Below are 247278 nucleotides of genomic sequence, written 5' to 3'. Positions count from 1 at the left end.
AAGCTAGAAGGGCCTGGAACAAAGTATTTCAAGCTCTGAAAGAATATGGTTGCCAACCAAGAATCCCATACCCAGCAAAACTAACCTTCAGATCTGAAGATGAAATAAAATCCTTCCGTGACAAACAAAAGTTAAAAGAATTTACAAATAGAAAGCCTGAGCTACAGAATGTTCTCAACAAAATATTCCATGAGGAGGAAATGAAAAACAACAATGAAGGTCAGCAAAGAGAGGAAATACCTTAGAGAAAAACCACTCAAAGGAGAAACCAAGTCAAGTTAAAAACCAAAAATAAGCCAAATGACTGGGAATACAAATCATATCTCAATAATAACCCTGAACATTAATGGCCTAAACTTATCAATCAAAAGACATAGACTGGCAGAATGGATTAAAAAGAAAGACCCAACAATATGTTGCCCACACGAGACTCATCTCATAGAAATACACATCCACAGACTAAAGGTGAAAGGATGGGAAAAAACCTACCACGCACATGGACTCAGTAAAAAAGTGGGGGTTTCCATCCTTATTTCAGATAAAGTGGACTTCAAGCCAAAGTTAGTCAGAAGGGATAAAGAAGGACATTTCATACTGCTTAAGGGAACCATAAATCAGGAAGACATAATGATAGCAATATGCCCCAAACAATGGTGCATCCCTGTACATCAAACGAATCCTTCTCAATTTCAGGAATCACATAGAACACAACACAATAATTCTGGGTGACTTTAATGCACTGCTGTCACCACTAGATAGATCTTCAAAACAAAATCCAACCAAAGAAACCATAGAACTCAATAACACAATCAATAACCTAGACTTAATAGACATATATAGAATATTCCATCCATCAACGAGCGGATTGACTTTCGTCTCAGCAGCACATGGAACCCTCTCGAAAATAGACCCTATGTTATGCCACAAAGCAGCCCTTAGGAAATGCAAAAAAATAGAGATACTACCTTGTGTTCTATCAGATCATAATGGACTGAGAGTAGAAATCAATGACAAAATAAAAAAGGGAAATTACTCCAACACTTGGACACTAAATAATATGCTATTGAATGAAACATGGATAACAGAAAACATCAGGGAGGAGATTAAAAAATTCTTAGAGGTCAATGAGAACGACAATACAACATATCAAAATCTCTGGGACACTATGAAAGCAGTACTAAGAGGAAAATTCATTGCATGGAGCGCATTCAAGAAAAGAATAAAAACAACAGACACGACTGAGATACAGAACATAATGAGAAGCTACTTTGAAAATCTGTATTCCAACAAAATAGAAACTACCGAAGCCATTGACAAATTTCTAGAGACATATGCTCCTCCCAAACTGAACAGAAGGACATACACAATTTAAACAGATCAATATCAAGCAATGAAATACAAGAAGCCATTAAAAATCTACCATCCAAGAAAAGCCCAGGACCAGACGGATTCTCAGCCGAGTTCTACAAGACCTTCAAAGAAGATCTCATTCCAATACTTCTCAAAGTATTCCAGGAAATAGAAAAGGAGGGTACCCTACCGAACTCATTCTATGAAGCTAGTATCACCCTCATACCAAAACCAGGAAAAGACACATCAAGGAAAGAAAATTTTAGACTTATATCTCTGATGAATATAGATGCAAAGATCCTTAACAAAGTATTGGCAAACCATATCCAAAAACATATTAAGAAAATTTGCACCATGATCAAGTGGGGTTCATCCCTGGAATGCAAGGATGGTTCAACATTTGTAAATCAATAAACATAATCCATCATGTCAATAGACTTAAGGATAAGAATCATATGGTTATTTCAATTGATGCAGAAAAAGCATTCGACAAAATACAACACCCTTCATGCTCAAAACACTAGAAAAAATAGGGATAGTAGGAACATACCTGAACATTGTAAAGGCTATTTATGCCTACCCCATGGCCAACATCATTCTTAATGGAGAAAAATTGAAACCATTCCCTTTAAAAACAGGAACAAGACAGGGATGTCCTCTTTCACCACTTCTATTCAACATTGTCCTCGAAACTCTAGCCAGAGCAATAAGGCAGACTAAAGAAATTAAAGAGATACAAATAGGAAATGAGGAACTTAATCTGTCACTATTTGCGGATGACATGATTCTACATTTAGAGGATCCAAAAGCCTCCTCCAGAAAACTTCTAGACCCCATCAATGGATTCAGCAAAATAGCAGGATATAAAATCAACACGCATAAATCTACAGCATTTTTATATGCAAGCCATGAAACAGCTGAAAGGGAAATGAGGAAAACAACTCCATTTGCAATAGCCTCAAAAAAAAAAAAAAAAAAAAAAAAAAAAAAAACCTGGGAATCAATCTAACCAAAGAGGTAAAAGATCTCTACAATGAAAACTACAAAACACTGAAGAAAGAAATTAAGGAAGACCTTAGAAGATGGAAAGATCTCCCATGTTCTTGGATAGGCAGATTAATATTGTCAAAATGGCCATACTAACAAAAGTAGTATACAGATTCAATGCAATTCCAATTAAAATCCCAATGACGTACCTCACAGAAATAGAGCAAGCAATCATGAAATTCATCTGGAAGAATAAGAAACCCAGAATAACTAAAGCAATCCTTAGCAGGAAGAATGAAACAGGGGGTATCGCAATACCAGACCTTCAACTATACTACAAAGCAATAGTAACAAAAACGGCATGGTATTGGCACCAAAATAGACAGGTAGATCAATGGTACAGAATAGAGGACACGGACACAAACCCAAATAAATACAATTTTCTAATACTAGACAAAGGTTCCAAAAATATGCAATGGAGAAAAGATAGCCTCTTCAACAAATGGTGCTGGGAAAACTGGAAATCCATATGCAACAGAATGAAACTAAACCCCTATCTCTCACCCTGCACAAAACTCAACTCACAATGGATCAAGGACCTTGAAATCAGACCAGAGACCCTGCATCATATAGAAGAAAAAGTAGGTCCAAATCTTCACCTTGTTGGCTTAGGATCAGACTTCCTTAACAGGACTCCCATAGCACAAGAAATAAAAGCAAGAATCAATAACTGGGATAGATTCAAACTAAAAAGCTTTCTCTCAGCAAAGGAAACTATCAGCAATGCGAAGAGAGAGCCTACAGAGTGGGAGAATATCTTTGCCACTCATACTTCAGATAGAGCACTAATTTCCAGAATATATAAAGAACTCAAAAAACTCTACACGAAGAATACAAATAACCCAATCAACAAATGGGCTAGGGATATGAACAGACACTTCACAGAAGAAGATCTACATGCAATCAACAAACATATGAAAAATGTTCACCATCTTTAGTTATAAGAGAAATGCAAATCAAAACTACCCTAAGATTCCATCTCGCCCCAATTAGAATGGCAATTATCAAGAATACAAGCAACAATAGGTGTTGGAGAGGATGTGGGGAAAAAGGTACACTCATACATTGCTGGTGGGGCTGCAAATTAGTACAGCCACTCTGGAAAGCAGTGTGGAGATTCCTTAGAAAACTTGGAATGGACCCACCATTTGATCCAGCTATCCCACTTCTCGGCCTATAACCAAAGGACTTAAAATCAGCATACTACAGAGATACAGCCACATCAATGTTCATAGCTGCTCAATTCACAATAGCCAGATTGTGGAACCAACCTAGATGTCCTTCAATTGATGAATGGATAAAGAAACTGTGGTGTATATATATACAATGAAATATTACTCAGCTATAAAGAATAATAAAATTATGGCATTTGCAGGCAAATGGATGAAATTGGAGAATATCATGTTAAGTGAGATAAGCCAATCTCAAAAATCCAAAAGGTGAATGATCTCACTGATAAGCAGATGATGACACATAATGGGGGATGGGAGGGGGTAAGAATGGAGGAAGGAGGGACTGTACAGAGGGAAAAGAGAGGTGGGAGGGGTGGGGGGGAAGGAAAAACAATAACGGAATGAATCAAACACCATTACCCTATGTAAATGTATGATTACGCAAATGGTATGCTGTTACTCCATGTACAAACAGAAACAACATGTATCCCATTCATTTACAATAAACAAATTTTAAAAAGTATTTTTATTAGTCACTTATGGACCTTTATTTTATTTATTTATTTACATGTCGTGCTGAGAATTGAACACACACATGCTGGGCAAGTGCTCTGCCACTGAGTCACATCCCCAGCCCTGGGTCAGGCTTTTTATTTTCTGATGTTAAGATTTGTTGGAACTGAGTGTGAATTGTGTCTTCTTGACAGGCTCAGCCCCCGCTGTTTCTAGACTCCAGAGTCCTTAGCTGCTTATACTGCCTTTCACGAATGCTGCCCTTTTGCTGGAGTCAGATGGTGTGAAAACTCTGGTTGTACATTTCTCTTAAGAGTCTTTTATTGGCAGTTGTTCCATGAAGTTTGCAGAGTGTGAATGTTTTCCACAAGGTAATGTGAAAACTCTTGTACGACATGGTGAAATACCAGCAAGGTGTATGAGAGAAGCCAGAGACCAGGAAAAATACCCAATGGCCATGAGAGTCAGTTTCTTGGCAAAGTTAGTTGCCTGCATGTCCAAGAGCAGAGGGGATGGCCCTACCTTTGCGGGCTGATCACCCTGCCGAGTTCTCTGCAGCTGGAAGAGTTCATGTTATCACTCACAGGATCACCGCCTATGGTGAAACCTGGTGCAGATGTGCTCAGCCTTCCCGCACTTAATCTCAGAAGCAGTAGGTGCCCCTGGGGGGACTGCAGGAAAGGAGAGGTGCAACTCTGAGCTGATGGTCCCTCTGCAGGAAGCCTCACCCTCCCCTCCCCACACAGCCCACCTCCGGCCCTTCTTTCCCTCGGGGGGGGGGGGGGGCTCTCCAATCTAACCCTCCTCTCTGATGCTGTTCCTGTGCTCAGCTTGGCTTTTGTTCCCTCAGGCCATGAAGGTATCATGGCCTGAACCTGACACAGGCTCAGGGCGCCCATTCATCAGGCTGTGCAACACCCCACCACCAGTTCCTAACCACTTGTGTGCCCATCAGACAGTCGCTCCAGTCTCCTGCCACCCTCCAGCCCTGGTAGCTACCCATCTACTTCCTGTCCCTGCAGGTTTGCCCACCTGGACAGCTCAGGTAAGTGCACTCTGTGACCGGGGTCGATGGCTTCTCCACTTTGTGTGACATGCTGCGCGCACCCACGCTGCAGCATGTGCCAGGTCTTTGCTCCTGTGACCAGGAGAGGCCATCGGCTGAGTGCCACGTTTTGAGCTCTGTCCACCCATTCCTGTGGGCTCCACCTTTGGGCAGTGATGCGTGATGCTGCTGGAAACAGTCATGTGAATGTGACTCTGCATGGACAAGCCTCATTTCTCCAGGCACACACTTGGGCCAGTTCTGGGTTGTGTGACAATTCTGCACCTACCTGTTTGAGGAGCCACCAACTGTTTCCACCGCAGCTACCCTGGTTCACAGTCACACAGCGATGTGCAGAGCCAGGGTTCTAACTTCATAGCTCAGCATTTGCGATTTCCTTTGCTGTTCTTACAGCCAGCCTAGTGGGTGTGCAGTGGTATTTCACTGTAGTTGTGATCTATGTTGCCCTAATGACTAATGATGTGAACACCTTTGGTCATTTATCAATCTTCTCTGCTATGTGTGTGTGTGCACGCACACACAGGGAACTGAACCCAGGGTCGCTCTACCACTGAGCTACATCCTTAGTCCTTTTTATGTTTTATTTTGAGACAGGGTCTAAGTAGCCCAGTTGACCTGGAACTTGCCCTCTCCGTACTTCAGGCTCCCAAGGAACTGGGATGATAGGCATGCACCATGTTTGTCCAATTTCTTATTTGGTGTGTTTGTTTGTGATGGTTGGGTTGCGAGAGGCCTTTCTGTGTTCTGGATATGGGTGCTTACCACCCATCATGCTTATTTCTGCACCTTCAGTTCTATTTCATTGTCCCCAAACCTATCCTCAGGCAGTGCTGCATTGTCTTGATTACTGAAGCTTTATCTTGTGTTTTGAAATCTGAGACAGGTGATTAGCCCATGTTTCTTCCTAAGTGATTCGTTTATGCTGTAAATTCAGATGAACTTGGGTGTGGGCTTTTTTCAACAGAGGGCCACTGGCATTTTGATGTGGGTCATATTTAATCCATAGGTCTCTTTGAATAGCGTTGCCATCTGGAGAAACTATTCCTCTACTCACAACACCTGTGACTCCCACCAGGTCCCAGTGGTACCAGCTGTGTGTCCAATGATGTCATTCCATCTTGATGCCTCCAGTGCTAGTACAGCCTCACAGGCGAGGGGTCAGTCACACACCTGCAGGCTTCCTGTGCTTTACTGGTCAGCCATAGGTCAGGGTCCTCTTGGCACCTTCCTCGGTTTCTACACTTTGCTGCAATGGCTCACAGAACTCAGTGCTAATGGTTCAGGTAAATGTCTCCAAAAGGCCCAGGTCTTAGGGTGGGTGTGGGGTGCTACCCAGGGCCTGCAAATAAAACCAGGCTTGGTTGAGCCATTAGACAGGGAAATCTGGCTCTCAGGGACTAACAATTATCAAACACTGTTCCAGATTGCCTGCAGTATGTGCTTTCCCTTCAGGTGGGTGCGCTGCTGGAGTTTGCAGGCCATGGATGTGGAAATGACGGCTAGAGCCAAATGGCTTGCTTAACTCCACCCCATCCTGGTCTCCTACTGGTCTCCCTTTGATCTGCACCGCTATGAATAAACCAAGCACTGGTGTCTCTGTTTTGTCCTTTTTGGATGGCTCAATTGGTCATGTCCCTGATTCAAAAGATGATTGTATCCTTTCTTTTTTTATTTTAAAATCTAAAAAATAGGAGTTTTATTGAATTCCTCAAATTTCTACTCCATGTTTTACTTCTTGGTGGAAGTTTTTAAACGATCATTTGTAATTTGACCCAAAAAAGATATTTTGGAAATGTGTCAGAGACACATGGGAAAGAACCCTACTTTTTGTAGAGGACTTAAATCTGAGGAAAGTCATGAGTTTTTCAGTAAATCTCCACGGGGTTTTCTGATGAGTTTACAAAAATAAGCCTATCAATGCCTGTGAAAAATAGGTTAGATAGATAGACGGTCTTTCAGTTTACCCATGCTCTCACTCACCAGCCCTCTGGAATCACGCCACAGTTCCAAGGGCCTCATGGCGCACCATCACTGCCCGCCTCCCAGGCACCTCTGTCCACCTGCGCCGGGCGTTGGACTTTGGACTGCCTTCTCACAGAAAACCGCCGCCTCTGCGTTTGCAAACACTGGTTTGTCCTTCTGGTCGCTCTATCTCCTTTTGGAATTGGCTTTTCCTGCTGCACAATGTCTTGCTCTTCCCACACGGCTTGTTAGTTTTGTGTTCCGTCTGCAGCAGCTGGTGCATGGACAGAGCGATCCGAGGAGGGATGTTGGTGAGTCCCTCACTCAGAGAAAGCCCACAGGCTTGGTGGTGTCCTTTAAAAGCTTGTCCGCTGTCCCACCACACTCTTCTCACAGAAGCTTAGAACCGACTCTAACTTGTTCAGCACCCTGGGTACCCTTTCTTTCAGTTAAATTGAAAAGGCTCATGAAACCAAATATCTCATCATCATCCACACCATCGTCACTTCTTCTGAAACATTTGTCTGCTTGATCACACTCCCAATATGGTTCTGTTCAATTGAGAGATCCGTTAGATCTGCAGTGTTCACAGGAGCCTTTAGAGAAAGCTGCTGCAGTGATTCCTCAATCCCATCATGAATATCATCTGGTTGGAATGAGCTTCAGACTCGATATCCACTTCCTCATCGATGACCATGTCACCTCTGTCCCCTTCTTGGTCACTTTCCTCGTCGTCTTCATCTTCATCTTCAACTTCGTTTCCCTCTTCTTCCTTGTGCCCGACAGGGTCTTCGGGAGCCCACGGGGCCCAGCTCCCCACCGCCCACCATTTGACCGGGGACCTCTCCTGTCCTTCTTTATGTAAATGATCCAGCTCTTACTCCACAGCCAGCCATCCCTCCCCAGGAGCCCTTTACCTCGCCCATGCAGAATGTGCAGCGAGAGGTGGGTCCCCAGTCGGGCTCTATGGGGAGGTAGGTCCTGGCAAGAGTCAGGGTCAATCAGAGATATGTCCTTGAAGAGGTTGTTGGGACTCCTACCCCTTCCTTTTTCTCTCTGCTTCCTAGCTGCCATGATACCAGCAGATTGCTCCACTGCGTGCTCCCGCCATGACACACTGGTTCCTCACAGGCGGAAAGCAAGAGGGTCAACTGATCATGGACTGGAAGCTCTGAAAATGTGAGACAAAATAGACCTCTTCTCTTTTTAAGTTGATCATCTCAGGTATTTGTTGTAGTAATGAAAAGCTGGTAACACTTTCAGGAGGGCATTTTACTGACATTTACTGGTTTATTGTAAAGGATACAACTCAAGAACAACTGAATTGAAGAGATGCATAGGGCAGGATGGTGGTGGGTGATGCAGGTGGCAGTGCAGGAAGTTCCATGCCCTCTCCAGGGATCCACCCTCCCAAGCATTTGATGTGTTCGCCAACCTAGAAAACCCAGTGTTTCTTGTTCAAGAGTTTTTATACAGCTTCATCTCCAGTCCCATGCCACCAGCTTCCTGGAGGTCCCCGGGTGGTGCTGAAAGTGACAGACCTCTAAGACAGCCTCATCTTGGGCTGCTGCGGGCCCTGAGCCTGTCCTGAGTTGCCTCATCAGCATGAACTCAGGTGTGATCCAAAGGGGCTCTTATGACTAACAAAGGAGATTTTTGGCAGTCAGGGAACTTCAAGGGCTGTGGGAAACTTGTGCCAGGAACCTGGGAGAAATATCCATCCTATTATACCATTCCATGTTAGGAAGTTTAAGTCTTCCAATCCATGAACACAGAATAGCTTTCCACTTAAATGTCTTTCAACAATGTTTATGGTTTTCGGTGTACAAAAATTGCACCTCCTTGATTAAAGTTATCCTTTTTGATGCTATCGTAAATTGTTTTCTAATTTCCTTTTTAAAGATTGTTCTTGCCAGTATGTAGGAATACACTGATTTGTTAAAAAATTGTACTAATGTTATGCATGGCAGGAGAATGCACCCGTGCACTTTGACACATCATATATAAATGGAGTGCCATTTCTCACTGTTCTGGTTGTACATGAGGTAGAATCCCACTGGTCATGCAACAACTAATTTTCATGTATCATCCTGTACCCTGCAACTTTGATGGATTTGTTGTTTGGCGGTGACGATCTTTTGTGGATCCTGGGGTTTTCTGCTTGTCGTACGTCATCTGTGAACAGAGATGGCTTTACTTCTTCCTTTCCAATTTGGAGGCTTTCAACACTTTTTCTTCCTAAGTTTCTCTGGATAGAACTTCTAGAACAGTGTTGAAAAGATGTGGGAAAGGTGGGGATCCTTATTCCCAATCTTTTTTAAAAAATGCCTTTATTTTTACTTATTTGTTTGTGGTGCTGAGGATCAAATCCAGTGCCTCACACATGTGAGGCAAGTGCTCCACCACTGAGCCACAACTCCAGCCCCTTATTCCCAGTCTTGTGGGGACGGTTTTGGTCTTCCACCATTAGGTATAATGTTCACTGTGGGCTTTTCATAAGGCTGAGAGGGTTTCCTCTATTTCTAACTTGTTGATTGTTCTTATCCTGAAAATGTGTTGGAGTTTGCCTTTTCTGCATCAGTCAAAATGATCATATATTGCTGTAAGAGATGGTGCTTAGTCTGAATATTTGTGTCCTTCATTTCTATACTGAATTCCTAACCCCCAAGGTGCTGATAGGAGGTGGGGCCTTTGGCAGGTCATTAAGGGCTCTGCCCTTATGAAGGTGAGGGTAGGACCCCTATAATGGAGGTCTGAGAAACTGGGCAGGCTTGTGTTGCCCTGTGGTCCTAGCTATTTGGGAGCCTGAGCATTTGAGACCAGTCTGGGCAACGTAGGAGTCTCTATCTTTAAAAGTTTTAAAATGGAAAAGAGCGAGAGAGAGAGAGAGAGAGAGAGAGAGAGAGAGAGAGAGAGAGAATGTGTTGAGGGACACCCCATAGTCCCTTTCACTATATGAGGACACAGTGAGAAGGTGCCATTTATGAACTCAGAATTGAATCTTCTGGACCCTTGTTCTTGGGCTTGCCAACCTCCAGAACCGTGAGAGATCTCTGTTGCTTTTAAGCCAGCCAGTCTATGGTATTTTTGTTAATAGCAGCCCAAACAGACTAAGGTGGATGGCGTTTATTTTTACAGATACATTTTGATTCATTGTACACAAATGGGGTAGATTCACACCATTCATGTAATCATGCATAAACATAGAATAATACTGTCTCATTCTACTATCTTTCCCTCTTCCACCCCCTCCCTCCCCGTTTTCCTCTACATCATCCCAAGTTCCTCCATTCTTCTCTCCCCCCCACCTCATTATATATCATCATCCACTTATCAGAGAAAACATCCGGCCATTGGTTTTTTGGGCTTGGCCTATTTCACTTAGCAAGATATTTCACAACTTTGTCCATTTACCAGCAAATGCCATAATTTTATTCTTCTTTATGGCTGACTAATATTCCATTGTGCATATATGCCACAGTTTCTTTATCCATTCATCAATTGAAGGGCATCTAGGTTGGTTCCATAGTCTGGCTATTGTGAATTGAGCAGCTATGAACATTGATGTGGCTGTATCTCTGTAGTATGCTGATTTTAAGTCCTTTGGGTATAGGCCAAGGAGTGAGATAGCTGGGTCAAATGGTGGGTCCATTCCAAGCTTTCTGAGGAATCTCCACACTGCTTTCCAGAGTGGCTGCACCAATTTGCAACCCCACCAGCAATGTATGAGTGTACCTTTTTCCCCACATCCTCACCAACACCTATTGTTGCTTGTGTTCTTGATAATCGCCATTCTAATTGGAGTTAGATGAAATCTTAGGGTGGTTTTAATTTGCATTTCTCTAATTATTAGGGATGATGAGCACTTTTTCCTATATTTATTGATCATCTGTATATCTTCTGTGAAGTGTCTGCCCAGTTCCTTAGCCCATTTATCCATTAGGGTCTTTGTATTTGGGGTGTAAAGTTTTTAAGTTCTTTATAAACTTTGGACATGAGTGCTGTCTGAAGTGTGTGTGGAAAAGATTTTTTCCTACTCTGTAGGCTCTCTTTTCACATTATTGTTTCCTGTGCTGAGAAGGAAAAAAAAAAAAAAAAAAAAGCTTTTTAGTTTGAATCTGTCCCATTTATTGATTCTTGCTTTTATTTCTTGTGCTATGGGGGTCTTGTTAAGGAAGTCTGGTCCTAAGTCAACGTGGTGGAGATTTGGGCCTACTTTTCCTTCTCTTTGGTGGAGGGTCTCGGGCCTAATTCCTAGGTCCTTGATCCATTTTGAGTTGAGTTTTGTACAGGGTGAGAGACAGGGGTTTAATTTCATTTTACTACATATGGATTTCCAGTTTTGCCAGCACCATTTATAGAAGAGATTATATTTTCTCCATTGTAAGTTTTTGGCACCTTTGTCTAGTGTGAGGTAACTACTTCTATGGGTTTGTCTCTGTGTCTTCTATCCTGTACCATTGGTCTGTTTATTTTGGTGCCAATACCACGCCGTTTTTGTTTTTAAGGTCTGGTATTGTGATACCTCCTGTAGGAAGCAGTGATTTTTAATAGAAATGGAAATGTTTGGTATGGCTTCTGCAATCCTGATAAATGATCATATGTGAACTATTACAATCTGAGAATATGATATATATAAATCAATGGCACCTTTCAAAATCAAAGTACTTTTATGGATTTTATTGACAATTCCAAATGGTACTGCCTCGATAGAGCAAACTTCTACAAACTGAACCAAATTTTTAAAATAAAAAAAAAAAAAAGAAAAAGAAGTACAATGACTTAAGAAAGACCGTCTAGCCTGGCACAGTGGTGCATGCCTGAAATTCCAGCAACTTGGGAGGCTGAGGCAGGAGGATTGCAAATTTGAGGCCAGCCTGGGCAACTTAGGAGACCCTGTTTTGAGAACTAGAAAGTCCAGTGGTCCATTTTCAGAATATAATGTTTAGCCTTAATGATTGGGACATAAAATCCAATTGTAGCCATTGTAACTACAGCCCTTCCCCTTGCAGGCCCCAAATTTAAAATTAGCCAACGCAAGGGGCAGTGCTTCGTTAGGACTAAGAAGAGGGGGCCTGCCCCACCATCAAGTGCGCTTGCCTGCCAGACTTTGCATTCTTCTGCAGAAGTAGTTTGCCCTCCTGAGCTACTTCAGAGCACCATTTGATTCCTTGTGGCACCTTCGTATTTCAAACACTGTCCGAAAACAGTAAATAAAAAGGGCTGAGGATGTTCCTCAGTAGTGGAACGCCCCTGGGTTCAATCCCCAGTACCAGAAAGAAACAACAGCAGCAAAAACTAAGTATTGTTTTGTTCAGAATATAAATGACGTGACTTTTTACTATAACAACAATTAGTAATTTTGCCGAAATGTAGACTGAAACACTAAAATTTTCTGGACTGGATACAAATCAAGATGTCTTTATTTTCCTCCGACTGTAAGGACAAGTCCTCCACGTCGCTTGAGGCTGACAGCAGCCTGCAGACCCCGGAAGTTCGGGTGGGCTGGGCCTGCGAGGCCTCAGCGACTTCGGCGTCAACCGGCACCCCGACCTCACGAGGGCACCCCGACGGTCCCACCTCGCGGTTCTGTGGCACCGCACGCCGCGCGGGCGTGAGCGCTCTACCATCAGGAAGCGCACTTTCGTAGAAAGGTGTCCGGGCAGGAGGGCAGGGTGCACGTGATTCACCGACTCCTGTGAGCGCCTGCCCAGGAGCGTGGGGGCAGGCCAGTCCCCGCACCCCCGGTTGGGGCCCCGCCGCGGCACAGCCAAGGCTGCTGGCCCAGTCGCGCGCAGACGCGTGGCCATTCGCAGAAGGCGATCGGAAACGGCCGGCACGGAAGGCGCAGGGCCGCGGCAGGCCGGGGAGTCGCGGGGCGCTCGCGGGGCGCACGCAGGGCGCGCTGTCCTTCCGCAGACGACCGGGGGCTCCCGGGCGCGGCCGCATCGGGACGCGGGGCAGGCACGCGCCGAGGTCGGGCTGGCGGCGGGGCGGCGCGGAGCCCAGGGAGGGCCGGGCCGGCAGCGCGGCTGGGGTCGGGGCCGGGCACCGCCGGGGCCCCTCCGCGCGGGCGGGCGCAGCCCCCGCCGGGCCGGCAGGACCCGGGCCCGGCGGACGCGCCCGGGACTCGCACTCCCGCGCGGCGCGCGGCCCGACCCGCTTCCGGAAGCGCCCGAAGGCGCCGGCGCAGCCGGACGGGGCTCCCCGCGCGCCGGAAGCGGCCTGCGGCGGGGGCCGGGCGCAGGTGAGACGGCGCGGGCGGCCGGCCGGGTGGGGGCCGCAGCTGTGCGGCGCGGTGGCCGTGGGGCCCTGCGGCCGGAGCAGGTTTCCAGCTCCGGGTTTGGGTCCTCCCGGGCGGCAGCGCCGTCCAGCCGGCGGCCTGCGGGGAGGAACCCGACTCCCGAGGGCCTCCGGGGACCAGGCGGGCGTGGTGGGCGCGGGGCCCTTCGCCTGACTGGCGTGCGGGCTTTGGCTTAGAGCAGCCCCACGATTTGCCCCAGGAGCCCCAGCTCCGAGGTTGTCGGCCCAGACTCTGGTCGTCGAGTAGGTACAAAGTGTCCTTTCTCGGCCCAGCTGCTGTGGTTGAATGGTAGCCTCCAGGTCTCCATGGACCCTAGGCAGGGCCACGAGGTGCTCTGATTCAGTCCAGCAGGGCCTGTCAGACCGCCTGTGGCCGCTCTCTGGGGATCTGCCCCCGTGTTCATTGCCCAGGAGAGGACCCAAGGGGAGAGGACATGGAAGGATTGGAGTGGGAGGGCCTTGGCCTCATCCCATTCGGCCCTCCAGGTACAACCAACATGGGTGAGCCCCAGAGGTCCATGCGGATCCTGGTGACAGGGGGCTCTGGACTGGTGGGCAGAGCCATCCAAAAGGTGGTGGAAGATGGGGCTGCCCTGCCTGGAGAGGAATGGGTGTTTGTCTCCTCCAAAGATGCCGATCTCACGTGAGTGGAGCCCGTCCCAGAAGCACGCCCCTCCTCCCACCCCCTCTCCAGACGGAAAAGCCTGGGGCTGAGTCTGCCCCTGACCTGGCAGGAGCCACGAGCCACTAGTCTGGCCTCTTTGCCGGCACAAGGCCTGGGTGTGCTGGCTCTGAGCAGACATCCTCCATTCCTTCCTGGAAGCCATTCCTTCAAGCTAGGCACTGAACTTGCCACTGTTCTTTTGGCTGCTCCTCCTGCGACGGTTCCACCCATCTCCTGCCCCCATTCCCCAACACTGGGTTGCTAGTTCCCTCAGGCCTCCAGGGGTCCCCTGACAACCTGGCTTCCTCCAGGGACGCAGCCCAGACCCAAGCCCTGTTCCAGAAGGTCCAGCCCACACATGTCATCCATCTTGCTGCAATGGTAGGGGGCCTGTTCCGGAATATCAAATACAATTTGGACTTCTGGGTAAGTTGGGGGAGAGACAGCAAGTACTGGAAGGCAGGAGTCCAGGTTCTGAGAACTTTCTGGAGGGCTTCCACTCTCAGGTTCCTCTTCCCACCCCATGGAGTCCCTGAGATTGGGGCTTGGCATAGTCTGATGGGGGACTCCCAGTGACCCACATTTGGTGCTGCAGGAAGAGGGGCATGGAGGTGGGTCTGGGGGCATTTGAATCAGTAAAAAAGTCAATCTGCAGTGTTGGGGATCTGAAAGAAGCCATCATTCACTATGTGTCTTGAGACTGGGTCCTGCTTCCTGAGCCAGGCCCATCATGCTCTCTGGGGTAAAGGGGTGTCTGTGCCCTGGGAGGAGGGGGGCATAATGTAAGGGCTCTACCCCTGCTGGTTGGCCCATCTGCCTGTGGGCAGCAGCCTTGGCCTGACTGGCCTGTGCCAGCACTAGGATCAGAGGTTCCCACCAGATGCTGCCCAGGACCACTGTCACCCAGGGCCCTCCTTGTCTGTCTTAGCCTCCCCAACAGGTTGCCTGGCCACCAACCTCTTCCCTGTTCTGAGACCAGTCCGAATGCTGTGGCCGTCTCATGTCAACTTAGGAAAAGAAGTTGGGAGCCATGGGGGGCCAGGGGGCCACAGGGAAGGAGAGTTGGACGTGAGCTCCTCTGAGAGTGGAGGGACTTTCCACCAGGCTGGGTCAGGCTCCCTGAGCTTCTCCTTCTACCACCTGCCCGCCTTCAGCAACCCCGGGCAGGCAGAATAGAACCAGACCCTTCTGTGGCTATGGTGGGGATAGTGGCTTCAGTAAGGTCCGTGCTGAGAGGCTTGGTCTTGTCCCAGGAGGAGTTAGGAGGAACAGGCACAGGTACTGTCTTGAGGGGCCAGAATATGTCCCCACCTCTGTCCCTGAAGGAGTGGAAAGGGACTGGGTTCCTGCCTGGGCAGCCTGACCTGCCCTGCTCCACCCCTGCAGAGGAGGAACGTGCACATCAACGACAATGTCCTGCATTCTGCCTTTGAGGTGGGCGCCTGCAAGGTGGTCTCCTGCCTGTCCACCTGTATCTTCCCTGACAAGACCACCTACCCTATTGATGAGACCATGGTGAGGGGGCCCTTGGGGGCGGAACTTGGTGTGTGGGTGGAGCCTGGAAGTGGGAACCTCAGTGCATCTTCTGCTCCCACAGATCCACAATGGGCCACCCCACAACAGCAATTTTGGGTACTCCTATGCCAAGAGGATGATTGACGTGCAGAACAGGTCCTCCTCGCTGTCTTGGCCAGGGCTTCCTGGGAAAGGGGAAAGAGGGCTCAAACTCTGGTGGTGGGATAGCTGGGTGGGCTGCCTTCTTGAGTCTGGTGTGGGTGGGGTGGGGTCTGTCCTGGGATGAGGCAGGAGACACTGGGCATCTGCAGGGCCTATTTTCAGCAGCATGGCTGCACGTTCACTGCTGTCATCCCCACCAACGTCTTTGGACCCCACGACAACTTCAACATTGAGGATGGCCACGTGCTGCCCGGCCTCATCCACAAGGTGCACCTGGCAAAGAGTGAGTGCAGCTGCCCAGCACATGTCCTCCTAGGGTTCCGGCCCTTGGAGGTCCCTGGCTCATTTAGAGAGGAGCTCATGGTGGCTGGAGTACTTAAGACAATTGCTCTTGCCCTGAATCTGCAGGCAGCGGCTCCGCCCTGACGGTGTGGGGCACAGGGAAGCCACGGAGGCAGTTCATATACTCGCTGGTGTGTATAAGGAGGGGCAGCACCCCAAGGCTGGCCTGCTGGCTGATGGGGAGGCAGTGGTGTGAGGGGCCTGGAAGGAAGGGGAGGGGAGCAGTTCCTAGTTTTGGCAGAGTCCCCGTGGGTGCCTGGGAGTCCCTGGTCCAGCTGTGAGCTCAGCAAGAGAAAGGGTTGCCTGGAGGAGGAGCCCCATACCCTCCTGGGTGTGCCCCCATGAGCAGAGATAGTGTGGCCATCTCAGCTCCCCACTGGCTGTCACTTGGGTCTGACCTGCAGGACTTGGCCCGGCTCTTCGTCTGGGTCCTGCGGGAGTACAGTGAGGTGGAACCCATCATCCTCTCAGGTGGGCACCTGCAGCCCCACACCCATCCCTACAGTGGGGTAGGACTTGTCTGTCTTGGAGGGCTGGCAAAGGGGTGGGGGCAGAAATACCCATGAGGGGCTGGACAGGAGGCTGACAGGCCCTTGCCCATTACTCCCACAGTGGGTGAGGAAGATGAGGTCTCCATCAAGGAGGCAGCTGAGGCTGTGATGGAGGCCATGGGCTTCCATGGGGAAGTCACTGTATCCTTTGTCTCCAGACATCAGGCTATTGGTGGGGCCCTCTAGAATGGAACTGCAGCCCCCGTGTGGCACAGTGGCACCTAACATCATTTTGTTCTCTGGTGGTACTTGCCCTGGCAGCTGGAGGGAGTCTACTATCTCTGCCAGGCTCCCCACTTCCCAGAAAGGCAGAGATTTAAGGCAGGGTAGAGGTGGGGTGTACCTTCTGCTGCAGCCTTGACCAAGGTGCCCAGTATGATACAACCAAGTCAGACGGGCAGTTTAAGAAGACAGCCAGCAACAGCAAGCTTCGGGGCTACCTACCTGACTTCCGGTTCACACCTTTCAAGCAGGGTAAGCCCCTCCCTGTTCTGTGTCCTCCCCTTGGCAACCTCCTATGCCTTGAGCCCTCCTTGGCTTTGGAGCCCCCACTGCTCCTCCCTTCTTCTCCCTGCTGTGGCTTCTGCTTTCCTACTGTGATGCAGGGGTGGGGTACCCTGCAGATTTGGTCACCAGACCTCAGAACCCTGTACCACCTGGGAGGCAGGGCACTATATCACGGAGGAAGTGACTTCCTTGTGTCCCTGGGGCCTCCACCCTCCCCGTGTCCTGCAGTCACTGTGGTCTTAGCCCTCACCTGCTCACCAGCCCTCGCTTGTCCACCCACAGCTGTAGAGGAGACCTGTGCCTGGTTCACTGACAACTACGAGCAGGCCCGGAAGTAGAACTGTGCAGAGGAGCAGGCACTGCTGGCAAAACCTGGTGCCCACCACCTTCAGACCTTGCCAGGAGCAAGGACGCTGCCCAGCCACCCAGGCCACACCCCTCCACCTCTGCCAGGAGGTTCCAGGCAGCTGTCCAGCAGGGACCCACTTATGCCCGTCCTCAGGGAAATAAAGGCCTGCGCCAGCACCTCACTCTGGGCCTGCTGTCCTTCCTCTGGGAGCCAATAAAGTACATCTCCACAGACCTGTTTTCAGCAGCTCTGTGCTCAGCCATCCTCACACCCAGCACTGCCTCCCTGTCCAGCCAGTCCTGGGACCCATTTTTCCCTTGGGATCCTCAGCCCCTGAGAGCTTCTGGATCTGGGAAGGCTGAAGCCATGGGCAGCGGGAGGCTGCAGAACACAGGCTGTCAATGGGCTGATGTGCAGGCAGGGACCCTCTCCAGCAGTCCAGTTGCATCCTAGTCAAACCTCACCCTTTTGGGGCTGGGGAGATGCTCAGTCTGTAGAGTGCTTGCCTTGTAAGCATAAGGCCCTGGGTTCGATCCCCAGCACCCCCCCTCCCAAAAACAAAACAAAACAAAACAAAACAAAAACCTCACTCCTTTGGGCCTGCCCACCAGGGTCTTCTCACTTGAACCTTGAGATCTCTGGGTAAGAGGCAGGCTCTGGATTTGGGCAGGCTCAGTGGGCTCTCTGGTATCATGAGGAAGGCCTGCGGGTGGTGATTGGTAGCTGACTTCCCTGGGACTCTAGAAGAGCTGGGCCAAGCCTGGCCCTTCATCTCATTAGCCCTTTGCAGGAGCTGGGTGTGTGGGGTGGGTCTGGCCTGGCTTTTTGATACGTCAGCTCCAGCCACCAGAGGGTTGGATATCATTGGCCTCCGCATTTTCAGTGGACAGACAGCAAAGTCTTAGGAGCTAAGTGATATAACCCCAACCAGTCGGGGAAAAACAAGGCCAGGTTCCCAGCTGGGTCCAGAGCCCCGACCACAGCTCCCTGCTGCAGCATCGCCTGGTGTTGCGCGCCCCGCCCACCGACTTCCCCGCAAAGGGCGGTGAGGAGCCCCGTAGCTCCTCCAGCCAATGAGCCGCGAGGGGCCGGGCTCATCGTCAGGGCCTCGCAGGCAGTGATCCCGGAGCGCGATGGAGGCTGCTGCGGGGCCGAGCCGGCTGCGCGTGGGTTTCGTGGGCGCGGGCCGCATGGCGGAGGCCATTGCACAGGGCCTCATCCGAGCAGGTGGGGTAACCGGGACTAGTTGGGGGCTCCCCTGTGGGAAGACGTCACCTCGCCGGGTGAGAAGGGCGCGCCCTGGAGGGTGCTGTGTACTGAGGGCTCCTGGGCAGCAAGCTCCGGGGGCTGCCACGGCCCCCACGCCCCCAAGATCTCGGGGGCTGGCCGAGCTGCCTGTCCACCAGCTGCGGCTGTGCCCGGCGTGGCGCGGACCCTCTCTAGACCTGGCTCCTACTCTGGCGGCCAGAGCTGCGGCCCGACCGTGGCCTTGAGCCACGTGTGAAACCGGCCGCTGGACTCGCGTCGAGGATGAGCAGCATAAGAACGTTCCGGTGCGGAGAGGGTCAGAACGGAAAGGGCTGTATGTGGTTTTGTTGTTCAGGACAGATACCACGTCGTATACTTTGTAAAGAACACAGTGAACTTCACCTGTTTCTTCTTACTGTCTTTAGTGGCTGCTGGGAAATTTACAGTTACATATGTGATTCAAACCATATTTCACTTGGACAGCGTTGACTTACCCCGGCATCTGTGGCCAACTTCCTGGACTCGTGGGCTTGGTCCAGTTGGCCTTCCTGAGCTTCTGATTCTGTTTTCTATTTGTGTGCCGGCTCCACTCCCCATGGTGGACAGCACGTGGACATTTAGACCATGTAATTTCTCCTGTGCATCCATAGGCGTTTGGCGTTGTGGGCCTCTCCTCCCTAGATGCCAGCAGTACCTTTGAGTCGTGACAGCCAGTCTCCAGACACTACCAAGTGTCTCCTGGGCGGGGGATATATCCCAGCAGAGGATTGCTAGTATGTAGAAGGGGCATTGCTGCTACCCTAATCATGTACTGCACACCGTTTAGAAACCTTTACATGTAAACTACGGGAGCTGGTGACTTTTGGCTTTCTGCCTTCGGCCATACTTCAAAGTCCAGAGAGGTCACAATCAGAAAATATGTTACCACACGTCTCAGGCAAAACTGATGGTTCTCCTGAATCTCAGGGCCGTGGTGTGCATTTCTGTCTTCCTGTCCACCTTACAGAAATCTGGCTCAATCTCCCCACCTCCATATCCCACAAAAGCAGATGATTTTTGCCGATGGGCGTTTATCTTCCTCTTGGACTTCCCCGCAACACTCCTTCTCTTCCAAGGAAGCCCAGCTTTCTGAACCTTCTGTTGGCTCCTTTTGTACCCACTCCCCACCCCCATCCCTAGGCCTGGTACTCCCTCTGAGGTCTGTTCCTAGGCCAACAATCTAAGTGCTCCAGGCAGCCATCCCTTCCCTGGAGGCTGGGGCCCCTGGCATCTGTGTCCTCACAGGACCAGGCAAACTCATGGCCCCTGTGTCCAGTAGCTGGCGGGGGGCAGTGAATGCCAAGTGGAATTGGATGGATCTGATGGCTTGACCTCTGGTCTCCAAGCCATTCCCTCTCCTCCTTTTCACCACTGGCCCTCCACCTTTGCCTTTTCTCCAGGCAAGGTGGACGCTAAGCAGGTGCTGGCCAGTGCACCAACAGACAGGAACCTCTGCCACTTCCGGGTGAGTAGGGCCCAGATGATTTGTCCCTCTGAGACAGTCATTAGGTTCAAAAGTATAGCTTATTTAGTGGTTTGAGACTGTCTGGGTGGCTGGGGAAGGGGAGGTCAAAGGCCAGGAGTAAAGTCAAGGTTGTAGAGGGAGGTGCTGTGTTAGGGGTAGGCAGGGCTGGGCATGGGCATTTATTGGGATGGAAGGTTCAGAAAGGTGCAGGCTCCTGTCTTTGAAGAACAGGGCCAGGTGGGTGAGTCTTGGCCACTGAGAGCAGGGCTGATGCAGATACTTAAAGTGAAAGAGGTCTGTGGGGACTCATGGGCTGCAGAGCAGCTTGTGGTGTGGAAGGTGCCCACTCATTCAGCCCTGGTCCTGGTCTTGGTGTCCCTGTGCAGGCTCTGGGTTGCCAGACCACTCACTCCAACCAGGAGGTTCTGCAGAGCTGCTCACTGGTCATCTTCGCCACCAAGCCTCAAGTCCTGCCAGCTGTCCTGAAAGAGGTGGCCCCTGTGGTCACTGCTGAGCACGTCTTGGTGTCTGTGGCTGCTGGGGTCTCCCTGAGCACCCTGGAGGAGGTGAGCAACACTTGGGGGTGACCTTGACCACAGCACAGGCTCTGCTGGTCAGACTGGGCCGCAGACAGCTTCCTAGTGAACCTGCGTAGCTAGGCAGTCTGCCTGGCCTAGGTGGCCGGAGTGAAGGCTCCCTCCTAACACTGCCTGGGACGTGGGGTTGGAGCCTGCAGCTGCCTGAGACATGTCTGCCAAGCAGGGCCCAGTCCCACAGGCTGCCTGATTCTGATCTCTCTCTGACCAGCTGCTGCCCCCAAACACACGAGTGCTACGGGTCTCACCCAACCTGCCCTGCATAGTCCAGGAGGGGGCCATGGTGATGGCCCGGGGCCGCCATGCTGGGAGCAACGAGGCCAAACTCCTGCAGAACCTGCTGGAGGCCTGTGGGCAGTGTGAGGAAGTGCCTGAGGCTTATGTGGACATCCATACTGGCCTCAGTGGCAGTGGCGTGGCCTTTGTGAGTATTGAGTTGCCCCCAAAACAGCAGGTAAGCCCTCAGCAAAGAGGCCCTCCGGATTTCCCATGGTAGCCTGTGCCCTCAGGAGCCAGCCTTGGGGCCTCAGTGCTGGTGCCAGGCCTCCTGGGAGCCCTCCTCCCCCTCAGAACTTCATGCGTTGGTGATCTTTGAGACTGACCTTGGCCCTGGGCATCGTGGTCACGTTCTGGGCCTTGCTTCTGAGGTTTTGAGCCTTCTCCAGGCTGGGAGCTCTGTTGGTGGTGGAGGGTCAGCATTGATGCCACCTCTCCACCATACTGCTGCCACAGGTGTGCACTTTCTCTGAGGCCCTGGCTGAAGGCGCCATCAAGATGGGCATGCCCAGTGCTCTGGCTCACCGCATTGCTGCCCAGACCCTGCTGGTGAGTGAGGGTCTTCCCAGGGGAATGTTGGAAAGGTCCCACCTGTACCATGTCCAGTGGGCAGAGAGGAAGCAGGCCTGCAATCCTAGACCAGGGTTGGGGAAACATGTAGCTACCCCACCTCCCCTGAGTGACCACCCCTAATATCTTTCTCCCCAGGGGACAGCCAAGCTGCTGCAGCAAGAGGGACAGCACCCTGCCCAGCTACGGACAGATGTGCTCACACCAGCTGGCACTACCATCTATGGGCTCCATGCCTTGGAGCAAGGTGGGCTGCGAGCAGCTACCATGAGTGCTGTGGAAGCTGCCACCTGCCGGGCCAAGGAGCTCAGCAGGAAGTGAGGCCCAGGTTCCAGATGAGGCCATGGCTCCTTCCCACCCACATGGCCTCCTTGCTAGCCCAGGCCTGCCCTACCTAGTCCTCTCCTTCCCTTCCCCTAAGGACCACAGTTCTGTCTCCATCCCACACAAGTGTCTCACCCTCCCTCCGCTTGCCCAGATGAATGCAGTCCCCACCCATGTGGACCGCCCACTCAGAGAAGCCTGACCCTGAGGAGCCCGCCATGATGGGTGATGTTTTTTCTTAAGGGCCTGCATTTTGGGACCGTTGGAGGTCAGGAGCAGAGCTGCTGGTAGCAGGAGCAGCTGCGCCTGGCCTGGAGCGCTGGCCCTTCCTCAGGTATCTTGCAACTCCATAGCACTGGCCAGCTCTCTCGTCACAGCTCCAGGACAGGCGTAGGACTACATGGAGTCTGCACAAGATGCACCCTTCCCTCCATAAAGCCAGTAGGTTTGGCCTGCTGCAGTTGAGAGGGCTTTGTGCCTGCTGGGTCCACCTGTGTTTGGGCAGCACCAGGTGGGCAGTGGACAAGCAGAGGGGCTGCTCAAGATCTGGGAGATGAGATCCCGGCCTCCAGCCAGGCAGCCTCCCTACCTCCCTCCTGTGGACCCTAAGTTCCTGACACATGGTCAGGTGGAGCCAGGCCCTCGGATGGCCTCCTGGGTCAGAGTTCTTAGAGGTCCTGTGGCTGGGCATCATTGCACTGACCTGTGCGGGATTTGACTCTTAAGCCACAGGTCAGAAAAACTAGGACCAGGAGAGGAGCGAGGCCATGAGATCGAGGACTGGGGCTCTGAGGCCACTGAGTAGGGAGGGCCTGGCCTGCTGCCTGCAGGTCTGGTCGTTCTACTGGACACCACCTGTCCTTCTGCCACTCTCTCCTGGGCCTGGCCTGCCACAGACTCCAGGGTGCTGCACCCTCCCTTGCTTCCACCCCCAGCCTCCTGATCCTGGGCAAAAAGCACCTACATGTGTGACTGGGGTGGCTCCCGCAGTGCCACCTGCTAGCTGGGTGATAGCAGGTACATTATGAAGCAGGGCTAGTGGCACCTGTGTAGCAGGAACAGGACGTTTCATCCATCTGTAATTCTCGGCCATGCTTCCTGCCTCTACACTGCCCCACTCACTCTCCCCCAGACCCTTGCCCAGGGCATCCCACTCAACCCCTTTCCTGGCCAGCAGATGGCTGCTCTCAGCCAGTGACAGCTTGGTGCTTTCACTTGTCAGAAGGGCAAGCCTGCTTTCCTCATCTGTGAAATAGGAATAAAGAACGTCTCAAAGCTCTGGGTGAACTTTTCTGATTACAGGCTGAGAAAACTGAGTTACCAGTGCCTGGAATGCTCTCTCCTGGATCTTTGAGCTTGAAGACATACCTCAGAGTAGGAGCAGGTGTAGGCAATGTGGACGGCAGAGGGTCCCATTCTGGCTGCAGGTCACTGTCTTGTGGATTGTACATAGGATCACCCACTTCCCTGTATCCTGACCCTGCTCAGGCCATGCCAAGATTGGGTTGGTTGGGGTTCCAAGGTCCTCCGTAGGCTGCACCAAGTAGGAACTCCTTGGGCAGCCCACCTAAGAACCACCTGCCAAGCAAGATAATCCTTGTAACAAGCCACCTGGGAGCCAGGTGGGCTCATCTTGGGAGGTGGAAAACACCTCTCTAGTGCCCACTCCTGAACTTTTGCAGGCCGTGATGAAGCTCCAGACCCAGGTGTGGCCCAAGACAAAGACATTCGTTATTCAAGAAGGGCAACTTGGATGGGAGACAGGGCTTTGTGATCATGCCATCCAAACCTCTTCTGCTGTATGCTGCCAGGCTAAAATGACTGCTTTTCAAGATGGAAACCAATGGCTGTGACCAGGGTGCCGTCTTCAGTCACTATTGCTCCACTTTCATGCCCCGCAATCTATGCAGTGTTCCAGATTTAAGCCCTGAACCAAGAGTTTACAAAAACAAGACTGAAAAGGGTGCTTACAAAGTTGACATGTTCCACATTTATTACACAAGTGCCATTGGGCTGTGTGGCCATGAGAACTCAGCTGTGAGCAGACTAGGGGCTAGAGGAAGGGTCCCTGGACATTGCATGAACCTCACATGCCTAAGGTCTTCTTGAGGATACACTGCTGGGGTCAAGTGTCACCCTTGGGCATAGCCAGTGAGGGCCAGATTGCCAGGCCCTGCTGGATTCACCACAGGCAATTCCAACCAAGTAGTGTAAGTGGCTCAGGTCCCTGGAAGACCATCCACCCAGCTTAGGGAGCGCCCCCTCCTCTCCCTCTCATCCACAGCCCAACTGATGTTCAGGCAGTCACTTCCCAAGTATGCAGACCCCTGGGGGAAGGCTGCCTGTGACTGCTGCAAGCTATCTCCTTCCCCTGGGAACAGTGGCTTGGTGGTGACTTCGATGACCTGCATCTGCCCCTTCTCTGCTCAAGCCCAGGAGCTCTGCTAATGACCCAGAAGCAGGGGGCACTACCTGCAAGAGCAGCCACACTAGCATTGCTGCAGCCCAAGAGGAAACTGCAGCTTCAAGCCCCTCACTGACTTGCCATATTATCTCAAGACGGGTGGCAAACTCAAATGCTCACAGGGAACAGCAGTGGGGCACAGGCCAGGTGGGCATGCAGCCCTCCTAAAGGGACCCACAGACCCTGGGGTGCCCCCACGAGAGAGCTGAACCCAGAGATGGGGTGGCTGTGAGCCAGTGGCAGAGCTGACTGGGGCTAAGATTCCTCCTCAACATCTGTGTTCCACTGCGATCCCCCAGGAGTCCTTGAGGTCCATGGCTGGGGGTGCCCACAAGGCTGGGCAATAGAGCAGAGCAGCTTCTCCACAAGCGGGGTCAACCATCTGAAACTGCCCATGGCCCCACAGTGCATCCCAACACTTTTTTTTTTTTTTTTTTTTTGTGGTGCCCAGGATCCATCCCAGGGTTCACGAATGCTCTACCACTGGGCAACATCCCCAGCCAAGACCACAGCTTCTGAGCCCTCTTGGGGTGGTTCCACGGACCAGCAAAAGCCAGAACACAAACCCACAACCCCACCAGCCTGCACCTGCCTTGTTTACAGAGGCCAGCCGGTGCCAAAGGGACAAACCTGGACCCCATTAGGCCTTGAGTGTCCTTGTGAGATGCATGGTACAGATGGCAAACAAGAGGTCTCACCCCTGGTTTCTTAGACACCAACTCTGGCCAAAGGGCTGCTACTAGAGGCCACCTAGTCTGCATGCACACAAGGGCCTGGGTGCAGTCCTGACCATGCTCCTTGTCCAAGGCCCACTTCTCCCCAGAGCCCTGGAGGCAGACCTGAGGCGCAGTGCAGCTCCCAGCCTGGGTGCTGCGTGGTACGAAGGCTGCTGGTGTAAAGGCATCAGGTCTCCCGAGGCCCAGGCCCAGCTACGCGGGTGGGGGCTCCTCAGTCAGCCCTGACCACTGAAGACTCTAGGTATGCAGGCTTAGGGAGGCTGGACATGTAGGTGGCCACATGAGTTCCAGCAGGCATAGATGGAGGCTGCTACCTAAACCTGGACAACTGAACTTTGATTCTCTTTTTCCCCGAGTCTCTGATTCGGAAAATGTACAATACACATGTGTATGTGTGTCACACGGACACAAACACGTTTTTGTTTTTTTCCCTGGATCTGGGCAGTTCCAAGGAGCTGTTTGTTCTTAGAACTGGTGGAACTCACTTTGGGGGGTGCTTCCTCCAGCCGCTCCATTGCCAGTGAACAGCCCTTCTGGTCCATGAACATCGTCTGTACACAGGCCCCTGCACTCACCGTTCTTGCGTTCAAGGCTTAGACCACTAGGACATCAGGCAAGGACATGTAGTCCTCCTCAGCCCTGGCCCCCGACCCCTCACGAGGGTTCAGGGCAGCCTCCCTGCCAAAGCAGCAAAAGGCATGGACACCTCTTTGTCACAGACCACTGGGAGATTTCTGAATCTAGAACTGGACAGAGCAACAGAATGGCATGGTGCTGGACAGTCACCTGGCCCTTTCTATCCTCTCTCAAACTGGGCTTCCGGAAGCAGCTCCTCTGCCACACTCTTGGCAGTCAAGAGGTGGAAAAGTTTGGTGGTGGCTGGGGCAAAAAGAGCCCAAGGGGGCTACACTAAGGCACTGTGGATTGTCCCCAGGTGGCGGCCACTCCCAGGCCTGCTCCGAGGTAGGTTATGTGGATCCCAGCCCCGGGGTTAGATAGTGTTCTAGGGCCAAGGGAGAAATCAATCAGCGTCCAAATCTCAACACTTGCCAAACCAATGGAATCTTCTTAAGGACTTAAAATCCAAGTGGAACAGAAATCTACAATCCCTGCTGCATCTAGAACCTCAGTACTGGGTCCATCCTCCCCTTAGTACTCCATTGTGATCAATTGGCCTGGGCCCCCTGGGTACTGGGTCTGGGCTCTGATCCAGCACCATGGGATCCTGTAGTCTCTAGAGCAAGGGCAGAAGTAACACAGAGACCATCTTACATTGCCCTTGTTCTCATGGCCCGCTCTGAAGAGCACCTTTAAAAACAGATTTAATGTGTTTAGGACAAAAAAAAAAAGAGCAAACAAGCGGTTTACTTCCCCACTGAGATGATAGGACCAAGTAGCACCAGGGCTGCAGAATGGAGCAAAGGTCTCATCCAGTGCATACACGACCTGCTGGGGGAGGGGAGGATGCAAGCCCCACAGGGGCCAGAGCAAGAGCACAATCAACTGCTCTCAGGTGCTGTGCCTGTGTGTCCCGCATGTTCAGGGGAACCCCACGTGTGTGCCTGCTCAGGGAAGAGTGTGAGCCACGGCCTCTCTCTTGGCTATCCCCCCAGAAGACTGCAGACCATGGGGCAGGACAACGCTTCTCCAAAAGAGCCCCTCCAAGCTGGGCTGGGCTTGGACCCAGTGACCCCTGAGCCCATGGGGTGGGCCACCTCAGGGGGAGGAGGGGAAGAAGTGAGATAGTGCATGTCTCTCCCTCCGAATGTAGGAAAAAGGCTGTTGGGCCAGGGTGGTCACACACTGTCATCTGCAACTGCTGGGGACGGTCCAATGCCCCCCAACCTCCGGGCCATGCTGATGAGTGAGCGCAGCTGTACCAGCCTCAATGGCCCCACCTCACTGGGGTCCTGGCTCTCTAGCCACCGCAGAGCGGTCTCCAGCCCCCAGACAGCCTCCCCTGCGGTGGGTGCCAACTCTCCACCACGCTCAGTGGCCTCTTCCTCCTCCTCCTCCTCCCCACCCCCCATGCTAGAGGGCAGGCTGGCTGGGGATAGAGGGGCAGGAGGGGCCAAGGCAGGGGGCCAGGCAGGGCTCACTTCCTCTCTGCAGACCTCAGGGAGGCCCCCATCATCGTCCAGGTGCAGCCACTCGGCCACCTCTTCTGGTGCCAGGCGCTTGTGGGCCAGAGCAGCCAAATGTGTGAGGTCGATGAGCGCCCTACTGTGCTCTGCAGCCTCCTCCGCTTGGTGCGCTGACTGCTGCCCAGGCTCGAAAGCGGCCCTCAGGCCCAGAAGCCAGCAGCGCTCAATGCTACCTGCCTGCACCAGGTCCCAGGAGAGGCCAGTCAGGTACAGCATGTCCTTAAGCATGAAGCTGCGCATGAAGTCCAGCGGGGAGCCGCTAGCACAGGACACTGCCAGCCGCAGCAGCTCCCGCTTGTACAGATGCTTGAAGGCAGCCACCACACCCTGCTCCAGCGGTGCAGGAATGTGTGCCCTGCTGCTGCCCTTGGACAGGAAGAGAACCCGTACAGCACCATCTGGTGTTTGCAGCTCCTCCGGGGGGCCTAGGGGCTCTGGCCCGCACCGCCTACGGGTCTCCTCGCTTTCTTCCAGGGCGTGCATCCTGGTGGTCCAGCTGGGGCAGGGCGGGTGGGCTACCAGCAGCACCGCCTTCTGCTGCAGGCAGCTTCGACGCAGGTAGCGCTTGACGCCCGGAACAAATTCCTCAAAGAACCAGCCTCGCAGCAGCGGGCGGCTGAGCCAAGCATTGGGGCTGTAGCGGTAAGAGGCTGGAAACTTGTCCTGGTTGTGATGGCGCAGGCTGGGGGGGTCCGGCAGCTGCCCGATGACCAGCGGCTTCAACTTGTGGCTGCCCGTCAAGTTGGCGGCCAGCAGCACTGTCACCCTGTCGGCGCGCCAACCGCAGACCCTCGCCCCAGGGTCCCCTGCGCCCGGAGGGGCGGTCTGCTCCGGAAGCAGCCTCCAGTAGAGGCCAGTGACGTTGGCGTTGTAGATCTGCTCATCACCATAGCCGCCTTCGGCGGAGGGCGGCGCGACCGGCGCCCGGTCGGGCAGGGGGGCGCCGCTTGGAGGCTGCGCGGGCTCTTCCTTGACTGGTGGGCCGGGCGCTGGTCCAATAAGCGGGGGCTCGGCCTCGCCGTAGATGCGCTGGCTGGAGATGCCATGGCGCTTCTGCCATCGCCAGAACCAGCCATGACTAGCCTTGAAGGTGCACTCGGGACCGTAGATCTGGCGCGCGAAGGCCTCGGCCTGCGCCTGGATGACGGGCCCCGACAGCGGCACGCCGTGCTGGCGCAGCGTGAGGAACCACGAGTAGACGGCGCGGTCGATCTCCTCCTCGTTGGCCAGCCTCATCTTCTTGCGCTGCGTGCCCACCTCGCCGCCCAGCTGGTCCAGGAACCAGCGCAGCTTGGGCTCGTCCTTTAGCCAGCCGCGCAGCGTGCCGCCGGGCACGCCGAAGTCTCGGCACACGCTGGCCTGACGCTCGCCGCCCTTGACGCGCTCGATGGCTTGCAGCTTGTCCTTGATGGAGTAGGCCTTGCGGAAGGCCATCTTCACTGCCACGCGGGGCCGCGGCCCGGGCGCGGCGTGCGGCGGGCGCGCGACGGAGTCCGGGGAGGCCAAGGGGGCCCGCGGTGGCTCCACGAGGCGCCCGGGCGGGGGACAGCGGTCGCGGTGCTGGGCCAAGTGAGGGGCCGAGCCGGCCGGAGGGCTCGCGGGGTACATAGCGGCGGCGGCGCAGACCGCCGGGACGCGGGCCGCTCGGGGCGGGGCGCTCGGGGGCGGGGCCGCTCGGGTTCCTCCCTTTTGTCTCGCCAGCTCGGCCGGCGCAGGAGCGCTGGCCCCGCCCCGCGCGGCTCGGCCCCGCCCCCACCGCTCTGCGCCTGCGCGATGGCCGCCTTGCTCGCGTCCCCCGGCGCGTGCGCCGGACTTGCCAGGCCCTACGGGCGGTTCCACTCGGTGGAGAGCGGAGGGGCTTCGGACTGGTTGCCGTTCTTTTCCTGGCACTTTGAGCCAATTTCTCCCGTGGAGAACGCCTGTGGGGTCGACTCCCACCTGCTTGTGCCTGGGTAGCTAAGGGGCGCATAGCTTCCAGAGCCCCGACCGCGAGGCGGCTCAAGCTCAGGGCCGCGTCCCCCGCGGCGCCGATCGTGGTACGTCCCGCTCCATTTCCTGTGCGCTGCGCGGACGGCCCGCCCTTTCCACAGCAGTCCCGCGCTGCAGTTCCCTCCTCTTGGTCGTGTTGGTGGCTAGCGTGTGAGTACCGCGACCCAGTCGTAAGGAGCGCACGCGCCGGAGAGGCCCTAGGGGCCAGCGCGAGTGGGCCAGCGTGGACCGCCACATGGCCCAAGGCAGCGGCCGGCTGGGTCGCAGAGCCCGCGCGCTTCTTGCTGAGCGCGTGGTCGGGCGCACTGCGTGGCCCGGCGGCCCATTCTGGGACCCGCCCTGAGATTGGTCTGGCCGCTAGGGTCGGCCCCAGATGTTGTTCGTGCTTGTATTTCTCGCGTTCGTCCAGCACGTGTCAAACACTTTCAGCACACCGAGCTCTCGTCATAGAGGGGAGGGCACAGGTGCAACCTTCGTGAGACTTAGATGGTTCCCAAACGCGAGAGTAAGGAGTAACGTATTGTTCTGAGTGGTTCGAAAGGAACAGTTCTGGTGTAGCTAGGTGGTCTGGGTGGAGAGGGGACGTTGAGGGGGGCTGTTATGCTATTCCTAGGAAATGAACGCTTTCAGAGGCTGTAAGCAGAAGAGACGGCAGAGACTTAGCAAAGCCCCGGGGACTTCGGGTTGGTCACTGGAATGAATGAAGGGCCCCTCTTAGCAAAAGAACCGTGTAGCTAAACTTTGGGGTGGTTCCTGCCACATTGGGAGGGATGCTTCTTGGTGTTGTCACAGGCAGATGAAAATGAGATCTCCAGCAGCTGATTTCCCCCTCCTGAAACTCTGTGCCCAGGTAGGAAGATAGGCAAAGGACAGATGTGCCAGGAGCCCCCAAGTGTCCCCTGAGAAATGCTTTTTCATTACATCCCTGGCGCATACACTCAGACCTTGCTGGGCTCCTAGGCCTTCCTGTGCAGGGGTCCTAAGCTAATCCTATGTGGCAGCAGAATCCAGTATCTACCTGGAAGAGAAAGAACCTTAAAGGAGGGCAGGTCCCCTTCTAGGCTGCATGGTGACCAGTTCAGGCTTCCGTTTCCTCATCTTGGAGTTAAGGGATGGCAGCGCCTCCCCATGGGCTGCTGGGGTGGTGTTTGTGGCAGGGAGTGGTGTGTGTGTGTGTGTGTGTGTGTTTGTAGAAAGACCACTGATGCCTTTTTGCCTGTGGTTACTTCCTTTGGGTAAAGTTTCAGGGCTTAGCACAGGTGGACAGCTGTGCTTGATGAGAACTTGATGGTCAAAGAGAGTATCTCTGGAATGTTTTCTGTCCTTGTTAACGTTTCTGGGACTGAGGACAGGAAACGCAGCATTAAGCATTTGTAGGACCCTTGTCTTGTGCCAGGATTCTAAGATGACATATGCATGTTGGAAATTGGAAGAAATGAGGCATTTGTGTGAAGTGCAGGTATTTATTGAGCATGCCACGGCTCTCTAACCCCTCACCTTACTGACTTGGCAGCATTCAGTGACCATAGTACTTGGATCCCGAATTTTCCTACAGTGTAAGGTATCACACTAGACATCACACCTAGTCCCCAACTAGGTGTCCTCAGTCCTGTGTGAGACATCTCATACCTGTCCTAAGTCGGGTGTATGGAGAAGAGTTGAGAAAGCAGGAGACATCTAACAGACCCATGGCTGTGCTGGGCTCATGGGTCAGCCCAGGGTGCTGTGGACTGGGACAGAAATAGAAATGACAGAGATGGCAATTTGAGGCAAGAAAGCTGTTGTGGGTGGCTTGGGTAGTTCCAGTGTGCAGGGAAGCAGCTGAGTAGAAACTTGGTGCCGTGGAGTTTGCATCCTGTAAGAAAAGGTCAAGGGATCATTCCCATGCACAGATCTGCTCTTTCCAATGTGACTGCACACCTGTCCTGACTAAAAAAAACCCTTCCTCTGGCGTCCTTGCCCCATTTCAAGTGCTAGCAACTGCCCTTTTGGAAATGGAACATGTCGAACATTCTCTTGGGCAGCACTGAACCAGACTCAAGTCAGGCCAGCCTAGAAAGATAGAGGGGCTTCTGGGGTATAGCTGAGCCAGCTGACCCCATCCCCTGCCGATTGTTGGAGGTGGAGTCTGGGAGCCCATCAGTGTGCCTGGGAGATGGGGTAACATGGGCACAGTGGAGGCACACCCAGAGGATGAAAGGTGTGGGGGCAGGGCCTGGGAGTCAGCTCTTCCTCTTCCATCTGCCCTGGTGCAGGGAGATCTCCAGGCCCTTGCCACTGTGGTAAGTGTAGCTGTGTCATGCCCTCATCTTCCTCAGGGCCTAACCCTTCAGGAATGTCCTTCACAGGGGCTGCTGTCCTTCACAGGGCTTGCTAATCAGGGTAGCAGGCTAGCAAATGCCACAAGGGTCCCAATCTCACATCTTCCCCTCAGCAGAATAGATGTGGCCTGGCCCCAGGACCCTGCACATACTTCAGAAGCTGTATCTTTCTTGGCCAGTGAGCTCATTCAGTAAGTTTCTTGTGAGATTTGCTTGTATGGGGTTCTGGGCTGGACACTCCTGCAGGGCTGTTGAGTACCTCTAACTAGGACCAAGGGCCCATTAGGCCTGGTGTGCTACATCAACTGTCTGCATCCTGGAACCCCCCCAGAGATTGGACCCCTTCCACCTCTCACAGGAGAGAACTTGGCAGGAGTCCAGCCTGCATCCCCAAGTGGATGGGGCCCTTATTCTGCTGTGTCTGAGACCACTTATCTGGTAGCTGGCTTCCCTGTGCTTCAGTTTCTTGGCACGTTGCCACTGCCTGGATGAGCCTCAGAAGGGCCATCTTAAGTAGGGATGCAGCTGGTGTTCAAGAACCTCATTGCTTCCTGTTTCTGGCTGACCTTCCTGGACAGCTGTGGTCTTGTACAGGTGTGTACTCCAGGGAATGGCTGATCTCAGATATTTGGATCCTGGACCCAAATATGCTGAAGGTTCCATCCCTTTATGCAGCTGTGGGAGAGAGCAAGTATGGAATGACCCTGTCCCTTGAGAGCTGTTGTTGCTTATGCTTCACCCAAAGTGGCAGCCTTGCCTGGGTCTGGCCTCTTACCCATCCCAATGGTGGCACCTGCTGAGTAGAGGCCCCAATGCCAGTATGGATGTGGTTATGGTGGTACCAGAGCCCACGGCTCAGTGGCTGGGCTTGGGCCACCTGGACCCTTGGAGGGTCTTCATCTTCTAGGCCCCTCTGGCAGTCCAGACCCAGTGCCAGTGCAGAGAAGGGGCTTGGCTCCTCAGCAACCTCAGGGGGTAACTGTGAGTGCTGGTTTGTCTTATCCCAGGTTGCCTTTGGGCTCAGGTGAGGAAAAGGTGGGAGAGGATGACTCCAGTGGTGGTCCCTGCGTGTCCCTTGGGGCCTGCCTAAGCTCCACTCCAGGAGCTACATTTCAAGGGATGATGGGGCAAGGCTGCCTCCAGCATGTGGATCAGGCAGCCTCCGGGATTCGGGTGGTTCAGGTCTGTCCCATGCTCACCTTCTGTCACCACACCACCTCCAAGCAGCTTCCGAAGGCCATCCAGCCTGCTTGGGCTGCCCCACTGCTGTCTGGCCCAGCTGGCTGTCCCACTGTCTAACCTTGATGCTTTTCCTTCATGCTGTCCTAGGAGGCCAAGCAGAAGTAAGTACACCTGCCCGGTGCTCCGTCTCTTTCCTCTTGAGCCGGGGAGCCCCCCAGCCATCCCCTTGCTACCTGTGAGGAGTTGGGCTTGCTGGGGCAGCAGTGTGGCACTGGTGCAGGCAGGTTGGCATGCAGCCCCCTGCAGGGAAGTGATAGCCACATGTGATTGTGGCCCCAGGAAGTATTCCTTGTTGGCAGATGCCTTGGAGGTGACTTCCCCTCCTTGAGCTGCAGCTCCTGCCCCTAGTCCTGGTTTTAGGTCATTAAGACCAATAAGGTTTGGCAGGGTATAAGTTCTGGGGCCAGCTTAGTGGGCATTGTTGAAGGGACAGGGATCAGCCCAGATCTATACTGCTCCATGGGCACTGAGCATCTAGTGAGTCTTGGGGGCTTGATGCTGGAGGAGTTAGAGAGCAAACAAGTCCCTGCTGTGTTGACATACTCTCTCAAGTCCAACCTGCTGCCTCTTGGCAACAGTGGATGATGTCACAGTGCCCTGCCTCCTGGGCTCCAGGCCGCACACTCACCCCTGCCTCTGCCCCAGCAGCCTGGCCTTGGTGAGTGAGGGGTGGCCCAGGGACTCCCTGCCTGAGCCTCTGTGGCTCCTGACCTGTTTCTTGTGGTGGAGGGAGCCTGGTGGGCTTAAGGATACGACAGGGAGATCTTCCTGAAGTCCACTGCATAGGTGGAATTTAGACAACTGAGCACACCTGGAACCAGTGGGCTCAGACTGTGATTTTGTTGTGGATGCTAGGAAAGGGTCCTGGTCCAGAGGCACTGCAGCCTGGCAGGTCTATCTTCCCATAGAAGCAGTGGGACAGTGTTGGCCCCCTGCTCCAAGTTAGTTCCTGTGGGTTGTTAGTTCAGGCTTGGAAGTAATCCATACAGAGCTGGCCATGGGGCAAGGCAGCTGAACACATGGTGATGCTTATTTGTGTCCCCTGAGCCACTCGCCCCCTGGCCTTTGGGGCTGACTGCCAGAGTCTTTGTGGCCTCCCCTTCCCCTGGCACTGTATCTGGGAGCAAACTGTGGATTTCTGTGCTCCTGGCAGGATGCAGGAGCAGCAGGGGCATGACCTCCCTGTGTGGCTGCTGATGAATTCCTAAGACCCAGGCCCTTGTCTTGCACAGGGCAGCAGATGCCTGAGTTACACAGCTTGAGGGATAACCCAGGCCAGTAAGGAGGCTGAGTCCCCAGGGAAGAATCGTGTCCTTCATTGGCCACAGTAGCAACTGAGGAGGTGGTGACAGCTGACTGAGTAGCCTGGGCCCTGGTTCCTTTCCTTTAGGACCAGTTGTCCACATCTTCCCTGGTGTGTCCTATTGATGTGATCCACTTGACCTCTGCTCCCAGTCACCCCCACCCCTTTGCTAAGATTCCTGCCCCTGCACTGGACAGGCTGCTGACCTGGGTGGGGCAGTGGTGAGGCTCTGGCATTGCAGGTGGCATGGTGATGGACAGCCACAGTTGTCTTTCTGTGAAGCGCAACACCAGCTATCCAGAGGGGCAGCCAGATTTAGCACATGCAGACGCACAGGAAGTATAACTGGAGTTAAGTTCAGATAAACAATGAGCAGCTAATTAGTTTGTCTCAAATATTTATGGGATATACTTGTACTCAAAAACTACTGGTGGTTCACAAAGTCAAGTCTAATTGAGCACAGCTGTTGCGACTTTATCCGCAACCCTACCTGGAGGCTCCATGAGAAGAGGTTTCTGTGGCAGGTTTGGAAGTGGTGTTCTCTAGATTCCTTTCATTGGGCTGTGAGGCCCGTGGGGTTGCAAAGGCAACTTTTGCAGTAAAAACATGTAAATATACATAGATGTATATGTATGTTTCTTCTTGATTTTCCAAAGCTCCCCATGAGTCTGACTTCCCAGCCTGGGCATGTCATCTCATGGAGCCCCTTGGGAGGCGCCCCGCCCCTCCTTGCCCCAGGTCTCCTGCCACCCCTGCCAGCAGGCTGAGGAGGGCCCGGGAGGCAGGTGCCTCTGCTGTGTTGCAACTGCCTTCTTGTGCTTGCTTTTTAATGCTGCGCCCGAAGATGAGGAGCGGGAAGGCCTCTTGTGCCCTGGAGACCGTCTGGGAGGACAAGCACAAGTATGAGGAGGCTGAGCGGCGCTTCCACGAGCAGGAGGCCACGCAGGCCGCCGCCTCTGCCCAGCAGCTCCTGACACAGGTGCCAGCCGAGAACGGGCCCGGTCAGGAGGACATCGAGGCCGCCAGCCAGGCAGGGGCCCCTGACACCAGCAGCAGGAGTGAGCCCAGGAAGAGCCGTGACAGCAAGAAGCCCCTGCAAAAGAAGAGGAAGCGCTCCCCTAAGAGCTGGCTCGGCCAGGTGGACCTGGCCCTCGTGGGCCTCTCGGCTGATCACGTATGGCTGGACAAGCCACTCTTCGACCAGGCGGAAAGCTCCTACCGCCAGAGGCTGGCAGATGTGGCCGCCCAGGCAGCCCAGCTGCCTGCCCTGGCTCCTTGGGGTCCCTGCACGCATGGGAACCAGGTGGCCTGTCACCACGTGACCTGGGGAGTCTGGGTCAACAAGTCTTCCTTTGACCAGGCTGAGCGGGCTTTTGTGGAGCAGTCTCAGACCCTGCTGCTGTCTGCAGAGGGGAGCTACAGGCAGGGGGCTCCTGATACAGGCCAGCTGGTGGCCACCCCCAGCCTGGCCCTGGTCCACCAGCCCAGCCTACCAGCCAATGGCCAGCCCCCCCTGGGCAGCCTGCAGGCACTGGTGCGGGAGGTGTGGCTGGAGAAGCCCCGGTATGATGCTGCCGAGAGGGGCTTTTATGAAGCCCTGTTTGATGGCCATCCTCCTGGGAAGGTGCGCCTGCAGGAGCGAGCTGGTCAGGCAGAGGGTGCCCGGCGGGGCCGCAGAGACCGGCGGGGCCGCAACCCCATAGGAAGCAAGAGGGCCGGGCCGCGGCGGGCCGATGGGGAGGCCCCTTCTGCCTTGCCTTACTGGTATTTCCTGCACAAGGATGCTGAGGCCCCCTGGCTCAGCAAGCCCACCTACGACAGCGCCGAGTGCCGCCACCATGCTGCCGAGGCCCTGCGCATGGCCTGGCGCCTTGAGGCCGCCTCCCTGGTTCACCGACCTGGGCCCCGCTCTGGCCCATCCATGTCCAGCCTGAGACCCAAGTAGGAGACCTGTGCTCGCGGGCACCCAGCCTGGCCTGGGCTACAGGCACAGGACTGCTGTTCCCAGCCTGGGCCCCTCGCGCTTCCCCCTGTCCCCCCTGGGTGGGTGCGCTCCTGTGACCTGAGGACCCGGCCAAGTGGAATATGAGGGCAGGTTGGGCAAGGCTAGTGTATTCTGTCCTTGGGGAGTCACAGAGTTCTGACCTATTGAGGTTGTAGGGGACGACATTAGCATTAGGACAGATGGCCTGGGGTGAGGTGTGGGAGCCATGGCCACAAGCCTGGCCACTGGTTGTGCCTGCCTCTGAGGTAAGGTGGGTATCAGATTGAGACCTGGTGACTGGTCAGGCAGCCTCTGTCTAGAGAATTTCTTAGGGAGGAAGACCTACCTTCAGCCTAGGGTCCACGTGGCCTTGCTCCAGGATAGGTGAACACAGGCCTATCTGGTTTCTGGAGGCCAGAGGCCTGGGGATGGGGGTCAATGCCTGGTCGTGGACTACATCCTCTGTAGCTACTGGGCCTGGGCAGAAGTGGGTGGGGTGGGTGGACATGGAGGGAAATTGGAAGGTCCCAAACAGTTGCCTGGACCTTGTGGGAAGCGATACCCGTTGGCCCCTGGATTCCAAGGGAGGGTTAGCACCCCACAATGGGCTGCCCCTTCCTGCTTGTATCTGCTGTCCCTGTGTTCTGGTTCCATGCCAGGTTGTCCTGGGTGAGGGGAGTGGAGGAGAGGCAGGGTCGTTTCTCTTTGAAAGGGCACTCGTTGAGGCCTGGTGATGGCATGGTGTCCCTGGCACAGAGAATTGGTGGCAGAGCTGCATGGGTCTGTAGTACTTGGCAGGACCACTGGAGAACAGAGTAGGCAAACTGAGGGGAGACAGTGAGGCCTCATGTGCACAAATGGGACTGGATATGGCCTGTGGACTGTGGTCTGCTGGACTTGCCCAGAGCAGCGGTTCTCAAACTTCAGGTCTTGGGACCCTGAAGAGCTTTTGTTAAATCTATCCATGTTTACCATCTTGGCTCTTAAAACAAAGTACTGAAAGTACATATTGACTGAAGAAGAAAAAACTTTTGCTTTGCTTTTTGCACATTAGTTCCCCAAACAGGTTATTGTCAAAATACCTTTCCTGTAACAGGACAATGCAGAGAGCACAGTGGCCTGTTTTACATGGTTGCAAATCTCCCTTGGTCTGTCTCATCTGGGTCTGAGGCCTGTATTAGTATTCTCACAGCAGCAGCTGCTTCTGCCCTCAAGCTGCTGGTACATTTGTGGTTAAAAAGGGAGTACCTTAGGGCTGGAGATATAACTCAGGGGTAGAGCACTTGCCTGGCATTCATGATACCCTGAATTTAATTCCCAGAATTGCAAAAGAAAGGAGAAAGGGAGGAACTTTGGGGACCCCCCAGAGGTTCTTGGACCAACTTTGAGAACCACTGGTCAGAGGACAAGCCTGTGGACCCCATTGAGGCCCTGGAGGAAGCCCTTGTTGGGGGCGGGAGGAGAGGCTGGTGTGTTGGTGTGGCAACTGTGCATAGGGGCCTTGTGGGCTTCTCGTTGTGAGCTGAGGATCGCTTGTGTTCTCCCTGGGACCTGGAACCTTTGTCCCCCAGGACTGGGAAGGCCCAGAGTTGGCCTCTGGGACTGTGGTGTGATGTCGCAGCCCACCTGGCACCCACTCTTCAGGCAGGATGGGTCAGGCCTGGGGCCTGTGGTGAAGTTGAGGCCAGGGACTGAGTGGGACTCCCTCCTCCAGTCATTCTGACCTAAACTCTCCTGCTCCCAGCAGAAAAATGGCTACCAACTTCCTAGTGCATGAGAAGATCTGGTTTGACAAGTTCAAATATGATGATGCAGAAAGGAAGTTCTATGAACAGATGAATGGACCTGTGGCTGGCGCCTCCCGCCAGGTGAGGGAATGCTTGGGGCCAGCGGGCGACTCTGCTGCTCAGTAGGAGTAGCTGTAGCATGCATGAGAGGGCTGGCCAGGTCGGGTGGGCAGGGGCACGTCAGACCAAGTGTCCAGCGTGCTGGGAGTGGCGTTTGTCGTCTCCTGTGCCACACGTGGGACAGTGTGCTGCTGGTGCTCCGCAGCAGCGGGGCCAGGCCTTGGTGTGGAGTCCATCTGCAGACCCTGCACTCAAGGCCCTCGGTCCTGTCCTCAAACACCCCCTGCTTGTCACTACCGCTGGAACTTTGATTCTGTGCAGTTCTTTCTTGCTTTCTGAGTAAGAGTTCTTGGGATTGTGTGTGTGTGTGTGTATGTTTTTAAACAAAAAGAGAGAGATGGTTCTTTCTGCACTGTTGTCTGCAGGAGAATGGTGCCAGCGTGATCCTCCGCGACATTGCGAGAGCCAGAGAGAACATCCAGAAGTCCCTGGCCGGAGTGAGTACCCACGGCCTACGTGTATGTGGGCTCGTGCTCGGCCAAACAGCATGTCTGGTTTTTGTTTTGTTTTGTTTTGTTTTTTTCCCTCTTGGTACTGCTAACAATTTTGACCCTGTGGATCAAAGTTCGGGTACCATGTGCTGCACTGTTCTTGCAGGACACAGCAGTGAGGCCTGCAGGACCGAAACTTCCAAAAGATGATCTTTTGCCCTCGACCTTTCCACGCCCCTCTCACCTGTTTGTTCGTGGTTGCCGTGGCCATTCCCTTGGTATCAGCCTGGGCTGCTGGGCTGAGTTGTTCAAGGCACACACTGGGAACATTCGGGAGGCCTGTGTCCTCCTGCTTGCTCCCTGCTGAAGGAGTGTGTGTGTGTGTCAGGCCTTCCTTCCCTCGTAGGCCATGCCCTCCCACAGAGAGTGGTGGTTTCACAGGGTCTGTTGCTTTTCAGATCATAGAGTTGGTACCCGTTTGGCCTCCACATCCCAGACTGAGAGTAGGAATAGAGAGCAGTGTTTTGTCCAGCTCTGACCTGACAGGCTATCTGGGGAAGGTGTGTCCTTTAGATGGAGGACAGACCTGCTGCTCTGGCTTCCCTACTCTAGGGAAGTCAAGACCTCATTCTCGAATGGGGGTGATGTCCTGGCCTCGAGGGCCGGGTACCATTTTCCTGTTGACTGTTGTAATGGCTTACTGCAAGCTTTGTACTCAGAACACAGACTTACCATCTTACAGTCCTGAGGTCCATACATCCCAGATGGATCTCAGCGCCAAAGCCCTGGTGCCAGCAGAGTTGTTTTCCTTCCGAGGCTCTGAGCACATCCCTGCCTTTTCCACATTCCAGAGCTTGCCCACATTCCTGGCTGATGGCCCCGGCTCACACTTTGACTCTCCAACTCCGCTTCTACTTTCATTCTCTGACACAGGAATCTGGTGATTGTGTTGGGCCTGTCCAGATGATCAGGATATCTTTTTTTTTTTTTTTTTTTTTTTTTTTTTGGTACTAGGGATTTAACTCAGGGGTACTTAACCACTGAGCCACATCTCCAGCCCTTTTTATATTTTATTTAGAGATAGGGTCTAGCTAAGTTGCTGAGGCTGACTTTGAACTCTCAATCCTCCTGCCTCAGCCTCCTGAGCCACTGTGATCATAGGCATGTGCCACTATGTCTGGCCCTTCCTGTCTTAAAAACGTGAACTTAGTCATGTTTACTAATTCCTTTTACCACATGAAGTAACAGATTGACAGACTCTGGGGATTGGGGGGCCATCATGCTGCCTATCCATAGTCCACCCTCCAGCTCCCAGAGTCAGGTTGTGCCACGTTCATCCCACACAGTTTCCTTAGGTGTCTTGGTACTGTTGGGCTCAGTGGTGCACACCGGTGATCCCAGCTACTGAGGAGACTGAGGCAGGAGGATCAAAAGTTTGAGGCCAGGCTGGGCAACTTAGTAAGACTCTGTCTCAAAATAAAAAATAAAAAGGACCTTTTTTAAAGTGCTACCCCCAAAAAAGTTTCATCTCCCCCACAGTATCACCTCAGAATCTCATCTGAGTCAGACTTGGGGTGTTGTGCTGCGGTCCATCTTGAGAGGTTCTATCTAGGCGAGGACAGTGAAACTAGAGCACAAGTTACCTGCTCCCCAAATACAGTTGTGGGACAGGCATAGGGTAGTAGTTCCCATTCAGAAAAAGTGGAAGGGAAAATGGGCCATTCGTCCCAAGCAGGCTCAGAATCAGGCAGGCAGTCTGCATGAGGTGAAGACTTGGGAGCACCCTGCGGCTCCCAGCGTCTGCCTGAGCCCATCCTGCCACAGAGCACTTGTAACAGCCTTCTTGCCCGTGGAATGCTGGGATCCTACAGCCTCTGACTTCATCTTGTTTCTATCTCTTTGTCCAAGTTGGCAGGGTTTCTGCTGAAATGAACTTCTTGAGAGCTTTGTGGGTCCCCTTTTTGTGTCACAGGGTCTGTGCCGTGACAGTGCTCTGTGGGTCTGCAGTGGGCGGTCTCATCCCATTCTTTGGCTCCTGTTGGCTGGCTTAGGAGGTCCATAAGTCAAGCACCTGACTCTGGGTGGCCATGTAGATCCGTTGGCCTTTGGGTCTTTCCTGGGCGCCAGCCACCGCTGGCTCTCTCTAGACCATGCTTTCCTGACAGTGAGTCACCTCACTAGTGTCTGGGAGTCTGGAGGGTCTGAGAGTGCCCCACACCATCAAGTCCTTTTTGCTTACTTCCTCTGTCTCCTTTTCCTCATCTCACTGTAAGGGTCACAAAGCTAACCTGTGCCTTCTAGGCTAGGCTCAGGAATCTCAGGGGAGGTCACGTTCCTTTGCTTAGGAGTCCTGCTTTCTGCACCCTGCCTGATACATTGAGTCACCCTATCCTCCAGTGCCCGTGTCCTCCCTGGAGGTTCCTACTTCTGACTCCCACCTGAGCCCACACTGGCAGCACCTGCCATAAGTGTCCTCCAAGGTGCTATCTCCTGCTGCTCCTCACCTCCTCCCTGGCCTTTGCCTCCACAGCCTGCCTAAGGGAGCCAGGACTTTTCTGTGGGGCTCCACAGAGGCCTTCTAGCCTTAGCACTGCCCAGTTCCACAGCTCCCTCCGCATCTCTAGGGACTTTTAGCAGCACCTCACTTGCAGGGGCCAAGGCCTCTGTGTTTCCAGTTGCTGGCACTATAACAAATTGCCACAATCTAGTGACTTAAAATGGTGTGCATTTATCATTTTATGGTTCTGGAGGTCAGAAGTCTGAAATGTCTCTTACAGGGCAGAATGGAGGTGTCCGCAGGTTCCTTCTGAAATCTCTAAGAGAGTTATTCCGTGTCTGCCTCAGCGCAGACTCTTCTCAGCTGTCCATCACTCCAGCCTCCATTCTGGCTCCTGTCTCTTGCATAAAGTCTTGTGATGACCTTAGGCCTATGCCCACCTCTAGGTCCTTAGTCCTCTCTACAGAGTCCACTTTGCCACATGAGCCAGTGTAGTACAGGTGTTGGACATTTGTATGGCATTTGTATGTGGACATCTTGGGGCCACTGTTCTGTCTGGCACAACTGGTGTATGGGCTCCTGGGAAGCAGTGCCACCACTGTCTGATGGGTCCTGCTTCATCTTGGCTTCCCCACCCCCACTCTCCCATAGTACTGAGGATGGAACCCAGGACCTTAGACTTGCTGGGCATGCACTTTACCATTGAGCTACATCTTTGGCCCTTTTTAAATTTTGAGATGAGTTTTGCTAAGTTGCCTGGGCTGTCCTTGAACTTGTGATCCTCCTGCCTGAGCCTTCCAAGCAGCTGGGATTACAGGCCTGGCTACCACACCTGGCCTTGGCACACTCTTGTCCCTGCCTTGCCTTCTACCTGTTCTAATCCCACCAGGCCCAAATCCCAATACTTCACCCCTGTCAGGCCAGGCAGAACCCCCACAGACTGCTGCACTGGAACCACGCATACTGAGCTCCAGCAGCCAGAAGGCCAGGGCAGACTCTGGCTCTAGGGCTGCAGGAAGTCTTTCTGCTGTGCCTGTTAGGCCATCCCCGGAGCCAGCCCCAGCTGTGTGGAGACAGAACTGAGACCATTCCCACATCCCATGCTAACTTGTGCCTCATCCAGAGGGACCTTTTCCTTTTCCTCAGGCCTGCTTTGTTGGGTGGGTGAGGCCCTAGGCACCCAGGCCCTGCCACTTGCAGACTATGGCTCTGGGGCAGGCACCAATCCCCAGAACACAACCCCACTCCCTGCCCTGGAAACAGCCTTGGCACTCCAGCTAGCCTCCACTCAGGTGGGTCTCCTGGGCCTCACTGCTTTTCATTCCTGCCCAAATCCTCTGTGTTGCTCAGCTCCCACAAGGCTGTGATATCAATGGCTGTGATAGAACTCAGCGGTGCTCGTGCTGTGCAACTGGGCAGAGGCCTGTTTGCTGCCTCCTGCTTCAAGGAGTAGGTTCTGCTGTGGAGCAGATGCTGAGAAAGACCCTCCTACCCTTCAGGGGAATCCCATCCCATCTGCAGGGACCACTGGGCTAGGACTCATGTGCCCAGGTGTACCCCCCACACCTCAGAGCAAATGACCCCCCAACCTGTGATGTAGGCCCCCCACCTAAGGACATCTCGGGACAGGCGTCTAGACGCTAAGGTAGGCCCTATGGGAGGAGCCTTCCCTGTAGTTATCTGGAACCTTCCTAGGCCAGCTCTGGCCTGAGATGGTGCATGCCTGTAATCCCTGCAGTTTGGGAGACTGAGGCAGAAGGAACAAAAGTTAGAGGCTAGGCTGGGCAACTTAATGAGGCCCTGTCTCAAAATTAAAATAGAAAGGACCGGGAGTATAGCTCAGTGGTAGGTGTCCTAGGATCAGTCCCCAGTTGAGGAGGGAGGGCAAGGGGTTGGACTGGTGGCTCCTGCAAGCTTGCTCCTTCCCTACTGGCCCCTCAACTGCTTTCCCCTCCCATTTCCAGCTCAAGGCGGTGCTGCCCGGCCCCCCTGAAGCCCTGAGCCAGGCTGCCCCTGGGACTGTAAGTCCTGCTGCCACCTGCCAGCTACTGAGCAGTGACAACTCTGAGCTGCTGCGCCTGTGTTTCAGCTGCCCCAGGCCCCTGCTTCTCATCCTATGCTCTCTGCTTGACTGAGAATGTTACTGTGGCTGTGCAGCCACCCTCTCTGAGATTAACAGGTCTTCACACCCTCGAGGGTGGGTCTCCGCAGGGAGAACGGTCATGCTGTTCCTGAGCCTCCTGCCCAGGATGGGGCTCTGCTTCTGAATGCCTGAGTGAGGGACCCCAGGAGCAGGCCGGGGCACTGAGCCCCACCTTCCCTTGCCTTGCAGAGCTCAGGCCCTGGAGCCTCTGGTGGGCCTGGTGGAGATCACAGCGAGCTGGCTATCCGGATCGCCAGCCTGGAAGTAGAGAACCAGAACCTGCGAAGCGGTGAGGCCCCGGGCCTAACGGTTGGGCCCCTCCGCACCCCAGACCCTGCCGTCTGACCCCTGTCCCCTTGTACCCACAGTGGTGCAGGACCTGCAACAGGCCATTTCCAGGCTGGAGGCCCGGCTGAGCACCCTGGAGAAGAGCTCACCCACCCACCGAGCCACAGCCCCACAGACCCAGGTGAGCACCCCTCCTGGTTTACACCTCTCACTGTGGTCAGCAGTGAGGCGGTAGAGCCCAGGAGGGTTCATCCACCCCACATCAGGGTGGACGACACTTGTCCTTACCTGTGCACCCATAGCCCAGGCACTCGGGGATGTCTAGGCTCAGCAGAGAGGAGAGGAGTGAGTGGGTCTCATCTTCTCACCTGTGGCAGCACGTGTCTCCCATGCGCCAAGTGGAGCCCCCAGCCAAGAAGGTCGCCACACCTGCAGAGGACGATGAGGACAATGACATTGACCTGTTTGGCAGCGGTGACGAGGAGGAGGACAAGGAGGCTGCCCGGCTGCGGGAGGAAAGACTGCGGCAGTATGCAGAGAAGAAGGCCAAGAAGCCCTTGTTGGTGGCCAAGTCCTCCATCCTCCTGGATGTCAAACCCGTGAGTTGGGGCAGGGTGGGACTCGGGGAGGGCAGAGGTCCCTCAACTGCAGGGTGTTGTGGCCTGTCCACAGTCTCAGCCTCTGGTTCCCCACACTCCTGGTCCTGGTGGAAGTCAGGGTTAGAAATCTTGGGATAAGAACAGAAACATGGGGCAGGGCAGGTGTAAATTTGGACTGTTTCCAGCGGCCCTTCAGAGAAAGCAGAACTGTGTCCTCACTGGTCAGAGGCCAAGGAGGGGTGGGGTCTCCCATGGTGTTCTGGAGGTTTCTGAGGTGGCTCACTCTGGTCTTCCCTCCATTTTCCCACAGTGGGATGATGAGACAGACATGGCCCAACTGGAGGCCTGCGTGCGCTCTATCCAGCTGGACGGGCTGGTCTGGGGTGGCTCCCAGCTGGTGCCTGTGGGCTATGGCATCCGCAAGCTGCGGATCCAGTGTGTGGTGGAGGATGACAAGGTGGGCACCGACCTGCTGGAGGAGCAGATCACCAAGTTTGAGGAACATGTGAGTAAGGGGCAAGCGGGGAGAGCAACCAAGCTGGCCTGGGCCCCTCTCCCACACTTGCTGCCCTGTCAGTGAGGAGTGGTCCCTGAGGGAGCTCCACTGCAGAACAGGCTCCTGCCAGGCAGGCCCTGGAGTGGGTGGGCCTTGGGGAAACCAGCCCCTGACACGCGCCCCCCCCCCCCTGCTTCCACAGGTGCAGAGTGTGGACATCGCAGCTTTCAACAAGATCTGAGCCAAGCACAGGTCCAGTTGTGTGAGGCCCTAGGAGATTAAAGACTGAGACTCAGCACTCTTGGCTCCCGTCCTGTCATTTGGTCGGCCGTGCTCTACCAGACCCCTGGCCCACACTTGTCCCTGCTGGTCTCTGGCCTACTTCTTTCCACCTCTGTACAAGTGACAAACCTGAAGCTGTTGAAGCCAGAACCCAGTCTCTTGGCTCATTACCTGAAGAGCCCCCTCCCTTTCCTTTCCCCTCTCTGCCTCTTGCCCCTGCTCCCAGCAGGTGTCCTGGCCCTGCTGCTCTAACAAGGGGGATCCTTGTCTTTCCCCCAGACAACCCTTGGCTCTGTGGGGCCTTTCCCCTGCCTGCTGGAGACCTGGCCCTGGCCCAGTCCCATTATGTTCTGGGATGGCCAGAGTGTGGCCAGTCATGTCTGGAGTCGTGTCCCACTGGGCTGTAGGCCAGCATGCCCAGGCACCCTGGGTTTTGGGTAACATGGTGTTGGGCATGCTTACTTAATATTGGAGCTGTCATCCTGGGGTTCTTGGCCACAGGGTAATGTGATAGCCCTTCAGAGAGTTTTGAGAGTTTCTCATGGAGCCTGGAGTACAGAAACCCACAGAAACTAATACCCCACACATGGGCAGACAGCCCCCTCTCCCTTTCCTAGGCACCCCTCACTTGTGAAGGACAGACTTGGGGCCTATCTGGGTTAGCCCTGTGCCAGCCGAGCTGCTGCTGGGCTACCCACAGCCCTGCAGTCCCAGCTTGTCCTGGCCCTCCCTGCACCTGGGGCAGAGGCCAGGGTGACACGCCCTCCTGGCGAGTCCTGCAGCCGCAGCCTGCCACGGGGAGGAGATGACCGCTAGGAGCCCCGCCCCTTAGCCGAGGCTGGCCCTGGATTGGGTTCCGAGAGGGGCGGGCGGGCAAGTCCCCGCCCCGTCCAGGATCTGCAGGCCGTGTGGCCTTCCTGCCTGTCTTGGCGGGTGGGTTGGGTGAGGTTGTCGGCCTCTCCCAGCAGCGAGGCCTGTGTCACCCCCAGTCACCGGGCGGGGCGGGGCGGCGGAGCGAGATGGCGGCGGAGCGGGACGCCGAGGGCCAGGCGGCGGCGCGGCCGCTGCTCACCGACTTCTACCAGGCCACCATGGCGCTGGGCTACTGGCGGGCGGGCCGCGCACAGGACCCCGCCGAGTTCGAGCTCTTCTTCCGCCGCTGCCCGTTCGGCGGTGCCTTCGCCCTGGCCGCGGGCTTGCGCGACTGCCTGCGCTTCCTGCGCACTTTCCGTCTGCTGGACTCAGGTAGCCACGCGCCCAGCGAGGCCTTCGCGACCCTGATGAGACTCCCGACCCCGCGGGGCCCGCTCTTGCCCCCGAGCACGAGCGCCTGTGTCGCCCGCAGACGTGCGGTTCCTGGCCTCGATGCTGCCGCCGGACACGGAGCCCGCGTTCTTGGCGCACCTTCGGGCCCTTGACTGCTCTGCGGTGACAGTGCGGGCCCTGCCCGAGGGCTCCCTCGCTTTCCCAGGCGTGAGTGTGCGTCGGAGGGGCTGAGGGGCCGCCTGAGGTGGGCGGGCCGCATGAAGCTGACTGTCCTCCCCGCAGGTTCCGCTGCTGCAGGTGTCAGGGCCGCTCCTGCTGGTGCAGCTGCTGGAGACGCCACTCCTCTGCCTGGTCAGCTATGCCAGGTGGGACGGGAGCTCTGTAGGGTCACTCCAGCGAGCCTGGCCCCTTGAGTGGAGCACTGGACTGGGGTCCTTGGAGGGCTGGCCTTCAGGAGGGACTGTGGGAAGGCTGAGGTGGACCCCTGGGACTGGAACCCCAAGCCTCAAGTAACAGCCCATTGGGTAGCTCCTGACTGTCACTTGGGTTCCCTGGCCTGTCACTTGCCACAGCTTGGTCGCCACCAATGCAGCTCGACTTCGCCTGATTGCAGGACCCAATAAGCGACTGCTGGAGCTTGGCCTTCGTCGTGCTCAGGGCCCAGACGGGGGTCTCACGGCCTCCACCTACTGCTACCTGGGCGGTGAGAGTGGAGGGAGTCAAGGGCTGGGAAGGAGGAAGCCCCACCACAGCCCACAGCCCCACACGCCTGCCTGATTTCTCTGCCCAGGGTTTGACAGCAGCAGCAACGTGCTTGCTGGGCAGCTTCGGGGTGTGCCGGTGGCTGGAACCCTGGCCCACTCCTTCATCACTTCATTTTCAGGCAGTGAGGTGCCCCCCGACCCGGTCAGTATCCCTTCTCAACCCTGTTGTACTTCAGAGGGCAAACCTCAAGACCAACACTTGTCTCTGTAGGGGTAGGCTGGGCCCAGCTGCACATATACAGATGCCACCCCCAGGAAGCTGGCACACTGGGGGCATTACCTTTGCCCTCAGGCCAGGGGTATATCAGCCACTCCCAGGCCTTGCACCACCCCCCAGGCCTATCCTTCACTGACCTGTCTCTGCAGATGTTGGCTCCAGCTTCTGGCAAGGGCCCCCGGGTGGACCTGGTTGCCAGCGTCAAGTTGTGGCTGGAGCGAGTGTGTGCCCATCTGGGGCTGGGGCTGCAGGACCCACACCGGGGGGAGCGGGCAGCTTTTGTGGCCTATGCACTTGCCTTTCCCCAGGCCTTCCAGGGCCTTTTAGACACATACAGTGTGTGGAGGTAAGCTGCAGGCTTTCCCCAGGGTGGGCGGCTGGCAGACCAGCTGCAGCCCCTGACCCTTTGTCCATGCCTACAGGAGTGGTCTTCCTAACTTCCTGGCAGTAGCTCTGGCACTGGGGGAGATGGGCTACAGAGCAGTGGGTGTGAGGCTGGACAGTGGTGACCTACTTCAGCAGGCCCAGGAGATCCGCAGGGCCTTCCAGACCACTGCTGCCCAGTGAGTCCCGCATAAGGGGGCATGCCTAGTAAAGGCCCTGTGGGAAGCCAGAAGATGGGGTGTAGGGGCATGGAGGAACAGTGTTCCCCATGGTGAGGGGCATCAGGGCAGGCTCTGGAAGGGAGGCAAGGGAGGGGGCTTCCGGGGGTCTCCTAAGGGAAGAGGCCGACTGGGGGTGGGAGGGAGGCCTGGGTGAATTGGGAAGTCTGCGGGGGCATCCCTGAGCGCCATCACACACAGGTTCCAGGCGCCCTGGCTGGAGGCTGTCCCCATCGCTGTCAGCAACAACATTGATGAGGAAGAGCTGGCCCGACTGGCCCAGGAGGTGGGGTGGAAGTGGGTAGACAAGGGTGGCGGAAGGACCCCAGAGCCCACAGGTCCCTGGCTGGGCTCAGTCCTTCCTCCCCTGCTCCACAGGGCAGTGAGGTAAACATCATTGGCATTGGCACTAGTGTGGTCACCTGTCCACAACAGCCTTCCCTTGGCTGCGTCTACAAGGTGGGGACAATGTCTGGGCCAAGGTTGGGTGGCTCCAAGGAACTGGCAGGTGGAGGACAAGGGTCCAGCCACCCCAATGTGGTCTCTCTGCAGCTGGTGTCAGTAGGAGGTCAACCTCGAATGAAGCTGACCGAGGACCCCGAGAAACAGACACTGCCAGGGAGCAAGGCTGCTTTCCGGCTCCTTGGCTCTGATGGTGAGCCCCCTCCTATCCCTGCTGGTCCTCTTCAAGCCCAAGAACCCCCACACATTTGTTATTCTTGCCCCCCACCCACACAGGGTCTCTGTTGTTGGACCTGCTTCAGTTGGCAGAAGAGTCACCGCCTCAGGCTGGGCAGGAACTGAGGGTTTGGCCTCGAGGGGCCCAGGAGCCCTGCACTGTGAGGCCAGCCCAGGTGGAGCCCCTGCTGCGACTCTGGCTACAACAGGGCAAGGTGACTGCTGCCCCTCCTTTCTGCTTCAGCTGAGCCCCTGCCCCCAGCCATCCTCAAGACCTGCTTCTGCCCATCTTGTGCAGCTGTGTGAGCCACTGCCATCCCTGGCAGAGTCCAGAGCCTTTGCCCAGCAGTCCCTTAGCCGCCTCAGCCCTGCTCACAGGCGGCTGCAGAGCCCTGCAATGTACCAGGTGGGCAGAAGGCCTGTGGGTGGGCAGCTCTGTGTGCCCTACACCCCTCTGCCATCTGCCTACCAGCCCCCTCCTCTGCTCCCTGCAGGTTGCACTGTCTGAAAAGCTTCGGGCCCTGGTGGACAGTCTGAGTGCTGGCGGCCTCCCGTGAGAATCCCAGGGGTGGAGGGTTTCTTGAAACAACACGAGCCAGCCCTGTCCCTACAACTTGTCTTGTGTCATTTATTCATTCACTGCTTCTCTCTTGGCCTGGGGGCTGGGCTGGAACAGGAACGTGGAGGGAGCCTGGAGCACCCAGGCTCAGGGGCTGGACCAGGTCCGAGTTTGGAGTCTGAGGGCCACAGAGAAAGAGGGCTTTGGTGTCTCCCTCAAAGTTGGGGGAGCTACCGTGAAAGATCTCTCCTGCTTGAGGCAGACGGGGCGGGAGTAGAGGGATTTCGGGCGATCCAAGCATGGTCAGGCTCCGACACCTGCTGAGGGCACTGCCCTGGCTCAGAAGTAGTAGGGCCATCTCAAGCCTCCCAAGCCAGCGAGAGCCCAGGCATCCCCTGCCGTTGCTGCTTCCAGCCCTGTATGATCCTTGCGTCTGTCACAGGCCAGCCAGGGTCTGACCTTGGGACCTCAGGTCCTGACTCAGCAGCTGGGAAGCGGGGAGGAGGAGAGGTGAAGCTGGGGCTCAGTGGGGGCTACTTGCCTCTGCTCAGCAGGTTGGTGACCTCAAAACTGTTTGGGAGGGGTGCTCTAGGCTTGATAGCAGGGCACAGGACCTGGGCCTCTCCCCTCCGGGCAGCTTGAGGGAATGGGGAGAATGCTCACCACCCAGGGTTCTTCCGGAGCACTGCAAGCACTGCCGCCAGCCCTCCACTCTGCCAGGCCAGCTCAGCCGGCTCCCCTGGCTCCAGGCTGGGCAGCACCCACGTGGTTGGGTAAGGGCAGAGGCCTTATCAGGCCAGTCCCGAGGAGCATGAGCCTGGAGAGAAACATGTCTCACACAGGGCAGCACAATACACACAGCACCCAAAGGACAAATGAACCCAGCCCTGTAGTCCTGGGGGCCAGCCCTGGGGATCACTGTCTCAAAACAGGCCAGGACCCAGAAGGGCCTATCCCAACAATGGTAGGCAAGAGGCTGCAACTTCTGCCTCCTCCACTCCACAGCCAGGATCCCAAGCTCAGGCGGTGACAGCATCCATCAGTGCCTATCCCCGGATGTCTGACTAGAGTGGAATGTAGGGGACCAGCCCAGCCCCGAACCTGCTGGGAACTCCTATGGGATGTCCACAGCTACCCTGTGTATCCAGGCAAGGGGGGTTGGAAGTTGAGGTTAAGGGTCCTTCTCTCCTCTTTCTGGATCCATAGTCTCCCAGGGCCCTGGTGGGCAGAGCCAGAGCACAGACACCCAGGCTTCAGGCCAGCTGCTCACCTCCAGCAGCCTGGCAGGGGAGCCCTGCCCAAGCCAGACAACTCCATTCACCAGTCACCCCTGGCACAAGCTCATTCATGCACGCATGCATGCACGCACGCGTGGGCCCGCCTGGCGCCTGCTTCTAGGTCAGGCTTGGGCAGGATTTCCTGGGAGGAGCAGTGGCAGGTGCTGCTAGTCGGGTACTACAATTGGGGGCATGTGGGGACTTGGCTGGGGGCCCCCTACGGGGGCCCTAACCCTGACAGCTCTAGCTGAAGGAATCCGGTCCAGTCAGGGGCCGCCCCTGGGACCCTCTTCCACAGGTCCTCCGTCTGAGGCCCAGGAGCCAGGAGCTGAGACGGAGCTACAGGCCCAGACACTCACTGATTCTGAAGCCGAACCTGGAGACCGGACCCCTGACGCCACAGCTGGCCGTGGGCCCCGCCCTTCGCACAGGGCCCCGGAGCCCGCCCCAGAGGGGCCCCGCCAGGTGTGTGTTGAGGGGTGTGGCACTGTGGGGACCATGGGGAGCACAGCTCCTCTTCACGATCACCTGGACACTGGACGGAGAAGAGGTGTTGGAGCTGGGGAGGTACTGTAGATAAAATAGGCTGAAGAGCAGTACAGGGGCACGGGGTTCGCAGCAAGCGTGGAGCCTGGGGAGGAGCTGGTAGAGGCTTGGAAACTTCATACACCCCACCCACGCTGCCCTACGCTCCCCAGAGTTCCTGGGAGGAGGGGGCCCTCTCTGACCTCGCGCTCTACACGGCTGCCTGCTTGGAGGAGGCTGGCTTTGCAGGGACCCAGGCGACAGCGGTCACCCTGTCGTCAGCCCTGGAGGCCCACGGGGCACGACTAGAAGACCAGGTCAGCCCCTACCCTCTCCCTGCCCCAGGTGGGGTATTGGAGCCTGTACCCCGGTGCATATGCCCCCTTCAGGCTGTTTCTGCTGGGTGGGGGTGGGGTGCTTGCGAGAGGGTCACGGTGAAGAGTTGAGGAGTTCTGGCCACTGACATCTGCCCCCTCCACCCAGGTGCATGCCCTGGTGCGTGGGCTGCTGGCACAAGTGCCCAGCTTGGCTGAGGGGAGGCCCCGGCGGGCGGCCCTGCGGGTGCTGAGTGCACTGGCCCTGGAGCACGCACAGGATGTGGTGTGGGCCCTGCTGCCGCGGTCGCTGCCCCCAGATCGGTAACCCAACCGGCCTGCTCTCCTGCGGCCCCACGCGGCTTGCTTCCTGCTTCCCACTTGGCCATCTGGTTCTGGGATGGGCACACTGTGAGAGAGCAGAGCCTGGAATTCCCTCCCGTCCACTGCTGCCCTCACATCCATACCCCCTTATCGTCCGCAAAATCCCTCTGCCCTTCTGCCTTGGGATCCTGGAGGATGGCGGTCCTGCCTTGGGGTTGCCTTCTCTCTCCCCAGCGTGGTGTCAGTGGGTGACCACCCGGGGTTTTGCTCTGGGGCAGTGAGCAAGCAGAGTGACTTCCGCACTGGAAGGCCTCTAGCTTTTGGTTTAATTTGCTCCAGAAGAAATTATCTTTGATTTTATTCTCTATGAGCTATTGTACACACACACACACACACACACACACACACACAGTGTGAAAGCATCAGGTCGGATTCACTGTCTCTGAACCAACAGGGCTCTGAAGTGGACCCCAACCCGCAGCTGGTCTCACATACTGGGCTCAGTGGGGCTTCTTCTGCTCCTCTGGGAGGGCAAGGGCTGGTCTACTTTCTCCTCCCCAGCTGGAGCCCTAGTGTCTGTCTCTAGTAGCAGCCCCTCTCCACCCAGCCCTGCACCTGATTTTTCTCTCACTTCTGATCACCCTGTACTCCCAGGGCAGCGGCAGAGCTGTGGCGCAGCTTAAGCCGGAACCAGCGCGTGAATGGACAGGTGCTGGTGCAACTGCTGTGGGCACTGAAAGGGGCAGCAGGAACGGAGGCTGAGGCGCTGGCGGTAAGAGGCTGCACCTGCACTGCCGAGGGGCCTGCTGCCCTGGGGTGAGTCAGCCTCCTGGGAGCAGACAGGGCCATGCCTGAGTCTCCCTCATGCAGAATATCACGTGCATGTCCAAGGCTTTATCCTCATACTGGCTGCGGAGTGCTTCCTCTCTGGTGCCTGAGGTGGCCCTGGGCACTGCTCAAGCCTGAGTGGACCACTTGCACCACAGGCCACACGGGCTCTCGGGGAGATGCTGGCGGTGTCGGGCTGCGTGGGAGCCACGCGGGGATTTTACCCGCACCTGCTGCTGGCGCTGGTCACGCAGTTACATGAGCTGGCTTGTGGGGTGCACTCTCCTGACAGCCCTAAGGCTTGGGCCCCATCCCACCGAGGGCCACCACACAGCCACGCCAGGTGAGGAGGGACACTGAGGTAAATGGGTGGCCAGCACCTTCTTGGCCCTTACTGTCCACTAGACCACTGCCCCTATCTGCAGCTGCACGGTGGAGGCCTTGAAGGCCCTGCTCACTGGGGATGGTGGCCGCATGGTGGTGACATGCATGGAGCAGGCGGGAGGCTGGAGGAGACTGGTAGGAGCCCACACACACCTGGAGGGTGTCCTACTGCTGGCCAGGTGAGGAGGGGCCCCAGGACTGCGCGGCAGGAGGTGTCCTGCTGGCCAGGTTTCAGATGGGTATATGGAGGTGGGGCTTCTCCAGGAGCGAGGCCCCAGTCCAGGGAGAGCTCCCATTTACCCCACCCTTAGTGCCATGGTGGCACACGCTGACCACCACCTGCGAGGCCTCTTCGCAGATTTGCTTCCCCGGCTACGCAGTGCCAACGCCCCTCAGCGCCTCACCGCTATGGCCTTTTTCACCGGGGTGAGTCCTTTTCTGGAAGGGCGGTGAGGGATGACAGTGCACTTGGACCCTAAGGAGCGCTGACCTGCGGGGACTGAGAATCCCGCGTTCCTTCCTAGCTGTTGCAAAGCCGGCCCACCGCGCAGCTACTGCGGGAGGAGGTCATCCTAGAGCGGCTTCGAACGTGGCAGGGCGACTCCGAGCCCACTGTGCGTTGGCTGGGCCTGCTAGGCCTCGGCCACCTTGCACTGAATCAAGGGAAGGTGAGGACGGGGTCAGGACAGGGCCCGGACTGGGCCTGCCAGGGGTTGGCCACTAGTCCCTGTCTCCCCAGGTGCGGCACGTGGGCACGCTGCTGCCGGCACTCTTGGGCGCCCTGGGCGAGGGCGACGCGCGGCTCGTGGGTGCAGCGCTGGGTGCACTGCGCCGGCTGCTGCTGCAACGGCGAGCTCCTGTTCGGCTGCTGAGCCGCGAGCTCCAGCCACGCCTCCCGCCCCTGCTGGATGACGTGAGCAAAGCCCCACCTCCTCGGCCGTCCCGCCCCTCCAGGCCTCTCAGGCCTGCAGTCTCAGCCCCTCCCCTCCAGGCTCTGCACCCTGTCGCACCAGGCCTGCTCCCCGTTCTGACCCCAAACGCGCCCCAGTCAGCGGCCCTCCTCAGACCCTCTCCTTCCTTGCTCCACCCTGGCCTCCCCCTCACTCTTGAACCCCTCTCCCTCTCCATTCGGCCCCCCTCCCTGTGCCCTCCCATGCAGGCCCGGGACTCAGTCCGCGCCTCGGCAGTAGGGCTCCTGGGGACTTTGGTGCGACGGGGCCGAAGTGGGCTCCGGGTGGGGCTCCGCGGTCCCCTGCGGAAGCTCATACTACAGAGTCTTGTGCCGCTGTTGCTACGCCTTCATGACCCCAGTCGGGACACTGCTGAGGTCAGCTGTCCCTCCCACTCCATCCCTATCTCATCCAACTGTCTCTCCCTACTCCTATCCTGCTGCCCCAGGGACACCCACAGTGACCTCAAGGGCTTCCAGGATCTTAGTCTCCCTTGGGCTGCTGTACTGCAGCCCCCTGCTCCAGGCTCTTCTAAAGCTCCTGGCCACACCCTCTCCCCTCCACCTTGTGCCACTCCCTGGATCCCTAACCCTGCTCCCTTCCCCTATGCCAGAGCTCGGAGTGGACCCTGGCCCGCTGTGATCAGGCTCTTCGCTGGGGCCTGCTGGAGGAGATGGTCACTGTGGCCCACTATGACAGTCCTGAAGCTCTAAGCCGTGTCTGCCAACGCCTGGTCAGTAGAGGAAGAACGGTAATGGCGAGGGGGTATGGTCAGCTATCTCCAAAGCAAGTCTCTACCCCACCCAAGCCTGACCATCATGCTCCCAGTGGGGCAGGTCCATGACCTTGCACCACACTGTCCTGCCCTGGGGCTCCTCAGGGACCCAACCCCTAGGTTCCCCTCTGCAGCCTCCTCCCTGTGCAAAACCGGCCCTCCTCCTACAATGAACCCTTCTGTTCCCAGGTTCAGCGATACCCCGACCACATGCCCGGTTTCCTGAGTCAGACCCAGGGCTACCTGCGGAGCCCGCAGGACCCACTGCGCTGGGCGGCCACTGTGCTCATAGGTAAGGTAGTCTTGGGGTAACGCAGACTATCCTACCCAGGGCTCTACGAACTGGCGTGCAGCTGGAGCTTACCGGTTTGCTTTGGTCCAGGCTTCCTGATCTATCATGTGAGTCCCAGGGGAGTCAACCAGGAGCTGCTGAAGTCCCTGTTCCAGGGTGAGTTCTCAACCTGTCAGAGCGTGAGGTCCTGAAGGGGTGGCGGATGCTAGGACCTAGTGGATGCTGGAGGGCCAGGGCTTGGACGCCGGCATCCTGAGTGACCCTCCCATCCTGTGTGCACAGACCTAGGGCAACTGCAGAGCGACCCTGAGCCAGCGGTGGCCGCGGCAGCGCACGTGTCTTCCCAGCAGGTGGCACTGCTGACCCTTGCACAGGGCCGACGGCGCGGTCCCCGCCTCCTGCGCCTCCCTCGGCGTCCCGCCCGCTCTGTTCGGCCCGCACCTCTTTACACAGACAGCCCGTTCCAGCGCAGGAGCCTCGCCGGCCGCTGGGGCTGCTCGGGAACCCACTGAAAGTGGCCTGGTGCCCAGCGTCAGACCCCGGACTAGGGTCTGAGGATCAGTGTCTGACTGGCACAGACCCACACATGATGGCAGATCTACAAAAGAGGCCCCTCCCAAGGGGTGTCCTGGGCCCTGGTACCTCTCTCTAGAGATCCACCACGTGATAGAGAAGGACAGCTGGCACCGTTTCACCCCGAGCCCCTCCCCTCTTGCACCCCTGGGTCCATCTGTCCCCTGCCAGACCTACTGTTTTCCTAGGCCCCTGGAGTGTGCCCTTTCCTAACTTGGGTCTGGCACCTGACCTGGAGAGCACCTAGCCTCTTAAGTGGGGGTCTGGATGGCACACAGGAAGCCATACCTCTACAGGCTCTCCTGTCCCCTTCCTGGCCCCATCTCCTTCCTGCCTGCCACAGCAGACCACCCTGCTAGGCCTGCCAACAGCTGGCACCCCCTTTCCTTATCCTGTCCCCTGTTCCTTACTGCTTTGCTAGTTTATGTCCTCTCTGCTCAAGAGGCATTGACCTGCCCTCCCACCCACACCTGCTGTCCACTCTGCACTGGCCATCCACCCCTGCCCCACCTGACCATGGGCTTCTCTAGAAGGTTCCCCTAAGGACCCTTCCTGAGGACAGCACAGGCTGGGATCACCCTTGTGGGCCGAGGTGTGGCGCAGGCACCCATGCCATCAAACAGGGTGAATGTGGGTGGTGTGACTGGGCAGAAGGAGAGGCCCTTCCAGAGGCCATCAGAGCTGTGACCTCGGGGCACTTGTCTGAGTGGGTTCCTCCACCTAGAATACCTGCCTTGAAACGTGCTCTTGCCCTTTGAGGCCTCTGTGAGGCTCCCTCCTCAGGGCCTCACACTGCAGGTGCCATCCCTCAGGGACAGGGCTGGGTCCTGCCCTCCTGGCCCCCTCACATCACACCACCTGCAGGACAGTGTTTACAATAAACGTACATGGTGCGCAGGGGCTGGGTCTGTCTGAGAATGCCAGTGACGGGCCAGGGGGACAGGGCAGAGGAGTGCAGCCAGACGAGGCACTCCACTGTGACCCAACCCACTGAAGCCTGGTGGAGCTGTTGGGACTGGCCTCAGGGTCTCTTGGTAGGGGAATCTTGGCGTCCTAGGGTGAGGCCAAGGGCACAAGTCTTTGTGGAGCCAGGGGCCCGGGATCAGCGCATCAATTTGGCTCCTCTACAGCAGATGCCAAAAAGGATTGAACAAATAAGAAACATATCAAGGAAATGTCAGAGAGGCCAAGAGGCTGCCAGATCCTAGTGACAAAGAGGGAGGAGGAGGGGGAGTTTGTGTGGAAGCTCTGTGGACGTCCATCCTGGCCAGCCATTCTCAGCAGAGCTGAGTATCAGAACATAACCCAAATGGATCTCCTCAGAACAGTCCCGCCCCCGCAAAAAAAAATCAAGCCTGGCTTCACCTTCCTTGCAATCCAGGAGCAGACCCCAGGATGAGCATGTGATACCCACTCTCCCTCCAAGTACAGAGAACGGACGGAGTGTCCAGGGCAAACCCTGTGGTGCTGCAGCGCCCACTCTTGGAGGGGGACTCTGGTGGGAGGAGCTGCGATGAGCAGAGAGCACCCACCACCCCACCTCTGGTACTTGGAGAGCCCATACCCCTTTGAGGCTGCTTGGGGCTAGGCTGTCTTGCCCATGCATCTGCCTGTTGTGGACATGTGTCCACCTTGCATGCCTGGGCCCTGGCCCAGTAGCTGGCAACCATGCTGTGCTCCCTGCTGCAGTGAGGTTCAAGTGAAGCCGCTGGGAGTGGGACTCTGCCCCGGGACTCTTGCAATTCCAGGGAAGCTGCAGGTGGCCACATAGCTTGGCCACTCTGTGGGGATGCATCAGCTCCAGCCCCGGGGGCCTCATCCCCTTCACCCACAGAAAGTCCGCTCATGGTTAATCTTCCAACAGGGAACAGTTGCACCCTGACACATGTACACCCTTTCCAAATAAGGCCCTGCCACAGGCTAGCCAGTCTTTGGTTTGTTTGTTTCATAAGTACTGGAGATTGAACTAAGGGGTACTTAACCACTAGCCACAGGCCCAGTTACTTAGGGCCTCATGAAGTTGCTGAGGCTGGCCTGGAACTTTCTTTTTTAAAAAAAAAAAATGTTTTTAGCTGTCAGTGGACCTTTGCTTTGTTTCCTGTGTGGTGCTGAGACTCAAACCCACTGCCTCACATGTGCTAGGCAATTGCTCTACCACTGAGCCACAACCCCAGCCCCTAGCCTTTCAATTCTGTCTCAGTCTCAAGTTGCTGGGATTACAGGCCTGTGCCACTGTGCCTGGCTGGCTAGCCAGTCTTACTCTGGTGTTCAAATACTCTCACGTGGGCCTTGTTGCTGGGGACACAAGTCCCATACCCAAAGGCCAACTGTTGGACCCTCCAAATGGGGCTTGGATAGGTGGCAGGACCTGCCTGCCACCTGGTTCAGGATCTCGGGGCCCCAGAAGCAGTGCTGCAATGCCTGCTTATTCAGTGCTTTCTAAGGCCTGGGATGTTCCCATCCAATTCACTCGGGTTTTGCTTTCAAGTTCCCCCAAACAGGTTTCCAAAGGGGGACTGTGGGCCCAAGAGTAACTGAGCTGCTTTGCCATGTGGAGGCTGACTTTTAGGTCTCTGTAACCTAGGTATGAGACATTTGAGGTGCTCTGGAGAGCACACACCAATGGGCTCTGGGTTTTCTTGGGTGTTTAATGTCCCAGCCACAGCGGAACCTATTCTTTCCTCCTTAGCAAGATGTGCAAGTGCCAGGACACAGCAGGTGCTGCAGTCTCCTCTTTTCTCACCAAGCTGAAGGAGCCTGTGCTGTGCAAGTGGACTGTGAACCCACCAAATAAAGACACTTCGCCTGGCATCTAAGCTCCCAGGCGCAACCCTAATGCCCTGGCCACATCAGTCACACACATCTCACTGTAGATATGGAGCCCGTGGGCTGCTGAGCCTGTGCAAAGAATGGACTGCCTGCGCTCTGAGACCTGTTGAATTCCTAGGGATCTGAATGCAGGGACTGGGAGGCCTCCCATCTCCAGAGATTCCTACCTATAAGCAAAGATGTTTCTGCAGGACAGGTCACCCCTTACTTCTCCAGGAACCTCCTGTGGTCCCGTGAGTTCTGGGTTTCTTGGCCTTTAGCCACAGTTGCATCCCTGCAGCCCAGCCTGTGGGCTGAGAAGGGGCCTGCTCCTGTCAGCCATGTGCCCCAAGTACCCTAAAGCAAGGGAGCAGTTCCCTGTGCCTCCGGAACAGACCCATCCTGGTGGAACTGACTCCCCCAAACTGCTCTGCTTGCCTTTCACAGGCAACCAAGCATGCAGGGAAGGCTGGGGATGTGACCACGTCCAAACACAGGATGGGCCCCCTTGCAGGAGCAAGACCATGGGGGATGCTTGCTTTTGGCCCAGACCTGTCTCCCGGTCCTGTGTGGGCACAGTCCCCACCCCGACCCATCCTTTTGAGGACTCAGAGACTCTCAAAAACGGAGCTGTTCCCATTCTTTCCTTTGTGCGTCACGTTTATTGAGTCTTCCTAATTCCTGGGCCTTGGAGTAACCTGGCCTGTAGTTAAATTGGGCTTTCAGCCTTCCAGGGGCAGGCAGAGGGTGGTGACTGGCAGGAGAACTGTGCGGCGAGCAGGTTAGCAGGGCCCCCGACTTAGTCCTGTCAGCAGCGCCAGGGAGGCATAGAGTGCACACGTGGGGCCCTGGGCCTGTGGCTCCCAGCACACGTCGGGGGTGCCCGCCCGCAGCACCAGGCCACATTCCTCCAGCAAGGTCCACCCTGGAGCCTCCTCGCCCCAGCCACTCCCAAGGAGCCCAGGGGGCAAGGACACGGCACTCCGCTCCTGCCACGGAGTGCTCTGCTGCAAGAGGTGCTCCACCTGCAGGTCAGGGTAGAGGTCATGGCTGGAGAATCAGTCCCGAGTCCCTGGCCTGCGGTGCCTGTCCATACCGCCCTTGCACATACACCCAGGGTCCATTCCAGCCTCCATGCTCCGCCCTCTCACCAGCTTTAGCGGCCCCAGCAGGGGCCCCGTCTCCAGCAAATCAGCCAGCAGCTCACGCTGGGTTTCACTCAGCACTGGGGAGAAACCTGGTCTGAGAGGGGGTTCTGGAAGGCCTAGTGGGGAACCTAGTCCTTCCCTTCTGTTCCAAACCTACCCCCAGGGTCACTGACCTGTCAGTGCCCCCAGCAAGTAGAAGACAGGGGCGGCGAGTTCTGGCACTGGCATTCCGGAGGGCAGTACCAGGCACTCGAGGACAGCACCTGCTGGACCGTCCAGAGGTTCCACCTGCCCGCCACAGCACAGGCCTTGCTCCAGCTGGGGCACACATGGGGTGGGTGAGCCTGGGCTGGTGGGGCAGACCTGTCCATCCCCATACGTCCCTACTTACTGAGGACTCTAAAGCTTGCAGGGCCAGCGGGTCCCGCAGGACCCTCCCCAGGTCCCCCAGGAGCTGCTGCCTCAGGTGCTTCTCCATGTGCTGCAGCTCCTCAGAGCCAGCCTGCACCTCTGCTTGCAGGCCCTGGAAGTCTTCAGTGACAACCCGATCTTCAAGTGGCCCATCTGTGGGGACAGAGAGCTGGCACTGCCTGGTGCTCAGAGTCCTGGAGAGCCCTGGCAAGGAAGAGCCAAGGGGCAGGAGAGCCCACAGGGGTCCCAGAGGTGTCAAAAAGGCACAAACCTGATAGGAACTTGAGGTGGCCATGGAGGGACCCTAACATGGAGCTAAGGCTGAAGGTGGGTCGCAGTGAGCTGCCTGCATCTCTGGGAGGCTTGTTGCCTGGGTACAGGTTTGAGGACAGGGGAGGGCGGGCAGGGCTGCTTAGTGCCAGGAGCGGGCCTGAGCAGAGAGGCCTTCCTCTCGGGCCCATCCCCCACACCGGCAGCCCAGAGTAGGTGTGAGGCCGCAGAGGCCCACGCCGCGGATTTCACTGCTCATGTGTGCGTGCGGGGAGTGCACCCCCAGGAGGCTGTCCCGCCAGCGTGTGCCCTGAGCACTGGAGAAGGCCTTTCTGGCAAAGGAAGTGCTTCTCCCTTTGGACAGGCAGGGCTCACCTGTGGGGGACTGTGGGAAGGTCCTCTTCTTCTCATCAGGGAAGAAGAGTATATCTGGCAACGGGTGGGAACAGGGAGAGGCAGGTCACCAGCCTCCCCTCCTGCACAGGGCCCCCTCCCAGGCGAGGCCTTGCCTCAGTCTCCCACAAACCAGAGCCTGGATTCAACCATGGGACCTGGGAGGCTGAGCAGCCAGATGCCTGTGGCAGCCCCTAACCAGTTGGTGGCCCTCCCCAGGCCGCCTCCCACCTCTCTGCCCTGGAGTCTGCGCCCCAGAGGCATCCCCAGCTCCACTCACCCCAGTCAGAGCCAGAGCCAATGATGAGCTGGGCCACTCTAAAGGCAAGGATACTGCCTGCAGGGATGGTGACCATATTCTTCCGGCTCAGATGGCCCTGGCCCTCACCCTGGGGAATGGGTAGGATATAGGCTCAGGACTGGGCCCTGGGTGTGGGGACGTGGGGCATGGCATGGGCTGGATGTTGGTGACAGGCTTGCCACTGGTGGTGGCCAGCCCAGGCTTTGGGAAGCCCTGGTTTAAGTGCAGTGCTGTGAGCTACTCCTGTAGGAGTCTTGGCAGAGCCCAGCCCAGCCCTGCTGCCACCCATGCACCCATGTCAGGCCAAGGTGGGGATAGGGCTGGCCACACACCTGAAAGCACATGCCTCCAGGCAGTGCAAACTGGCCTGAGCCCTCCTGCTTGTGGGTCCGGGTGACCTTCACCTCTTCCTGGGTCTGTAGCACCTCCGTCACTACATACACATTGTCCCTGCGACTCCTCAACTGCTGTAGGATTTTGTGTTCGGGCTGCCGCAGGCGCCTGCAGGAAGCTCACTGGGGTGTGCCCACCACAGACTGGCTTCCTGCCCCACTGCCCCGCTAGGTGGGTGTAAGAGGAGGGGTGAGGTCCAACAGAGAAGGGTGGACACGTGTGACCCTGGGGCACCTTCCATTTTCTATTCTCCTCTACTCTGAGCCTGCAGCTCAGTGTGGTCTCCAGGCCCCTGCCTGGACTCCATGGCCTTCATGATACAGTCCTCATAACTGAGGCCCAAGTGACCCTAACAACCTCCTTCCTTGGAAGCCCACCATTGGCCACGTGCTCCCTTGTCTCCTAGACACCCCTTGTTCTGTGTGGGCACACAGACATGGCCTTGGGACTCTCCTGATGTCCATGACCCAGCGACCGCCCCAGGAGCATGGCTGCACAGGGTCAGAGGGCCCTCAGCCCTTGCAGAGCTCACCTCTCCTGGTGCATGGTCTCCCAAGTGTTTGGGTCCACACGCAGTGTGCACACGTTCATGGAGGCACTGGAGCTGCCAGACACAGCAGCTCCACCTGAGATCTTCCCTTGTCCCAGGGCTGTCAACTCCACACTGCCCTGCAGCTGGCCATCCACAGCGTCATAGAAGTGGAAAGGGCCACCACGCTCCAACTCTGAAGCAAGACCAGACCTGAGCATGGGGCCTGTCCCACCAGCTACTACTGCCCTGTCCCACCCCCAGGAAGTGGAACCTTTGAAGAGGCCATCCCTTTGCAAACAGGGCCAGAGGCCCGGAGTTAGTGGAGCCTGGCAGGTGGCAGGTATGGCCAGGCCACTGCTATCCCAGTGGGGGTTCTGTCTCAGCACCAGGTGGGGTACCTGGTTCTGGGGCATCAGGCTCTAGAATGTCCTTGATTGACAGGTTGACACAGGTATAACGGGGTCTCCAGAACCAGGAGCTTGGGAGTTTCCTGCTCAGCAGTCGGTAGGGCTGGAAGCTGGTAGAGCTCCGAAGGCTGTCCACTGGGATGAGCTCCCTGCTGTGATCCAGCTCCCGGACCACGCTCCGGACCAACCCCTCAAAGGCTGATGGCATACTCCTGAGGAGGGCATTGGGCCAGTTGGAGCTTGGATGCCTCCAGCACCTGGGACCTCAGTCCCTCCAGAACCAGCTGCCCAGCTAGTCCTGAGACATCTTGGCTGGTAGAAAGTCCTTGCCCCTGATCACTTCTCAGCCCAGAGCAAAACAGTGTCCACCTTGTCACCAGCTCAGCTGTCTCTCCAAGGCCATGAGTACACCAGGCAGGACCATCACTCATGACCCTCAGCAGGATTCAGACTGTCCACACCATTGTTCTGTGCCCACTGGGGCTACCAGTGTTGGGGGCAGCCTTAGGCCACTGGTGAGGGCCACAACACCCTATCAACCCAACAAGGTGTAGGGTCCCCACATGGGCAGCACCTCCCTGGCTGAGGAGCTCTGAGGGGTGAGGAAGAAACAGAAGCCCCCACCTCCAGGGCCCTGGGCAGAGGGGTCCATGGCAAGACCAGTCGGTATCCCCAGATCCTGGCTGTGTTCTCTTGGGCCTTCTCCCTGAGCCTCATGTCTAGGGCTGAGACTTCAGGGGTCAGATTGCAAAACAGAACTGAGCCAGACATAGGCAGCCTGGCCTGCTGGGAGCCCGGGTCTCAGGACCTGTTGAAGTTGGACTGCGGGCCAGCCCAGGGCCCCAGTGCCTTGACCTCAGAGTCAAGCGCAAACCCAGCCTGCTGGTCTAGAGGTGCCCGGCTTCCGGGAAAGGCCGAATCCCCCACCCGTGCTGGGGCGGCACCCTGGAGTTGCGGTCGGGACAGGGGCGTCGCCGCTGCAGCTCACCGTGCCTGCGGGGCCGAGGGGTCCAGGCTCTCTGTGCGAAGCGAGGCGGCGCTGCGGGCGGCCGGGGTCTGGAGCTCGCTCAGCCGGGGAGGGAACCGCTGAGGGAGCGCGCCGCCCGGAGCGCCACGCCCGGAGCCAAAAGTGAAACTGCGGCCGGGCGACGCAGCGGCGTGCCCAGGGCGCCCTCCCGGAACCTCCGCGAGCCCGCCGGGCCGCAGGCTGGGCGGACCTGGGCGGCGACAAGGAGCTCCGCCGCGCCCGACTGCACCTGGAACGCGTGGAGCTTGGCGCTGTTTCTTAAAATGCGGGCCAGTGGCTTGGGAGACTGAGGCAGGAGGATGGTGAGTTCAAAGCCAGCCTCAGCGACTCGGCGAGACCCACTCTAAAAATATATATATTTTTAAAAAGGGCTGGGAATGTGGCTCAGTGGTCAAGCGTCCCTGGGTTCAATCTCCAGTACCAAAATACATAAATACACAAGTAAATAAATAAAAATTAAAAAATTAAAAATAGCAAAGGATCTGAAAGGCATTTTTCCAGAGACGTACAACATGTAGAAATTGCCAGCAAGTTCAAGATCATTAGTCGTCAGGGAAATGCAATTCAAAACCATGAGACGTCACACCTCTAGGAAGGTAGGCTGTCACACAAAGCTGAAACCCCAGCCCACCTCAGGTGGGAACTGGAAGGGCAGGCAGAGCCCCTTTGGGATAAATCTGGCAGTTCCAGTTCCTCAGACAGGCAGACTTTGAGTTGCCGTGTGACCAAGTGATCTCACTCTTTTGGCACGTACTCAAAGGAACTGAAAGCAAGAGGTCAGAGATGTGTGCACCAATGTTCATAGCGGCATTATTCACAATAGTCAAAAAGTGTCAGGGGCACATGCTCGTGCGCCCATCTACTCGGGAGGCTGAAGCAGGAGGATTCCAAGTTCAAGGCCAGACTCAGCAACTTAGCAAGCTTCAAACAAAACTTTTTAAAAAAGTGCTGGTGGTTTAGCTCAATTGTACTAGCATGTCCATCACTAGTATGGCAAAACTAACAAAAAATAAATAGTGGAGATAACCCAACTGTCCATCAACTGATGCATGAATAAGAAAGACATTTTAGCAGGACAGAGTGGTGCACACTTGCACCCAGAGACCAGGAAGGCTGAGAAAGGAGGGTTGCAAATGCAAGGCCAGTGCTAGCTTTGCCAAGTTAGCAAGAATCTGTCTCAAAGTGAAAAATAAAAAGGCCGGGGGTGGTGGGGACAGTGGCGATGTAGTTCAGTGGTAGAGTGCCCCTGGGTTTAATCCTCAATTAAAAAAAGAATATGTTAAATGAATTTATAGAATGGATTTTCCCCCCCAGTTCTCAGGCATAAAGGCAAGCACCCTACTTGCCTTGTGGAAAAGAGAGACACAAAAGACCACATAGTGTCCCACGATATCACTTATATGAAATGTCCAGAATAGGCAAATCCACTAGTGGCTTCCAGGTATGTGGGAAGCAGGAATAGGGAGTGACTGCTAAATGGTATGAGATTTCTTTCAGGAATGATGAAAATGTTTTAAAATTGATCGTAGTGCTGGACATTGTGGCACACGCTGGTGATCCCAGGGATTCAGAGGCCGAGGCAGGAGGATCGAAGTTCAAGACCAGCCTTAGCAACTTAGTGGGGCCCTAAGTAACTTAGTGAGACCCTGCTTCAAAATAAAAGAATAAAAAAATCTGGGGACATGGTTCAGTGGTAAAATGCCCCTGGGTTCAATCCCCAGTGTGTGTGTGTGTGTGTGTGTGTGTGTGTGTGTGTCTGAGTGTGTGTGCATGTGCATAAACTGTATACTTTATTTATTTTTAATTTTTTTGTACTTGTAGGTGGACAGCATGCCTTTATTTGTTTTACTTCCATGCGGTGCTGAGGCTCAAACCCAGTACCTCAAGTGTGCTAGGCAAGTATCTGCCACTGAGCCCCAGCCCCAGCCCCAAACTGTATACTTTAAATGGATGGATTGTGTAGTTCATGAAAAGTGTCTCAATAAGGCCGCTTACTCTTTAAGATGTGGAGCCCAGTAGCAATACTCAGATTGGTCACAGGCTCCTCCGTGTCCTACTGTCTTGGTCACCGTGGGCTGGTGTCAGAGACCTTGAATCTACCCCAGGCACACAGCTGTCCTCAGACCCTGCTCTCCCAGCTTTCTCTAGGTTGTGGCTGGGCCATTCTGGACTGAGCCCCAGGCCTGGTGTAGAGCCTTTGAGATTGTCCTTCTCCCAGTCCTGGTCACAGCAGGGAGAGTGACAGTCAGGTCCCTCCAGTGCTGTCTCCCTGCTCTTTTGGGAACTGTTTTGCTGGCCAGGTGGGTCTAAGGTTTCATCTCAGGACATGCTGCTGGGCAGAACAGGCCTCTTTCCAGGACCAGTAGGCAAGGAGCTCCCCACATGAAGGTCCCTGGGTGAAGCCTGCTCCCTGCTGGGCTGGGGAGGCCAGCATGTATGGGCACTGCCTTGGTGCAGCCGCCACAGTGCACCACGTCGGGAGAGTGAGGCAGGAGGATCACAAGTTCCATGCCGGCCTAAGCAGCCTAAGCAATTTAGTGAGACCTGTCTCAAAAAAAATATGTATTACACATATATACTATTATTATTTTTTAATGTAAAGGGCTGGGGGTGTAGCTTAGTGGTTAAGCACCTCTGGGTTCAATCCCTGGTAAAACAAAACAATCCGAGAGGGTCTCCAAAGAATAATGATATTTATTTGGCCAGGGAAATTTTTAAAAGCAAAAGGGAGAAACTTAGGGGAAGACCCCAGGCGGACTTGGCATCAGCATTTTGGTGCAGGTGCCTTTGCTGTGCTCTGGCCAGAGCCCCTCGCCTGAGTCGCTGTGGTCCCAGAGGACGCTAAAGATCCGCTAAAAATACACTCTGCTACAGGGACCGGTGTGCACACAGGCCAGGCGCAAAGCCTGGGGTGTCTGTGGAACAAGGACTCTCCCGTGCGACTCTTGGGAATTCCCGGAGCACGTCCAGGAACCGGAGTCACCAGCCCTCCCCTGTGGAGACTTCCTGGCTCTGAGAACCATTTCATCTCGGGGTCACCAACTTTCACAATAACCAAGTAAACTTGTTGCCCAAAGGACGTGGCTCGGGGGGTCTAAGGGGCTTGGCAGTTGTCGAGTGGGGGTGGGATGCTGGAGGGGAGGAAGACTGGCCTGTGGCAGTTCTCTTCCTGGGACTTTCTGCTCTCTTCTCTCCAGGATGTAAGGCTGGGGGCATCCACAGGTGCTGAATACAGCCTGCTGATGACCTGTCCACTGCAGAGCCCCTGCTTGCTGACCTCCAACCTGGCAAGGAAGGTGGCTGGACTGGTTGGCCCCAGGGTCACACCCTGAGTGGAGTTGGGAAATTCCCCCAAACTGGGTTCAGGCTGGGTCAGTGGAGGGGAGAGACACACTTTTGCAGGGTCACATCAGGGGAGGGAAGGGCTGGGAAGGTAACAGGCCCACAGAGGGTCTGATACTCTGTGAGCACTGCCAGGAAAAAATGTTTAATGTGGCTAGTTAGTCCCCAGGACCCCCTTCACCAAGGCAGTGCCCAGGTGGCCTTAGGAGGTAGGGCTGCAGAAGAGCGGCGTGGCCAGCTCCAAGGCACACCCAAGGTGGGTGGCACACAGCTTGGGAAGAAAGCTGCTTGGGCTGCACTGCAGAGAAAGTTTCTGCATCAGAATTGGAAGCTGGGTGTTGCAGCAGCTGGGGGAGAGCATGGGGGCGCCAGCAGAAGGGCCAGAGAGAAACCTGCAGTGGGGAAGGAGAGGGAGGAGCCCGTCACAGTCAACAGGGCTGTGCCACATGGAGGGTTGCTTGCTCAAGGTCTGTGATGGCAGTCCCTTCCTGCCCCAGACCTGCACACATGCCACCTTGCAGGAAGATGTGGCCCGAAGGACAAAGAGAAGAGGCAGAAGAGAAACCTGAGGGAGACAGGGCAGTAGTGAAGATGGTGGCCACAAAACCAGCCAGCCAGCCTGTGAAGGGACTGGAGGTGCCTGTCCTGCCCGCGAGGAGACGGGAGGCTACCCAGGGTCACGTCAGCAGGCAAGCGCTCTGGAACTGGCCCACATGCTGACTGTGTGAGCAGCCGAGTGCTGCTGCTGTGTGCACAGACCTCTCTGAGGTGGACGTGACCCTGCTGGGCCAGGCAGGCCGTGGCTGAGTGGGAGCACAGGCCTGGCATGCGGGCTTCGACCCCCAGCACTGCAGGGAGAGACTAACAGCAAGCAGAATGAGTGTTAGCATGCTGGAAAAGAATGCAAACATGCCCCCTGTTTTGGTGTTCCTAAACAAGGTTCACTTGGGGTTTTTGTTTGTTTGTTTTGGCATCAGGGATTGAGCCCAGGGGTGCTCTACCACTGAGCTACATCCCAGCCCTATTCTTTTTTATTTTGATGCAGGGTCTCAGTTGCTGAGGCTGGCCTTCAACTTAGGATCCTCCTGCCTCGACCTCCAGGGCCACTGGGATGGCAGCCATGGGCACCGCCCAGCTCACTTGGCATTTTTGTCCTTGCGTGTTTCATTCTTTCCTTTGGGGGATTTCTCAAGCAGGAAGTTGCTCCAGAGGCGTCCCCGCCCTTGGCACATACCTCCTGCAGACAGCCCTTCAGAAAGGCCGCACTGTGCTGAGGCAGATGGTTTAAGGAGGCTCTGCGCCCGCGCGGACGCGGAGGGTGTTGCTTCTGTCTTGCTGGTCTGATGGGTGTCAGTCACGGGCATGCCTGCCAGGGTAGCTTCTGAAGGCCACGGGGGCAGCACTTGTGTCCTTCCATAGCCTGCCCAAGGCCAGCGGCCACCCAAGCCAAGAGGCGGCGGTGGAGAGCTGGCTTCCACTGGGGGGCTGGCAGTTGGGGCTCAGACGGTCACTGCCCGTGGGCAGGCCGGTGCCCGCCTGCACGGGTGGGTGTCTGTGGGCAGGAGTGGTGGCTGTTCAACAGGGCGCTCCAGCAGTTGCCCTGGAGTGGCAGGCTCAGTGAGCCGGGTGCTCACAAGGCGGGGGTCTTGCTGGTGCACAGCAGGTCCTCTGCTGTGAGCTAAATCTGGCTCCTCCTCCATCCTCTTCCCTCTGCTGTGAGCTAAATCTGGCTCCTCCTCCATCCTCTTCCCATTTTTTAACCAGGAATGGAGCCCAGGGGTGCTTTACCACTGAGCCACATCCCTGCCCTGTTTTCGGGACAGGGTCTTGCTGAGTTGCTGTCTTTGTACTTGCGCTCCTCCTGCCTCAGGCTCCCGAGTCACTGGGATTACAGGTGTGCGCCACCACGCCTGAGCCTGGCCTCTTACAAGGACACGAGTCCATCAGCAAGGGCTTCAGCCTGATGACTTCAACATATGAATTTGAGGGAGGATATGAAAATACTTGTCCTAACACTGGCACCTGCTACTGGTCCTCCAGCAGGCCAGCCCTGGCTCCTTCATGAGCGGAGGTTGCAGGAGTCCCCGGCAGCGGGAGGGGGCTGGGCCAAGACATCTCCCCGCCCTCTCCCTCTGAGCTTTGCCAAGGTCTAGCGATCTTAGTGTCTGGGTGTGTGCAGGGCCCATGGTCACCAATCCTGGAGCACAAGTTACCCAGAGCTACGCAGGGGCCTGCCCCGGCCACTCCTCTGGCTGCCTTGAGAAGAATTCCAGGAAGAGAAGAGACAGAAACCTCCCTGCTGGGGGTCTGGCCGGCCCTTCACCACTGCTGCTGTGGGTCTGGGGTGGGCTTCTTCCATCACTCTTTCTGTTACTGGTTATGGCAACATAAAGTTGTCACTTCAGCTGTTTTAGCGTCCCGCTAGGACGTGTGAGAAGCTACGGCGCATTGCGGCGGGCGCACTTGGGGCTCCCCTTTCCCAGTTGCTGGGCAATCAGTGCCTATGGGGCACCTGCTGCCACCACCGCTGCCGGGTACTGCCTCTATGGTGAGGAGGAGGAGGAGGAGTATGAGCTCAGAGACCCAAGTACACAAATAAAGGACAAAGTATTTTATGAAACAGATCTTCAATCAAATATAACATTTTGATGCTTGGCATCTAGACTCCCTTGGGCCCTCACTATGCCAGCTACAACTGTAGATCATAGCCAAAGAATTTGTGAAGTTTGAGCTTGTAACTTGGATGAAGAGATGAAGAAAATTCGTCAAATTATCCGAAAATACAATTATGTTGCTGTGGACACGGAGATTCCAGGTGTGGTTGTGAGACTCATTGGAGAATTCAGGAACAATGCTGACCATCAGTACCAACTATTGTGATGTAATGTAGACTTGTTAAAGATGATTCAGCTAGGACTGACATTTATTTATTTTTATTTTTATTTTTTTAAATTTATTTTTATTGTAAACAAATGGGATACTTGTTGTTTCTGTTTGTACATGGAGTAGCAGCATACCATTTGCATATTCATATATTTACATGGAGTAATGGTGTTTGATTCATTCCATTACTTTTTTCCTTCCCCCCACCCCTTCCACCTCTCTTCTCCCTCTATACAGTCCCTCCTTCCTCCATTCTTGTCCCACTCCCACCCCCCATTAAGTGTCATCATCCGCTTATCAGTGAGATCATTCCTCTTTTGGATTTTTGAGGTTGGCTTATCTCACTTAACATGATATTCTCCAATTTCATCCATTTGCCTGCAAATGCCATAATTTTATTATTCTTTATAGCTGAGTAATATTCCGTTGTATATATATACCACAGTTTCTTTATCCATTCATCAATTGAAGGGCATCTAGGTTGGTTCCATAGTCTGGCTATTGTGAATTGAGCCGCTATGAACATTGATGTGGCTGTGTCTCTGTAGTATGCTGATTTTAAGTCCTTTGGGTATAGGCCGAGAAGTGGGATAGCTGGATCAAATGGGGGGTCCATTCCAAGTTTTCTAAGGAATCTCCACACTGCTTTCCAGAGTGGCTGCACTAATTTGCAGCCCCACCAGCAATGTATGAGTGTACCTTTTCCCCCACATCCTCCCCAACACCTATTGTTGCTTGTGTTCTTAATAATTGCCATTCTAATTGGGGTGAGATGAAATCTTAGTGTAGTTTTGATTTGCATTTCTCTTATTACTAGAGATGGTGAACATTTTTCATGTTTGTTGATTGCTTATAGATCTTCTTCTGTGAAGTGTCTGTTCATATCCCTAGCCCATTTGTTGATTGGGTTATTTGTATTCTTCGTGTAGAGTTTTTTGAGTTCTTTATATATTCTGGAAATTAGTGCTCTATCTGAAGTATGAGTGGCAAAGATATTCTCCCACTCTGTAGGCTCTCTCTTCGCATTGCTGATAGTTTCCTTTGCTGAGAGAAAGCTATTTAGTTTGAATCTATCCCAGTTATTGATTCTTGCTTTTATTTCCTGTGCTATGGGAGTCCTGTTAAGGAAGTCTGATCCTAAGCCAACAAGGTGAAGATTTGGACCTACTTTTTCTTCTATACGATGCAGGGTCTCTGGTCTGATTTCAAGGTCCTTGATCCATTGTGAGTTGAGTTTTGTGCAGGGTGAGAGATAGGGGTTTAGTTTCATTCTGTTGCATATGGATTTCCAGTTTTCCCAGCACCATTTGTTGAAGAGGCTATCTTTTCTCCATTGCATATTTTTGGAACCTTTGTCTAGTATGAGAAAATTGTATTTATTTGCGTCTGTGTCCATGTCCTCTATTCTGTACCATTGCTCTACCTGTCTATTTTGGTGCCAATACCATGCCGTTTTTGTTACTATTGCTTTGTAGTATAGTTGAAGTTCTGGTATTGTGATACCCCCTGTTTCATTCTTCCTGCTAAGGATTGCTTTAGCTATTCTGGGTTTCTTATTCTTCCAGATGAATTTCATGATTGCTTGCTCTATTTCTGTGAGGTACGTTATTGGGATTTTAATTGGAATTGCATTGAATCTGTATAGCACTTTTGGTAGTATGGCCATTTTGACAATATTAATTCTGCCTATCCAAGAACATGGGAGATCTTTCCATCTTCTAAGGTCTTCCTTAATTTCTTTCTTCAGTGTTTTGTAGTTTTCATTGTAGAGATCTTTTACCTCTTTGGTTAGAATGATACCCAAATATTTTATTTTTTTTGAGGCTATTGCAAATAGGGTTGTTTTCCTCATTTCCCTTTCAGCTGTTTCGTCGCTTGCATATAAAAATGCTTTAGATTTATGTGTGTTGATTTTATAGCCTGCTATTTTGCTGAATTCATTGATGAGGTCTAGAAGTTTTCTGGAGGAAGTTTTTGGATCCTCTAAATATAGAATCATGTCATCCGCAAATAGTGACAGCTTAAGTTCCTCTTTTCCTATTTGTATCCCTTTAATTTCTTTAGTCTGCCTTATTGCTCTGGCTAGAGTTTCGAGGACAATGTTGAATAGAAGAGGTGAAAGAGGACATCCCTGTCTTGTTCCCGTTTTTAAAGGGAATGGTTTCAGTTTTTCTCCATTAAGAATGATGTTGGCCATGGGCTTAGCATAAATAGGCTTTACAATGTTCAGGTATGTTCCTACTATCCCTATTTTTTCTAGTGTTTTGAGCATGAAGGGTGTTGTATTTTGTCAAACGCTTTTTCTGCATCAATTGAAATAACCATATGATTCTTATCCTTAAGTCTATTGATATGATGGATTACGTTTATTGATTTATGAATGTTAAACCATCCTTGCATTCCAGGGATGAACCCCACTTGATCGTGGTGCACAATTTTCTTAATATGTTTTTGGATATGGTTTGCCAATATTTTGTTAAGAATCTTTGCATCTATATTCATCAAGGATATTGGCCTAAAATTTTCTTTCCTTGATGTGTCTTTTCCTGGTTTGGATATGAGGGTGATATTGGCTTCATAGAATGAGTTCGGTAGGGTACCCTCCTTTTCTATTTCCTGGAATACTTTGAGAAGTATTGGAATGAGTTCTTCTTTGAAGGTCTTGTAGAACTCGGCTGAGAATCCGTCTGGTCCTGGGCTTTTCTTGAATGGTAGATTTTTAATGGCTTCTTCTATTTCATTGCTTGATATTGATTGTTTAAATCATGTATGTCCTCCTGGTTCAGTTTGGGAGGAGCACATGTCTCTAGAAATTTGTCAATGTCTTCAGTAGTTTCTATTTTGTTGGAATACAGATTTTCAAAGTAGCTTCTCATTATGTTCTGTATCTCAGTGGTGTCTGTCGTGATATTTCCTTTTGCATCATGTATTTTAGTAATTTGAGTCTTCTCTCTCCTTCTCTTTGTTAGTGTAGCTAAGGGTTTATCTATTTTGTTTACTTTCTCAAAGAACCAACTTTTTGTTATGTCAATTTTTTGAATAGTTTCTTTTGTTTCAATTTCATTGATTTCAGCTCTGACTTTAATTATTTCCTGTGTTCTATTACTTTTGCTGTTATTCTGTTCTTCTTTTTCTAGGGCTTTGAGCTGTAATGTTAGGTCATTTAATTGTTGACTTTTCATTCTTTTCTGGAATGCGCTCCATGCAATGAATTTTCCTCTTAGTACCGCTTTCATAGTGTCCCAGAGATTTTGATATGTTGTATCATCATTCTCATTGACCTCTAAGAATTTTTTAATGTCCTCCCTGATGTTTTTTGTTATCCATATTTCATTCAATAGCATATTATTTAGTCTCCAAGTGTTGGAGTAATTTCCCTTTTTTATTTTGTCATTGATTTCTACTCTCAGTCCATTATGATCTGATAGAATACAAGGCAGTATCTCTATTTTTTTGCATTTCCTAAGGGCTGCTTTGTGGCATAACATATGGTCTGTTTTCGAGGAGGTTCCATGTGCTGCTGAGAAGAAAGTGAATCCACTCGTTGATGGATGGAATATTCTATATATGTCTATTAAGTCTAGGTTATTGATTGTGTTATTGAGTTCTATGGTTTCTTTGGTTGGATTTTGTTTTGAAGATCTATCTAGTGGTGACAGCGGTGTGTTAAAGTCGCCCAGAATTATTGTGTTGTGGTCCATGTGATTCTTGAAATTGAGAAGGATTTGTTTGATGTATAGGGATGAACCATTGTTTGGGGCATAAATATTTACTATCCTTATGTCTTCCTGACTTATGGTTCCCTTAAGCAGTATGAAATGTCCTTCTTTATCCCTTCTGACTAACTTTGGCTTGAAGTCCACTTTATCTGATATAAGGATGGAAACCCCCGCTTTTTTACTGAGTCCATGTGCAAGGTAGGTTTTTTCCCATCCTTTCACCTTTAGTCTGTGGATGTCTTTTTCTATGAGATGAGTCTCTTGCAGGAAGCATATTGTTGGGTCTTTCTTTTTAATCCATTCTGCCAGTCTATGTCTTTTGATTGAGGAGTTTAGGCCATTAACGTTCAGTGTTATTATTGAGAAATGATTTGTATTCCAGTCATTTGGCTTATTTTTGGTTTTTAAGTTGGCTTGGTTTCTCCTTTGAGCGGTTTTTCTCTAAGATAGTTCCTACCTTTGCTGACCTCCATTGTTGTTTTTCATTTCCTCCTCATGGAATATTTTGTTGAGAACATTCTGTAGTGCAGGCTTTCTATTTGTAAATTCTTTTAACTTTTGTTTATCATGGAAGGATTTTATTTCATCTTCAGATCTGAAGGTTAGTTTTGCTGGGTATAGGATTCTTGGTTGGCAACCATGTTCTTGAAATATGTTGGTCCAGGCCCTTCTAGCTTTTAGAGAAGTTGGCTGCTATCCGTATTGGTCTCCCCCTGTATTTAATCTGATGCTTTTCTCTTGCGGCCTTCAAAATCCTATTTTTATTTTGAATGTTAGGCATTTTCATTGTAATGTGCCTTGGTGTGGATCTGTTGTGATTCTGTGCATTAGGTGTTCTGTAAGCCTCTTGTATTTGATTTTCCATTCCATTCTTCAGGTTTGGGAATTTTTCTGATATTATTTCATTGAATAGGTTCTTCATTCCTTTGGTTTGTATCTCTGTGCCTTCCTCAATCCCAATAATTCTTAAATTTGGTCTTTTCATGATGTCCCATAGTTCTTAGAGATTCTGTTCATGATTTCTTACCATCTTCTCTGTTTGGGTGACTTTATTTTTAAGATTAAATATTTTGTCCTCATTGTCTGAGGTTCTGTCTTCCAAGTGGTCTAGTCTGTTGGTGATGCTTTCCACTGAGTGTTTTATTTGGTTTATTGTCTCCTTCATTTCAAGGATTTCCGTTTGGTTTTTTTTTTTTTTGAGAATCTCTATCTCTTTGTTGAAATGATCTTTTGCTTCCTGCAGGTGCTCTTTCAGCTTATTGGTATTATCATTCATTGCCTGCATTTGATCTCATATCTCATCCTTTCCTTCACAAATCATTTTAATCATGTATAATCTGAAGTCCTTTTCTGACATTTCTTCTAACATACTGTCATTGGATGCTATTAATATAGAATCTAGATTTGTTTGGATCATTTTCTTTCCTTGTTTTTTCATGTTGTTTGTGTATCTTCCCTCTAGCAGTGCAGATCTGGGGTATTGCAGATTTCCCCCTCTAGGCTTATAGTGGCCCTATAGGTTTCCAAACCCCTTTAAGAGGAGATCAATATTAGCAGTGCCCAAACCAGACACTATGCAATCCTAGACCAAATAGCCCCTATTATAATTGCCATAATAAACAAAATGAGGTCAAATATTATCTTCGGTAAAACAAACAGGTTTGCAGTAAGGTCTGCAGTTTCTGATGGAGGACGAAGAGGATGCAGAGGGGTGTAGAATGTGGCTGTTAATGGGATAAGAAAAGAATATACAGAAGTTCTAGAAAGTAGAAAGGGTGAGAGTGTAATCAAAAGAAATCGGATGTTAGCATGTAAATAAGGGAGAAAGCGACTCTGAGGGAACAGGTAAACAGAAGGAAAAGAAAGCAAGAAACGTAAAGAAATAAAAACTTAAGTATTTTTTTTTTTAAAAAGGAGAAAAAAGAAAATCTGTATAGCAGTCATATACTAATGAAACCTCCCAGTGTTCAGTAGCCTGATGTATGAGAGGTACCTGACAATGAGCTTCAAGCCTCTAGCAGGCGTCTCAGGATGGGATTTGCCCCACCCGAAGATCGGAGCTATGGCTTCCAGGATTATCCAAGATGGCCGCTCTGGCTTCAAAATGTGTTGGCAAATGGGGAGCTGCAGCTCAGGGGTGGACGTGGTCAGCTGGAGGTCCTGGAGACAGGATGCAGTTGGTCCGGCAGTGGTCCTGGAGGTCCCGTGTGTTTGGTGTGCTTGTGGGAATCGAGGAGGCTGGGTGCAATCAGTCGGTCTGGGTTCCTGGTGATAGGGTGCCGTCAGCTGGTCTGGGGGTCCTGGCGGCAGGGAGCAGTCAGTTGATGTGAGGGCCCCAGAGGCAGGGAGTGATCGGTCGGGCTGAGGGATCCTGGAAACGGGGCTCAGTCAGTCCAGCCAGGGGTCCTGCAAGGCCTGGCTGTTGTCACAAAATGGCGGCAGCCACGTGTAATCATACCTGCAGCTACTGTAACAGTGAACTTCCAGGCGACAGCAGGCAGCTCGTTCTCCACTGGTGGTCTGCGGTCAGTCTGCTGGCAGCTGTCGGATGATGGGGAGGTGAACCTCGAGCATTGTGTGATGGATAGGGGTAAGGCAGGCGATGGACAGGCGAGAGGCAGGCAAATGGCTGACATTTGTGAATGAACAAGGAGAATACCCTCCAGGAACTTCAACCTGGCAGTTTAATTTTAAATTTAATTTGACGGAGGACATGTATGCCCAGGATTCTATAGAGCCACTGACAACATCTGGTATCCAATTTAAAAAACATGAGGAGGAAGGAACTGAGACCCAGTACTTTGCAGAACTTCTTATGACTTCAGGAGTGGTCCTCTGTGAAGGGGTTAAATGGTTATCATTTCACAGTGGTTATGACTTTGGCTATTTAATCAAAATCTTGACCGATTCTAATTTGCCTGAAGAAGAACTTGACTTCTTTGAGATCCTTCATTGTTTTATCCTGTCATTTATGATGTGAACTACCTCATGAAGAGCTGCAAAAATCTTAAAGGTGGATTGCAGGAAGTTGCTGAACAGTTAGAACTGGAACAATAGGACCACAACATCAGGCAGGATCTGATTCATTGCTTACAGGAATGGCCTTTTTCAAAATGAGAGAAGTATGAAGACATCAGTGCCTTTTTCTCACTTGGTTATTAGGTTGAGAACATTAAAGATCCGTTGGCAGAAGTTTTAGGCACTAAGAATGTACTAAGTGAAAGTGTAGTTAGAGGTACCACTTAAGTAACATTCACCACACTTAAGTGAAAGTATTCAAAAATAGGTCACCTTGAAATGCAGTTCTGAAGGAAAAGGAAGAATAAGTTCTTCATAGGATAAAAGCTTAAAAATGTTAAATTGCCTTAGAAATCATGTAGATACAACTTTATTATTTTTCAAGTGAGAAAATAGGCAGAGGCTAGTAACTTTTCTCTAATATCAACACATGACTAGGAGGAGAACTCCACAGATCTTAGATTTCAGTGCTACTTACACCAAGTTAGGGAATTTATTCCCTAGTATGGTCTTTTTTTAGACCTTGAAACTTAATGGTAGAATTTCCTTTGCTTGTACCATTCTTTATTGCTTTGAAGATTTTGTAGAGTAGGACTCATGCTTTTTATTGGATCGAGTTTTATAAAGGAGTTTTGGATTCTGAAGGGGTTAAATAAAAGTAGAAGCTGAATCAAAAGATTGGGAAGAATCTTCATAATGTGATCCGTACCTCAAATATAAAGTCATTAGATGTAGAAGAAATTCAATGAACTCAAGTCTACTCTTAGGTTATGTGATTGTTATGTTTACCTTGCAGGTAAACATAAACAGGAAATGGGTGGTGCAAAAACAAAATGGGATGGATTTTTTTCCCTATAAAACAGTTTTGCTTTTTGCAAAATATTTGCTATGGAGTATGTTCTCCTACATATTAAGGAGTTGACTGAGACTGGGACCTAAATATTTTTGTAGAAATGTATTAATAATAATAGAAAGCATTAAATCTGCTTAGTACTATTAATTCAGAAGTGATTTGAATTGCCCATTTATGAAAAGGAAATACTTTGTTTTTTACTTTTTCCAGTGCTTCATTACAGAATTAAAACTACTTTAAAAATTTTTCAGATTTGCATTTTAAAAATGTTTCAGTAGTTTAATTAATGGTGGATTTCTGGCACTAATTTGTTATCTTTATTTTTCTTGGCTTCTTCAAGCACTGTAACCGAGTGTGGATGTTCGTATTTTACTTTCCATAACTTATTTAGGGTTTATTTTTAGTCATCTCAGCCTTGCTAGTTGATACAAGGCCACTTAAAAATTTCATTATTTTTCTCCACTAAAACCTTCATTTTTTCCCTCTACCATCATTAGCAATTTTCATTCATTCTCACGGTTGAGTACTGTTAAATTAATGGAATAAAAATGTCTGCCATTTTCCATGCTTAAAAATTCTCATAAAAAGGTCTAAATGTTAATAAGAAAGACATGTATTTATGCATTTTTTTGGTATAGTCTCTGGTTTCCTTTGAGCTCTGTACTTCCTGAGGACATCAGTCTTATTTGTTAAACGTCTGTGTGTGGCTTCAAAGGAACACCATAGAAAAGAACTGTCATTATAGTTAAAACAGTCAGTACTTAACATCACTGAAATATAAATTGCAAGTGGTAAAAAAAAAAGTCTATGATTCTGTGCCATTATAATTGCTGTCACAGTGTTGTGCAAACTTCACCACTATTTCTAAAATCTTTTCATCATTCCAAACAGAAACTGTCCTTTAAGCAATTACCCTAGCCCCTGATAACCTCTGATCTACTTTCTTTCTGTGAGAATCTGCCTACTCTGAGCCGGGCATCATGGCGCACATCTGTTACCCCAGTAGCTCAGGAGGCTGAGGCAGGAGGATGGCAAGTTCAAAGCTAGCCTCAGCAATTTAGCAAGGCCCTAAGCAACGTGGTGAGATCTTGTCTCTAAATAAAATTATAAAAAGTGCTGAGGATGTGACTCAGTGGTTACACACCCCTTGATTCAATCCCTGGTACCAAAAAAAAAAAAAAAAGCTACCTTTGATCACAAATGGAATCATATGATGTTTCTCCCTTCGACAGCCATCGGTGGGGCCTTCTGAGGTACAGAGGAGCCAGAGCCAGGAAGACGGGTGAGACCAGACCCTCTGGGGCAGGACAACATTCCGCCATTTTCAAAATAATACTAGTGCTTTTCCCAGATGGTAAGGAGGGAACTCCAGGTGGGGAGGGCAAGCACGTGTGTAGAACAGTCACTAAAGTGGCCTGCAGTCACCTTTATGAGCCTAGAGGTACAGAGCACATGAAGAGCACACCCCAGGGTGGAGACTTCAGCGGGAAACGCCCAACACCGAAGAGGCACGAGGAGGAGAGCCAGGCCAGCTGACACCCACCTCTGCCTGGGGTGACATCAAGAGGCCGGTCCCACCTACCCTAGATGCCGTAAAAGCTGAACACTGGGATTGCTGTCCCCAGGTGCCGCCTCCCTGGTGCGCCAGCAGAACGAGTGCCTTCTTGGTGCCTCTGTGTGCTTTTATCTGGTTCTGCTGGTGGAGAGCGCAGTTGGGAACGCATTCTAGTGATCCAGACAGAAGCCCCTTCTGCAGGGGTCCCCATAGATGGGCCTCAAAGGCAGAGTTGACTCAGAAGTGCCGCAGCAGCTTATTGAGGTGGCCCAGCAGGCACGTGGGGGTCCTGGCTTTGGTGTGTGTGGAGGCTGCTACCCCTACCCCCCGTGCAGCCCTGGCCCATCTGCCTTTGGGCTCTGCACTGAGTCCCCCGCCTGCTGGTTCCCTGCTTATCATCTGCCCCCACATCATCTGGATCCTGGTATCTGAGTCTTGGCTCCTCTCTGGGGAGGGTGGTCAGGAGCTCCCCAACCTTCCAGGCAGATCCGAGTGATGCATGGGTGAAGGCCAATGCCACTCTGGGATGTAGCAGAGACCCAGACCTCCTGCCACACCGGGGTCCGACTGCCCTCTCCTCTCCCTTGGTTCCTCTCTGTCTCATCCTTTCCCCCCCAATGCTGGAAGTGGACATGGAGCCTCTGACTGGGTAGTTATCCTGTAGCCACCTGGATGTCCACGGCTGAGGAAGACCAGAGAGCTTGCGCCTCCTGCCTGGAAGATCTATGTCTTTTCCTGACTCAGAATTACATGGGGTTGGAGATCCTAGCCCCAAAAGGATTACCCGTTGGGGTTGGAGGCTCCGATGCACCAAGCCACCAGCTGTCACCAGGCCTGGGCTGAGCGCCTGGGGCTCATGCCACCACAGGGAACCTGTTTGGTTTCTTCCTGAGGAACCTGAGCCCACTCTCTTTGGTTTGGTTCTACTTTCCCTTCTTCAAGGGGTTGGGGGTTCTCCAGTCACCTGGGCCTCTGAAGCACTGGGGGTTAGTAAGATTTAGGAGGCAACCCAAGGAAAAATTCAAATGAAAGTCGAGTTCTTGCTCTGTCGAATAAAACAGGCCACACCTGCCTCAGTTCTGCAGCCTGTGAAATCGCAGATGCTGACGAAGCATGGTGGCGCTCCCCTGTGATCTCAGTTGCTGAGAGGTTGAGACAGGAGAATCCTAAGTTCAAGGCCAGTTTGGGCAACTCAGAGACTCTTTCTCAGTGGTCGAGTGCTTGCTCAGCATACCACAGGCCCTGGGCTCCATCCCAGCACCACACGCACAATCTCAAGATGCCCATTTCAATTTAAAATATTGAGGTTACTGGTTAAACCAGGAAGTAGAGCCAGTTAAGATTCAGTTAAAACCAAAAATGCTGTATGTCTTAAAGAGACAAAACCCTACAAAACTGGACCTTGAGAGGCATTGGACCTCTCTTTACCACGTTCTCGAGGGGCCCCTCTGCGCATCAGAAATTTAATTGAAGTGGAGCTCTCGCCTTGCGCCTCGGTTTCCACTCTCCCTGCTGCGACCGTGAATGCCTTCGAGACAGCGCTTGGGCTGTGACGGCCCGAGGCGCTCTGCCTCTGATCTCTCTCTCCTGCTGTCTTTACCAAGATAACTGTAAGGATTGTTTCAAAATGTAAATTTTAAAAGGAAACAAGGCAGAAAGGAACCAATGAGTCAGAAGTAATGAGCAACATGAAGAAAGTTATGGGTACAAGGCCATATTGTTGGTAAAGAAGGTCAAAAAGAAAAAAGAGTATTCTGTGGGGGAACAAAAGGATTTTATATAAGATTTTTTTCTAAGGTAAAATGCCAAAATGAAAAGAGAGGCAAGGTAAAACCAGAGGGTGTAAAGCTTGTGGCAGAGGATCTGAGAGTCACAGGTCTGTGGAGAAAGGAAGGTGTGCCTGTGGCCGAGGTGGCCGTGCTTAGAGTTGCTTACAGGGTCTTCTGAGGTCCGAATTTAATGCATAGTGGAAAGCCAGGGTCTTGTTTTCTATGTTGAAAGCAGCAAGGTTTTCTGCTCTTGGTGAAGTTTATAAAAACTGGTTTAAAGAACAAAGATTTTGTGTTTTATTGAGATAACTTCTTTTATTTTCTGCTGCATTTGTTAAGCTTTTGATTATTTAGGAAAATAAGTCTTAGCAAAGCCAGGGTTTAAGTGTCTATTCATTTTAAAGTCTTTTAAGCAACCACTTCATAACTCTGCTTAAATCAACAACTATCATTTTAAGTTATGATTTTTTTTTTTTTTTTTTTTTTTTTTTTTTTGCAGTACTGGGGATCAAACTCAGGGCCTTGTGCTCGCGAGGCAAGTGCTACCAGCTGAGCTATCCCCCCAGCCCAAGTTATGATATATTTGACACTCTATGTGGGTCTGTGAGTAAAGCTGTGCTTCCATCTGAGGGCCAAGTATGCTGTGTATCTGAGCTTTATTTAAATGTTATGCAAAAGTTTGTATGTAAAATCAAAGTTGCTCAGGCTTAGTATGTGCAAGGTCGCTGGGAGTGCTTTCATGCAGTGTGTGTTGCATTTGGACCTTAAACATATCAGTTAATAAAACTTTTGGCATTTCTGCCATTTTCATTCAGTACCATTAAGATGGAAAGACTTACGTTTGGGAGATCCTACTATTTAAAACCTGCTGAGCACCTGTTTGCTGTTTGTTATTGTGATATAAGATGCAATTGTACACTGCGCAGATCTATTTGTGGTCATTAGCACTGTCTCCTAATCTTATCAGAGGTCTACAGCTATCCCATGTAGACCTGTTAAAGGCAGACTCACAGTTAAAATCGTCCAACTGAGCTACGGATTCTAAATTCTGCTTCAAAAGTAAAAGCTAAATTACTATTTAAAGGACTTCTGTGTAACTGTGACACTGATTATTATTGGCTTCCCTATATGTTAATATATTTGTGTTTCCCAAATGTACAAGCCTAAGATACAAGGTTCTGAAGAACATCTTACCAAGCTGGCGTCTACAAGCCTAAGATTCGAGGTTCTGAAGAACATCTTACCAAGCTGGCGTCTTCCGGACAGAATCATTTGCAGAGACAGCTGTTTCCAGGCTTGTGCACTTCTGCTTGTGTCATGACTCACCTAGACACTAAAGAGCGCCACTCTGAGAACTGACGGTCTGGCACTAGTTGCCTTGGGAGGGAGCCTATGAACAAAAACACTCCACTTTTTAAACATTTTCTCAAAAATGTTTGTGGTACTGGGGATAGAACCCAGGGGGGCTCTACCACTGAGTCACATCACCAGCCCTCTATACTTTTTGTTTTGAGACAGGTTCTCACTAAGTTGTCCAGGCTGGCCTTGAACTTGCAACCCTCCTGCCTCGGCCTCCTGTGACGCTGGGATTACAGAGCTGTGTGACCATGCCCAGCACATTCCATTTACTATTTAGTTTTGCAGTAGTAAGGATAGAACCCAGGGGCATTTTACTACTGAGCTACAACCCTAGCCATTTTTTTTTTTTTTTAAAGCAGGATCTAAGTTGCTCAAGGTCTTGCTAAATTGCTGAGGCTGGCCTCAAACTCATGATCCTCCTGCCTCAGCTTCCTGGGTTGCTGGAATTACAGGTGTGCACCACCACACCCAGACATCCCCAGACATTTTTGCTGGGTTTATGCCACTGTGCCTGGCATCATTTCTTTTAGTTTTAAAAGACGAAGTTGGACTGGAATTTATTTGGGCCATTTAATGTTTTGCAATTGGATAGAAATGGCTTGTTGTCAACAGGTTATGTAGGGAGGATTATGTTGTGTTTTTGCACTGGAATGATAACCTGGAGGTGCTTCTGGAGAGATAGTAAGGAGAGCTTGAGGGTCCTCCTGTGACCTGTCAGTTGTAACTCATCCTAGAGTGCTGTACACAGTGAAATGTTAAATTGCCTTGTCAGTTGCTAAATGCTCATCAAATCCTGACCATTTTAAGTCCTTTGTTGTTGTTGTCTGAAGCACTGGTAAACAGATTCACGGTAAAGACTCTAATGATTACTCTTCAATACATCTTCTTGATAAGGAGACCTATTTTTTCCCCAAGTGAATTAGTTTTTTTTAGATGTCACTGAGAAAATTCATATTACTGTAAGAGAAAATTGTTTTTTGGCTTGAAACTATTACATGAACTGGATTTGTTTTGTCTGTTGGTTTTTTATTTTTACTTTTTAAAACGGTCACCTCTTGAAATTCTGCAGAAGTACCACTACTGCTATCACCTGGTCCAGTGCTGTTTGCTGACAGCTATGGCCTCCAGAGTAGAAAAGGCACGCTCGGCAAGGGCTCCCGGGTGGCTTGGCTTCGGAGGTACTCCTCTGAAACGTCTTGTCGCTCAGACCTGGCTCATGGGGTCACGACATTCATCCCGATCAATCATCATTTCCCGTTCTGCATGAGACCCGGTATGACCAACCACCGGGACAACATCCTGGCCAGCAGGGACGACGAGAGCTGAACGGCAGGATTTGTCAGCGAGGTCTTCAGGGACTCCTCACAAGGACGGGGGATCTGAGGACAGTCTGGGCACGTACTTCGGCCCCACCAACTAGTAAATCCTGATAACTACCCCAAATACTCTGCCAAAATCACAAGCTTGCCCTGAGTCAACTTGAGCCCCCTCTAACAGGCCTGCTATTGGAGAAAGCCAGACCTTGAGATTCGATCATGTAGATGAGAGCAGTTTTTTTTTTTTTTTCTTGGTGTGGTACTGGGGATTGAACCCAGGGCCTTGTGCTTGCGAGGCAGGCACTCTACCAGCTGAGCTACCTCCCCAGCCCCAAGAGCAGTGTTTTAGATCAAGGACACACAGCCATGTGATGGCAGCCCAGAGGGAGAGGAACCAACATGGAGGCCAGTCTCCCAGGTGCCGCCACACAAGGGTGGGGCACTGTAGCTCTAGCAGGGCCTCCACCTACGTAAGGACAGAGAGAGCTGTTTCCAGTGACCCCCCCACGAGACCCCTGCTGCTGTTGTTGGGCGCTTCTGGCTCTGACTTGCTGGGCTGTTCTTGGAGTTTATAAAGGTGCTTTGCTCTTAGGCTGAAGTATGTGGCTGCTTTTTGAAGATTGCCCAGGGTGGTTAGGACACAACCAAAAAGGCTCTGTTAGATGTTTCCTGGTTTCTGTCCCGAGTGCTCGGTGCTGATCCTGCTCCTTCCTTTCTTTGGGCCACACTGGTGCCTGGTTTCAGGAGCTGGTCAATTGGTGCTCCTCGTGGGGAACACTGTTGCCTCTACATTAGTACTTCTGGGAAGATAAAACATCAAAATCCCAGATAACTCGCCATCTTAAAACCACTGAGGACTGCCATGGGCAACGTTGCCTCCAGTATTCCACAGCTGGTACAAGCCATGAAGGCTGCCACCCAGCCCTCTGCTCTCGCTGCCTTAATAATACCTCTTATTTTGGGCCCATTTAACTTGTTTATTTTTTAGGTACTGGGGATTTAACCCAGGGGTGCTTTCCACTGAGACAGATCCCCAGCCCTTTTTGAGACAGGGTCTCACTAAGTCGCTTAGGGCCTCACTGGGGCTGAGGCTGGCCTTCACGTTGCAGCCCTCCTGCCTCAGCCTTGAGGTACTAAGATCATAAGTGTGCACCGCACACCTTGACTTATATGTCTCCTACAACAAACTCAAGTAATGCTAATGGTTGCCTAGGGACTCCAACACATTCCAAGTCAGGCGCCTACACCACTGTGCCCCTCCTCTTTAGATCAGTGAGAGGTTTATAACTTGCCAGTGTAGGGCCGGTGTGTATACATCAGCTTGAAGAAACTACAGCAGAGACCTGTGGCCCTCATCTCTTAAGAATAAGGGTGAAAATTACTCCAGGGAAATTTTAAGACAGTTAGAGGCCCCTATGAAGGACAGAACACCTTAAGATTAGGGGCAGCATCTCTCAGCAGGGAGTGAGACAGCCACGTTAGCTCTGAGTCCTACAGGGATAAAGGATGCACCTGAAAAGTAGGACTTAAAACAGTGGGTCAGTCAAGGCCAAGAGAGTAAGGTAACATTCCAGGAGATGGCAGGCTGGGAAGTCCGTGCAGCCTTCTGAGACTGTGTGGCCAGCAGAGCTACAGAGAAGCCAGGTCCAGACAAGACATGGTCAGTAAGACCAAACCCGCAGAGACAGGACAATACTCTGTCCTGTTCTGCAAATATTAGGGACTCTTCTAGATTTGACAAGAAGTGAATTTCAGATGGGGAGGGCCCCTGAGGGCGTGGGATCATCACTACATAACTCAAGTTACTTTACTCCATTACCATAGTGAAAAGCAAATCCCTGTGAAGACTTAACCCGTTAAGTGCCAAGTGTTCAATTCTGTGAATATCTCAACGACACGAGTGCATTACGCTGCACTGGAAATCACCACCATCACCTGCAGCTTATGTCTTTTATCATCAGTGAGAAAAAAACACCTATGAACAGGATGCTGGGGCAGCACGTGACCTCAGAAATGCACGCACTAGCCACGAGCAGAACACGTGGCACACATCACACAGCACACAAAGGTGTGCCTGTCACTGCTGAGAAGGAACGACCGCCGTGAACACAGGGTGCACTGTGTTCTTGACTGAGTGCTGCTCCCGGGACTTGGCTTGTTCTCACATCATCGCTTCTTGCAGTTTGACTAAGATGGCCTCTCACATCCAGTCTGACACCACCATGGACAGTACTAGCTCCAGAAGTATTACCCTTTCTTCCTTCTGGTGATTTAGAGAGCAAGGCAGATGGCTCTTTTGAGATCTTTGTCTTTGTTCACAGATTCGTAAATGATCCATGCAGTTTTAATACATGTTATCAATTATTCAAGTGAAGAGTCCAGTATCATTGTTTACCTCTAACAGAAGTGAAATATTTGGAAACCAACCAATCAGGTCTATCTGCACACTAACTGACATTGTTAAGTATCTACTACCTTTGGTTGGACACGCTGGCTCACAATCTGTTTTTTAAAAATATATACATACACACATACATTTATATTTAGTTGTAGATGGACGGTTCCTTTTTTTATATGTGGTTCTGAGGATCAACCCAGGGCCTCCCCCATGCTAGGAAAGTGCTTAACCACTAAGCCACAACCCCAACCCCCACCATTTTTTCCTTCTGTACTGGGTATTAAACTCGGGTGCTCAGGGGCTAGGGTCACATCCTAGCCCTGGCTCGGCCTCCTGAGGCCCTGGGGGTGTGAGTGTGCAGCATGGTGCCTGCCTTTGCCTGCTCGTCACTTTCCAGTGCTGGAGCTTGCTGAGTGGCTCCACTGTGTCCTTGTTCTTTCCAACAAGGACATGATTATTATCCAACCATTTGACAGCAAAAATTCTATCATGAGCATTCAGTTTGCAATCAGACAACCCTCTTGCTTATTTTTTTTTATTTTTTGGTACTGGGGATTAACTCAGGGGCACTTGACCACTGAGCCACATCCCCAGCCCTATTGTGTATTTTATTTACAGACAGAATCTCACTGAGTTGTTTAGCGCCTTGCTGTTGTTGAGGTTGGCTGTGAACTCAAGATCCTCCTGCCTCAGCCCCCCAAGTCTCTGGGATGACAGGCATGGCCTCCTGCTTACCTTTTCACCTGTGTTTCTGGCTTGTTCAGTCTGTTCTTCCTCACAGAGCCCACCACTTGGAATCCAAGATTTCAAAGGTGTATCAACTCATCATAGGCAGTGAATAGACTGTCGGAAAAAACTGTGATTGTGTATTCTCTACCATTTCCAGCAGCTGTAGAACCACTTTATTCCCAAGGAAGAAAAGGACAATGGATTTTGAGTAGGCAACTAGAAATATTCAATTATACATCCATTGGGCTTTTGAGTTATCTTTATTACAGCATCAGGCATAAAACATTTATTTGTATATCTGGTTTGCTATAAGACTATTTCTTACAGGCACTATAGTTAACAGGGCCCTAGCGGCAAAAGGATGGCACAGAAAAGGGGTGTCTGAAAGGAATGTAAAAAAGGAACTGTTTACAAAGGTATAGACAGGATTGTGGGGACTGACCAGACATGGTGAAACACCAGAGATTACAACTGAAGGTGGCAATCATAACCCACCTTATTATCTGCTGCTAATAAAACCAGTGAGTGCTGAGGTGGCAGACGCTGTGGCTCAGGGCGGGGACTCAGTCTCAGTCAACCTGCAGCCTGTGAGACAACAGCCATGGAGAATAAACACTCTGACCTCTCATCTCCTTTCTGGCTGTGCCTTTCATTGGGCAAGTCCAACAGGAAGCCAGAGAGGAAAGCAGACCTTATAAGTCAGCCTCTTTGAACTCAAGGTAGGAGCAAAGGGGAACTTTGATGTACAAAGAGAATAGTGAGGGAGGATGAAGTGAGGTGTTCCAAAATGGAACATTCAGGAAATACTGTAGGTCACTATGCAGACACATTGTCCCAGTGTCCTATGTATAGGACAGTTATTTTCCACCATTGACAATTTGAAACACAGTGCATTTCTTGAAATAAAATGACAACCCAGTTCTAAAAAATACTTCCACGACTTCTTATATTATGTATCAGTTCGGTAAATAGTACATAACATTTGGTCATTAGACCTCTAAAAACAATTATTTCGAAGTTACCGTAGTACCATATTAATTGCTCAGTGTCTACAGGTGTTCCACGTCTGGGACAAAGAGCAAATGGGTTAAGACGGTTAAGGAGGCATGCATTGCACGGAAGAGGCACGAGGAGGAGACACGCCCAGCTAACACCCACCTCTGCCTTGATGACATCGAGAGGCGGGTCCCGCCTACGCTGTGGATGCCATAGAAGCGGAACACCTTTGCCTTTGTTTGAGTCAGCCTGGGATGTCTTCTCCTCCTCCTCGCTTGAGCCTAAGAGTGAGGAGTCTTGTCCCTGTGTCAACGTGCTTTTATCTGATTCTTCTGCCAGAGAGTAGTAAAGCCTACACTTTTACTTAGCGTAACGTTTTCGAAGTTCATCCAAGTTACAGCACATGTCAGAACCTACTTCCTTTTCAAGGGTGAATAATATCCCATTACACGTCTGTGGCACATTTTGTTCTGCGGATAGACACTTGGGTTGCTTCCATCTGGCTGTGGTGATAGATGCTGCCACGAACGTGGCGTCCCAACACGCTGAGTCGGGTTTTCCACTCTCGGGTGTCTTCCCAGACGTGGGCTTGCCGCAGTTCTACTTTACCTTTCTGAGGAACCCCCAGGGCCATTTCCAGCGGCTGCACCTTCACGTTCCCAGCAGTGCGCAAGGGTCTGCACACGTTTCAACACCTGTTTCCACCCACAAGCCAGGCAGGCTTTCATGTCTCCATGAAAGACCTCGGGGCGTCTCGACAGTTCGCTTCTCTTCCGGCTGCAGCCTGGGCGTTAGCAGAGCCTCCGGGTCCAGGGCAACTGTTAACCGGCCCATCTCCACCCGCAGTCCCTCGCGGGGCCCCGCGCAGCCACTGCGAGCGGCCTCTTCCGGCGCTCCCTGGTGACGTTGCCCGCGGCTCGCTCTGCGCGTGCGCGGCCCCGCGTTGCCAGGGCGACGGCGCAACCCTGCGGCCCGCGGTCTTGGTGCTCCCGGAGTTCTGCGGTTCCCGCCCCGCCCGCCGGGAGCAGTCGCGCAGCGATGACGTCGCGGGGGCCTGGCCGGGCGTCGCGGACTCGGGAGATGGAGGAAAAGGAGCAGCTGCGGCGGCAGATCCGCCTCCTGCAGGGTGGGTCGGCCGCAGCGGGGCCGGGCGTGCGTCCCCTCTTTTCCCCCTCACCACTCGCGGGCCTCTCCGGAGAAGGAGCCCTCGTTCGCGCCCTCCCGACGCTCGGCCCGCGGCGTCGGTGCGGGTTCGGCCTGGGCCGGATCCGGGCGGGTCCCGGGCCGGGCGTGGGCAGCGGGCATGCGGGCCTTCCGGGCGGGGGCGGCCGGTCGCTCGGGGCCGCGCGCAGGCGCCCCGCCGGGCCCCTGTCCTTTCCTCGGTACAGACTCAGTCCCCCCGGATCCCAGACTCCCCAGCCCTCAGTTTCCCGCTTGTGAATTTAAGTTGGCCTTTCTAGGCGGTAGAAAACCCTTCCAAAGTCATCCCCACAGCGAAGCCTTCGGGAGTGAGTCCAGGTGGGCAGCCTCCCGCTGCGGCCGCTCGGCTCTCCTCGCGTTCGCCCTGCGCGGTGGCCTGGTCTGGACATGGCGTTCTGTTCGTCTGGGCGGGACTTGCCGTGGGGTGTTGGTAACTGGAGGGCTGCCTGCTGGTTCGGCAGCTGAGTGCTGGTGCCTGCGTTCCTGCTCTCCTGCGCCAGGCCAGCCACTGGGGCTTGTTTGGGAAGCCCCGTGGTGTTGGTGTCAGGCCTTCTGTTTTGGAGTAGACAGTGACATATCAGCCTAAGTGTTCTTTTTTGTGCTGTCCAGCGCCATTGTCGGGGTGTTGGCTGTTACTCTCAGTGGAGATCGTTAAGGTGCAGTTCTGCATCCTTCCCATCCGTGGGCAAAGCAGAGGTCCTCTGTGGCTGACTTGTCTCCCTGTCCAGGCGATGTAGCTTGGGACCTGGCTGGTCTCTGCATGTGGAGTGACACTTCCCTCAGAGACTGTGGGCACAACAAACCAGCAAATAGAAACTGTCCTACTACAGGGCTGCATTTTCAGGATAAACCAGGCAGATATAGGATTCAAATAGAATAGATGGAAAAAAGGCTTGTGGAAAAGATGGGTCGGGGTTTGGGCTGACCTGTCAGTGGTTCCCAGCATTGGGGGCTGCCCCTCTGAATCTGGCAGGGACTCGGGAAATAGGGTCTGAGGGCATCTTGCCAGTTGATGCCCTACCCTTGTGATTATTGCTGCTTTTATTCACAACTCTGGTTGACTGAGTCTGTGATTCTATCTTCTCAGGTCTAATTGATGACTACAAAAACCTCCATGGCAATGCTTCTGCACCAGGCACCTCAGCTGCTTCCCAGTGGCAGCCGCCCTCTTACCACAGTGGCAGGGCCTTTGCTGCCCGCTACCCTCGTCCAAGCCGGAGGGGCTTCTCATCACAACATGGACCTGCATGGCGCAAGAAATACTCCCTTGTGAACCGGCCCCCAGGATCCTCAGAACCAGCTGGTGACCATGCTGTGCAAGCACCCCTCATGGCTGGGGGCAGCCAGGACCCTGACCCTCAGCAGTATGTTCTTGAGAGACAGGTCCAGCTCAGTCCAGATCAGAACATGGTCATCAAAATTAAACCACCATCAAAGTCTGGCTCCACCAGTACTTCAGGGGCTCAGCGGAGCTCTTTGGAAGACTGCGAGGACATGCCCTGGGGTGACCAGAGACCCCAGGAAGGTGAGGGCGAGCCTCCTGGTGGGACTTTGCAGCTCTCAAGGCCAGGAAGAGGCAGGGGGAGCTGCAGTGCTGAGGACTCAATTCTGGTCTGCCAGAAGGAGCCTGGCAAGCCACGGGTGGTGAAGTCTGTGGGCAGCGTGAACGATGGCCCTGCAGAGCCTCGGCGGACTGTCAGTGAGAGTGCAGTTGTGGTCAAGGCTTGCTTCCAGTCCCCCACTTTGCCCCCATGCACTGGAATGGCCCTGGGTCGGAAGGCGGGCCTTCATTCTACAGCTAGCTGTGCTGTGCAGCCCCTTAGGGATGAAAGAATAAATGCTGGCCATCCAGATCACCCAGCTGCCTTGGGCTCAGTGGTGGCCCCAGCAAGATCAGTATCAGGGCCCAAGCAGGTCCGGGAGGCCTCACTGCTAGTGTCTTGTCGAACCAATAAGTTTCGGAAAAGCAACTACAAATGGGTGGCCTCCTCTGCAAAGAGCCCCCGGGCCACTCGGAGGGCTCTCAGTCCCAGAGCAGCTGCAGAGAATGTGAGCAGGGCTCCTTTTGGCACATCTGGAAAGACAGAGAAACCACAGCCCAGAGCCGACCCAGAGGCCAGGCCCAGAAGGCTGGCTGTGACCTCCAAGACCGGACCCTCCCCCAGCAAGTACAAGTGGAAGGCATCTAGCCCCTCTGCTTCCTCTTCTTCCTCCTTTCGTTGGCAGTCCGAGGCTGGCAGCAAGGATCAGACCTCTCAACTTTCCCCAGTTCCATCTAGGTCCCCCTCAGGAGACAGGCCAGCAGTGGGACCTGGCAGCTTGAAGCCCCTCTTTGGGGAGACACCACTCTCAGCTTACAAAGTAAAGAGCCGCACCAAGATTGTCCGCAGGCGGGGCAGTACCAGGTGTGCATCTCCACTGCCCAGTGTCCCTTCTGGGTGTGTGGAGGAGGCTGGAATCAGCAAGATCCTTTTGGCCCCTGAGTTGTGGAGTTTGGGGCAGGCCTTTAGCCTCTGCTCCTTCATCGGTCCAGGAGTGTTGGGAGGGAGGGCCCACCTCCAGGAAGGTGCAGTGAGGGTTTGGGGCTCATGGTGGGTGTGCTTAGTACCATGGACCTGACCTGGGGGCTCTGTGTGTGATTGTGTTTTCAGCAGGAGCCGGGCTGTAGGTGTTGTTGTCCTTTAGAGCCACGTAGGTGCCCGATTTACTGAGTAGAGCTTAAAGTTGCAAAGGTGAGGCTCCGGCTGACTCAGGAGCTTGCCCTGGACCCAGCCAGCTGGGGATGGGGGTGGGGACCTGGTCCTCATGGTGCCTGAGGCTAACGAGAGACCAGAAGCTTGTCAGGCATGGTTTCCTTCCCAGGTCTGCAGGATTCAAGGATGGATGGCATGGTACCAGACTGGGTTCTGGGGAGTGGTCACCACAGATGGGTCTGCTCAGAGTGCTGTGTGGAAGCCTGTGGCTGCCCCCAGTCAGGAGCTGTGGGCCACGCATCTGAGCTGACTGGTGGCCAGGGGCTGTCTGCACTGCCCCAGGGGGTGCCAGGGCCTTGGGCTCCACAAGGCCAGGGGCCCTGCCTAGACCCGGGTGTCCTGTTGATCCAGTTTGTTGCAGTTGGACTGATGCCCTGCAGCCTCTTGGGCTTTCTCAACTTTGAGCTCTGCTACCCTCAGAAAGTGCTGAGGTGGCAGGTGGCCATGCCCCAGAGGGAGCAGAGTGAACTAACATCCCAGCCACCCTCTTGGTGGTGGCCAGGTGACTAGATGGCACTACCACCTCACAAGCATACGACATATTCTGAGCTCCCCATCCTCATGCAGTCATGGAGAGACTCAAAGATGGTGTTGTAGCCCAGAGTCTTTGTTCTGGGCTCTGAGACTTCATCACATCAGCAGCTAACAAACAGTAAGTGTGGTGGCTGTATTTGCTGGGCAGAGTGCCTGCTTGTGCCATCAGACAGTGGGGATGTGCCATCCCAGCCCTTCAGGAAGTTCTTCCTGCTGTCTGACCTTGGTCTTTGGCTCAGGGTAGGCTCCCGTCCTCTGACTCTGGTCCCTGTTCTTCACAGTTCTTGGAAGTAGCTTTGCTCTAATCATGCTGGTGGCTCCCTTTTTTCTGGGGAGTATGGCGAGGAAGCCTTGGAGCACCCCTCTTGAAGGTGGGCTGGGATCTGAGGCAGATCCTCAAAGATGGCATCTTTTTCCATTGCTGCCTCTCCCAACCCTGTGTTGGAGTTTATCAGCCTGGGGAAGTGGGGAGGAGTGTGCACACTGGGAGGAGTCATGTTGAGGCCTCTGCTCTCCTGGTGAGTGTGGCGGCCTGCCCTGCTCTGCGTCCTTGATTCTGGATCTGCCTGCTTCCTCATCCTGGCTGCAGGGGGAGGGAAGGAAAGGAGGGAAGCCGAGCAGCAGTCAGGTGGACGCTGCGTCTGATTGGGTAGGGAGACAGGGCTTTGGGAGAAGCCAAGTATCTGGGCCCTGCCTGTGTCTGGGTCCATGCCTTGCCATGAGGACTGAGTGAGGGTGGGTGGGCAGGGCCACCAGTGAGCCTACTGGGAGCTGCTTGCCTTTTGTCTCTACAGCCTTCCTGGGGACAAGAAGAATGGCCCCTCTCCTGCCACCACCAAGAGCCACCTCAGCCTGCGGTGGAGACAGGTCCTCCGGGGGAAGAACAGCCCCATTCTGAAGAGGACTCCCAATAAGGGCCTGGTGCAGGTCACTAGGCACCGGCTGTGCCATCTGCCACCAAGCCGGGCCCACCTCCCCTCCAAGGAAGGTATGCCAGGAGGAGGGGCTTGGCATGGGCTGGGAATGGCTGTGAGCTGCACCCCTCCCTAGTGTTGAACCCTGAGGTGTACCCCCAGCCCTTTTTATTTGCTATGATGAGACATGGGTTGCCCAGTCTGGCCTTGAACTTGCCTCAGCCTCCTCAGTTGCTGGGGATTCAGGGGTGCACCCCATGCCTGGCTCCTCCCTGGCCTTTTAGAAACCATGTTTGCTGTCCTCTTACACATGCTTTCCGAGGCCTGTGGACCCAGAGGGCTCTGCCTCATGGGCAGGGGAGGCTTGTTGATGGGTGCAAGGGAGTATTGTGCCTGCAGCCTGGGTAGGGGACGTGCAACTAGGCAGGTGCAGGTGGTGGCCTTTCTGCCCAATCCTCAGTGTGTATTCACTGCATCCCTCTTGTGGGAGGTGGGGGGCAAGGGACGTTGTGCTGACTAGGGTGACCAGCCTCACCTCCTCCAAGGGCTCTCGTCTTTAGCCAGCCTGGGGCCATGGGGCTCCCCGCTCCCGTCCGGAGCTAGCCTGGGAGTGCTCCGTTGCACTCTCCCTGAGTCACGTGGTGCTGTGAGCCACTGGAGACCTGTGTGCGGCCCTGAGAGCTCCTTGTTGCCCGAGTAGATCCTGGCCTACGAGTTGTAGGTGTGACTCCTTTGAGGACAGGTACACTGGGGGCACCTGCAGGCTGGGGGTGGTGCTCACCTGGTGGTGCCATTGGGAGCTCAGCTTGTGTGGGTACACCTCACCCTGTGGTGTCTCCTGTCGTTCTCCTTGGAGCTCCTGGGCCAGTGTGGGTGAAGGTGTGTAGAATCAGAGAGCGGGGTGCTTGGGGACTAGCAAGCCTGGGCATGGGCAGTCTGAGTGGACATGGTACTCATGATCATGTGTTGGGCATGGCCCCCAGGAAACATCCTTGACTGACCAGGAAAGTTCTGGAGGGCGCTGGGAGGGACATTGCTGGGCAGAGCTAAGAGCCTGTGTGGAGAGCTGGCTACGGGAGTGTGGGGCCCATGGCACAGGCAGAGCACTCAAGGGGCTTGTGCAGCTGGGACTGGTCATGAGGAAGCAAGGCTGGAGGGTGCTGGCTGCCTGGCCGTTGTGTGTGGCCGGCTCTTGCCACGTGCTGGGGCCAGTGTGGATCTCCCCAGGTGACAGGGAGCAGGGAAACCAAGGAGGTACCTGCGCCTGCAGCGAGATATCCGTGTGGGAGTGTGGAGAAGAGGCCTGACTGGACAGTGGGCAGGTGCCCATGGCCAGTAAGTAGGGAGGACTGGCTGAGGAGGACTGCAGCCTCGTGGAGGGCCTGCGGTGTTGTGGGAGGGCAGGTGGGAGGAGGCCGAGTGCGGTCCTCACGTTGTCCTCTGGGGTCAGCACTCTGTGCCCACAGCTGGCCTGTTCCCTCTGACCTGGAGCAGAGCGGGGTGTGGGCTGGGGATGGAGAAAACTTGTGCTGGCAGGGGCTGGCATTGCTCTGAGCTCCACGGCAGCCAGCAGGGGGGAATGTGGGTCCCTAGGTGCCCAGCTCTCCCTGGTTGATAGTCCGTGGCCTTGAGTCAGGCCCTGTCGCGGACCGTGGGGTCTGCTGTGGTCACTGCCCCCATAGGACAAGGGGAACTGAGGGGCCTCCTAGACAAGTATGATGACTGTGAGGGAGGGCCTGTGGGAGCGGACCTCTGGAAGGCTTCCCTTCTAACCTGCCTACTACCCACCAGCCACCTGTGTTGGTCACTCTGGGGCCAGGCAGCATGCTGGCTCCTGGGGCATGTTGGAACCGTGTCCTGGTGGTGAAGTCAGGTGGCAACCTGTGTACTCACAGGCAGGCCAGGAAGATGCTTTGGGTGGTCAGTGTGTTCTGAGAATGAGGAAGCGTGAGAGTAGCTGTGGATCTTGAGAAGGCTTGTCAGCATGAGCCGGGCATTTGGGAGGTTCTCTGAGGAGGGGACCTGAGTGAGAAGAGAGCAAATAACTCAGTTCTGCAAGTGGAGGGCCGGGTAGGACTGAGTTTGCCATGCTCCAGGAACAAGACAGGCTGTGTAGCTGATGTGTTGTCCCAGGTGAGGGGACCAGACCATGTGAAGGTTCTTGTAGGTCCCAGTAAGAAACAGATGGTTGGTTCTGGTTACATTGGGAAGCCAGGCGGGGACAGAAGTGGGAGCTGGGACTTGGGTCATGTTCTTAACGGATAGCAGGTGGTGGTGTGGGCCCACAGTGCCCCGCAGGCTGGAGCAAGCAAAGAGTCATAGGGCCTGCACATATGGCCTTGTGTGCTGGGCCACACAAGTGTCTTCTCCTCCTGTGTGGGCAGGGGGCCTCTGGAAGACATACACAGGAGCTGCAAGATGCTGAGCCACACCCGGTGGTCCCAGTGACTGCCATTGAAAACTGGGACAGCAGAACCACTGGGCTGGGCTTCCTGCGGGAGAGGGGCCTGGCTAGGGCATCATTAGAGAGGGTGGGAGTGAGGACCAGCCTCTCCCTGGGGTGGGACCTGGGCAGAGCCTGGCTAACCCTGAAGCCGGCATGAGGTTTCCCCAGGGTTCCTCATGCAAGTCCTCCTGTCTCCTTCCCTCCCTGGCCAGGACTGTCTTGGGTCTCAGACTGGGATGTTGCCCAGATGTAGCGCTGTCCTGCCTCCAGAAGGGTGCAGACCCCATGGATGTGTGGTTCTTAGATGGGCAGTTCCTTCTAGTGGAGGGGGTCAGTGGTCAGGGGCTGCCCCTTCATCTGGCTGGAATCTTCATTTTCCCCATTTTCCTCCAGAAAATGCTTAACTGCAGCTCCAGCTCTCCAGGGCAATAGTGCCCTGATGTCCAGGGAGGGACCTGTGCCTGGGAGGGAGGGAGAGAGGCCTCTGGCAGTGGTAGCACTTGTGGCTTGGTTGCCAGCAGAGGGCGCCCTTGCCCCTGTTATTCTTCAGTCCACCTTTTTCTGGTAATTGATTGCCTAATTTCCTCTTTATGTGAAAGAAAGCAGATATCAAGTAATTTGCAGCAATAACCTGCTAATGCTGGGCCAGTATTGAAACTCCCCTGTTCATTTCAAGTGGCAGATAAAACACTAATACATAATTATCCTTGCAAATTGGATTGTTTTAAATAACCAAAAGGCTACGGCCAGGGGAAAGCGATCCCATCTCCCCCGAGTTACTCTTGCAGCGTAATTGCCACGTTCAATCAATTTCCCTGGCATTAGAAATTCCATCACAATCAACATTAAGCTTTATTCATTGTGATGGCTAAGAGCCGGGCCATTTCTCCTCTTTTTCTTAACTGGCAAAATTAATCAGGGAAAAGATTTTAAACATTTACCCGTGCGAAAGAGGTCAGCCCTGCCACTATATTGCTCAGCAGATAAGGGGGCTAATAAAAAGAAAATTGAATTACTAATGATCACCAGGAACAGAGTATATAAAACCTGGCAATCGCCAGTTCAGGAGAAGGGAGAATCAATTTTCTTGGGACAAGGTGCGCTCATTTTTTATTTTGGCGCATATTATCAGCAATTTAATTTGAGAGCGCATAAACAGGAGGAAACAGTTAGGGAATAATGAGCCCCGAGGTGTAAAGTGCCGCAGGATATATGCTGTACACAATTTATTTGGCACAACAGATAATCGCTTTAATTGAATTCAAAACTGCATTGTTCAGCAGTGCGGCCGCTCAGCCTGAAGACTGAGAGTGTCAGGAAGGTTCCAGCCTGACTCAGTGCGTCCCCTCCTGTCCCTGCCTCTTTTGCTTCCTGAGAGTTCTCTTGGCCCCCAGGTTCTGCAACTTAGAGTTTGGCTGGGGAACTGGGTGGCGGGGGCCTTGGAGTGTCCTGTTGACCCTGTGCCTCTTGTCTTGTGCCTCTTCCTTTCCTTTTCTCCTGGGGCTGAAGGATTAAGAGTCTGTCTGCCTCATAGGGGCCGTGGAGTGTGTGGTGGGTCTGCGTAGAGGCCTGCCTGATTGTCTCCCGTGGACACTGCAGGAGAGTCTGGAGTAGAGAGGTGAAGCTTTTAGGGATCACTGAATGGTGCCCGATTTACTGCCCTGTAGTTCTTAGCATCAGTGACCTGTGTGATGGCCAGCCTCTGGGCTTGCACTCTGGTGTGGGCATGTGGGCCTGAGGGGTCAGGGTCAGCTCTGAGGCTCATTCTCCTCAGGCACAGCCAGGCCTGGCGCTGTGACTGGCTGCCTGGGAGACAGGCTGCGTGATGCTGAGCTGCATGCAGGGTGGGCTGCCTGGGGTGCTGCGCCCCAGGCTAGGGTGCCGCTTGATGCCCAGAAGTCAGTGTTTCCTTTTCTTTGCTGTTCTGGGGATTGAAGCCAGGGCCTTGCACGTGCTAGACAAGCCTCTGCCACTGAGCTACATTCCCAACCCATTTATTTATTTTTTAATGTATAGATTTTTTATATCTGTATATTTAATATTCTTATTTATTTTATTATTTATTTATATATATATTTTTTAGTTGTATGATACCTTTATTTTATTTTTATGTGGTGCTGCAGATCAAACCCAGTGCCTCACACAAGCTAGGCAAGTGCTGTATACCTCTGAGCCACAGCCCCAGCACCCCCAACTCATTTAAATCTGTTTAAAAATAGGGTCTTGCTAGGTTGCTGAGGCTGGCCTTGAATTTGTGCTCTCCTGGCCTCAGCATTCCACGTGACTGGCTTAGTCGAGAATCCCCTCAGTTGGAAGTGTCTGGCACTGTGTGCCAAGGAAAAGTCTCTGTGGGTGGTGGGGGGACTTCCCAGAGATCTGCTGGGGTGGGAGGCCCTGCTGCTTTTTCTGGAGGATTGTGGGCATGCAGCCATAGCCCTCCTCTTCTCCCTGTGCTGTGTTGAGCCTGAGGCTGTGCCTGGGAAGTGGCAACTTTGGGAGAGGAGCAACCAGTGTGGAGGGCTTGGATCAGGCCTTGCTGGAGGATCGATGGGGCTGGGGGTTCCACAGGCATACCTGCACGGGCAGAAAGGGCCACGTTTTCATGGTAGTCTTACACGTGACAGTTTGTAACAGTGGGCTGGCCCAAGACATAGGCCACCCAGGCAGAGTCATCTGCCTCTGGCCCAGAGTTCACTGGCATATGACAGGTGATTCCCACCTTGTCCTCAGTCCACAGTGCTGGCCCTGTGGGTATGGAGGAACCACTGTTACCATTTAGGGACAGGAAGCACTGTCACCCTTAGTCCCTGGCAGGAAGGATGGGAATTGTCTTGACCCTTCTTCTGTCTGGGCATCACCCAGTGCTGGGACCCCGCCCATTTTCAGAGTTCAGGTTCTTCAAGAAAGTGCTCAGGTAGTCCTGCCCCCATGAGCGCCTTTGGCCTCCTCTCAGCCCCCTGCTGCCCTGCCCAGTGCCGGCCCTCACTCACTGTTAGCTATCCTGCCCTCCCTCGCCCTAGGGCTAGCACCTGTGGGGAGGCTGGAGACCCCTTAGGCACACTGTGTGCTCTGGGCACTGGCCCTGCCCTCCAGCCCCTGTCCACCTGAAGGCAGCCTCCCCAGTCTGTTGGTGGGGTCTGTCCGCAGACTGCAGTCTGATACTCTTCTCATGCTGTTCTGGCTGTGTGCACAGGTGCGCTTGGGCTTGAAGGGCCCGCCATCAAGGCCTTGCTTCTCCCTCCTTAGCGGTCCCTGGGGCTTCAGGAGTGGAAGCCTGGTCAGGGCGGCACGTGTCCTTGCCTGGCCCCCGTGTGGGTACTTATCCTTGGCAATGCTGGTGGCCTCTTTCCTTCTACCTCAGGCCACGGCATGGGTCCTGCCTTGGGGAGCAGAGAGCCGCGGTCTCAGACCCAGGACTGACACCTCTCCCTGCCTGTGGGTAAAGGTGTGTGCTGTTCTCCAGCCCCAGCGAAGGAGGCACATGCCATGGGGAGGGTGTAGGAGGAGGTGCGCTAGGGCCCAAGGTGCTGGCTCAGGGTGCTCACAGGCAGGGGAGGGCACAGGGCCAGGGTGCTGGGGAGAGGCTGAGCTGGGTGACTGCCTCTGCTGCTGGGTGCTGGGAGCAGCCTGCATTCAGTGCTCAGAGCATGGCCAAGATGCCAGGTGCATCAGGCTTCTGAGTGTTCAGGCTTGGTGCTGGCATTGGCCTCTCTTGGGAGCTCTGGGGCCCTTGTGTTTGTGGTGTGGGTATCAGATTTCCTATCTGTAAAGAGGCCCTGGGATTGGGAGGTTAAGGGGCAGAGCCTTCAGGTGCTTTGGCCAACTCGGCATTTCTGAGCGCTGCGCGCTGCTGGCAATGCTGCCTGGGAGGCGCTGCCCGGTGCCTTAGGGGTCTGCGATCCATCATTGCTCGCTGGTGTGCAGCTGGGCTGTTCGATTTTACTATGGCAAACACCGTTAAAGGGCGTGAGAGCAGTTAAATCTCGAGTCCTGCTTTCATAAGGGAAAAAGAAAATGCTGAATTAGGCTCTGGGAAAGGCAGCCGCAGCGATCCTTGGATCTTGCATAAATTACCAGGCGTGCCGGAGGCCTCCAGTTTTACGTTCGTCGCGGCCATGCTAATGAATCATTCCAGGAGAATTGGCGTGGGCGTGCGTGTGTGCTGCTCCTGGTGCCACAGCCTCGGAGTCAGGACCCGGGGCTGGCTCCCCTTGGTGTCTTCTGCACAGCACTGGCTGGCCCTGCTGGCAGAGGGAAGAGCCCCAGCCCAGCACGCCTTGTCCTCCTTCCAGTCCCCCTTCTTGTGCCATCCCTGTTCTGGCTGGAGGCCTGGTGGTACTGATGTGACTCTTGGTAGGAGGTGTCTCGAGGGCAGAGGGAGGCTGTACAACTGGGGTCTCTAGCTGGGAGGATGGAAGGACCTGGTAGCAGGCAGGGTCTGTTCCTGGGAGCGGGGTAAGCGGCGTGCTGGGTGAGCATGAGGAGGCTTGTGTTTGCACACAGGTGGGGGCCGCAGTTGTCTTACCCGGGAGGGTTGTTCCTGGGGCAGCCACGCCTTTGGCTCCTCTCAGCTCCAACTGTTAAAAGTGTCTTCCTGCTGTAGTGGAAACCTGCCAGACCCCTCCTGCCCCTTCCCTGCCTGGTCCAGGTGTGTCCTGCCCCTCAGTGAGCGGGGAACTGCTGTGCAGCGGTGGGACCTGGCATGCTCCTGTCTGGTGTGGGACACGGTGCAGAGAGTTGGGGTCCCCTCAGAAATGCTCTGCAAGCTCTGGGGCAGTACCCTGTGGTTGGCGAGGGGGACAGCCGGGGCCATGGGGTCCAGGAGATGCCTGCCAAGGGCTCTGAGGGACCATACTGAGGTGGGGAACCCCTCTCCCTGCCCTGTGGGCTAAACTGCCTGGGCGCTTGCACAGCAGTCTGTCAGGGCAGCGCTCTGGCTGTAGGTGGGGCAGCGCGTGGCTGCGTTGGGATGTGTCTGAGCTGTCTGCTGGTAAGGGTGTACGCAGAGCCTCAATCTGGAGCCATGTTGGGCCCAGTGATGACGTAGTCTTGAGCCTTGGAGCCAGGGTGTGTCTGGCTCAAGTTTGGCACAAGTGTCCGACTGGACGGGGTGGGCAGCTGAGTTTGGGGTCTCTAGGGATGAGCAGACCTGAAAGGAGACTGGAAGTGTTCTTTGTCCCACTCATTTTTGTCCTGGGTCTCCTCTTCCTTTTAAAGGGAAGCGCATGACTGTGTAGGGTTTGTTGTCTGATGCTGGCTCAGGCTGCTGCCCCCAACCCTGCCTCAAGCTGCCACCCACATAGCTCTGCTGTCCCCTGGGCTGCGGAAGTCAGGGGAGTGTACTGGACATCAGGTCTGCTGATCAGAGCTAGATAGCAACTGAGAACAGCCTCTGCCCTGTGCCAGGGTCCCCAGGCTGCCCCAGGAATGGAGTAGAATGGTATTCCCAAGGGAAGGGAGGGGCTCCTGCTCAGGTTTGGAGCTGCCAGCAAGGCCAGCAGGCCTGAGCATCAGGGCAGAGGCTGGGATGATTTGTTTAAAATGTGCCATTTAAGGGGCTGGGGTTGTGGTTCTGGCAGAGTGCTTGCCTAGCATATGTGAGGCTCTGGGTTTGATTCTTGGCACCGCATATAAAAAAATTAAAAAAAAAAAAAAAGCTTTGAACATGTGAAGCGCCCTGCTGTCTTCACTAGTGCTCCTCTCCTCGGAGCCTGCTCTTTCTGATACTGTGTAGCTACCCTGGTGTCCTTTCGTTCCTTCATTCACGTTTGCAACATGTTCGAGGCACATAGGTACATACATCAGAAGTGTGTGTGTGTACGCGTTTATTTTCATGTTTTCTCTATTGTTTGGATTTTTCGTATATAGCAAAGAGTTGGTTTTTCAAGTACTGTCTTTCAAGAAATTCCTTTAAAAATATTTAGTCTAAGCAGCTCAGGAGGCTGAGGCAGGAGGATTATGAGTTCAAAGCCAGCCTCAGCAACTTAGGGAGGCCCTAAGCAACTCAGTGAGACCCTGTCTCTAAATAAAATATGAAAAAGGGCTGGGGATGTGGGCTCAGTAGTTAAGTGTCCTTGGGTTCAATATCCCCAGTACCAAAAAAAAAAAAAAAAAAAAAAAAATTGAGTCTATTTACTTTTGATGTGTTAATTAGCATATTCAGGTTTAAATCTGCCATTTTACTATGTACTTCTTCTTTGTTTCACCAGTTCTGTTTCTTTTCTTTTTTTCTTCTTGTGGATATTTAAAAAATTTCATCTTCTCTTCAGTGGCTTGTTACTGTGCATTCTTTTATTCTGCTTTCAGTGGCTTCCCCTCAGGCCAGAGTGTGCATCCATACTATCATGGCTGCTTGCAAACCAACTCCTGTGCTGGATAGCGGCAGCTTGGGATGCTTCACCTCAGCCTCTCACTTTCAGGTCGCGTTGCCGGCTGCAGCTTTCATGGTGTTGACTTTCTCTGCATGCCAGAGGTCACGAGACAGAGCTGTGCAACCTGCATCCACGCAGGCTTCCTCTTATGTTCATTCTTTCTTTCTCCCTCTTCCTGTCTCTGCTTATGGTTGAAGAATACGCCTTGATAATGCAGGTCTACTTGGGACCAGTTCCTTCAGTATGTGTTTGTTGAAAAATGTCTTTAGGGGCTGGGGCTAGGGCTCAGTGGTAGAGCACTTGCCTACCATGTGCAGTGGGTTCAATCTCCAGCAACACACACACACAGCCAGGTGTGGCAATGCACACCTGTAATCCCAGTAGGAGTTCAAAGCCAACCTCAGCAACTTAGGGAGGCCCTAAGCAACTTAGTGAGACCCTGTCTCAGAAAAAAAAAAAAGAAAAACAGAAAAAGGGCTGGGTGGCTATCCCACTCCTCGGTTTATACCCAAAGGACTTAAAATCAGAATACTACAGTGATGCAGTCCTATCAATGTTCATAGCTGCTCAATTCACAATAGCTACATTGTGGAACCAACCGAGATGCCCTTCAATTTATGAATGGATAAAGAAACTGTGGCATATATGCACAATGGAATATTACTCAGCCATAAACAAGAATAAAATTATGGCATTTGCTGGTAAATGGATGGAGTTGGAGAATATCATACTAAGTGAAATAGGTCAAGTTCCAAAAACCAAAGGCCGAATGTTTTCTCTGATAAGCGGATGATGATTCATAACGGGGAGTGGGGGGTGGCCAGGGGGTGGGGCAAGAGAACAATGGAGGAACTTTGGATGGTGTAGAGGAAAATGGGGCAGGAGGGGGTGGGGGACCAAAAGATAGTAGACTGAGACAGACAGTATTACCCTGTATCATGTGTGATTACGTGAATGACGTTAATCTACGTTGTGTACAACCATAGAAATGAAGAGTTGTACAATGAGTCAAAATGCAGGCTATAAAAATAAAAATTAAAGAAAAAAGGACTGGGCAGGGCTGGGGTGTGGCTCAGTGGTAGAGCGCTTGCCTGGCATGCATGGGGCATTGGGTTCGATTCTCAGCATCACATATAAATAAATAAATAGGTACACCATGGGTAGTTGCCGGGCGTGCTCCCGAACCAGCATCTTGTTCCGGCACCGAGGACCCCACAGTGACGGCCTTGATCCGCTTGGCCTTGAGTGTGCCCCAACTCGGTGTCTACATGAGCCAATGGCATCCCGTCCGGAGTGGCTGAGGCCGGGGATGCGACTGTTCTGGACGTCCCTCAGCAAAGAGGAAGGGCAGAAAACGCATCTTGGAAAGGTGGAAAGACTATCTCCCAGTTGGACAGGATGGCTGAAACTTGATTGATTGCTTTTAAAGTCCCTTTGCAAAAGTCATAAATGGACACTGTACCTTCATTTTATTTATTTATTTTTTATGTGGCGGGGAGTGTCGAACCCAGTGCGTCACTCATGCTAGTGAAGCACTCTACCGCTGAGCCACATATGCAGCCCTGCACATAGATGAGTTTTGAAACCAAACTTGCTCCAGAAGTAAAGTTTTTGCTCTGGAACTTTTAAGAAAATTTGAGAACGAACAAAGAGCTTGGATTGATTATTGATTTAACCAGTACTCAGCACTAATATGAGTCAGAGAGATCTGGAAAGACAAGTGACAAGACATATCTTCTATGTGGGCCAGGCAGAACAATGCACCTCATCAGCTCTGACTGTCCTCCTTGCCTGAAGTACAGCTCTAATTTCTTCTACACTGGATGTATATACAAAACAGTTTCCCATCAAAGAGAATTCAACTTGCTTCTACTCCCTGAACAGTGTTGGCACTGGCTAACTGGAGAAACTGAGGTCACACCCTTCTGCGCACCACCATAAGGCGCAATCCATTGATTGTAGGAACTGTAATGGAGAAGGGAAAAGTCTGAGACCATGAGGCTGAATCATTCCAAGCGGAGCTCACAGCTGCTAGCATTGGGAGAGCAATGCTAAGTCACTGGAATCACCCCAACTTCAGACATTGAGTGAGCATCTCATTCTCATGACATCAAAAGTGTCATAAAATCTCTTCTCCAGCCTGAGGCCACAGCTGATTAGGAGATATGATGGTCAATTTTATGTGTCAGCTTGACTGCATTAAGGAATACATACATGGTAAAGAGTTATTTCTGGGTGTGACTTTCAGAGGTTTTCTGAAGGAAACTGATGTGTGGTTCTCCAGACTGAGTGGGGAAGATCTGCCATCAATATGGGTGGGCACTATGCAATCAGCTAGGACCCCAGACAGAATCACAACACAGGCATTCTTTTTCTGCCTTTGGAAATCAGGACTGGGTTTCTAGACTTTGAACTCTTAAGACTTGCACTAGTGGCTCCTGGATTCTAACATATTTGGACTGAAACAGAGAACTATGCCATGAGCTGCCCACGTTCTGAAGATTTTGGTTGTGAACAGAGCCACATGGCTAGCGTTCCAGGGTGTTCATCTAGCAAAAATATTTTGTGGAACTTCTCAGCCTCCTTATTCATATAAGCCAATTCCCCTAAGAGCTGTGGGGCCAGGTGGTCCCTACCTAGATTTCAAAGTATGTTGCAGACAGTCTGAAGGCCTGTTCCAAGATGTGTCATAGGAGCAGAGCCACCAACAAGATTCCGTTTGGGGCAGCACCTTGTCATTAGAGGAGTGGGGCAGTGCTTAAGGACTCAGAACCAGAGAGCCATCAGTCCATGATTTCATTCTCTACAAATTTGGGCATAAGACTCCAACTCATGAGTGCTCTAAGCAAATTGAACTCAGCAGAAAATATAGAAATGGGCTGTCTGAGGTCTTCGGAGAGTCTATCCCTTGTCCTGGTGTACCCAGGATGCAGGATATGGAATCAAAAGTGATTGTTCTCCAACATTAAAACTTAATGTTGTTTTTACATGTTTGGTTTTTTTAAAAATTTTTAAAAATTTTTATTGTAAACAAAAGGGATACATGTTGTTTCTCTGTACATGGCGTAAAGGCATACCATTTGTGTAATCATAAATTTACATAGGGTAAAACAAACAAACAAACAAACAAATAAATAAAATATAGATCCATTGACAACTAAAAAAAATAAAATGAAAAAAAAAAAAGGGCTGGGGGTGGCTCAGTGATTAAGTGCTTCTGAGTTCAATCCCTGGCACCAATAAAATAAAATAAAATAAAAATATTGTATTCCGCAAACACAAGTATTTTATTTTAGGTACTGGGAATTGAACCCAGGGGGGCTTAACCTCTGAGACACTTCCCTAGCCCTTTTTATATTTTATTTAGAGACAGGATCTTAGGGCCTCACTAAGTTGCTGAGGCTGGCTTTGAACTCTCAATCCTCCTGCCTCAGCCTCTTTTTTTTTTTTTGTGGTGCTGGGGATTGAACCCAGGGCCTTGAGCTTGCAAGGCGGCACTCTACCGACTGAGCTGTATCCCCAGCCCACCTGCCTCAGCCTCTTGAGCCACTGGAATTACAGGCATGCACCACTGTGCCTGGACATACACTTATTTTTAAAAAATCTCTATATTTGTCTTAGTTTCTGGATTTTTTCCTTTGAGAAGTCTCGTACTCACTTCAGTAGCACATGCACCAGAATCGGAATGCTATACCAGTGAGCGTGGCCCTTGCACACGGATGGCATGCACATTCATGACAGGCCTTGCTCAGTTGCCCAGACCAGGCTGAACTGTGATACTCTTGCCTCAGTCTCCTGGGGAGCTGAGGTTACAGGTGTGCACAACCGCACCAGCTTGGAAGAATGCTTTTGCTGGTTAAAGAATTTTAGGGACTGAGAGTATAGAATATAGGCAAGAGTATAGACTGAGAGCATAGGCAAGTAGAGTGCTTGCCTAGCCCATGTGAGGCCTTGCTTAAGTCCTAGCACTTGGGGGGAGAAAAAGGAAAGGGGGAAGAAGAGATTTAGGATGGCCACTGTTTGTGTGTGGGTGTTTTCTCACTGCCCCTGACGTGGGTTGCTGCTGTTGCGAAGCCGGCCAGCCTGCCTGAAAAGGCATGATTCTCTTCCCCTTGGGCCTTTCTGGGGTTTTCCTCCATCTTTGGTTTTCAGCACTTTTGCTCTGATGTGCTTAGGTGTGCTTTTAATTTATCCTGCCTTGGGTTTGCAGTATTCCTCATTTACTTATTTTCCATTTTGCTTTGTATAATTTGCCACTAAATCCGTCCCTTGAGTTCTCAGTTTCAGTTAACTGTTTTTAAATTCTAAAATGTCCATTTGTCTTTTTAAATAATTTCTAGGTCTCTACCAAAATGTGCAGCCTTGTTTTTTGTCTTTGAACATATGTACATGTATGCCTGTGTGTATGTATATGTACATGTGTGTGTGTATGTATATGTATATATGTGTGTGTGTGTGTGTGTGTATTTATATATATGTCTATTTGTGTGTGTGTGGGGGGGTACTGTGGTTGAACTCAGGGGTACTCTACCACCATGATATATCCCCATGCCTTTTTAAAAAAAAATTTCTTAGTTATCCATGGACCTTTATTTCATTTATTTTTATCTAGTGCTGAGAATCAGACCCAGTGCCCCACACATGCCAGGCAAGCGCTCTACCACTGAACCACAACCCCAGCCCACCCTCATGCCTTTTAAAAAAGTTAATTTTGAGTCAGGGTCTGTCTGAGTTGCTGAGGCTGGCTTCAACTTGTGATCTTTCTCCCTCAGGCTCTGGAGTAGTAGAGATTCCAAGGACCACACCCAGATTCATCTAATTATTTTTTTGAAGTTCAAGTTTGTAAAACAAAACAAACAAACAAACAAAAACCAATCAATCCTACTCTATATGTGTATGGTGCTGATTGAGCCCAGGTCTCCCGCATGCTGGGCAAGGGCTGTACCCTGAGCCATACCCCAGCTCTCTGTCTTTTTAAAGGCCACAGTCATTGGGATGTCTGCCCCACTGTCTGTTTGGTCATTGTGTATAGAGTGGTAGGCATGTGTATGGAAATTTTGGACGTAATCTGAGACTGGATAATGTCATCTTCCTCAAGATGGGCAACGGGACCTACAGAGTCAAGGACAGTGTGGGGTCATGCCCCAGGAGTGAGAATGCCCAGCAGGCTGCCTGGTAGTGTCCTGCTGAGGGGTTGTCCTGTGGGTGAGCTGGCCTGGACCCCCGTGGACTCCTGGGTCCCAAGGGCCCTTCGTGGGACCTCCCCCTTAGCAGCACGTCCCCTATCGCTCACTGGGCCTGAGGGTCCACAGCAGGGAGAGGGGCCGTTGTGGGCAGTGAGAGCTCCTGCAGCTCCCTGCTCACCCACAGGCAGGTGGGTAGTGGAGAGGAAGGCTGCTCTGTGTGTTGGTGACCTGCTCTGGAGCCAGGTGGCTCACTGACCTGCGGCCTGTCTAGGAGGCAGGGCTGTTGGTGGATGGGCAGCTTCCTCTGTAGCTCCTCCCGGGAGAGGTTCGTGAGCCATCAAGAGTGGCTGGGGTGGGGAGGGGGCTGTTGTGACTGAGGAACGTCTGGAGTGTGGGTCCAGCCCAGGGTGGCAGGCTGCTTAGTGAGGCTGAGGGCTCTCTGGTGCTGCTGGTACCAGGGGGCCCTCAGGGGACTCCAGGGAGTGAGATTCCAGGGTGCCCAGGAACCTGGTGCTGAGGCCATGAGGGACTGGGCAGTGGTCTCCAGTTTAACTGAGGTCCTTGACAAGAACTGGCCGCCTCATATGCCCTGGAGGACAGAGTGGACTCTGCTGGTTTTAGGTAGGGCCCTGTGTGGGGGTCCACCTGTGGGCAGTGAGGTTGACCCTCAGGGTGAGGCTAGGCTGGGTGGGTCGTGTCCGCTGAGCAGCTGACTCCCAACTCTCCATCCCACTGCAGGCTAGGCTGCCATCAGCCAGGTAGCCCAGGGAAGAGTAGGGCCAGGGTCGATGGGGCAGCTTCTAACCGGGAGACCTGCCAGGCCCTTTACTCTGCCCCTCACCGGAGCCACCATGCTTGCCATTAGGGTTTGCTGCTGACCATCTCTCTGTGGTATCCTCGGTTGGAACCCCCAGGGCTGTGATCCCTCAGCCTGCCACCCCCATGGCTGCAGCCCCTGGCCTATGTACTCCTGGGAGCATGTTCCCTCTTAGGATGGGCTCCAAGGATGGCCTTGCCCATTGGACTCTGAGCTGAGACCTTTCCCTTCTCTTGTTGTTGAGCCACTTTGGTGTCTCTGTGTAGGGAGGAGTGTCAGGTGTGTGGGTGCAGCTGGTAAAGGGCCGGGCTGTGTGTGCCTTCAGCTCTCAGAGCTCCTGACGTTAAGATCTCAAGAGAGGCGTCTGTGCACTGTGCCCTTCTTTCTGCTCCACATTCTCTCGTGTGCTTGGAGAGGGCAGTGGCCAACAGCACCCTCAGTGACCACAGCAGCGATTCCGTTGCTGACAAGAGCCTTTGTTCCCACAGGAGACTAGTGCCTTCACCAGCCACAGGCCAAGCAGAGCCACCTGGGTAGCAGAGTCGGTGATGCTAGGAGGGACTGAGAAAGCACCATAGCCACGTCTGGGCCCTCTAGAGCCACCTGGGCGTCACCTGCACATGGCCCAGAGCTTCTGAGGCCTCATGATCTTTGAAATTTAACCTTTGGTCTACATGAACAGAATGGATGGAATTTGTAAAGGAACTCCATAACTGGGTACAATAACTATAAATTCAGCAGCTTCTGATCATTAAGCGTTCAGTTATTTGTGGGTTTGCTTGGAAGTCTGTCTCCTAGGCCTGGCAGGAAGGAGCCCTGGCTTTGGAGATAAGCCCCAGTGCCCCAGGCTCCCTTTTGGAGCTTCTGACCTAGGGGGTCTGTTGAGGCAAGTGTTTGGGTGTGGCCCACAAGCTGCTTCCACTCCTGGCCAGTCCTTGCTGGGCAGGTCGTCTTGCTGGGGGCTTGTGGCTGGAGGCAGGCTGCCACCCCCCACCCCCCACCTTCTCCCTGGGCTTCTCCAGTTGCTCAGTCCCAGAGCCTCACGACCACCTGCAGGGGAGTGTGGCTTGCCCCACTTTGCCCTGAGGTGCTGCCCATGTGGGGTATTGGTTACGTGCCCAGATCTCACAGGGGCCAGGGAACGGGCCACCATGGACCCCTTGAGCCAGCTTTGCTCTGTAGCTTGTCTCAGGCTGCTGCCTTGCCTGTTGCTGGTGTGAAGGGAGTGGGCCCAGGGATGGGGCTGTGCATTCTGGGCCACTCGGCCAGGCAGCTCTGGCCAGTGCGGTGGAGCATGGGCTCTGCTGTGCTCCTGCGTGTGCCTGGGCTGGGCCTCTTCACAGGTGGCTCTCTCCTGTGACAGTGAAGGGGTCTTGTCCGGGCTCTGGGGAGTGCATTTGGTCTTGGCAGCTGGGATCTGCTCTCAGCTGTTGCAGCTGTGCAAGGGGAAGGGCTGTGCAGGAGTGGGGCAGAGCCACCTAGGCCTGCTTCATCTTGGCCACCGCACCTCAGAGCCCACCTGGACTGCACCTGGGGGCCTGTGTCCCTAGGACACCTGCTCCTCTCAGTACATTAACAGGGGAGCCTAGAAGGACCCTGGAAGATACGCTGCCCAGTGCCCTGCCTGACCAGATGTGGGCAGGGAGACTGTCCCAGGGTCAGGCTGCCGTGTACAAGTTGGGCTGGAATGGACCAGAGTCCTGGCTCCCTTCCGCAGCTGCACCCTCCCTCCGTGCATCTGCATAGGTCCTCCCGGCTTCTGTGGGCTCTGTGGCCAGGACCCCAGCTCCCAGCAGCTTGTCTGTTGTCACTCTGTGGGCTCCACTCCTGCGGGTCAGCCCTGGGGCTGTTGTTTCCCCTCCATGGTATGTTCTGAGCCGCCTGGGTCTGTAAAGTGACCTGGCAGCTTTCTCCTAGTTGCCCTGTCTGCATCAGCTGCAGAGCAATGAAGTGGTGGGTATCCGTGGGAGTGAGCAGTGGCCTTGGCTACTGTGTCAGGGTGGGGCTGCCTGCAGGGAATGGGGACAAAGCATAACTGTGGCCACTTCCCATCAACTAGAAGAAAGCTTTAGAAAGACTTGGGTGACTCAGTAGCTGGCAGCAGAGGCCTCAGGTGTGACTCCCAGGATGGCCTGGAGTTCCGAGTGGCCCTGTGAAGACACCAAGCTAGGCCATGGGGTGACTGCAGGTCGACTTGATGCAGCCCACGTCTGTAAGCCCTCTGGGTGGTAATCTTCGGTGGCCACCCGCCCTGCCTTGTCCTCCGCTGGCAGGTCTGTGGAAGCACTGCTTTCCTCCACAGCCGCTTCCAGATGTGGCGCCGTGGGTGCACTTCTGTGGGCAAGCTTACCTCTGAGCTGCTGGCTCTGGGCCAGCCAGGTCTCCCACACGGTCTTCTTCCCTGTAGCCTGGGGATCCAGAGCAAGCATGCACAGTTCTGTATGGTAGGAGGCACATGGGGTCAGGCGCTACTGGCCAGAGAGCTGGGTTGACTAAGTGATAGTGGCCAGCAGTCTCCTGACCACTCCTCCAGAGAGCTGAGGCCCTGGTGGAGCCACCTCAGCACATGGCAGAGGACATTCCTCTTTCCATGTCCAGCCCCAACCCTGGACTCCAAAGAAAAAGGTCCCTGTCCTGCATCCTGTCCACCAACACCTTTGTGGCACCTGAGACACCATTGCCCAGAGTGGGCAGGGGCTGGAGTCCTTGGTTCTTGGGCCAGGCAGATGAGTTAGGGGGGACTACAGCTGTCGGGGCCTGTTTGGGGACCTCTCTGCCAGCCTGACACTGCAACTGTTTGTCCTAATCCTAACCCTTATGGGGACCACCCTGGTGCTCACAGCCCCTCCTCAGACCACACCCCTTGCCTCCCCTCTCCCTTATTTCCTGCCAAGACCCTTGCAGGGAGGAAGATCCTTTGCTTCCATAGGTTTGGATTGGGCTGTACTATGCCAAGTTCCTTCCTTCGCCAGGACATCCTGTGCCTGGCTTGGTGTGGCCCCCACTGCTGCCTGCTTATGACTCCAGCAACCTCTCTGCTCCCAGGAAGCTTGAGAGAGATCCCTGGGAGCCAGGAGGCAGGCACTGCTGTTGGCGCTGCATGGAGGACTGCGGAGAAGGATGACCCTGCCCTCAAGGGTCTCAGTGGACCCTCACACCAGCAGACCTCTCTGCGGCTGGGGGAGCCCAGTCTCCCTGTGGTCTATGTTGGGCTAGGGTAAGAGAGGGTCTTGTCTTCTCAAGCCCTGGTCTGTGCCATGAGGTCATTGAGGTCAGTACTATAGCCCTGCAGGCAGTTTTTGTTAGTGCACGTGTGCGTGCTAAAGCACGATCGAGCGTATAAATGCCTTCTGGAAGCTGAGGTGAGCTGGGGCAGTCCTAAGGGTGTGGCTCCTACCTGCCGTCCCCAGCCTTCGTGGCGGGCCTGCTGGTGCTGTCCCCGGGACAGGCCGTGCAGCCCCGAGGTGAGCGAGGCCTAGCACGCCCACTGCCCGACTCCAGGGGCTCCCCTCACTCCCCTGCAGCCCTGCTCCTCTGGCTGCCAGAAAGGCCAGGCGTGGCCCGGGGTAGACCAGAGAGTGATCAGGAAAGTCTTGGCAGTCTGGGGCTCAGGAAGGACATGCAGTTTCCTGTTGGTTGCAGATGCTTTTTATAGATAATGACTCCAGGCTCTTCAGAAGCATCTTCCCTTGGCTGAGACTCAGGAAGCAGAGGAGAGATGCCAGGAGAAGGCCGGCTGAGGTGCACAGGATGCCCTGTCCTTGCGGGAGCTACAGGATGGGGCTGCACGGTGAAGCTGGGACCACAGCTACTTGGCAGCCACTCAGACCGTTGTCTGTTCTTGGCTTTGGAGTCCAACCTGGAACTGCCCATGTGAGGGTCAGGTGTAGCTCGTGACTAGGGCCAGGGGGGTGTGGCCCCAGTGCTGGTCAGAAGTGTGGCTCCCTGGGGCAAATTGAGGCTGGTTCTTAGTCTGGTTACCCCGTGGTTCAGATTCCTGGGCTGTCTCCTGCTCACTGGGTCCTCGGATCCTGCCCCCCTGTGGTACCCGCAGCGCTGGTGCTCACTGAAGGGCCTGAAGCCCTGTGGATGGCCTTCCCTGTAGCAGTTCTGCAGTGGAGGGGATGCAAGGCTGTGCTGAGGGGCCGCTTCTAAGGCCTGTCTGGATGTAGCCCTGAGCTGGGAGGTAGTGAGAGCTGGGGCAGTGGACTTGCTCAGCAAGCTCATGTTGGCCCTGGCCCCTTTCTGAAGAGGGTCTGGGAGGGAGATGAGGTGGGATGCATATCCCGCTCACACCCTGGCAGGGCCCCAGTAAAGCCCTTCCCTGTTCTTTGCACCCTGCCTGGCCTATGGTGGCCCTCTGCAGAATCCCAGTAGCTGCCCCTACACTGTCCACTCCAGCCTGTAGAGGCCAGGGAGGCCCCTCAGGTGTAGCCTTTCTGGTCTGACGGCTCAGCTGGCCCACCTTGCGACAGAGGACATGCAGCACATCTGGGACCCTGCACTGTTGGGCGATGCCACCTCCCCTCTCCTCTGCCCTGCTTTTGAGGTCAGGTAGAGCAATGGCTAAAGGCGAGTGAAGACCCACCCTCTGTAATCTATAGCGACTGTCACACAGCAAACTACTCCCATTTCATACAAGCGGGTCAGGTGTCAGCGTGCGATCGATGGCTTGCGCACAATAATTACAGGAACTAGCGGCTTGTGTTGCTCGAGTGACTTTAGGAAGAGTAGGGTCTCAATCTTCCCTCTAATAGGGCTTTGACAGTCGGAGGCAGCGGCGGCGGCTTCAGCGGCACCGCGTCTCAGGCTGACAGTGTTGTCATTAAACACCAGGTAGCGTGGAACAACAGAGAACACGGATCCCACACAGGGGGACAGGGCAACTGGCAGCAGTTATTTGTCATCACTGAGCTGCCCAAACTCGTCAGACTGCCGTGCGGACAGCTGCTTAGGGTGACTTATAGCCCTGTCTGGGCTGCTGTTGTGATTGGATAGCCTGTAGGTGCTTGTCAAAGACGGTCCCCCATTTCCGAGGTGTTGCGAGGAAGGCTGGGGGGCGGCCAGCTGTGGGCGGAGGTGCAGGGCTTTCCCCTCCTGTGGCAGCCGCTTGCCCACATCACTTGGGAAGCTCCTGAGTGACTGGAGCTTCCCAGTCCCCAACCAGGCTCCCTGGATGAGCCTGGGCTGTGACCCTTGATAGACCCACTCCTCTGCTCAGGGCCTGGGTCTTCCTGCCGTCTCTGTTATGGGGGTGAGCATGTTTGTGTGTGTGTGTGTGTGTCTGTGTGTGTGCACATTCATGTCACTGTCTTATACAGATTCTGACCAGGAGCCAAGAGGCCTGTCCCTGGGGCTGGGGAGATAGCTCAGTCGGTAGAATGCTTGCCTTGCGAGCACAAGGCCCTGGGTTCGATCCCCAGCACCCCCCTCCCCCCCCAAAAAAAGAGGCCTGCCCCTGCAGTCATCCATGTGACTAGTTTCCTTCTGTGCTGACCAGGTCATGAGGCAGGTTTTTATGCCCACAGGGGATTCTAGCAGGGTCTTTCTAGCACCTGCTGAGCCCATTGCTCTGCTTTGCTGAGTGACCAGCTGGCCCAAGGGGTCTCTGGGGGCCTCAGGGTTCAGGACCAGAGTGTTTAGAAGGGGCCGTGGCTGCCTTGTCACTTTGTCTTTGGCCACCGCTAGGTGTGAGATCCTGAGCCCTCTACTTGCAGTAGGCCTGTTCCCAGGTTTGAAGTGCTGGAAACATCAAGTGCAGGAAAAGTGGAGTGATTTATTAGACTCATAAAAATTCATACTTTGTGATTCCAGTCATCCCACATCTGAAGCTTGTTAGAACACAGTCCCTGGCAGCTCCTGCCGCGCCAGGGTGGGGGCAGGGCACTCACAGCAGCCCCCTGCCTTTGCTGCCATCCTGGCTCATTTAGAGAAATGGACAGGCCCCTGGAAGCACATGAACAACTGTTCTCAAAGGAGGGTGGGCAGGGGTCTTTGTTACACTAATACTGCTGAGTTCCCATGGCAAGAACAGGAGGCAGCCACATCACCTGGTGCCCTCTACACCTGGAACTGGCCTAGAGCTGAAGCACTGAGTATGGGTAGACCCTGGGGTGGGCGGTGACCTGTGTGCAAGCAGTAGGTGTCTCTGGGCACCAGTGGAGGTGGGCAGGCTGTTTCCAGCAAGTTGTCACGGAGGATGTGGGTGCCTCTTCGATTGTTGCCAGGCTGGGGACTGTGGGAGTTGAGCCCTATTATGTCCTCAAGAGGCCCCTGCAAAAGCTGTTTGTCCAGGTGCCCACTTGGCCTGGCCCGATCTGGACCTGTGTTCTGGGCACATGGGCAGACTGCTCCTCACCTTAAGGCCTTGCCAGCTTCCCATAGTATATGGAGGCCGATGTGCCCTCAGCTCTGCTGTGTGGCTATCATTGTTGAGTTCTGTGAGGGTGGGGGGACAGGGCTCTTCCTTCTCAGGACAGGGATGTTCTGCCTGGGCTGACCAGAACCTGGCAGAAACACTCCTCCCCACATCCTTCCTCCAGAACAGTGGAAGAGTCTGGAGGTCCAGGCCTCCTACTGGGCCCACTTTGCTTCTGCTTTTCCCAGGAGCTCTCTGGCTTCTATACAGCCCCCAAGGTGTCACCAGCAGGGAAAGGGTATCATGCATGATCATGACCCTTGCTCATCAGCACTGGTCACTATTCCCCTTGATGCAGCCTTAGGGGGCCTGCTGCTGGCTACCTGCCAAGACAGGGCCAGAGGCAGTGTGGGTGGGGCGTTCTCCCTCAGTCAGGAGAGCAGCCAGCTGGAGCTGTCTGGCTGGGTGCCAGGAGGAGGAGGCAGAGGCTGGGCTTCTTGGTTGCGCAGGGTAGAGCAGGAGCCCATGGGCAGGCCTGGGTCCAGGCCAGGGGACTGACCTTCATGTCACCTGGGTTCTTAGGGTAGAGTTGGTTACACTGCCTCCAAGACCAGAAGTACAGGGCTCCTTCGAGTCCCTTGCTTGCTGCTCTTTGATCTCTCATCTCCTCCCCTTCTTTGTGGAACAGGCTTTGCCATCTACTTCTGGGCGCTGAGGCATGCACCAGGCCCTGAACTGCCCCACCCACCAGGCACCTCTTCCCTGGTCCTGGAATGCTGAGGAACCACCTTGCCTGGGGTCCGTATGAGCCAGGCTGTTGGTGCCTCATGTGGGCACCTCATCCCCCAGACACACCCCTAGGCAGTGAGCTAAGGGGCTTCAGGGTTGGGTCTCCTGAGACTGTTAGTCCCTCTGCCTGGCCCCAGAGCACAGTGTCCTAGCCCTAGCATGGCGACACGGCTGAGCTTGACACAGAACTGAGGCAACTGCAGGAGTGGGAGATTGGGCAGGGCCTGAGTGGCCCTGTTGTACAGGAGCTGCTCGTCGGCCTGCCTGGAAACTGAGCCATGGAAGTAGGAAGTGACCCTGTGCAGCGTGTGTCCTCTGTGCACCTGCAGTTTGGGCAGGAGCAGGCCTGCTGTGTGGCAGAGCCACAGTCACTGAGGGTTGGGAGTAGAAGGCTCCAGCTGGGACTCCAGAGAAGTTCTGGCTGTGGCTCTGCTGTGGGTAGAGCAGGCTGGGTAGAAGCAGGCCTGAACCAGGAGGGACTGCAGTGGCAGCCCGGGATGGGTGGAGGGGTGGGGACAGGTGGCCTAGGTGTCCCACAGGGAGAGCAGTCTCCTGTGGGACCCACTGTGACTCGAGTACCTGAGCCTACCCTGTTTGACTGTCTTCCTGGCTACCTCCTGCAAATGGTGCGCATCTGAGGGCCCTTCGGAAGCCCTGTCTTCTGAAAGTGCCCCAGTGTGGTGGCCTTCACTTGGACTGGGGTGAGTCACTCTGTTGAGGAATTTGACTGACTCTCTAGTCCTCTCCTTGACTGGGTTTTGCTGTGGCCCCAAACCCTGGCTGTCCTCTCCATCCCAACTGGCTGCACGTGGGCTTAATGTGCTGCCCTGGGCTGACCTGGGCTGCCCTGGCTAAGATACCCCAGGCCTTGTGGGTAGGACCTCCCTGCTTGTGTTGGGCAGAGCCTGCAACCTCAGGAGCAGCACTTTGCCTGTGCCGCCGTCAGTGAGGGACAGAAAATCCTGCTGCCCCTGCCTTCACTCTGGCTGTGGTCGTGGGCACTGTGTTTCCACCAGGCCTGCAGCCTTTGCAGACAGCTCAGGTGTGTGTCACAGTTTTAAATGCTGGAGCAGAGGCCTCTCAGAAATGTATGCCACACGTTCTGTTTAAGATTTTGTGGCCGTTTTTCTAAGAGTGCAATTCAGCAGTTGTTGGGGAGGTGGCGGCCTGGTCGCCTGTGCTGGGACTGGCCTGCCCTGCTGGCCCCCCAGGCAGGGCCCTGAGTGCAGTCTTTGTGTGCCTTTGCCTGTGTGAAGTGTGTAGCCCGTCTACAGCAGCCTAGGGGAACTTGGGGCACCTGCTGACTGCAGCAAGGGAGAAGGGCCTCTACTGTCCCCCACCCTCCAGGAAGTGGGAGTTGGATGAAATGAAACTAGAGGCCTGAGAGGATGGGAGCCCTGTTGCGCTTTTTCTGGCCCCCTGAGGTTCTGTCCAGCAGCCACAGAGCTCAGGTTTCTCCTTCCTACTGCAGTTCTCTGGATCTTGCCCATCCTGGCCTGGGCCAGAGGTCCCCTCTTCCCACTGCTGTCCAGCCTTTGCCGTTCAGCACCCTCCTAGCCGGAATAAGGAGGGACAGTACAGTCCCTTAGGCTGAGCCTTGAGCTAGGCTTCTAGGAGTGGGAGATGGGGGGCCTGGGCTTGGCAGGTGCCTACTGAGTGCTGGGTGAGCACACACTAAGAGGTGTTTGTGGGGAACCAAACCCAGCTCCTAGCCACCCCGGGCTTCCCTCCTCACTTCTGCCAGGAGGAGCCAAGACACCCCTGCCTAGGGCTATCCCTGCTTCTTGAAGGCCTTGCACTTCTCCAAGTCCTGGCCTGTGCCTGGAAACCCTCGCCCCTCCTGCCCCTTCCACACCAGGCTCAGGGTTGCTCTGGAGGACGCTTCCTGGTGCCACTTGCTGGTGTACCCTGCAGTGCCCAACACTGGTAACCACACTGGTTGGCGACTAATTGTGAGAAGGCTGTTCTGGGAGGAGGCATCTGCCTGAGGGTCCTGCAGCTGTGAGTGTGGAGGTGCCCCCTGAGCTGTGGGTGGCAGGATTGATGCCTGAGATAGAGGGAGGAAGCAGCCTTGCAGGGGAGGTCGGCACAGGAGAGGTGTGGGTGGGATTCCTGTGCCTTCTGGGGAGGTGAGGTGACTGGCGACGGGCTCTGTCCAAGGCCCAGCCTGAGTCTCTGCCTTCCTCCAGGTTCTCTGTGCCCCCTCTGTCTACCACCCAGCTGTGCCAGTAGAGGGATGGGCCATGGCTGCTGCTCACTGCTCCCCACCTCAGCCTCAGGTCACCTCTCTCAGGGCATGGGCTCACAGCTGGCACCTTGTCAGAAACTTCAAATGGCGAGTGGGGAGAGGAGAGGCCTTTGGACCACTGATGCCAGGGAGGGCAGGGTGGGCCTCTGGAAGCTGCTTTGGCTCGTGACACTGACTGCTCTGGGCTCCTGGGCCAGAGGTTGGGTAGGGCTGTCCCCAGGGGCCATCCCTTGGTGGGGACATCAGAGGCCATGGGAAAGGGTGCTGTCAGCTGGGATGTGAGTGGACCAGGAAGGGAGGAAGGTATGTGGAGCAGGAGAGCAGAAATCAATATGGCTTCTAAAAGGGCTGAGCTGTGACAGCCTTTTAGGACTGTCTGTAGCCAGTGAAGGGTACGTAGACAGTTTGGAGATATTGAAGAAGTGTCAGGGTGGCTGTCGATGAAAAGCAGATTAGGCAATATACAGAGAAAGTTGAATCATACCAAATTGGAGGCAGAAAGCCTGACCGGGCAAAAAAATCTCAGCCCAGCAGTTGTCCTGGTGGCCTGGTTCCCACCCTCAGCCCAGGAACGTCCCTCAGCCTGGGCAAACTGCAGAGACCTGAGAAGTTGGCACCTGATGCCCCTGTCCGCGTCCACTCGGCCTACATGTGGGCCTGGCCTGCTCCCTAGGGCCCCTGTTGTTAGGAACTTGGTATGCTTTCCGGGGCTGCTTTGAGCAGGTCATATACTCCCCATAGGCTCTACCTTTCTGGCCCACTGGTGCAGGTGACTCATGTGGCTGACCCCAGCAAGTTCTGTGCTCAGGTGTGAGTCAGTGACCTTTTCCTTAGTTGTCTGCGTCCCCCAGCTGGTACCAGGGCCCCACAGCAAGGCGGTGTGGACAGCCCCCGCCTCCCATGTGCCTAGCACAGGGGCCTGCTGCTGCCCTGCCTGTTTCTGGGGCTCTGGTGTCAGTGGCGTCCAGGGGCTGGTGAACAGGAAGCTGGAGGCACCTCCTGAAACAAGAGTTTTCCCCGATGCATTTAGTCCCAGGCTAGTTGGTGGAGGAGGGAGGGAGCAGCCTCTTCTCTCTCGGATTCGCTCGCCGTCAGCCTCAAGTAGTTCTTTGCACAAAGTAGTAGTTCCAGTTTCATCTTATTCAGTGGTGAAAATTAGCAGCTCGTTTTCTTTAGCTGGTTATTTCCCTTTGAGGTTCCATAAAAATCTGAACTGCCTCTCAACTCTCGCCTGCACTAAAACAGATCAAGAGTGTGACCTTAGTCTGACAGACTCTGCCATCTGTGGTGGAGCCACCCAAGGAGAGAAAGCCAGGTCCGTGCCCCCGCAAACTGTGCACAGTGGGTGGTGGGGTAGAATCTGACTACCGGGCTCCCCTCCTGCCACCCAGCGCAGTCCCTCCTCTCCACGCCCAGTGGCCTCCCTCCCCATCTGCCCCCCCAGAAATGAAGTTCTCCTGCACAGCCATGCTTTGGGGGCACCCTCAGGCTGCCCCTGCTGGCCCCCAGCCCTTCCTGGAGCAGGGGGGAGAGGTGGAGGCTGCAGTCTGCAGTTGGGCAGCGCTGTGGGCAGGCGCTGGAGTCCTCTGATAGATGGGGCTCATATCCCATTCAAATATGATGCCAGCAGTTTTTCTGTAGTTTGTCTTCCATTGCGGTAGTAAAGTTTTTAATTAGGAAAGCTAATGAGATCGATTAGTCATTAGAAGTGACCTCTGGACGGCGGGCAAAGAGGGCTGCGTGTGTGGGCCTGATAACGTGGCGCAGGCCTCGTCGGCAATAAAGGCACAAGGGGCTTGATTTGAGTGAAGCGTGCCATGGGGGATATATCATGCAGAGAAAAAAAATTACAGCCCTGGGAGTCTGTAATGAAGGGAATTAAACCAACATCCTATCTAAATAACATGATTATCTACACAAAACCCCTCAGCCAGCAAGGAGGGGTGGGCAGCCTGTGTCCCTGGGGGAAGGCGAGGCCGTTCCTGACTACTGCAGGCTTGACTGTCCAGCTGCCCTGCAGCTTTGCCTCCTGCCCAAGGGGAGGCCCCAGCCTTCTTTCTGAGTCTCTGTGCACCAGGCAAAGTCTTAGGAGCCCTGGCTCCTGCCTGTCACTGGGGCCTGGCGCAGGTCACTCCCCACAGCCCACCTGTCTCTTTACCTTGTGCCTTCCATGGTCGCTAAGTGCATCTGAGCGGCCATCTGGGAAGGGCAGGGCAAAGTAGTCTGGGGCAGGCGGTAGAGGACGTAGCTCCACTGTGGCGCCAGTGAGGGCTGTGTCCTCACCTCTGTGAGCTCCTTGCCGTGTCCCACTCTGATGGGAGGCCTGCCCTCCAGGTCCGCAGGAGAGGTTAGGATCTGTGGGAAGCACACTTCCCAGCCCTGACCAGTGACAAGAGGCCACTTTTCTAAAAGGGAGTCAGCTTTATCACATTGCATTTCCTTGGCAGGATCATCAGGTACTAATAAGTTAGTGCTGGAAGTCAGTGCAGCAGAAGTTTGGCCTGATGGTAGGCCCAGGAATCAGGGCAGGCAGAGGCCTGGGCCCATGCTGCCATCCAGGGGCTGCTGCTCCTATCTGTTCCACCTGGGGAAGAGCTTCTAGAATTCAGAGTGCTGTCCTATGGACAGAGGGGCAGGGGGCTTCCCAGAGAAGGTAGTGTCTGTCAGACCAGGTGGAGAGGATGTACTTTGACCCCTGAGATCAGGATAAGGCAATTTTAGCTGAAGATATGTTATACACTGGGGACTGGGAGTAGATCCTGGTCAGATCTGGGGGACTCCCTGGCCCAAGCTAAGGAGGGGAATGCAGGCCCCAGTGGTCTAGGCTCCTGTCTCTAAGCTGGGCTGGGCTATAGACCTATCTGCATGGTTCCAAGGGGTGTATCTGGCTTTGTGACCTGTGTCCCGGCAGCAACCATAGGCAGCCCTGGGAGGCCTGGTAGTGTGTAGTCAGAGGTGGCTGCAAGCTGGTAGGTGAGTGGCCCGATGCCTCCCTGCACACCTGGGCACCCTGGGGCTGGGGAACAGGCAGGGGGAGCCCTAAGCTGTGTTCTGGTGGCACCTCTACCCCTGCAAGATGCCACACAAGAGAGAAGGGGAAAGAGAGCAAAGCAGGCAGGAGCCGGCCCAGGCTGCCCCTCTGCTTTCAGGCTGGGCTCATGGGGGATGAGGTCAACTCGGGTTATTGGTAACTTAAGGAATCTCACGTTCTTGAGCGCTTAGTTGGAACTAGCCACTATTGATTTTTGTTAGTATCTCCTTGCTTGTAAGACCTTGAAAATTCAATTCAACGAACATTTATTTATTGACACCCACCATATACCAGGCTGTCTCTGGCATACCAAACATGTTTAGCTCAGAGCTAAAGATTCACTGGCTTTGATCACTCGATGAGGACCAGGGAATTCCAAGTGTTGTGACTTATCACTGTTTCTCAAGTTCCTGTTTTCTCTTCAACTGTCCCAGAGTCACTCTCCTCATAGGCTTAGAGAGAGAGAGAGAGACAGCTGTGGAGGGCAGGGTAGGGGAGAAACACAGAGAAAGCAAGAGCCGGTGGAGAGAGACAGCAAGGGGGACAGGCAGAGAGAGAGGGGAGTGGAGGGCTCCTGTTGCTGGGCGTGGTAACCAGGCAGGTGTAAGGAGCTGGCTGGGGTGAGTGTAGCCCAGCCACATCCAGTTGTTGCTGTGGCCTCCCCTTAGTGGGCAGCCCTCTCTGGTTTGTGTCTTCAGTCCTTGGGACTAGAAGTGGCCCCCGTGCCCACCACTCTCAGGGCCACCTGGCCCCACCTTCCCCCGACCCAGACTGGGAATGTGCACCCTACACTCCTTCCCTTTGAGGGGCTGCAACTGGGACAGGCCTTGCCCTCTATCCCTGACCCACCCAGCATATGGGCTAATGGAGGCCCTGGGAGAGGCTACAACCCCAACAGAAGTTGGGGGGATGCTGAAGGCAGGGCTCTTGCCAACATCTGGATGAGGAGGGGCAGCAGCATGTCTGGCTGCATGGCTGAGGGCACAGTGGGCATGGTCTCATCTGCTCCCTGCCCTTCCTGAGGACAGCATGGCCACAGTGCCACCGTGGGAGGCTGGGCTGAGGGAGGTTTGCTGGTGCAGAGCTCTGGACTGGGTGGGAGTCTACGTGCTGTCCTACATGTAGAGCGGGACCTGAGGAGCAGGTGAGGGTCCCATGGCAGGGGAAAGCTGAGCACAGACTAGAAGGGAGCCGAAGCCACCCAGGCAGAGCAGGCTGGGGCTCCTGCTTGGGGCCACATGCCCAGGGCTGGAGGGAGCAGCGCGAGAGGTGGCTGTGTTAGCTTTAATTATCTGGGCAGTTAGAGCTGTACATTATGAAAGTCGGGCAATTAGACTCGTTCCTTGAAGCTATGGAGAAATTGCCGGCTATCAAGTGGAAGGGAACTCAGGCAAAACAGATCCCTGCTAATTGCCTGAAACATTCAGCAAGAAAAAAGCTGTTGTGGAAATCGCCCTGCAGAATGTTATGAAAACAGTGATCAAGTACATAGATCTGTCTGGGCTGGTGGTGGGGGTGCCTGGAGGGCAGGTGAGCTCTGGGCCTCCCGTGCGGGGCACAGTGCAGGAGCTCCATCTGGCCCCCCGTGTGGGCACAGTGCAGGAGCTCCTCCTGCCCAGCCCTGGACCAGCCCTGGAGTTTGGAGTCTGGTGGGCAGTGGGGGTTCCTGGTGTGGATGCTCACCTGGATACCTCGCTCTTGGCTGGGTCCTGGCTTGCTGGGCTTCTGCGTTCCCCTAGGCTGGGCAGTCAATTCAGCACTCTCATCCTGCTTTGGGTGATTGTGAGGGTGTGTGGAGCCTGTGCCCCACGCTCCTGGAGGCCACACTGATCCTTGGCTACCAGGCTTTCTGGAGCCATGGGGCCTTGTAGGACCAGGCTGTAGCCAGGGGATGCTGTGCTGGTGAGGGCAACTTCAAGGGCAGCCTTGGGCCCCAGGACCCCTGCTGACCTCCTCTGACCTGCCCATGCCCTGACTTTTCTCTGCAGTGGCCAGCGTACACACCCTGCGGACTGTACCCACCAGCAAGGTGATTAAGACCCGCTACCGCATCGTCAAGAAGACCCCGGCTTCTCCTCTCAGCGCCCCACCCTTCACCCTGTCTTCACCCTCTTGGCGGGCCAGGCGGCTCTCACTGTCCAGGTAGGAGGACCTGGTCCAGATTCCTGGGCGCTCTGGGCATTGAGGGCTACAGGTTGGGGTCTCAGGGGTGCAGGGACAGAGTGAGCCCCAGGGAGCTGCATGGTGTACAGCATGTTGGTTGGCAAACAGCCTAATTTTTCTGTTTGTTTTGCAATTTGTGCACCTGATATGTGGCCAGCTTATGTGTACTGCATGTGCATGTGCACATATACACACCCTCTTCTGTTTCTGGCAAGCCCGTTAGCTGATGGGGCCTCCTATGCAGCGCTGCGGAAAGCAGACACTGCCCAGCAGTTGAGGACCTGTGATGGTCTGCTCTTGGACTTCTCTGAGAGAGAAACTTGTGGTGGGAGGCCAGTCCCTGAGTAGCCTGCCTGGAAGCTGCCAGCATGTTGATTGCCAAGGGCTGCACTGGGGGCCTCTTCCTTGTCCTGCCTCCGCTGTCCGGAGTACGTGCTGGCCTGCAGGAACTGCTGTGTCTGAGAGCTGGGTGGGGCAGCCCCATCAGAGGAGCCTGTGCTGCCTTCCTGGGGCCTCCTCTGACTGAGGCCCAGAATTCGGGCCACCTCTCTCAGGAGGCCAGGCCCTGGAGGACCCAGGCCCTTCCTTTCTTTGCTGCAGCAGGGGCGTCCTACCTCCAGCCTGGGCAGAGCGTTGGGCAGATGGGAAGCAGGCAGTGGCAGAGCCCAGCTCTGGGTGAGCCGAGGGGCAGAGGCTTTGGGGCAGACCCACTGGGCCAGGTGGTGCACGCAGGGGCCTACCACTCTATGTGGTAGCTGCCTGGCTATTGTCCCTGCTGCTTCCCAGAGGATTCCAGGCTTGAGGCCAATCCCAGGAGATGTAGCAGGCTGTGTGAACAGAGCCCTGTCTGGGTCTGGACCTGGGCCTGTGGCAGGCGAGTCCACCCAGTTTTCTGTCTGAGGCTTGCTGGCCTCCTCCTTTACTTCTCACCACACTAGGGTTGGCCCTGCTGCTGATTTTTCTGGAGGCGATAGCTGGAAGTATATTTTAAATTAATTTTACTGCACTTTTTGTAATATTTTTGTTTTAAATAGATTTATATGCATCTTGGGGGCTATTTCTACAAATTTATGAAGATAATTTTTACTCTCTCGATAAGGTTAAATTTACACCTGCTATTTCCATATTAATTCACATTGCTAAGTGGATCTAATTTTCTTCCGTTCCTCTATCTGGTGAGCATGGCCTTTCCTAATGCAATTTCCCCCTCACTAAATCACTGTGATCGGGAGTCATGATCGAGCTAAATTAACTTAAATTAATTTACTTAATAAGAGCCCCAGATCATTGTGAATGAGGTTCAGATTTATGGGTTTTCAGCTCCTGAGAACCTCCCCTCCTGCAATTGGCATTTGGCCTGATGCCCCTTTTCTCCCAGGGGCATGGCCATGGGCCTGAGGTGACCTTCCTCAGTGACCTGGGGCCAGGCCCTAGTCGGTGAGCGAGTCCTGCTAGAGGGTGGCTGCATGTGCACCTGCACCATGCTTGTCAACTCTGGAGTTGCATGACCTCCTGCAGAGTGTGGCTCATGAGGTAGAGAGCAGGCAGTGGCTCAGCTCTAAGTGGGCAGGGAGGACACTGCCCTTGGATGGCTTGAGGCCCTCAGTCCTTGTCCAGTGGGCTCCTGGCCTCAGTGTCCTTCCTGCACATGGAAGCACCTAGGAGGGTGGGTGAGGATGCCCTTTCTCTCTTTCCTGACTACCCTGGTCACCCTGGTCCTTGTCAGGCATCCAGGACCCTTGAACTTATGATCCCTGGGCCTGGGGTGGAGTGGGGAAGGGAGCTGAGCTGAGGGGTGCAGGTCTCTGGATGCCTGGGAAGAGTGGTTGCCAGTGGGCTCAGCCTTCTTTGCACAAGGTCACCATTCCCTGATGTGGCTTCCAGCCAGCTGCCTGACCATGCGCCTGGGCCTGGCTTGTTGAGGTGGCAGAAAGAGCCTGTCTCTGGGTTCAGCGGCTGAGCTGCTGCCTGCACCCCTTGGGAGGTAGGGCCACCTGCATGTGGTTGGCAGGTTTGCCTCACTGTGGCCTTGACCCTGCAGGTTCCTCTGCCCCTCCCCGGGCAGTGTCAGGACTCAGGCTACCACGAATTGAAGGATAGTGCAGTGGTAAGAAAGCAGAGCTGCCACCAGAACTCTCCTTATTCCGAGCTCTGTCCCCACCCTGGGAGGCAGGCTGCAGCCATCCTGGAGGCCTCAGTGGGGTTGGAGGCATCGACACAGGTGGGAGTGAGGCGGAAGGCCCGTGGCCAAGTGCAAGCACAGGTGTGGGGCACTTGCCCACCCTTTGCAGACATTCACTGTATAGCCGATACGGTCACTCCAGAGGGAAGGGCACTGTCACCCCATGCAGGCTGCGCTACCATAGGCAGACCTCTTTCCTCTTGGAGCTTCTGCCTTTGTGAGAGGGTGGTGGTGGGTGATGAGTGCAGCGGCCATGGGCATCTGCCTGAGTCAGGTGGGGCCTGGTGAGCAGCCTGTTGGCCACGTGCTGAGCAGGCCTCCTGGGCTCAACACAGCTCTGAAGCATCTCCCTGCCCTCCTTGGGGAAGTTTGCCAGGCATGAGTCTGGTGGGAGGCACGGGACAAGGCCTGTACCTCCAAGGGCCTGGAGTTTTGACGATTGAGGAGGGGACAGGGAAGTGGCAGCACAGTCTATGGGGAGGCCTGGGCAGGTCCCCTGGAGCCCCTCCCTTGTAGCCTATGGTAGCCCTCGCCCGTGCTGTCCTGGGGCCTTCCTGTGCCCCTCCCTTCCTTCTATTCCCTGCTGAGTGCCAGGGCTTTCACAACTTGGAAAGGGGCCTTGGGGAGGCTGTGGGTCTGTTGGACAGACAGAGCCTCAGGACCCCTCTGCAAGCCTCGCTGCTGTGCTGCGGAGGTGGAGGTCCTTTGTGCCCTGGGCCATCAGTGCTGCTTCTCTTTTGGGAGAGTACACAGGGTGATTGTCTCCACTTTGGAGAAGTTGCAGAAGCTTCTCTTCACACGTGGCAGCTCTGGGGCCTGAGATGGTTGGTGGCATAGCTGCCCACTGCTGCTGACCCTGCTGCTCTTTTGCCCTGTGAGGCAATTTGCTCTCAGCCCCTTAGGAAGCTGGCAGACACTGTGGGCCGTGTTGACAGCCATGCTTACAGGAAGGGATGGGCATTTTTCTCCCGCCACTGGTACTCTCTGCACTGGACATGGAACGATGGGCACAGAAGGCCATCTGGGAGAGTCAGCTGGTGGCCTCAGATTGTCTCGGCTAGTCAGTGTTTATCCCTGTTCAGACAGACGGCCAGAGGCTGCTGGGCAGAGCCCTTAGTTCTTCTGGGTGCTGCCAGCCAGCTCCTCTGAGGATGGGTGTGCCCACTGAGGCCATTGGGACCTTGACCAGGCAAGCACATCGAGGCCAGGGACAGAGGGAGAGAGGGCAAAGGGGACTGCTGCCTGTTCTGGGATGGGACTCTGCCTTTGAGAGGCAGTGTCGGTGGTTCAGTGTCCGTCCTGGCCTGCAGATGTCTGGGCTTGGGGCTGCTTGGGTGTAGGGACAGTTGATGATGGGGGTGATGCTGGCCTTGTGCCACCCAACCCCAGGAGACTGCTGTGTGGGATCAGACTGCTCTGCTGAATGAGTTGCCGGTCTCCTGCCTGGGGAACCAGACTGAACGGGTTCAACAGGACAGAGCTGTTGCTCAGGTCCAGTCCTTGGGAACCCACAGCTCAGGCTGCCCTGCACTCCCCCATGCTCCTGTGGCAGTCCCTGAGGACTGCCAGGGAGCCAGACCCAGAACCAGCCATGCAGGCCTGGGTCTGAGGTGCACAGGCAGAGGCCAGCAGAGGGTCCCACCAGAGCCGCTTCCCAGGACTGAGGCTCACATGCACAAGTCCGTTTTCTGTTGTTCCCAAGATTTGTGGATTTGCCGTGTTGTTGCCAGCTCCCAGCAAGTTCATTAATCTGAACTGAAGCTGAAATGTGACTTATATCCCTAAACTGCCTGTCACTTTTTTTCTCTCTCCAAATTCGTTTGACATGAAAGTGCGAAATAAACAGAAGCTGCTGTGCTTAAGCAGATGAATCGGGAGCTTTTCCATCCGACTACAAATGGTCCTGTCACAGGGCTCTTGCTGGCTGTGCTGCCTTATTTTATTTTATTTTATTTTGTGTCTGAGCGGTAAATCTTAAGTAATCTCTGTGCAGTTTGACGAGGTTTAGGCCAAGATTTTGAAAGGCTCTGAAACGCTTCTCCAAAGTGACGTCTCATTAAAGAGGATTCAGCCTGGCGACGGGAGGCGTCCCTGCCGCGGTGGCCCTGGCTCCTGTGTGCTCCCCTCCACGTGTCTCCTTAATGAGCTGGTTTGCCCATACAGCCCAGCCACCAGCCACAGTTCTGTCCTGCCTCCTGCCTGCTCCCTGGTGTGTGGTGGCCCTGACAGCGTCACCAGCTGCCCAGCTCAACAGCAGACATTCACCTCTCATGGCTCAGGAGTCTGGTAGTCTGAGATCAGGGTGCCCACAGGTTCAGTGTCTGGTGATGGCCTGTTCTGGTTTACTGGGGGACTTCAGTTTTCATAGGCAAGGGGAGAAGAAGAGGGAGAAAGGGAGAGAGAGGCCGTGAGGCATGCTCTCTGGGGTCTCCTCTTGCAAGGTCCCCATTCTCTGGACTTAACGTAACCCTCATCACCTCCCAAAGGCTGCACCTCTGAATCCCTTGTCACTGGGACTAGGGCTTCAGCATAGGGACTTTAAGGGTATAGACATTCAGTCCATGCCAGGGTGTGCCTTGCCAAGACCAGCTGGAGGTGAGACTCCCACAGCCTCCTGATGTGCCCAGAGGGTGTGTTTGTGAGAGGAGCTTGGTGAATCCTCATAAGACTGGTGCTCCCGTCTCTCTGAACTGCTTCCATCAGATGGTCCTCACCTGGGTCTTGCACTGCCTTGGAAGTGCCCTTACCCTCTGGTCCCTGAGGGTGTGCAGAGGCCCTACTTGGCTCAGCCCAGGCTGGGATTCTGTTACAGGTTAGCTGGGAGTGTCCCCGGACACCAAGGGCAATGGGGGTGTAGGTTTAGTGGCTTATAGGGACCTATAGGGACCTGGGCAACAGGTCTCCTGGGAAGAAGGCAGTCAGGAAGCAGGTGGACAAATGGGGCAGGTGGTTTTAGGAGCAGCCACTGCTAGGACACACTGAGACTCTGAGACCTGTCCAGAATGGGTGGATTTGCAGTGGCAGACTCACAGAAGTTTCCTCTGGAGGCAGGGCCCCACATGGATGGGGCAAAGGCAGCGCAGTCCCAGCCAGTAGGACCTTCCTGTGGGCTTTGGAGAAGGGCCCAGCATGTCTGCTGATGTTCTGATGAGGAGACTGGGAGGGGTTGGTGTGAAAGGCAGTCCCATGGGCTGGCCAGGTGGATATTAGGATGGCTTTGCCCTCCTCAGGTGAGAAGCAGCCTTCTAAGGTAGTCACATGGCTGTGGACACGCCTCAGAGCCACCTGTGTGCAACTCCTGGGGGGTGAGCTGCCTGTTCCCCCTACCCTTCCCTGGAACATGGAGCCCAGGACACTTTGGACCTTCACCCAAGAGACTAGAGGTAGCGGGTGTTGAAGGGCTGCTGTCTGCTGGGCCTGGTTCTCTCCAGTCCCCAAGCACCTGGGTGATGGCCCAGGGCCCCACAGTGGCTGTGCTTGTGAGCACCTCCAACGAACAGTCTAAAGGAGCCTGAGGCTGAAGACATTGCTGCATGCCTGTGAAAATGCTTAGAATAATGGGATTGACATTTCTGGTTTGGGTTAATGGAGTAGCAGAGTTTTGAATTGGTTCTATTAAAAATGTAAGTGTCTCTGTCGCCGGGAGGGAGCCCTTTCCACTGCTTTTGTGTTGAGTGCCAGTACTGGTGCTGGTCCAGAAGGCCTGCTTCAGGGCCAGCCCACAGGGCCGAGGGCAGCTGTGCCCAGAAAGCTCTGCCAGAGCTGCAGCCTGGGCTGTCCTGGTTTGGTGTTGTAGGAAGGGGTGACCTGGCCTGGACCCTCCACCCTGCCCAGGGTGCTTCCTCTGCTGGGCAGGACTTTCTTTGCTGGTCTCAGAAGAGGGACTATGTGGGAGCATGGTGCCTTGTGTGGCTGTGGGGCTCTATGCTTAGCTCCCTGGGAGAGAGCCCCTGGGCCCAGCTGCTCCATGCCTGCTTTCCGGGGTCCTTAGGGAGGCTGCTGCTGGCTGGTCTCTGTTGTGTGAGCACAGTGCCAGGGAACCCTGCGGAGTGTGCGGGAAGCTCTCACTGAGGCCCTGTGGGGTCTGCACGCTGGAGGGTCAGGGTGCTGGGAGCAGCCTAGCCTAGGCGCGTCCTAGGAGGTGGATGCCATGGACTGCTGCCTTCCTTCTGTCCTCTGTACCTTCAGCCTCAGTTTTCCCTTTCCAGTCAAAAGTGAGCTTTGGGTTCCCCCAAGGGCTCTGGGTGGTGGGAGGGAAGGGTGGCATGACCAGGGCAGAGCTGGCCTGGAAAGGCTGTTCTGCCAGCTGCAGCCCTGCTCATGCCCTCAGGGGCTGAAGTCCCTCAGTGTGGCAGACCATCAGGCCTGCTTGTCCCTCACCCTGGGACCCAGGACACCCAGTTTCTCCTGCTCTGACTTTCCCTGATGCCTGGAGCCTGCTCTGTGGCCCTAACCGGCAAGGGCCCCAAGAAGACTGGTGTAAGCAGGTTTAGGTGCAAGGGTGGGCTTTGGGACTTGCATGTGGCTGTGCCCTTCAGCCCTCCTTCTCTATCAGGCATGGTCCCAGGAGGCCCTGTCCTTGTTCCTCCACTCTGTGGCTGTCACTCTTACAGGGTTGTCCTTCAGCCCAACTCCCTTCCCAGTTCCCATGACCTGCAGGGTATCAACAGGCCTGGGTAGCGATGGCAGGACACAGAGGTCCTCCAGCCAGGCGTTTGGTACCCCACGTGGCTGGAACATGGTTAGGAGCATCGCTGTCCATTTTGGGTCCCTGGTACTCTTCGGGGCATGGCCTGGGAGTCACTACAGCCTCCCTGACCCCCTTTCCTCATCTCAGTATTGGCATTAAGGAAACAAGTCAAGATACCCCACAGTGGGCACACATAGGCCGTTACCCCAGGCTGGGAGATTTGGGTGCAAGCAATCCTAAGAGCAGGGGTCTCCTGACTTCTTCAAAGCCAGGAGGAAAGGGGGCAGTGTCTAGTACTGCAGGTTCTGGGAGAGCTAGGTCTCTGAATGGTCAGCATGGAGGGGCTGTCGTGTGGACTGAGTTTTTTAACGAGGTCACCCTTGTATTTCACTTGTTTGGAAACATCAGACAAGACCAGGGGAGGGACATTCTGCTGCACACCTGGTCTCTATCTGTAGACACGTGAGTGTGGTGAGACCAGGCAAGGCCTTAGCAACCTCTTCTGCCCGAAGGAGACTGCTGTCAGGGCCTCTTGGCAAGGTGGCTCCTCTGACAGAGGAAGTGGCATGCCCCACACTGGAAGACCCCAAGGAGTCCACACAACAGGCCAGGCAAGTTGCCCACACAGGCTCTGTAGGGCCTCTAGCAGAGGGAGATGGCCTTGGAGGGCAAGCATAAGGTTCTAGAGTGACTGAAAGGACGTGGACATGGTGGGCCAGCTTCCCTGTTCCAGTTCCCCTTGTGGGATAGTCAGCTGGCAGGCATAACATCTGTGTCCAAGCTTAATCTAGCTACTGGGTGCCCAGGGCCTTGCTGACTGCAGCACAGCATCTGCCCTGCCCACCCTGGACCTTTTAAGGCCTTGTCCTATAGATGACTGGCTGCTGGGTCTGGGCAGGGTGGATAATGCTGGCCCAGGGCTGCTACATGCCGAAAGCTAACCTGCTCCTTGGCTTCTGGCCCAGGGGAACAACAGGCTGCCCCTCTCCTCCCCTTGTGTCAGCAGGAGAAAGGAGTGTTGCCCTGAGGTTCTTGGATTCATTCTCCTTCCCTCTCCTAACTAGAGTCTTGCGTTTAATTTCTTTAGCTAACTTGTACTTTCATATACTTTTACACTTGCATAAACGTTGCAAAAATAATTTGTAGTACTCCCACGTTCTTCGCCTGAATCTACAGTTGTTTGCATTTTGTCCCATTCTCTGTATTGTACTGCCAGGAGCCTGTGTGCCCCTTGTGCTGGTCCCTGGGGGCACATCTCTGTGGCTGGCATCAGCCTCCAAGCCTCTGAGGCCTCACTTGGTCTTGCTGCACTCACACAGCTACATTCACAGAGTGGAGACCAGGTGTGCTGTGGATTGTCTCTCCACAGGCCTCATCTGATGTCTTCAGAATGAGGTTCAGATTTGGCATCTTGACGGGGAAGTTGTGGCAGCGGTGGTGTGTCCCTGGGCTGCCCCACATGGACGCTTGGGCCAGGAGCTGCTGACTGGCTTCTGCACTGCAGGGTGCTCTGAGCAGCTGTGGGGAGAACAGCGAGCACCCCAGTGTCCCGTTCCCTACTGAACTTCCACATCTTGTGGCTTGGTAGCCCCACCTCCTTCCATGCTGCTGGGTGGGTCTCAACTGTAATCAGTGCCCCTTGCTGTGTCTTATGCGCTTCTTGTTTATAGCAGCCTGGGCCCAAGCTTCTTACTGTATTCAGTAGGCTACAGTTTATTTTCGTCCTGTCCTGTGCTTGCCTGGGGAAGCATTTCCCAGCCACTCTGGGACCTCAGCAGGGCTCTGCAGTTCCCTGGTGCTACCTCACTTTCTGCTTGCCAGGGTGCCCCAGAGTCACCCTGGACATGCCCTCCCTGGCCCTGGGCGTGCAGCTTCCTGGTTCCCTGTGTTGCTGTGATGCTGGGCAGGTTCTCTGTGGTGCACAGGACAGCTCCCATGGCCAAGTGCCCGCAGTGCTGAGGTCCCAGCCTGTGCGCACGCCCTGCTGTGTGTTGCTCCAGGCCCTTGGGTCTTGCCCTCACCCACACACCCATACGTGCTTACTGCAGCCCTGTTGCTGTAGTGGAGTGTCCCTTCTCCACCAGTCTCAGTCCATGTGCTTATTAGCTTGAAATGCAGGTTTTAGAACTGCTGATACTACCGAGAAAAGAAGCCTACCAACCAGAGTTCCCCATTGGTTCCTGGTTCTTTCTTCAGGTAAAATTTGCATACTGTTAGGTACAGAAGTCCAAGGGTCCAAGCCTGTGAGTAGACATGTACCTGTATGTGCTGTGTGCGTCTCTGTGGAGGTGCGCCCTGTCTCCCTGCCAGTGTGTCCCTGCAGGTCTGGCGGTGCCCTATTCAGACTGCACAGTGAGCTGGTTTGCCTGTTCTGGAGTGACATGTGTGTGACTGTCCCCAGTATGGGACCTGACACTGTAGTTGCGGGTTTTTGTCAAGGGGTGTCCCTGACCTTGTTCCACATGGGCACACAAATTCTCTCTGGGGGGACCTGGTTTGGGAAGCATGAGTGAGGGCTGCTGTTCCCTTGTGTAGAATTGCTGGGACCTGGTGCATTTCGACTTTGTATGAAGTGGGCCAGCCTCCTCCCAGAGCAGTGGGACCCTTTCTGTTCTTGTCACCCTCGCGGTCCTGGTCACCTTGGCTCCTGCACTCTGGTGTGTGGCAGCATGTCTCTGGTCCCTGGTGACTGGTGATGCCGAGCACTTGCTCATGGCTCCCCGAGGCTCTGTCCTCCTCTGTGAGCGAGGCGACTGTGTTGCGTGTGCATTTTGAGCGGTGCTGTCTTCTCGTCCCCAAGCCGTGCCTGCTCCTCCCCTTGTGGCCCAGCCTCACTGGGGCTTCATTGCAGGTGCAAGAGTCCCAGGGTGGGCACAGGGATGGGGGCCTCGGGGATCAGGGGCCCATGTCTCTGGAACTGTGGCTTCCTGCTTGTCTGCTGGGGTCCTACCCAAGGCCTGCGCCTGCTCAGCCTCTGTTCAGTGTCCAGTGAGGACACAGAGAACCCAGATGTGCACGGCCCTCTCAGCTGAGCTCTTGGTGGGTCTGCTGCCCACCAGTGTCACTGTGCTCCCAGCCCTGGGTATACGAGCCATGCTGGGGCCTGCTTGAGGGGCACAGGCTCCTTCCCGTTTTATGTGGGGCAGGGTCCCATGCTCACACCTTAGGGGACATTTCTGGTCCCTCTGTTCCCTGCCCACTCACATGTCATTCTTCAGCCTGGTCAGACTCAGGGTTGGCTGAGCACATCTGCCCCCACTGCCCAGGATGCTCATTCATGTTCCAACTGACATTCTGGAATTTGAGAATCAGGTAAAGTAACCAAAGCAGGTTGTTTGCTGCAGGAGGCAGGAGTCTGCTGGAGGTGGCCCCCGGCTCCTGTGCAGGAGGACCCTGGTGGGCTCCAGGTGTGGTCAGCCTGTGTGCAAGGGTCTCAGGCCCACCCTGACCCAGGGGAGGGCACATGGGGATGGCTCCCAGAGCCCCCTTCCCTTGCCCTAATTCCCAAGGCTTCCCCACATGGTGCTGAAGCAGGTCTCCTTCGGCAGGTTTTTTAGAATTTTATTTTATGAGACCAGGCGGTTACAGCTCCCCAAGTGCTGTAAAAGTTAATGTGATGGCCTCCCTGCGCCTGTGCTCATTTTTATAATTTTTTATTTTATGAAACAGGACAGGGAGCTTAGTGACTTATTACTATTCATTTCGTTTCAATGCAGTAAATATTGATTCAGTTGGGGGTTTTCAATTTAAACCACTCGGCGATTATATAAAATATTACTGGCCTCTGAAATTATGCTTACCGATCCCTTCGGCTGCTCATTAAGGAAGGAGTGCAATTTTTAGACCCCTTTGCCTTCATCATTCTAATAAATGGGCCGAGATACGTTTTTGCGCGGAAGGTGCCACAGAAGCTGCTAGCAGGGGCTTGACAGCACGGATGCAGCTCTTAATTTGGAAGTCGTTCTGAAGTGCGCTGTGGTTATTTATTTATTTCTGTCTGTTTGAGGCAGGCAGGCCGGCCTTGCTGCTCCGGTTCTTGGTGGTGCTGGAACTGTAGGGCTGAATTGGCATCTTCCCTGGCTGGATGCCTGCTGTCCCTGCTGGCTGTGGGCAGCCCAGGACCCCATGCCCTCCCTTGGCCTTTGGGGAGGGATGGAGAGGAGAGCCCTCCTTCCCAGGGCATCAGCTGGTCCTGGGCATCACCAAGGCTGGGATGTACCTGAAGGTCAGCTGGATCCTTTAGGATCTCATCCAGAGAAAGGGAGGGGACTTTTTCTTAGAGATGTTAGAACCCAATCCTGAGGACCTGTGGGACAGGCAGGCCCGAGGCAGGAGCCCCTGGATGCCAGGGCCCCGCTGGTGCCCAAGACAGCTACTTCTTGCTCCTTTGCTATCTTGATAATGTATGCACACCACGCAGTGTCCACACAGGCGTGGGCAGCGAGTCGTAGTTCTCCCAGGCCACCCTGGCATTGGAGCAGGTTGGGGCTTCTGGGTGCAGTTCTGTTCTTTGCCCAGTCTGTCTCCACCTAGATGGGCAGCTTCTGATGGGGAAGCTCTAGGTTGGCCCTGAGGCTAGGACAAGTATACTGTGGGCTGAGAGTCCCGTGCTACCAGGCAGAGGCAGGGCCTGAGCCATACCCCAGCTGCCCCCCAAGATAGCACAGGTGTCTGGAGTGGGGCAGGGCAGGGCTGAGGCCCTCTGCCCTTCCGCCACAGGGGTCACACGCACCTCCCACAACAGCCCCCTGTAGCATGGCAGTCAGTTTGTCTCTGCTTCCTCAGTGGACTGTGGAACAAAACTGTGGCTGGAGGGGGTGTGTGAGACCGCCTGAGTGGCAGAGGGAGGGTTGGGCCAGGGGTGAGGAGGAACTCAACAGGTGGGTCATGACCCTGGAATGGCCTTGTGGGAGGACCGGCAGGGGACTTGTGGCCCCCTTCTGCTCCATCTCAGGTGGAGACCTGCTCCCCAACCCCACTGGGTCCCCCAGTGCAGCACTGAAGGTAGGTAGGGTGACGAGGAGGGTACCTGGAGGTAGCAGGAGCAGCAGTCCTGGGAAGACTAGTGTCCGTCCCGTCCCTCCTCCCTGCCCTGAGCTCTGCACTGAGGCCCTTCTGCATGGGCTGTCTTCTGCTGGCCCTGCTGGCCCTGCTGGCCCCTTTCCTGTTTCTGTCTCCCAAGCCCCCTCTTGGCTCAGTCTCTGTGTGCAAGCTCGGTGTCTGCTCGACTGTCTTTTTTCCTCGTTCCTCTGTCCCCGCTCCTCCACCATGTGTCTTTCCTCTGTGGCATGTCCTCTCTGCCCCCATTTTCTCTTTTTCTCTCAGTATCAAGCCACACTCTGGCGCTGTGGGCCCAACATGGGTGGGAGGGAATGTTCCTAATGCTCCTGGGGAGTATGCCTCAGGCAGAGGGAGGTGGGGCTCCCCAGCAGAGGCGTGCTCAGTGGGTGGAGTCCATGGCCTGTGGCAGTGCAGGCTGGAGGGACAGCCAAGTGCACACAGCAGCACCGATGTGGCTCCACACTCTGCCCCTCTCGAGTGCACCCACACCTGTCCTCTCTGGCGGGAATCCTAGTCCTGTGTATTCTCTACCTCCCTGCCCCAACTGTCTGCCCCCATCCCTGCTGGGCGAGGATGGTGGCAAGGGACTGGGGCCCTGAGGGTGAGGAGATCCTCTTTGTACCCACTGAGACATCCGTGGGGCCCATACTGGGGATGACCTCAAAGAGGTGGCTGTGGCACCCGCTCCTGAGCCCTGTGTGTGGCACATGGACTGTGATCCATGGGATGGGAAAGTGATGTCTTTGTCCTTCTCATTGGCTCATGGGCAGCTGTGGTCCTGCTTGAGGCCTCCAGGCTGGCCCCCAGGAGGAGCACTGCAAAGTCAGGCAGGTGTGACTTCTGGGTCCCAGCTACGGATGGGCATCCCTGTCCCTTTTGTGGGTGAGCCCTGAGTGACAGGACTAAGGAGCGCCCTGTGAGATGCTGCAAAACCACGGGCCACATATGGCCTTCCTGTGTTCTGTCAGTAACCCACAGGGATGGGCCCTACGGGAAATTGGACGCCAGGGCTGTAGGGTGCGTTCTTTCATCTCACCTGAGGTGGTCAGCAAGGAGTGCTCGGGAGAGCCTGTTAGGTCTCTCCTGTGGGGTCTGTGGAGCGCTCTCTCAGCCTGGGCGAGTCCACCTGCTGGCCCCCCAGCCCCACTGGTCCCACAGGAGGGGCCTTGGAAAGAGAGTAGAGGAGACTGGAGACACCCACCTGACAGCAAGAGACAAATTGTCCTCATCACTCAGCGCCACCTGGTGCTTGACTCCATTAAATACCACTTTAAGTGGCACTTTTACCCTGGTTTTAGAGGAGGTAGTAAAGTATTGTTCAAATAATCAATGTCATACTAACTCCTCACATCCATCAGCCCTTCAGCTGATCTTACCTGTCGCTTCACCTCTCAGCCTGGGCCGAGGGTCTGACTGGCGGGCAGGCACAGCACCACTGGGGACAGGCTCACATACTCCTGCCATGCTGCAGGACCAGGTGGGCTCACCAGCACCCTGCTGAGCCTCGTCGAGTAGGAGGGTGCCCAGGGTCATGACATAGTGGGACGTGGCACTGGAGCACCCAGGGGTTGCTGGGCCTCTGGGAGGTCTGTCCCCACTGTCTCCCTGCCTTGCCTTTCCTCACCCCTCTCCTATTGCTGTGTCCTCAGAGATGGGACTTCAGTGACACCTGCCTCCACTCCCCCGCCTGCAGCTTGGGGGCCCTTGGTGAGGGGTCTCTCCTTGCGCCTGCCAGGGAACTGTGCTTCATGCCCCTGGCTCCTGAGGCTTCCCCCTTCCGTGCCTCCCTTCTCCCAGCCCCGAGGCTGTTGGAGGCCTCTCTCTGTCGTGTGCCTCCCGGGGCTCCATTGAGGAGTCAGGTGACGGGTGTTTCCTGAGGTGCAGGTGGGCTGGGGTCTACCATTCCCCAAGTCAGCAGGGTGCCTGGGGCTGCCCGCCCACTCCCCAGTCGTCAGCCCCCAGTGTAATTTGCGGCGGGATGTCTGTTAAGATTGCGTCCACTTCCCAAGTCAGCACTTAATTGGCAAGGCGCTTGATTTAACAGCGTGGGAGCCTCCACCGGAAAAATGGCTTGAATAAATCACTGCTCGACGCCAGAAAATAGATATAATCTCAGCATTAACTACATTAATAGTAGCAGGAGCCGAATTAAGAAAGCCATAAAGCACAGGCGGGGGGCATAAATTATGGCCCGCTCCTCCCCTCAGGTCTTCAAGGGTGGGCCTGGGCGGGGCAGGGGCTCCATGATACAGGCCCGCCTTGTGGTCAGCCTGGGATGGAAGGGAGACCCAGGCCTGTGGCCTTGGCCCTCCTTACTGTTCCCCCAGCCTACAGGGGCTGCAGGCAGGTTGCTGAGTGCTGAGCCTCAGGGCCCCAGGGAGGTCGCCTGGTGACTCAGCCCTTCCGTCCTCGCTCCTGCTTGCTCAGGGCCTGGCCTAGCAGCCACTGCCCCACAGTGCCGGCAGATGCCAGAACGGCCCCGTGTGTACGTGTGGAGTGGAGTGGCGGAGGAGGGTTCTCAGCTCTCTCCCGTATGGAGTCTGTGCCGAGAAGCCCTCTCGGAGGTGGTGTCTGGTTGCAGAGGCAGCACAGCTGGACCGCCTGCTGCCGTCCACCTTGGGCCTGGCCTTAAAACCTGAACCTCTGCTCTTCCTTGTCCTTACCGTGGCCTGCCTGAGGAACCTCTCTCATCCCGATGACCCCCGGCACTGCTGGGCTACTGCATGGGCTTGGTGGCCTGGGCAGTCATGTTTAGGACTGGCCGGGCTGGACATGTCTTGTAGGCAGGTCAGTGCTTGGACAGCAGAGGAGGGTGTGGCCTGGGCTTCACTTTCGTTTGGCTCGTGGTCTTTCTCAGGTTCGCTGTTGTCTCTGGCTTGCCTCCTCCTGCGAAGCTGGAGCGCCGTTCCAGCGTTGAGGACGTCCCCGTGTCCTGCTCCTCAGTGGCCCCTTTGCCTTTCAGTGTGTGAGGATTCATGCCAGAAGCTCGGTGCTTTTCCCTGCACTGAAGTCAGCCCTTTCCGTCTGATGTGTTCGTTGCTCAGAGCAGCCTTCCTGCCCCTGGGTGGTGCCCTGCAGGGGCCCAGTGCCTCTGGCCTTGAGGCCCCCTTGGGCATACGGTAATGGAAGCATCAGGTGGCAGCGCAGTGGCTGGTTCCTATCGCTCAGCACTCACCGTGCACTGGATTGTGCTCCACCAGAACCCCAGGTTGAAGCCCAGGCCCCCAGTTTGACTGTGTCTGGAGACAGGTCGTTAAGAGGCAGTTAAGGGTCAGTGGGTCAGGTGTGTCTGGCTGTCATCGGGCTGAGCGGCTGCTTGTGAGGAGAGGAAGAGAGGGTGCCGCAGAACAGCCCGTGAGAGCAGAGGGAAGGCACTGCCTGCGGCCAGGAGAGCCTCCAGGGAGCAGGGAGCAGCCCGTGCCCGCCCACACACCCTGGGCCTCCAGCCCTCGGTGTCCTGTGTGGCATGACCTTCCCCCAGCTGGGTCGTGCTTCATGGCACAGACCATCGCTCTTCTGTTGACAGGTAGGCGGAGCTGCTCTCAGCTTTGCTGGGCACATCATTGTGTGACAAGGCGTCTTGTTTCTGAGGAGCTGCTTCCTCGGGGAGGGACGCTGAGGTCTGCCCGTGGACCATGGTGGTTGCTTCAGCCTCCAGTCACTGCAGCACAAGTGTTCAGTGGCCCAGGGCCCTGGCCAGCTCCTCTGGGTCATCTTTCCTGGTGGAGTCTTGCTGGGGATGTGTAGTGTCATTGCACAGAGGTCTTAATTTGTGCAACCTGAGAGCAAGTGATGCTGAGCCTTTTTTCATATACTTAATGCTCTGTGGCTATGCTCTTTGGTGGAGTGCCTCTTTGGGTCCCTTGTTCTTTTTCACATTTGCCTTTTTATTGATTTGTTGGAGTTCTTTATGTATTATGGATACATTCCTCTCTCACAACAGCTCTACTACCAAGCCACACCCCCATCCCTAGGACTTGCTCTTTAATGATGTCTGATTTATTGATCTTTTCTTTTACCTGTAGTGCTCTTTGTATCCTGTGTATGAAATATTTGCCTACCCAAGGTCATTGGAACATTCACATTTAAACTTGTGATCCTTCGTGAGGTTTTGTGTGTGTGTGTGTGTGCCAAAGATTGAACCCAGGGGTGCATAACCACTGAACCACATTCCCAGCCCTTTTTTATATTTTTGTTTAAAGACAGGGTCTCCCTGAGTTGCTTAGGGCCTCGCTAAGTTGCTGAGGCTGGCTTCAAATTAGCGACCCTCCTGCCTCAGGCTCCTGAGCTGCTGGGATTACGGTGTTTGCCACGCACCCAACTTGAGTTAATTTTGCTGGTGACCAGAAGTAGGTGTGGTTCAAGGTTCTTTTGTCTCTCCATGGAGATACTTTGTTGAAATGAGCCTGACCTGCCCAAATGCGGGGACATCAGCTGTCACCCAGGTATGGATGTTGGGCTGTCTCTGGCCTCCCCATCCTTAGCGTACTCATTTGTCTGTGTTCTTAGTGATTCCTGAATGTTTATTCTTCCTGGTGAAGTTCAGGAGCACTGGGTCCTGTCCTCAGCCTTCCCAACATCCATCTTCCAGATGGCTTTGTTCTTGCCATCTCACCCACTTGCCCAAGGTTCTAGGAGACCCAGCCTCACTTCACGTGCCTCCTGTTCTCAGTACCTCATGAGCAACATTGATCTGGGCTCTGCTTGTGAGCCTCTCGCCCTCTCTGATTTGCTGAGGCTGTTGGTTTCTGCACATCTTTACTTTTCCCTCAGCCACCTGTTCACCCTCTGAGTCTAATGTGTTCGGTGGTGCTGCGTGGGCCTTCCCTGCAGGCATGATGGTGAGGCTCCCTAGCTGCACGAGGGCCTGTGAGGTCACCGCCTCATCGGGGAGCCAGCTGGATTCGAAGCCTGACCTGAGGAGAGCTGTCCCATAGGTCAGGGGAGTGTCACTGTGAGCCTGCGTGGATAGCAGGCCCAGCCCTGCCCCTCAGGGGCTGCATGAGTCAGGTGGGTCCTGGCTCAGCAGCCAGGAAACCTGGGCGGCACCAGGTGCAGAAGATGGAGAGCACTGCCCAGGGTTCATGGCAGCCGAGCCTGCAGAGGGCGCGTGCACCAGCCACTGGGCCAGCCTTCTGCCCATGGAGCTGAACTCTGCTCTCTGGAGTAGGGCCATTAAGGTCCAGCAGTACCTGTTTTTTGCAGTTAACGTACAAAGCACCAATAGCTTCAGCTGAAATGGATTTTTAAAAGTGTCATTTTATGGAGAATTTTACTTTCCATCTTGTTGTTTATTAGGCTCTTAAAGGGAAAGCTTGTAATGCATCCATTGATCGAAATACCAATTGAATAGATGTGAGCACATAAAATACATAGAATAGTCCCGGCCCCTCATAATGGGGCAGCAGCATTTGTAATGGAGGCAGTGCAATTAGTATCGCCCACCACCACACCAGCTGGGCTGGGAGGGGGTGCCCCGAACCGTCCTTGTTGGTGACTGGGGAGGCCCAGGGGGCTAGTTCCCTCCCTCCCTTCCCTCCCTCCAGAGGCCTCAGGTGCCACAGTGAGCCCTGCCGTGGAGCCCTGCCAAGCTGCTCTCTGCCCTGGCGCAGTCTCTCCTCACACACAGCTGCCTGCCTGCAGCCCTTCCCACCTGCCACACCTGCCCAAGCTCAGGCCTTGGCTCCCTTGCCCTGCGCTGCCCTGGGCCTGGGTCAGCCCCTCGCCTGCCACTGTGAGCCTGCGGGATGATGCCTGGAGACTTTGAGACCTCCAGTCCCAACCCGAGGCCCTTTCCCTCAGGGTGACCCCAGGGCTCCAGCATGGTCTCAGCTCCCACCCAGGCTTGTGGCCCTGCTGCCCACCTGCTAGAGGCTTGTCTGGGGTAGAGGAACTGCTGGACAGCCTCCACACACGTGTGCCGCAAGGTGGACACCGTTGAGGGTGCCCAGCTGCAGCCTGAGCAGTTCTTCAGTCAGGTCCTGTAGCCCTGGAGCAGGGGCTGCTATGTACCTGTGGTCTGGTCATGGGCTTTGGGCATGGTGGGCTGGGCTCAAGAGGAGGTGGCTGTGTGGTGGAGTAAGGTTCCTCGAGATCAGGAGGCCAGCACCATCATGAATCCATGCCTGTGTGTCCTCCGAGTCATCAGGCTTCAGTCTGGTGCAGAGGCAGGCCTCCAGCAGGTCCCTGTAGCACCGAGCCTGCTCAGCACCCCACCTCCTGCCTCTGCTCTGCCAGGCCCTCCCCTGAAGGACTGTCTCCATCCAGGAACCTTGGGCACTGGGCTGCCCCAGGTCAAGTGGGCTTGGCCTGCCACAGTGAGGGGCCCTTCTCGTTGGGCCATGCAGCCCAGGCAGGTGGGGCCCGTGCCATGCAGCCAGAGGGAGGTGGTGAGCTGACCCACACCAGCACTCAGGCATGCATACATGTGCACACACACCATTGTACACACACTTGCCCGTGCTCGCCCTCCCTAGCTGAGCCGTGTGGTGGACCGTCGTCGTTTCCGGTGGAAAGCCCGGCTAAGCAGTTTAGTGCCTGTCACGGCGGCTTCGCCTGACCTACTTGGGGATTCGCCGTGCGAGCTGCCTCTTCTGCTGACTGCGCACTCCCGCTAGCTCAGCTTCGAGCTTCAAAAACCGTGCTCCATTTCCTGAAAAATGCTTCCCTGGTTGTTTTCTCTGCTCCCCTGCTGGCCTACCCACCTTTTGCACTGTCATCACTGGCCAGAGTGCCCTGGCTAAGGGACAGCTGGGTCTGAAGCCCACACACTGCCCCTCCCCAGCCAACCACATTGGGGTCAGCACCCTGCTTGGAGGACTTCAGTTCCTGGGCCTTGCACCCTTTGACCCCTGCTTCTCTCTCCATCCTGACACTCCCTTTGTACCTAGCCCGTGCTGCCAGGCTGTGTCCCTCACTGCCCCATCTTTGCAGGCTTCTGTTAAGCAAGTCTGCCTCAGTCCCATCTCCCTTTAACCGATCCCTCCCTCCCTCTCCCTTGAGGTCATGGGGCCCTCGGGTGGCACTCCACAGCCCTCCCAGGCCCTACTCCACGCCTGGCATGTGTTCCCTCAGGACAGGTCATGGAGCCGTCTGCATGCCTCACAGCACAGGCAGGCACCCAGCAGATACAGCCAGTCCTCAGGGAGCCCTGGGTAACAGGCTGTGGCTGCTGGGCAGAGCCACCCAGGCTGGGAGAGTCTGGTGCTCATCAGGAGTCAGGGAGGGCTTCCCCCAGGACGTGGCTCCAGAGCTTGGGCTCAGACATGTTCAGAACACCAGGCAGAGGAACCATGGGTGCAAGGGGCCAGTAACAGGAGAGGGCACAGTACTTTGCAGGATGTGGAACTTTCCATGGAGGCTGACATTCTGGACTGGAGGGAGGAGGTGAGAGTAGTGGCCAGGAAGGACCCAAGATCCCAGTGCACAGGACCTTGTGAGAATGAGGGGACCCACTGCAGGGTTTGAGATGGGACTGAGGCAGGCTTGCTTAACAGAAGCCTGCAAAGATGGGGCAGTGAGGGACACAGCCTGGCAGCACGGGCTAGGTACAAAGGGAGTGTCAGGATGGAGAGAGAAGCAGGGGTCAAAGGGTGCAGGGTTTGTCCATCAAACATCTAGTTTCATACTGATGGTCAGAGCATGTTCGGAGCAGGGACCACCAGGGAGCTGTGAAGCAGAGCAAGGACCCCAGCCTGCACAGGAAAGGCCAGACTGGCTCTGCAGTGTCAGCAGAGGCTGCTTGGCAGCCGTGCAGTTGGTGCAGAAGCCTGGGCTGATCCTGAGGGCTTTGCATGGTAGGCCCAAGGCAGAGCCAGGCTGAGGTTATAGGGATTGGTGGTGAGCTTGTGAGGGAGGGGAGTGGTCCAGGGTGGGAGGGGGCAGGGGAGGTGGACCAGCAAGGTGTGTGTTTGTTTCTTCTTAATAGGTAAGACTTGAGAGCAGCAAGACAATCCAGAGTAGGTCTGGGTGGGGACCCCTTACTGCGGGGGCTGACAGGATGCCGTCTCAGTTTACCTCCCAGTGTCCAGTGTCCCTTTATCCATTGCACTGTATGTGGCCTTCTGTGCAGGAAGGAAATGAACTTCAAACCCCAGCCCCTGCCCCTCTGTGGGCTACAGGCCTCTTCCTCCGGGTTGACCCCAGTGCTGAGAGACACTGGTCCCTGCCTCGGGGCCTGGGGACCAGATCGGGTTGGTCCTTGAGAGGCCTGCCTTCAGGGGTCCAGCCCTGTCCATGGAGGATCTGTGCCCACCTGACCTCTAGTGTTTGTTCAAAGATGCGGTTGAACCTGGCCAGCATGGGACACAGCATCCAAGTTTGAAAGTTGCTTGGCTATGGCCTGTGCTTCTTAGGTCCCACCTGTCAGTTCTACCCTGCTTGGGGTGTCCTGGAGGGCCTCTTGGCCCCTTTACCACCTGTATCTGAGTTAGCCACTGACCCTCCCCAGTCCAGGCAGGCTGATCTCTAGCAGAGGGGTATGTTGCTTTCTCTGGTCAGTCCCAAGGCTACGTCCCACACACAGAGAAGGCACAGGACCAAGAGGCTATTGTGTGGACTCTTTGGGGTGCAAAGGGGCCAGGCTACCTGGAGGGGCTGCAGTTATAGGGGGGCAAGTGACAGCCTTCAGGAGGAGCTGCTCTCCATCAAATGAGTGTCCACCAAGCCTTGGGCTGCTGCTGCTAGTGTACGGAAGTCACTTCCGGGCAGGTGCAGGCAGGGGCAGCGGGTGTGCACACACATGTGCGTGTAGTTGCTGAGTGTGTGGAGGCTGTTTCTTGTCTGGTGTGCATCCCATGCCCCACCCAGGAGACCGCCAGTCTGGTCTCATGCCAGCACACACGCTTGTCAGTACCCACCAGGCATGGGTCTCAGTGTGTCGGAGGCTGTGCTGACCTGCCCCAGCAGTGCCCTCAGGGAGGGCAGAGCATGGTGACCAGGGTTGGTCCTTAAACACAAATGTGGGTTGGAGGACATGAGAGCCCAGCAGGTGGACATTCTGGGACCTGCCCTCAGGGCCCAGCAGATATCTCAGGGATGTAGTGAGATGACCCCTGGGCTCAGTAAAACTTAAGGGCCTCAAGGATAGCCTCCCTCTGTCCTGCTCAGGCCCCTCAGAAGTAGGGACAAGCCAGGCCCAGCCGCCACTCTGTCCTGGACAGCCTCTGTCAGGGAAGCTGCGGGCGCTCTGAGGGGAGCGCAGCCCTTCCTGTAGCCCTACTTCTGTGGGTGTCTCTCCCGTCACCACCACTTTCCATTTGAAATGTTATCACCCCCACCCTGTCTGTCCTTTGTGCCCCCCCAGGGGGAGAGGGGAGGCCCAGCCTCACCCCGGTGTAGTCAAGGTTATGGTGATAAATCCTGGGGCATTGTCACTTCTATTCGGAGTAAATTGGCTGGCCGCTTTCGGGCTGAAGGAAAGATAATTTGCTGTAGTATTTCAAATGGATTAGAAATGGATTTGAAGGGAAAGTTCATGCCTCCCATTACAAAGGCGAGGAAGAAGACTATCTTAAGGCACTGTTCCCTCCCTGGCCTTCATTATCCACGCTTAATACCTTTCCTATTTTCCAGCGTTAATGAAATTTCCTGGCGGCATGGGCCTGCCGGACGGATGGGAGAAGCCTTCAGATCTGCGGCTCCGTTGCAGAAAAGGAATTACAGAGCGCTGCCGTGAGGGCAGGCGCTTGCAGGGTCCTTGGCCCCGCTATTATCTCATTAATCCTGCCCCTTCTTCTCTGTACAGTTGGTTTCTAAAGGCTGTCCTCTCCATTAGGACGACAATTTCCTGGAGTGCTGTGACACCAAGGCAGTGAAAGGCTACAGGCCCGCCCTGCTCCCTCCCGCTGCGGACCCGAGCCGTGGGAGGTGAGGGAAGGGCAGGTGGTGAGCCCAGCTGCTCCCAGACCTGGGGACACAGGCATGTGTGGGTTGATGGCAGGGGACCGCCACCCTTCTGACCTGCCAACCTGGGTCCACAGATGTCCTGTAGCTGCCGTCAAAGGGAGTGGGTTTTTAAGAAGAAACGGTGGCACAGATGGATTGTCCATGATGGACCTCAAGAACAAGCATGCAGAATGAACAGGAGCGGGAGGAAGTGGAGCTCTTGGGCTCTGGAGAAGAGTGTGGGAAGCAGTCCTCTGCAGAGTTGTCCTCCACCTGCCGCCACCTGGCCCGGCCCTCGCTGGCTCCTGGCCTCCTCAGGAGGGCCCTCAGCAGCCCCCAGCATGAGGCTCTTGGTGCACAGAGTTGGGGGCTATAGGCCTCATGGGCAGAGACTCACGTTACCAGGGGAACCGCTCCCCGGTCCTGACAGCTGGGCAGGGTCCCTGTGGCTGCGTGGCGTACTTTCAGTGCCTGGCTATGCCTGTGTGGCTGCCCTTAGTGAGGGGCAGGTGAAAACAGGTTCAGCACCCACCCCAAGGCTCTTTGGAGAGGAGCTGGGAAACACATTCCTGCAGCTGGACTCTCCAGTGCTGGGCCTTGCATAGTGGTTGGACACAGGTCTGGCTACCTCTTGCTCCTTATATTTTCTGTGGCCAGGGATAAACACGGCCATTCTGTAGGTGGAGAGGAGGTACTTGGGAGTATTGTTGTGAGGGCAGGACCTGCCTGGGTCCCAGGTCAGAGCACAGAGGCAGAGGTGTGCCTGGCCTGGTAGGCAGGGCCAAAACTGGCATGCACAGGGGCTCTGGACAGTGAGACGGTTGGGGTTTTGGGCAGTGAGGGCTGGGGCATTCCCAGGGACCTGCCAGGCAGAGTGGCCACTACCTTGAGCTCAGTTCACGACTCAGGATTTGGGGTCAAGGTGGATGTCACTCATGGAGCCCCGCCCTCTGAGCCTCCAGAACCAGCAGGGCTCTGGTGTGGGCCACCACCCCTGTGCCCCAGCCCCTAGTGCCCCCCCAGTGTACAGGGCAGGTCGAGGGGGTCCTGGAGCCTGGAGTCTGGCCCACTTTGCCTTGCACCATAGGGGCACAGGGGTCCAGCAGGTGCTTCTCTTGCCCAGGTAGTACCCAGGGGGACCCACAGGAGTATGTGATGGGTGCCCTTTGGCAGGACTCGTTCCCTCCAAGACTGGCGTTCATAAACTTGGATTTTAATTAAGGGAAACTGGGTCGTGCCTTTTGCGGCCTGCCTGCCTGTTTGTACTTACACTGCAGCTTTGGTCCCCAGAGCACCCACTTACTCACTCACATTATCTCACTAATGGGGCTGCAGAGGCCACTGGCTCTTGAGTTACCCCAGCTTGCAGATGGGGAGACCAAGGTCCACAGGGACTGAGGTGCTGCGCACAGGAGACGGCAGCGGTCTGAGAATGGGCTGCTCCCCTGCTCAGTACCCGTGTTTCTGAGTGGCTTCCCTCGGGTGGCAGGGCAGGCTGTGATGGGTGGTGCTGCGGGTGCTGTGACCAGGCCATCTGCAACCCTTGCCTGTCCAGCCAACCAGGCATACCCCACCTGCTGTTGCTCAGCAGCCCTAGTCTGGGATCACCCCTCCTTGGCTGGATGACTGAGGCAGGGTTGGAGGCCCGGGCACTCCACTCGGGGAGCCTTTTTCCCAGCTTTGCTTCCCTCAGGAACTGGGCCATGGGCTGTGGGACAGTGGGGGTCAGTGGGACGGGCTCAGCGGAGGATTCAGAAGGGAGGGAGCATGGCCCTGCACATTCCTGGGTTGACTGTCTTAACCTCCCACTGGAGCTGTTCCCTTGGCTGCTCCCTGGGCTGATGTGAAGGCTGCCGTGGACTCTGTTGATAGACAGCTGTGCCCATGACTGGGTACAGTGGCACACACAGGAGGAAAGTTCAAGGCCAGCCTCAGCAACTTAGTGAGGCCCTCGATAACTTAGACCATGTCTCAAAAAATAAAAAGGGCTGGGGATGTAGCTCATTGGTAAAGCACCCCTGGGTTAGATCTCTAATACCGAAAAAAAAAGACAACTATACCCATGGCCCAAATTTGCCAGGGGGTACAACATAATGTAGTTGAAGGTTGTGGCATCGTGTCATGAGCAGAATCTGAGCACATATGGAATCTAGGCTTGATTTGTGTAAACACTTCGCTCCTAAAATGCCTCCTGAGTCAACTGGTCTCTGTGCCAGGCCCCTGAACCCTCTGCTCAGCAAAAGCCTGCTCGTGTCACAGCGGGCAGACCCGTCGGGTTGGCGGGGCAGCTGCCGAGGCCTGAGTGGCATCATCGCAGCCTTTCCCCGTCCTGCCTGTGCTGGTTCCCTTGGGGAATGTGTGGGGTCCGGCAGGAAGGGACTGGGGAAGGGAGTGGGGCAGCCACTGGGATTCAAGGTCCTTCCAGCCCAGGTCTGTTCTTCTGGCCTGGGTTATCCACTCCATTAATCCTATGACTGTTTCGGGCCTCTTGGGCCCTTGGCCTCCAGGGAATCAGCATTTCTCCCAAACAGCTGACCTGATTGGGTCTGCCAGCTACCCCACAGGCCCTAGTGCAGGACTCTCTCAGGGAGAGGGACAGGGAGGGGAAGGACAAGTGGCACTCCTACTGAACCATGGCATCTAGGGCAGGTCTGAGATGGCCACCAGCCTTGGCAGAGACCTCAGGGATGCCTTCTGCAGGTGAAAAGTGACCAGACCTTTCCCCACAGCCCGTCGAGACGCAGGTACTCTGGCAGCTGTCCTCCCTGAAGCTCAGGGGCCAGCCCAGGCTGACTGTCTAAGGGAAAGGCCTTCCACACAACCCTGTGAGGCTCCTTGGTTCCCAGCCAGGTTGGCAATACCACCTTCTGTCACTCCTTGTCAGCATTCCCTGCTGCCACAGAAGCAAACCTGCAAGGGGCAGGGGACAGAGGCCTGGTGGCTAGCCAGGTGAACCTCCCTGACTGTGTCCCAGGCAGCAAGTGCTCTATCTAGGCTGTCCTGGCTTCCCTGGCCCTGGCATTAACCACTAAGGCTCCTTCCTGTCCTGGGTCCCATCTGATGGGCATTTTTCTGTCTCTGCAGATCCCTGGTGCTGAACCGCCTGCGTCCTACAGTCACCGGGAGCGGGAAAGCCCCGCCTGGTTCCCCCCGGTGGGGCAAAGGCTACCGCTGCATTGGAGGAGTGATGTACAAGGTGTCAGCCAACAAGCTGTCCAAGACCTCCAGCCGGCCAGGTGACAGGACAGCAGGACCCTCTTTTGCACGGGCAAGGCGGAGGCACTGGGGAGCATGTGGGGGGCACCGTAGGCCAACATGTTGCTGCTTTTCCAGGCCTTGGCTCCAACCACCTTCCCCAGGCCTGAGCTCAGCCCTGTATGAAAAGCAAGGCTGGGCCTGGGGCTCTGGGGACATACAGTGCTTCCCAGTGGAGCACCCCAGCCGCATGAACTGTGCTCTTGCACATGTGCAGAGCCTTGGTAGGCCCATGGGTCGGTGTATGGGGAGGGTGCTAGGAGGCCTTGCAGCCCTCCCACCCCCTGGGAAGGCCCAGCGCCTGCCTCTTGCTTGGCCGAACAGCCTCTGGTTTTCCATGTGCTTTGCTCATGGACAGGGGAGCATGCCTCAGCGAGCAAGCACCTGGGGCCTCACGCCGCCTTGCCGACTATCTGGAGGCAGCTGCCCCCACATAGGCCCAAGCCCTGCCGCTGCCCAGGAGACAGACATGAAAAAGGAAGTGCTCTGGACATGATCCGTGCATAAACTAGCTAGAATGTTTTGGGTTCAGTGTGGTTTAACCTCCTTGTCCATCAGAAAAAGGATTATAGGCCGGTCTTGGGACCAAGCAGCCCTGCCCACCCACCAGAGGGGCTGGGGGAGAAGAGGCTCAGTCCAGGGGGAAGTGGGGTGCCCAGGGCATCATCTGCAGTGGGCAAGGCAGTAGTAAGGAGCCTTCCTCCCTAGAAACCAGCCCCTCTACCTGCTCCCTCCTGACTGTGCTCCCAGGGCCTGTCTCCAGGGCCCAGGGGCTTCCAAACTGCCAGTTCCCTAGGCAGGATGCATTGGGGATGTGCTTCCTAAGAGTGGCACTTGGGCTAGGGAGAGCCTGGGCCTCTTTCCATCTGTACACATCTGTGGTCTCATCTCTGCCCCATACTTGTAGTGTTCGGTGACCAGGCCTTCTGACCCACAAGGGGATAGTGCCTTGGGTTAGGGTACAGACCCTCTCATCACCCTGAGTGTGGGCACTCTGGTCACTTCTGACCCGGAGCCATGCCTGCTACTAGCAACAGCATTCCCCCACTGCTGCAGTCTCTGTACCTGAGCCCTGCTGTGTAGCCCTGTTGGGCACAGATCCAGCCAGTGCTGGACCAGAAAGTTCATACCAGAGCTCAGTGACTCCTCTTGACTCTCCTCAGGGTCCTGACCTCAGGCCCCAGCACCATTCTGTGTCTGGGTCCTGCTACCCACATGTGCTGGGCTGGGTGTGACTGTGGGGTGGGGCTGTACCCACTGCCCTGACTTCTCACATTCCCCTCCTGGCCACAGGAGATGGCTGGGAGTGACCTGAAGGCTGTCCAGGGAGTGGCAGCTTTGGACCTGGTCTCATCGAAGGTGCAGTGCCCTTCACTGAGGCCAGGCTGCTGCCCTGAGACTGGTGGAGCATAGGGAGGGAGGGCAGGGCTTTTGCTCCTCCCTGGGAAGCTGCCTCCTGCTCCTAGGACCCTGGGCCAAGTGCTAAGCTCACAGAAGCCGCCTTTCCCCTTGCACACATGGTAGAACCCTGGTGGCCACAGAGCTCCTGACATCACCAGACTGTGGACAGTCTGTCCTGGCAGCCACCCCGAGTGTGCCTCTGTTGAACCCAGCTGTATGAGGGAGCACCTGGAAAGAGCAGGGCAGGTCCCAGGGCCTCCTCCCTGCAGCCTGTGGGGGGCACGCGGGGAGGGGGTTACCACCAAGCAGGGCTGTGGCTGCTCACGTCCTGCCGACCAGCCTTGGGACTTACTGGGGGCAATCCTGGGCTTGGCCCTCCCTCCTGGGAAGGGGTGTGGGGCAAGTGGACAGAGGCGGCCTGGACAAAGCCACATCCTTCCGCGTGGTGGTAGGCAGGGAAGTAGCAGGCGAACTGGGCAGCTCCAGCTGCCTGGACCCCTGCATGGCCCCCACCTCACTGTGAGGAGGAAGGTGGATGGTCCCCAGCTGCAGGCTGCTGCTGACTGGCCCACTTAGATGAATCATAATTAAAGAAATAAATTTCCTTCTCTGGTGTCAGCGAAACTTTGACTTCAACGAGAAAGTGCGGCCCTCCATGAGGGGTGGGCCTCCTCCTCTGCTGGCTGCCCTTTTGGGCCCACAAGGGTAGTCAGCATCTGCTCCTGGTTGCCCTGACTCACTTCAGCTAATCCCCTCCCTCCTAGGCCCACCTTCCACTCAAAGGGCACAGTCCCTAGACCCCTTCCCACATACTTTGGCCTGGGACCTGTGTCCTCAGCTGACTGGTCTGTTCTGGGTCACCAAGAGCCTGGTGGCCCTGCAATCAGGTAGGAGTCCCAGGTCTGTCCTTAGAGCTGCTGGGCTCAGGCTCAGGCTCAGGCTGGCTGCAGGGCTTGATGGGCTTGTTCTGAGCCCCTAGACCTCCAGGGCCAAGTGAGGCAGACGTGGGCTGTGGTCCCCATCTTGCTGCTGACCAGCTGCCAGTGTCCCTGGGCAAGTTGGCTCTCTGTGACTCCTTATCTGTGCCCTTCTCACTCCTCCTAGGTGCCATGAGGTCACAGAAGGGCACGTGAGGGAGGCCCTGCCAGCTGCAGCTCGCAGAGCCAGAGCCACTGGGTCACAGAAGTCCTGCCCCTTGCTTCCTCTCCCTGGGGCGCCCTCTGCTGTTCGAGTCTTTCCAGGCCTGCCAGGTGCTCTCAGCCAAGCAGACGGGGGCTTGAGCAGCCCCTCCTCTGACTTGCTGGGAAGGGACAGGCCAGCCTGGCAGTGGGCCCAGTGGTGGCATGTGAGCCCTGCCTTGTGCTCCCCAGGCTGTGCAGGGCGAATGAGAGCCAGGGGTGCTGAGGGCCTGGTGCCCAGCAACTCCCTTGGAGGGCCCATGGGCAGGAGGCAGGAAGCAGGTGGGGGTGCCAGGCAGGGGTGGAGCTGGATGAAGACAGTGTGTGTTTTGGGAAGCGCCTGGGAAGTGAAGTTCTCCAGGATGTGCAGCAGAGGTTTGCGCTCTGAGGTCGGGGCTCGGCGGAGCTCTGCACCTCCAGTTGCCTGTTTTCAAACTCCTTCTGCTTTATATGTGTTTTAACACTGCACAGCATTTGGAAAGGTGCCTCCCATTCTTGTCAAAACTCCCACCATGAGCCCCACACTGGCATGTTTTTAAGAGTAGAAAGTGGAAAGAAGAAAAAACTGCCCCCCTCGGGTCCTGACAGGCAGCACATGACACCAGCATGTCCCTGACTGGGAGCAGATGGTGCCAATGTCACCAGCAGCCTGGGTGACAGCCCGGGAACCAAGAGCTCATTGACAGGCTATCAGATTGCACATCATTCACTGTGAAGGGTGGCAGGTGCAAGGGTGCGTCTTGCCACCTGGACAGGGGTCCACCACCACCCCGTGGACAGGTGCCCCCAGCTGGGAACATCGGCCATGCTGGGTATCCCCGCCCCCGCGCCTCTTTGTCCTTGTTAATCCCCCTCATCCCCACATCCCTGCTTGTGCCCTCAGGCCCCAGCCCCTCTCTGGACACCGTGGTCAGTCCCTGCTCGCCCAGCTTCTGGGCCTGGGCCCGCCCTGCACTGCTGCACTCCTCCACTGGGGGTCTCGCCACTCAGCCCTGGAGATGCCCTTTCTGAAATTGGGGATGCCAAGGCTGAGGGTGGGAGCTGTGCTGGCAGGGGGCCCACGGAGCTCCCTCAGGGTCCCCTGCAACCCAGAGCAGCAAGCAGCCTTCACCTGGTGCGCACAGTCTGTGCTGGCTTGACCTCTTTGTCTCTGCAATGCCAGGGTGTGACAGCACCCCCAGCCTGGCCCAGGGAACTCTAAGGGCTGAGCAACTGCTAGATGCCAAGAGAGGAGGGTCTGAGGTTCCAGCCTGTGGGGCATGAAGGAGTTGGGGTTTGGAGAGGCCATGGGCCATGCTGGAACCTGGAGAGAGGGGCGACACTGGAGACGGGCTCACAGATACCCTGGGGGAGTGAAGAGGAGGGCCGCTTCGGAGCAGTGTCCCCCAGGCCTGCACTGGTACTCTGCCGAAGGAGCAGCGACGGGTTGTGAGTTCAGGCACTTTGGAACGTCCCTTTTTAAAAACCAGATGGTTTTGTCATCACCTCAGGCCCTCAGAATCTCTGTATGATGTCACTTCTGCCTCTTAGTGCCCAGATTCATTTCAGCAGCTGCCCTGCAGGAAATCGGATCTGGTCTGGGAAGGGTCATGTGTGTATTTGAGGAACCCAGGGAAGCAGTCTGAGCAGGCCCTGCCCTGCCCGGGCCTCCCCACAACCCTAGACTGGCCTGTGTCTTTAAAAGGCAGGTGACTGTGGTGAGCTAAGCCCCTCCTCTTGCCACCCCCCCACCCCCCTGTTGGTCCCCTGGGTTCTAAGAGAGCCCTATCCATTCTGCCACAGCTTCCTCACACCATATTAGTAATCTCAGAAAGGCTGGGTCTTCATGCTTGGGGTTTTGAGGATCTTCTGATAAGGCACATCTGCACCTGGGCCAGACCCCTGAGTGTGAGGCCCTCACCAGCCCATCTGCTTTTCTAGAGCCAGGCCACACGTGGTCCATATTCACCACCTGGTCAGAGCAAACCCCTCTGGTGCTACCCTGGGGCTCTGGCCCCACTGGTATTTTCACCATTTTCAGGGTCGCTCCAGGATAGCCAGGCCAAGGTCAGAGCCTGGAAAGAGCCTCAAATGGAGGCCCTGCCCCAAGAGATGCCTGGCTGCCAGGGTGGGCTTGCAGGTGGGTGGAAGCCAGCTGGCCAGGCACCCAGCCAACCTCACGTGTGGCTTTGGGGAGCCCAGCAGTCTGCAGGCCACTCAGTCCCTGTCCCTGAGCTTTAGGGGCTGCTTGGCAGGCCGGCTCTGAGGGTGCCAACAGGAGCCCTGCCTGGTCCCCTGGATGCTGTGTCCCTAGGGTGCGGGGTGAGGGCAGCCTTCTGGAGGGGGCGGCAGTGCCAGAGCTCAGTGCTGGGGACCCAGAGCGGGTATTGGCCAGGTGGGGCAGTGGGGAGAGGGCTCAAGGCCTGGTCAGGGTGCAGGGTGGGCTGGGCTGCAGCCTGATAGGACCCTCTCCTCTCCTCCTCACAGGCCGACTGGATCCTACCAGCAGCTGTAGCCGCTCCCATGCCAGGTGAGTCCCTCGGGGGCTGGGCAGGTGGGGCTCACTGCCCATCCTTGGGTTCATGAACCTCTCCCTGTCCACAGCCGAGCTATCCAGCGCAGCCTGGCCATCATCCGTCAGGCGAGGCAGAAGAGAGAGAAGAGGAAAGAGTACTGCATGTACTACAACCGCTTTGGCAGGTGCAACCACGGCGAGCGCTGCCCCTACATCCACGACCCCGAGAAGGTGGCTGTGTGCACCAGGTGCCCGCCCAGCTGGCCTCCCCCGGGTGTGGGGGTCTGTGCTGGGTCTTGCCCCTTTACCGCCAGCCTCCTCCAACTTCCCTGTGTGCACACAGGTTTGTCCGGGGAACATGCAAGAAGACAGATGGGACCTGCCCCTTTTCCCACCACGTGTCCAAAGAGAAGGTAAGCGGTATCCCTGGTCCCTGGGCTTGGAACAGCAGCCCCGACGCTGTGGGCCCTGTGGGCCCTTCATCCCCCTGCCTGGGCTGTGCCATGATTGCCTTGTACCCTCACTGGAAATAGCTTACTGGGGACTTGGGCGTCCACGTGCACCCCCAAGAGGTCTTTCCTGTCCTTCGGCACCCAGCAGTGCCAGGCCTGTGGGCCCCCAGTGATGCCAGGCCCCTTTCCATCACTACCATGTGCACAGGGGAGGTGGCCCCGTGGGTGCCCCTGGAGGACAGGACCGAGACCTCACCTACCTCCTCAGGCCTGAATTGGCCAGCAGTGGGCATCTGGAGAGCTCTGGAGACAGGAGAGGCACACAGGGAGCAGGGAAAGAAGGCCTACAGGGAGTCACTGCTGGAGGGCTCCTCTGCTCTGGCCTTACGTGCTCCACAGACTTGTTCGGTCAGGAAGGGGTCCCACCTGGAGGGTGGAGAGTGCTGCCGTCAGGGATGCATGCTGGCTGGAGCCCCTGCAGCCTGCCCCATGCCCAAGTCTTGTCCCCTGGGAACCTGTATGCCTGGCACGGGCATGGCGAAGGCCTGGGTGTGGGGCTGCAGCTGAAGGACCCGTGCGGGTAAGGCCCGCTGCTGCTCCGACAGCTTTTCCCCTTGAGGAGCTTGGAGAGAATCAGCATTTTTCTCCCTAATCGAGCTTCGAAACTCTGTCGTGAGCAATTTGGAAATTCACGTCGAGTTTCGGGTTCATTAAGCGCCAGCTCCAAAGCCGGTGCACACTCCAAGCTGTCTAATGTGTGGGCCCGCACCAGCGCCCTGAATTAATGTTATTGTTATTTGTGTGGACGTGGTAGGGTGCAAACAAGGTTAATTGAAATGAGAACGCAGTTTCCTCTTGGTAACGGCCCCGCTCTGACAGCCAGGAGGAGCTCCGTTTGGTGTAAGAGTTGGCTTTATTATCCCTTTTTATTAGAGCTAATTTGGGCTCTATATCAAAAACCACATTAAGGGAATTGTCTGCAGCCGCACCATCCCAGCCCCAAACAGGGCCCCCGGCCCCTCTCCCCTCTGCGGCTGCAGTTAAAAGACAATTAAAAATAAACTCTTGCTCAGTAAATCACCCTTTGTTTCTCTGATTTCTCCCTCCTTCCCCCTCAGCTCTAGGGCTGCTGCCCAGACCTTTCCTTCCCTCCTTGGCCCTCAGACAGGTTCGTGCCCCCGCCCCCATATTTCGCCCTAGAAAAGTGACATTTTTAAGCTTCTGGGTACCCCAGGACCATGGAGGGCTCCCAAGCCCACCACCAGCCTCAGTGCTGAGCAGCGTGAGCAGGCCAGGAAGCTCAGTGTGAGTGATGAGGAGCAGCAGTAGGAAGGACCCCCCAGGGGAGTCCTGCTGGGGCCTCCAGGTGGACCAGGGCAGGGGCACCACCACACTTCCCCAGGCAGCCCAGGAAGGAGCAGGGAGGGCAGTGTCCCAGAAGTTTTAGAAACACCCCTGCTTCCTTCCCTGGGTGACCCCACCCAGCTTCTGCCCACTAAGGCCTCAGTTTCGCCCCCTGGGAGAGAGGTGGATTGCATTCCTTACCTCTCCCAGCCCTGATGGTGATAGCAAGCAGCAGCCACAGCCAGGGGTCAGCAGGGTTGCAGCTCTGTGCTGGAGAAGGAAGAGGGAATGTCAGGTTGGGGGACCGTGCAGCCTGCCAGGAAGATCTGTGCTGCCCACACTGAGCCCTCAGCTCTCCCCTGGGCCCCTCCTGCTGCCGGGCCTCAGTGCCACCCTGTGGTCAGTGTCAGGTGGCTAGAGACCCTTCAGCTTGGTGCCTGGCCCCAAGGGGATGTCTCCTCTGTGAACACTGGCCCCACGGCCTGATGGCTTCCACCAGGGGCAACCTGGCTGGTTAGTGGCGAGAAGTCCTGACTGTCCTCTTGCTCTACCTCCTAGCCCTGGACATTGAGGGGTTTGGAAGATAGCACACCTGGACCCAAGACCTCTCAGGCTGCTCAGCTCCATGTCCTCATTTGGACAGAGTGAGGGCAGATGTGCTGGGTCACCTAGGAGGGGGGTCTGACTGTGAACAGGCAGTTCCCTGGCCCCTGGTCTCTGTGGGCCAGCACGACACATCCACTTCACCCTCATGAGGGCCACGGTGAGGGTCTCCAGGCAGGATCTGTGTGGCTGATGCCCACTGTGGGACCCTCGGTGTCCTTGTGCTCCTGCTTGTAAAGCGGCTGTGGTTGCTGGGATGTGGGTGGCTGGCCCTCAACCATCTGCCCTCCCTCCACAGATGCCTGTGTGCTCCTACTTTCTGAAGGGGATTTGCAGCAACAGTGACTGCCCCTACAGCCACGTGTATGTGTCTCGGAAGGCCGAGGTCTGCAGTGACTTCCTCAAAGGTTACTGCCCACTGGGTGCAAAGGTAAGGCCTGCGGGCAGGTGTGAGCAGCTGGAGCTTGCTGTGGTGGCCTGTGTGGCCCTTCTGCAGCCCTGACATTACTTCTCCCTCACAGGGGACTCAGGCTTAGTGATTCACCCAGGGCCGTGTGCATTGTGAGCTTAGGGAAACTGAGGCCAGAGGACCCAGAGCCCCCAGGGCAACAGGGTTTGTAGTGGGTCCTCCTCACTGCATGGTGGGGCAGGAATGCAGTGTCTGGGATGGCAGAACCCCTAAGAGACTGGTGGGGTGAAGGGGACATCAGAGGTCAGGGTTGGCAGAGCCGTGGGTAGGTATGGAACCAATAACTGCCTTGGGTTGGCAGGTGGTAGCAGCTCACACCCACCTCGCCTGGAATGGGAGGACTGGGCAGAGCCAAGGGGTCGTCCAAAGGGGCAGGTGAGCCTGGGGAGTGGTGGCAGGGGCAGGGGAGTGAGCTGGGGCTGGACCTACTGGAGGTACTCAGTGCCAGGTGGGCAGTTAGGGAACTGTTCCCAGGGGACTGGCTTGCCTCATCCCAGCCCCTCTCAACTGCCCTTCTATCTGCCCAGCACCTGTGGGAAACTTCCTCAGCTAAGCAAGTGTGCCCTCCCCTCGTTCATTATGATCCTGTCTGATTCAGGGGACTGGCCAGAGGATCCTCAGGCCTGACACAGTGGGACCCTCTTCCCCCAGCCTCCCACACCTGTGCTCCCTGCATATGGCCCAAGACCTGGGCCAGGGACCCCTGGAGAGGGCTCTTCAGTCTCTGGCACCCTGAGGGGGTTCTGTGACGCACAACCCAGGGGCCTTATGGCAAGGCCCACTTCTGCGCCTTCCAGCTGCAAAGCCTTGTGAACGTGGGCCTGCAGATGGCCCGCAGACTGGAGCAAGGACCCCCAGTGAAGGTGAGGTCAGCAGGCACTGGACCCATTTGAGTGCCGGCAGCCCTCTCAAGAATCCAAGAGGCTCGGCGGCACAGTGGTGCTCCTCACTGGCTGCCCTTGAGGGGGCCACCTAGAAGCTTGCAATACCTGCCCATGTGTCCTCGCCCCTATTTCCTCTGCCCACCCAGGAGGCCCCACAACCTCAGAGGCACCTGGGCACTGGGCAGGGATACCCTCCAGGGAGGCAGACCCTGGCTGGGGCAGCTCAAGGCCCTGGTCCAGGTGGGGGGCAGGACTATTCAGGCCACAGACGATCATTGTAAAATATTCCAATTTAAATGAAAATATCAAAGCGATATTTAAGTCCTGCTTCTATTAGTGGAAGTGCTTACTGTGTCCCTTTCTGCACGTCAGCGCTGTGTGCTGCCACATGATGGATAGCAGCTTGTGATTATATATGGGGAAAGCGCTGAGCAGGCCCGATCCAGTGGGAGGGCGGCAGCAGCCTGGGCCTGGGAGGGTTAATTTTATTCTCTAAATAATATGAAAAGTGCTGAGTTGTCACCTTGCGCCTGGAGTGAGAGTTCTCAGTGGGCCCCAGAGAGCTTACGATATTCCACTGAATCAAGTGGAATTGTTAACCTTGCTTCACGAAGCCACGCTTGCTAAGAGGTGTGTTCCCTTCTCTCTCGAATCATGTAGGCTGAGAGTAAATCTATGCTCCTTCCCTGTCTCGGCCGCAGGACCACTCCAGCCCCTGTGGCTCAGAGGTCAGCTTTCACCAGACAGCCAGCCCCAGGCCGGCTGTCCCGACCCTCCTGGACTTTAGGACAGATTGGTGGCAGCAGGCCAGTTGTCTTGGATGCCTCTCATGCGGGAAGTGGCAGGGTGGCACTGTGCTCCCATTGCCTCCTGGCAGCAGTCACTCGGGCTGGCCTTGGCCACTGGGTGGATGTGACGCCAGCTAGGCTCTCCACCTGTCTCCACCTCCTTTTCGTGTTTCGTGGGAGTCTTGACAGCCCTTGATGTTTCTGGTCTGCTGAATTTATTTTTCATCGTTCCTTCCACCTCTGAGCCGGCGGCCCGTGTGGAAGAGCAGGCCGGCCTCCCTCTCGGTTCTTCTGTGCGTCTTCACGAACTTGTAAATTAACGCTCACGTTGCTCTGGCTTGGCGGGCCTGAGGCCTTTGCCACTGGCTTCTGTTTCACATGGAGACCCCGGAGTGTCTAGAGCTCTTGCCTGCTTTCTGGCCTCACAGAAAATTCCAATACTGGAATAGTCTCTTGCCCCAGAGTCCTGGTTCCTTTGGGGCTTGTTTGAAATGGGTGTTGAGTGTGACCAAGTGTCCCTGCTGCCAGCCCAGTGCAGAGCTGGGGATGCCCGCGTGTGTGTGCGCAGGGCCTCCTGTTCAGAGTGCGTGTGCATGCGTTCTGCTCAGCATGCCCTGCCACGCCTGCCTGTGGCCAACCCCATCTCCCAGCCTGGCGAGTGTCCGGTTTCAGCTCCCGGTAGCTGAGTCACCAGGTCTGCCCCTCTGGTGCCGTGGCACCCCGCCCTCATCCACCTTCCCAGGCAGCCCCATTGCCACACCTCACCCTTGCCGGGTGTCTTCCGTTTTAGCCCAAATCCTTATTTTTTTCTGTGGGGTGTAAGCCTTGTGCGTTCCTCTTGGTTTGCGCACTTGGTGGGTCTTTTGAAGGGCCTGTCCCACTCAGTCTCGGAGATACAGCCTGTGTCTGCTTCTGCTGGCTTCCCTGGCCATGACACGGCAGCGTGGTGACGGGCCCACTTCCTCTAGGCTGTCTCCTTTCTGCGAAGGTGAGATAATGGCTCTGCCCAGCTCCGGGGGCTGTGCTGATTGGAGCCCATTGTGGTGACTGGGGCCAGGCCCTGCTTGCTGGCTGGGTTACTTGTTGATTTGCAAGTCAGCCAGGATCCAACTCAGGGCCTTTCTTTTCCCTGAACTACTTCTCCCTGTCTGTCCTTTGATCTCTGATTGTGGTGATCCTAAAAGAATAATAGAGTATTTCTTTGAAATGGAATTTACATACCATGTAGTTCACCCATTTGAGTGTAGAACTCCGTTTCAGTGGGTTCTGATGCCCCGTACTGTTGCTGTTTACAGTGCTCAGGACTGGACTCAGGGCTCACACACTGCAGGCAAGCACTTAGACATGGAGCTACACCCCAGGCCCCTACATTGTTGACTTTTTTTTTTTTTTTTTGGTACCAGAAATTGAACCCAGGGGCACTTAAGCACTGAGCCACCTCCTCAGCCCATTTTTATATTTTATTAGAGACAGGGTCTCACTGAGTTCCTTGGGGCCTTGATAAGTTGCTGAGGCTGGTTTTGAACTCGCAATCCTCCTGCCTCAGCCTCCCGAGTCACTGGGATTATAGATGTACACCAAACATTGTTAATTTTTTAACAATTGTGCTACAGCTGGTGTGGTGGCTCATACCTGTAAGCCTAGAGAAAGGAGAATTACAAGTTCAAGGCCAGCCTCACTGACTTGGCAAGACCCTTACTCAAAATTTAAAAAGTCTGAGATGCAGCTCAGTGGTAGCTAGCATGTGGGAGGCCTGGGTTCAATCTCTAGGACCACAAAAAAAAAAATCTTGGTGCAATATGTACACATGACATAGAATCTGCAGATTCAGCCATCTTACCTGGGTGATCCCGTGGCCTTGATCTGTTTCCGGAGCTGTGGCAGCCCCTCCAAGTACCGCTCCAAGCTGCCCGCTGTCCACCCAGATGCAGTGGTGCCGTCATTCCAGGCCACTGGGCCTCAGGGGATGTAGTGCGCTGGAAATAGCATCCTGCCTCGCCCCAAAGCCAGTGGAGCTGGAAGCTGGCAGCGGGTGGGGACGTCAGGGTCCAGCTCCACCGTCCAGGCCTGGGGGATAGCTCCTCTGTTCCCCAGAGGCAGGCTGGGGAGGCCGTGCTGTGGCCTGGCTCAGCTCTGGGCCGAAGGCCCTTCTCGGCTCAGGCCAGGGCTCTAGGCTGCCTGCGTTCGTGGCGGGTGGTTACAGCAGCTGGGTTGCAGGAAGCCCAGGTTCTCACCACAGCTCAGCAGGCTGCCTGGGTAGAGGTTTGGGGAGGCACACCCAACCCCAGAGAGGGCCCCGAGGAAGAGGGGCACAGAGTGCTTGACGTTGATGGACGCCGAGCCTCTTGGACCATGGCTGCCTGAAACGACCTTCCAGAGGCCACTTACACACTGGTCTGAGGCTGCAGGATGAGGACTCAGGAAAGGAGGGGAGGGGAGGGCTCAGGTGACATTTCCAACCCCACCAAGACAAAGAGCATATTTCAGGTGACTTAAGAAAAGCAGCCTCCAGAGACTGAGATCCCAGAGAGGAAAAGGGCAGTGAGGTCTAGTCAGGAAACCCAGTCTCAGGTCTTCTGCCACAGACAAGGCCTCACGCTGCACAGGAAGGTGGAGGAGCCTGAGGATTCTGGGTCTGGGGTCCCTGGCTGCCTCACCCAACACCCGCAAAGGTGAGTCAAGGCCCACAGCTGAGCTGGCCTGTGGGGCCTCCCAGCGGGCCCACCTGCCACTGTGCCACTCTGGCCAGGCATGGCAGGGGAGCCCTGCCCCGGGGCAGCTGACCTTCAGAGGCAGAGGGTTAGACAGAAAGGCACTCTCCTGAGCAGGGGCACCACCCGGGTGCCCCAGGGCCGGGTGTGCTGTGAGGCTGAAAGCCCGCATGGACTGCCCGGTGGGCCTCACAGCCAGCTGGGTCGGGAGGGGCCCAGAGGCATCTGGAGTTCCAAGCTGAGAGCTGCGGCCACAGTGCCTCAGCCAGGAGGAGGTGGGCGCAGCCTGGCCAACGCAGGAGAGCTGGGCAGGGCAGGTAGCCCGTGCCTGAGGAAGGACCCTGCACAACATGGTGTATCAGACGTTTCCAGAACTTTTTCATCACTCCGAACAGGAACACTGTAAAATGTTAGCCAATAAAACTCCTTTCCTCCCACCCCACAACCCCTGGCAGCCTGTTTGACGCATTTCCCGTAAGTGGGATCATGTTATGTTTGTCCTTTTGTGTCTGACTTCTTCTACTTAAAGTTGTCTTGTTTTCAAGGTTCATCCATGTGGTGGCATGTGTCAGTTTCATTCCTTTTTATGGCTCCGTAATATTCCATCAGCTGTATGCACAGGTTCTGTTCATCTGTACACATGCAGGTTGGTTCCACCTTTTGGCTACTATGAATATTGACATTCAGCCATCTGCCTTCATGTCCCTTGGACATGTACCCAGGAGTGAGTTGCTGGACCATGTGGTAATCCTGTGTCTGACTTGTTGAGGAACCTCCCAGATACATTCCATATGGCTTAACCATTTCACATTCCCACCCACAGTGCGTGAGGTTTCACTTTCTCCGCATCCTCCTGCCACTTGCTGAATTGGTTACGATTTTTCGTGGATTTTTTAGAGTGTAATACTGTATCAGTATGGATACGTGCACACGTGTATTCATACATGATCATGTCATCTGCAGTCAGAGATGTTTTTGTGTTCTCTGTTTCATTTGAAAGCCTTTTCTTTCTTTTCCCTGCCTAATTGCTCTGGCTAGGACTTTCAGTACTATGTCAAGTAGAGGTGGTGACAGTGGGCACCCTTGTCTTGTTCTTCATCTCAGGAAGAGTATTCGTGTTTTGTCATTGACTATAATGGTAGCTCTAGGCTTTACCATGTTGAGGACTTCCCTTCTACCCCTAGTTTCTTGGGTGTTTTTTTTTTTAATGACAAAAGTGGTCAGTTAATGACTTTGACTCCACATTGAATCATAATCAGTCAAATCAATCATATTGATGTTTGTGTGTTAAACCATCCTCGCTTTCTGAGACCAAATCCCACACAGTCATGATGTATAATCCTTTTAGTATACCGGAGAACTTAGTTTGCAAGTATGTTGTTCAGGATTTTCGTATTAATATTCATAATGGATATTGACCTGTGGTTTTCTTATACTGTCTTTCTCTGGCTTTGATGTGAGGATAATGCTGGCCTTACAGAATGAGTTAGCTGTGTGCCCAGGTTCCCTCTTGAATTTTTAGGAAGAGTTTGAGGAGAATTGGTGCTAATTCGCCAATGAGGCCTTCTGGTCCCAGGTTTTCCTTTTTGGAGACTCTTGATTACTGATTTCAGTCTCTTTAAACTAGAGGTTGCTTCAGACCAATGAATGTTTTTTACCAGGTAGGAAAGTCTGACCCTCAGGTTCGATTTCCATTCTTAGCTCTTGTTCTTCTGCCAGGACACGTGGGTTGTTACTTGCCTTGAGTCAGAAATGGTCTGTACTTACACCATAATTCTATTCATCGTTTCAATTTATGCAGGTTTTTGTACTTAGTCTGTTAAGAGATGGACACAATGGTTTTTGTTTTGTTCTGTTTTGACTATCATGTGAGAGAATCAGGCCCCAGCCATGTCATTCTGTAAGGTTAGATGAGGTGCTGCAACACAGCACACACACACACACACACACACACACACACACACACACTTTTTTCTGTTTTGAGTGGAGTATTCTGAAAATGCCTAAGATTTTGCTGGTTAAAGATATTTTAGAGTTTTTATATCCTTTCCAATTGTCTGCCTCGTTTCAATTGTTTAGCGGGGTTGAAGCCTTCAACCGTGATCATGGAGCTGTCTGTCTCTCCTTTCATGTCTGTTTGTTCTTACTTCACACACTCCACATTTCACTCAGTGCGTGCACAGTCAGAACGGCCACGTCTTCTGGGTAGATCGACGCTTCGTCATCGCTCGAAGCTCTTGGTCTCACTGACTGCATCTGCCTTGGACTTTTCTTTTTCAGATACTGATACAGCCACTCCTGTTTTCTTTGGATCAAGTTTGTGTGACGTGTCTGTTTTCCATCCTTTTCTTTTCATTTTACCTGTATATTGCGTTTGAAGCGGCCAGTCATTCTTATAGATAGCGAATTGTTGTCACATTATTAAATTCTCTCTTCCAGTTCTTCTGATTAGTATATGTATGCCATTTACATTTAGTGTACTTATTGATTTTTTTTTTTAAGGCTTAAGTCTACCATTTGTTTTTTTTAATATATTTTTTAGTTGTGGATGGACACAATACCTTTATTTTATTCATTTATTTCTATGTGGTGTTGGGGATCAAACCCAGTGCCCCACATGTGCTGGGCATGTGCTCCACCACTCAGCCCCCGCTCAGCCCCTATCATTTGTTTTGTTGTTGTTTTGTTCTTTCTGGCTTTTTGTTTCTTTGTTTTGTCTTGTTTCCTGCCTTCCTGTGAATTGTATTTTATCTATAATATTTGTAGTACATGTCTTCATACAATTTCTTGGTGGTTGTCCTAGGTGTCGTATGTTCGTAACTTACCAAAGCCTACTGGTGTTGGCATTTTATCAGTTTGAATGAAGTGTAGGAAGCTCACCTTCCTGTGTGTCCCTTTACCCTCCTCCATCTGTAGTTGTCCTAAGTATTTTCTCCACATCCATTTAGAACCACATTAGACACTATTATAATGTTTACCTCAACTATCAAACACAATTTAGAAAACTTGAGAAGGAAACTTCATGGTGTCTATCCGTATTTTTGTTTATCCTGTTCTTCATTCCTTCCTGCTGTTCAAGGGCTTTTCTTCATTATCATCTTTCTGTTTAGGACTTCTATATTTATTTTTCTTTTTGTTTTTTGGGGATGGGGTCTTGCTGGGTTGCCTACGTCAGCCTCCAATTGGTGGGCTCAAGTGATCTTCTGAAGTAAGTGGGATCACAGGTACCACCACCTTATGGACCTGACTCTACTTTTCAGGATAGATCAACTGATGACAAATTCTTTTAGTTTTCTTTCATCTGAGAATGTTTTGATCTCCTCTTTGTTCCTGGTGGGTCAGGGGGCGTATCTCCAAATTTAAGATTCTTGGTTGACAGTTCTTTCCATTTGAAAAATGTTATGCTCCTTCCTTCTGTCCTCCATGGTGTCTAATGCACTATCATTTGAACATTTTTTCTGTGGATAAAATGTCATTTCTTTGAGTTCCTTTCTTTTCCTTCTGCATCTGCAGTTGTGTGACTGTTAGGTCTTGTTGTCGCCCCCAGGTCCTGGAGGCCGTGCTTACTTCCCAAGTCTGATTTCATGTCTGTTGCTCAGGTTGATCCACTTCTGTTGCAGTGCTCTGTCCCCTTCTTCTGTGGTCGAGCCCACTGGTGGACATTTTATTTCAACATTGTGTTTTTCAGTCCTGTGATTTCTACTTAGTTCCGCTGTGCCCTCGTGTTCTTTGTTGGTGCTTTCTGTTTCATTTGCTTCAAGCACGTGTGTTCTTGCTTGTTGGAGCACTTTCACGACGCTGCCTTAGCATCCTTGTCGGGTGGCTCCACGCCTGTAGCCTCCTCGACCTGCACCAGTGAGCCATCACCGTGTGAGCAGTCTCCCTTGGTCTTGGCATGACCATCATTTTCTACTGAATCCCAGACATTTGGGTCGTCCCTGGGGGAGGGGTGGGAGGGTGTTGCTTCATCATTGCCAAATAGGGTAGAAGCCCCTGCCCGCTCTTGGCCTCTGCTGACACTGTAGAAGGGGCTCCTTGCCCATCCTCGGCACTTAGCTTCCCCTGGACCTCCTCTGGCACCTCCTTCCCTGGCTAAGGAGGAGTCCAGTTTCCTGATGTCATGGGGAATGGAAATCCTGGCTTTTCTCCACCCAACAAGGAAGAGAGGGCAAGCCCAGGCTGCCTGCTAGCTGCTGCAGCCTGGTGGGGATGGAGCCAGGCTTTCTGAGATGAGCGGCTGTGGCTTGAGTGTCGCCTGCAGAGCCGAGTTTTTGGGTGGCCAGCTCCCGAGCTCCAGAGCTAGGAGGCCTGAGGCCAGAGGAGCTCAGGGACCTGTCCCTACCTGGGCTGTCTTGGCAGCCTGCCTTCGTTTCTGTGCTGCTCTGTCTGCTTGTTTGCTGCAGTCATGCTCAGCCAGGGACAGGGACAGCGTCTGCTCCATCTCCCCAGCGCTGGACATTGCCTGTTTCTTCCTATGTTGATGCCGGCTGCTTTTCCTCCACCCTGTCTGGGCTTCCAGGGCTCGGGGCTCAGCGTGTGTGCTCGTGCCTCCTCATCCATGTTCTATTCCAGTTCCTCTGCCTGGGACAGCTTTGCTGAGTCCTGCTGGCCTCTGTAGAGAACAGGGCTTTGGTGTTGCTGACATGGGGATCGTGGGTCCGTCCTCCTCCTCTGCCATTTCCTCCCTCACGTGGGGCCCCCAGCTCCTCTCCCACTTCCTGCCTTCAGCTCTCAGACTCCTGTGTGCATCCCCTCTCCTGTGGACAGGCCTGGATCTTTGTCTCCTCCCTGGAGTCCTCTTCCCCTGCTCTACCTGTGACCAGACACCTCTGCACACTTGCGTGGTCTTGACTGCCTGGCCAGTCAAGACCTGGCCTGCTGAGTGTCTGGCACAGAGCAGGGACACCGCACACCCTGGTCCTCACTGCTGCTGACCTCCCTGTCTCCTCTGCCCACCACACCCCAGGGCCACACCTGGCTCTGCCCCTCTCCAAGGCTCTGGCCTCCCACCTCTGCCTCCTATTCTGCCAGTGGGCAGGTCTCATGCCTCCACTGCCAGCCTTTGGGTCCAGACCTCCCTCAGAGAGACTCAGCCCTCCTCATAAGCCCTGTTAGGACACCGTATGGTCAGACCCCCCACCACACACATAGCTGCCCTCCAGCCACGTGCTCAGGTCCCCACTGGCCCGGCCCACTCCGGCTCCTCCTTCCTGTAGCCTCAACCCCTGTGTTCCTAGAGAGGCCTCACTCCACCCTCCCTCTGGGTGCCTCTCAGCCCTGTCCTGAAGTGGGCTGTTCTGGAAAGTGCCCTCCCCAGGTTCACTCATTTGGGGCCACTGATGCTTCTAGACCAAGGTCCCTCCTGTACCCCTCCTCATCCTCTGCTGCCTCCCTCCACTGTGCCCGCCCTGAGCACAGATGGGCTGCTGTGCAGAGCTCCTTCCTCCAGTGGCCTCAGCGCCCTTAGGATGAATCCAGGCCCCTTGAGAGCTTGAAGGACACCAGGTCCACGCCCTCGGCCTGCCCTGCCCCCACTTTGTCTCTGGTGGCTCCTACTGCCTCACTCCAGCACAGAGCTTGCGTTTCATGTGTTTATTGTATTTAGTGAACATTTCGCTCTGGAATCGTTTTAGATTTCCCAGAACGTGCAGCGCTTCCAGGGAGCTCCTGCCTCCCCTCTAACAACGCCCCGCATGCCCACACCTAGCCAGCTAGCGTCAAGACCTGGGAGCCAGCGGGGCTTGGCCCTGCCAGCCTCCCTGCAGGCCGCACATGGGTTTTCCCGCTTCCCGTTGCCTGTTTCTGTCCCCAGTGCGGCACCGTGAGTAGTCGCCCATTTCAGGATGAATGACGGAGCAGAGGAGGGAAGCTTGCCTTGGGTAGAGCAGAAGAATGGAAGCAGACTCCAGAGATGGGGCGGGGGGGGGGGTCTGGAATGTCCTCTGTGGGGAGGCAGCTTCCCTCTTGGACGGCGGGAAGGAAGCTAGTGCTTCCACTGGGAATAGGGGACACCAGCAGGTCATCTGGTGGAGATGGTGCTGGCCATGGCTTAAGGCCTGACCCTAGGACAGAGCACTAGCTGTGTCAAACACTGGGTGGTGTTAGAGGGGCAGTGGCCCTGGACTGCTCTGGGGGTTGCTGTGGACAGGCCAGTGGAGGCAGTAAACCAAAGAAGAATGTGCTAGGCAGACCCACCCAGGTGGGTCTGCACCCAACTTGTCATGGCAGGGGCCAGGCCATCCACCAGCACAGCCACCCCATGGCTGCCCTGCCTGGAGTGGGCAGCCATGGGGAGGGGCCACTCAGCTCCCTGTGTGCAGTGGCCTCACTCTCTGACCCACGCTGCACTCCACTCCGTGGGGCAGACCGCAGTCTGACAACGTGTGGGATCGACTTGAAGGCCCCATGGTGACACTCCCCACTGTCCTGCTGTCAGCAAAGAAGCCAGAGGACTTGCTTGATGGTGGCTTTGGCTTTGAAGACCTCTGATCTGACACTCAGGTGCCACGCCATGGGGCTACACAAGCCCCTGCTCCCACAGGCCAGCCACATAAACCCCTCTCCAGGCCACTTGGGCAGCACAGCAGGACCAGCCTCCAGCAGCCCTGGAGTTGTTGGGCCTCCTTTCCTTCTGATCGTTGAAAGCACTGAACAGTATTGCATATGTCAGCCTGCGTTTCTGACTTGAGGTGGGGCCTGCCCTCTTCCTGGGGAGCTCCTCATACCCTCTCTCGGTTGCTTTTTGGTTGGGGTGGGCATCTTCAGGAAGTTTGCAAGGTAAGATATGAATGTCAACTTAGAGTGGATACTCGGCTTTCGTCAGACACACACGTGGCACGTATCTTCTTCCAGTGTGTGGTTTGATTTCTTTGTCTCTTTGTGGTATGTTTTAAAGAACCAACGTTCCTAACTTTGATGGATGTAGTTTTGTCGGTCTTTTTCTTTAATTTGCACGCTTAGTGTCTTATACAAGGAAGCCTTCTGTATACCAAGGCATGCTAAAAGGCCTTCTGTATTCACTCCTAGGTACTGGGAATGGAACCCAGGACCTCAAGTATGCTAGGCAAGCCTCTGCTCCTGAGCCACACCCCAGGGCAGCGCTGGCACTGGGTCTTGTGTGGGGTGCAAGGCGGAGCCCAGCTGCACTTGGCGCAGTGCCCTGCTGCATTCAGCCGTCTTCCCAACAGTCCTCAGTGCCAGCCTGCCAGTCCGGCCCTCACACGGGTGCAAGACGCCTGCAGTCCAGCCTCTTGTGGCTGGCAGTGCCTGAGCCAATGCCACGCTTCAGCTACTTGAGCTTCATGATAAATCTTAATGGGGCGGGGCTGGGGCTCAGCAGTAGAGTGCTCCCTTAGCGCGCATGAGGCCCTGGGTTTGATCTGCAGCACCACATAAAAAATAAAATAAAGGCATTGTGTCCACCTACAACTAAAACAAGGAATTTTTAAAAACAAATCAATAATCATAATCAAGGGGCTGGGGTGTGACTCAGTGGTATAGTACTTGCCAAGCATGCACAAGGTCCTGTGTTCTAGCCCCAGCTCTTCAGAAATTCAAAAAAATTCAAAATAAAGCAAGTTCCTTTACTTCACCCATTTTCTTTAGGGAGGTTTTCACTGTTCTTACCTTTTATTCCAGAAGTATATTTTATTTGTTTTTTTAATTTTGTGGTGCTAGAGATTGAACTCTGGGCCTCACATCTGCTAGGCAAAAAAATATTTTAAATCCACTTTATCAAATTAAAAAAAAAAAAAAAAAAACTTTGGCCAAGCGTGTGGCGCATGCCTGTAATCCCAGTGACTCAGGAGGCAGAGGCAGGAGGATCTCAAGTTCAAGGCCGGCCTGGGCAACTTTAAGACCCAGCTCCACCTGAAAGCTCAAATTTCAGTCTCAAACTAAAAATAACAAGTCTGGTGCAAACACGGCCCTCCCCACCCCAGTCCAGTCCCCAATACCAAAAGCAAAACACAGAAAGCCCCCCTGGAGTTGTGACTGGCACTGTCTGGACCCTGCCGTTGAGGGTGGTGAGAGGTGTGCCATAGTGAGCCTTGTGGTCAGGAGCATGCTGCCCACCCTCCCTGATGCAGGCTCCCCGGGCTCCTCCAGAGCTCTTGTCTGACAGGCGCATTCCTGGCATGTTTATTATTGTAAATAGTACACGGTTTCTTGGGTGGGGTTGGCGCTGGGGGTTGAATAGGGCTTCACGGGTGCTTGTGAGTGCTCTGTCACTGAGCTAAATTCCTTTTTATTTTATTTTGACACAAGTTCTCACTAAGTTGCCAAGGCTGTCCTTGAACTTGGGATCCTACTGCCTCAGCCTCCCAAGTCACTGGGATTACAGGCTGGGCCACCATGCCCAGCTTCTTTTTTATTCTTTTGAATCCAAATGCATTTCCTTTTTATTGCTGGTACCCTGGCTCAGACCAGGACACGTGGGTTGGTGGTAGTGAGCTTCGGCCTCTCCCCTTGACAGGGGTGCTTTATGGAAGGCGGTCTGTGGAATGCTAAGGAGTTCTCTCCCATCACTAGTCTGCTAAGTGTTCTTTTTTTCAACTTCAAATTGAGGCCGAATTTTATTAAATATTTTTGTACTACTAACCTCTGCTTATTGATTTTCTTTCTTTCTTTCTGTCACTCTGTTTGTTTTTTGTTCATTGGTTTTCTGGTGTTGAGCCAGCCTTGCATTCTGGCTGGTCCTGGGAGATTGGTGTCTTCATACATCACAAGACCGCCTCTAGCTGTGGGGGCACCTTAGCACCCTTGTTCTGAGTGATGCTGCCCTAAATGTTTGTTTCCCATATGGTCCTGGTCAGGCTTCGGTTTTGAGACAAGTCTGGCCACATAAGCAGATAGTTGTTCTCTCTTTTCCCATTCTGTGGACTAGTTTAGCAAAGGTTGGAATTCTATGCCTCACATATATTTGGCAGAACTATGAGTAAACCCTCTGGGTTGTAGCTTTCTTTACTTCTTAACTGCTGATTGAGTGTCCTACCTGTTGGTCCTGGAGTTGGACATGTCAGTCTGTGTCTCCCAGGGTGCTGGCCTGCAGCCTATTCCTGTGCCCTGTGGATGTCCTTTTCCTCCCGTTCACAGGGATGTCTCGCCTCACCCTGACATGCTTCCTGGTCATCTGAGTGGACAGCTGCACTCCTGTTTCCAGGTGCAGCCCGTGGCCCTGCCGGGCTTGGTTTCTGCCTTGTGTTCTCTGGGTGTGCGGCTGTCCCTGGCTCAGGGTGGGCTTCTGCTCCAGCACCGGCCTGTGAGGCTCTGGTTCGAGGCTGCTGGCACCAACGCTGAGCTAGGACATGCTGCTGCAGCGCCCCACTGGGTGCTGAGTGCTACCTGCCCCCGCCCTCTTCGTGGGCTAGTTATTCAATGGTAATTTTCTCCTTGTGGGCCTTGGTGGGGCTGGTGGTGGCAGGGCGTGTGGGACCAGCTGGCCATGCTTGCCGTCGCCCGTGTGCTCCTCGGGCTCTTTCTCCTTGTGCTTTCCCCGCATAGCTCTTGGGTGGCCTGAGGAACGTCTAGAGTTCCCGCTGTCCTCGGGAGGCTGAGTTCAGACCAGCATTGTGCGGTGGCACAGGTGTGAGCCAAGTGGGTAGTTCAGTTTGAGGGTGTAGCTCAGCAGCAGAGGCTTGCCCAGCACGAGCGAGCCCTGGGTTCACCCCCAGCACCAAAGAAAAAGTGAAAAAAGAAAAGTAACAGGTGAGATACATTTTATTTAGTTCAATCTATCACAACATGGAATTAAAGAAAAAACAGAAATTTGGTATTTCACCTTGTTTTCTTGTGAGCCTAAACCCTGGTGTCGGGCTCCATGCCTCTTTCGTGGGCCGTGCCTCAGGCTCAGAGCCCCTGTAGAGCAGGCCGCCCTGCTCAGCCCTTGCATCCACTGGTGCTCCCTCTGTCTTCTGGCTGTGGGGCCTGGTGGCCCACCTCTGAGCACCTTGCAGCAGCGTGAGGCAGACGCCCCCCTGCTCACAGGGCCAGGCTCAGGCACGTGCTCCTCGTGGATCTTTTCCTACCTGGCTGGGCTCTGGCTGTGCTGTCCCCTTCTCCTCTGCCTGCCACACTGCTCTGGCTTCAGTGCCCTACCCTACGTCACTGGCCAGGCCCAGCACAGGGGCCTGGACTCTGTGGAAGGAAGGAGTGACTGAAGGTGGGAGCCCTTGCCCAAGCCTGCCCTGTCCATGGCAGGGTGGGCGGCCACCTCACAGGATGGGCTCAGGGCAGGGGTGCAGGCTCTCTGCCTGGCCAGCCCTCTCACTGCAGCTGACCCCACATGCTGAGAAGGGCCCTCAGTCCTGGGTGTTGGAAGCAGGGCCAGGACCCCGTACCCAGGTCTGGCTTCGTGGGGCCTGAGATGAAATGGCCGTAAGGTGGGGACCCACAGTGGGCCCTGCCTGGTTTTGAGTTTGACTCTGGGTGCTCTAGCTTCTGCGGGATCGAAGTTCACGGTGGAGCAGCCTGAAACCCCGTCTAGGGGGAAGCACAGTAGAGGTGCTCTGGGCCAGGTGGACTCCAGCCCTCTCCTCCGAGTCATGCCTGTCTGAACCCTCTGCCGCGAAGGGGGGACACAGTGGGGAGACCTCTCCTCTGATAAGACCTTGGACTCAGGTGGGAGATAGCATTGGGGGCTGGGGATGAAGGCCCTGAGTACCCGTCCCCATCCTGGAGTCTCTCGGCAAAGCACAGCACAGGCTTCTGGCTTCCTTGTGGCCTGGTGGGCAGAGCTGAGGCTGAGCCGTTGCCTGGAGCACCTGCCCCCTGGCATGCGCCCTTCCCTCTCGGGTATAATTAGCCCCATGACAGGTGCTGTGGATCGAGTGCCCAACCCAGCCCTGACCCAGTGCTGCCCGGCCTTAGCCGACCTGCCGCACCCCTAGCCTGGGCTCCAGCCTGAACCCTGCATGGCAAGGTCCCCTGAGGCCTCAAGCCCCACCTGCCTTCCTCTGGGCTCCCACCACACCCACTAGGATGGACAGGCTGTCAAGTGAGGGTGGTAGACAGACAGAGCCCCAGACAGTGGCCTGGCCTCAGGGAGTCCCCAGGTTGGCCAGTCCCTCAGGAGCCACTTGGCCTTGTGACCTCATCCTTCCAGTGGGACTCCCCCATCCCTGAGACGCAATGGGCAGCCTGCAGATCCAGCAGGCACTCATTGGCCTGGACCCAGCCTTGTTGCCCTCCCAGTGCTGTGCATCGCATCCATGCAGCCTGCCCAGCTGTGTCCCTTCTTCCCCCAGTGCAAGAAGAAACACACGCTGCTGTGCCCTGACTTTGCCCGTAGGGGTGCATGTCCCCGGGGCACCCAGTGCCAGCTGCTCCATCGCAACCAGAAGCGCCACGGCCGGCGGGCAGCTACGCCCCCCACCTCAGGGCCCAGCGAAACAACTCCCAGGAGCAGGATGTCAGCTGGCCACGGACCCAGGTGATGGGGCGTTGGGTCCTCCTCCTCCTCTGGGTGCAGGGGTGCCCGGCCCTGCCCTGGGGACATTACCCTCTGGGATGAGTCCCCACTCCAGCTCTTGGAGCTACAGACCCAGAAAGAAATGTCAGTCTGAGGCAAGAGATCGAGTGGCCTCCAGAGATGCTCACACCCGGGTCCCTGAGTCACAGAGCCAAGAGTGTCCCCAGCCAGTGGAGGGAGGTGGGGGCTTTCAGAAACGCACTCCCCAGAAGAGGGCATGAAGCGGGGCTCCCAGGAGGAGCCTGTGGAGTGGGGAGCCCCCTGTAGATGAGGAAGCTGGCTGCAGAAAGAGGGCCAGAGCGCAGCATAGGTCTGAGCTTCCCACTGGCCAGCTAACCCCAGCTGCCTCGGCTAGAGGCGTGAAACCAGCCTGCCCTTCGGGCTGCGGGCCAAGCTGGAACCTGGATGGAGACGCCTGTGGCTGCTGTGGCAGGAAGTTGGGGCCAGGGGCCAGGAGCCCTTCCACTGGGTTAGGTGCCTGCAGGTGATTGCTAGTGTCCTCTGGACCCCTGCCTGATAAGCAGCTGCCCACCCTCACTTCTGCTCCCTCCTTTCCTGCAGGAAGCCCTCAGCTATCCAGCGTCCCACCAGACAGATGCTCAGCTCCCCCACCTCCAGGGCTGCAGCCCCAGCCTCCCCTTCCCATTCCCCACAGGCGTTGGCTTCAGCCTCTCCCTTGTCATCAAAGGCCGCCGCCTCCTCCCCCCGCTCCTCCTCCTCCTCTCCCCCCCCCTCCCCACACCTTGGACCAGGAGGAACCATCTCTCCAGGAGAAGCCCACCTCATCCAGGACAGGCTCAGGTAGCCTCTGCAAGCTACCATCCTTCATCTCCCTGCAGTCCTCGCCAAGTCCAGGAGGCCACCCTGGGGTCCGGGCTGCTAGGGGCCCCGTCACCAAGGATTCAGGTAGGCAGCCTGGCTGCTTCTGAGCCCGGCTGGCACCACCCAGGGGTCCTTTTAAATGCCCGTCTCCAACCCACCGAGGAGGTCTCCAGGTGGGGACTGGTGAATCAGTGGGTGCCCTCTGTGCTCCTGCTGGCCAGGGCAGAGCTAGTGAGGGGCAAGCCCAGCAGTGGCCACCACGCGGACCACCCCAGCCGAGGGCTGATTTAATTAGAAAGCACCCATTTCTGTTAATTTGTTCTGGAAGATCACCGCACACTCCTGGAGAGAACAGATGTTCCCTCTCCCCAATGAGCATTTGGGGCTTGGTAAATGGCTCCACTCAGCCTTGTTTAGGAGAGAAAAGAGGATTTTATGGCTGCAAACGACCCTTTCTGTAAACATTTTACAGCTCTCTGCGCGTTTGAGTGACGATAAACCCCACGCAGCTCGGCGGGCTGCAAATTTGCGACCATACGGCTATCATTTTATTGTCATATTTCACGGTCGTAACGTTAATGGAAGATGCTTGCTGCAGGCTTCTCTAACAGCCCCACTGAGCACGCTCAGGCCCTGCATGGAGGGGCTGCCTCCTGGTCCTGTTTTCCTCGTGGAGCGCGGAGACGCAGCCAGGCCCTCCTCCCAACCCAGAGCTAGGCAGAACACCAGCTCCTCCCATCTGGGTGGCCCTCAGTGAGGAGCAGCTGGGGACCCTGAGGCAGCCACCTCTTGTGTTCTTTTAAAAATCAGGAACCCAACAGTGAGTCCCAGGACCAGAGGAGGCATGGGGTGCTGGAGGCCCTGCATTCAGCTTGGGTGGGCAGGAGAAAGACTCCAGGACCATGCAGGACTCAGCCAGGAGGGCAGCGTGAGGGGCAGGTGCAGTGTAGTCTGGGGCAGTCTGGCAGGAAGCCCCATAGGCAGGCCAGTGGAGTCAGCTGAGCAGAGGTGTCAGAGGGACCTTGCATGGGCACGTGGGTGCCATGCCTGTGAGCAGCCGTACCAGTCAGCAGGCTGCTGCTGTGCCTGAGGGGCCTGGGCAGACCTGGACATTTACGGGGAGGGAGGAGAGGCTGGTGCCCAGTGAGTGTGTACCTGCAGGATGTGCCCCTGCCCTGGAGCCTTACCTCCCACCCCATACTGTTAGGGCCCTGCCCATCACCCTGTGGGGCCTCTGCCCAGCCTCTGCCCAGCTGCCTGCTGGCACACAACTCAGCTCTTCACGTGGAAGGCGCGGTGCCCCTTCCTTGTGTGCGTCTGGCAGTCTGGCTCCCAGGTGTGAGCAGTGTATGCCGGCGTGTCTCTGTGCACCTGGTATTTATAGCTCAGCCTGCAGAGTGTTGTGGCTCCCACCTGTGAGCCCACCCACTGCGTAGGGGCTGCCCAGGCCCAGGAAGGCCCCTGGACTGGGGGAGGCCCCCGGTCTCCTTCCCATCTCAATTTCCTCAGGCAGAGGCTTGCCAGGGCTCTGTGGCAGGGACTGGGAAGCAGTGGCCTGGTCTTTGCAACGCTGTTGGGCAGGCCTGGGCTGATGGCACCTCCCCTATAGGCTGAGCCCTAACCAAAAATTTGGGGGATGTGGTGGTCCCTCCTGGCTGGGGTTACCTGGCACCTGACCTTTGCCCTCTCTGTGCAGGGAAGCCACTACACATCAAACCGCGTCTGTGAGGACCCCGGGGAAGCAGCCCACACCTACCTCAGACCTTCACCCCTGGAGAGGACAGAGGCTCTGTTCACCACTCTGTCCCCACAGAGGAGCTGCCTGCCACCAAGACCCCCGCCAGGGTCTGCAGGGGCACCACTCTGCCTGCCTGGCTCAGCCTTCTGTAGCCCCCGTGCCAAGGGCTTCATCTCCCTGCCTTGGACCAGCCCTGCGCAGCAGGCACCCTGCACTCCCACCCAGCCTCCCCTGGGGCCTCAGAATCACCCCTGCTCCTTGGGGTGCTGTGTGAAGCTCACCCCCAGGCCTATCCCCTGCCCCCATGGGTAGGGCTGCAGCCCTATGATGCGTGCCCCTTGCCCTCCCCACCCAGGACCCCTGCCAGGGGAAGAGGCCACCAGCCAGGCCCCCTGGCAGGCATTTTATGTTCAGCAATAAAGGTTCTGTCCTGTGTCAGTTGGCCCATCCTGACCACCACCATGCCACCACCGGGCTCTGGCTAAGCAGACCCCGCCCCAGATGGCTCAGAGGGTTGGAGGCAGCTCTCTGGATGCCCAGGTTAGCACAGCTTAGGGTCCGGAGGGGCACTCTGGGGACATGGGTGGGACAGGCTAGGGCCAAGGCAGGAGCAGAGGAGGCCCAGCCACCCAGAGAGGATGCAGATAGTGTACGGGGCTTTTGGGGTATCTGTCCCACAACCCCTCCCTTTAAGGACTCTCCCAGAGACCCTCCAGGGAGACAGCCCAGCAGCCTGGGATGGTCAACCTGGACCTCTGACCACATCGTGTCCACCCAGCATGTCCAGTGGGCATCGTGATGCCTGCCTCAAAGGGGGCCAGAACCAAGACTGATCCCCAGAGCATGTGCCCAGCGGCAGAGAGCAGTGCTTCCAGTCATGTCCACAGGATTGTCCCTGTCAGCACCACGTGGGCCCTTTGTAGCTGGACCCGATGGGATAGCAGATGCTGGAACCAGGGTGGCAGAAAGGAAAGCCCCAGTCCTGTCCTGGGCGTGGCTGAACAGTCCCTACTGCTGACCGCTGGAGCCTGAGCCAAGCAGGGCCTCCCAGTGGCCACCAGATGCACCTGGGGCCAAATGTTTGCAAGGCCCGTGCCCATGCCTGACCACACTCCACCCCTGGACACCTTGCTCGGGGTCCTTCCAGGCCCGCATGGCCTCTTGGAGTGAGCAGACTGTCAGGCGGCTCCCCTTCAGCCTGCCTGCCTTGGTGGGGCAGGGTCCAGGTGAGTGCATCAAGGGACTCCAGGGCTGGGGCCTGCACAGCAGTAGCAGCGTGGCAACCAGAGCCAGGCGGCAAGGGCACCCACAGGCCTCTCGGAAGTACCATCCACAATAGCACCTGTGGCTCTGGTCTCAGGTGGCCCGGCCTGCAGGGCCACCTCACCGCCTCCCACCAGCTCCCTACAAAGAGCTGACCTTTGGCAGCTGGGGATCGTCCTTGTCTGCCCGGGTGGAGGTGGCACAGGTCCAGCCAGCCAGAGGTAGAATTGGAGTGGCTTGGACGCACCACCAGCAAGAGGCCAGGCGCTCTGGAGACTTCTGACTTCACAAGTGGACACATGGGCACATCCTCAAGCCTCATGGTCATGCCCCCAGTGAGTGTCTACTGCAGAGGGGCCTTCCCAGCCCAGTAGGCAACCGGACTCATGTAGTGCTGGCACAGCCCTTGAGAAGCTGTGGGGCAGCCATCACCCACCTGCCTGCCAGGGACCAGGAGGAGGCCACCCTGTAGGTGCTGTTCTGTCCCAAGTCCACCAAGCACCTGGCAGCACACGCAGCCTGCACAGGCCCTGGGTGTCACGAGGGGGTGGCGAAGGATGCTGCTGGCTCAGGCCCACTGCCCCTGCCCCTGGTGCCGTCCACTGCCTGCAGCTGCTGGCAGGGAGGCCCAGGGAGATCTGGGTAGTCCTCCAGGAGCCTGCCTGGGTCCTGCTCTCCATTGCCCTAGGCGGTTGGAGGTCTGGTGCGGCCCTGTGCCTGCCTGGTTACAGACCCCGTGATTCCTCCAAGCCACATGTGCCCACTGGTCACCTTGGGCGCACGTCAAGCATCAGGAGGCGATGGAAACTGACCAAGGGACCCTGGAGACCGCGCGTACCTGTCTCCACAGTGACCATGACTCTCATACTGCCTGGGGCCAGCGGAGACCTGGAGGCGGGTGGGGTCCACCAGCACCCACCCAGCCTGAGGAGTGGTGATAATGACAGCAGGGACCTGCAGCCAACTCTCCTACGTCCCCCGGGGCCAGAGCTGTTGCCCACTCAGGGCTTCCTCAGACGGCACGAGCCCCCAGAGGGGCCAAGCGATGCCTGCCGGTACCACCAGAGCTGAGATGAGTGGGACAGCTTGTGGCCTGTCCTCACACAGGCTTCTCTGCCAATCCCAAGGAAGAACACCAGCAGGCCCAGGCAACACGAGAACAGCGGGCAGATGGGGACCCGCTGGACCAGGCCCCCGCAGCAGGAGCATATGGGCGCCCAAGGCCGTAGGTGACCTAGGCGTCCTCAGACCCCTGCAGGGCGGAGAGGGGCTCCATGCAGGGGCTCCATTGTCCAGCCCAGCCCAAGTGTCTTCCCACTGCAGCTGATCCCCGATCCCGGCTCCAGCTGTGGCATCCTCTCCAGGAAGCTGCAGGGACACCGTGAGATGATGGGGCAGTCAGCTGGCAGGGAGGAAGTGGGCCTGGGGGCATAGGCAAAACGTGACCCCTAGGTGTGGCTCTGCTGCCCCTGTGCCTGGAAGAGGCCGACTCTCCTGGGGGCAGGGAGGAGCCAGGAAGGATGTCCTCTTGGCTGGTCAGAGCCCTTTTTCATCTCTGCACTGTCCTGGTTGGTCTTGGGGCTTCCCACCTGGTGTCCCCCAGGGCAGAGGGCACTCTTGCCATGTCACTTGGGGCTGCGATCTGTACCCAGGACAGGGAAAGCATGAATGTGTTCATGTCAGAGTGCGGCCCCAGAAAGGTGCCTGCGTGCAGCAGGTGCTCCCAAGTGCTGGGGCAGGACAGGGAAGCTGCAGCAGGAGGGGCTGAAGGCTCACTCCCAGGAAGCCCGCTCTCCTGGCCCTGCCCTGAGGCCCGGCACTGCAGCCTCAGCATTTGCTGTGATCACTTCATGTAGCCCTGGTGTGGGGTGACCAGGTGCTCACCACACGCCCGAGAGCTGTTCCCAGGACATGAGTGGAACCACCTGGGCAGGCTGTGTGCACCGTGTACACGTCCAGAGCACTTCCTGAGGGTGCTGGCAGGGGCTTTGACCAGTTCTACCTGCCGTGCCTGGAATTCAGGCAGACCAGTCCTGCACATGACCCCTCCCTCTGCCAGGTCGGCCCCGCCACCTACCCAGAGCCTCACCGTGGTCCCCTGGGTCCCATGCCAGCTGCCACAGCTCCAATGTCTTTTGCGTTTTTATCTAAATGCATTTTTATTGTTGTGATACTGGGAATTGAACCCGGGGGCACTTTACCACTGAGTCCTTTTTATTTTTTATTTTGAGATGGTCTCACTAAGTTGTGCAGGCTGACCTTGAACTGGTGATCCTCCAGCCTCAGCCTCCAGAGTAACTGGGATTATAGGTGTGGCCACTGCACCTGGGTCAGTGGCTCTTCCCATCCAGATCCTGATCCAGCCATCCTCAGCCCAGCTGTCCCCTCCCAAGAACAGGCTCCCTCCCCTCCTTGGAGGACTGACCACCCCTTCATCTGCTCCTGTCTAGGAGAGGTCCCCCCCAACACTCCACGCCTTATGCTGCCAGCTGACCTTCAGCTCTTGTGGGAGACTGGCCTTAAGGCGGCCCCTTGCCACCGCCTGCTGGGTTCACACCCTTGGGTGCTGTTTAAGTCAGCTTTTTTTAGTCTGTTGTGACCAGAAAACCTTACAAGAACAATTACAGGAGGAAAAGCTTATTTGGGGCTCACAGTTTCAGAGATCTCCATCCATAGGTGGTGGACTCTCTTCTTTAGGGCTCGAGGTGAAGCAGAACATCATGATGGAAGAGTGTGGCAGAGGAAAGCATCTGGGGACATGGCACTAGGAAATAGACTAAATTCTGCTCTCAAATGCGGACCACAAAGACATGCCCCCCATGACCCACCTCCAGCGGCACCGGTTAATCCTTGTCAGGTTACTGCAATGATTAGGTTAAGGATCTCATGACCCCGTTGTTTTCATCTCTAAATGAGCTTTTGGGATACACCTCGTAGCTAAACCATAACAGGTGCCCTTTCCTGTAGGTAGAACTTGTGACTTAGTATTCATCAACAGACCATGCCAAGGTGGAGGGAGGTCTGGTTGGGAGGGAGATGTGGCACAGCTTCTGCTGGCCTGGGGACGTTAGAGACTGGTGGGAGTCCCATGTGGCGAAGAGCCAGGCAGCCTCCAGACTCCAGCCTCCAGCCTGCAAGAAACCAGAGACTGGGTCCTGCAACTTCAAGGGAATCGTTTTTTCCACAGCCAGACAGTGCTGGGAAGGACCCTTCCCTGTCCCAGAGAAGCCCACAGCCCACCACAAACGGCTGCAGCCAGGGAAAACTGAGCAGAGGCCCGGGCTAGGCGCTGCAGGGCTCCCGACCCACAGGGAAGGAGATAGAATGTGTGCTGTTCTGAGTTCTAAATGGGTGGTTATTTGTGACAGCAGTGGGAAACCGTTTGCTAAGTTGCCTTTATGGCTCCTTTCTGTCCTCTGACGTTTGTCCTGGCAGACCGAATTTCCCAAGGAAGCTGGGACTCTTCCTCAGTGACCTGCCCTGGGACGTGCGTGCCTCAGTGGCACTGAGGGTGGGAGTGGCTTCTACGCCAGCCTTGCTCTGGGATGGCTCTGTGAGGAGCCAGCCGAAGTGCTGGGAGGAAGCCACCAGCACATGCTGCACTGTGTGGACACCCAGAGCCCTTCCAGCCCTACCCACCAGGCCCCAGTGTGGACGCTGCCAAGGCTGCATCACTCCACTGTCCTGTGACCTGCAACCGTCCCCACACTCCCAGGACAGATGTCCTCACAGACTTTGGACATGGTGGTTGGCCACATTATGCCTCCTAGCTCCAGCAGCTTGCTCCTCAACAAGGGATCCCTGGCATACAGTAGGTGCTCAGCAGAGACTTATAGAGTACCTTTAATCAGCCAATCCACACAGGTAGTCCCTGCGGAGTTCTGTGGGCCGGAAGGGATGGTGTGATGGAAACCAGCCCCACGGCCCAGTGTGCCTGCCTCACTGCCACTCCCCCGAGGCCTGGCTGGAACGTTCACTGACCTTATAGGGGCCCAACTGGGCGGGAACCTCTGACCCAGGAACCCTGATGCTCCTATGCTCACTCTGCTGGGTGTCTGCAGGGTCTGGCTGGACTGGGATTCCTCTGAAGCCTTCAAACCGGAACCTTGGGTCCTTTTCCCACCTGGCCTGACTGGGATCAACAAACACGAAGGGTGCTGTGCCCTGAGACCGGGCACCATGGGCTAGCGAGCTGCAGGGAGGCAAGGAGACACAGAGGTGACAGGCAGGCCAGGAGCCGGGTTCCAAGGTGGAGGCCACGAGCCCAAAGTATTTCTAAAAGTCAGTCATACCTGCTGGCCTCCAGAGGCCAAGTCCGGGAAGAGCAGAGGAAGTGTCGGGGTGGGCTGGGGTGAGCTGGGGTGAGGGCCAATCTGCAAACTTTTCCAGCCTTCGCCAGCTTCCTGCACCTCATGGCAAGATGAGGCACTTGGTGGGTTCGGGTGCTGGTGACCATAGCACTGGGGATCCCTTGGCCTGAGGCTGGGAACTGTGGCCCCTGGAAAGTTCCTGCTTGTACCAGCCTGGGAGCAGACTCCTCCATTCTCTCCCTGGCACCTCCTGGACTGTGACCAAATGCCCTCACCTTGTCCACAGGACTTGGAGCCACACCTGAGGCAGGCAGGGGCTGGACAGCCTCCCAGTGCCAGCGCTCTCTCCTTCCTCTCTCCCTTTCCAGTGTGCCTAAGCGTCACAGGTCACACAGGATGCAGTACCCAGACATGCAGCTGCACCCTCTGCAGGAGGCGCCGGCTCCTGTGGTGGGGCACCACAGCTGACCCACAGCCTCCTGAACGCAGTGTACAAAAGGACCCGCTCCCTGGCCACAGTGTCTGACCAACCCAGTGGTCAGTCCCGGCACCTGGCAAGGGCTGTGGGTCTGCACCTGCCACAGGTCATCTTTGGCAAGGCCAGTCACTTTTCAGGGCCCCTTCTTCCCCGCCTGTGGATGACTGCACCGGGAGGGGCTGTGAGGCCATGGGGCACAGCACTATACGGAGTCCTGAGAGATGGACGCGTTCCCCGGGTTCCTCGGAGGAGCGCCTCCTTCAGGGGCAGGGGAAACGGTGCTGGGAACTTGGCCCTCCGGAGAGAGGAAGGCCTCTAGAGGAGTGGGCAAGGGCGAGGAGGGTCAAAGAGCACCCTTGGAATATCAAGGTCGCAGGAAGCCGATGCTCACTCCCGGATGCATGGCACTCTTCTTTTCTGCAGATCTGGGGATGGAACCAGGGACTCTACAGGCAGGTGCTGTACTACAGAGCCACATCCCCAGCCCACCCCCTCCGTGGCATTTTTTTTTTCTTATAAAATAACAGACGCTTGTAGAGGGAGCAAGGCAAAGCCCTGGGGACAACCTGCTGCATGCCTGGCAGCCCTGGCACTTCCTGTGTGCACCCCTCCCGTCTTTTCTCTGTGCATAGGTGGTTACTTCTGTTTTTTAGTACTTGGAATTGAACCTGGGCTGCCCTACCACGGAGCCTCATCCCCAACGCTTTCTATTTTTGAGATAGGCTCTCCCTAAATGCCCACCCTCCTGCCTCGGCCTGCTGGAATTACAGGCATGCACCACCCTTCCCTGCAGATAGTCACATTTAAAATTCAGTTTTTGTTTTGTCTTTGGTGTTTTCTTTTTTGTTTGTGGTGCTAAGGAACCCAGGATGCTCTACCCTCTATAGGGATGAGCTACATCCCCAGTCTTTTTTTTTTTTTTTTTTTCTTTGTGACAGGGTCTCACTAATTTGCCAAGGAAGTCCTGGAATTTGCCATCCTCCTGCCTCAGTCTCCCCATTTTCTGGGATTACAGTAAAATTTAGTTTTTTAATTGTCAAAGTCGTAAAAACAAATACACTGGATTAAGAAAAGGATTAAAAGACTCTCCCATCATGCTTCACTGGGGCCCCCAGGGTCACAGGCCTCCCAACCCCGACGTCACCCTCCTTGTTCCCTAGTTCGCTGGCGCCGTGCGGCTCCGGGACCTGCGGCTTTCTCCTTGCGCTAGGCTGCCTCCCGCAGGTCTCAGGCTCCGTGGCAGCGGGCAGCGGCCGCAACCGGCTTCCCGCCCGGGTCCGTGCATCCGCTCTCACGCAGCAAGACGCTGGCAGCACCTAGGGCGGACGCCTGGCCCTCCGTCCCGCACGCTCCGAGGACCTTCGCGCCCCTTGCACCCAGGTCCCGGCCCCGCATTGGCCGCGAGCGTCCCTCTTCGCCAGCGCCCGGAGCTCAGAGCCCACGTGCGGTGCGTCCCGCCGCCCGGCGTGCCAGCAACTTTGTTGACTGAATTCCTAACCCGCCCGATCCGCGGTCTAAAAATAGCCGGTGCGCCGAGCTAGCGGACAGAGCGGAGTCATCCAGTGTCAGGATGCCCGGGGATCCCCGCGTTAGGACGCCGCCAGCGGAGCGGGACTTGGCTCCAGGCCTGCGGGGCCGGAGGGGGCTGCTGGGACTCGCTCGGACAGGTGGCCTAAGGGGGACCGAGGCGCCAAAGGGGTTCCTGAACAGTGTCCCTCTCTACTTCCCGGGACTCTCCCGTCGCAGAGTTGCGGACGCGAGGCTTCGGGAGGTCGCAGGCCGCCTATCATCCTGGCACCCCCCTGCGCCCGCACCCCCCACCCCGCACGCGCAGTCCTTCGCGATAGCCGCCAGGGGGCCTTGCCCACTCCTCTAGCAGGCGGCCTATCCCCACCCCTTCCCACAGCTGTTTCCCGCAGGAGATTGACAGCTGGGCTCTAGGTTGCCATGGGGATAAGCAAATGAGAGCGGCGGTGCAGGGGCTCCGATTGGCCCGGGGGCGCGCGCCCCCTCCCGGGGAGGCGGGCCTGGGCGCGCTGCTCTATAAAGGCACGGGAGGCTCAGCGCTCCGCCGTGGGAGGCGGGGCCGGCCAGCAGCGCGGGCGGGGCGCGGGGCGGGGCAGCAGGGCCCAAGGCGTGGCCGCACTGCCACCAGCCCGGCAGGGACAGCAGAGGACGAGGACAAGGAGGAGGAGCAGGTGTCGGGCGGTGCGCCCGCCGCCCGCCGGGAGCGGGCCCCGGGCCGCCCTAGAAGCCCGGCCCGCGACCGTTCCCAGCGCGCCACTCCTGAGTTGGCTGTGCGAAACTTTTCCTTGCGCCATTAGGCGCCCCAGCCCGGAGCCCGCGCCCCGCCCACGCTCACCCCAGCCGGGACCGCAGCCGGTGGGGAGCCCGGCGGGCGAGAGGCCCGCTGCTACTGCCCCCGCCGCCCGTCGGGGCGCGGCCGGGCGCGGCGGCGGGGCTGGGGCTCCGGGCGATGGCCGCGGAGCTGGCGATGGGCGCTGAGCTGCCCAGCAGCCCACTGGCCATCGAGTACGTCAACGACTTCGACCTGATGAAGTTCGAGGTGAAGAAGGAGCCACCTGAGGCCGAGCGCTTCTGCCACCGCCTGCCACCCGGCTCGCTGTCCTCGACGCCGCTCAGCACGCCCTGCTCCTCTGTGCCCTCCTCGCCCAGCTTCTGTGCGCCCAGCCCCGGCGCCAGCGGCGGCGGCGGTGCGGGGGGCGGCGGCGGCGCAGCACAGGCCGGGGGTGCCCCCGGGCCTCCAAGCGGGGGCCCAGGCGCCGTCGGGAGCGCCTCTGGAAAGCCGGCGCTGGAGGATCTGTACTGGATGAGTGGCTACCAGCACCACCTCAACCCGGAGGCGCTCAACTTGACGCCCGAGGACGCGGTGGAAGCACTCATTGGCAGTGGCCACCACGCCGGGCACCATGGCGCACACCACCCGGCGGCCGCCGCGGCCTATGAGGCCTTCCGGGGCCAGGGCTTCGCGGGCAGCGGCGGCGCGGACGACATGGGCGCGGGCCACCACCACGGCGCGCACCATACTGCCCACCACCACCACGCCGCCCACCACCATCACCACCACCACCACCACAGCAGCACAGGCCACCATAGCGGCGCGGGCCACGGCGGCGGCGGCGCGGGCCACCACGTGCGCCTGGAGGAGCGGTTCTCCGACGACCAGCTGGTGTCCATGTCCGTACGGGAGCTGAACCGGCAGCTCCGTGGCTTCAGCAAGGAGGAGGTCATCCGGCTGAAGCAGAAGCGGCGCACACTAAAGAACCGCGGCTACGCACAGTCGTGCCGCTTCAAGCGGGTGCAGCAGCGGCACATTCTGGAGAGCGAGAAGTGCCAGCTCCAGAGCCAGGTGGAGCAGCTGAAGCTGGAGGTGGGGCGCCTGGCCAAGGAGCGGGACCTGTACAAGGAGAAATACGAGAAGCTGGCGGGCCGGGGCGGCCCCGGGGGCGCGGGCGGAGCCGGTTTCCCGCGGGAGCCCTCGCCGCCGCAGCCCGGCCCCGGCGGGGCCAAGGGTGCACCGCCCGACTTTTTCCTGTGAGCGCCGGACCCGGGCCCGCGCTGCCGCGGGGACAAGTTCGCGCAGGCAGCCGCGGCCGCGACTCGGACTCCACGGCCGGGGGCGCGCGAGAGAGGCCGGTGCAGCCGGGGACACGGTGGTCCGCCCGCGCCGGGACCAGAGCGCCCCGCCGCGAAGCCCGCCTGCGGGGTGGAGGCTCTCCCGCGGCGCACCTCCTGCGCCAGCCCGGCCCCGCGCGTTGCCGCGATCCCTCCGCACGCGGAGAACGGCGATGTCCAAGGAAGCCTGAGCCAGGTCTAAGTTCCTCGCCAGCGTCCACTAGTACACTTGCCGAGCGCCGCTCTCCGTTCCGACCTTCGCCCGCCCGCCCGCGGAGGGGCCGCGCCGCGGTCTCCTCCCGGCGGCCTCTTCCTGCCCCGCGCCTCCGCCGTTTCTCCCTCCCCTTTCCTTGCCCTTTTTTACTCTTCCCCCTTTTTAAACCGGCCTTGTTTTCGAAGCATTTATTTATTTTGCTTGGTGATTAGAAAAGAAAACCCGGAAGAAGCCCCCTCCTTTCCCAGCCGGTGTTCCCTCGCGGTCCGCAAGTCCCCGCATGCGTCGCTCGCTCGCTCGGGGCCGGTTCCCTGCCTGCCCGGCTGCCCGCTTGTCCCCCTCCCCGCCGGCGTTCCCTGGAGGCCGAAGCCGGTCCCGCTGCCCTGCTGTACTCGACGGGGGGAGGGGGGTGGGGGCCCAGTGCTCAGCCGGGTGGGGGCTGGCCCGGACCCCCGCGCTGCTGTTTCTCTATGCACCAGATCGTATTTATGACTCCTGGGGAAATATATCTTATTTTAACTTTCAAGAGAAGTGAAAGAAAAAAAAAAAAAAAAAAAAAGTAATGCACAGTATTTCTAAAAGGAAGAATTTAAAGAGGAGGGTTAGGCCTGAACCTCCTGGCATGGTCGGATAGAGAAAGTGTTTTATTTTAATCTAGCTTGTGTTTCGTTGTTTGTGGAATCTTTTTTTAAAGCTTGTTCGCTTTTTGGACTGTCCCAGAGAGAGGACGGGGCGGGGCAGGGGCGGCAGCTCTAAGCTGGTGGAAGCCGGGGGCCAGGTCAGGGGACCTGTTTCTCCCAGGCCCACACTCGGGACTCCAGCCATCCTGCGCCTCCCACAGCTCCTGCTGGGTCTTCGGACCAGGAGACTCGCCACTTGTTTAAAGTTTTGTTGCGTTATTGGTTTTTGTTGTTGTTGTTGTTTTTCATTTGCTACGAAACTGAGGAAAGAACACACACACAAATAATAAACCCGCTCAGATCCGAGTCGCTGGAGCCTGGCTGCTTTGTTTGTGGCTTTCGTTCTTGCCACGTTTCTCCCTGAAAAGAAGGAAAAGGAGGTTCCTGGATTGGGCTTTACCTTACTTCTGGGTGATCCCAAACTAACCCAGTTGAAACTGAATGTGCAGAGTGAAGAGGCTGACCTGGCTGCACACCCTAGGAGCGGACCCCAGAGGGTTCTGACCCTGGGTACCCACGAAGACAGGCAAGATTCAGGATGGGAGGCATCCAGGTGCAGAACTATTACGTCCTGGTGGCAAGAACTGTCCCAGCTCCCTGGACCTGCTGGTCTCCTCTGGAGCAGCGGCTGGCCTGTGTCCACTGAAGGACTGAGGCCTTCCCCACCCCATGGGACCTGGGGCAGCTGCAGGGCTTTTAGAGGACTGTCCTTCCCCTCCCGTGGCGAAGGGAGCCTGCCAGGGTTTGCATTGTGCGAATTTGGAGGGACTGCTCACCCTCCTTGGAGGGTCCCAGACACGCCTCTCCCCAGAGGGATTTGCAGTGGAAGCAAAGGCTCCCTGCGGTGGCCTGAGTCTGTCTGACCAGGAGAAAATGCTGAGGGAAGAGAAGGAATTTGGGCCTGCGGGTGGGGGGGGGGTTTAAAGGGAGTATTTCAGAAGCTATGGTGTGACCAGGACTGCAGGCTCCGCCAGCCTGTCCAGGAAGGTCTCCCTTCAGGCCAGAGTGTCTGTCCACAGAAGACATCTCCCCACGGAGGGCAGAGTGCTGGGCGTGCAGCTGGGCGCCGCTGGTCTGGTTTTGGTAGTTGGAAGCCCTAGTCAAGAGCAGAGGACACCTCGGTTTCACTGTCACCATCCTGAGGGGCCCGTACACAGACCCTTCCTCCTGGCAGAGAAAGTGCAGGGCCGCGCTGGGGCTGGGCACTGGCAGCCTGCGCACCGGCAATCTTTTCTAGGGGCGGGTGGCAGCAGCTGCGCTCACCTTCCCTGCTTTGGTCTCCCAGAGCCCTTCACTCAGGCCTGTGACCTGAGTGGTGCCGGGTCACCTCTGAGGTGCCGGGGCTCTGCTGCCAGGCTGCCGGGTGCAGGACACAGCAGCCGGCAGCCGCCTCCGCGGCCACAAGGTTTTCTCTGCAGCAGAGCCCCACTCGGCAGCGGCTGATTCGAGTCCACTTTCCTTTCCTCCCTCTCTCCCTTTTTCTTCCGGTTTCCCCCCAAGGACGAGGTGGAGCTGACGGAGGAACTGGACAGCCTGGGCTGGCTCTGTGCGGGCTAGAGGAGTGCTTGCTTTAGCGTTGACGGATCTTTTCTAGAAACCATTTTGGGGCCCCAGCCCCTGTGGGAAGTGCTCTGCCTGCAGTCTTGTCCTGCGGCGGAGGAAGTGCCTGGCCTGCGTATGGTGCCACCAGCCCCACACTGACCTGGCCATAGTGTCGCAGCCCCCCAGCCATGCTGGGGACTCCTGTCTGTGTGGGGCTCCTCTGCACAGGACTCCCGGGCAGGTGCTGCCTGTCCCTGTGGGGAGGGACGCCCGTCCCTGTGGGGAGGGACGGCTGCAGCCAGGCCAGCTGGGAGCCGGGTGGGGAATGGGGAGGCTCAGAGAGCTCTAGGTGTTTTGGCAGGAGGTTGTGGTGGGCTGACTGGGGGCGGGAAGGCCGGCAGGTGTAGACCCCACCTCGAAGGGCCTGGGGCATCAAGAGCAGGGAGTTTCTTGAAAAGTCACTGCAACGCAAGTGTGCACACAAGTGCTCGTGTGCGTGTGTCTGCATGACAGGTGTGGGTGCAGGTCTGTGTAGGTGTGTGGGGCACTGGCAGCACAGAGGCACTGGGCCGGAGCCACCCAGACCATTGGTCTGAAAGGGAGCCAGAGGCAACTAGGCCTGAGGCAGGGGGACCATCGTGCTGGGCTCCTGGAGCCAGTGCCTGTCTGGAGCCAGTGCCGCTGGGCCTCACTCACTTGATCTCCTCCTCTGCCTTCCTGGAGGAGGCTCCCTGGGGAGCTGCCTTGCTGACAGGCTGCCTGGGGCCCAGGGTGGTGGGAGCTCTCCCCCAGCACTTCAGGCCATCTCCCCAGCCCCTCCTGCCTTTTGAAGGCCCAGTGGGATACAAAATGACAGTGAAACCAGCCCAAGTAAACCCAGGGGTGGCCACCGTGCCCTGGCGGAAGGAAGGAGGAGGCTGGGCAGATGCTGGGCGGTGGGGAGCACCTTCTGTCCCAGGGCGACTGGGAGCTGAAGTTTCCCACGGGCTGACGGGAGGAAGCATGTGGCCCATGTACTGGGTGGACTTGGGGAAGGATAGACCCCCACTCCCACAGGACCACCAGGTTCTCGTGCCCATCTCCTCCTTCCCCTGGAATCCCCAGATGCTGGGCCCAGGGCAGCCCCTGCACCAGCCACCGCAGCTTTCAGCCCCAGTGGAGACAAGCCTACCCCAAAGCCCCCAGCCCACTACTCTCTGCTCCACCCCTTCCCTGGACCCTGGCACAACACCCAGTGGGTCTTCTGCTGGGGTCCCCCAATGACACAACACACACAGCTGCCTGGCCAGACTCCTGACCCTCCAGTGGGTTAAGAACTCACAGAACCTCTGGAGACCTGGACCCAGACATCCCATGCAGCAGGTAGGCCAATCCTTGCCCCGGCCTCCTGTCCCTGATGCTGGCCTGTCAGCCTGTTCCTGAGGCCCCGCTGCTCCACAGGGGCACTGCGACTCCCTGGCCTGTGCCCTCCCCCCCGCCTGCCTCCTCTCCTGCCTCTGTGCTCTGCAGCATGTGGCTGCAGAAGCAGCACTCTGCCTCCTATTTACAGCTGGCTCCACAGCTGGGCAGGGCAAGGCCAGGTGTCCTCCCCACCCCCAAGAGGGGAGGCCACTGCAGCACACACAGACCTCAACCCGGCAGACATGCACACACGTGAGGGTGTACTCAGGTGCTCGCAGACGGGGCCACGGCTGAGCCATGGCACAGACCCACAGGTGTGTGCCAGCAGACACACACACTGACCCATGAGTCTGGCGTGTGCTGCTCCCTCGAGCCACATCCTGATCACTTGGGGCCACTGCGGGCTGGTCACCCAGTCACAGTGCTGCCCTCGGCCAGTCTGCAGTCTGCCCTGCTGCCACCTCTCTCCCAGCCTGCCCTCGGGCCACCAGAGAGTCCTAATGTCCCTTCCAGATGAGGCCTTGCTCCCTGCTGTTGACTGCTGAAGTTAATTGGGCCTCCTAGGGTCCTGCCCCATATGGGGACAAAGGAGGGGTGCAAAGGCCAGCCCCCGAGTTGGGCCATCACCCACCCGTCCAACAACTGTGCCTGTGCCCGACTGCTCACTGGGGACCTGGTCAGCCTGGGCAGGAAGCTGTGAAGTGTCCACATGGTAGGCCTCACAGTCTCACCAAGGGATTGCTCCAGGAAGGGTCACTGAGTAGGGTCAGGTGCCTGGGACCCCACACCACCATCCCAGCCCCCCAGGAAGGCAAAGCATCTCCTATCCTGGCACAGGGCTCCTGATCCAGGGGCCCAGGGACCTGGGCAGGCGAGTGTCAGGAGGAAGCTGGCTTCAACCCCCAGGGCTGAGTCTTCTCACCTGCTAGCTGCTCTGAGAAGCAGGACTGTGGGGGCCTTGAGGCTGGGCATGCAGGTACAAGCTGACTGCTGGACAGGAAAGGGCCACCAGTCCTGCCCATCCCCCTCTCTGCCAGCCACTCTGACTGCAGGACCAGTCCTGCCTCTCCTGTCCCTAGCCCAGCTGCCTGGTCAGCAGTTCCTGAGGCCATGGAGCTGGGCCAGGGCCCAGGGAGGCCCTGCCAGGGTACAGGAACGAGGCTCTTCCAGATGCAAGCCCAGCCCAGTTCCTGGTCCCGCGGGACCCACCTCCTCAACCCCTCTGCCCCTGAATCCAGGGAGGTGGACTGGCAGAAACGCTGATGGGGTCTGGTGGGGATGGCTCTGTTCCTGGAGTGTTGACTAAGCATCTGTGTGTGGAGGGCTCTTCTAGCGGACGGGGACATAAACGGGAACGTCAGAACCTGCCGCTGGAGATGAAGGTCTCATTTTGGTGGAAGGTGGTGGGAGGCATCCAGCAAGATGGCAGGTGCAGGTGGGCTCAGGAGGGGAGGGATTCCAGCTGGCGCTCAGGGCAGGTCCTGGGGGGAGCGAGAACTCAGGTGGGGCAGCCTGGGGAAGACCTTCCCAGGCAGAGAGGGAGCTGAGGGCCAAGTGAGGGGAGGAGGGGTGAAGGCACGGGGCTCTCATGAGTGCCCTACAGGTGGCTGCGGGGCGGAGCAGCGAGCCCCCCAGAGGCGGTGGCCCAGACTGGAGGGAAGGAGGGCTGGCTGTGGTGCCCGCTGCGGGTGGGTCCTGCAGGAGCCCAGCAGTGTCCGCTAGGAGCCACTGAGATGAGGGGTTCCAGCCAGAGCTCAGTCCTTGACGGAGGACCCTCTGGCCCAAGACGACAGGTGCAGAGAGATGGGGCTGGGCAGGGAGGGCAAATCAGGGCCAAAGAAATGGACCTGAGCGTTGGGTGAGGGGGTGGTGGAACTCTGCAGGCCAGGGGGGACGCGAGTCCCAGGGTCGAGTCTGGGAGCGGGAGGCGCACCCCACCTGCACAGGCCCCGCTCACCCCCCCACCCCCACCCCCGCTTCCACCTGCACATCCAGAGCTGCGTTCACACGTGCACACAGGCGGTCTGTGCAGGCGGGAGTGACAGGTGATCTGTGTCTGAGGGCGCACACCTACTGCTGAGGGCTCGGGCTGCCACAGCCAATTAGCCTGTGGCCAGGAGGGGCACCCGGAGGGCTATGGGAACCCGTGGGGGCGCAGGGGGCTGGGTTCCAGGAGCTGCTGAGGACCCGCGACTCTGACCCAGTCCACGGAAAGGGGAAGGTGGCGCAGCCCGGAGAGCAGCTGGCCAGAGCGGTCTTCGCCTGTCCGGCCCTCCAGCCCTGCCCCCGTGCCTTGCCTCAGAGCCAGCCTCCTGCTGTCCCTCTCAGCCCTGGTACTCCCCAACCCTTGCCTCCACCTCCAGTGCCCTTGCCAAGTGACACTGGATCAGGTGACCTGAGGCCATTTGGAGGCAGTTCAAGCCTCCAGTGATTTCTCCCCATCCCTCAGTCACCACCTTCCCAGACAGAACAACGGGACTGACCTCCGCCACCCATCTGTCCTACCCCTCGCCGTCGCAGGCAGGCAGGCCCCAAAGGGAGTAGCAGAGGGGTTACCCGCCCAGACTCCACCCCAGCTTCTCCCTGATATCTCTGGTCTCCTCTCTTCAACCCCAGGGCCGCCCAGGGCCCTCCAGGGCCCTCAAGCCTGCACTCCAGAAGGGTCTGAACCCCTGGACACCCTGTTTGCTCCCCTAGATGTGTCTTTCCCCAGCCCGACCCCTCAAGTCTCTGCTCTTTTCTGGGGTTCAGGTCAGTAGACACCTTGTGTGCCCCTAGAGCATCCAGTATCCCTGCCTGGCTAGGGCCAACCCCAGGTCCTGTCCTGCCGGCTGGACCATGTGCTCAACCCTGACTGGGGGCAGAGGGAAGAGGTCAGGCAGAAGAGGAAGGCCTGCAGGTGGGAGACGGTGAGGCCACCTCTGCTGTGGGCCAGCAGCCAGGCTGGGGTCTCCTGCCCCTCTGCTGCAGCTAGGGAGAGCCGTGCTTTGCCTGGGTGTGGGGCAGACGGGGCGGACAGGTGGCACTTCCAGGCCCTCGCGTCTCAGTGAGCATGTCAGGCGTGTTAGCTGTGGTTGGGCTGCCCCAGGAGGAGCAGAGAGGCAGTGCTGGGACAAGGGGTGGGTGCACGGTCGGTTGGCAGCCTGCAGATTCAGAGGGGCAAGTGGCTCACCCCTGGGAACACTCTGCAGGACGGATAAGGGAGGAGGGGCAGCACACTGGCGGGGAATGGGCGGGGGGCCCACACCCTGAGCCAGGAGAGGTCTGCTGGACCCCTAGCCAGGTGTCTTTTCTCTGGAGTGCCTGGAACAGGGCTGTTTGACCTTGGAGGTGGGTGGGCTGAGGCTGGGCCAGAGGTCTCTGCCCTGCTCCAGCCCCAGTGCCCACCAGACTGGAGAGTCAGGGCCTCTGACTGGGCTGGAGTCAGGCTGAGCCCACTCCAGGTCTGTGTTTTGCAAGAGGCAGATCAACCTCCCTGGATCCTCCTCCCATCTGTAAAGAGAAATTAAGCTGTTCCACCTACTTCCGTCTGCACAGGGCCCCATGTGGACCCGACAAGGGGGTCTTGGCAAATCTTTGCCCCTCGGGAAGGCTTCCTGGAGGAGGAGGGCATGGAGCAGCTGTGTGGGATGGCTCCTGGTTGGAGACACCTGGGCCATGTCTGCAGAGAGCGGGGAGCTTGGCTCCTGGCTGGAGGACCCCCAGAGCTGCCTGTCCTGTGTGGCCTGACCAGTCCAGCTGTGCCCAGGGGGCCTACTGCCTCACCTCCCCTGGGCATCAGTGAGCTGCTCCCTGTACTGGCCACTGCTCTGCTCCTTCGGTCCTCTCCACCCCACCCAGCCTGCACTGCCCACCAGCAGGTGAAGCCTAGCCCTGGCCTGGCCTGCAAGCCTAGGTCCTTCCTAGGGATGGACCCATCCCAACCCCTAGAGTTTGGGGAGCTGAGTTCAGAAACTGGGACCCTGACAGGCAACTTAGGTCTCCTGGAAACCAGGACCCGTGGTCTGCCAGGGCATTTGTCACGGAAATGGAAACAAACTCACGGGGGGGGGGGGTCAGGCCGTGGGGTGGGTGCTGCAGGGGCTCAGGGACGAGGTCAGAGGGGCGAGGCCCGTTCACGCAGCGCAGCCTCCGCACAGCTCCCTGCCCGCCCCCCCCCCCCGTCTCCCCCGCGGCCTTCGCATCCTCTGCAGCACCTCATGGGCCCCAGGCCCCTGCCGGCACTTGGGTCTCCCCTCCATCTGCCTCCCCAGGCTGCGTGCCCACGGCTGGCCTGCTGTCCCCCTGCACCTCTCTGGCCTCTCCAGTCCCCACTTACTTCCTGGGGCTCTCCTGCGCCTGCCCTCACCTCTCTCTTCCACTCCCTCCTGCAAGTGGCCCAGGCTGCCCCTGAGTTGGCTTCCTTTGCCCCCTCTGCCCCTCCCCAGCACTGAGATCCAAGTTCCCCCTGCTGCCACCCGGGTGGCCCCAGGCAGGGGCCTGCCACACCCATAGGAGCTCTGCAAGATGCAGTGACCCCTTCCACTGGCCTGCTCTCTGCTCCCTGCTCACCAGGAGTCCCCCAGGCCTCCGGGCAGCTGAGCCCCTGCGGGTGTGGCTGCATTTGGCCCTTCTGCAGCCTTTTGGAATGTTGTTCTGTTAATGTGCTGCAGCCACATCTGCTTTTATTTTTTCAAAGTGGCACACACACATACTCTGTTTTTTAAAACTCAAATGTCATAAAAGACTTAAAACAACCTAGCCAGGCATGTTGCCCGTAATCCCAGCAACTCGGAAGGCTGAGGCAGGAGGATCGAGGAAAGTTCAAGGTCAGCCTCGGCAACTTAGTGAGACCCTAAGCAACTGAATGAGACCTTTCTCAAAATAAAAACATAAACAGGTGTGGGGGGCTGGGGTTGTGGCTCAGGGGTGGAACACTTTCCTAGCATGTGTGAAGCACTGCGTTGAATTCAGCACCACATATACATAATAAATAAATAATAGAATTCATCCACAACTAAAAATATATATTTTAAAGGTCTGGGGATGTGGCTCACTGGTAAAACGCCCCTAGGTTCAATCCATGGTACCCAAAAAACCCAAAATGAAACCTGGCAGTCTCTTGCCCTTGCCTCCAGATCTCCACCCAGCAGGATAGTGGCTTTAGACTTGTGCCGTCTGAGTATTTACGTCCAAGCAAAGAAAAGACTTATATTACTATTTCTTGACTTACTGATTTTAGACATGTGTACTGACTTAGAGATGGATAAATATTTCAAGACCTCACTCTATTACACATACCTTTCCCCCTCCCCATATTCTTTCAACATTTTTAGTAAAAATATATCCCAAGTTTACTTGATTATATCAATATTGTTCTTGCCTGTACAAAGTTACATACTGTAATTAAATGTTCTTTCCTGAGAAGCTTCTCTGTTTTTTCTGGAGTTAATGATCGCCTCCTGGTTTTCTGGGGATCTGTCACAGATTCTTCCCAAGTGCTCGCACCATTCTAGAAACCTCTCTTGACTTAGTTTCCACAGACACTTGCATCAGGCGATATATCAAATCTACTTTCTCTGGACATTTTGGCAGGAGCCAGCCCACCAGGTTGCTTTCCGCCTCACTGGCGGGGCCACGCCTTCTCCTAGGCGGCCGGTGGGGCACAGCCTCCACGGCTTCCTGAAGACGGAGCACAGGCGCACGTCTGAGAGTTAGTCTGGTGGTGTTGGTCACTTCCTCTCCCTGGACTGGCGGTTCCGCTGGGTGGAAGTTGCTGTTGGGAATCACCCCACAGGGTCTTTAGATGCCTGTCCTTGAGCTTCTGCATGGCTACTGGCTTTATCCTTACTGCTGATCTTTGGCATGGGACCATTGTTTTTCCTCTCTGGAGGGTTTTTTGGGACACCCCACGGCGTGAGTGACCTCAGACCCCATGCTGTCCTGCCAGGTCTTCCTCGACAACTTGCTGTGGTGGGCCTTCCTGCCCAGCTCACATCTTGCGGCTCAGTGTTACTCCCAAACTTTCCTGCCCTCTTTTCTGACTTCTTTGGAAATGGGTCCTCCTGGGTCAGTCTATATTTTTCGGACTCTTCTTTCCTGTTTTCCATCTCTGTTTTGTGTTCTATCTTCTAATCTTGCTAGTGAGTACATTTTCTCACTGAGCTGTCTCTTGTTCCTGATTGCGATCTCTCCCTCTGGTTCTGTCTCTGCCTCTGCCTCTCCTTTCTGTCTCTATGTGTCTCTCTCATCTCTGCCTCTCTCCCTCTCTCTGCCCCTCTCTGTACCCTGCTCCCTTCATTTTTGCCACTGAGATCCGTGTGACCTGTGGGCCAGCCAGTGTGTCCCGAATCCGGGCCTGTCAGTCCTTACTGACTTTGGCAGGGGTCCTGTGGCCTTGCTGTGACTCAGCTCTGTGACAGTGGTCCTCACCTCTTGGGCACGTCCTGAGGACTAAATAAGCTGGCTCTGTCCCAGTGTCCACAGCACTGGCTCGGCAGGGCTGGCTGTGGTGCTGTCCTCCACTGCTCTCCATGTGGTGTGCACCTCTGTACCTGCCGGTGCTCAGCTTCCTGGGTGGGTCACCGGCAAGACATGGCATTCCACCTCCCCAGCCAAGAGCATGTGTCCTTTGGGCCAGCTTCCCCATAGGGTGCTGGGTCGCAGGCAGTGGCCTTGTTCTCTCTGTGACCAGGAGGGCTCCCCGGAGGCTCCTCACCCTCCTGCAGTCACAGGGGCTGGGGGCCCTTCTCAAGGAGGAGGCTGTGCTGCACCTTGTGGGAACTGTCACCTGATCCTTATTCTCAGCCAGCCCTCAGGTGGGCCTGGCCCAGATTGTTTCCTCAGGGTCCCCTGTGGCTGGGAGAGGTCAGGAGGAATCTGGTGGCTCTGACCACAGATGGCCAGCCAGGCCCCCACGGAGCCTTGAAGCTACTCCCGGGCCCTTGGTCCTCTGTCTCTCTGCTCTCCGAGATGGGGCACTGACCACCAGGCCCTACGCCCTTTCCCTCCCTGTGGGCAGTGGCTCCCTGGTCTCTTCCATTTCTGTGGATTCAGTGGTGTTGGGAGACTTTGTGGCCTGTGCTCATTGACCATGCCCAGCAAGTGCCCAGTTTCCAGGGACTTGCAGGCCCTCTGGGGTCCTCCAGGAGTCCAGGCCAGGACTTTCCCTACAGCCTAGAGGTTGCGGAGGGCTGAGGAAGGGAAAGCGGGACTTCCTGGGGTGGCTGGAGAGGTGGGTGCGGCAGGGTCACCACCTGCCTCTTCTGCTGTGGCCAGGATCTCCCTGGCTCCAGGCAGTGGCAGGTTAGGTCAACCAACGGGAGCTGCCCCTGCCTCCCCATCCCTTGTCCCCATTAAGGGGACAATGGGAGAATAAGCACTTTTCTTTCTTCATTTCCCCCGCTGTCTGCTAATATCATACTGATGGTAATTTCTCTTTAATGGGCTATTTGCAGTAATTATGATACACTGAGTGAGTAATTGCATCTGACTCTGAGCACCCACCACGGGCAAGGGAGGGGCATGGCCCTCTGCCCTCCTGGCCTGGGTAGCTCTGCCCTCTGCCTACCCCTAGCCCCCAGCCCCGGGCCCTTGACTTTGCAGAGGCTGCAGGGCCACCAGTTTCCCTGACCTAATGGCACTCCTCCAGAGCAGGAGAGGGGCTATATAGTCCGGGACAGGCAAGCTCTTCCTTCCCCTGGGGGACACTCCAGGATCTCATCTGAGTCTGCTTTGGTCACCAAAGTTCCCCAAAGGGCTCTGAGGCCCTGTCACAATGGCTCCAGGGCCTGCTGGCCTTGCAGAGCAGGCCCTGGTTGGCCTGGTTTGTTGAGGCATGTCCCTGCTTTGGCCTGTCTGCATGGCACCTGCATACCTGTTAAAATGGACAGGGCATAAATGCAGAAAGGAAGTTGATTAGGCAGGGGCTTCGGGCACAGCAGCATTGTGCAGGGTGAAGGAGGGAAGGACCTTCTCCCTGGGCCTCCTTTGTCAGGAGCTGTGCCACATGCACGCCAGTCCCTACTCTTCCTCTCCCTGCCTCTTCTTCCCACCCCAGGTCCGACCTCTCTCTTTGCACCCCAAGCTGGTCCCTCCAGGCACATCACCAGCAAGCCAGCTGTGGTTGGGCCCTCCTATGTGCCTGGATACACCAGCCCTGGCAGAGGTGAGAGGTCACCCAGAGCCCTGCCCTGGGTTCCCTGGCCAGAGGGTAAGGTCCGGCCAGGTCTCTAGAGGCACAGACACCCCAGATCCCACTGGCCTGGACTCCCCCAGATCTCTGAACATCCCCCCAGGTCTCTGATGACTGTTAATCCCACAACCCTGCCCTGATTTTGCCAGACAAGGAGAGTGGCTTTGACAGTCCCCGACTGTGTTCTGGAAAGAGGCTACCAGAGGATGTGAGGATGCCCCAGGCGGGACCCTGAAGGGCAGAGTGAGTCACACCATCTTCAGCCCCAGTTGCATGATCCTCTATCACCTCTACCACCCCTGCCACCCACCTCCACCTCCATCACCATCACCATCACCACCATCACCACCATCACCACCAGCACCTCCATCACCACCATCAGCACCAGCACCTCCATCACCACCATCAGCACCAGCACCTCCATCACCATCACCATCACCATCACCACCATCACCATCATCACCACCATCTCCATCACTGCCCTCATCATCACTACCACCATCAGCACCAGCACCACCTCCATCTCCATCACCACCACCACCACCATCACCACCAGCACCTCCACCACCACCATCACCACCAGCACCTCCATCACCACCATCAGCACCAGCACCTCCATCACCACCATCAGCACCAGCACCTCCATCACCATCACCACCACCACCACCATCATCACCACCACCTCCATCACCACCATTAGCACCAGCACCACCTCCATCTCCATCACCACCACCACCACCATCATCACCACCACCATCAGCACCATCACCATCACTACATTAATCTGAAGTCCTCCTTAGCTGCACCACATCGTGTCAGAGGTCAGGATGGGAATGCATGCAGGAGGGAGATATCACCCAGTATGACAGGAAGTCAGACAGCAGGGAGGGGCTGATCTTGCTCCTTAGAGCAACCTTCTCTAAAGAACAGATCAGGGTCCCCTGGGAAATGCCTTAATCCCTTAATGAATCATGGTATTGTTTTCAATCTCTTATCACCCTTTTATAATATTCAAGGAGTCTTCTAATTTATTTGAGGTTTATATTTCAATACTTGCACTAATATCACACATTTCATGAATATGTGGATGACTATCATATAAAAAGCCATGGAGACTGCAAGCATTAAAATTGCATGGTTCCACTGGGTACCATACAACTTTAATGGTGCATGTTTGTGGTGCGTGTTTGTGATCCCAGCAACTCGGGAGGCTGAGGCAGGAGGATTGAAAATTTAAGGCCAGCCTTGGCAACTTAACCAGGCCCTAAGCAACTTGGTGAAACTTGTCTCAAAATAAAAAAATAAAAAGGGCTGGAAATGTAGCTCAGCAGTAAAGTGCTGCTGGGTTCAATCCCTGGCACAAAAAAAAAAAAAAAAAAAAAAAAAAAAGGAAAAAATAAACATTGTATGGCTCCCAGACTCCTAGAGAGACTTCTGGCATTACATTTCTAGTAGCTCCATGGACCCACATACTAGCAAAATTAGTGAAGACAGTTTGAAACAAAACAAAAGAAGCATTTAAAGTCTGCAGGGTAGGGAATGCAGCTCAGTGATAGAGTGCTTGCCTAGCAGGCTTGAGGCCATAGATTGACTCCTCAGCACAACACAAATAAATAAATAAGTAAATAAAAATAAGTAAAAATCGCTGGAAGTCATTCCAAGGACTTAGATCCAATGAAGAAATATTTAATGAAGAAAACCTACTACGATGCATTAAGAACTTTGAAATTCAGTGGCATTTAAATCCAACCTGTGTCCTTCCTTCCTGTGCCCGACTCAGGTGGAACTGTCGCTAGACGGGTGCCCCCAGGACACTGGGCTCCCCGCCTGCCAGCGCCCACCTTAACCCCTTCAGTGCTGGCACCTCCAGCAGCCTTGGCCCCCACTAGATCCCCTCCCAAAGCCCACCACGTCGACATCACCACTGCACGGGGACCAGGCTCTAGCACGTGGACCTGGGGGACACACGGACAGAATCCCAGCCTCCCACTCACCTCGCAGCCGCTACCTGCTGCCACGGGGCCACTCAGCACCGGTTCCCGGTCAGGCCCTGCTAGTTTGTGATCTGATAATTAAGAAGTAAAGCCAGGTGCGGCGGCCACGCCTGCAATCCCAGTGACTCTGGAGGCTGAGGCAGGAGGATCTCGAGTTCAAAGCCAGCCTCAGCAACAACGAGGTGCTAAGCAACTCAGTGAGACCCTGACTCTAAATAAAACAGAAAATAGGGCAGAGGGTGTGGCTCAGTGGCCCCTGAGTTCAATCCCTGGTACCCACCTCCCAAAAAAGAAAAGAAATAAGACATGACCTCTTGAATTTCTGAGATAAACTGTCAAGTTAACTCTTTGTGTGCATGGGGTGGTAAATTGCCTGCTTATCTGTCTCTGAGGCTGGGTTGTCCAAGAGGGACTTGGTCCACTACTGTGGCTGTCAGTCGGGAAGAACATTCGATGAATCGAATGGGGTGGTTAGCAGGTAACTGGTCCGCAGGAGAAGAGCATTCCTGGTGTCCCTGTGGGCCCAGGACAGAGGCTGCAGGGGGAAGCTGACTCCCACTCCAGACCACAAACCCACCCGTGCCTTGGAGACCTCTGGTGCCAGTGCGGGGTGCGGGAGTCCCCGCTCCTGGGGCCGTGGGCCTGCCTGCACCCGCTGCATCCTGCTGGCTGCGGATGAGGAGCTTGCCTCATATGTCTGTTCTGGTCAATAAACCCCAGCTCTTGGTGTGGGGGCTGATGGCGCTGCCCCCACCCCATCATAATTAAGCACGTGCAGCTTAATTAATTGAGTGGTCAGGATGCTAATTAGTGGCTTTACTGAGACTGGAGGAGGGTGAAGGGCAACCTTGCACTGAGCACCCCTGCCTGGCCAGCTCTGCAGCCCCCAGAAGTGGCCCCAGCACCAATTCAACCCCTGCCAGCCCTTGGGTGGTCCCTTGCCCTGAATCCACTGGCCTGGTCCCCACCCTGTGGTCTTAGCCTCATTCTAGGCTGGTCTTTCAGCTCTGCGTCACTCTGGTCCTGGCCTTCAGCCCCTGTCCGCTCTGGTGCCTTACCATCAGGTCCACTCACTCCTCCCTGTGCTGGCCACTCCGCCTTCGCCTCTCCTGCTGCACACATCCTGGGCCCCTGTCCTGCCCTCCCCCTCAGCATGCCTGTCCATGGGTAGCCTGCTAGCTGGACCTTGTCCAGCGATGGAGGCCTCATTCCCTCCTGATGTGCAGGAGCCTCTGGCCACGGCTCTGCCATTAGCCCAGCATGCTCACCCCTTGAGGGTCCAGGCCCCATCTTTGACCTTCTGGGATCCTCTGGACCTGGGTGTTCCCTGCCCCACTCGCAGCAGCCACAGACTGGGGGTGGCCTGGACACTCTGGGCCTCCTTCTCCTTGAGCAGCCCTCCCCGCTTGGCTCCTGGGGAGGAGAAGGAGCTGAGGTGAGACCCTATGCTGAGGGGCTGACAGACCTCCTCCAGTTTGGCCCAGCCCTCAAGCCCTGGCTCCATTCCTGCAGGCTACCCTGGTTGTCTCCACATCTGTGGAGAGGGGTTGGTGACAAGCCTGCCCCTGGAGTTTGGGAGGAACAGGTGATCTGGACCCACCCAGCGTGGTTCCCCCTGCAGCCTCACCCACAGCAGGACGGGGGAAGCCTGGGTGAGGCACCAGCCCCTGCAAGAAGCCCCTCCACCTCCTCTGGGCAGCTCTGCGGCCCAAGAAAGCAACTGAGGGGGCCTCAGAGGCTCGGGACCAGGTTGAGGAGCTTGGCGAGGACTTGTGCAGAGCCGAAGCCCAGTGGGTGGGCTTGGGGGGTCCCCTCGAGGTGTCACGGTGGGGCAGGGGCAGCTTGGTGCTCGAACACTATCTGAGCAGCCTGAAAGGCTCTGCAGCGGGTCCCAAGGGGACCTAAGTAGGTGGGTCCCTGGTGGAGGTCAAGACGCCGCCACGCCTGCGCCTGCTGCTTCCCGCCCCTCCCTCGCAATCCCGGTGGCCTGCATTCCCGCTCAGGAGTCAGGAGTCCCACCGCCAAGAGGCAGGGCCCCCACTTAGTAGCCTAGGCTCGGGGACGTGGGGTCCTGGGGAGGGGATTGGTGCGCCTGTCTGGCCTTGAGCCCGTGGCCTGGCGCGACTCCACTGCCAACAGATGGCAGCTGGCATGGGGTAGGGGCGCGGCGGGTCGGGACATCAGATGGCGCCGCTCTGGGGAAGCGCAGGGGCTCTGAGTTCTGTGCATCTGGAGAGGTCGTGTGACCGCTGCAGCGCGCGGGTGACAGGAGAGGTGGCATGCCGAGCTGCCACCGCCGGTGCCGGGGGCTGTCCCGAAGCGGGCAGGTGGGGCGAGGTGGAACCACGGCGCGCACAGCTGTCTGCTCTCAGTTGCGCGGCTTTGGCCCGCACCGGTGCGCGTGCGCGTGCCCGCTCCCGCGGGGAGGGGCGCCCGGCGGGGTGCGCAGCACCAGCCCCTGGACTGTACCCCTGTGCTCTGCTCCCACGGCCCCCATCCCGCCCGTCCAGAGCTGCCCCATGTGGCCCAGGTAAGCCGCCATCCCTGGGGTCGGTTGGCGAAAGGACTTGAGTTCTTGTGAAACGGGAGGCGCCAGAGATGCCCTGAAAGAGAAGGGAAGCAGTGTGGGGGTCACCAAGGGCTACCAGAACAAGGCCCTGCCCTCCTGCTGACCAGCTCAGCTGCCACTCCTCCGTTCTGCATCAGAATGTGGGAAGTAGCCCTTGGCCTGCCAGAGTCCCCAGGCTGAGCATCCAGCAGGGAAGGCAGTGATGCCCAGCAGGTCTCCAGAGGCAGGAGGAGGGCACGGCCCAGCCAGAGCAGGTGGAAGGCAGCCCCACACAGTCCAGGCAGAAGCTTTCTGAAGGCCAGGTGTGGCTCAGCAGGAGTCCCTGCCCAGAGGGGCCCTGAAAAGGGTCAGTGGGACACTCAATAGAGCCTGCAGCCCATGAGGACCCCTCACTCAGGGCCCAGCCCAGCCTGGACTAGGTCAGGGCTGGTGCCTGTGTCCCCTTCAGGCCTTGACGGTGTGGCCCCCCAGGGTTCCTCATAACTTCTTCCAGACCAGGTGGGGTAAGCGGGGCACAGCACAGGACACAGAGAGCACAGGCTGCTGGAGGACACAGGACCTTGCCCCAGCATGGTGACTCTGGGGGCCAGGAGAGGCAGTTGCCCTGAGTCTTGGAGCCTTCACGAGGCCCCAGTGGGAGACAGCAGCATGGCCTTGAGGGCTGGACACCGAGGGGGAAGGGCTGGTGACCAGAGGCCCTGCAGGACTTGGGCCTGGAGCCAGGGAAAGCAGCACCCGGCCAGGCCAGCAGACCGTGGGCAGGGTTCCTGAAGCCCCCTCCTGCCTTCCCCTCCCCTTCTAGGAAGGAGGGCAAAAGGGTGGCTGGAAGTAGGAAGCCTAGGAGCGGCCTTGGTCACCTAACCCCAGAGGGACCACTGTGGACAGACCCTGTGCAGATGTTCCCTGCAGCCCGAAGGGGGCCGGGCAGACTAGTGTTCCTGCCCCGATCACTGCGGGGTTCTCACTGTCCTGTGTGCAGGTGTGGGCAGCAGGGGACCCCTGGGGACACATCTCTTCAGGCCTTGGCAGAGGGGTTGGCAGTGGTGGGGTTGCTGGGGTGGAGGGTGCTGGGGGGGAAATTCTGGGCTACTGCAGCCAGGTGGCAGGAGAGTGAGGCCACCGAGTCAGATTACAGAAACCCCTGAAGGCCTTGGGCTCAGGCCGGTTCTCTGCAGAGCCAAGGGTCCTGCAGCCCTGGGCTGGGACAGGGACGCCTCCCACAAGACTCCTGCCTCTGGGAGCCAGGCCTGCAGAACCCTAGGCCTGAGCAGAGGAAGCCAGCCAGGAATTGCGGGAGATACTTGCCCTGGGGCAGTGCTGGGGTGGAGACCTGAGAGGGCCTCTGGCTCTGGGGCACAGCCTTCTGAGAGGACTGTGGCTCGTACACTTTTCAAACAAAGCATTTAACCCAGCCAGTGTTCAGAGTGTGTGCTCAAAGCAGAGGAATCCAGCCCAGTTGTCTCCCAGTCAAATCTGCCTGAGATTTTTGTGAGGAAGGGGAGGGACTCCGGACAGGCATGGAAGCCAGGGCAGCGGGGCTCTGAAGCAGCCCCCCGAGGAGGGAGTCCTGTAACAGGCTTCCTCCCGGGACTGGAGGCCAGACCCCGAGCACCAAGAGCTATCCAACGCAGGTCCCCAGCCCCACCCTGGGCATTCCAGGGCCCAAGGCAGGCTAAGGATCTGCATTTTCCCAAACACCTAGCAATGCTGCCACCTGCTCCAAGCAGGCACTTAAGGGAATAGGGGCAGGATGGTAGAAAGGGAGCAAAGGTCTCCCTGGGGAAGGCAGTGTGGGCATCTGTCACTGCTGGGCAATTCCCAAGCAGGGGGCTGCAGGAGGTAGGGTGGGGGCAGGGAGCAGCCCAGAATCAGGAACCTGCAGAGAATTTGCCATAGGGTTTGGGGAGGGATGTGTAGGGCCAGGCTGATGTGTGGCTGCATCACCAGGGCCTCAGGAAGGTGACAGAGGGAGGGCTTCTGGGGGAGGAAGCTCCTGGCGTGCCTGCATTCTCAGGCAGAGGAGCCAGGTGAGCAGGTCGGCCCAGGGACTGGAAAGGCAGAGCCCTGGCAGGGTGACTGTGTGTGCCTCCCTCTCCTGGCTGTCTGTGCCCAGGACACCCCACCATGGCTTCTGCCCCACAGTGCTGCAGGGTTCCTGGGAGCCTGGAGGCATCCCCAGCGGGCCCAACCTTCCCTGGTCTGCCGGAGATGGCTGGAGTGGCAGGTTGGGTGTGAGGCCACTCCTGCTGGGCCATGAGGAAAGCTGGGATTGGAACCTGAGACCCGCCATGCCTCTCCCCTGCTGTTCAGGATACGTTGCCAGGCTTCTGGATGCCCTGCTGGGTCCCCCAGTAGCCTGGGGCTGGGCATGGGTGGAGGCAGCTTGGGGACCCGGAACCTGCAGAGGGACCCCCTTCTACATGCAGAGCTGGGGGCTTCCTCCAGTGGGCCCCAGGAGCCTGCAGCTGTCCGCCATCACACCGAGGAGTTGAAGGAACTGTCTGGGCCCTGCCAGTGGCTTCAGTGGGGCTCCTCCTGTGAGTGCAAAGGACACTATGTCACCGTGACACTTCACGACCCTGAAGGCAGAGGCGATCCTAGAAGCTTTTGGCGGGAAGGGGCAGGTGGTACACAAAGAGGACATCAGAAAGGACACCTCACCATGAGAGAGAGTGAGGCACAGCCCCTTCACACCAGCTCTGTGCAGGACAGCCACTGGCCATGGGGCATGGCACAAGGGAGGCTGCCAGGCCTGCCGGCCACCTGCCCCGGCTCCCTTTTGTAGGAGTGAGAGGGCAGAGTGCCCAGAAGTGGGATTGGAACCAAGAAGAAGGAAGATACTGGTCCTGGAACCTCTCAGGCAAACAGCCACAGGACAGTGACTGTCATCCCAGGGGGTGGGGAAGGGTACAGGCAGGCCTCAGCAGGCCTGGACGCAGGGCAGTGAGCAAGTGTGGAGGCCATGGGGCCGGGCTGTGCGGGAGACAGGCGGAGAGAGACCCGACTGCAGGGCAGTGTAAACTGCAGTGTCCAGCCTCTACAGGGCCAGCCCCCCTGACCTGGTGCTGTACCATGGCCAGTGATGAGACGGGCAGCCACCAGGGGGGGCTGGTGTCCCCTGCTCTGCAGGGGGAGTCCGCAGCAGGTGTCTGAAGAGGAGCAGTGGAGAGACGCCCTGCCTGCAGACTGTCAGGAAGCGTGGGTCACTGGGTGGGGGGGGGGGCACTACGGGCCCCTCTGCAGACCCAGAAGCCTCTCTGAAAGGCAGCCGGACCCTCACAGCACAAAGCACGCCCGCAGAAGACTCCAGCAGTGCGCCCCTTGGAGTCGACCCAGATGAGCTGAAACTCAGGTCCCTGTGAGAGCCTACAGTGTGCCCAGCAGCTGCAGCTGTGATGGCCAAGGTGCCTTGAGCAGGTGACAAATGACAGACAGAATACCACTCGGCACCAAGTGGAAGTGAGTTACAAGGCCATGAAAAGACAAGGAAGCACCTTAAGTCTCGCTGCTCAGTGGAAGAAGCCAGTCTGAACAGGCTGCTGGGTCGTGCTCCCCTGTGACCTCTGGAGAGGGAGGTCGTGCTGGCCAGGGGGCTGAGTGGACAGGCCGTGCAGCCCAGCAGGTTCCTGGCATGGACATGCTGCACAGGTGGGTACATCCACTTACCCATCTCCTGCCAGACAGGGAGAGCGGATGTGGATGGCTCTGTGGTCACAGTGCATCACCGCAGGGTCTTTGGTCATACCAGACACCCGTGTGCAAGCTGTAGTGAGCGAGTAAGCCCTGGAAAGGGGAGGGAAGTACGGGAACTCCCTGGGGCGTCCATTCACCTTTCTATAAATCCCAAATGCTTGGAAAAGAAAGCCTTTTAGTGATGTATATAGAAGGAAGCAGCAGGAGCCAGACACAGTGGCACACACCTGTGTCCCAGAAGCTTGGGAGACTGAGGGAGGAGGATCACAAGTTTAAGGTCAGCCTGAGCAACTTAGAGACCTGTTTCAAAATAAAAAATAACAATGGCTGGGGTGGAGCTCAGTGGTAGAGCAGCCTGGGGGTCATTCCCCAGTATCTCTAGTTCACGTAGGCTTGCGAACCCAGGTGGCCCCTCCCGTTGGAAGGGACGCAGGGGAAAGGAAGTCTGAGGAGGTGGGAGCCACCAGTCCCTAGGCCACAGGTGGGGTCGCAGGCCATCGAGAGCCTGGGCGGGAACTGTATGGGTGCCTCCTTCTTCTCCCCTCCCGCCCTCTGCCTGGCTGCCTCTGTCTCCCGCCTTCTCTGGCCCCTCTCCCGCCATCTCACCCGCTCCCCGACAAGCTGATCAATTGCTCATCACTGCTTGCAGGAGGGTCCGACTCAAATGTGCCTTCTTAATCAGCACGAAGCTGTCCCAGGTTCATCGACTGCGCTGCCGCCGACAAATGAGCCCATTGACCAGCCCTCGCCTACCCCAGGGCCTTGTTGCCTTCTATGGCTCTGAGCGCCGCCCAGTGGCCGAAGGGTGGAGCACAGCACAGCCCAGAGGGCCTGAGAGGGCATGAAGGGCAGGGGCTGAGGAGGTCTGGAGGAGGCAGCGAAAGCCTGACGGGCAGCTCATCCTCCCCAACCCTCACCCCGCCTACCCTCCTTCGAGGACACGGGAGTACACCCCTTCTCCAGACCCAGCACGACACACACTGCCTGCCCTTGCTCCCTGACTCCGGGTCTTGGCACATGCAGGCCACTGGGCCAAAACCCTACACATCTGTAAGCTCCTCTCTGCTTGGTGGCCAGATCCACCCCCACTCAGCCTGCACTGGCCCCAAATGAACAAATGCGTGAATCATGAGTTGAGAGGGGCTTAGGAGAGCCTATAGGTTGTGGACCCCAGCTTGGGGACCAACTCAGCGGGACCAAAGCCAGCTCTCTCCTCCTGGGGCCCTGAGCAGGGACGCTCCCAGGGTGTGTCCACTGGGGTTATGAGGGTCTCCGGTTCCTGGAGTTGAAGTCCCTCTGGGAGCAGGGCTATTGGGTGTGGTTCTCGGAGGAGGGAGTACAGGGCCTGGGGCGTGGGAGGTCCCTGGCTGTGAGGAAGCTCGGCCTTCAGCCCCGCGGGGTGGCTGCTCTCCTGTCCTTGTCCCCTTTCCCTTCCTCAGCCTGGCTGGGGGCCCAGCCTGGTCTGGCAGCGCAGGTGTCCCAGATCTGTGTCCACCCCACCACAGCTCCTCCCTGCGCCTCCCTGCCCAGCTGTCACGTCAAGTGGCAAGGGAGAGGGCAGCCGGCTCCCGCTCCTCTGCCCCAGGTGCCCCAGGGATCCTGCCCGGTCCCGCCCCCAGCTCCCTGGGAGCACTAGCCTTCTGTAGCCACACTGATTCATGGGGACATTGGGTGACTGCCTCCCCATCAGACTGGCAGCTGGACTGACCTTGGCAGGTACAAGTGAGGGTGTGGACACTGTCCCCAGGCTCCATCTCCTGGGTCCTCTGGCCTCCTCTGCCTGGGTCAGACCCTGGCCTGTGGCTGTGTGCTGTGAACCATGAGGGTGGGCATGGCTTCCTGGGGTGTCCCAGCCGTGGTGGGGTGCAGCGCTGACCCCTGTTACCTGCTCCCCGCCCTGCCTCCCCAGCCCCCAGCAGAGACTGGCAGGCCCAAGGTCAGCGGTCTGTGTATTGACAGTGTCCACCCTGGGCTGGTGGGAGGGAGGAGACTGCGGCTCGATAAGGCCCATCTTGTGAGACAATAAATTTGGCCATTGACCCAGCAAGCAGACGTCAATAAATGAACGGTTAATATAAACATTGTCCTTCCCAAATTAATCCAGCCGCAGGGGTGGGGCACAGGGCGAGTGGGGAGTTGAAACAGGAAGCCTGAGCGGAGCCTTCGGGCGGGCGACCGTTGGCCTCTCCTGCACCCAGGGCCGTGCCCCATCTCTGCTGAGGGAGGGCTCCTCCCTCTGTCCCCTCAGTGGTCCAGGCGGGTGTTGGCCCCATGCTGGGAGGGTAGCCACATCCAGCACAGAGCCCAGGAGGCCCTGTCACCTTCAGATTGCAGGTAGGAAGCAGCAGTGCGTTTCACTACGTGCGTCCCGCGTGAACTTATGAGAGAACTATCCATTGCTTATCTCAGATCACAAGTCTGTTTGGAGACCCGTGGCAGGAAGGGCAGGCGCCCCAACTCCATGTCCCTCACTCCCACCAAAGTGTGGTCCCCATGGAGGCGGGGCAGGCCTGGGCCAGGTGCTGACCCTTCCCTACAAAGGGAAGAGGCTGGGGGCACATGAAAGCTGCTTCCCAAGGGACTGGGGCACTTTAGCCCTTTGCAGTGGGGCTACGGGTGTCTCTGGGGCCCAGGCTGAAGTGGCACCCCACATCAGGGCCCTATCAATTGATGATCTGTGTTGTATAGATAACTAGTGCCTGCTGGGCAGGCCTGGCCGGGAGCGGCTGCAGTGCCCGTCAGGCCCTCCTGACAGAGGCCCGCCTGCAGCTCCAGGACTGGTGCAGAGCTCAAGGATCAGAGGGGGTTCCCAGGAGCCCCTGCCCTGGGCAGTGGGGCAGGGGGCTGGGGTGGCCAGTGGAGGAGGCCAGAAGAGCCGCTGGCCCTCTCTTTTCCCAGCCTGGCACCTGGGGCCATCAGTAATCAGCCCCAGGAGGCCAGTGGCTGGACTCTGCCAGGGTGGCCTGGGGGCCGATTAGCCTTCCACGCACCTGTGGCCCAGGTACTGGGCAAACTGAGGCCCAGAGTATTGCTATAAGGGGTGGGGGAGCCCACAAATCAGACCTGGCTCCCTGTGGTGAAGACAGGTGCACGTGGGTTCTGGATGTCCACCAGGGTGACCTTGGGGGTACTGGAGGCTACATGCCTCTGCTCCTGGTTTGGGGAGTCACCTCCCCTCCATGTGCTCCAGCATCCTGGCTTCCTTCATGATGTCCTTCTCCAGAGACCCCAGCCCAGCCCAGACCAAGGTGGAGGGTCTGTGATTGATGGGCACTCAGAGGCCTCGGCCCCACCCCTAGCTGGCAGAGGGAAGCAGCTGTCAGCATCTAATGGGCCTGTGACAAATGGGGTGGTGTGCTGGGGGCTCCCACTCTGTTCCTGCCTCCCAGCACAGCCCCTGTAGGCAGGATGCTTCTGGCCCAGCCCAAAGGGGTCAGCAGAGGAGTCTGGGCACCTGCAGGACAGGTGTCCACCACCCCTGAGTTCTTTGGCTGGTTCAGAAGCCTGGGAGGGAGGGAAGCGGCTGGGGGAGTGAGGTCTAAGGTGGACTCTGGTGGCCCATGCCCTCATCCTTCCGCTGCAGGGGGCAGGGTGCTGAGCTCAGCGCTGGCCAGCGGAGGCCTTGTGGGACCCTTGAAACACCCTGCTGCCTGGAGACGTCCGTCTGCTCTGGACCTCTCACGGCTCTGCCCCCTCCCCAGCTTCCTTCCTCAGACACTTTTGGGGTCGCTCTGGCTTCCCCCACCCTTCCTGGGTGAGGCTCCTGACCTGCCTGGCCAGGCCCCTCATCCAGAGCCTCAGGCGTGGGCGAATCTGGGGAGGGGACATGCTGCTGAGTAGCTGAGCAGTAAGAGGACCAGCTGTGTGCCGACAGGCGGGTGCCAGGGCTGGGGCTGGTGCTTCGTGGGTGTGAGGTTCACCGGAGACAGCACCCTGGAGGTGCACCGCCAGCCTGCCCTGGCAGGATCGTGCCTGATGCTGCTGAGCTGTGTGCTCCCAAAGGCTGGAGCAGCCCCTTAGACGTCCAGTGTGGTTTTGAACCATCCTTGGCGTCAGGGTGGCGGAGGCCCAGCTCTGGCCCTCTGGGGGCAGGAGACAGCCCCTGGCTGTGGGTGCCCAGACATCACCTCGGGGGCTGGCAGGAACCTAGGGGTGGGCCAGCCGGCGAGGCCCCTTGGTCCCTGTCCCCCAGGAAGAATGGCAGGGGGCTGCCTCAGGAGACTGAAGGAGGAGGCAGAGGACGGGTGTGGAGGCAGCAGGAGGGCAGGGCTGGGCACCCCAGCTAGGGGGTGGGGCAGCTGCTGCGGGGGTGGAAGCCAGCAGGGCTGCGAGGGATCTGCCTTCAGGCGGGGGGGTTCACGTTGACCAAATTCAGCACCCTGCAGTTCGCTCTGCCGGCCCTGCCCTGCCTGGCCACGCCACAGGAGAGGAGGGGGCAGGGCCGGGCAGGAGTCCAATCCTGGAGGCCCGGCTGGGGAAGGGGCGCGGTGGCTGGGAGCTGAACTGAAGGGGTCTGTCCTCCCTGCCTGGAGCCCCAGTGTCCCGGGCTTCCTACCTGGGCTACCTAGTGGGCTGCTGAACCGGGGGCCACTGCCCAGCAGCGCAGAGGGAAGGCTGGCTGCAGAGATGGAGGGGCCCAGAGGGCAGCACACCTGCCACCTGCCAACCCAGAGGCTCTTCCAAGGGTTCGGAGCCACCTGTTCTGCCCGTTAGGGAGATGGCCGGGCTCTGGGACCACCGACGCCCCTCTGAATGTTCATGACTGCTGGCTCCAAGAATAGGGATGTCCAGGTTCCCAGGCCAAGCCCCTGGGGCTGGGCAGGGAGCAGCAGCGGGCAGCCCCACAGCCTGACCGGCCAGGAGGTAAGTGTCCAGTCTCCCTGCCAGGCCCCAGGTGCCAGGCCGGGAGCCCACACCCAGTCAAGGACCTGCCAGGCTGTGTTGGAGTCCCAGGGAACCTCCCTGCTGCCTCTCCAGCCAATCCCTACAGTGGCCAGGTGACCTTCTGTCCAGTTGCAGCCCTGTCTGCCTAACACTCTGCTCCTCCCCATACCAGGCTGCTCCAGCATCCCCACAGCCCCAGACTGCCCTGTGGCCCTGGCCATGTCCCTCACCAGGAAGGACAGACACAGCTGGGCCAGGGAGCAGGACTCCACCCTGCCCCACCCTTACCTGGGGGAACAGAGCAGGGAGGCACCTGAGGCTGGCTGCCCTGACATCCTGGCAATTCAGTCTTCTCTGTGTTCCTCTCCCGTGCCTCAGTGTCCCTGGGGACATGGCACGGTCCCCCTGACCAGCAGGGCCATTTGGCCCCCCTCATGACCCCACACCTTCTGGGCACTGCTGCCTGAGGGTCCAGCTTAGCAATTCCTCCAGGGTCCTGGGCTGGATTCTGAGGCCGACCTGGCATTTCCGTGGGACACGCGAGGCCTCAAGGTGGGCTGGTGTCCCAGGGTCTTGCAGGAGTCCTGGGAGTGAGGCTGTGAAGACCCCCATGCAGGCTGGAGGACCCACCCTGACAGGCCTAGGGCCTCTGGGCAGACAGGCAGGGTGCCAAGGCCAAGGTGCCACCAGCTGGCCACCGGCCTCTCTCTGAGGACAGCACCCTGGTGTAGCTGCAGAGCCAGGCCATCTCTCTGCTGCGGTCCCCAGGGGGCTGAAGACAGCATTGTGCCACCGGATGATCTGCTATTGAGGCGGAGGGGATGGGAGGGCGCCGGGCCTCGGTCAGCAGATCCTTTCCAGGCTCAGGATGTGCCTCGCCATTGATCAGACAGGAGCAGTCCGACTGGGCTCCCAGGGGGAGCCTGTCCAGGGCAACACCTGCGTGCATCAGGCCCCCTCCACCCTTCCCACCCCGCTCTACTCATCGCCCAGAAGCCCAGGGGTCTCTGACCTTGCCCAGGGACAATAGGCAGAGCAAACAATGGGTCCCCACTGTCCTGACTTCCCTGAGCCCCCTGCTCTGCTGGGCACTTGCCACTGTGTGACCCGCACGCAGCCTGGACAGGGGCACCATGCCCAGCTGGTGAGCTCCCTTCTGGCACAGGGCAGCTGCAGCCTGGCCCCCACCTTCAGCAGCTGACGAGCCCTGGCACTCCCGCCTTCCCAGCTGTGGGAAGGGAGGATGCAGAGAGGAGATGGTCGCCTCTGACAGGCCATGGGGGCGGGCCTCCAGCTCAGAGAGGGAGGGAATACCCAGGGGCAGCATCTGAGGCCAGTGCTAGGAGGCGAAGGCAGACACAGACACAGGGAGGAAGTGGGAACATGGACCCCAAGTCCCCCCGTGAGACCCAGAGACAGAGGTGCCAAGACAGAGACAAAGGAGACATCCGGGAGACGGGCAGGTGGGGGTGGTGTCCCCTACAGGAAGCGTCTGGGTAGTGAGGGGTGTGGTGACTAGGCCCCCACTATCCTGGGGCAGCACTCAGAGGTGGGGCCAGGCCCAGATGACCATGTGGCTGTGTCCTGCCCTCTACCTGCCTAAGTGGTTGGCCGCTGGTCTCATCATGGTCCACAGATCGATCTGGGAAGCAGCTTTGCTTGGTGGGCTCGGGCAGCCTGTGGAGCAAGGCAGCAAGGCCGCCCAAGACCGTAGCCAGGGCCCAGGGTTGCCCACACCCCCTCCCATTCCACTAATGAACTGGGATTTAATCCGTGAGAGCTTGGCTGTGGCCACCTGCTCCAGCAGGCTGTGGTGAGGGTGGGTGGGCAGCCAGATCCGTGCTTCCAGCCCCCAGAGTGAGTAGCCCCACTGACTGGGTACTACAGGGCAGAGGTTTGGCGCTGCCCACTATTGCCTGTGCTCATGACCTTAGGCAAAGTCAAAGCCCTTTCTGGGCTGTGGTTCTCCTTTGACACAGGAGGGAGGACCCCTGTGTGTCCCCTCTTCCCAGTCCACCATCACCCCTTCTGGCTTGGCCACCAGGCTCTCTGTGGGCATCCTCACCTCTTGCTCCAGACCCAGGCTGTGAGGCTGAGGGTGGGCAGGGCTGTGGGGGCCTCCAGCTCCCGCTCTGCTCTCTGTGCCCAGGACCTGGGCGCCAAGCTCTGTCTGCCTGCTCCACTCCTTCCCCAAGCCCATGGGTGGCTGCACCTCCACTGCCCCCGCTCCAGCCCCAGACCCCCCTCACGGCCTGGGCCTCTGTTCAGGGAGCTTCCGTCCCCACCTCTCATCATGCCCTCATCCCAGCCCAGCTCGAGTGCAAGTCGGAGTGCAGGAGTCGGGTCTGGGCAGTGGGCTCCCAGGGGCCTCGGGCCTCCCGATGGATGGACAGGCAGATGAAGTCAGAGGGGGCCAGAGACTCAGGAGGCTGACACCTCTGGGAGTGCAGGTTCCAGAACGTGGACCTACTTGCAAATGTGGTCTGGGTCGGGACAGTGGACCAGTGGAACCATGTGGCCCTGGCCAGAGCAGGTCAGGCAAGGGCCTGGAGAGAGGGTCCAGGTGAGGGAGCTGCCAGCCCCATGCTGCCCTCAGAGAGGAGCTGCCTCCGGGCCACAGGCCCAGGGAGGCCCGAGAAGGGACGAGAGAGGCGCTGGCTGCCCGGCTCCAAGGGTCCCGAGCCCCCCTCCAAGGGCTGCTGGTGGGGCCGCTGTCAGGGCAGCATGAAGGCTTCAAGGAGGTCCCAGGAGAGGGAAGGAGCTATGTGCCGGTGAATGAGACTCGACCCCGCCTCCCAGCCCTGCACCTGCCATGCTGGACACACGGTGACCTAGAATACCCATGCTCAACTTGGCCAGAGGCAGCTCCAAAGCCTGTCCCTGGACCTACCCAGACCCTCCTCCTGAGGCCCTGGCCCTTGGGTCCATTGACCTCAGCGGAATGACAAATTACCCCAAGCCTCCTGGCCTCCCCCAGCCTCCCTGGGGTGTAGCACTGGCTTTGGCCATACAGTGTGTGGCCCTCGGTGTGAGAGCCTCCACCTCAGAGCTGCCCAGTCTCCTGGGGCCCGGTCGCCCTCCTGTTTGGTGGAGGTTGGATGGGTAGGCCGCCTGCTTCTGCAGTATGTTCTTCAGAGAGGGCTGTCTCAGGGTGCCCCGCCATTCAGAGGCCATCTTCATGGCTGCACACCATCTCCCGCGGCAGCTCACAGCACTGACCCTCAGTCCCTAGCCCCGTGCAACAGCCTCCTCGCCACCCACCTTGTCTGGCTGCACAGCAGGCATGCCATCAGCAGTACCACCAAAGTGATCACTGGCATCCATGGTCACCTCACCTCCATGGCCATCCACGCCAATGGTCACTGACTCTCATGGTCACTGTTGACCATTGTAGCCAGCTCCACAGTCAGGATTGCAACACTATGGTGGCCAGTTACCATGGGCACCGCCATCCCCACTGTCCATCTCCCCAGCCGGTCTACACTCCGATCTGCTGAATCTGTACACCCTCAACCTGGGGACCTGCTGGTCTGGGTGCGTATCCAGAGAGCCACTGTCCGCTGCTCAGCTGTGGGGCCTCCTAGGGGACCTGGGGACAGGAGCCCCAGACAAGCTGTGGCTGAACGTTGGAGGCAGGTGTCACTCTTGGAAGTAAACACTGTCCTGTAATGAATGGCGGGCAGCGGGGGAGCCGCGGCGGTATTTAACAGCCGATATCGGATTGTGTGGCTCAGCCTGGAACCAGTGCATTATGAAGGCTAATGGATTTTTGAGGCCAGATTGATTTTTCATTAATTTGGTAAAAATCTTTTCCCTCTCCCTATAATTCTGTCTTAAGACGCTCCCCTGACAGCTCGATAAGTCACTCTGTCTTAATGCACGTCTGGCTCACCGTCCGGGGCCGCGGGGGAGGGGTGCCCGAGCCAAGGGGCCGCCACTCCCCCCCCCCAGGTAAATACTGTATTATGCATGGAGCACGGAGTCCAGGCTGCCCCTGGGTGGGGTCCAGGCGGCCATGGGGTTCTCTCCCCAGGGTGACAGACGCCTGCAGTGCCTCTGGGCGCCCAGCAAGGAGGGTAAGCCAGGCAGAGGCTGGTCTCCTGACTGGTGCTCTGGCTGGGGAGACCTCACTAGGAGGAGCTCCCCACCAGCCCAGGGCTCTCCCCAGCGGGAGGACCTAGCCTGGGCCACAGCTAGCGGGCCCCTGCTGCCAATCTGTCCTGCTGCGAGGCCCTGCTGCCCACCAGCTGCTGCGTGCAGGGCTGCCTGGGGTGTGGGCAGGCTGGCCTCTGGCGGCCCTCTTCTGGTCTCTTCTGCCCTCCTCTGGATCCTCCCCCGGCTGCTCTCCCGGCTCCTAGGCTGTCCCCTCCGCTCCAGCCCCGCCACCTCACCAAGGCTCCAGGAGGCCCCAGGCCTCTCTCTCCTAGCCGTGGAGCGTGCATCCGGCAGCGTCCTGGACACGGCCCCCTGGAGCTGACCACTACTCCTGCCCATCTCTCCTCTTCCTGGAGTCCCATGGCTGCCCAGGCCCAGGTTGGGGACCTTGGTACAGTGATGGTGATGGTGCCGTTGTGCTGGTGAACGTGGTGACTGGGTTGATGCTACCCGAGTGACAGCTGGGTGACGAGTGGACTTCGGGGACACTCAGGGTGGTGGGGGGAGGCTCTCGCCCAGGAGGAGGGGAGACGCCATGAGGGGCAGGAGGGGGAGGAGGCGTTCTCAGCAGCGGGCAGAGCCAGCGCGGGCAGCCAGGGCACTCGGCGCTGCCGCAGCTGGTCCAGGAGTAGGTGGGCCGGGCTGGGGACGCCTGCCCAACCCACTGCCCGTCACGGCACAGCAGTGTGCTGCTGCCGTCTTTGGGTTGTGGGGCCTGTCCTGAGGGCCCTGCTCCTCCTGGACATGCTGGGGGTGACTGGCCTTGTCCCTCCGAGGGAGCCAGGCTCCCGGTCTCCTCTGCCCCCAGGAGTCTCCCTGCTGTGCTCAGCAGACACACTGAGAGCCCACGGAGGGCTCCAGGAGAGGCCGTCTATGTGGCCAGTGGCAAGGGGACAGTTAGCCCGCCCCCACTGGCCTCACTGGCCTTCTGGCCAGGCCAATAAGGCCTGGAATCCTACTTCTTCCCCAGGAGGAGCTAGAGGAGCCAGAGGGGCAGAGAGGGAGGCCGCCATTGACTTTACCAGCCTCTCCCAAGGCTGGGAAACGGAGGCAGAACCCAGACTTCTCGAGTCTGTCCTGCCAGCAACACTGGCACCCTTCACTTCCAGCTGACCTGGGCTCCCTCTGCGGTCCTCACTCCACTGTCCGCTGCCTGGACACTGGCTGAGGGCTTGCTGCTCCCCCACCACGTCCTGTGCCCTCTCCTTCAAAGGTCACCTGGGTTCCCACCCCCAACTCTGCCTGTGGGTGTGGAGTCGGTCCAGGCCGGGATCCCAAGGCTGCTCTGCTTCCAGGCCCTCCAGCACCCATGGCCGGCTGGGTCCTGTGCCAGTGGGCACCTTTGCCCACATCCTCAGATGGCATTCATTCAGGGATACTGCTCTGGGAGCCACATCCCTCAAGAAGGAGCTTGGCGGGCGGCCCACCTCCCCATGGCCACTGTGGCCCACCAGGCACTCACCAATCCCTGGCCATCACGGGGAAAGGCCAAAGCAAACTGCTCGGGGGAGGCGGCCGGAAGCCACGGGGTGCAGAGCGGGATGGGGGCGCAGGGCTGGGCCACAGGGCGGCCGGCACACACTGGGGAGGCCGGGGTTGCCGGCTGGGGTCCTACCACTGCTGGCAGGCCGGCAGGGTGGTGAAGGGTGGCCCTGTGCAGCCTCCGCCCCCGATGGCCCTCGCCCCGCGCCCGCCCGCCCGCCGCGCTCTCCCCACATCAATCTCCGGCTCGCTGCTGACCCAAGCGGAACAGTCTGCCTTTTCCCCTCTCGGCAGTTTTCTGTTGGCAAAGCAAAAAGGATCCGCGCACACTCTCCTCAACCTCCCGCCCAGGGAGCCGCCAGGAGGAAGCCTCCCTGCCCACCCAGCGCCTGGGCTGCACACAGCACCACGAGTTCGGCGATCCCCCTGGATCGGCCCGCACTCTCCTGTCCTCCGTGGCCCTGGTTCTGCGTGGGCACCAGGGGGAGAGGAAGAGCCCCCTGCTGCTACCCAACAGCTCCTAGGCAGGACCCTCCTCCCAGGCAGGAGGCGTGGGCACACACTCGTGTCCTCCCACAGGTGTGCAAGGGCCTCGAATACCCGAACACCCTGAAGGCGTGGCACTTGCCCACGACTCAAGGGCCATCTGACCTGCAGTGACAAGTGTGACATGGCTGGGCCAGAACCTGGGAGCGAAGGCCCTGGAGATGGTTGGCAGGCAAGGCTGCCTCAGGAAGGGACACTGACCTGCCCCTGGAGACTGAAGGCCAAGGGAGGCAGGAGCTGTGCGGGCAGGGTAGAGACGTCAGGGCGGAGAAGTGGAGCCAGGCACAGGCGGGCACCCTCGCCCAGGCTCACGTGGCAAGGACGCCTGTGAGCCAGGCTGTCAGGCAGCTGCTCCCCTGGGAAGGCCTTGGCCGGGCAGGCTGTCCCACCCGAACAGCTCCCCTGGCAGCACACCCGGGGCCGCCTGTGCCACTGGGGCTGTGTCTGCGTGGCGGGCACCTGGGCCCATGCCTGGAGTGTCAGCCGCCACCCCAGGGAGGGCAGCACTGCTCCCTGTGGGGCACAGCCCACTGGTTGGCATGCACTGCTTGTTCTGCTAAGTTGCCTGGTCCCCGAGGCCTCCTGTCAGCAGCCAGTGACGCCACCCACTGCCCAGTGTCTGGGTGGGCGGGAGGCACCTGGGAGGCTGGACAGTGCACTCCAACCCTGTACGCCCTGAGTGGCTGGCTGCCTGTGCCATGTGTGAGGGAGGACGGGCCAGGGCCTCTCTGACTGTCCCCTCACAGTGGCCACGACTGCGCAGGCCTCTGTAGTGTGGCACCTACCTTCCAGCTGGAAAGGGCCTTCCTCTCTGCCTGTGCAGTGCCCCGAGCCAGAGGTGTGGGCCGCCCGCTGGCTGGAGATCTTCACTCACACTCACACACCCACACACACTCCTCACCCCCACTCACCCCCACAGACACCTACCCACACTCACATGCACACTCACCCCCACACACCCACACACACTCACTCACCCCCACTCACCCACATAGACACCCACTCACACCCATCCCCCACACTCACACTTATCTACACCCACACACACTCACTCACCCCCACAGACACCTACCTACACTCACATGCACACTCATCCCCACACACTCACACTTATCCACACACCCACACACACTCACCCCCACTCACCCACATAGACACGGACTCACATGCACACTCACCCCCACACACACTCACACTTATTCACACCTCCACACACACTCACTCACCCCCACTCACCCACATAGACACCCACTTACCCACACTCACATGCACACCCCCACTCTCACACTCACACACACCCACACTCATTCACTCACCCACATAGACACCCACTCACCCACACTCTCATGCACACTCATCCCCCCACACTCACACTTATCCACTCACCCCCACTCACATGCACACTCACCCCCACACACTCACACTTATCCACACACCCACACACACTCACCCCCACTCACATGCACTCACCCCACTCACACTTATCCACACACCCACACTCACTCACTCACCCACACTCACATGCACACTCACCCCCCCACACACTCACACTTATCCACACCTCCACACACACTCACTCACCCTCACTCACCCACAGACACCCACTCATCCACACTCACCCCCACACACTCACACTTATCCACACATCCACACACACTCACTCACCCCCACTCACCCACACTCACCCCACACACTCACACTTATCCACACATCCACACACACTCACTCACCCCCACTCACCCACACTCACATGCACACTCATCCCTACTCTCACACTCACACACACCCACACTAGTCTGAGGCTGTGCCCACACTTGGGACCTGGCCGTCAGTGGACATGTGTGGGGAATGGACAGAGGGCCCAGGACTGTGGAACCAGAGCCGGGTGCAAGGTGGACGGCATCCACCAGGGACCCTCAGAAGGGACTGGACAAAAGGACAGGGGTCTCCAGGAGGGGCTGCCTTGCTTTCCCGGGTCTGCTCCCCAGACCCTCCCCTGCCGGCAGACCCACTGCCTCTGTGGCTGTGTGAGTGGTTGGCGGCTGCCCCCTGGTGGCCTTAGGGAAGAGCACCAGTGACCAGGGTCCCATCCTCGGCCCGAGACCCCTGGCGGCCCCGCCAACCCACCTCCCCTGCTCCCCTGCTCCCCTGCTCACTCCTCCTTTGGGGCTTGGGCATCGGTGCTCTGCCAATGGCCCTGGGCCATGCTCCCCGCAGGGCTATCGGGGCCTGGGTGGGGCAGGAGGCCTCTGTCTCATTGCCAGCGCTTCCTGGGCAGCAGGGGAGGGCCGGGGACCACCAGCCATGCTGGAGCCCTGCTCAGAGAGCAGTTGACCAGTGAGGGAGCTTAGCTTTGTCCGGCTGGGGCGGGGACGGTCCAGGGTTCCCGAAGCAGAACTACTTGGCCTTTGCAGGGCTGGGCCCTGAGGTTCAGCGCCCAGGGCAGCTGGAGGTGAGGCTGCAGCCAGGGCATCAGCAGGGTGGACGAGATGGTGGAACTGAGGGCATCTCATCAGGGAGACCCCTTGTCCCACCCCCGTTTCCTCCCCAGGGAGGTGGCTGGTGTGAGCACTGGGGTGCTTCCCCTTGGTGAGGAGGCTGGTCCCAGCACTGGGCGCAGATCTGGCTGACCAGAGTCTTTAATAGGTAGCTCTGGTCCTGAGCAGGACAGGCACAGCCCGAAGGTCCCCAAGGGTGAGAAATGGGTTGGCTGGGCCACTTCCAGTCCTCAGACACACTGGGTACTTGGAGGGTGCACGGGGCACGCCTGGCTCAGGGACAGGTGCCACAGTCCCCACCAGTACAGGGTGGGCGGTGGCCCCGGGTCTTGCCCTGCTTGGCCTTGCGGCTCCAGACAAGGAGGGGCCGGGGACTGGCACGTGTGGATGCGGGCATCTCGAAACCACACTCTCTCTGGCTCCTCAGAAGCCTCCCTGGGCCCAGCAGAGCTGGTTGGTGGTCCCCCTGCAGCCAGGACAGAGATGTGGTCAGTCACCACCTGCCCTGTCTGGCTAGCTGGGGAGGAGGCAGGCATGCTGGGGGCATGTCCAGGGGTTCTATTCCATTTGCTGCTTGTCACTCAGTCCTGGGTTGGCCATACCAGGTGGACAGGTGGATGTAACCTTTGGGATGAGCCCAGCTGGAAGCCTCAAGGCCTGCTGAGGGGGGCAGCAGCACAGGTGGCCACGCCCCAGAAGACCACCCCAGGGAGGGCCACCTGCCCACCACTCCTCTTTCTGAGGCCTCTTGAGCACCCAGGAAAGGTCCAGGCCCAGGCGGGACAAGGAGGTTGGGGCCACCCCCAGGACCCTGGGCTCACCGTGCTGCGAGGCTCCCATCTGGGCAGCAGAGACGCCACCTGCAGGCTCACACCTGCCTCGCCCGCCTCCCTCAGCCGCGCCACCACCTCCGCGTGCCTCCACCACTTGCAGGGCTGCCCATTCAGGGACACGATGTAGTCGCCCTGCTGGAGGCCAGCTGCCTGTGGGGATGCAGGCCAGTGAGGCAGCTGCAGCACGCTTTGGCCGCGTCCCGGAGTCAGCTTCAAAGGCCAGCGGGGCCCTTACCGCAGCCTGCCCCCCAGGAACAACAGCAGCAATAAGGACAGGTGAGTCTCCCCGAAGCGTGAAGCCAAAGCCGCCCTCTCCTCGGGTCAGGTGGATGGGCCCCACCAGCTGCCACCGATTCTTGGCTGAGAACACGGACAGGGGGCCCTGGAGGAGACAGGGGTCAGAGGCCTGGCTGGGCTGCAGTCCGAGGGGCCCTGGCCTGGCAAGCGCCTGCACATCTCAAGACAGGAACCAGGGCAGTACCAGTAGGAGGGACAGGGCTGGGCCACCCCCAAGGAACCACTGGGGGCTCTTGCCAGTGGACACAGGGCAGAGCCTCATGCCCAAGCCTGCTGTTCTGGGAGGAAGGGGGTCAGTTGTGCTCACCAGACGGTAAAAGATGTCAGCCACCTTCACCGAGGACAATCTGGGTGTCTTGACCTCCAGCTTCTGGTGGGTCTTAGCTGGCAGGGGTGGGAGGAAATGGAGAAGCAGAGCTGTGCCCAAGGCTCAGGGGCCCACAGACCCCTGGTTGCACCAGTGGGACTTGGCTCAACCCCATGGGAGTGGGTGACCCCAGTGCCTGTGGGCCCTCCTGGCAGCTGGAGGGTGGAGCTGCCCCAGACCCCTGAACACGTGCCTCCACCTGCTCCAGGACTCCCTCCCTGAGGTCCCACTGTGTCTTTCTGACTGTGGGCTCCCCCTGGGCAGGAGTCAGCAGGGGACAGGGCAGTGGTCTTGGTCCAGGGGCCTCCTTGGGCCAGCTGGAGTTCCCGCCCTCACTGAGTCCTGGCATGTGGCCTTGGGGACTGCATCTTTGATGGCCACTGCAGGGCTGGGCCATCTTCTCTGGCCAGGACTGCAGCTCTGCCTGGGTGGGGCACACCCATCTGGACGGGCCCAGGTTGCTCACGCTGGATGTCTGGGGCCTCGGCAGCCTCGAAGAAATCATCCTCCCGCTCCAGCTCCGAGTACTTGGCCAGTGAGCGCCTCAGTGCCTGGGCCACCACAGGCTGCAGCAGGTCCACCTTGCGCAGAGCACCACACAGAGCGTGCAGCCGCAGGGCCTCCTCCTGGCCCAGAATGGCCCGCTTCAGGTGGGCCTTGGCTGCACACAGCACAGCAGTGTCGCACGCTTGGAGGCCAACCCTGCCCCTGTCCCCAGGATGTAGAGGGCAGGATGTGGGGCCTGCCAGGTGCAAACTCAGGGCTGGGGAAGAGCTTCCCCTAGGGCGCCCCCACCTGCCCAGGGTTGCCCCACTCTCCAGGGTCACCCAGCAGGGGACGGGGCTGGGGCATGGTGGGGGTGGAGTGCCCTGTGGCAGCTGGCCCAGGGCCTGAGCACCTGAGCCCTTTGTGCCTCACCAAGCTCCCGGCGCTCCTCGGGCTGCTGGGGCAGTGTGGGGCCGGGGGGCTCGCCAGCGGTGGGGGGCTGGAAGACCTGCTCATGTGGGGGGACCGCTTCTTCAGCCGCCACTGGGGGTCAGAGAGGCCATGAGTTCTGAGCAAGCGCCTCAGCGAGGCACACAGGCACATGCGCGGGGCACTCACAGGCGCCATTGCAGAGGGCCATGGCTGCATGGTAGTGAGCCAGGGCGTGGAAGTGTTCGGCCTTGACATGCACCAGAGTGGTCCAGGAGGCAGGCATGTAGTCCTGGACGGGTGGCTGGGCCATGGCCTGGTGCACAAGCCTGTAGTCAGCTGCCACCTGCCAGCAGATTTGGTACCTTGGAACCGTCTGCCCTCCCTGACAGGCCACGGGGCTGGAGACAGCTAGCTGGGCTCCATGCAGCAGCTGTGCCTCCTGCCTCTCCACACTGGGAGCTCAGGGCCCCCAGTTCCTGCCCTGATCATGCTGTCCCCTGAGGCAGGGACTCAGCAGCCCATGAACCAGGACAGCAGTTGGCTTTGGGGATTGACACACAAAGCAAGAGGCGGGGGCACCCCACCCCTGCTGTGCTCGCTTGACCCGGCCGCCCTGACCTCTTGTCCCTGTCATGTCTACTCCTCACTCTCCAGGGCCTGACCCAGGCCTCCTACCAACCCATGGAGGGCCAGGTTGTTGAGGGTCCTGGGCAGGGCTGGCTCCCTGGCCTCACCTGGGCGGCCTCCTGAGCCAGGTGAAGCTGAGCCACGCAGTCGTGGGGGGCGGCCAGGGCTGGCAGTGAAAGGCCTTCGAAGACACACTCCTGGGCCTGTGCAGCCATGAGTTGTTCCAGTGTGGAGAGAGAGGCGGTGCTCATGTCTGGGCTTGGTGCCTGGGAGAAGTTCTCCCTCAGGAGGCTGAAGGTCCCTGTGGGCAGTGGGTACTCATGGGACAGTGTGTCCCCCCTGTCCTGGGCTCCTGCCCCAGGAAGGAGGGGAGGTGGGCCTTCTGCAGGGTCTGGGCTGCCCTCACCAGCAGCCAGCTGGAAGGCCTGAGCGGCACGGCTGGCGCCCTCAGCACAGGCACGGTCCTGGCGAGCCCCAATCTGTGTGTGGAGCGCGCCGATGTTGAAGAGCACGCTGCCCTTCTCAAAGGCCAGCGTCCTCTGCTGTGCTGGGACCCCCGCGAGCGAGTCATACCTGCGGAGGGGCCAGGCTGGATGCAGTCCCCAGGAGCCAGGCCTCCCTCCCCAGGAGCCAGGCCTCCCTCCCTCCCAGGCCCCTACCAGTGGAAGATCAGCCCAAGGCTCCTGACAGGGCTGAAAAAGCGTCCTTCCAGGAAGCAGAGCTGGTTGTAGTAGGCTGCGAGCAGCCTCAGGCCTGCCTCATCTCGGCTGGGGGTCCGCATAGCCTGCAGGGCAGGAGCTGGTGGGGCCCACTGCCCAGTCCCCACCCCACTGCGCTACCCTGGAAATCCCCTGGGCATCAGCCTGTGGAGCATGTGCTGTCCCAGGGGACCATGGGCACCAGGCCAGGCAGCCCGAGTCCCGAGGACAGGCAGGGCTCTGAGGAGGGACAGGAAGAGTCCCACTGTGGCCATCTGTGGGCTGGGCCCTTCTCCCAGGAGGGGGCCTCCTGCTGCACGAGGCTACCCTGACCTCCACTGCTGTGCTTCAGTGTCCCCGCCTGTCTCAGCACGGCAGGGTCACCCACCTGCCGCAGGTCCTCCAGCTCCCTGATCTCCGCCTCGTAGGAGGCGCTGTCCTCTCCAAAGTGCCCTGAAATCAGCTCCTGACAAAGGGACAGGTGTTGGCCTCCCCTCAGGAGGGCAAGGCCCCAGCACAGAGCAGCTCCACATGGGTCAGGGCCCTGGAGCCCCTCAGCAGAAGGCTGAGGCTGAGGGTCTGGCAAGCTTGGGTGGGCTTGCAGTGTCTGCCCTGGGGCTCCCACACACCACGGAAGAGGTGGATTCTCGCTGGGGCTAGTTTTACACAAATTCCCTTATTAATCCCATGGTTATACCGAGAGCAGATGCCATGTGTCACTTGGAGACTCAGACACTGAGGCACAAGGCCAACTCATTTTTTCTGGGGCCATGCCAGGCGTGGCATATGGGACACAGCCCTGTTGTGGAGTCTGAACCCTCCTCAAGCCCTGGGGAGCTGTGGCTTTCACAGCAGGATCCAGTTGGGTGGGTCCATCCTGACAGGGAGCCAACCACAGGACAGCCCCAGGCCCCTGCAGTTTACCCTGGGCTCCTAGCAGGATGACAGGCCCCATCACACTCATGCTAGGGCAGGGTCCTAGCTCAGCAGGAGGCCTGCCCAGAGTAGGGTACCGGGTCCCTGGTGGCCCCGAGTCAGCCCACCCCCTGTGGCCCTTGGTCTCCTCATTTTTCTATGAGCCTGCTGGACCAGGGCTGGGCTGTCACTCAGAAGTTGCAGCCAGTGCTTACCTTCAGGGGTGTGGCCCAGTCCAACTCCTTGGTCTCCTTCAGGCCCAGGGGGATCATGGGGACAGTGACACCTTCACTAGAACCAGAAGCATTGGCTGGGACCTGCTGCCTGCAGCAGCCTGGAGTCCACTCTTGCGGGCCCCACGCCCCGTCCTCCTCCCCCAACGTGAGCACGTGTGGCCAGGCCAGCATGCCGCACCCCGCAGGCCGGTGCACATCTGGGCCACTGCCAAGCCCCTCCAGCTCCTCCTTCAGCAGCTGCAGGTTGGAGTTGACGTAGCTCAGCTCCAGGGCAGCAGTCTCTCTGACCTGGTTGTTGCTGGTGGCTCTGGGGGAGACCAGGGGAAGTTAGGGGCTGTCAGTATCTGGGAACAGGGGTGGGGGCGGTCCTGCTGTGTCTGGGGGTGTGAGCTGAGCAGCGAAGTGCAGCGCCGGGCTGCTGGGACCTGCCGGAGACAAGGCCTCTGCTCACGAGTCTCTCTTCGGGGCTGATTACAGGCCAACAGTTGCTAGGCCCCCACCCTCGCCCTGCGGCCCAGCGGGGGCCCTCAGCGCCCCCAAGGGATGGCAGCAGCAGGTGCTCACCTGTAGAGATTCTCAGCACCTGTCCGCATCCGCAGCTCCTTGCTGATCTGCTGGTTTATCCAGGCCCTGTGGCTCTGCAGCCAGCCATGCTGAGTCTGTGCCAAGGGGTCAGGGCCCTGCAGGGGTGTTGGGTCATGCCTAGCCCCACAGAGCCCCCCAGGCTGGCTTGTCAGTTTCGGGGGAACTTGGCCAGTGCTCAGGGAAGGGAGCAGTCACCAGGGGCTACAACCTGAGTAGAGTCACAGAGGAGAGCTGGACCTGGCGCTGAAATGAGTACACGGCCAGCACTGGGATTCTACTCTCAAGGCTTCACGGATGCCAGACCCAGCTAAACGGGCCACACATCAGGTGGCTTCCCTGCAGTCGTTCCTCACACCAGGTCCCCGATGACCCACCTTTTCCTTTATAGATGGCATCTCCCTATGTTGCCCACTGGTCTTGAATTCCTGGGCTCCAGTGGTCTTCCCATCTCAGCAGAGACTACAGGTGCTACCGCTGCACCTGGCTCTCAAAACACAGGTTATGTGTTTTTTTTTTTTTTTAATTTATTTTTTTTTCAGTGCTGGGGATCAATCCCTGGGCCTCTTGTGTCCACAGAGTTGCGCCCATGTCCCCATGGCCCACCTTTCAAGGCAGGGTGCAAAACCCTACCAGGAAGCCCTCCCTAATGCCCTCATTGGACCCCTTCTCAGTCCTTGGGGACCTCTGGCCCATCCACACAGGGAGCGCAGCCCACCTTTCCAGTGGGCCCACAACAAAGGCCCAGCATGAGTGGCTTTTACAAGAGGCCCAGTCTCTGAAGCCTGGGGACATGGTGGAGCTTAGCTCCAGGGCTCTGCCCACAGGGCCTGCAGGGCTGTGTGGCCATAGGCACCGGGCAGCCATGGATACCACAGCCACAGGCTGTGGGCCTGCACTGTGTGGGCGGTCACTGCACCGAACCGTGAGATGGGCAGCAAGATGCTAGGTCCCAGTGTCTCTTTGCCAGTCCCCGGGGAATGCAGGTTCCTCCTGAGTGACATGAGGGAAGTGGCCTGGGTTACTCCTGTCGTTCCTTTTTGGCCGCAGGCTTCCCAGCACTGCCAGGGAGTGGGCATACAGGGGTGAGGTGCAGCCTGAGGTCAGAGTCCCCGCCCAAGTCACTCCTTTCCTGGGCGGCATCCCCACAGGTAGCGACTGATGCCCTGACACAACAGGGAGGAGGCCACAGAGCCTTGCAGGGCCATCTGGACAGCACAGACAGGAGGGGCTTTATGTTGTGCAGTGCTGATGCCGGCCACACATTCGAAGAGGTGTGGCTTACTGTCACTCCAGGAGGCTCGGACCCCCCAGGGCCCTCACTCATCCCCTTGGCCTGGAGGAGGCTCCCTGCACATGGCCACCATGGGTTTGGCCCCAGATCCCCTCCTCCAGAGCCAGCTCCTCAAGAGGGGCCAATCAGCAAAGACTTCCCGCAGAGGGGCACCTGGGCTGGGGCCTGAGGACAGGAGACTCCCAAGTGGTCCTTGGGTGACCAGTGAGAGGCGACTCACCCCCGACAAACCAGGTTGGAAAAGCAGCAGCTGAAGCACCTCCCTCTGGGGACCTGGGCCACCAGCACTGCAGATGGGGAGAGGCAGAGCAGATAGGGGCTTCCCTCCTGCCCCAGTGGTTGCTGTCCAGGGCCCGTGAGTCTTCACAGAAGCCCTTGCTTGCTGTGCAGGGGAGGAGAGGTGCTGGCAGTCTCCTTGCTAAGGGGCGGAGTCAGGAGGAGGTAGGCCAGTGCTGAAGGTACACACCCCTTCTTCCAAATGTCCCACTGCAAGGTTCCAGCAGGCTCTAGGGGCTGGGCAGTGGGCCTCAGCTCAGCAGGGTGAACCTCATCTGCATGATAGCCCCTGACCCCCCTTCTGGAGGGACACTGCAGCCAGGCCACTCTGGGTCCTGAAGGTACCAGTCCAGGTGCTGGGTCTTGCCTTGGCCTGTCTACCCTTAGTGTCCCCTCCAGAAGGCCAAGCCAGTCTTCTAACCTGTGTGGGGAGAAGGGAGACAAGTAGGCCAGAGCTGGACCTCAGGGCTGAGTGGACTCAGGAAGCTGGTGGCCCCCACACCCAGTTTTCCACACTGAGCTGAGGGATGTGTCCAGTGGGGAGGGGAACAGACATGGTAACTAGCCCTCATCCTGTGGAAACAAAGGCCACCTAACCCTCCATTGTGCCATGATCCCCATGGCGACTATTCCTGGCTCTCTCCAGGACAGTGAGCCTGTAGTGGTCTCTGATATCCCCAAATGGGTGCACCAAGCAGGGGCAGGCCTGGAGAACACACACAACTCCCATTCCACCCAAGAAACCAAGGGTCTTGTGTGAGCAGTGGCCAGTGTGGGCTGACCCTGGGACTAGCAAAAGGGAGGAGATTCTCGGCCTGGCACAGGCCTGGGAACAGCAGAACAGAGCAGAGTGGCCCTACACCCTCTCCCAGGGGCCCCCAGCTGGGCCGGCTCCCTGGGAGGAAACCCGGTCCCTGACAATAAGCCTCCTCCTCCCTGAGCACCCAGCCTGTGAGCGCTCCTCCACCGCAGGGAGCCCCACGGGAGCCCCACCCTCCCCTCCTGAGGTCTCACCTAAACAGAGGACGGGCACGCCAGGCACCCACCAGACCTGTCACCTCTGCCTCCAAACGGGGCACCTGGAGCACAGTGGCATGCATCCAGCGGCAGTGCGGGCGCATGTCCTCAGGACACTGCTCCTTCTGTGGTTACCTGGGTGCCATCCCACATGCCCCACTCTTAGGGCTTAACCTACCTGGGCTGGGCCCTGGAACCCATGTATGTAACAAGCACCCAGAGGGTGCGGGTGCCCATCCAGGAAGGAGAGCGGCAGTCTTGAACTAACCAGTCGGCTGCACTAGAGACCTGATGAGAGGCACAGCCCTCCCTGCCCAGCTGCTCTGTTGCTCTCTGTCCCCAGTCCCTAGTCCTCTCCCACCTCTCCCAGTGCCCTGCTCTGATCCCTCAGCCCCTTGGCCTCCCAGGAAACCATGGGACTCAGCCAAGTGGTGCTTCCCCATTCAGCCAGTTGGTGCCTGCCTGCGGTCCTCCCCTGGAGGATGCTGGCACTCAGGTCTGGGTGCTGCAGACCCCTGCAGCCCTCAGGTCAGCCTCCAGGTGACTGGCTCTTCAGAGGGGTGACAGGCACTTTCTGGGGTGGCAGTCAAGAGAGAGCAAAGACAGGGCCTGGCCACAGCCCACCACCCACAACTTGAAAAGTAGACCTGTCCATGGGGCCTCAGACCCAGGCATGGCTTTTACATAAGCTAACCAGTCCTGCCCCGTCTGATGGAGGATGGCTGGTTAGGGCCTGCTGGGGAATCACGGTCTCACTCCCGGCAGGCGCCAGGAAGACTTTCCAGGAGGCAAGGCCCCCTGGGCTGTGCAGTGTGACTTAGGGCCTGCCTGAGCGGGGAGGGGGTGCAAGGCCACCTCCCACAGGTCCCTCCGGAACCTGACTCCTGGGTCATTCCAGGGCATGTGTGCACACAAGATACAGCAGTTGGAGAAACCACTGGGGGTGGTTTCCAATCCCCATTCTGGGGTGGCAGCCAAGAGAGGGCAAAGATAGGGCCTGGCCACAGCCCACAGCCCACAGCCTGAGAAGTCTACTAAGCCCTCTGGCACATCTTGTTTGTGCAACCTCCCAGACATTCCTTCCACACAAAGCAACATGTGCTCCCTCCAAAGGCCACCTGCAGGTATGGCTACCCTGCCAGGGGAAGTTCACAGAGGACAGGAGACAGGTCACTTCACTCTCCAGTGCCTGCTAGGTGCTGTGGGCATCTGGCATGCTGGGGTGGGCAAAGAGAGAGAGAGAGGGAGAGCTCCTCGGGGGTCTGGTCAGCATCACCTGGCCAATTCCCTGCAGCTTAAGTCCTGGCTGAGGCCTCCCTTCCCTCCTCCCCTAGGAGACCTGAGACCCAGACACACAAAAGCTTAATAGAATCAGCAAGCGACAATGTGCTGTCTGATGCTGGTGAGGAAAGAGGGCAAAGCACCATGGAAAATGGTGGGGACTAGCAACAAGAGCCACTCTGCTTAGCAGATCCTGACTGAGAACCCTTGATGCAGAGCATGGTGCCTACAGCCCACATGAACACACTGGGGCTGCCCCTCACTGGCCCCCCAGGGAATGCCCATGCTCAGGCTGCAGAGCAAGACACAGGCAGGATGGTTCATCCCTGACCCCACTTCCCTAGAGCTCCTGGAAACCCAGGCACAGTCACACCCACCTTAGGGACTTCAGAGGGGGCAGAGGTCCAGGAAATCAGGAGAGGGCAAACTGCCCTGCCTGCAGTCCAGCAGGCTTCAGCTGCCTGCTCCTTCAAGCTACAGCAAATGGACACTCAGTTTCGGAGCGGCGCAGAAAGTAAAGCCAGGAAAGAAGGCTCTACAGGCGCCAGAAACAAAATGGGCTTGAGCACGAGCTGTCACTGACCTGAGCCAACGCGTGCCAAAGAAGTGGTCCCTGACTTCAGGGAAATGATGTTCCGGACCTCCGGTCCCACCGATTCCTGGAAGCCTCCTCCTGTCCCCCTCTGGGATCCCCAACAGGGACTGGCGAGGACCCCAGAGGAGGAGGGGTGCAGGCTCTGCTTCGCTCGGGGACTCAGTTTCCCTAGCAGTAAAGCCCGGTTGCCTGGAAGGCCGCGCGCCCAACCGAGCCTCCAAGAGCAGGGCAGGAGGCCGGGGGCCTGCAGCCCTCACTGGCGCCCCACCTTGCGGACGCTGCCGGCCGCCTGCAGCTGGGTGCTGTCCTCTCCGGCGCCCTGGCCATCTGGCCTCTCCTCGAGGATCATCGCAGCCCAACTGGAAGCTGGCCCCGTGAGGCTGCGAGCGGCAGGTCCCTTGGGAGCCAGGGAGGGCCGCCCTCAGTCACTGGTCCTGGACCGCCTGCGAGGGTCCGCGGCTGTCCTCTCCTCGCGGGCCGGGCCGCGCGACGCGGCTGGGCGGGGCGCGGGCTCCGCCTCGAAACTTGCCGCTGACCAATAGGCGGTGACGACAGCTCCGACGGACAGCGACTGCTGCCAACCACAGCGCAAGAGAGGCGGGCTCCAGGCCGCAGCCCCGCCCCGCGCTCGGGGAATCCTGTAACCCTTGGCGACCGCGGCCCGAGCGCAGTGCGCAGGCGCCGCGGCGGCGGTTCTTGCAGCTTGCGCAAAAGTTGGGATAAGTTCGCTACGCGGACGGCGGGGACTGCGAGGACTGCGGGGACTGCGGGGACTGCAGGGCCTTCTCCGTCACCCCGGCAACGGGAACCTCGGAGGACTGCCCCGACAACGTCTGCAGTGGGGCTTTAGATGGCGGGCCCTGAACAAAGCCGGCCGCCTTCCCCGCCGGGCGCAGCGGTCCCCGTGCCTCCACGACTGCCCCCAGCAGCCCTTCAGAGCGCTCGCTTCCGGAGCCTGCCTCCAGCGCTGACCTGGTTCAGAACACAGAACCGTCTTGCCCGCGCGACCTCAGCTTGCAGCACTGGACCTTGCCTGAACCTGCGCTCCCTGCAGGGCTGTCCCTGCAGTGCCTCCTTCGGGCCCTTTCATCAGTCTCCAGGTTCCCTGTGGGCTGCTCTCCTGGGAACACGCCCTTTGTAGGCAGGAAGACCAGGGCACAGGTAGTGACCGCAGGCCTCTGTGTTCAATTCCTCCGAAGTCCCAGCCTCTAGTGCTGACCTCCTCCCCTGGCCCCTCAACCAGCAGGGGCCCAATCTCTATGCCCCCACCCCCAATAAACACACCTGGCCCTGTTCTAAATCCTGTAAGCAAAGCTCCTTGACCTGCCAGGCCATCTGCAGTGTCCCCCTCAGCGACACCCATCTCATCAGGCCCCTGCCAGCCACTCCGAAACTCCTGGCCCCCCCTCCTCTTAACATAAACACTGGGTATTGACACCTGGACAATTATAACATGATTCCCTTAGGAGCAGATGGGGTGGCGGCTTCCCTATCTGGGCTGTTATCAGTAGGTGACACCTACCTTAGGCAAGAACTCCAGAGTTGGGGGTGTAGCTCGGTAGTGAAAACAAAACAGAAGTTCCAAAAGTAGGAGGAGAAGCAAGGTGGGCGGAGTTGTGGGATTAATCACCGGACCATCTGTTCAAAAGTTAACAAGAGGTCAGCCCTGGGCAGGAGCGGTGGGGGCTGCTGTTTGGCTAAGCAGGCCTTGTAGAACTATTTGCTTCATCAAGCAGACCGTACATGTATTCCCTTGATGACAGCGTGGTTGCAAGCTTGTGTTTTAGAGTGGCTGTCTGGAAATTCACAATGAAAAAGTACAAAATAAAGTATAACTATTTGGAAATGAGATGTTTTTCAGTAAGGCTTGAATTAGAGGGAACTGAAAACAGAAATTGCAGACTATTTTAAATGGAACTAGGAAGTGAATATTATATAAAATTTGTGGAATATGGCCAATGGAAATTCTGTAACCTTAAGTGTTTTGTGTGTGTGTGGGTGGGTGGGTGGGTGTCTGTGTACACAATCATACACAATAAATTAACCAAATCAAAATAAAGGAGAAGTAAATGGCTAAAGATTGAAAGTGGATGTCACTAATAGCAAAATAGCAGATTATTTGGGATAAAGTTGATACATTTCTTGGCGAAGAAAGATTTTGTCAGTGAGGATTTGCCTCTGACTACATGGGGTTGGATCCAGGGGCTCAGGCAGAGATCAGTTGCTTTCTTGTGTTCCCCTAGATCACTCTGCAGAGGCCTCATGCCCAGACACACCTCCACCTGGCTCTGGAGCCAGGGAAAGGGAAGAATTATCAAGATAAGCAAAGCTAGATGCAGTGGCCATATCCTAATACCAATGTTTCAGGAGGCTGAGGCAGGAGGATCCCAAGTTGAGACCTCTCCAGGCTCTTTAGGGTTGGGGATGTGCTCAGTGGTAAAGGGCCCTTGGTTGGTTCAGTCCCTAGTACCACAAAAAAAGAGAGAGAGAGAGAGAAAACATCCCCAAGATTCCCTCAGAATATCGTCACACAGCTACGTGGCTGCAGGGAAGGCCAGGAGTGCATTCTGCCAGCTGGGCACACTGCTGTCCCCACACATTTGGAGATTTAGTATCAGAAAGAAAATAAGAAGGGGCTGGGTTGGTGGTGAGTAGTGGCTCCACAGAGTGAAAACAGGTGGGTCACATGAAGGAATGCCAGGCTGCAGGACAAACTCAGGGACTGAGAAGAAGATGCACTTGAAGATGTAAAGACAGGGCCGCATACGGCTCAATGGTGGAGGCTCACCTAGCATGTGGGAGGCCCTGGGTTCATCCCTACCACCACACACACAAAAGATGATGACAGTGGGTGGTTTTGTACCAAAACATAAATGACCAAAACATAAATGATCAAGAGGGTGAACAGGCCAGTGAACACAGAGAAGATGGACGACTGGCAGGTCCAGGGAGCTCTGTCTGCTGTTTGGACACTCCAAGCATGAAGGGTGGACATCCATGCTGCTTCCCACGCTGTGGTGCCCTGTTGGGGCCCTCTGTCCACACGGAGTCCATGTGGTTCCTGGGACCCCTGCCTCAGTGAGGCCACTTGCTTCAGGGAAGGCAGGAAAGCCCAGCCCCAGAAGGTGGAGACCCAGGGCATCGAACCAGCCAGTATCAGAACCATTGCGGGGGCTCCTGTGTCAGAGCTGGGGCATGCTAAGTGTCCTGCAGGGCCAGGCACACCTGTGCTGTCCCTGTCCCACCCCAAATGCCAGTAGGACAGACTGTTAGTTTTCTGTCACTGTAACAAATACCTGAGGTTGTTGTTGTGTAATGAGAAAACCCTTACTTTGGCTCATGGTTTTGGAAGGTTCCGTCCATGACCCGTTGGTCCCACTGCTTTGGGCTGTGGTAGCACATCCCTGTGTGAGGCGTGGTGGAGCCAAGACACCATGGCTGGGTGAAAGAGGAAGAGGAGGGGCTGGGGTCTCAGGGACCCTTCAAGGGCATGCCTTCTTCCAGCGACTGGAAGGCCTCCCACGAGGCCCGCCTCTCCACCCTTTCGCCACCTTCCAACAGCACCTCGCTGGACACCAAGCTTTTACCACAGGGCCTCTGGGGACACTTAAGATCCCCGCTGTGGCTGACGGCTGCGGCGTGGCTCAGCCCCACTCCCTTGGCAGGGATCAACCTGCACCATGGGCTCCTCGTGCAGACTCGGCGGGAGGGAGGGCTTGGGCTCCTGGGAGAGGTTTCTCTGAGGAAGACTGTCTCTCCCCTGGACACATCATGGCCAGGCTGACCCCAGAGCCTGCAGCTGTCTGCCGACATCCTGAGGGTGATGCCGGAGGCTGCGGGGAGCCCCCTGAATCTGACCCTCCTCCATACCTGTGGGGGAGACAGATTCCCCTTAGCTCGCCTGGAGTGGGCTAGGCCAGACGCGTTCAGACGGCAAGACGCCTTGTCTGTTGAGTTCTTCAGACCCGGCCCTTAGGTCAGGAGGGCGGTGTGGACCCACCTCCCCTTTCCCTTGGAAGTTTCCAGGCTCCTAGTGAAGGAAAGCTAACTACTGGGAGGGAGGAGGCACGGTCTCTTTTTATTCAGATGGCATGATTATGTGACCTTAAGAAACTCAACCGAAGAACTTGTGCAGCTAATTCGAGCCTGTGCTCAGGTGGGCAGTTTTCAGCTGACTACATGCTTTGGACTGAATGTTAGTGGCTAGCCCAAATGAACACGCCGAATCCCCAACCCCAGTGGGACGCTGTTTGAGACAGGGCCTTTGGGGCGCAGCGGACAGGAGGTTCCAAGGGTGGTGCCTGCTGCAGCAGGGCTGGGGCCTGGTAAGAGACATGGGGTGGTGCTCCCTGCCGCGGGTGAGGCCATGGTGAGAAGGCCGCCATCTACAAACCCGAAGGGGGCCCTGGGCAGGAACGAACCTGACAGCACCTTCATCTTGGACTTTCCAGTTCCAGAAAACAAAATCCTGTTGTCCTGGTCTATGCTACTCTGTTATGGCAGCCCAAACTGACTGATGCTATAGAACATATGGATCCACACTTAAAAATACTAGACATGGAAATGGAGCTATTTCACTCACAAACGTGGCAAGTCGACAAGATGTCTAGGGAGATACTGAGTGGGAATGTACATGCTCCAGGAAATGGGTCCCTGCACGCCTGTTGCAGGGTCAGGCCCACGGCCTCAAGCATGCTGCACAGCAATTCACCACCACTCTGCCTCGCCTCAGCTCTGACATGGATTCGATTTTACTGAGCAACTTAAAACCAGATTTGAATGGTTGGACATCATCATGGATCTTGAAAATAATCTGTGAACATGCCAATCCTCCCTAAAGATGGCTTAAAGATTTCAGTGCAGATAATTAAATGATTAGAAGTGTTAGAAGAAATAGGAGATTTTTTTTTTACCTCAGCATTAAATGAAACTTCTGTATTAAAACAGAAAACCCAGGTAGCATAAAGGAAAATATTTGAAGATTTTATGACATGAAATCTAATATTCCTGTTTAGCAAAAGTCATCAGAAAAAAAGGAGAAAAAAAGTGACATGTGACAAATGAGTTAACACCCCCCAAAAAGCTCCTAAAATGGATTTTAAAGTAGTCAAAGAAAACTTCAGGAAAAAAAATGGGTAAGTTTATATGCTATTGTATGTCCACCCACAGGGCAGACCCCACCCCAGATACTTCAAAGGGAGGGGATCGAATATAGGGATTGGCACAGGAAGGGCTGCGGGAGAGGCTAGGTGGGAAGACCAGAGCCCACCGGGCTGTGCTCCAGCCAATGCGTGGAACCTGGGGGCCACACCCCACCATGATGCTACTGCCGGAAGCCAGTGGCTGCTAGACAGGCAGGTCAGTGCAGGTGTCCAGCTGGGAACCCACAGCTGATATCCTGCTGGTCCACCAATAAGCATTTCCGTAAGAGGAGGACGCAAGGCACACACTACATAACAGCCTCCTGCAGGAGTTGAGCAAGCAGCCAAGCACACGGGGTACCTTCTCTAAGTCAGCCCAGGCTCAATGCCTGCAGGACCTGGAGCTCAAAGGGAGGCAGGGGTGGGGAGGCAGGCAGTCCAGACCTGGAGAAGCCTGGGAGAAGCCATGGATAGGCCAGCTCTGCACACTCTGCTTTAGCACCCTCCCTTCCAATGTCAGAATCGATGGCAAACACAAAACCAAACAGTATCAAAACTGGGGACACATCCCAGGGTTCTTTACAAAGGAGGGGACAGAGGAGTACTGACTCTGCCATGTTGTGGGGTGCAGCCTTTACTCTGAAGTGAGAGTGGGGTGTGGCCATCTAGAGGGTGCAGCTCATGTCCTACAGCCAGCTGAGGAAGACCAAGCAGGAAAGCACGGATGACCACAGGAGAGGGTCCCTGCTGGGAGCAAGTAGGGCAGTAGGGACACGTCGACGCGCCTCTGCTGGTCGACAGCCTCGCAGACCCCTCATGGTGGGGAGGGGAGGGTCCTGGGCCTTTTGTACGTGCTTTGGTGTTGCTGGCTTGTCACGGGAAAAGTGCATCACTATACTTTTGAAGGTAAAAAAAAACAGAGAGAAAGGAGAGGAGAAGGTGGAGGACTTGGTATGAAGAGGCAGAGAGTGGGACAACAGGACAGGGCTGTTGTGAGCTTCTTGCAGACAGGAGGTGGCAAGCTGGGCTGGAGCTGCCTTCTGCGCCTGTCCAGACTGCATGAGCCACACCCAGCCTGCTGGGGTCTTTGTAGTACTGGGAACATGCAGATTTTCCAGTTGGAAGGAAATGGGCTCCTCTATGGCCTCTGTTTGTCCCAGGGGAAGACAGATGTCCTGACAACTCACCGACTTGCCCGAGAGGTACTGGTCTGGCAGCGTGGGGACTGGAGCTGGGATCCTAGCAGCATCCGGCTCCTTCTCACGGCCGAGCCCAGCTCCCAGCCTGGACCAACCTGGGGGATGCCAACTCACATTGGGAGGAGGTGGTCTAGACAGAGCCATCTGGAGAGCGCCGCTGCTGCTGGAAAACCCGGCCGGGCGCGGCTGCCTTCGTGACTATCCTCCAGCGTGTGCCGAGGATCTGGTTCTGGGGCTTTTGTTCCAACCTCTATCGCTAGGACATGAAGAGCCCCCAAAGGCCCGTGTTGACGGAGGTAGGGAAGCTCCAGAGGCGGGTGCAGCGGTGGCGTCCAGAACTCGACAGCCGGGCTGGCGGCAGAGTCCCTGTCTCAGCTGTCTTCACTGTGCAGTCCCTGGGGAGCGGGCCAGACGGTTCATGGTGGTGGTCTGAAGAGGAAGGGCAGCTTGGAATAGCAGGGGTGGGAACTGGTGGCCCCCACGAGCTCAGCCAGTGACCGATGCATCGTCTACCACCGTGGGCAGGCACGTGGGGTGCTCGGTGGAGACCCCACTGCTGGGGACCATGTGAGCCAGATGGGAGAAGCTGGGTGTCCCTGAACTCTGAAACTGACACCAGGCAGGCTGTGAGGTCAAGGGAAGGCTGAGGCTCCGGCTCTCACACAGGAGGCAGTGCAGGATGGGAGGCAGAGGAGTGAGTGCGCAGGGCAGTGTGGGTGGGTGTGGAGGGAGCAAGGTCCCTGCCGAGAGCAGCCAGGAGGCTGGAAGAGAGGCAGGGAGCACAGTGGAGGGCCAGGCTCGGCAGGTTTGCTCAGGGGCTTCTCAGATCCTGTGACACAGGAAGAACCCGGGGGGCTGGGGTGCAGCTCAGTGGTAGAGAATTGCCTCACATGCGTGAGTCTCGGGTCCCATCCCCAGCACAGAAAGAAAAAAAAAAGTGAAGTTTTAATTCCAAGAACACATACTCATCAGTGACCTAATCTAGAAAGACTCAGTCTGAACAGAGGTGACTCTGATGTCACTACTAAAGACTGTGCTCAGACATTTTTTAATACAATTTACAGAATATTTTGATACTTGTCTCAGCCATCAACTGACAAGGCATTTTAACCCAAACCTGAGACGGCCTAGACACAGCTGCCCTGGCAAATATTTATCACCAGGAAATATGTATCATTTATTTACCGAGCAAACGAGGGGGCATTATTCAGTGGAACCACAGCCTCCTTCTCCCTGAAAGCCTGTTCTATTTTCCACGTATGAATACTTTTTAATCTCGGTGACTGAGTGGAGACGCTCTCCTCCCAGACGCTGCGGATGGCTTTTGACAGGTGTGTGATGCATGCTGCCTTCCTGGGATCCTTCTGGGGGTGATTCCTGAAGCGTTCTGAGTAACTAGAGTGCAGCGTGGTGTGGTCCCAGCAAATCCAGGCGCAATCACAGATGGAATGCCTTCTTTATGGGAGGACGGCTGGGCTTGCCCAGGACAGCGCTTATCGGTCATCACTCACCAACAGGAGCTGCGATCTGCCTCGGCCTGTTTGTTGAAGGGGCAGGAAGACGGCACGACTAATAACCTCAGACGGGGCCCGGCGAGTTCTGAAACAGCCTGCCCGTGAGGCAGGGCGTGTGCCGGCCTGCTCCCCATGTCCTTTTCAGGCAGTTTTCCTGTGGGGGGTCAGAAGACAGCATGGACCATCCGGTCCCTGCACATGGTCCTCACTCGCATGGCAAAGAAGGCGCGCCCGCCTGTGGTTGAGGTTCCTTCCTGCTGTCCCTACCCGCAGAGCAGGCCACCCGCTGCAGGGTAGCCCGCGATGCCTCATCCTTCGAACGCATGGCGAAGGCGCGCCCCCGCCCTGCACGGCCTTTCCCTGCGGACATGGTCCCTCTGCCCTGAGCCTCCTGGGTGCTGGACCCAGCGAGTCCTGCCGGAGTGGGTTCCCAGGGGCCCAGGAGGGGTGAGCCCAGGTGCTAGGGCAGCACCCCGCTCTGCAGCGGGTGCCCTGCCGCTCGCCGGCCACCTGGCCCATCTGCGTGGCGGGGAGAGCCCTTTTCTGAGCCTCCAAGCCTTTGACACTTGCCTTCGGTGCGCACGCACAGCCCCCTCGCCCCAACCCCCTGCCTCTGTCTGCTCCCTCGCCCAGGCCACTTGCTATCCAGATGGGATGGAAGGTCGCCCCTCAAGCTTGGCTCGCTGTGGCGGCAAAGCGACCCTGATGCCGGCCGGGTGGTCTGCATAGCAGAAGCTCTGATGCGCCTGCGACCTTGGCAGGTCCCAGCAGCTTCCCCATGTCGGGGCACACCCAATGCCCAGGCGCCGCAGTGGGCGGGCCCTGGTGCTCAAGCTGGTGGGGGTGCCCTCTGGGTGCTGTGGCCTTGGATGGCGAGGGCCCAGAGGTGCTGCAGAGGAGGCAGGACCTGGCGAGCTGCAGGGCTTCGCCGGAGTGGCTGGGAAGGCGGCCTCCTCTCCTCCTCCCTGGGCGCCTGGCCTGCTCCTGGTGCTCCCCCACCCGACCTCTTGCCCCTCCAGGTGTTCCCCTCTCAGTGGTGTCCCCTCCCCCTGGAACATCCCACCCCTTGGTGACCCGACCCTCTCGGCGCCCCTTCCCCTTGGTGTCCCACTTCTCTGCCCGACTTTGTGGCTTGCTGGGCATCCTTCCTGGCCCAGCCCCAGACCAGGTGCACTATGCTGGTTGCCTAGGAGGAAGGCCTGGATGCAGGACACAGAAGGAAGTTCTGCTGTGTGCCCGGTCGACAGCCCCTTTGGCTCTGCTTGCTCCGTGGTGGTCCCTGCTAAAGGGCCCCCTGCTGCACCTGCAGTCCCCCTCCCACTAGCCCGGGAAGGAGATGCAGGTGGCCCAGGCTGGTCTTCCCTTGCCCTCTTCACGTCTTGCTGCTCCCACCGTCCTCCTCCCGCTTGGGTTGTTGAGGGTCCCCCTGTGGCACCTCCAGTCTCAGCAGCTCTTGCTTTTCTTTGGCTTGACACATCTTAAGCCCTAAGTGCTCAGTTAAAACTGGAAACCTGTTGTTTTTGAGGAGTTTATACTTGTGTTCAAAGTGTTTAATACTAGAATTGTGAACGTGATGTAAGCTAAGAACATCACTGGGACAGGTAACAGACTTGCTCTGCGGGGACTGGTTACCTGGTGACAGGCTCAGGAATAGCACCGTCACCAACTGTCAGAACCTGAGGTTTCATGAGCAGGAGGCCTTTGCTGATCTCTGGGTGGTGGGGGATGCAGGTTAGCCTTGCTTTCCAGATGGACCATGGGCTGTGGGCACAGCAGGTCACTCCATGTCCCTGCCTCGGGGTCTGTGTGGGCCTCCTGCAGAACCATCCTGCAGAACCATCCTGCCTCTGGCCCTGAGGGCCTCTGTGAAGCCTCCTGGCCCATGTACTTTGCTTTTGTATAGCTAGGGACACAGATGAGAGCCAGGGAGATGGCCACGGGTCATCTCTGTGAAGGATGAGGCTGCTCCTGTCAGGTGACAGCCTTTGAGGAAGAGGTGGCCTTTGCTGGCTTCTGAATCCTGATTTTTGCCAGTAGGAGATCCTTGCCTGTGGCTCAGCTTCTGTAACAACCTGGCCTGTCTGCACCGCATCCCCACTCGGGGGAAAGAGGGATGGGACAGCTCTGGCCTGATGTAACAGTGGAGTGGAGCCCTCAGCCTGGGGGTCTCGTCAGGGGGCAGGAGGAGTGGGGTGTGGCTGCCAGGGCGGCTTGTGTCTCTTCCTGTTAGAAGTGCCACCCAGCTGCTGGCTCTGTGGTTCCTCCCTGTGGAGTCACATTGATGTATGTTGTGGTTAAAGGAAGAAGAAAAATTGTGAGCAGATGAAGCTAGAGACCACAAAGAAGCAGGACAGGAAGGAGCGGGTGGCGGGAGGGCCCCTGTTCCCGGGGCAGGGGCGGCCTTCGATATGGGGCAGTCTTCTTCAATACTCATGGACTTTTTTTTTGGCCTTATCTGGCAATAAATATTTTAAATTGTTTCATTTTTATGATGACAATTCGTTTTTGAATTCATTTCCTTTTTTTGTTTGTTTGCTTAAATACAAAGCTAAACCACAAACAGGTACACCCGAGACATTTTATCTCACATTTAAATACTCCTGTCGGATCCTCCGCCCATTTGCTGACCACTGACCAGGCTAGTGGGGGTGGGGGAGACTTTCTTAGGTAGCACCATCATGAGGCCCAGGGTGGGGTAAGGATGAGCACAGGTTCTCACACCTGTCTCTGTTCACATTTACCTGGGACCAGGTGGACAGGAGCCCCAGCCCCACGGACTGAAGGTGGACAGTGAGTGAGAATCAGCCCCTGCTGCTGTGGGTCCCCTCTTGCCCCCTAATGCCTGGGCTGTGTTGCATCCTGTGTGCTTTTACAGAAACCCCCAGGGCGCCGAACCTTACTACCCAGATTAATGCCACGTCTTGACTTAGAACAACTCCCTGCCCCCGTGCCAGCCAGAGGTGCGGGAGAGCAGCTGGGGCCAGGGGCTCTGCTCCACCTGGGCTGAGGGACGGCGGGAGCTGCAGGCCCAGCCTGGCCCTGTGTGGGCATGGCTTATAACTGTCCCCCAGGGGCCTGCTGGCTCCTGTGCCCAGGGCCCACTGTGATGCGGTCAGCTGTGGGCTCGGCTCCTGCAGGGCTCTGCCCAGCCAGGCAGGTGGCCTTGGCAGTGGTGGCCCAGGCTCTGCCGTGGGACAGGGCTGAGCGCGGGCTGGCTGAGGACAGGCATGGAGTGTGCCTGCAGCGGCCCCTCAGGCGCCATCTTTTCGAGGCTGTGCGCTGCCCCAGGTTGTGCGGAACTGTGTCCTTGAAGAGGCAGGAGAGGGAATGTGCTCCCTTTAGCACAGCGTCCAGGGCAGTGTGGCCCCAGGGTGTGTGAGGGGAGAGAGAGGTGTGAATTTTGCTGACACCTATGAGCCCCTGCCTGGGCCCCACAGCTGCTCCACCCACAAGTCCGGCTCCCCATTCAGTGACAGGGACAGCTTCTCAGCTGCCTCGGCTGGCCCAGGCCCTGTCCCAGTGGGCCCCTAGTGGAGCCCTGGGAGTCCCACTGGGGGCCACGCCCTCCATGTCCGCTTCTGTCTGCAGGGAGGCTCCCGCGGCCTCTGCTCTGGTGCTTAGATGAGGGGCGGGGTCCAGGGCCTGGCCAGCCCTGCCCCAGGCGGGGTGCTGAGAGCAGGACACCCAGAGGCGCGTCCTGTGCTGTGCCAGCTGGGTCTGTCGTGGCTGCCCCTCTGGTGGAGGCAGGGTTGTCTGAATGCGTCTTTCTGACACCTCTTCTCAGAGGTCAGAGGATGGACTGCCCGCTGGGCCTCGTCATGTGGCAGGGACAGGCGGCCCGGGAGGTGTCAGGAAGCTGCCTTGCTTTTCCTGTGCCCCATGTCCGACGTCAGAGATGCCCAGCTCCTGCCTCTAGCGGGAGCGGCCACTTCGCTGGCGTTGAGACCTGGCCAGGGGCCCACGCGCTCCCCTGGATGCCCCTCACCACCGCTCTTCCCAAGCACCCTTCAGAGAAGAGAAAGAAGTCCCTTCAGAGGAAGCAGGGGCTGTCACAGTGCTACATGCCTGTCACCCGGGGCTTGAGGCAGGGGGTCGCAAGCTGAAGGCCAGCCTCCACAGCTTAGTGAGGCTTTGTCTGAGTAGAACATAAAGAGGCCTGGGAATGTGACTCAGCAGTAGAGCACCGGGGTTTGATTCCCAGGACCCAGAGAGAGAGGGAGGGAGAGGAGACTGACTGGTGGGAGGCTTCTACAAGGTTATTTCAAATTGCTTCCCAGTTCAAACAGCAGGCCCTCCAAGTGAGCAGCAGGTTCACAGTTTGGGGGTGACTTTGCCCTTTAGATATGTACAGATTAGTGCACCCATGAGGACCAAGAGCCATGCAAAGCCAGCCAGGGAGAAAGGCCCCAGGACCACAGCTGCAGGCAACATCCCCATGAGCAGCTTCACCAGCCGCACCTGACAAGAGCTTTTTCTTTTACTTTTTGGGGGGCACTGGGAAGTGAACTCAACACTGAGTTCACACTCACACTGAGCCACATCCCCAGCCCTTTTAATATTTTATTTAGAGACAGGGTCTTGCCAAGTTGCTTAAGACCTCACTAATTTGCAGAGGCTGGCTTTGAATTCGAGATCCTCCTGCCTTAGCCTCCCAAGCCCCTGGGATTACAGGCCTGAGCCACCACGGGGAGCTTCTTGCGAGTACAGGACAATGGTGGACACAGTGTCTGACTGTCTAATGGGTATCCTGGGAGAAGGCATGTCTCCCATGAAGGGTCCGAAGAGTCCCAGGGAGAAGGGAGACTCAACCCTCATCAGCGGGGTTGTTGGCAGGCAAGCTGGAAAAGAATTTCAGCATGAGCCAGTCCAAGGCACGGACAGAAGTTTATTTAAGAGAGTAGATACACATTCGAGGGAGAGTGCCAACCATCTCGAGGGTGAGAAGCCTTGCCTGGGGCTAGGGTCCAATATTTACAGAAGGCTGTACTGGGGACCAGACTGGAGGTGGATCGGGGTGGAGCCACACAATTTCAGGCCAGTTTTCCCTGCGCTTCTGCATTGCCCTCATTTTACAAGGGCGTGGACCAAGGGCCTGTAGCACAAGATTCGCGACTGAGCTTTCTGCAGCTCAGTGGCTGTGGGTGTTTCCTTTAAGACTCAGCACCTCTCTCTTTCTTCTGAGTCCCTGTCTCACAGAGTTTCATGGGGAAGTAGTCGGCAGTGCCTGGATGGAGAAGTGACTCCAGGGGCTCTCTCCTTGGCCTCCCCAGGTGGCCTTTATGCCCGGGTGGGTGAGGCTGGTGGCGTGGCTGGGCCTGCCCAGAGCTGGCTCTTTGCTCACTCCCTGGGCACTGCTCTTGGAAGGCCACGGGTGCCACGAGAGCTGCTTCCAGAGCTCTCCTGGAGGCACTTACGGCGGCCTGCAGCTCTGGGCTGTGATGCTGAGGACAGGCCTGTAGTGCAGGGCCGCCAGGGGGCAGCATGGGTGCACTGAGCTGCCAGCCCTCCTCCTCGTCCGCCTGGCACTGCCTGGCTGTGTGCCTTCTGTTCTGGGTCAGGTCCTGAGGTCCCATGGAGGTCCTGCAGATGAGACAAAGGGGGCCCACACTGGTCTCTGCTGGCCATACTCCAAGACCCATGAGCAGAGCGGGCCCTGCCAGGGTGGTGCCTTCCAGGAGGACAGCCGTGTGCACCCTCTGAGGATGGAAGGGACCAGAAGAAAAGGAGAAGAACCTGAGGACAGCGGGAGAAAGGGCCTCAGACCTGTGCTGGGAGGCCCCGGGCGTGCGGGGACTGCAGTGCACAGGTGGAGCTCGCTGCTGGAAGCAAGCAGGCCCTTTCTCTGCCTGTCAACAGCCCAGAACCGCTTGTGGAAGCCCCCCCTGTCCTGGTGGCTTCGACGCCCTGCTCCGCGACGGGCACCTGGGGTGTGTGGGCTAGCTTCTGACTCTGCACCTGCTCCGTTCACCTGCACGTCCATCCTCAGCCAGCGCTACGGTCTCGAGTACCATTGCGTCGAGGATTTGAGATTGGCAAGTGTGGCTCCTCCGATTTTCTTCTTGCTTCAAGATTGTTTTGGCTCCTCCGGGTCCTTGTACTTCATGTGAATTTTGGACCAGGTTGTCAATTTCAGAAAGAGTTGGCTGGGCTTTTGGTAGGCTTGCCTTGGGCTTTTAGACCCTTCAGGGCAATCCCTGTCTTCACCCCAGGAAGTCTTCCAGCCTGGGAACACGAGCCCTTTTCGCTAGGAGGTCTTTCACGCTCTCGGAATGTTATGCAGTGTTCTGGGTACGACTTTTTTTACCTCCTCGGGTAAGTTCAGTGATTGGTATTTTATTCCATCTTTTGATGCTGCCGTCAATGGAATCATTTCCCCAATTTTCTTTTTGCATTGCTCATTGCTGGCGTCAAGATACAAAGCTGATGTTGCGCATTGGTCTCATTCCCTGCAATTTGACTAAATGCATTTATTGGCTGCATTAGACTTCTGTGGACTCATTGAGGTTTTCTAAAGACAGGACTGTGCCACCTGAGGCTGAGCTGACCCACATCTTCCTTTCTCACTGCAGCCTTTGCCTTCACCTGCTTCCCCCAGCTCTGGCTAGATCCTCCTTACAGTCTCTAGTAGTGGTGAAGAGAGCAGACTTCCTGGTCTTGCTCCTGGCCTGGGGGAAGTGACCAGTCGTCTCCCATTGAGTGTGAGCTTGGCTGTGGGACTTTGGCTGCTGCCCTGTGTCTGATGGGGGAAGGTGCCTCCTTCGTAGCTGGTGGGATGGGTTGTGTGTTGTGCTGTTGTGTTTTTTATCACGCAGTCGTTGGATTTCATCAGGTGTGTTTTCTGTGTCTGGAGAAGTGGGAGGGTTTCCAAATGCCCCACTCCTTACAAACCTGAGGAACCTGAGGTGGAAACACGGGCATCAGTGTCCCATTGAGGCAGCAGTGGGTGTGCTAGGACTTAGTTCTGTTTCCTAGAATGGAAAGCACAGGCATCCTTTCAGTACATCTGGTGGGAGGTGGGCTGCCAGTGTCATGCTGCCGTCCTGCGTGTCCACCTGCAGCAGCCATGCTGCCCATCCGACCATGGTAGGGCTGCCTGCAGAGCCGCCTGAGTCCTGGAGCCCCAGGTAAGTGGGGTGCAGCCCAGGGTCTCTATTCTTGCCTCTGGCCACTAGATGTCAGTAGAAACCCGGGCAGCTGGTTCAGTGGGAGGGGCTGGTTCACAGGTGGTTTTGCAGGACTTCTTGAGAGGCTGTCCAGTCGCTCCTGGAAGCTGCGTTGGCTGGACGCTGGCCTGCCAGTTCTGTCCTGGCTGTGCTGGTGTTTGGTGTCATTTGCTGGTTAGGTTGCCTGAGTTGCAGGTGATGAGCTAGGGCCCTCTCTCGGTGTGGAGTCCCCTTCACCCCGCTGACGAAAGACCTTCCCGGTGCCGCTGCCCTTGGCAGATGGCAGGCACAGGAGGAGAGCACCTGCTGCACAGACCTCCAGACGGCCAGGCGAGGCCTGGGCGCCGGGGCCGGAGGCGGGGTGGGCGGGGCCTCCGGGGGCGGGCCTTCTCTGGGGGCGGGGCCTCCCCTACCAGGCCGCTGGGCGGGAGCGCAGCGGAGAGACCGCGGGGGGCTGCGCCACTGTGGCCCAGGCTCCGGAGGGCGGCGCGCGTGGCAGGGTCCGGGCGGGGTCCCGCCGCCCGGCCTTCCGGGGCGCGCCGAAGGCGGGCAGAGCAGGGTAAGGCGGGCCGGGCCGCAGCTATTGCGGAAGGGGTGCAGTCCTGCCAGATCGCCGCGCTCTTGGGTTTTCCTCGGAAAGGTTAGGGTTAACCCGGGAGGATGCGCCGCAGGTGCTAGTGATCTGCCCTGAGTGGCCGGCCCCTCGTCCCCGGTTTGGGAAGTGTCATCCTAGTGACTGTGCCTGGGCCTCAAGGCTGCCGTGTTTGGGTTGGAACCTGTCTCGGGGTCTGGGTTTCCAGGCCGGTTCCGGAACCATAACGCGGCAAATTCGTGTGCTCCCGGCGCTGTGGCCGTGGCCTTGTGCCAGGGCCCACCGCACGTCCTCAGCCTGCCCCCGTGCCTTCCGGGGGACTGCGGGTGAGGCCCCGCGGGCGGGCTGGGGCTGGAAGGGCTGCTTCCCGGCCCCTGCTAGGGTCCGTGCGGACAGCGGTGGCCTTCCTGGGCGTTCCGTCAGCTCGGCCACCTGCAGTCCTGTCGGCCGGGAGCACCGACTTAAGCTGCTGGAGTCTAGCTGGGGCTGGATAGCCCTTGTCCCTCCCTAGTGCACAGATGGGCAGTTCCCGGGAAGACCCGTTGGGTTGCAGTTACAGTCAGGGTCGCTGGGGTTGTCTGAGGGTGGTGCTTGGTACTCTGGTCTCCGAAGGGACAACAGTGTCACCCAGCCCACAGCCTTCCTCTGCTGCTGGCCAATGAGTTGTTTAACCTGGACATCAGTGTCTTTTTTTTTTTTTTTTTTTTTTGATACTGGGGCTTGAACCCAGGTGTACTCTACCTACCACTGAGCTACATCCTTCACCCCCTTTAAAAAAAAATTTTTTTTTTTTGGTGGTGCGGGGGATTGAACCCAGGGCCTGTGCATGCGAGGCAAGCACTCTACAGACTGAGCTACATCCCCAGCCCCCCAACCCTTTTTATTTTTTATTTTGTGATGAGGTCTTGCTAAGTTGCCCAGGCTGGCCTCAAACTTGAAATCCTCTTGCCTCAGCCTCTGGAGTTGCTGGAATTAGGTGTATACCACTGTGCCCTGCTGGACCTGAGTGTCCTTATGTGCAGGATAAGGATGATAGAATCTGCCCAGAGGATTTGGTGCTGAGTTCAGTCGTCGGTGGTGCCCAGGCTGAGGTGCATGCACCCTGGAGCTGGGGTGACTCCTGGAATTCCTTAGGAAATCGCTGTCCTAGTTTGTGTTCTGTTGGCTCCTCACAGCCTATCCCGCCGTCAGTGCCCACAGTAGGCAGAGCATTGAACACCCTGGGACCTGTGAGAAAAGTGGCCCATCTCCACTTGACCCTGGGACCTGTGCAGTTCAGCAGGGGCCCTTCTCTCCCAGACCCCTCTCTCTCCTGTCTTGTACACATGACACCTTTTGGGCTTCCAGTCTGGCCACTCTGCCAGAGCTCAGGGTGCTTGTGAGGCCTCACCTGTTCTCGTCCAGGGGAGGCTGACAGTGTCTGCCTCACTGATATCTGCCCTGTGGCTCAGGCCCGTCCTGCCTGCCCTGCCCTCCCCATCCTCACCAGGCACGGGGTCACACATTCAGTGGCTGCAGCTCTGGCATTCTTCCCAGGCACTCTCAAACCCACCAGCTTCCTGGGAGTCTTCAGCTCTGCCAGATCCCTGGGCCCAACCTTGCCCAGTCCCTTCTCTGCAGAAACAGCCAAATGACCCTTACTTGACCCTTACTTCTTGACCCTTACTTCTCAGTCTATCAGAGACCTCCTGCCGCTCCTGGGATACTCAGCCTAGTCAGCAGGCCCAACTGCTGGAGGCCCAGTGGGCCAGCTCTGCAGGTCAGGTGTACCTTGTGCGCAGGGCAGGCCCAGCAGGGCCTTAGGAGGAGTTCCCACCTTACTTTCCTGCCTCCCTCTGCCTGCTGCTGTGCTGTGCTTGCCAGGCTGCTCTTCTCCCCTCGAGAGCCCAGCCCCCCATCTTCTAAGAGTCTCAGGATCTGAGTCCATCTTGTGTCCTCCCTGCAGTTGCTGGGTGTCCTTGTGTCCCAGGACCTCACACAGTGAGTTGCACGTGAGCCTGATGTAACATTTGCACCTGGGCACTCTCCTGGGATTTCTGCAGGGTCTGGGAGCTCAGCCCAGGCCAGGGTGCCTGTGCACAGCTTCTCCAACTGTGCCAGCAGAGGCACTGTGGCTGCACTGTGCACCTGCCCATGCCCCTGTTCACAGTATTTGGTCATTTCCAGTTCTAGCCATCACATGTGAGGTGTTGTGAACATCCCACGGTGGGAGGTGTGCATGTGTGGTTGCCCTCTCCAAGTCAGGAGTGGGGTCACTGAGTCACCAGCCACATGTCTGGCTCACTCGAAATCACCAGACGACCACTGTGGCTGTCCCTTGCATCCTTGCGTTTCCCTAACGACTAACCATACTGAGCATGGTTTTATGCACCTTTTTGTCTTTTTTTTTTTTTTTTTGTATGTTTGTTTTGTTTTTTGGTACTGGAGATTGAAATGAGGGTACTCTACCTTGGAGCCATAGTCCCTGCCCTTTATTTATTTTGGTACCAGGGATGGAGCCCAGGAGTGCGAGCCACTGAGCCAAACCCCCAACCCTTTTCTGTATAGAGACAGGGTCTCACTGAGTTGCTAGGGCCTCGCTCAGTTGCTCAGGCTGGTTTTGAACGCACAATGCACAATCCTCCTGTCCAGTCCCTTTTTTTTTTTTTTTTTTTTTTTTTTGAGGTAGGGCCTTGCTAAGTTGCTGAAGTTGACTGAGAATTTGGGATCCTCCTGCCTCAGCCTCCCAAGCCACTGGGATTACAGGTGTGCGCCACTGTGTCTGGCTATTATGTTTTCATTCTCTTAATTGTCCTTGGAGACATTTTAAATATGGGTGAAGTACAGTGTATCATTTTTTGTTATGGGTTGTGCTTTGGGTCTAAGAAGTCTTTGCCTAATCCAAGGTCACAAAAATTTTCTTCTGTGTTTTTCCCTAGAAGTTTCATGGTCTGTTGTTTAGTGTAATGTCTGAGTTGACTTGCAGTTTGCTGTGGAGAGCAGGGTCTCTGACCATCCTAGCGCCATGTGCAGACCAGGCAGTCCTGTCCCTGGGTGGGGTCTGTGACCATCTGTTCCTGCATCATGGTTCACCACTCTGCCTTGGCAACCATTGAGTTAGCTGGTCGTCAGCGAGGCTGCCTCTTCTTCTATTAGCACTTCTCTTGATCATTAACAAAGACAGGCAGGTGGACTGTCCTGCTTGCCAGTGGGACAAAGCAGGTGGAAGGTAAGTGGCTTGTGGCGGAGCAGGGTTGTGCCCCATTCAGGTGGTGTCTCCCCTGAGCTCTGCCAGGAACTGGCCAGGACCGGATGGCTATCTCGGTGAGGCTGGAGAGGAAGTCCAAGGACAGCCCAGTGGCAGGTAGCCCTCTGCTCTCCTGGCCTCAGGCCAGTGTTCCCTGCTCCCCAGCAGGTTTCTGACAGTTGTCATCAGCCTGCAGAGAGCACGTTCCCTCTGAGCACTGCCCTGGGTCAGCTTTCCTGGTGTCATGTAGGCCTTGTGCCGTTTTCTGCTGTAGTTGTGTGTTCCTCCCTCCCAGGACTCCTTGGGATACGTTCAGCAGTGCAGCAGCGTTCAGAGGCAGAGCCTTTGTGAGGTGGTGGGGCCGAGAGGGCGCTGTGCGCCTGATGGTGGTTTGTGCCTTGGGAGAAGCTAGAGGGCACCTTCTGCCCACCTGTCCCCCCACCCCCCACCCTGTGAGAACACAGCATCGTAGCACCACCTTGGCTGCAGAGGGCAGCACGCCTTGATCTGGATGCCAGCCTCCAGAACTGTGAGAAGTAAATGGCTACTTTTTAAAATCACCCAGGCTCAGATATCTTGTTACAGCAGCAGATGCAGGGTAAGAGGTTTTCTTAATTCCTTAATATTCTGTTGAATGAATTTGCTGGATTAGTTCTTCTTTTTCTACATGCCTCTAACATTATAATTTATAACTTATTTAGGATAGGATCCCAAACGTTAAATTATTGGATAAGAGGCTTTAGTAATTTTCATTACTGAAATGTTGCAGAATTGTTTTTGGAGAGTCATGTCCTGGGCTACTCACCCCGCTGCATTCACAAAGGGGAGGGGACAGAGAGCAGACAGACTCCATCAGTGCCCAGGACTGAGGGCTGGGGGCTCTGACTAGGGTCTGACCTGGAGCATGGTGTGGCATGCCAGCCTCACCCTAGGAAGGATGTGGACCCAGGCTTCCACTGAGAGTGGCATCTGGGAGGTCAAACTTGCAGGATGGGGCTCAGCAGTGCAGCAAAGCCTTCGAGAGGCCATTGGGCCACGTGGATGCTGTGCACCAGGAGGGGCTGTGCCTTGGGAGTGCCTCCCCACTCTGCAGGAGCAGCTGGCACTGGTCAGAGGTGATGGGTCCCACGCCCGACTCTGACACCCCAGGTTGTACCCACAGGAGCCACCTGTAGTTTGGGCCTCAGCTCATGGGAGCCAGCACTGCCTGCTGGGTGGCCAAGTCCTGAGGAGGAGGGAGGCGCTGGCCTGCAGGAGGGCTGCGGCCCGAGCCATGTGGATGCACCCTGGGAGCACGATGCCCAGCATCTGCCCCTGCCCCGCTCCCATGCACAGAAAGCACTGCACTCTGCAGGCCGCCTGCCCACTGCCCTGGCAGGGCATCAGTTCACCCTGCATTGCCATCTTCTGGCAAATGGTGGGGGTGGGGGCTGCAGCTGTTCACGCTCCTGGTGGCGTGGGACCCTGGGTGTGCCTGCGGCCCGAGCCTCACGAGGCTTTTGCTCCTCTTTGGTAAACACCTGAGAGTGAGTTGCTGGGTCTCTGGTAGCCCCATGTTCATCAGTTTATGAAAGTGCCACACACTCCATGGTGGCTGCACCATGTTGTGTTCTCTCAGTGCCACATGAGGGTCCCGATGACTCTACACCCTGCCCACACCTCGGCCAGGTTCCTGTTTTGGTGGTGCCTAATGGGTGTGAGGTGGCTTCTCTTGGTGGCTTGCTTCTGTTCCCTGATGACCAGTGATGGCGAGCATCCTCTCAGGTGCCTGTTGGCCGTGGGGTTGTCTTCTGTTCAGGGCAAGAGCTCTGTGTTTGTCCTTGGCCCAGTCCTTCATCAGATCTGGGAACGTTTCCTCCTGCTCCTTGGCATCTTTTCACTTCCTTGGCCACTCTCTCAAACAGTGTTTTAATCTCAGTGATCCACTTTATCATTTTTTTTTTCTTTTCAAC

General features: G+C 56.5%; 10 protein-coding genes, 2 long non-coding RNA genes and 2 pseudogenes across 31 annotated transcripts; 9 read left to right on the top strand and 5 right to left on the bottom strand.

The window, feature by feature from the left end:
- Positions 1-7178: 7178 nt before the first annotated feature.
- LOC306654505 lies at positions 7179-8184 on the bottom strand (annotated as a pseudogene). Its single transcript has 2 exons — positions 8028-8184; positions 7179-7986 (listed from the first exon to the last, which is right to left on the bottom strand). The product of its transcript is annotated as an uncharacterized misc_RNA (transcript).
- Positions 8185-13073: 4889 nt separating this feature from the next.
- On the top strand, positions 13074-17713 carry GFUS (GDP-L-fucose synthase). Of its 6 annotated transcripts, none has more exons than XM_079132038.1 (11): positions 13074-13357; positions 13900-14056; positions 14389-14503; positions 15464-15592; positions 15675-15748; positions 15904-16037; positions 16163-16227; positions 16501-16567; positions 16709-16788; positions 17022-17121; positions 17437-17713. In XM_079132038.1, the coding sequence occupies exons 2-11, from the start codon at positions 13911-13913 to the stop codon at positions 17490-17492; spliced, it is 966 nt and encodes a 321-aa protein (XP_078988164.1). In that variant the 5' UTR covers positions 13074-13357; positions 13900-13910; the 3' UTR covers positions 17493-17713. The 6 variants fall into 6 exon arrangements, with proteins under 6 accessions (XP_078988164.1, XP_078988165.1, XP_078988162.1 ...); XM_079132039.1 differs by lacking the exon at positions 13074-13357 and adding an exon at positions 13369-13656; XM_079132036.1 differs by lacking the exon at positions 13074-13357 and adding an exon at positions 13555-13660.
- A 791-nt stretch (positions 17714-18504) lies between these two features.
- Positions 18505-26286, top strand: PYCR3 (pyrroline-5-carboxylate reductase 3). Of its 3 annotated transcripts, XM_079125777.1 has the most exons (8): positions 18505-18730; positions 20191-20255; positions 20642-20821; positions 21063-21275; positions 21584-21676; positions 21836-21944; positions 22265-22355; positions 23704-26286. In XM_079125777.1, exons 1-8 carry the CDS (start codon positions 18637-18639, stop codon positions 23708-23710), a joined length of 852 nt encoding a protein of 283 aa, XP_078981903.1. In that variant the 5' UTR covers positions 18505-18636; the 3' UTR covers positions 23711-26286. The 3 variants fall into 3 exon arrangements, with proteins under 3 accessions (XP_078981903.1, XP_078981902.1, XP_078981904.1); XM_079125776.1 differs by lacking the exon at positions 23704-26286 and having other exon boundaries at positions 18508-18730; positions 22265-23294; XM_079125778.1 differs by lacking the exons at positions 22265-22355; positions 23704-26286 and having other exon boundaries at positions 18514-18730; positions 21836-22050.
- A 732-nt stretch (positions 26287-27018) lies between these two features.
- Positions 27019-28974, bottom strand: TIGD5 (tigger transposable element derived 5; the record flags this gene model as incomplete). The annotated part of the gene is made up of 1 exon (XM_079146838.1): positions 27019-28974. One exon carries the CDS (start codon positions 28972-28974, stop codon positions 27019-27021), a length of 1956 nt encoding a protein of 651 aa, XP_079002964.1.
- A 381-nt stretch (positions 28975-29355) lies between these two features.
- Positions 29356-44864, top strand: EEF1D (eukaryotic translation elongation factor 1 delta; the record flags this gene model as incomplete). Of its 4 annotated transcripts, none has more annotated exons than XM_079125758.1 (8): positions 35066-36162; positions 37950-38073; positions 38478-38549; positions 43373-43472; positions 43552-43652; positions 43849-44070; positions 44381-44575; positions 44769-44864. In XM_079125758.1, the coding sequence occupies 8 exons, from the start codon at positions 35066-35068 to the stop codon at positions 44805-44807; spliced, it is 1950 nt and encodes a 649-aa protein (XP_078981884.1). In that variant the 3' UTR covers positions 44808-44864. The 4 variants fall into 4 exon arrangements, with proteins under 4 accessions (XP_078981886.1, XP_078981887.1, XP_078981884.1 ...); XM_079125759.1 differs by lacking the exon at positions 35066-36162 and adding an exon at positions 43005-43061; XM_079125760.1 differs by lacking the exons at positions 35066-36162; positions 38478-38549 and adding an exon at positions 29356-29505.
- A 940-nt stretch (positions 44865-45804) lies between these two features.
- On the top strand, positions 45805-177522 carry NAPRT (nicotinate phosphoribosyltransferase). Of its 2 annotated transcripts, XM_079153922.1 has the most exons (14): positions 45805-46093; positions 46194-46321; positions 46397-46479; positions 46687-46817; positions 46905-47020; positions 47245-47441; positions 47518-47658; positions 47899-47983; positions 48076-48156; positions 48250-48352; positions 48436-48590; positions 48674-48781; positions 48870-48973; positions 177511-177522. In XM_079153922.1, the coding sequence occupies exons 1-13, from the start codon at positions 45868-45870 to the stop codon at positions 48930-48932; spliced, it is 1617 nt and encodes a 538-aa protein (XP_079010048.1). In that variant the 5' UTR covers positions 45805-45867; the 3' UTR covers positions 48933-48973; positions 177511-177522. The 2 variants fall into 2 exon arrangements, with proteins under 2 accessions (XP_079010048.1, XP_079010049.1); XM_079153923.1 differs by lacking the exons at positions 46397-46479; positions 46687-46817; positions 46905-47020 and having other exon boundaries at positions 45806-46093.
- On the top strand, positions 49583-55232 carry MROH6 (maestro heat like repeat family member 6). 4 transcript variants are annotated; one of them, XM_079153846.1, is made up of 14 exons: positions 49584-50676; positions 50910-51053; positions 51220-51374; positions 52029-52146; positions 52361-52545; positions 52628-52765; positions 52898-53012; positions 53111-53254; positions 53326-53499; positions 53746-53913; positions 54150-54269; positions 54501-54603; positions 54694-54710; positions 54886-54936. In XM_079153846.1, the coding sequence occupies exons 1-14, from the start codon at positions 50404-50406 to the stop codon at positions 54889-54891; spliced, it is 1860 nt and encodes a 619-aa protein (XP_079009972.1). In that variant the 5' UTR covers positions 49584-50403; the 3' UTR covers positions 54892-54936. The 4 variants fall into 4 exon arrangements, 3 of the variants coding, with proteins under 3 accessions (XP_079009973.1, XP_079009972.1, XP_079009971.1); XM_079153845.1 differs by having other exon boundaries at positions 49586-50676; positions 54694-54759; positions 54886-55232; XR_013766204.1 differs by lacking the exon at positions 54501-54603 and having other exon boundaries at positions 49583-50676; positions 54643-54759; positions 54886-54969.
- GSDMD (gasdermin D) lies at positions 58637-63019 on the bottom strand. Its single transcript, XM_079153936.1, has 11 exons — positions 62828-63019; positions 61831-62051; positions 61433-61625; positions 60840-61008; positions 60487-60595; positions 60189-60242; positions 59815-59913; positions 59524-59696; positions 59306-59450; positions 59136-59209; positions 58637-59009 (listed from the first exon to the last, which is right to left on the bottom strand). Exons 2-11 carry the CDS (start codon positions 62045-62047, stop codon positions 58767-58769), a joined length of 1476 nt encoding a protein of 491 aa, XP_079010062.1. The 5' UTR covers positions 62048-62051; positions 62828-63019; the 3' UTR covers positions 58637-58766.
- LOC306669788 (CCR4-NOT transcription complex subunit 7-like) lies at positions 68752-76044 on the top strand (annotated as a pseudogene). The gene is made up of 2 exons: positions 68752-69129; positions 75421-76044. The product of its transcript is annotated as a CCR4-NOT transcription complex subunit 7-like (transcript).
- LOC306669927 lies at positions 84617-87798 on the bottom strand. The gene is made up of 2 exons (XR_013766245.1): positions 86966-87798; positions 84617-85921 (listed from the first exon to the last, which is right to left on the bottom strand). It is a non-coding gene; the product is annotated as an uncharacterized lncRNA (long non-coding RNA).
- Positions 87805-173472, top strand: ZC3H3 (zinc finger CCCH-type containing 3). The gene is given in 13 exon segments (XM_079153833.1): positions 87805-87929; positions 89091-90408; positions 92085-92278; positions 121439-121592; positions 146516-146667; positions 151732-151774; positions 151849-152007; positions 152103-152172; positions 154457-154588; positions 170254-170438; positions 171039-171219; positions 171221-171383; positions 172996-173472. Coding segments are annotated over 13 exon segments (2871 nt in total). The 5' UTR covers positions 87805-87841; the 3' UTR covers positions 173028-173472.
- A 3651-nt stretch (positions 177523-181173) lies between the features above and the next one.
- MAFA (MAF bZIP transcription factor A) lies at positions 181174-183924 on the top strand. Its single transcript, XM_079145291.1, has one exon. It carries the CDS (start codon positions 181565-181567, stop codon positions 182645-182647), a length of 1083 nt encoding a protein of 360 aa, XP_079001417.1. The 5' UTR covers positions 181174-181564; the 3' UTR covers positions 182648-183924.
- Positions 183925-186300: 2376 nt separating this feature from the next.
- Positions 186301-190376, top strand: LOC306654737. Its single transcript, XR_013762047.1, has 3 exons — positions 186301-187943; positions 189313-189470; positions 190099-190376. It is a non-coding gene; the product is annotated as an uncharacterized lncRNA (long non-coding RNA).
- Positions 190377-216652: 26276 nt separating this feature from the next.
- RHPN1 (rhophilin Rho GTPase binding protein 1) lies at positions 216653-227599 on the bottom strand. Of its 4 annotated transcripts, none has more exons than XM_079145261.1 (15): positions 226760-227551; positions 222011-222126; positions 221625-221753; positions 221426-221501; positions 220684-220761; positions 220257-220381; positions 220004-220170; positions 219705-219898; positions 219157-219283; positions 218971-219081; positions 218519-218713; positions 217993-218069; positions 217624-217770; positions 217377-217538; positions 216653-217021 (listed from the first exon to the last, which is right to left on the bottom strand). In XM_079145261.1, exons 1-15 carry the CDS (start codon positions 226838-226840, stop codon positions 216830-216832), a joined length of 1977 nt encoding a protein of 658 aa, XP_079001387.1. In that variant the 5' UTR covers positions 226841-227551; the 3' UTR covers positions 216653-216829. The 4 variants fall into 4 exon arrangements, 3 of the variants coding, with proteins under 3 accessions (XP_079001387.1, XP_079001386.1, XP_079001388.1); XM_079145260.1 differs by having other exon boundaries at positions 216655-217021; positions 219157-219313; positions 226760-227528; XM_079145262.1 differs by lacking the exon at positions 226760-227551 and adding an exon at positions 226480-226745 and having other exon boundaries at positions 216656-217021; positions 219157-219313.
- Positions 227600-247278: the final 19679 nt, after the last annotated feature.

The sequence above is a fragment of the Sciurus vulgaris genome, assembly GCF_902686455.1.
Source record: "Sciurus vulgaris genome assembly, chromosome: 1".
NCBI lineage: Eukaryota > Metazoa > Chordata > Mammalia > Rodentia > Sciuridae > Sciurus > Sciurus vulgaris.
This window is presented reverse-complemented; position numbering and strand designations above follow the sequence as displayed.

What these genes read in the sequence shown, in the direction of transcription:
- GFUS (XM_079132035.1), top strand. Translation starts at nt 13,848, where the DNA reads ATGGAAGGATTGGAGTGGGAGGGCCTTGGCCTCATCCCATTCGGCCCT. An exon ending in GGCAGTTCATATACTCGCTG is followed by an intron (nt 16,228 to 16,500) that starts GTGTGTATAAGG and finishes TCTGACCTGCAG; the next exon opens with GACTTGGCCCGGCTCTTCGT. An exon ending in GTTCACACCTTTCAAGCAGG is followed by an intron (nt 17,122 to 17,436) that starts GTAAGCCCCTCC and finishes GTCCACCCACAG; the next exon opens with CTGTAGAGGAGACCTGTGCC.
- PYCR3 (XM_079125776.1), top strand. Translation starts at nt 18,637, where the DNA reads ATGGAGGCTGCTGCGGGGCCGAGCCGGCTGCGCGTGGGTTTCGTGGGC. An exon ending in CCCTGAGCACCCTGGAGGAG is followed by an intron (nt 20,822 to 21,062) that starts GTGAGCAACACT and finishes CTCTCTGACCAG; the next exon opens with CTGCTGCCCCCAAACACACG. An exon ending in GCTCCATGCCTTGGAGCAAG is followed by an intron (nt 21,945 to 22,264) that starts GTGGGCTGCGAG and finishes TTTTTTCTTAAG; the next exon opens with GGCCTGCATTTTGGGACCGT.
- NAPRT (XM_079153922.1), top strand. Translation starts at nt 45,868, where the DNA reads ATGGCGGCGGAGCGGGACGCCGAGGGCCAGGCGGCGGCGCGGCCGCTG. An exon ending in TCTGGCTACAACAGGGCAAG is followed by an intron (nt 48,591 to 48,673) that starts GTGACTGCTGCC and finishes CATCTTGTGCAG; the next exon opens with CTGTGTGAGCCACTGCCATC. An exon ending in AGAGCCCTGCAATGTACCAG is followed by an intron (nt 48,782 to 48,869) that starts GTGGGCAGAAGG and finishes TGCTCCCTGCAG; the next exon opens with GTTGCACTGTCTGAAAAGCT.
- MROH6 (XM_079153845.1), top strand. Translation starts at nt 50,404, where the DNA reads ATGTGGGGACTTGGCTGGGGGCCCCCTACGGGGGCCCTAACCCTGACA. An exon ending in GGGCACGACTAGAAGACCAG is followed by an intron (nt 51,054 to 51,219) that starts GTCAGCCCCTAC and finishes CCCTCCACCCAG; the next exon opens with GTGCATGCCCTGGTGCGTGG. An exon ending in GCCGTGTCTGCCAACGCCTG is followed by an intron (nt 54,270 to 54,500) that starts GTCAGTAGAGGA and finishes TTCTGTTCCCAG; the next exon opens with GTTCAGCGATACCCCGACCA.
- GSDMD (XM_079153936.1), bottom strand. Translation starts at nt 62,047, where the DNA reads ATGCCATCAGCCTTTGAGGGGTTGGTCCGGAGCGTGGTCCGGGAGCTG. An exon ending in CTTCCCACAGTCCCCCACAG is followed by an intron (nt 59,914 to 60,188) that starts GTGAGCCCTGCC and finishes ACCTGTACCCAG; the next exon opens with GCAACAAGCCTCCCAGAGAT. An exon ending in CCACCTCAAGTTCCTATCAG is followed by an intron (nt 59,697 to 59,814) that starts GTTTGTGCCTTT and finishes CTGTCCCCACAG; the next exon opens with ATGGGCCACTTGAAGATCGG.
- MAFA (XM_079145291.1), top strand. Translation starts at nt 181,565, where the DNA reads ATGGCCGCGGAGCTGGCGATGGGCGCTGAGCTGCCCAGCAGCCCACTG.
- RHPN1 (XM_079145260.1), bottom strand. Translation starts at nt 226,840, where the DNA reads ATGATCCTCGAGGAGAGGCCAGATGGCCAGGGCGCCGGAGAGGACAGC. An exon ending in GGCCCTCTGCAATGGCGCCT is followed by an intron (nt 219,082 to 219,156) that starts GTGAGTGCCCCG and finishes TCTGACCCCCAG; the next exon opens with TGGCGGCTGAAGAAGCGGTC. An exon ending in CGAGGAGCGCCGGGAGCTTG is followed by an intron (nt 218,714 to 218,970) that starts GTGAGGCACAAA and finishes TGCTGTGTGCAG; the next exon opens with CCAAGGCCCACCTGAAGCGG.